The sequence below is a fragment of the Drosophila sulfurigaster genome, chromosome 2R, assembly GCF_023558435.1.
Source record: "Drosophila sulfurigaster albostrigata strain 15112-1811.04 chromosome 2R, ASM2355843v2, whole genome shotgun sequence".
In the NCBI taxonomy this organism is placed as follows: domain Eukaryota; kingdom Metazoa; phylum Arthropoda; class Insecta; order Diptera; family Drosophilidae; genus Drosophila; species Drosophila sulfurigaster.
In genome coordinates, this window is record NC_084882.1 from 21,262,746 (window position 1) to 21,527,397 (window position 264,652).

The 264,652-nt window shown below is 39.0% G+C and overlaps 34 protein-coding genes and 2 long non-coding RNA genes across 52 annotated transcripts; 21 read left to right on the forward strand and 15 right to left on the reverse strand.

The window, feature by feature from the left end:
- The first annotated feature begins 14,064 nt into the window (after positions 1 to 14,064).
- On the forward strand, positions 14,065 to 88,460 carry LOC133838983 (acetylcholine receptor subunit alpha-like 1). Its single transcript, XM_062270262.1, is given in 11 exon segments — positions 14,065 to 15,247; positions 20,344 to 21,196; positions 58,557 to 58,766; positions 64,464 to 64,508; positions 67,074 to 67,183; positions 72,864 to 73,044; positions 76,477 to 76,937; positions 76,994 to 77,205; positions 78,481 to 78,764; positions 78,766 to 78,789; positions 79,766 to 88,460. Coding segments are annotated over 9 exon segments (1,806 nt in total). The 5' UTR covers positions 14,065 to 15,247; positions 20,344 to 21,196; positions 58,557 to 58,574; the 3' UTR covers positions 80,063 to 88,460.
- Positions 35,652 to 36,490, forward strand: LOC133838662 (uncharacterized). Its single transcript, XR_009893967.1, has 2 exons — positions 35,652 to 36,111; positions 36,169 to 36,490. It is a non-coding gene; the product is annotated as an uncharacterized LOC133838662 (long non-coding RNA).
- On the forward strand, positions 74,639 to 75,925 carry LOC133839001 (uncharacterized). Its single transcript, XR_009894040.1, has 3 exons — positions 74,639 to 74,985; positions 75,045 to 75,358; positions 75,419 to 75,925. It is a non-coding gene; the product is annotated as an uncharacterized LOC133839001 (long non-coding RNA).
- A 1,110-nt stretch (positions 88,461 to 89,570) lies between the features above and the next one.
- On the reverse strand, positions 89,571 to 90,649 carry LOC133837567 (uncharacterized). The gene is made up of 3 exons (XM_062268373.1): positions 90,365 to 90,649; positions 90,089 to 90,297; positions 89,571 to 90,024 (listed from the first exon to the last, which is right to left on the reverse strand). Exons 1-3 carry the CDS (start codon positions 90,545 to 90,547, stop codon positions 89,715 to 89,717), a joined length of 702 nt encoding a protein of 233 aa, XP_062124357.1. The 5' UTR covers positions 90,548 to 90,649; the 3' UTR covers positions 89,571 to 89,714.
- Positions 90,650 to 92,037: 1,388 nt separating this feature from the next.
- On the reverse strand, positions 92,038 to 93,374 carry LOC133838991 (uncharacterized). The gene is made up of 3 exons (XM_062270273.1): positions 93,045 to 93,374; positions 92,407 to 92,987; positions 92,038 to 92,325 (listed from the first exon to the last, which is right to left on the reverse strand). Exons 1-3 carry the CDS (start codon positions 93,252 to 93,254, stop codon positions 92,040 to 92,042), a joined length of 1,077 nt encoding a protein of 358 aa, XP_062126257.1. The 5' UTR covers positions 93,255 to 93,374; the 3' UTR covers positions 92,038 to 92,039.
- A 16-nt stretch (positions 93,375 to 93,390) lies between these two features.
- Positions 93,391 to 98,876, forward strand: LOC133838994 (uncharacterized). Of its 2 annotated transcripts, none has more exons than XM_062270276.1 (4): positions 93,391 to 93,991; positions 94,081 to 94,298; positions 98,067 to 98,177; positions 98,662 to 98,876. In XM_062270276.1, the coding sequence occupies exons 1-4, from the start codon at positions 93,599 to 93,601 to the stop codon at positions 98,843 to 98,845; spliced, it is 906 nt and encodes a 301-aa protein (XP_062126260.1). In that variant the 5' UTR covers positions 93,391 to 93,598; the 3' UTR covers positions 98,846 to 98,876. The 2 variants fall into 2 exon arrangements, with proteins under 2 accessions (XP_062126260.1, XP_062126261.1); XM_062270277.1 differs by lacking the exons at positions 93,391 to 93,991; positions 94,081 to 94,298 and adding exons at positions 97,039 to 97,595; positions 97,745 to 97,956 and having other exon boundaries at positions 98,662 to 98,870.
- A 1,277-nt stretch (positions 98,877 to 100,153) lies between these two features.
- Positions 100,154 to 102,727, forward strand: LOC133839026 (uncharacterized). Its single transcript, XM_062270327.1, is given in 6 exon segments — positions 100,154 to 100,969; positions 101,060 to 101,226; positions 101,291 to 101,407; positions 102,120 to 102,189; positions 102,234 to 102,490; positions 102,560 to 102,727. Coding segments are annotated over 6 exon segments (1,065 nt in total). The 5' UTR covers positions 100,154 to 100,636; the 3' UTR covers positions 102,681 to 102,727.
- A 7,182-nt stretch (positions 102,728 to 109,909) lies between these two features.
- On the forward strand, positions 109,910 to 112,955 carry LOC133838989 (uncharacterized). Of its 3 annotated transcripts, none has more exons than XM_062270269.1 (4): positions 109,910 to 110,055; positions 110,999 to 111,958; positions 112,206 to 112,412; positions 112,484 to 112,955. In XM_062270269.1, the coding sequence occupies exons 2-4, from the start codon at positions 111,030 to 111,032 to the stop codon at positions 112,728 to 112,730; spliced, it is 1,383 nt and encodes a 460-aa protein (XP_062126253.1). In that variant the 5' UTR covers positions 109,910 to 110,055; positions 110,999 to 111,029; the 3' UTR covers positions 112,731 to 112,955. The 3 variants fall into 3 exon arrangements, with proteins under 3 accessions (XP_062126253.1, XP_062126252.1, XP_062126254.1); XM_062270268.1 differs by having other exon boundaries at positions 111,004 to 111,958; positions 112,484 to 112,954; XM_062270270.1 differs by lacking the exon at positions 109,910 to 110,055 and adding an exon at positions 110,066 to 110,300 and having other exon boundaries at positions 111,004 to 111,958.
- A 589-nt stretch (positions 112,956 to 113,544) lies between these two features.
- Positions 113,545 to 115,575, forward strand: LOC133837896 (uncharacterized). Its single transcript, XM_062268810.1, has 4 exons — positions 113,545 to 114,212; positions 114,280 to 114,805; positions 114,863 to 115,183; positions 115,308 to 115,575. The coding sequence occupies exons 1-4, from the start codon at positions 113,909 to 113,911 to the stop codon at positions 115,558 to 115,560; spliced, it is 1,404 nt and encodes a 467-aa protein (XP_062124794.1). The 5' UTR covers positions 113,545 to 113,908; the 3' UTR covers positions 115,561 to 115,575.
- A 653-nt stretch (positions 115,576 to 116,228) lies between these two features.
- On the forward strand, positions 116,229 to 118,403 carry LOC133837897 (uncharacterized). Its single transcript, XM_062268811.1, has 4 exons — positions 116,229 to 116,892; positions 116,953 to 117,457; positions 117,515 to 117,835; positions 118,065 to 118,403. Exons 1-4 carry the CDS (start codon positions 116,571 to 116,573, stop codon positions 118,300 to 118,302), a joined length of 1,386 nt encoding a protein of 461 aa, XP_062124795.1. The 5' UTR covers positions 116,229 to 116,570; the 3' UTR covers positions 118,303 to 118,403.
- On the reverse strand, positions 118,330 to 119,500 carry LOC133837898 (uncharacterized). The gene is made up of 3 exons (XM_062268812.1): positions 118,688 to 119,500; positions 118,523 to 118,633; positions 118,330 to 118,465 (listed from the first exon to the last, which is right to left on the reverse strand). The coding sequence occupies exons 1-3, from the start codon at positions 119,467 to 119,469 to the stop codon at positions 118,330 to 118,332; spliced, it is 1,029 nt and encodes a 342-aa protein (XP_062124796.1). The 5' UTR covers positions 119,470 to 119,500.
- A 386-nt stretch (positions 119,501 to 119,886) lies between these two features.
- On the reverse strand, positions 119,887 to 120,987 carry LOC133837899 (uncharacterized). Its single transcript, XM_062268813.1, has 3 exons — positions 120,263 to 120,987; positions 120,087 to 120,197; positions 119,887 to 120,027 (listed from the first exon to the last, which is right to left on the reverse strand). Exons 1-3 carry the CDS (start codon positions 120,985 to 120,987, stop codon positions 119,892 to 119,894), a joined length of 972 nt encoding a protein of 323 aa, XP_062124797.1. The 3' UTR covers positions 119,887 to 119,891.
- A 174-nt stretch (positions 120,988 to 121,161) lies between these two features.
- LOC133837900 (uncharacterized) lies at positions 121,162 to 122,072 on the forward strand. The gene is made up of 3 exons (XM_062268814.1): positions 121,162 to 121,292; positions 121,361 to 121,761; positions 121,819 to 122,072. The coding sequence occupies exons 1-3, from the start codon at positions 121,197 to 121,199 to the stop codon at positions 121,982 to 121,984; spliced, it is 663 nt and encodes a 220-aa protein (XP_062124798.1). The 5' UTR covers positions 121,162 to 121,196; the 3' UTR covers positions 121,985 to 122,072.
- A 64-nt stretch (positions 122,073 to 122,136) lies between these two features.
- On the forward strand, positions 122,137 to 123,312 carry LOC133837902 (uncharacterized). The gene is made up of 2 exons (XM_062268815.1): positions 122,137 to 122,734; positions 122,808 to 123,312. Exons 1-2 carry the CDS (start codon positions 122,250 to 122,252, stop codon positions 122,962 to 122,964), a joined length of 642 nt encoding a protein of 213 aa, XP_062124799.1. The 5' UTR covers positions 122,137 to 122,249; the 3' UTR covers positions 122,965 to 123,312.
- Positions 123,313 to 123,642: 330 nt separating this feature from the next.
- LOC133838666 (uncharacterized) lies at positions 123,643 to 124,620 on the reverse strand. The gene is given in 3 exon segments (XM_062269834.1): positions 123,643 to 123,813; positions 123,881 to 123,903; positions 123,905 to 124,620. Coding segments are annotated over 3 exon segments (690 nt in total). The 5' UTR covers positions 124,415 to 124,620; the 3' UTR covers positions 123,643 to 123,656.
- A 596-nt stretch (positions 124,621 to 125,216) lies between these two features.
- LOC133836937 (uncharacterized) lies at positions 125,217 to 127,159 on the forward strand. Its single transcript, XM_062267553.1, has 4 exons — positions 125,217 to 125,576; positions 125,638 to 125,876; positions 125,937 to 126,050; positions 126,108 to 127,159. Exons 1-4 carry the CDS (start codon positions 125,382 to 125,384, stop codon positions 126,247 to 126,249), a joined length of 690 nt encoding a protein of 229 aa, XP_062123537.1. The 5' UTR covers positions 125,217 to 125,381; the 3' UTR covers positions 126,250 to 127,159.
- Positions 126,247 to 127,335, reverse strand: LOC133836936 (uncharacterized). The gene has a single exon (XM_062267551.1). The coding sequence runs from the start codon at positions 127,200 to 127,202 to the stop codon at positions 126,471 to 126,473; it is 732 nt and encodes a 243-aa protein (XP_062123535.1). The 5' UTR covers positions 127,203 to 127,335; the 3' UTR covers positions 126,247 to 126,470.
- Positions 127,336 to 127,363: 28 nt separating this feature from the next.
- LOC133836935 (uncharacterized) lies at positions 127,364 to 128,427 on the reverse strand. Its single transcript, XM_062267550.1, is given in 4 exon segments — positions 127,364 to 127,520; positions 127,578 to 127,694; positions 127,758 to 128,212; positions 128,214 to 128,427. Coding segments are annotated over 4 exon segments (864 nt in total). The 5' UTR covers positions 128,376 to 128,427; the 3' UTR covers positions 127,364 to 127,390.
- Positions 128,428 to 128,608: 181 nt separating this feature from the next.
- LOC133836938 (uncharacterized) lies at positions 128,609 to 129,527 on the forward strand. Its single transcript, XM_062267554.1, has one exon. It carries the CDS (start codon positions 128,723 to 128,725, stop codon positions 129,305 to 129,307), a length of 585 nt encoding a protein of 194 aa, XP_062123538.1. The 5' UTR covers positions 128,609 to 128,722; the 3' UTR covers positions 129,308 to 129,527.
- Positions 129,528 to 131,958: 2,431 nt separating this feature from the next.
- Positions 131,959 to 133,712, forward strand: LOC133837403 (tRNA modification GTPase GTPBP3, mitochondrial). The gene is made up of 2 exons (XM_062268150.1): positions 131,959 to 132,549; positions 132,606 to 133,712. Exons 1-2 carry the CDS (start codon positions 131,959 to 131,961, stop codon positions 133,590 to 133,592), a joined length of 1,578 nt encoding a protein of 525 aa, XP_062124134.1. The 3' UTR covers positions 133,593 to 133,712.
- A 348-nt stretch (positions 133,713 to 134,060) lies between these two features.
- LOC133839260 (C2 domain-containing protein 5) lies at positions 134,061 to 142,872 on the forward strand. 2 transcript variants are annotated; one of them, XM_062270667.1, is made up of 11 exons: positions 134,061 to 134,419; positions 134,486 to 134,787; positions 134,848 to 135,193; positions 136,323 to 137,443; positions 137,570 to 138,223; positions 139,402 to 139,732; positions 140,134 to 141,243; positions 141,310 to 141,397; positions 141,450 to 141,842; positions 141,904 to 142,176; positions 142,239 to 142,872. In XM_062270667.1, the coding sequence occupies exons 1-11, from the start codon at positions 134,256 to 134,258 to the stop codon at positions 142,299 to 142,301; spliced, it is 4,845 nt and encodes a 1,614-aa protein (XP_062126651.1). In that variant the 5' UTR covers positions 134,061 to 134,255; the 3' UTR covers positions 142,302 to 142,872. The 2 variants fall into 2 exon arrangements, with proteins under 2 accessions (XP_062126651.1, XP_062126650.1); XM_062270666.1 differs by lacking the exon at positions 136,323 to 137,443 and having other exon boundaries at positions 134,067 to 134,419; positions 137,901 to 138,223.
- LOC133839261 (golgin-84) lies at positions 142,347 to 144,618 on the reverse strand. Its single transcript, XM_062270669.1, has 2 exons — positions 143,157 to 144,618; positions 142,347 to 143,095 (listed from the first exon to the last, which is right to left on the reverse strand). The coding sequence occupies exons 1-2, from the start codon at positions 144,517 to 144,519 to the stop codon at positions 142,881 to 142,883; spliced, it is 1,578 nt and encodes a 525-aa protein (XP_062126653.1). The 5' UTR covers positions 144,520 to 144,618; the 3' UTR covers positions 142,347 to 142,880.
- A 304-nt stretch (positions 144,619 to 144,922) lies between these two features.
- On the forward strand, positions 144,923 to 148,252 carry LOC133839262 (uncharacterized). 3 transcript variants are annotated; one of them, XM_062270672.1, is made up of 6 exons: positions 144,928 to 145,582; positions 145,659 to 146,099; positions 146,178 to 146,340; positions 146,409 to 146,627; positions 146,697 to 146,857; positions 146,941 to 148,252. In XM_062270672.1, the coding sequence occupies exons 1-6, from the start codon at positions 145,249 to 145,251 to the stop codon at positions 146,988 to 146,990; spliced, it is 1,368 nt and encodes a 455-aa protein (XP_062126656.1). In that variant the 5' UTR covers positions 144,928 to 145,248; the 3' UTR covers positions 146,991 to 148,252. The 3 variants fall into 3 exon arrangements, with proteins under 3 accessions (XP_062126655.1, XP_062126654.1, XP_062126656.1); XM_062270671.1 differs by having other exon boundaries at positions 144,923 to 145,582; positions 145,716 to 146,340; XM_062270670.1 differs by having other exon boundaries at positions 144,926 to 145,582; positions 145,659 to 146,340.
- Positions 148,253 to 150,699: 2,447 nt separating this feature from the next.
- Positions 150,700 to 153,033, reverse strand: LOC133837751 (dromyosuppressin). The gene is made up of 3 exons (XM_062268610.1): positions 152,888 to 153,033; positions 151,376 to 151,590; positions 150,700 to 151,307 (listed from the first exon to the last, which is right to left on the reverse strand). The coding sequence occupies exons 2-3, from the start codon at positions 151,587 to 151,589 to the stop codon at positions 151,216 to 151,218; spliced, it is 306 nt and encodes a 101-aa protein (XP_062124594.1). The 5' UTR covers position 151,590; positions 152,888 to 153,033; the 3' UTR covers positions 150,700 to 151,215.
- Positions 153,034 to 154,402: 1,369 nt separating this feature from the next.
- Positions 154,403 to 156,128, forward strand: LOC133837749 (chitinase-like protein Idgf2). Its single transcript, XM_062268609.1, is given in 4 exon segments — positions 154,403 to 154,653; positions 154,725 to 155,005; positions 155,007 to 155,289; positions 155,347 to 156,128. Coding segments are annotated over 4 exon segments (1,329 nt in total). The 5' UTR covers positions 154,403 to 154,547; the 3' UTR covers positions 156,006 to 156,128.
- Positions 156,129 to 157,505: 1,377 nt separating this feature from the next.
- LOC133837745 (acyl-CoA synthetase short-chain family member 3, mitochondrial) lies at positions 157,506 to 160,744 on the reverse strand. The gene is made up of 5 exons (XM_062268605.1): positions 160,587 to 160,744; positions 159,062 to 160,076; positions 158,700 to 159,010; positions 158,497 to 158,642; positions 157,506 to 158,136 (listed from the first exon to the last, which is right to left on the reverse strand). The coding sequence occupies exons 1-5, from the start codon at positions 160,621 to 160,623 to the stop codon at positions 157,624 to 157,626; spliced, it is 2,022 nt and encodes a 673-aa protein (XP_062124589.1). The 5' UTR covers positions 160,624 to 160,744; the 3' UTR covers positions 157,506 to 157,623.
- A 575-nt stretch (positions 160,745 to 161,319) lies between these two features.
- Positions 161,320 to 164,874, reverse strand: LOC133835799 (exosome complex exonuclease RRP44). The gene is made up of 5 exons (XM_062265874.1): positions 164,442 to 164,874; positions 163,689 to 164,133; positions 162,555 to 163,630; positions 161,827 to 162,495; positions 161,320 to 161,768 (listed from the first exon to the last, which is right to left on the reverse strand). Exons 1-5 carry the CDS (start codon positions 164,819 to 164,821, stop codon positions 161,408 to 161,410), a joined length of 2,931 nt encoding a protein of 976 aa, XP_062121858.1. The 5' UTR covers positions 164,822 to 164,874; the 3' UTR covers positions 161,320 to 161,407.
- Positions 164,875 to 165,097: 223 nt separating this feature from the next.
- LOC133835797 (uncharacterized) lies at positions 165,098 to 169,921 on the forward strand. Its single transcript, XM_062265871.1, has 5 exons — positions 165,098 to 165,332; positions 165,399 to 167,662; positions 167,723 to 169,254; positions 169,313 to 169,478; positions 169,548 to 169,921. Exons 1-5 carry the CDS (start codon positions 165,252 to 165,254, stop codon positions 169,714 to 169,716), a joined length of 4,212 nt encoding a protein of 1,403 aa, XP_062121855.1. The 5' UTR covers positions 165,098 to 165,251; the 3' UTR covers positions 169,717 to 169,921.
- Positions 169,922 to 169,988: 67 nt separating this feature from the next.
- LOC133835795 (bromodomain and WD repeat-containing protein 3) lies at positions 169,989 to 180,264 on the reverse strand. The gene is given in 15 exon segments (XM_062265864.1): positions 169,989 to 171,609; positions 171,671 to 172,861; positions 173,840 to 174,113; positions 174,179 to 174,343; positions 174,414 to 174,646; positions 174,648 to 174,674; positions 174,733 to 176,751; positions 176,810 to 177,124; positions 177,186 to 177,282; positions 177,341 to 178,148; positions 178,216 to 178,462; positions 179,111 to 179,170; positions 179,579 to 179,608; positions 179,768 to 179,826; positions 180,112 to 180,264. Coding segments are annotated over 15 exon segments (6,858 nt in total). The 5' UTR covers positions 180,155 to 180,264; the 3' UTR covers positions 169,989 to 170,319.
- A 103-nt stretch (positions 180,265 to 180,367) lies between these two features.
- Positions 180,368 to 184,911, forward strand: LOC133835798 (zinc finger CCCH domain-containing protein 14). Its single transcript, XM_062265872.1, has 5 exons — positions 180,368 to 180,568; positions 180,659 to 180,884; positions 180,945 to 183,467; positions 183,945 to 184,214; positions 184,284 to 184,911. The coding sequence occupies exons 1-5, from the start codon at positions 180,527 to 180,529 to the stop codon at positions 184,508 to 184,510; spliced, it is 3,288 nt and encodes a 1,095-aa protein (XP_062121856.1). The 5' UTR covers positions 180,368 to 180,526; the 3' UTR covers positions 184,511 to 184,911.
- A 282-nt stretch (positions 184,912 to 185,193) lies between these two features.
- Positions 185,194 to 207,831, reverse strand: LOC133835796 (protein crumbs). Of its 6 annotated transcripts, none has more exons than XM_062265865.1 (14): positions 206,840 to 207,831; positions 195,546 to 195,890; positions 193,808 to 194,806; positions 192,377 to 192,688; positions 191,533 to 192,065; positions 191,431 to 191,472; positions 190,311 to 190,855; positions 190,144 to 190,249; positions 188,961 to 189,924; positions 188,720 to 188,902; positions 186,910 to 188,658; positions 186,721 to 186,845; positions 186,255 to 186,665; positions 185,194 to 186,198 (listed from the first exon to the last, which is right to left on the reverse strand). In XM_062265865.1, exons 1-14 carry the CDS (start codon positions 207,096 to 207,098, stop codon positions 185,968 to 185,970), a joined length of 6,804 nt encoding a protein of 2,267 aa, XP_062121849.1. In that variant the 5' UTR covers positions 207,099 to 207,831; the 3' UTR covers positions 185,194 to 185,967. The 6 variants fall into 6 exon arrangements, with proteins under 6 accessions (XP_062121849.1, XP_062121851.1, XP_062121853.1 ...); XM_062265867.1 differs by lacking the exon at positions 192,377 to 192,688 and adding an exon at positions 193,497 to 193,652 and having other exon boundaries at positions 206,840 to 207,830; XM_062265869.1 differs by lacking the exon at positions 192,377 to 192,688 and having other exon boundaries at positions 206,840 to 207,830.
- Positions 207,832 to 208,220: 389 nt separating this feature from the next.
- On the forward strand, positions 208,221 to 210,232 carry LOC133835802 (zinc metalloproteinase nas-1). Its single transcript, XM_062265878.1, has 2 exons — positions 208,221 to 208,518; positions 208,634 to 210,232. Exons 1-2 carry the CDS (start codon positions 208,335 to 208,337, stop codon positions 209,464 to 209,466), a joined length of 1,017 nt encoding a protein of 338 aa, XP_062121862.1. The 5' UTR covers positions 208,221 to 208,334; the 3' UTR covers positions 209,467 to 210,232.
- On the reverse strand, positions 209,468 to 213,280 carry LOC133835803 (uridine-cytidine kinase). 3 transcript variants are annotated; one of them, XM_062265879.1, is made up of 6 exons: positions 212,690 to 213,280; positions 212,484 to 212,629; positions 211,804 to 211,901; positions 211,689 to 211,737; positions 209,851 to 209,986; positions 209,468 to 209,676 (listed from the first exon to the last, which is right to left on the reverse strand). In XM_062265879.1, exons 1-6 carry the CDS (start codon positions 213,040 to 213,042, stop codon positions 209,547 to 209,549), a joined length of 912 nt encoding a protein of 303 aa, XP_062121863.1. In that variant the 5' UTR covers positions 213,043 to 213,280; the 3' UTR covers positions 209,468 to 209,546. The 3 variants fall into 3 exon arrangements, with proteins under 3 accessions (XP_062121863.1, XP_062121864.1, XP_062121865.1); XM_062265880.1 differs by having other exon boundaries at positions 209,468 to 209,986; positions 212,690 to 213,270; XM_062265881.1 differs by lacking the exons at positions 209,468 to 209,676; positions 209,851 to 209,986 and adding an exon at positions 210,546 to 211,273 and having other exon boundaries at positions 212,690 to 213,246.
- LOC133835805 (HIG1 domain family member 1A, mitochondrial) lies at positions 211,810 to 215,547 on the reverse strand. 3 transcript variants are annotated; one of them, XM_062265882.1, is made up of 3 exons: positions 215,368 to 215,547; positions 214,653 to 214,842; positions 211,810 to 211,901 (listed from the first exon to the last, which is right to left on the reverse strand). In XM_062265882.1, the coding sequence occupies exons 1-3, from the start codon at positions 215,456 to 215,458 to the stop codon at positions 211,892 to 211,894; spliced, it is 291 nt and encodes a 96-aa protein (XP_062121866.1). In that variant the 5' UTR covers positions 215,459 to 215,547; the 3' UTR covers positions 211,810 to 211,891. The 3 variants fall into 3 exon arrangements, with proteins under 3 accessions (XP_062121866.1, XP_062121867.1, XP_062121868.1); XM_062265883.1 differs by lacking the exon at positions 211,810 to 211,901 and adding an exon at positions 212,864 to 213,003; XM_062265884.1 differs by lacking the exon at positions 211,810 to 211,901 and adding an exon at positions 214,015 to 214,406 and having other exon boundaries at positions 215,368 to 215,546.
- Positions 215,548 to 215,989: 442 nt separating this feature from the next.
- On the forward strand, positions 215,990 to 219,121 carry LOC133835800 (dihydrolipoyllysine-residue succinyltransferase component of 2-oxoglutarate dehydrogenase complex, mitochondrial). The gene is made up of 7 exons (XM_062265875.1): positions 215,990 to 216,246; positions 216,599 to 216,717; positions 216,780 to 216,881; positions 217,003 to 217,560; positions 217,620 to 217,764; positions 218,173 to 218,478; positions 218,543 to 219,121. Exons 1-7 carry the CDS (start codon positions 216,163 to 216,165, stop codon positions 218,675 to 218,677), a joined length of 1,449 nt encoding a protein of 482 aa, XP_062121859.1. The 5' UTR covers positions 215,990 to 216,162; the 3' UTR covers positions 218,678 to 219,121.
- An 811-nt stretch (positions 219,122 to 219,932) lies between these two features.
- Positions 219,933 to 221,863, forward strand: LOC133835801 (dihydrolipoyllysine-residue succinyltransferase component of 2-oxoglutarate dehydrogenase complex, mitochondrial-like). 2 transcript variants are annotated; one of them, XM_062265876.1, is made up of 7 exons: positions 219,933 to 220,105; positions 220,158 to 220,267; positions 220,318 to 220,422; positions 220,481 to 220,984; positions 221,041 to 221,185; positions 221,242 to 221,547; positions 221,609 to 221,863. In XM_062265876.1, exons 1-7 carry the CDS (start codon positions 220,022 to 220,024, stop codon positions 221,741 to 221,743), a joined length of 1,389 nt encoding a protein of 462 aa, XP_062121860.1. In that variant the 5' UTR covers positions 219,933 to 220,021; the 3' UTR covers positions 221,744 to 221,863. The 2 variants fall into 2 exon arrangements, with proteins under 2 accessions (XP_062121860.1, XP_062121861.1); XM_062265877.1 differs by having other exon boundaries at positions 219,934 to 220,105; positions 220,321 to 220,422.
- The last annotated feature ends 42,789 nt before the right edge of the window (positions 221,864 to 264,652 follow it).

Consider the following 264,652-nt stretch of genomic DNA (forward strand, 5'->3'; position numbering starts at 1 on the left):
TGCCCAAATGGAAAGTGTCCTCAATGCTTGCGACTGGCACTTTTTCCTAATTTCTAGCCAAGCTGCGACTGGACCGATAAAACACTTGACTCTCTTCCTCTCTCTCTCCTCCTCCCCTCTATCTCTTGCCACAGTCTCTGACATGGACAAAGTCTGTGATTCTAAATGTGACACTAAAGCTGGCTAAGACAAGGTTTGTTTACCTTTTAAATTTAAATTTATTACACACAAAATCTTCATTGGAAATGAGTGGCATTTAGTTAATTGGAGGCTCTACCGAATTGCACCGACCTTGGCAAATGAACCCTCATCAGTAAAGGCAACCACAGAGCTTCCAATTAAGCTGGAAATATGTTTAGTATGAGTATAGGAGTAAGTGCATTGAAGAGAAGGAAGCATAAAGATCTATATTTATTGTGGTGCACTTCCTATAATTTTTCACATTATCCATGAATCTAATAAAGTACAAATTGCAAGACATTCTGCGCAAGACATTTAATAAACTTGCAACAAAATATTTTGTTTAAAATTTTCTTAATATTTTATTTTGAAGCAGAATAAATAGTGTGGAAGCGAATGCTATTTGAATTAATAAAAAAATGTCAACATATATTTTGCTGACATTCTTCAATTCTTTTCTCAGCATTAAATTGAAATCGAGCATAAAATACATTTCTCTTTCAGCTGCAGCTGCTTTTTTAGCTTTCTAGCAAAACACTGAAATATTCATTAAAATACTTTATTTCTTCTTTTCCTACCCACTTAATGTTCAGGAGGTTTGCTTTTCTCACTTTGAGTGTGCCACCCAATTTATGTAAATAGTATATCACAATATGTTCAATCTCAAAATGAATTCTCAATTGCTTTCAGCTTTTCTCTCTCCGTCTGCATCGTGTGCAGCTTTCATTAATGCAAACTTCATCATCGGTTCTGTTTGTACATGGCTGTCAGTGCATAGACGTTAGACTGTGTGTGTGTTTCGGAGTGCGACTGTGCGTGTGGGTAGAGCTTTATGGTCAGGTGACGATTGTCACGCAATGAGAACGCCTAAAAGCAGGCAACGCTGTTTATTTTTATTGACAAACTCGACGAGAATGTGTGCGAAATGTGCGTGCACACGAGGAGGAGGCGGACCGGTTATCCTTTATCCTTTGAGTGTTTTAAAAACAAAACTGTGTACCGGGCTTGGCACCACATTCGACTGCTGCTGCTTTTGATATGGCTGCTGCTGTTATTGTTGTTGCATTCGCTACTCTACCTCTGCCATTTGACATGGTTTGCGGTTTGTTAGCTGCCTGCAAATTCCACTGTAGAGCAATCTCGTACAGAAAATTTTGTTATTCAAAACACGACGGATTACCGTTCATTCCGTTTACACACACACATGCTATGTACACAAGCATAGACATATCCACGCATGTACTAGCAGCGACCGCAGGCGGCACCTTTTGTCAGCCCCTCACCTCCTGCTTCTTGGCGACGTCACTGTCGTAGTCGTTGTCACACGGCGCACATTTGTTAGACACTAAGCCCGTGCATACTTCTCTGACTGCCTGCCAGTTTGCCAGCCTGCTTCCCTTCCTGCCTCACTGCCCTTTTGGCTGCCTATTTGCCTCGCCCGTATGGCATACATTGACAAGGATAAGAATGTTTATCACATACACACACACACACACAGGCACACATACATACGCGCTCATACAAGCCAAACCTCAAAGCAACCGCACGTACAAAACTTGCATGGGATGCGGCAATGACAACAACGAAACTGAAGCTGCGGCTCTCTAACTTAAAGTTGTTGGACTCCATGGACTTTTAGTCCATTGTCTTCTATAAACTCAAAAGACAAAAAAAGCGTACATTAAGGCGCCGCCAAGTTTCCATAGCCTTTGCTATTTTGCCTTTATCTTTTGCATTTTTTATTCCATTTTATTAAATGCTTCAGGTGGCTACTTAAACACGTTTTCGATTAGCTCACTCGCTGACAGCGAATAAGTCAAGTTTCTTTTCCTGGACAGGACACTTCACCTGTTCGCCTTCAGTCAACATACAAATTTCATTATTTTCGTTTTATTTTGTATTTTTCTTAGAGTATAAGTCTTAATAATAAAATGAAAAAAACTCTAGAAAAAAAAAACAAATTGTGCAGTATTTTTATTTTTTGTGGAGGGAGCAGGAAAATGTTTATTGGGGCGTGCTGATAAGGTCGTTGCGGAGCTCTACTTTGAAACAAGCTTTGAAGATTACAGTATTTCGTATCTTCTTTCAGTCGAATCTGCAGTAAATTTTAATATATTTTGTGGTCATAAACAACAACTAATAAAACTCAAAAAAGCATAATATTTTGCAGTCAAAAATCAAATGTTTTCAACGCAAATTTTATTTTTAATTATGTTAAAGAATATGCTGCAATATATTTTTATATTTGTCATTGTTTTGTTCACATTATAAGGGAATTTGTCTGTGGGAGGACTTAAGGCTCGACACAGCCAAGAAACATCAACAATCCGTTGCCATCAAAACAACCGCAACCTGTCATAATTTTATGTTTTAAGTCGAGAAGCAAAGTGGCACAGAAACACATAAGATAATAACGTGGTGGATGGCAATGCGGGAGAGAGGGAAGTGGATGAAGTGAAGTGAGGAATCTTTAAAAATAAATCTCAAAGCACTTTAATGTTGTAACCCCCCGTTATCGCTGGCAACGTGCAGCTGTCGCTATTAGCGTGAGCCTTCGACAGGACCAAAGACGGAGTCTAAGTCAGAGACGTATATGAAGACGAAGACGTAGACGAAGACGGAGCCAGTGGCACATCTTGAGCCCAAGTCTGACCCGTGCTGTTTGGCTTCTTTTGAAGAGGAGCTCGTAATAAACCGCAGACAACAAGGATACATGGATAGATGGATACAGGATACAAGGATACAAGGATACACATACAGACTAAAGTTACGATGCTTTTCGCATCTCTGTGTGATGCGGCGTGTTGACAGGATATTTACAGGATTTCTATCAATATGCCAGCATTAGCACGTACGCCTGCAATGAACGATGAACGTGAACGTAAGTAATGTCTATTCATGTATATGTATTATATATACAAGTATGCCAAAAACAAGAACTCAACTCGAAATACTGGCTGAGAGAAAATGGGAAAAATGCCTGACGGCATGTTGACCTGCCATCCCATCTAATCATATTTTAATAATGTTGTGCCTTGCATTAATATGCTAAATAAATACCAAATACACACATAGCTGATACAGATCTTTAGCTGCTGCTGACAAAATAACAAAAATGCCAAGCTGTTGCTGCCATTTATTTATGAACTCATCAAACGCTCCTCGGTCACAGGTGAAATTTAAGATATAACATATATTAATTTAAATTTGAATTGGTGTATTGCGGTACATTGAAATTATATAAATTATCATGAGAGAAGTAAGTTGAAATACATTTTTATTTACAAATTAATGTAAAAACTAAATTTTACCAACCAAGTATTCAACTATGACTAATGGGAGCTGCTCTATAAACGATTTGCAAGTGTATTACGACTTCGACAGGCTGAAGCTATTAATTCCTGCCGCTTGAAGTATTTGTTTTGGCACATTTAATGGGTTCAGCGCAGGTTCAGTCAATTGTTGTAGGTCAAACAAAAACTGGCACAACAAGAACAACATCAAATGAGTAGGGCCAACAATAACAATACGAGTATTTGTGAGCTTTAAAATTTGCTCACACAAACGTCGAGTGGTCGACAACAGCAGCCTATAAAGTGCCACTCAGGCCGAACTTAACCCTCAGCCGCAGCCCTCAAAGCCAGCACCCAGCAGCCAATGCCCAACACCCCAGTTTCCATTTTCCATTTACCCCATTTTCAGCTTAGAGCTTTCAGTTTCACCGTCGAGAGGCTTCGAGCTGCCAGTTCCCCAACAGCTTGCTTCGGCATTAACACAACAGACCCAAAGTAAAAGCCAGTCTATAGTACATAGTGCAATGCTATTGTTGTTATTGTTGTCGTTGCTGTTGCCGTTGCCGTAGCCGTTGCCGTTGCTGGTCGTCGTGGTGCTTGTTGTTCTTGGCCGTTTGGTTGCCTGATGACCATAAATTATTAATGATTACTAGCCCAAATTACAGTTAGCTCACTTATTTGCTCATTTGCAAATGAAGGCCAATTGTTGCTGCCGACTGGGTTGAGTTTGAACTTGGGTTCCGAAAACAGTTTCATTTATTTTAGTCACAAAGTGCCAAAGATACGTATGTATATATATATATATCCGTATTACATATATATTTCTATATAGAGCTTGATGTTGGCCAGCTAATTGTGGCTGCTATTGCTGACTGGTCCGGTTATGTTTAAATATTAATTTTGATTGCTGAAATTGCGTATCCCATCAATCTCTGCTCTGCTCTGCACTGTTCTGTTCTGTTATCAGTCGAGAGGCCCGTGCTCATTTCAAATTCATGAGAGCTTGGGCCGAAAACTTTTGTTATTTATATTTTATACAATTTTATGCCCGTTGCACATAAACAAAATTATCATAGCATAACGTACTCCAACTCCTACTCGTGTTCGTATAAAATTATGAATATATTCAGACTCCCGCAACAAGGGGGCAATCGTCAATTCAATTTCAAAACATTTCATTTTCGTCTTTTTTCAGTTTTCTGTTTAAGCATAATTCAGCCAAAACGAATTTTACAATATTTCACTTCCGTTCACTTCCGCTTAAATGGCCGCCAAGCGTTCTTTTCCAATTGATTTTCCATTGCGTTTCGTTGCTTGTTGTTTGCTCAGCCGAAAATCCGAATCAGAGCTCATTGAATGCAGCTCAATTTTTGAATACATTTACTGATTATTTCAGCCGGTGACACACTAACGCACTGAACAATGAACTTCATAAGTATGTTCACAGCCTCGTAATGTGATGAGTGCCGACAATTTGAGCATTCGAAATTAGTTGTTTGCCTTTTATAAATTCACTTCAAATTCTTAGATGACGAATTCTCTCCTTCAACTTCAAAAATACGGGCACAACAAAGTGGTTCTAAAATCAATTGTCCACGCTCGTATTCAGTCTCAGTAGACAATGTAATTTGTTGAATATTGGCGCCAGATTGGTTGTTTACCTGTCGTCAGCTGTCGTATCGAATCTTCTGATGGCCCTGAGCGATTGCTGCTACATGCCAGTGTACCATGGGGAGATACGCATTTCTTCGAGTAATATTAAAAATTGATAATACAAAATTGTCATTCACAATCAAAACCCATTTAAAGTATAGCCAAACATTTTTTGTTCTATTTATACAGTGCACATACTGTGCACTTTATATTATGAAATTTCAGATTATTCCACAGTGCAGTACCTTACATAACTTTAACTTTACATCTATGTTGCAAACCTGACATAAACTGTTGGAATAATTGGTAGAAGTTTAGATCGATGCAATTGAAAAATTTATGTAGATTTTGGAAAAGTAATTGATAGAAGAGCACGTAAAACAAGCAAGGCCACAGCTTGATAAATTGAAAACTGTAGCAACATGCTACATTCTTTGAAAGCCATTGAATAGGAAGATCTTTATTATTATTATCATTATTTGATTTATATAACCCAAAAGTTCTTATTTCAATCCAGTAATAATGATTTTCTTGTATAACATAGATATATGCAATAATTAATAGCAACCTCAAACTCATAAAAAATCGAGTCCCCTTTAGATGAATAACGTTTTGGTGTAAAGGTTCTAACAATTTGACAGTAATCACAGTGTTAAGTGCTTTATGGGGCTTTTGTTCGGTTTGAAGGGGTGCCACACTTTTAAATGGCCCTCTGAGTCACTGACTGGGATTGTTTATCACTCAAGAGCGAGAATGAAAGAATACGAGTATAATTAAAAACTTAACAGATTGTTTTTAGCATTGGCAGCCCCCTTCAGTGTAGCTGGCCGTGGGGACGTGTGGGTGGTGTCCTTTTGAAAGCGCGGCAACAACAAGACAAAACACACTTGCACTCAATGCGAAGAGTGTGTGTTCACGACAAACTATTGAAGAACTATTGAAAAGTATTCAGGCGCAAGTCTGGGCTATGCACGCGCGCAGATAGTGAGTAGAGAAAGTAGAGGGAGGAGGTAGAGGACAAAAGGGGTAAATGGTAGATGGAATGGCTGGTGGCAAGCGATGCCTATGTCAACGTCAATGCGACGCGCACACACTGAAAAACGAATCGTAAGAAGCGCAAGGCATGGCAAGGCAAGGCAAGGAAACGAATGGAAAGCAAAGGCAAGGCGCACAACTAGACAAAAAACGAAATTCTTTCTAAAGCACTCAAAGCCCCAAAAGCGTGCAGCTGCACACACACACACACACTTATGCACACCCAAACATGCACACTACACAACTCACCCACACACACACAGACACACAGATTCATAGTCATACTCTCTTTCAGTTAGTTGCGCTGAAAAGAGGATAAACTGCATTTTTATCTTTAAACACACTTCAAGTGCTGAGCGGGTGGCGGGGGAGTGGAGGGGGGAGCGTGTCAGCTGCCAGAACGTCACGAAAAACAAACACAAGTACATATGTGTGTGCCTGTGTGTGTATAAGTGAGTGTCAGTGTGTCTCTCTGTGCGAGTGTATAGGTGTGCTGGCAGGTGTGCTTTTGTTCTCTGCCATGTCCTTGTTATTATTATGATTATTATTCAAGTCATCAACGGCGACGTCAGCGACGTCCATAAAGCAAGTTTTGAAGGAGCCATAGTTACGTTTGTCGTTGTCGTTGTAGTTGTCGCTGTCGCTGTTGTTGCTGCTGGGCTCAACGCTTGCACTTAAATGCAATGAGAAGCGCAGCGAACGATTATGAAGCGCCGTTAAGTATGCAACGAAAAATGCGCCGCATTGCAGCAGCTGATGGCTGCCTATTAAATTTATCTGCACGACTTGCACAACGGCCGACACAGATTGCAACACTGACGTTAATCACCTGGCCCCCGCCTGTTAATGGCAATACCTCCGGTTCACATTCTGTATGTGGATTAAAGCAGCGGCAGTCATCATACTTTGCAAACTAGTATTGATGATACTTCGTATTGAAGCCGTATTATGCCAACGACTTTGAGAGTAAGTGAATTGAGATAAGCGCTTGCCAGCCATTTTGGTAACGCGTATGCCACGCCCACTAAATAGGGGATCTACTATGCCTACGTTTAGATGACAGCACATTCATGAAGACATTATGCAGCTGGCAAGACAAGACAGAGTAAAAGCCAGCGATAAGTTTTAGCTCGGGGAGATTCAAGGTAACGACATTGGTGGCTTTTTCGACAATTTATTGCCAGCCTTCAGGCTTTATGTAGCCAAATGCAAAGCCAAAAACGAAAGGGGTTAGAGGAAAACTATGCCAATCTCAGCTGAGGCGGCAAACTTATAAAGGCAACGGGGCATGGCGGTGAGAGGGGAAGGACTCAAGCTTTCTCATAATGCGCCTTTTGCATGGCAGCAAAAATTAATTTTTTAACACGCACACGAAATCGAGAGCGAGAGAGAGAAAATGACGAGAGCACTGGAGAAGTGGCAAGCGTAAGAGAGTGGCAAAACAAAAAAGGGGAAAGAGGATGGGGCGGCAGAGCCGGCAGAGGCAGCGGCAGCGGCAGCGCCAGCACAATGGAGGCCAGGGAACGCTGCGCGTTGACACTGATTTTGACGCATTGCTCCCAAAGGATGTGACCCAAAAAGTCAGTGCGGCAAATGAGCAAATGTAGGAGGCAACCTGAAACCGGTTAAGTGTTCCAGCTTGGCAACGCAATCCGAGCTTTATCCCAGCGCCATCCCCAAACCCATTCCCAGCCTCAGCGACAGCTCCAGTAGCGCTTGCTGCAAAATATGAGACATGTCAGACCGCACGGCGGGTAACCCAAAGTCAAGTCGTCGTCTCAGAACGAGACAAGACGAAGTGAGGCGAGGCGAGGCAAGGGGATGATGGTGCTATAAAGTTGCTGGATATGAGTGTGTTTTTCTAGTCATTTTGTTTTTAATTTGCAATGGTTATGGTTAGTGGATCTACTGCGTTCAGCCCCACCAGCCCCTTGGTTACCTTGTTAGCGCTGCTTAGGTGTGGGGAGACGTTGACAAAGTAAAATGTAGACAACCTGACAGCCATGTGGCAGTGGCAATCAGACATAACGAATCCGGTGCCAGGGCATTTTAATATGCAAATTGCGAATAAGAAGTGATAACTTTTATTCTCGAAACCTGCCAACTGAATTCAAAGGTCTCTGTCGCCCTAGAGATAAGCTCTCTGAAAGGTGGCAACGCGTGCGAGGAACAATTCACTTAATCATTAATGATTATCCCAATTCAAAAAACAACTCATAAATTCACTCGCCTAGCATTGTGTGGCCGAAAACAAACAGTTCTGTCCGCCTATAAATTTTATATATTTGCAGCAATAGAAATTAATTTGCAGAAATTCTGAAATAGAGTTTTATAAATACCAATTATTCAAATCAATTTGCCATTTATAATTAATTAATTTATGGTTAGCATTTTCAAATTAGTCTTCTAGCTCTCTCTGTTTTCGCTTTGGGTGTCTAATTCTAAAAGTACCTAGAGATGCTAAGAGCAACAATAAAACAATGGGCATTTGGGAAGCTTTATCATCTCTCTCTCTCTCTCTCTCTCTTTTTATCGAAATAACTCACATCTTACCTCTTTCTCAATTCGAGAATGTTATTCTGCGTGCACGTGAATTTGATGCATGACTTCAATTAACTGATAACAATAATGTTAATTAAATGCACTTGCAAATGCAATAAAAGAAAACACTTTTTTACCTGCCTTTACAAAGTTTAGTAATTATTCTATAAGAATGAATTTACTATGTGCTAGCGTTAGTCATTCGACTAATTTAGTCGAAATAAAAATTTTTTTTAAATAGATTAAAGATTATTTTAATATTACACTACACTATATGTATATAATTTATTTGTCCAATTGTAAAAGCCTCTCAAAAAGTACAATCTACTACCTAATTGAATTCCAATTTAGTATTTTGCTTAGGACTACATTTTAAGTGTAATTTAGCGTCACATTTAGGTAATGGCATCTGTTATACATTTATGACATATATAAGTCTCTTTCGTAGCGTTCCACTCGCTTTAGTTTAACGGGTATAAAAAGAACTTAACCAGCTGCCATAACCCAACCCTTTGCGACAGCAATGCAAAGCAATCCGGCCCCCAAAAGGGCTGCAAGCGTCGAGCGCCAAGTGCGAGTGGTTCGTTGAGGAGCAAAAGCAGCAGAAGGCAAAAGCAAAAGCAAACTGTAAGGAAAACTGAAAAGCAAACTGAGAAGCATGTCAGTTTCATGCTCGCGGCCACACTTAACATTATTTCTGATGCAGCACTACCAGCAGCAGCAGCAGCAGCAACATCAACAGCAACAGCAGCAAACTGCAACTACAGCAACAGCCAGTGGAACAACAAAAGCAACAACAATAGTTACAACACACAGCACACTTCTTTTGTGCAATAACACAAAAAACAACATGCGAGTCACAAAAAAAATAACAAAATTGGAAAAAAGAAAGTGCAAAAAGAAAAACAACTACTTCTACAAGGCAGTGCAGCGTTGAGTGAAACCAGTACTCATACGCAGCGTGGTCCAAGGCAGCATCAGGTCAAACTTAAATATTTAATGAAGCGCTTAATGCGCAATGGACCGAACCCGCCTCCGCGCTGTCTTAATTGCCGCGCCCAGGCTTTCTGGTCAAGGAGCGCAAGCCTGCAAATATTTTCAACAAATTTTTGCTTAATGCAAAAAATATTTCATTGTACAGCAGCAGCTCTGGCTCAGGTTCAGGATAAAGCTTTCATGCGGCGGCCCGAACGGCGAAAAGCAAAGACCAAGAAGAGAGGAGAAATACCTGAAGCAGCCAGTAGCCTGCTTACTGGTCATAAATTTGCAGAGCGCGGCGTACACATAAGCAGCCCCAAAATGTTTGTGGCGGGCCTCTAAGCCCAGGCATGCGGTCGCCCAGGCATGTGCAGCATTTCAAGCACCGCACCGCACCGCACACCACTCGCTCCGAGTGCCACACGACAGCGCCAGAAACAACTATGAAATTGCACAAAAGAAGTGGAAGCCATTGCCATACAATTTGGATGCCCAGGTGTTGGTCAAAAGTGATGTCAGAGAATCTATAACAAATTACGGCTAAATTCTAAGTACTCGCCTTACTTACTTTACAGATTAAATTGTACAATCTTAATTGAAACGTATACCAACAACAATAATGTTTATAATATCTGATGGATTGATTAATTAAATATACATTATAGTTTCGCTTAATGGGCAAATACTCTTATAGATAATAGATAGATAGATAGTAAGAATACACTGACTTTCGCTTTATCTATTATTATCTATTTTACACATTAATTGAAAGTAAACGTATAGTGAATGTGATTATATATTTTACACTTCAAATAGTAATCTTTTATATTTTTTTAAAATTATTTCTTTTAGCAGGAAAATAGCTAGCAGCACTGTAGTTTAGCTGCTGCTGCAGCTTTGGCGACAAAGCATTAAAACATTTGCACGAAGCTGCTGGCAAGCATTCTTTGCAACAGCAGCAACAACAAAAACATGAATAACAACAACAGCAAAGCGAAGAGCAAGCCACAATAGTCGAGGCTGCTTAACATTTAAAGTGAACAATGAAATATGCCTGACTGTTCCAACGCTTGGCTGCTGTCCATAGGTCCCTCCTCCTTTCGCTGCCAACCGAAGCACTGCCCGTTTTACTTATTTACACCAAGCCAAGGTGTTGTAGTTTTGTTTGTTTTCATGTGTGAGAGTGTGCAAGTGTTTGTATGTGTGTGAGTGTGTTCTGGTGATGCGTCGTCGCAGAGAAGGACCACGCGACTCGCTTACAAATTACCCTCACACCATGACACACGCACAAGCACCAGCACACAGACACACACACAAAAGGAACTGCTGCCAATGGAGAATATGGAGAGGAAGAAACTTGCGGTGGCTGCAGTTCTGCGGACCATTGCGCGCGATAAACTTGCACTTGCCAAAACGAATGTAACGAAATTTCGGTCAACATGTTGGCCATGGAGGATGGACGGTGGCCAGTCCAGTCGAGTTGGCTAGATGGCTGGCTAGCTGGCTATTGCCGTTTGCTGCCCACATGTGGCCATAATTTTTAAGCGCCAAATGAGAAGCAATTCATTGACCATGATGTCTGGTATTTGCCGTTACGATATTCCCAGTCACAGCATTTACATCTGGACATACTATGAGTATGTATGTACACACATACATATGTATGTATGTTAGTTACAATTGCGTTGGTTTGTTTCCACCTTTGGGCCATAGGACAAAATGGCAATTCAGAGACGTTACGATTCAGTTTTGAGCCAGCATGTTGCGTTTTCTAATTGCTCTTTGTGGGCGTTCTGGGAGCCAAGTTAAATTTCCATTTTCATTTCGGTTTCTAATTTCGTATTTTCCCACTTGTGCACTATAAACTAAAGAACATTGTTCAAATTGGAAGGAATTTTATAGCAGAATATATATTACTTTATATATCGAGGCAAACAAAATTTGATTATCCTCAAAACTAAAACTGTTCATTTTAATTAGATTACATTCCACTTTTATTGATTACGCTCAGTGCGAGCATTGATTTTGGAAACGAAAATTGACGCCAAATCTGGAACATATGTGACTATTTATTTTATTATATTACAAGTAATATGGTTCAAGCTAAAGGTTAAATTAAAACATATTTGTACACAAATTAATATATATTTTCAACCATAGGAGAAATGTTTTAATTTATTGATAATAAATTATAAACTAATCGTAACTAACAAACTATCGTAGTATTGCTAAGTTTTTTTTTTTTATTTTGTGGGTTGCGAGTAAAGTCAGTTTTAAATAAAATTATTGAATAGTGAAAAGGTCAAAGCACATACTTAGCATTGAATATAAAATATAAATAAAGAACCCAGAATAAAATTCTGACTGATGCAAAGACAACAAAATTTATATGAAAGCACTTGGTATCCTTTCTTGTTGTTGTAATTTATTACATTTGTTTGCAGTACACGCGAGAGCTTGTTACCAGCCTAATCACAGCTCAACTGTAATAACCCTTTTAGTCTTATTTTTTGGGCAAAATTGTTTCGTCCGTTTGCAGGAAACCAAACCGAAATTTATTCATCTGGCAGCATGCTAAGTCCCATATCATCCGAACATTGCACAAATAAAATAAAGTTAACTTAGGACATGTTTCAATTGTAAATATTGTCACGAACGCTTACGCACATGCACACGCACACACACTTGCCGAGAGAGAAAGAAATGAATAGAGAGAGGGAGAAGGAGAAGGAGACTGAAAAAGTGAGTGAGACATATGTACATATATATATAAATAAATGGTAGAGGCAAATTTACCTTAAGTTACGCTGTTTGAATGTCAAGAAAACCATACGCATGCTGTATGAGCAGGCTGTAAAGTATGCTACGCTTCTTTATCAAAGCCTCTCTAAAACACTCGCACTCTCATACTCACATACACACACACACACACACATACAGACAGGCATACGCACAGTACATGCTGGCAAAAATAAAAACAAAACAAAGCGGCCGAAAACAAAAACGGCAACGACATCAGCACAAAACCACAATCGAGATCATTATCAATTACACGCACAGCAGGACACGACGCGAGGACACGGCGACAGACACTAAAGAGAGCGATAAACAGAGCGATAGAGAGAGAGAGAGATAGATAGTATAAAAAATGGCATGGGAAAGGGACAGGAAGAGCAACGAAAACGGAAAGAAAATACGCATGAAATTGCAATTTACATCAAATTCATTTGCACCCATATGCACATACACACACACACACGCATACACTCACTCGCCACGCAGACACATTGACATACACACAGACACACACACAGAAACAGGCTGAGTTACAAATAAAATTCATTCATACGCATAATGAAACAACACTCGCTGGGCCCGAAGGAACATGCGGCCAGAAAGGATAACAAAGGCATGGCCGAAAATAAGGACAACAATGTTTAGAAATAAACAAACAATTGTAGCCAACATGCAGCCTCCTCACCCACTTCCCGTCCCTTGCTGCTACCACTCTGTCGCATTCTGTGGCATCGCAGAGAGGGAGATTCCCTAATTTTGTTGTTGGGCTTTGGAATGGGGTCGTGCTACGGCTCACGCATTCGGTCTGCTGGCCGGCCCTTTTATCTCAGCAAGGAATTTCACATGGTCAACACACAAGCGCACACACACACTCAAGACTGTTAAAGAGAACACTAAATGAGAGTTGGATGCAAAGAGAATAGCAGAGAGAGAGCGCGAGAGAATTGAGGTAGCGAAAATCCACGCCCTGTATGTAAATTATTAGCTAAGCACTTTTTGTGCGGGCGCTTGAAGTTGTTGTCAAAGCCAAAATAATTTTCGAGCAGCAGCTGAAAAATGCTAACACTCACTCACTCATACACATGAGCCGCACTGATAAAAGCTGCCCAAACAACTGTAAGAGCATCATCGGCTGAGGGAGAGAGAAAGACTCGCGGGTCTCAAGTAAAACGCCCTTTTGTCGCTTGATTTGAGACAATTTTGTAGACTTTTATTTAGGGGCGCAGCTAAGAGCGTGACAAGCCGAGCTGAGCTAAGCGACAGCGAGAGCGATGAGACAACAGATATAAAAATCTGCTTAAAATCATGGCAGACCCAACACAATAATTGTAACATACTTCTGGGCGCAGTGTTACGGGTTCAACCCAAGGCCCTGAAGAGAGTAAGCGATGCTCTTTGTAGCTTTGTCGCAACCAGCATGCGCACAGCATCCACTGAGAGATAGAGAGAGCGTACAACAGAGAGTCCAGCGAGAGAGCAGCAGCTGTGGCAGCAGCAGCGAAGGCAGCAGCGACAATCGCCCAAGTAGCTCTGGCAGCATCATCGACAGCATCAGCTTCAGCTGCGAAAACTCTGCCATGCAGCGGCAGCCAACAGTAGTTGCCTCAGAGCCCGCGGGTTGAAGAAAACGTACGCATCGAGCGAGCCGAGTAGCGTCGCGTGTAATCAAACAAAGAAAAGCAAGAGCAAAAAAGAAGCAAAAAGAATACAACCAAAAAAAAAAAAAAGAAAAAGCAAAGAAAATACAAATTACAAAATAGAAAATAGAATATACGAAACACGAAATACAAATGAAATCAAAACAAAAGCCATCGCAATAATTGACTCAAGCCAAACGTTAGTAAAAATTGTGTTCAAAAGCGGCAACAAAAATATGTTTTCCCAATTGCCACGCAAATGAGCAAACAAATATTTGATTGTTCAACGTTGCCGCTGCTGCTACTGCTGCGACCACGACTGCGACTGCGATTACTCCTGCTGCTGCTGCGAAGCAGCGAGTCTGAGTTCCAGTCCGAGTTCGAGTTTGAGTTTGAGTTCGAGTCTGTTACTGTGTCAGAGACCTTCTTCTCATCCTCGAGAGTTTTTCATGCAAGGCGTGTGCTGCTGCAACATCAACAGCGACATCATCAAGAACAACAACAACAACAACAACAGCCGCAACAACAAAAACAACAGCAACAAATTCAACGCCAGCAACAACTACAACAGCAGCAATTGTGTGTGTGTTCCTATAAAAATCCACAGCCCCATTCGTATCTAGAAACATGTGCGCGCTCGTGTGTGAGTGTTTGTTTAATTGAAAAGTCATCAGCGTCGCCATCGTCAGAATTGAGAACAAATTGTTGGAAAATGCAACTTAATGCGGCCAACGAAATCTCAGTAAACTAAAACGTCAAGTGCTGTCCAATTCTCGTTTTCGTAATCGCCACAAAACACAATCGTCGTCGCTGTCGCCAAATCGTCTGCATCTCTCGCTATCTCGCTGTCTCTCCGTCTACGCCGTGTGTTTTCCTTTTCGTGTTGACCGCTTGTCAGCAGGTCTCGAATTTCATTTCGTTTCCGGCCCCCGTAGGTAGGTCGCCAAGTCACCCAGTCGCCTGGGTCGCCTGCTCAGTCAGTCGGTCGGTCGGTCGGTCGATTTCTCTGTCTGTCGGTCTTGTTGTTGTTACCTTTATTTTAGTCTTTGCGACGCGTTGTTGGTGCTGTGTCTATTGTTGTAGTTACGCCGTTTGTCTGCCAGACATTTGTGCGCAAAATTGATGTCAGCAAATGTAAGTGTGTGGTTAGAATACAACCTGCTTATACATATATACTCGAACACACAACACATACATACGCCTCCACCTACAAACATTATACCATAGAATGTTCACACACACACATATACTAAGCTCGTAAATGTATGTTGCATGATTTCGCTTAACTGTTGCGCCAACTGGCAACGTTCAACGCCCCAGACACCATGCTTGGAAATTGTATCCATGTGGTGATATATATGTATGTGTCGTTTGTGTTTGTATCTCTGGCAGTCTGTGAGCAAAAGCAAAAAAACTTCCTTAAGTTTTGGGTTATCCAAGTCCAAATTAAGTTACAAACTACACAAAAACTGAACTATATATTTAACATAAGAACACTTTATATTCTATAATTTTGTATTTGTTCTATATATTTATATTATGATTGATATAATACGATTTTTATTTAAGCATTAAATAGAGCTTTGTTTATTATTATTATCAATTCAACAAATCTTATCGTAGCTTTCTGCTAGCATTTTTGTTTTTCATAATGTATACGCCTCGTGTAAGCCCCCAACATATTCGTAAATACATTATGCTTATGTGCTGATTCTCTCATTTTATTATTGTCCCAAACGTTGTTCTCGTTTGCTCTAATTAATACGATTTACTTCGCCTGGTAACGTCTCCACAGTTCCACTTTTTTTGCGTTACCATTTGACTGTTCGTTCGTTCGCTGCGTACCCATGGTGAATAGCATGCATTACTCATACGACATGTCTGCGCTGTCTGTCAGCCATTCAGTCAGCCAGTCAGTCCGTCGCTCATTCAGTGAGGTACTCAGCCAGTTCCCTTATTTCCCAGCTTTGCTTTCTTTCAGCTGTTTTTGCTGTTGCTTTTGTCTTTGTTATTGTTTTAAACGTAAATTCCCACTTGTTTAGTTGCCAGGCTGTGTCTTATTTTTGTATACAGACTCTTCTCTTCGCCTTGTTCCGTTTGCCTTTGTTCTCACATAAACAGCAACACACACGCATATCCCAATACGCATACGCATACACAAACACACACAAACATGCCTTGAGTGACGCCAACTTCCAACGTCGACAACATCGTTGTATTTTTTGTGTTGTTGTGCAAATATTTGCCTTTTTTGAAGTTGATTTTTGGTCTTCGTCTGAGCGCCTTTTGTTGTCAGCTCAACTTCAACCCCCTGCTCACAAGTTATCCGCCACAGTGTCATCGACTTCCTCCACCATTCCTGCAATATGGTGATGAATCGTTGCTAAATTGAATATCGAGTGTTTATTTATATTGGCCAGCTAGATGCACGCCCTCTGCGTCCAGCTGCCCCAGCTCTGACTTCAGTAAATAATTTGATACTGACGTATTATCGTTGCAATTGACAATTTTTTTTTTGTTTTCTGGTATAATATTTTATGTAGCACAGTGCTTAAGGGTGTAGTTTGTGCAGCGCAAACAAAATTAAACAACTTTGCAAACTTTGTCCCTAAAAAAAAGTGCACTCGTTATTGTTGTTCTTGTCGCTACTTCTACCGAGCAAACAATTCGCACAATTTATCTCTTTTGTGTATCATTTAGATGCACACAATCTGAAGCTGCAGGAGCGTACGAATTTCTTTTATTTCGTGTTATCATAATTTGCCAAATTGAATTTTATGTTGATACTAAGACAGATTATCAAATGTATTTGGTATCTATAAATAATCACGATGATGAAGACTGTGTGAAATTACAGAATGAAATCCAGTTCAAATTCCAATTAAGTTCACAGAAATTTTAGATAATGTCCGAACAAATTACAAAATTTGTTGTATTAGATTATTATTATGTAACTTCTAATTACGAAACTTCTAAGTACGTAACTAAAGCATTAATATTATTTTAAAAATTGTTAAAAAAAAGTAACGTCGATTGAATTTACTCAGAGGAACCTCAAGTTCAAGTTTAAGCTCTTCCGCCCATTCCTGATATATATAGTCTCGAAATTCGTGACAATGTGCAATCAGTAGTGTGACTCGAATATAACTGATTGTATTGCAGCAATATCGAATGACTGCAAGCTGTTATTTATGACCCTGAGATGTGTCAAACAATACGTTTCGATTGCTGTCGCTGAAGCTGTAAAATTGCTTCATTTCGCTGAACATAAATACGTACATATATATAGCATTATTGTCCATACATCCGGATTTCATACTGCTATTCAATTTGTCGTTGTTTTCGTGACCCAACGAAGCAGAGGAGTCAACAGTCGTTGTTACTTATGGCCGGCTTTGTCCCAGTAAATATTTAAGACAACTCATTAGTTGAAGATACTGCGATGCCACGTGCTGTGGCACAAGCTATTCACAAGTTTAAGCTTTAAGAATAAACTCAGTTGCACTCTGAAAGAAGCTTTAGAGTCTCTTGGCGCATTATGCACCATTTGTATAAAACTCGAAGAACTCAGGCTGTCGCATTGTTACTGCCGTTGCACTTAGCTGACCCGCAGTCGAGACGAGATGCTGCCCAAATAGCAGTCAGCCATCGAGGCAGCTAGGCAGCGTGTCGGCCTTAGAATTCTACAGTTCTCTAGCTGCAGTTTGAGTTCAGTTGTAACTGTCCAACAATTCACATAGCGACAGAGTCCCGCCATCCACGGTTGTCTCTCTGTTCGGCTCTGTGTCTGCCTCTGTTCTGCGCTGTTGTTCGTCTGTCTGCCAGTCTTACTGTCTCTTTGTCGCTGGCTCTTTTATGCTGCTGCTGCTGCTGCATAGCCAGCATACACAGGTTTACATATACTTGTATATAAATGGCATTTGTTGTAGTTGTTGATGGACATTTGCTGGCAGCTCTTTGCCATCAGTTTGGCTGCCTTTTTATGCGCCACAAATGAAAATGCAGACAGACAACGGGCGCCAGCCGACGACAACGCTCTCTGTGTATGAGTCTATAGTATGAGGACGACGACCAGGACAACAACGTCAACGTCTGACTATGACGTCGCATTACTGGAGACAATGGAACCAACTACAGCCGACACAGATCTCTCTCCATCTTTCCTTTCCTCTCTTTTTAGCCATCTATATCAGTTGGTAGGTTCGTTGGCAACTGCTCTGCAGTATCCACTTCCTACATGCATTTCAGTTATGAGTTATGACTGGGCATGACAAAAATGAAACAAAAAATGCATACTATATATAAAAATACTAAACAACTTGGGTTTTAATTCATAATTATTTTTATGTCAGCGCACTCATTAGAGTTATATTTACTTTTAACATTCTGCCAGCGACTTCTATTTTTATTCGCATTCACATTCACATTCTCGTTTCTCCCATTTGCCATTTTCCATTTGCCATTCACCATTTTCCATTTTCATTTCCATTTTCTGGCTTTGTCATTTGCATTTCGCATTTGGTTTCAGTTCTTTTTTTTCAGTTCATGTTTTACTTTTTGAAATTTACATTTGCACATTTTCGTGTTTCATATTTAACTGGCCCCACATTTTATGCTTCGTTGTGCATTTTACAGTCCCCGACCGTCCCCGTCCCTTGTACACTGTCGGCATGTCCCGGATGGTTGCTCCATTTTATCCGTATAGAACTTTGCGCCAGCCACTGAATAATAAGCCCTCTTCTATTGCGGCCAGGACATTTCATTTGGGGAGAGTTATTATTGCTGCATTATTTCAAATCAGTTCCATATTCGAGACCCGATAGCGGTGACATAGGCAATTCATATCGGAATAGAAATTATTGAAGCAGATGTTGTTGACGTAACATAACAATCTGAATAACACTTTAATTTACATTTTTAAATTTGTTATACAGTTACATAAGGTTACCTCCCGAAATATCAGACGATTCTCTTCGAATTGCAGATATTTATTTATTTCAAAACAATCATGATATTTTAAAATAAATTGTTTATGGCGCAGCTTTTTTAGCCGAATAGTGTGATATGGCTCAGTTCGGCAACAAATGGCTCTGCGCCAAGTTTTATCTAAGAGAATACTTTACCAAGCAAATAGAAGCATTCGCGAATTATCGATTTGTGTCGCTGAACAAAATATATATTTGAGTGCCGCAATCTGAAAGCAAGTTGTTAGGCGATTATGTAAAGCATCATTTGATCGTTCAATGTTGAGTAAAGTAATCGTTTTTAGTTTCCTTTTAGCACGTCAAACCACATTATTCATGTTAATACTATTCACAATTGAATAATGCATAGGATTTTAACAATAATAAATATAAAAATTAATTGCTTAGAAGCTTATTAAAAAGAACACTTGAAAAAAATCTTTTTTTTTGTTCAGAAACGTCTTTTGTAGCTTAATTGTTAGCAAATTAAGAGTCAACTCATTAATTAATTAATTAAGCCTCTTGATATACTTGGAATTTATTATTAGCATCGTATTTGTCACTAGCAATATAATTTATATTGTGTTTAATCAGTTGGCTATGCGTTCTATAATATTTCCGTGCGCAATTTCCGTATAGTATTTTTTTAAGTTTGGAGAACTGCGCAAATAATTTTAATATTTTTACATTTTATTCTTATTAAAAAATGTTTTTTTTTTGGCAATTTTTCAAATGGGCTGAACGCAGTCCAAAAGAGAATACAGACACAGACTCAGACACACATGAATTATCATAGTGAGCTGAAACTTAAATGCGATAAATTGCCAACAGCAGAAGCTGCAGGACGAAAAAATCTATAATTTACAGAAAATTTGCTTCCGCAGGCGAACGCAATGCAAACGAATACAGATTGGAGTGCAAGTGTGTGCACATACATATATATTTATATATATTATATATATGTGCTATGTATATTATGCATTCATATTGATGACCCCAGATTTGAGTATAATCGTGGCAAGGAGACATAGAAACCTTAGCCAAAAAAGTCAGATAGGATGGTTGCCAAAAATCCGACAAAAACCCAGAATTCAGACGAAAGCAATTTTCAGTTAATTTCATTTGGTTGTGATGCACAAAAAGTGTAGCAAACTTTTTGGCACGATTTAGTTGTGAAAATTGTTTGTGCCATTTTATTAATTTAGCCTGCATACAGATACACACATATATTATATTTTCAATGGGCTTTTTCTTACTTCCTTGCAGCCATGCCAACGTTCAAGACTGCAAAAAGGAATTGTTTAAACCCTTCGACAACATAGTGCTGCCAGCAACAACAGATTAAATAATAATAGCCACACAAACACATTCAACACACATCCTCGTACGTGGAACGTAGAATTTTGCCTCAAGCAACTTGGAATTTAGAACATGATCATGGAAATGTCATTAATCAGGCACTAGATTAGCAAACCAGCAACCACCAGTGAGAGCCAGAGCAATAGCCGCGGCGAGAGCAATAAAAAGCCAGAGCAACAACAGCAACAGCAACGGCAACATCGAACGGCATGTGGCAACAACAGCACTGAAAGCGATACCGAGAGAGAGAAGTAGCCAGTGAGCCATTTGTGGTAGCGGTTGCAACGCCAACTTGTTAAGACCTAACCCGTGAGCAGGTTGCGTGCTGCTGTAAAGCGGCACCATTGCTGCCATTAAAATAGACGCCGCAGCGCAACAGCAACGCTGCCGTCGTCATAATCAACGCCAGCGCCAACATCATCCACATCATCGCCATCGCAGACGACGACGGCGCATTCAAACATTTCGCTTTGGCGTGTTGGGCGGGGACGTAGGCGTAGGCGTGGACGTGGGCGTGAGCGAAGGCATTGCCAGCAATTGCTTGACGAGAGACGACTGCAACAACAACATCCCCAGCAACAGCAGCATCAACAACAACAACAGCAGCCACACCAACATCAACTACAACGACGACAGCATTGCGATAGCAGCAATTTCTGCAACAGCAACAACGCAACATCCCAAATTCGAGCATCAACGACGACGGCGGCATTACGACGGCCTGTCACTTGTAGGCAATGCAACGCTCTGCGCAGCAACGGTGAGTACCAAAAGTCAACGATTAAAATTGATTTACTCGACACATAAATTGGAGTTCAATAGTTATACCCGTTAGGCATAGGTATGCGATATAACAGACGTCTCCAACCCCATAAAATATACATATATAATATTTGATCAGCGTCAACAGCCGAGACAATATAGCCATGTCCGTCTGCCCGTCTGTCCGTCCGTCCGCATGAACACCTAGATCAGAGAGACAGAAAGAGATAGAGCTATAATATTGATGTTTGCACGCAGATCAAGATGTTTGCACGCAGATCAAGTTGGTTTCAAATTTTTACCACGCCCACTACCGTCCACGCAAATTGACCAAAATAGAGGCGATTTTTGATAGAACTATATAAGTATACCAAATATACCCTTTGATATATTTTTAATATCTTTGCGGAATATTAACTCTGTATATTTGAAAATTAATACCGCTCTGTTTTGCTTTTACTTACGTTCTAGCACACTCGAATGTAGTATTCTTCTTTTCTATGAGAAAAAAAATAAATAAAAAGGCAATTATATATAACATAGAAATCGGAAATACAAATTTTTATTTTTGCCTTGCAGTTAAATAAAATTTAAGCATTCATAATAATAGTTAGTTGTAGGCAGTTTTATTAATTGTCGAATCAAATCTAAACCAAAATAAAATATATACTTATATACTTATAAAAATTGCATACTTTTCTTTCCCTTACAATTTTAAATCACATAACAATTTTGTGTAATAAAGAAAGCAGTCAAAAATAAAATGTAATATGCTCGACATGCAGTTAAATGAAATTGGTGCATTTATAAAAACAATTGGCAGGGAGGGTTATTAATTGTCCAGTAAAATTCAATTTCAATATTGTAAACTTAGAAATTCTATTTCATAAATATATTGATAAAAATAGAAATAAAAAAAACATTTTTATATGATAAAGAAAACAATATAAAATGCACTTAAAATTAAATTTGGACATTTATTAAAATAGTTAGCTGTTGACGGGTTTATTAATTGTCGAGTTAAATCTGCTTGCTTGACAATGATGAAAACTTTTATGGCAGTGTACATACAAATGTGATTATTCACGCAGCTAAAATCTGGTTGTGGCAGTCAGATAGTCAGGTTAATGCACTCAAAATGTTAATAAAGAACATACACGTCACATCTGAATTTATGATAAGCATACGCATGGGGCCATAGATGAGCCGAGGCGAGGCGGCTGGCTGAGTGGATTGCATGGTGAATGAAGAGTAGCTGACAGACTGGGAGTGGGGACACTCTAACTCTGGCAAATAGACCCGCCGCAAGTCGGGCACTTTAAAATTGCGACAGCAACTGCAAACGCGATGGAAATGGCGATGACGATGGCGATGGCGACATGGGGCAAACTTTGAACAGGAGAGCGCGTTTTGAGCGGTGCTAATGAATTCCCCAGCATACATACATAAACACACAAGCACTCGCTTCGTATGAGTTTGTGTATGTATGTTTGTGTTCGTTGGTGTGCCACTGACAGTCATATAATTTCTAATGTGCTGCTTTTATGATCGTCATATAGTACAAAAGACACTCACACAAATACACACATGATGCGGTTGCGAAATACACCCACGGGTGCAGGCTCCAACTACGCCTGCGACTGAGGCTCAGGTTCAGTTAGCGTGGAGCTGACGCACGTGCCTGCGCCTATGTATAAGTGTGTGTCTCTGAATGTCAATGTAAGTGTGTGTGTGTGTAAATTAAAATGCATAAAAGGATAACAGCGACGTTGCTGTTGTTGTTAACAAACCGCAGACCCAGCGCGCTGCGTCGTTGCCACCGTGCCACACCGTAACGAATCGAGCCGAGACGAGCCGAGTTGCGAGACTTTGCCTATGCCTGTCAGCAACATTGTCATTGTGGCAAATTTCGCGAAACTGCAGCAGCGGCAACAACTGCAACAAGAACAACACAAGGGCTGTATAAGTTGAGCAGAGCCCTGGCAAATTGTACTGCAGGGAAAATTGTGATTTTCGCGCTCATCAACAACAGCATCAGCAACAACCATGACAGCAACAACAACAAGAGCGAGTTGCACGTGTTTCAGCGGTGCGCTGCGCTGCGCGCTCGTTGTTCAGTGTTTGCTGCTTAGACGAAAGCCTCGTCTGGTTTAATTTTAGCACTGGGGATGCTGCTAAGACCTTCCCAACCGCATCACCCCGTTGTAGAGACCTTTTCCTTGACACTACAAACAAGCGTCTCTCCCATTCTCTCACTCTCTAGTTTTGTGTGTACATAATACATATTGCATACTATTAGGCGGTCATAAAAAAAAAAAAATGTTACGTTGCGCACATAAAAATAGATGCTTGGTTGTTTGTTTTGTTTTTGTTGCTGCCTTTTCTGTTTGCGGTTGCCTTGTGGTTTTGAGAGAATAGACAGATAGACAGCAAGAGAGAGAGAAAGGGAGAGAGAGAGAGGGAGAGAGAGAGAGCCCGCAAAAAAATGGGGAAACCACGCATATTGTACGGTCATGTCATCGTCATAATCATCAACAACATTTGAGTTATAAAGTTTTATATGATTTAAGTTTCTTCAGTCCCATAATTATCTTGTAGCATAGTAAAATGTTCAAGTTTTTATGGCAACTTTCGACATTTTATTCGACTTCCCCTGACACAAGTATTACGCATACGAACCGACCACTTAACCCACCTAAGTCACTCTGTTTGCATTGGCTTAAGGCTGCAATTACCTAGTACGACAGAGCTGAGCGATTATTATTGACAATCAAGTGGAGTGCCACATTGCCGCGAGCTACATTTAGTTTCAGTTTCCTGCTGATTGCCGGAAACACATCATCACAATAAATCAAAATATTGCAAAACACCCAGCGGCGTCATGCCAAGTGCAAAGTGAAAAAGTGCTTAGAACAAGACTGCATAAGCTGATGGAGTTCTATTGATAGAACTTCATATCCTTTTCTCGTTATCAGTGGACAATTGAATCTGCGATTACAAAAACTTTTTCTGCCGAAAACAGATTGAATTTTTTTTTTGCTGTCGCTTAGGCGAAATTTCTTTTCCGCATAAATATATTCTAAATAAGTATGGATTTATTTTTTAGGAAACTAACACTCTTTCAACGGGCCTATACTATGTTATTTTCCGCTTTTCCTCTTTCATCTCGCCATATTATTTTTTCGCTATCGTTTGGCCTGATCTCATGTGCAAGTAATTCATAAGCCATTGAAGCGTTCAAGTCCAATTTACTTGCCGAGCAACATTTCAGTTGAATATCTCCCACATCTAGCCAGAGAAAATGTAATATGCTTTCGATAACATTTTGCTCGAGTGACAAATTTTTGTCGCCAACAAAAAAAAAGAAGAAAAACAGCCAAATAGAAAAAATGAAAAAAGTTTGGAAAAGGAGGATACACAAAAAAGGAAAATATAGAAAAGGGCTGGCAGGCGAATAGAGCAAGTGTTAAATGTTGACATGTCATGACATTGCAAAGAGCAGAGGGCCAAGCAGCTGTGCCGGGTCCAAGGCGTACGAGAAGCACAGGAAGTGCGCAGCAACAGCAACAGCCAAAGCAATAGCAACAGCAGGCGAAATAGAGGATTGGTCAACAACAGTAAGGAGCAAAGGCGCATGGATGGCCCAAAGCTTTGCAGGAAGCGGCTTACGTAGTGACAGCTGACAGGCGAATCAATGAACTACGATATGATGGGCCAAGCCTCTTGCCACTTGCCTCTTGCCTTTTGCCTTATCCACGAAATAACATTTGCTCAACATACATGTGTTCGAGTGAGTGTGTGTACGTGTGTGTGTTAATACACAGCGTAACATCAACAAATATTGTCAACGCAACATTCGACTTGTTATCCCTTCCGCTTGCCTGCTTCCGTCTACGTCTTTGGCAGTTTTCCCTCTGCTTAATTTCGATTTGAACTCCATGATGGCCGCCATTTTGTCGTTTACTCTTCATCTTGCTCTCCTCCTCTCCCTAACTGTCTCTCTCTCTCTCGCTCTCTGTTGCTCTTTTGCTTCTTCTATCTCTGTCTTCGAGTCTTTGAAACTGAGTGACACTCGCATTAGCTTTTACGTAACGCTGTCTCTTTCATTTATTTGCAAAAATTTATTGAAATTGTTTGTCAAATTCCGTTTACTTGTTTTTCGCATTTTGGACAAATTTTCTTTCTTTCTGCGACGGCGATGGCGACTGACTTCCACATCCGTTCATGTCCCTTACGCCATTTTATCGTTTCTTTTTTTTTTTGCAGTTAATCTAAAAACTCGCTCAATATGACCGCTTCGTGCCATATCAACCACAAGTTTCGAGGCCGCAGTCTATTCTCTTGTTTTTCTTTTTTTTTTATAAGTTTGAGACATTTCTTTTTTTTATTCTATTTCTTTTTCTTGTTCTTCATTTTTTTTTTTTGTCATTTCCAAGTGCTTTCCATATCCACATAAGAGTTGTCTGCTATATGCCTGCCACTGTTTGTTATTCATTTTGCATGCAATTTTCTGTGGTTCTTGGCCAAGTAGCAGGGTTCGATATGAGCTGCCTCTCAGTTCCATTTGCAAAAAAGCAAGAAGACAGCAAAAACGCAGAAGAAATATATTCAGAGAAGTAGCAGCAATTCTCATACGGCTGGCTGGCAGGACATGGCCCAAAGCAAAGACTTTGAAGTTTTTATTGATGTTGTTTGAATTTGAATGACGTTGTAAAATTATACGCAAAAATATGCAGCCAGCAGAAATACGACGAATCTCCCAAGAGCAGACGACACACAACAACAACAAAAAGAGGAAAAAATATTCTTAAAAATACGAAAAATGTTGCGAAGGATTTTTTTTACTGACATCTATTTATTTGCCTTTTTTCATTCCATTTTGCTAAAATGTATGCGTGGTGTGTGTGTCTATGTATATGTATGTGCGTTTTGTTTACTGGTAAATGGCATATGAAAAGTTTCATGTGCATATTTTCCTTAGTTTTATATAAACTGCGTTCACTGCCATCATTTACGGTATACAGTGCTAGACGCATTGCGAAATAAATTTATCAGGATGCATCATGAAGTTTTGGATGTGTTTCATGTGTTGGACAGCGTGAAAATTGTTTTTAGCTGTCAAGAGAATCCTTATGAAAAAAGTTACCAGCAAAATTGTTGACAAATTCACATAAGCCAGACTTGTTTGCAGATTTCGAAGATGTTAGTACATTTTTCAATTTGAACACGTCATTGGAAAAGCAAACATTTGCCAAAAAAAAAGGAGAGGTCGTAAAATGGATTGCTTTTCCCAGAGAAATTTAGAAATTTAAGCTGATTTAAAGTTCAGCTTACATTAGCATAATACAGCCACTTTGATCAATTAGGATTGCAAAGTGTAAATCAGAGATTCATTGTCTCTAGTTACATCTCTTTATGTGGTGTATATTGACTCGATTCCGTTCTCTTTCATCACTTAAAAGATTTGCCTGCTGCTACTTCAATTTGGGCAAATTAACTAACATGAAGTATATGCTCGTATGGTGAAGACGCATTTGTGTGCAACTCTCAGGAGCTTTCAATCTCGAACGTCAGGAAATGTTTTTTGTCAACTTAAATAAGTCAAAGGCTGGGGGAAATGAAAGAGCAAAAGATAGAGAGGGAGCGTGAGGAGGAAATTGCACGATAACGCTAGAACGCACTTGTCCTGGCTTATTTATACCACATCCACAGGCACTCTCTCAAACACATAGGCACACATACTCTCACACACTTACTGACGCATACGCATACATAGGACCATAATAGGCTCAAGACGCTTTCATTCAACACTTTTTTAGGTAGCCAAAATGGCGCCAGCATAAAAAGCACGACGCCAGCAAACAAGGCAAGGCAATCGAGAGTCGTGGGGAGAGAAACAAGACAAAAAGAATTGGAATGAATGGCGTAAAGAACGGAGTAATAGGCAAGCGCATGAAAGACAAAGAAAAAGCCAGTCAGAAATGCCGAAAAAAACGGGCAATGAGGCAATGAGAACTTACTATACGAGTCGACTGAGAGTTGGACTACTAACACTTCGACTCGGCATGAAATTCCCAGTTGCTTGGACCGATATTTCGGCCGTGATTTGTGTGTAAAAAAAAAATTGAAAAAAAAAGGTTTTGGTTGCTAGCTAATAGATACACCTTGTGAAACTGGAAACTGGACAAAAGGGACATAGCAAAGAGCACATTTATTCGTACATTCATTTAGCTATATTCGGCATTCACGCGCTGCTTTATGAGTGCTTTTTGGCAGCAGGGCGCGGTCTTTTACAAGTATAACAAAAAAGAGAGCGGAATACAAAAAAAAAAAAGTATTGTGCCAAAAATGAAAAAGTAAAAATGTCAATTTGCCAAATGCCGGCAAACGGAAGCTGAAAAGCTAAAGGTGGCTGGCTGGCTGACTGACTTGCTGGCTAACAGTTGTACGAGTATCTGCTCACCTTGTGTAGGTGCAAATTGTTAAGCTGCTTGCGAAAAAGCAGAACTTCAAAGCCAGTTTGGGCCAATACGAAGTATTAGGAGCGGGTTTCCAGGCATAACGGTGTCAAAGTTGCCACAGCAACCACCACCAGCAGTGCAAAGTAATTTCCGAGATATTGCGCACACACACACACACACACTTATACAGAGACACACTCACTCACACATATAGAGTAAGTGTGGCAACGAGTTATACAGACATTCATACAAAAGCCAAAGCAAAACTCACTTCCCCTTCTTGTGCCCCGAAGCCAACCCCCAAAGCCAAAACCACTTTAATTTCCTCGGGCTCCGGCTGCGGCTCGGGCAACCCTCGTTATATATATATAAATATATATATATATTTATGCTGGAGTATAAAATATATCTCTTGCCTTTTTTACACAGTCATTCACAATGTTGGGCCTTCAGCCTTAGATCTGGCTTAGATACTCGCACTCGGTACTTGGTACTCCGTATTTGGTACTCGTCCATTGTGCATGATATTCGAGAACGCACCTCGGCCAAGGCTGCTAACAAAATTGCTGGCAAAATACTCGTAAGAGCTTTACGTTTACATTTTGTCGTCCATTTGCCAATTGCTATGATTTCACTTGACTTCCACTGCGTGGGCCTACAATTTAAAGTGTGTTTAATTTAAATGACTAAAAGGGTTGCCAATGGTCTCTCCTCTCTCCACCCTTCGCCATGCTCGAGTCCTCTTTCGACCGCCGACTGACGACTGACAACTGTCCGCTGTCTTTTGTCTTTTGGGTTGAAGGGGGAGGTGGTAGCAATTCTTAAGCGTACCCAAACGTGTTAAGGGTTATTTCCACAAAAGTTTCAACAGCAACTTTTCAAGCGCAAATGAATACCAGCAACATCAAGTTAACGAGTCGGGCCAAAGCGAAGCGAAGCCAAGCTGTCAAAATATATACCATACATTTTTTTAAGAGGTCAAAACTCCGTCTCCAAAAACTTTAGCAACCAGTTTACACACGCTTGAGGAAAATCTTTTAGTAAACCGTTGACTTGCACTTAAATGACTTCTTCTAAGTTTGTCTAGTTGTAGCCGCCAATTCAGCTAAAACTAAAGAGTTAAAAAAAAAGCAAAAAAATAAGCAAGAGCAACTTATGTCATCTCAATTGCATTCACCTTAAAACTAAAAATGAATACATTTTTTGAAAGGAAAGTAATAACCAAACAACATCTTATTTTTTTTGTTTCACTGATTTTAATAACCATTTACGATGCGATTTGCTAAAAACTCGACTCTTATGATACATATATATAAATCTTTTTTAATTATAGTTAAGTACCTTTTATTATTGAAATGCTATTTAATGATTTTTATGTAAATCCTAATTTTTGGTTATTGATTCATTTCATTTAACTGCATTTGCCTTTTAATTCTAGCGCAAAAAGTAAAATAAAAACCATCACACATAAATTTTATATTAGAATAAAGCTAAATCAACCGTTAGGCATATAGGCAGACTTGTATAGAAATCAAATTGATGAATTCGAAAAAATCGGCTTAGTATTCATAAAAAAATGTTTTATTTCTATGCAGAATTTTTAAATAACATAAAAATGTAATTAAAAGGAAATTTCAAGTATTTCTTGGCTGTGGAGTTTGAAGCTTTATTACTTTCAAGGGAAAGGTATGTTGAGAATGTTTGTTTGTGTGTGCATGCATGACTGCCTTTGTATGCGTATGTGTGTATGCAATTATTTATCGATTTCAGGGCAATCATTGATTTCACGCTCGGGCCGAGAAGCTACGTGGCAACGGGGCGGGGCATGGACGGAACAGGCTGAGCCAAACCGGGCCAGAACGCCCTTTTTTAACACCAACTTCCGTTGTGACTTACACGCTTACTCACACACTCACACGTACACACAGCTTCATTCACACACATGCTGTGCTGAATGCCAAGCGAATTGTGTGCGATTCACATTATTCGATTCTTATTGTAATCGTATGAATATATTCCTCTCGCATTATAATGCTCAATGCCTGAGCTTCAGTGGCTTTTTCCTTGCGCAGTCGTTGACTTTTTGCATTTTTAATGTGTGTAAATGCGACGCCTCCAACCACTCACAGCCTCTCTTCTTCCACATCTCTTTCCCATCTCCCGTCCTTTGCTGAGTGTTCTCGCACTCTCTGCATTATACTCTCGCTCTTCCTCTCCATGTGAGTGCGTTCAATAATTTCCGCCATAGCATTTTGAGTTGGGTAACGTGCGTGGTGCCTGGGCGCCGCTGCCAAATAGAGTGTAACGTCTACATCTGTGTGTGTGTGTGTGTGTGTATGCGTGTGTGTATGTGCGTGTGTGTGGCGCCATCAACTTGAAAAAAGTGTCAGTGGGCAAAGCCCTAAATCTCTGCTGGCACTTTGTGTGCGTGTATGAGTATGAGCATGTATAATACACACACACACCTCTACCGCTTCCTCCTTTGCTTGCCGCCATCGAGTAAATCGCATTTGTATCACTGCATTTGGCTGTTTTCACTTAGTCTCACGACTCACAGCGGCTCACACAACTGGTCCGGTCAGGCCAGAGCATTTTCACAACGTTTCGCCGCCTAACAAGGCGGAAGGAAGTAAGTTTTTTAAACTCAACCAGTGCGAATGCCACTGGCGGCATTCAGTTCAGCTGAGCTCAGCTCTGCTTGGCCCCGGCTCGACTCAATTCGACTCGATTCAGGTATGAACGTCGTCGACGTCGTCGCCGTTGTGCTGCTGGTGGCCGCACAAATCGCCGCTGGACATGAACGTGACTGGGAACTGGGAACTGTGAAGTCAGTGTTGGGGATTTGGGGGATTGAGGGATTGCCGGATTGGTCTCAATGTTTTGGGGCAGTTTATTATGTTGCATGCGCGAATTGCAATGTTTCCGCTTAACGAAGCGCAGATGGCAATGCCACAAAGAAATGGCCAAGGCAAAAATATGGTTTAATGCACTTAAATGTCTTAAAAGAATATAGTGGTAAATCTATATATATGTCCCTTCTTTAAGAATATTGTTTACATATGTAACTCTTAGCCAATTTATGTTAACTTCAACTCCAACTAGTAGAACTAGCCGAGGCAACAAATAATAATAAATGGCTTTGTTTTGTTTGTCTGCATTACGTATACGCCACGTGGATGGGAGCTTAGACACAAATCGATTTTCAGTCATGTTTATTTCTTCGTTTCTTCTTCGCTTTTTGGCAATGGCCATAACAAAATATTTATGCTACGTCATTGGGGCATCATTTAAGTCGTTTGCTGAAGCACACACAGCTAGAGACAGAGAGAGAGTGAGAGAGCACGAGACAAATCTCTGCCCATCTGTTTGGGCTTAGGCCAGCCTTAATTTGAATTTAATTGAAGCTCTGGCCACGCTAACCTCATCCAATCCCATTCTCATTCGCATTCCCATTCCACTCTCTCTCTTCCTCTCATCGACTTCTCCCACCTCAGCCTGTCGCTCGTCTTGTCTCGGCTCACATTGAATGTAACTGGCACATCCGCATCCAATTAATGGTGCCGAAACTAGCATGGAATGTGTGTCGAGTGCTCGTTGCTACGTTGGATGAACTGTTAAATAAAATATGGAGCCACCCGCCACGAGTCGAGCCTGACGAGGATTCCTGAGAGCCGGGTGCTTGGCCCTTTTTTTAGCTCGTTCTCTCTCGCTCTATCTCTCTCACTCTCCCTGCTTGCCCCTTCTTCCAGCGGCTGCTTGTTTGCTGTTTTGCTGCTCTTTCAAGTTTTAGCCTGGGCTGGAGGAGAGCGGCACTTTGTCTGGCATACGAATGCATATGTGAGTGTAAATGTATGGATTTGTATTTGTATGTGTAAGTGAGTGTAACACTGTGCTTGAGCGTGTATGTGTGTTTGTGTGTGTGCCACTTAAGTTTACATTTTCATTTGCCAGCTCCGATGACTTTTGGCCATTTACAATCATTTTTTCCTTTTTTTTGCGCTTGCGGCAAACTTGCAATGGAAATTGCGTATTAAATTAATTTTCAGCTTGTTTGAAGTTTGACCCGCAGCAGCAGTAACAACAACAACAACACAAGCAACATCGGCAACAGCAACATTGGCAAACAGCAAATAAAACCCTGTAGTTTATGTTGACATGCCGCAGTGTGGTGCAATTTGGGTGCGTGCTGGTTTTTATAACCCACACAAGAAAGGGACAGCAAAAACAGCTTGCGCGATAGAGAGAGCAATATGACAAAGCCAAATTGTAGCCTTTGCCAGTTGGTAGTTCGCATTTGGAAGTTGGCAGTTCGCAACTCGCAGCTCGCAGTTGGCAGTTGGCTGATTCCATTTGGTAGTCGGGCAGCTATTAGCTTTGGTTTTTTACTGCACGCTCGTCCAAATATGAAAAGCCAGCAAGGCGAACGCAGGAAATAGTAAAATGTCAGCGTAAAACTGTAATTTATGTGCATGTGCGAGCACTCGCTTTAGTCAGACAGTCGAAGAGGCTGACAGATAGTCAGACATAGAGACAGAGAAAGAGAGCGAAAATAAACTCGGTTGTCTTTGAAGCTGGTTGCTTTTTATGTGCATTTTATTTCGTTGTTGCCGTTTGATGCCGTTTCCTCTGCCTCCATCCCCAAGAGCATTTGCTAGTTGCCCATTTTTGCTGTTGTTGCTCTTGGCCATAACCATCGCACAGGCACATCAATCAATTCATTGACTGCGCTTTGAGCATAAACCAAACGCTACACACTCCACACTTTGCAGCACAGAGAAAGTCGAACCAGGCCTTGCTTTCTTATGGCCTTGCCAACAACAAGCCCAACAAATGAGGGGTGCTCTAAGGTAATAAAACTTGGCAAAAGGTTTGCCAACACATCTTCCAACCCTAACTATAGCATATACAACCCATATAGTTACTTATATGTGGTACACTCTCAAAAAGAAAAGTTAAGGCGAATAAAACTTGAACTACCTGAAGCAGAGTTTCATCAATATATTGCATACAATAATGTGTATATACATTCTCTGTGATTATTAACCCAATGTAAACTTTTGCTAGTTTATCTTTTATTTATTGAAATTTTTAACACATCCTTTTTGCACAGTGTGAAACACATTGCAGCACCTTTCAAGGGAATCAATATGTCTACTGTTTTATGTGTCTGATAGAACTTTGTGAAATTACGACTTTGTGCTGAAGCATATTCAATATCATCCGACTGCTGCCAGCACCATTTCCATATATTAGTAACAGTCGAAGGAGCCAGACAAAATGAGACAGAGACACAAAGAAATGCTAGCATTTTTAATGAGACTGCAAATTAGTGAACGAACGGAAAACAACTATGTATATTGAAAAGCTGATTGCGATACACAAAAATATATATTAAATACGATGTTAGATCCCACGCTTACTCTTTAAGTAAGCGAAACCTTTGACAACCTCCGGCTTGAAGGTCAGCGAGTGTGCATATTGTTTGTGTGTATGAGCTTCTTATTTCTTTAGAAGAAGAAAGAAGAAATTCTTTCTTTTTATTTTTTTTTTTTTTGTCAAAGTTGGTCCTTAGCAATGGCGTTTTTTCTTGTACGCTGCCCACACTATAAAGCTTGTTTTGCTCAAAAGAACATTTGATTTTTTTATGGTTATGTAGGTTCGTCTACTTCTGCAGCTACTTTTTTTGGACTTTTTGGTCTCATGTAGTTAGTTGCGTGCCATCATAAATATTATGTCTGCCTGGAGTTTTTCTGCAAGTTATAAAATGTGTGTGACCACACATACATATAAAAGAGAAAGAGAGGTGCAGATGGAACTGGATGTCCTTTGGCGTATTACGTGTTAGCATTGAACTTTACGGCAGTGCCATTTGGTCGCACTTTTGGCTGCTGCCATTGGTCAAATGTGACATAACTTTGATTGAGTTGCCATGCCGTCGACGTGGAGTGAGCTGCGATTAGAAATGTGTGTTGTGTTATGTTGCGACTGTGGTTGTGGCAAGATATCTAATATGTAAACTGACAACTTAAGTAGGCAGCCAAACCGAAACATTAGACAGGCACAGACAACACACACACACAAACGAGTGTTACACACAGTCTACGCACTAGAAATGACAACTTAATCATTTATTTAGGTTTACATGTCACTGCTCAAGTATTCATTTATTTCGTCGTCGACACACAGAAAGCGTGAAATGAAAAGCGAGAGAAAACGAGAGACATAGCGTGTTAGTGAATTTAAAATAAACATACTACTGTGCGTGTTCTTGAATTAATTTTGAAACACAATATCGCCTGGCAAGTATTATAATACTTAAGTATTTATTAGCATTCCCAGCGCTTGTAAAGTTTTTATTAGCAGATTTCGAAGGCTCAGAGTTTTATGTGAAAACATAACGAAATGATGGCGAATTCGTTTAGGGGAATGACAATACAATGGATAAACCCAAAAGCAGCTGCAAAATTATTTATAATAAACATAATAAGCAAGCGACAGCTGCTGCCAATGGCTGTCAGAAGGGCGTATGGGCAATGGCACATGGCGGTTTTGCCTGATGACAGACAAGGGCGTAAAAGGCATGCAAAATGTTTAATTCTTGAGACGTTTGTCGAGTTTAATTATGTGTTTACCACGCACTTCAGCCCTTTCTTCTCGCACTTTACATCTGTATTGTTGTCTGTGAATGTGAGTCGTGTGCTTGTGTGTGTATGTGCAGGTGTCTGCTTAATGGCAGTTTAGTTTAGGGCACAACACACTCAAACAATGGCAAACGTGGCGTGTCCTTTACTATTAGGCATATTGGCGCCCCACAAAAGTATGCTAGAAAATTCGGATTTTATATTTTGTTGCATATTTGCCACAAAATAGCTCACATTTCTGTCGGTTTTTTGTGCCAACAATGTAAAATATTTTATGGTCTGGCCTTGGCAAAAACCAGAAAAACTCTCTACCTCCCGCCCCTCCTGCCAGCCCCCGCCGAAAAAAATGAAAAATACCAATCAGCGCGCCTGTCAGCTCTCAGCCCAAAACTCGTGCTTATCGCCAAGTTTTTGATTTGCTTTAAACTTTTCTCTTTCTGTGTATCAGTGTGTGTATATCTTTGAGAAAATGAGTCAATGTGTATGGGTGTGTGTGTGTGTGTGCAACACAAAACACGTTAACAAAGGGAGCGGGCGCCTCAGCGGCATTTTCTTTTGAGGCAGGCCCATCGGCCGTGCCTCGGCATCCCTTTGCTGTTGCCTTTTGTCCGTCGCCCGCTGAGCTGCTGCGCTCAATTATATAAATTTTTATAGCTGAGGCAGATTTATGCGCACGTTCGCCTCTGATGTTTGCACAGCCACAGTAAAAGATGTGCTTTCTACTGCTCCAAATTCTCCTTCTGCCACCAGGTGCTGTCTGTCTTTACTAAGTGAATAAATAGATTGCGAGTGTGATTCGTATGTCGCAACTCCAAGTTTGTATGTCGAGAAGCCATTTCTCTTATGACCAAAACTGTCATTTTTCGCACTTTCCCCGTAAGCATCTCTAAAACACAGTTGGTCTTTCAATTCCCATGTAACCTTTAACTATAAATCGCCAGCAAAAATCTCCACCTGTTTTTGTGGCCCTTCGGGGGGCATGGCGCCATTTTATATCCCTAAAGCAGCTTCAATATCGCCCAGACACATCTCAACATGGTTTCATCTCTAAGCTATCTCAGAGCTCATCCAATTTCGCAACAGTTTTAATGGCTGCTTCACATGTAAATAAAAGCAAAATCGCCGAAGTAACCCAAAAAAGACAAAGGGCATAAACCTTGCAGTAATTCATTAATTAATGTTGTGATTATTATCTGGTCAACGGGAACAACAACAAAACAACACCAAACACTTGACTTTAACTTGATATGTATGCGTATCTCTGTGTGTGTGTCGTTCATTCACCTGACCATGCAAAACTTTCATAATTAGTTTTGTTATTGTTCTTGTTGTTGTTGTTATAGTTTCAGTCCTGCATAAAATGAATAAATTTCAAGAGCACAAATGAATAATGAAGGTACTACACTGAGAGAAATACTAGAGCGATAGATCAAGATCATTTCCCTCCTAAAAAGATATATGTACCTTAATAAATAATACATTTTATTTAAATGTATTTACGGGGAATAAAGGTTGTGCACTTAGAAAAATCACTGCGGATAACAGCTAAAAATACCATTAAAAGGTAACTAAGACATTATTTATGGCCAGTTCGTAAACAATTATTCATTTCGCTTTGAAAAAGTCTTTTAAACTTTATTTTTATTAAGCATTGACAAAAAAAAGTACCTAAATTAATATTGCTTTGAAAATAAATTGTCGTTTTGATGCTAAAGTCAAGCTGAAGTCAAATTTCAAGTGTCTGATTTTCATCTTGTTTTTTCGGCTTGATTGGTTGGGGATGAGGCGTCACCGTCAAATTGATTATTCAGGTAAATTACGACGCGTTTCGAGTCTTTGGCTCTGACTGATATATGGCCCGCACGTAGCTGGTTTTAATTGAAAACCGAAAAGAAGAAGGAATGAATGAATGGTATGGCAGGAAGCAGGAAGTCAAATTCGAGGTGTGGCTGTCCGTTTGTTGATTTTATGCTAATCTATGCAGCTCAGTAAGAGCATCAAAGACGTCGAAGCTAAAGCTAAATTTGAGACTGAGCCAGAGTGGCTGCTGCTGTTGCTGTTGCTTTTCCTGACCGGGATGAGGTGCTGTCGATTCATTTGAATTTCTGCATAAAATTAAATGACAACCGCCTGCTTCTGCTTCACAGAATATGTCAAAGCAAAATAAACAGTTTTATTCATAATTATGCACAGGTATGCGCTTCCAGCCATCTATTCTTTTTCTCGTTTCCCTAGCTCCACTTCTAGAGACTTAGTCTGCTGTCAGCTTTTTATCAGCCTGCGCAGCTGTTGAGCTGCATTGTTGGCAACTCAATTAAGATACTCGCTCATTCAAAGCCTTATTATTTTTATGATAATTAGAGAGCTCGACTCAAACTTTTTGCCACTCTGCCAAATCCGACCAAGAGCCAACGATGCAACTGGCCAAGTCCTTGCAACAAAGCCACAATTTGAGCAGCTGAGTGACCTGATCGCCTGCTGTTTTCGGTTTGGCATCTAATTGACTTTGAACCAAAATCAATTTGTGCACACAAACAAAGCAAAGTCAGTTAGTCAATCAGTCAGTCCTTCAGACAGCCAATTCCATCCTGATAGCCTAGCAGCTGTTAAGATTAAACTGTTTGTTGGCCAGTTTCTAGCTTGCTTTATACTCGACTTGATTGGCACCTTTGCGTATACGTAATGTTGCTTAATGGACTCAAACTGATGTGCTATTTCTGATTGTAGGTTCAACAAATGATTGAAATTTCAGTCTTTTCAATTAGCTCGTAATTAAGTAACATCATTTATTTAGCACCTCTTGACAGAAAATGCACCAACTTTAGTGTGGCTAATTACCACGTAAGAATTTTTAGGAATAACGGTCTAATCTTTACGATCTAGAAAACTTTATTTTCTGTGAATTATACATTTTCGGCGACACCAAAAACTATTTAACTTTGCTTAATTAAAATTCTAAATTGCAAAAATGTAACAAATATGAAATTATAGTTATTTATCACTTCGTCGTCGCCTTGTCCATTGGGTTTTTCCGTGGCAAAAGACGACGCTACTGGAAGAAAGACGAATGGAAAACTTTTTACCGTATTCTCTTCATATATATTGTATGCAAGTTCTACTTTCTTTTTTTCTTTCTGCCATTCTTCGGTTTCTTCTTTAGTTTTTTAGCCTACTTTCTATTTTGAACGAAATTATTTTGCGCTCTAACTTTGCACTGGCGAATGAAATATTTTGATTTGCCGCTGCCTGTGGCAAAAGTTCGTTAAAATATTCATAATTACTTGGCGTGTGATGCGGCGGTACTTGAGGCACCTCTCCCACTCCCTTCCCTTCTTTCGTTCACCTCTCATCCCGAGCGTGTGGCCATGCCAACGCAAAGTTGCCGGGGAAAACAGAAATTGCGCCACTTAATGAGCGAGGGCGAAACTTCTGGCAAAACTTTCGGGGAAACAGCAGCATAAAATGTATAAGAAAAAAGGCGCCAACGGCCAGTGGGGCAGTTGCAAGAAGGGGGTGTGGCAGCTGAGGTACGTTTAAAATAATTACGAATTTATTTAAGCTGCTTTACGGCGTGCGCAAAAAAAAAATGAGAAAAAATCATTTACAATAGATGGATGCTTCACGTTTAAGTGGACAAGACAACTTGCGTTTCGTCTTTCGACAGGTTCGCCTGACACTTGAACCCTAGACTTTTGCCCGAAAAATGGAATGCGAGTTGGGTGTAGAAGAGTGGAATTTATGCTTATGTCATGGATTTTGCAAATTTACACAACGCTTAGTCGTAAAAAAAAGAGATGAGAAGGAGTTTGTTGCCTACTCTACATTTTTAATGTCTGTCATGGCCATTTCATGCCCGCCGCAAGACGATGGCACAAAAGGACTGACAGTTTGTCGCCCCCGAAATGCGACACATACGCACACAAAGACGCAATTATCCTGGCCACACCCGTCGTCCAATGCGATACCCAACGCCCCCATAGCGCTGAGAAGCAAGTAAAAGAAATGGCCAAAACTATGCTCCCTTCAACAAAATATCCCCAGAACTCATCCGTCTCACATGTGTAAGCGCACACAAAGGACATGTTTCAGGCCGAGTTGTTGAGTCCATTTGCAAATTTTTCGGTCATGCTGCGACTGCTGAAAGCGGGTTAAAGCCACCCCGGACAGGACAGTTCAGACCCCACAAGTGAAAGTATTTTCTTTATATATGTACATACTCGTACATACTCGTTGTGCGTACTTATATTCAACTGCCTTTGCCATAGCCTCTGTCTTTTATGTTCACCACCCACTCTGGCGCTCTCTCTTTGCCTCTTCATTCCGTATCTCTCTGTGTAGTTGTGCGTAAAAGCCTTATAAATAAGTTATACACGTGGTAGCTGGGCATTGGCATAGTCGTCAGCTAGACGCCAGCAAGGACAACATGGCCAATGCAATACCTGAATATGGCTGAGAGACCATGACAGAATGACATCCCAGCTGAGATGGTAATTCTGTACTGGCAACACTGTGTAACATTCTAAAGCCTCTGTTCTCAATTCCAGTTTTAAACAAAATATGCGTGTAAATTTATTGGCACCACAAGAGCGCAAAGCCAAGTTATTTATGTGCAGTCCATAGATTCGTTTATCGGTTTATAGAGTTGTAAATTTAACTAAAGATAAGACTGGGACCCCAGCTAAATACGAATATTGCTGTACAGGGCATTTGAAGAGTCGGTTTTATTTTCATTTAACTGGTATTCACAAATAGCACAAAATAAAAAGTAATGCAGTAAGGGCAAAATTGTTGATCGTTTGCTCTGTTGTGCTGCTCCGGCAATTCATACATTATTTACAATATTTATTTTAATTTCGCACACAGTGCTCTGTGTGTGTCTGTTGAAATTGTTTAAAACTCTCGTTGGGGTCCAGCTGGAGGTCGAGTTGTTAAATCAAACATTTCTTTAAAGTACAAAACGAAAAGAAGTCCGAAAGTCATAATAGTATTAACTTTTGGCAAAAGAGGAAAGTATTTTTGTTTTAGCTGCTGCACAAAGGCAATTCGAGAAAGCTGCAACTTTTGAAACACATTTGAAATAAGTTGAATTTTAATTGAAGTGCATTGCATTTAAGAGCCGACAACTTCTATGGCATTTACACAAATAGACCTAATTGTATGTGCTTAGCTTAGCTTTGCTCTCACAGACATTCGAGTGGGCAATTAGCAGTTCTGGCCAAAAGCCGTCGTATCGATTTGCAATTAAGTACAGCAAATGCTCAAAAGTTGTAAAAAAAAAAAAAAAAGGGTGAAAGAATTGCTCTTTTGCGATGTGCTGCAATGCGGTTTGATGTGGTTTTTTATGCAATCAGATTTAATGATGCGCGAACGATTAAGCGCATTAAAAGCATTACAAGAGTTCGTTTTTTGTTGCACACTCTGCAGCCACAATCCTTAAAGTGCTCGTCGAAGGGGGGCATTTATACAAAAACAACAAAAAAAGATGGCTACATTTATTACTTTTGACACGACCTATTAAAAAAATGAGACACTAAAAGTGAACAAACATGCAGCTGACACACGTTCTCACGTGATGAAAAATTAACGCCAAATGCCATTAACGTACTCCCAACTACTTGAGCGCAAAGCTTTTAGCTAGGCTTAAAACAGGTTAATTCCGTTCATTATTCAGTTTTTTTTTTTTATTGTATTTTCTACTTTGGTCGCTTAATCCAATTGCATGCAGTGCCAACGTGGCGTATGCGCAATTGAATTAGCGCACGCTTAAAATAATTCACTCTGTAAAAAGTAGATACACATAAGTATGTATATGTGTCTATAGATAACTTGGCAGAAGAATGGAAATTAAATTTAAAATACATCAGCAGCGCATTAGACTCTAAGCGGAGCCAGAATGTTCTGCGGCCGCGCTGAAGTTGGCTACAGGGAATGGCCAAGGGAATGAGAATGAGAATGAGGAGAAGCAATGCGGCAGCTGGGGGCCGGGTGCCGGGTGCCCGGACGAGTCGCAGCTGCCAGCAACAAAATTAACTTGCGAGCCACGGCAAAGACAAACAGCAGTTGGAAATGAAATAAAACAATGAGAAAAAACTGACGTGCGCACACATAAACAAGAACACACTCATACACACAAACACTGGCACACACAGAACTTGACATATGACATTTAATTTACTGTCTTCGGTATGTTGCCTTCGCTTGGCGCACTGCCAAAAGCATTTGCTCACATTCATTAATTTTCATTTTGGTAAAACAAAAAACTAAGAAAAATAAACCACAAAGGCTAAAGAATACCATGAAGCTTGCACACCCTACCACAGTGTTTTACGCCTGACAAATACCATTAAACCCTGCTTATAAGTGCTGGGCAACTGCTCAGGATACTGGGGATGATGCTTTTCGATTTGTTTTGGGTACGAAAGATATTCACAAGTATTAAGACTGATCTACGACATACTTATGAAGTGGAACAAACAGATTCTAATTTATAGAAGAGTTAAATTAAATATTTACTTTCAATGAGAAATTTATAAAAATGAATTATATACTTTCCTCCGCTTATATTTTTTTTTTAAATTGTATTTGTCATTTAAATGATTTTAATTGGGAAAAAATATTTGCACATATAATATTTGTTTGAATGGAGGCAATTAAGACAATTTTATTAACATTTAGTGTGCACTTGTATAGTAATTGAAATTTATATTAATTACTCCATCTAGCTAAACTACAATGTGCACGAAACACACAACAGAAAAAACTCGTTATCCTTTCTGTAGTATTTGGTCGAGCGTCAGGTATTCTGCTAACACTCAAGTGGATGAGTTGAGCGGCAGGTTTTTGCTTTTGGACGCTGCTGGCGCCGTCATCGTCATTACGAACATAATGCTTAGGTCCACACACACTCTGTGGAGTGCAGCAGTGGCTGATGCTGTTGCTGTTTCTGTTGTTGTGGCTGTGGCTAATAAAATATTTTATGCGGGGCTTATCTGCCATATCAAAGTATGGACCTTTGCAGCTGCGACTGCGACAAGCATGAACAAGGAAAGGGATAGCGACAACGGCAACGGCAACAAAAAAGCAGAGCACAGGACGCATTATTAACAGTTGCTCCCTAAAAATAGCAGCAGCGGAGCGTCAACACAAAAACCCAATGTCAAAAATAAAAAGTCTCTCTGACACAAACACACACACACACATACACATACAGAGAAATTGTAATGTTAGAGTTTATGACTGAAAGCAACAGTCCAAAGGGGGGATAAATTACAGGCAGCAGTAGATGGCAGTGAGGTTGGAGGCAGTTGGGCATTTTTCTGTCTGCTTCTGGTTTCCACGTCTTTCCGGCTGTCTGCGTCTGCCGTAGTCGTCGTCGTCGCCATCGTAGCTAATTCGGGCTCAGTTTTTGGTCAAGTGCAGTTTGCCAGTCAGCGAGCAAACATTTTTATGTCCTGATAATAGAACAACATGCGGTTGCCTTGTGTACACACACACGCACACTTACACATACTGACGAACCTGCACACGAAAACTTTCATAATTTTTTGCTCAAACTATGACAGGATTGGGTTGAGACGTCAAGCGAAAAGGAATGGGAGGAAAGTAAGAGGGGGAGTAACGAACGGTCAGCTTTTTGTCGGCCTGCAGTTTTTTGCAGGTATTACAAAGCGGCAACTGTTGGTTTTCCTTGGCCAGGTTCATTTCCGTTAACGTCATTCCACAGTTTCCACTGCGTTTCACAAACTCAACTGAACTGAAGCGCATAATAGCCAACCGAAAAAATTTCGTTGCCTTTTTTCAGTGCAAGGATTATGATTTGTCTGACACAGTGATTTTATTTAAACGCTCCTTTTTCACATACAGTTAATTGCAATTTTTAAATATCTTATCAAAAGACTGCTGTAAAAACATAGTAATAAGCTTTTCTCTCCTGCTTTCATGTTAAACTAATTGCTTTGGAAAAGCGAATCAAACATGAAATTGTGTTAGGAATTGTAAAAAATTGTCAATCATTTTTATTGCAATTCAACGCAGTCTTTAGAATTTAAAAAGATAAATGAGTGGTAAGAAATATAGTATGTTGTTGCAGAGAAAGCCGTGGAATAATGCGATTAATTCACTATCTGATTGTATGTCAAATGAGTATCAATTAACTGTTAATTATTCACTTTGATATGTGGACTGTGAAATTTATAGAAAATGTTGATTCAACGTTACCGATGATTTATCGGCATGAAGTGGTTTCTGGTCAGTCAATTTGGTTTATCAGTCTGCCATTAATAAAATTTTAAAATTTTATGGAAAAACTTTCTCTGCACTTAGATTCAACAAATACTAAAAAAGTAGGTAATAGTTTTATACTACCAACTTTGGACTAATTTATAATATTGAGCTAGTTTATTTAATAAATAAAGTATTCATATACAACTATTTTTTATCAAAATTTAATTATTTTCTTTGCAGGTGAGTAACGCATATATATCATATCATTACTTTTCTCGACTCTGGTAAGTTTGGTGCGTTGATTTATGCCTTAAGCAACCGCCTTTTTGCCTATAAGTATGCAGTAGATGACATTTCATTATGGCAACGTGTAAATAATGCCCAGCCATGCGGCTAGCAGGCTGGCAGGCGTCAACGGAAATGCAGCAATGCATAAATTTCCACTGGAGACAGGCAACAAATATACAAATATGTATATACTTTGGCAGCTCTTTGGGCTGTATGCATCCCCATTTCTTGGGAGTGGGATATTTATTTATATTGCTAGCAAAATATTTATAGCACTTGCATTGTGACAGTTGACACACCTGCATTTGCACTTGCCTCTTAGACGATAAACAATCTCGACAGCAAGTGCATAGTACGATTGCCATTTTATACATCAATGTGATGCTCTACTCAATCTTTTTGCACTGCAACAAAATAGCAATTGCATTACGAAACCCCACACACACACACTCATTGTAGCTGCATCGAACTAGACACTAGATACAGACACAGACACTTTGTAACTACTCACCCAGCCATGCCATGCCATGCCATGCCACACACACATCAAGTAATTGAATGCAACTTGCCTTATGCTACGCACTCGGGGGTTATTCGGTGAGCTCAAAAGGGGACGACACGGCAGATGACAAAGGGACAATGGCAAGAGGGAAAGTTACAGAATGACAGGATGTGCTTTGATTTTCAGCTCGCTCAATGCTATTAACGCAAGTAAACTAATGGCATCATCATTATTATCATCATCGATAAAGACAATTGTTATTGCACGTGTTCCCCAATGCGTTTTCGCCTCAATTTCAAACAGTTTGACGATATATTTATTAGCTTATGGTAAATGCCTTCATTTTTTTCCAAGTTTTTAAATAGCTAAAAATGTGGAAAATAAAGTTCAGACTTCATATTCAAACTTTCTTCGACAACAGTTTAAAAGTGTCTGAAGGCGAATTTGATATACGGAACATATTTGACTGCAATGTTATTCCAAACCTTGCATAATGCTGTCTGAGTCTGAGTCTGAGGCTGACATTGTCTCTTTGGCTTGTCTCGGTTCGTGTCTTTGCTCAAGTGCTTTGTCGCTCCGACAACGTCGAGTCTTGAGTCAATAGTTGGCATACATACAACATTGCAGGCATTTAATTTTCCCACCGCCCTCTGATCCTTCTTCTTCACTGCAAGTCTTACAGACTCGGTTCTCTGGCTGCTATGTCGCCGCGTTGACTGCTTTGCATAGAATGGAAATTTTAAATTGAAAATTGTAAATTGCTTTGCCAACTGCGACTCTGACTATGACTACGACTGCCCGGAACGGTAGATGATGATGTCGATGGGAATACGACTGTATCCATGCTGATTGACAATGCTTGAGATTTGCATTTAATAATCGAAATACTATATGTCGCTGTTGCTGCTTAGCTATTAAGCTGAACAAATAATCGTTAAAAATCTATTTAAAAAGCACAACGATTGCTTACCACAGCACAAGTTTCATTATATTTTTGTGCCTATTTCAAAATGTTTGCCTCACTGTGCCATTGTATTGAATCTATTTGCGTAATCGATAGTTATGTGTATATACGAGCTTTGCTTGTTGCATATGTGTGTGTTTGTTTTGAGCGATTCACTATTTGTTTACAATTTGCACCACACAAAGTAGAGTTCTCTGTCGATTCACTAGCACATCGAAATTGTTTAAATGCGTATACTTAATATTTCTCTTTAAACTGCAAATGCACTTACATGTGTTATGGGTGGGTGTGGATTTATATGCATCACTGGAAACTGCACAAGCGGCAGATTGTATTCATATTTGACTTTTGCATTCGCTTAGTCGAGTGGCAGTAGCAGCAGTTGTATTTAAGCCAAATTCAATCCAATTCACATTCAAGTGTCTGCAGTTTATACTCAAATACTGTTCGTATTTGATTTTCGGTTTTAGCTGCATGCATTTTTCTAGCTTCGGGCAAAATGCGCTCGAGTATTTGAATAATTCATGCATGACAATGCATAAGTCACTTCTTGGCCATGTGGCCACCAAACCAGTTGAGTCGATGCGAGTTGAGTTAAGCCAAGGCAAGAGTCAGGTATTGCCTGCCATTTCATGCAGAACTTGCTGAGCGAAGCTAAATGTGATATGTGATTACATAAGAGACCGGACCCCAATCAGCACACAGCAGCAATAAATAACTTGCAAATAAGTGCAATGTGAGTAACAGCAGGACTCTGTCCTATTGTTCACTTGACTGTGCATAATGTTAAACGGAAATACAGACACACACGCACTCGTTACTCGTAAACTTGCAAATTTAAGAAAAATTATTTTTCCTACATTTTCAAATTTCCACTGGAAATACAATTTTGGACTTATTCAATAAGATGCTAAATGTATTTAACGGTTGGATAAGCTAACTAACTCACATAAAAGCTTTGTCTTATTGATTTTTAATATTTACAAGAAATTTCCTACTCTTCTATCCTCGTGTTAAAATATGTATATCGATAAAGCGCAGAGAAACACATTCACTTAATTGTTTAGATTTGCATTAGTTATAAAAACAACCAATAAATTTAACCGCAATTTAGACGAGATTAAAAGTTGAAGGTGGCACTATAATTCTAGCATGCTCTGCAACCTTGCTCCGCACTATTTGAATTTCACAATTGTTCTCTACGTGCAAAAGAGGCAGGAATTAAGAAAGCTTTGCCGCAAAGTTTATGCAAATGTTTATACACAATGAAAATATGCATGTGTGCGAACAACACTGCAAATAAAATTGGATTGCGCTGGGTTTAATTGGAACTGTTGTGACTAACGGAAGAATGCACAAAAACTGCAGACAGAGAATGGGAATTGTACTATAACATATAGTCCAAATTTTTTTTCTATCTCTCTCATTCTATCCGCTTACATCTGTCGCATTCACTCTGTTGAAAAGAATTTGCGTTCGTGTTGCAACGTCATGTCACTTAAATGCTAATGAATTTTTAATTTATTTCACTCTTTTGCCCTTTCATAGCAAATAAAATTTCATTTAAAATGCCGCAAGGACAATAAGTGCACGAACACACAAACTACCGCACACATATTCAGTTCTTCACCAGGTCGAGCACATCCACAAACACTTTCACTTACACGCATGTGGTGTGCTTGTGTATGTGCGGGCTTACTTGTACTATGGGATTAATTAGCTGTCATTGATTCATTTATTGATTGCAACGAACTGTGTACACATCATAAAATATGTCATGTTCGCTGCCGTATACAACATTAATGCAAAAGCATTAATCAAACAAAATGCTCGCCTATTGATATGCCAGGTGCGCTAATTGAATCATTATGAAGTGGGATCGGGAACATCTGTTTTGCATTTTTCAGCAATAATAACATAATCTTCTCTCCATCCCTCTATCAATCACAATCAAAGACAAGTCGACACATAATTAGATAAATCAAGGAAATTGTGTGCGCACAAGTTTTGCTGAAATTTAAAATCAAAATCTTTAAAGTGCAAACCGTTTATAAGACTATGCGATTGTCTGTCAGATCCAAGTTTTGCGCACAGCAGAGCAGCAGCTGTTACACAGCTTGGCCAATAGATAATTTTGCAATCGTTTCTGGGCCTGTCAAGTCGTTTGATTTAAATTTATGACCTCTTCGGCCATGTCCAAGGCACATGGCGCAAAACTTTTGCTGGCCATTCCCGATAAGAACACAACGCATGGCTTTTGGATTTTTAAGTCTCTGCCTGTGTGTTTGTTGTTTTATGCTGTCTTGTTAGCATACATAAACTACTCGCATGTATGTAAAACTATGCTCATAAGTCAAAAATGTGACACATATTGATTTATTAATATATTTGTATGCAAGCATTATTTAATTTTAACAAGAAATCTTAAAAATATTGTACACTTGGAAAATGAAATGGAAAAAAAAAAATGATTTTGGCTCCTGCTTTTACTTCAAAAACAGTTCAAATAAAACAACAATATAACAGTTTTTATATTTCCTTTCAAATTATATTTCAACTTTCGCTCCGAAAAACAAAATAAATTTATTGACCAGTCGATTTTATTAGAACATTAAAGCACATACATATAAGCATATACACATTAATACAATTATATTTTATAAGCTCCACATTCAATTTAACACATCAGTGTGAATTTTTATGAATTGCTTTGGCAGCCACTGCATGAAAATTTTCTATGCCAATGAACAGCAGTGACAGCAGCAGCAGCAGATGTAGCGATGGCGACCCCGAAGCCATTTTATAAATATGTCAACTTCCGCTGGCAGTATTGCACAGGGTTTCCAACAGCAGCGCGAATTCAATGCAGTTTGGTGTTAAGTGTCTTTGCAGCAGCGCTGGCACCAGCATCGCCAGCGCCATCGCCAACGCCAGTGACAGCGATAATCAATAAAGTACCGGCAAGCGGCGTGCACTTTTTACCACAGTTTATGTTAAACTATTAACAGGATACTCGGCTTCCGTAATGAAGCAGCTGCCGCCGTCGTAGTCAATGCTAACGGTGACGCTGACGGTGATGCTGTTGTTGTTGTTGCTGCTGCTGTCGTTGTCGCCTCAGCGATGCCTGCCTGGCTGTCCTCGTTGCTGTAGCTGTCGTCAGCGGCTGAGCTATACAAAAAGCGGGTCGCAGTCGACAAGACAACAGCTGCATTGTTCAAACACACACACACACATATACACACATAGAAACACTTACTTATACAACGATAGACAGGACGAGCCGGCATGGCGGTGCAATGTCCTGGCGTGTATGGCAGAAAAATGTGAAGTGAAAATCGACACTCAATATTAGCACCGTTTATGAGCTATGAACGAGTTACGACTACCCGAGGCAGCCTGCGGCCAGAGGAAACCGCAGTCAACCCAAACGCACATACACCAACTCACACATTTGCAGTTGGCTGGGGCGGTTTCAAGTGCTCTAGAAGCTGCAATTTGACCCGATTTAATAAACGCCAAATTGTCGCTGTTGGTTATGTGAAGGCGAAATTGATGAAGCATAAACTGAAATTGTATTGAATTTTAAAGTAAAAAGGGGAGCAGCTCCGTCATTGCTACAATTTCACTTCCGTTTCCGACACGAACACACAAACAAATAAGAGAACATTAATCATAATCAACAATGGGCGCAGCGCCAAGTGGAGCAAGTGAAAGCGAGAGTGAAACAGAGAAGGAGAGAGTGAGAGTCTATTTGAAGTGAAGTCCTTTCTTCATGTGAATTGCCTGCAACATTAATTAACTCATAAATCTTTTGTGTGTATAACACACACACACACGCATACTATTCACATCAAAGGGACACAAATTGTTACTGGCAGCAGTTGCACCAGGAGAAGCAGCAGCACGTGGCAAGTTGCGCATCCCACAAAAACTCATATAAGGCTGGCCAATTATTTGCGTTGAAATCTCTGACAATGCTGTGAATTCAGTTTTGGTTATGCCAATTTGATTAATGTACACACTCGCACACACATCTCGAAAATGAGTATTGACGTGTGTTCCCTCAACTGCCTGAAGGGGCATTGTTTCACATTTCTTTTCTATGAGTTTCGTCTATCTATCAAAAACAGGCAAAAGCCTTTTCAACAGCCTGTCTAGCTCTCAGCTGGTCTCTGCTGTGCTTTATACAGCACTCAGCTCAACTGGGACCATCAATTTGATTTTTGACAGCCTGCCGAGGAGTAACACTTGTAGCTGTAAAAGTATCGGCAAGATAACATTCATAGCACACATCCAAAAACGAGTTGTGCCTGACTCAGCGAGACCTTCGTTTTACTTTACCATAAATTTTCAATGATTGTGCGCAATATCAAAAGTAATTCAAAGCCATTTACATTTTTGAAAACCATTTCCAAAGTTCCTAAAGCACAATCAGCTAGCTTGCAATTGTGTGTAGTCGTGTATGAAATATTCTGCAATCCATTAATGTATAGTTGAACTCATCTTTAATTGCCGTTTCTAACGATTTCGGCTGCAAATTAATAATAATTTAATGCTTCAGACTGAATTTATGTTTTAAAACTTGCCAAATTTGCATAAGCATTTGAGAGTACGAAATATATTTCACAATTAAAATTTTATATTATAAAATTTGTGTTAACTTAAAATAAACTTTTTAGCGATCAAAAATAAATGCTTAAATTGAATACAATAAAAATGTCACAATAAATAAATTGTATTAAAAAATAGCATTTATTTAAAATATACCCTATGGCAAATCAAAAACAATTGTTTGAACTAAATACTGTTGGTATTGCGTAGAACACACTAGCTAAACCGACTACATTATCCACTTTTTATTCGCATAAACACATAATATATAAATTACCTTGATTACTCTTTGGGACAGTCTTAACGAAGTGTGTTCTAGTCGAGAGGGAACTTGATGAATACTACTCGCGTAAAATTTGCCATTCATTTGCCATTTACTCGAACAAATAGTAAGTATAACCAAGTGGCAATTGCGGTAGATGCTGCTGCAGTACTATAGCCATACCATTTGGCCATATCAGATCTCCCCTATGCGAGTATACGAGTATACGAGTCTGCGATGCAACGGTGAACCTGCGGCAACCTTTAGCTGCTCGTTAAGCAAAGTGCAAGCGATGTGGCAATAACTTTTAAGTTTATGTGCATTTGTTGGTTGCGTTTCTCTAGTGAATTAGATTTAAGTACAGTCATCGAGTAGAAGGCGACACCGTCTCTGACATGTGCAAATATGACGGGGCTGATGTTCTCAAATTTGTCAGTAGCAAACGACGCAACTTGCAGTGGCAACTTCCTTGAGAGACAGAGAGAGAGAGAGAAAGAGAAAATGGAGCTGTTCCTGCTTTTGCTTCCACAACTACTAAGTGCGGTTGCTTAAGGGGGCTGTAAAATGACGTGTGTTGATTTTATGGTGTGTTGAGCTGCTCACTGTGTGTTTGCTACCTTCCTCCACAATTTCTCCCCCTCTTTGCCGGTGTGTTGTGTCTTATGTATATGCTGAGCACTTTGCAGTTAGTGCAACATTTGTATGCATTAAGAAGCAACAGCAACATAAGATCTACCTTACACTCTCGCCAGATGCGTTATTAAATTGGATTGTAAGGCAGCAAGTGACATTGTGGATGTTGTTGTTGTTGTTCATGTTGTTGTTTTGATACTGTGGTTTCTACAGAATTGAGACAGAAGCGTGACATCAAAGCGTGTTAGACACTTGTGTGGTTTTTCATTGTTAGCTCCCAATTCGCCAGCTCCGTCTTCCTCTCTTTCCCTCTTACACACTTACTAACTACATATAGTGGATGTTTTTGTGTGTGTGTGTGTGTATGCATATCATCATGATTATAATCAGCGAGCGCAGGGGCACTTAGCGCTTGTAATGTTGTTGCTGCTGGCACTTTTGTCGGCTTGCTGCACATCAAAGGCGCCGCGTAATGAGCAGCACACGCCAGCATGCTCCTCGGGCTTTCCCCACTCCCTGCCGCTCCTTTATAGTCTACTAGCGCAAATTGACTTTGTCTGTGTATTTTTGACACCTGCGGCAATTCGTTTTCATGCCCATGCCCATGCCCAACACGACGCGTTCTTTTCATCCGCCTTCTGCCGCCCATCGCCCGCCTCACAGCTGCCTTTGCCTCTGTCTCAGCCTTTTGCATCAAAAGATAATTTAAAGCGAACTCAAAACTAGTTCATGGATAGCAGCAGCAGAAGCAGCGGCAGCAGCACCAAAAGCAAATGTGGGCGTCACTGTAGTCATGGCGTGCTGGGCGTGGCAGCAACAGCAGCAGCAGCAGGGCTACGGCCAGGCAACCTACATATTTTTAGTCATGGTTTTTGGGGCGTGGCTCCGTATTTTGCTTCTCTATTTGCTTTTTGGCATGCTGATTCGTAGCCGCAAGTCTCAAAATTCTTCAGCCAGCGAATTTTTTCAACCCAGCGAAAAAAATTAAGAGTGAGAAAACAAAAAAAAATGCTGCATCAACTTCACTGGCTGCCCTAAAAAGTATGCCACGAATTTTGTATCGTATATGAAGGATTTTAGCAACATCGCATCGCATCGCCTTCCTCTAACTCACTGACAACCAAAAACTGAACACTGTCAGCATCTGACTTTAACGTGGCAGATATGAAATACATTGCTGAAAATGTTATAATTTGTCTTAACAGTTATTTTGTGAATCAATGGAGAGAAAAGAAACGAGGAATAACTGAAGCAATGAATTGCATTTCCGAATTTTATAATAGCCCAAATTTTTATTTCTATCTCTTTTGGTCGATCACGTAGCTAAAGAATCTCAAAACAAATTTAATATATATAATTTAGTTATTTAGTGGTTTTCTTAGGACAACTTTTTTTCTCTAAAATAAATGGTATTATTTTTATTTTTTGCAAATTTATAATATTTGCATTTGTATTAATGGCATTACTAAATATTAAAATTAAACTTAAAAGCAAAATTAAAATAAAATTTTACAATTTTTCAAGTTATTTTCCAGTGATATTTAGCTTACAAATTTGTAGCACACAATTATTATTTGTCGTATGTTAATACTTCTTAAATTCATTAATATAGATTCATAATTTGCTTCTTACTGTCAGTTGCTGCTTCTGCTTGTCATCTCGACTCCTCTTCATAAGGCTGGCAATGCAAAATAGATACGAAATGATCATTAGCATTATTTTGGCTACACGCTGGTTTCTAACTTTCAGTGTCAGTTTGTCAGCAATTCATGTTTACGTAATTCACTTATTAAATTTACACCTAAGGCTATTTAATTCAAACCAAATTTGAAGAGCACTCGTCGTAGGGCCGTAACTTTGATGTATGACCTGTGTCGCAGACACCTGAGTGTCGCTTGCCTCGCTTGCTTTTTGCTGTTTGCTTTTGAATGTCTGCTCTAATGTCTGCTCTTTTGGCGTTTCTTATGTAAATGTCATTGCATAAACATAATTAACTTGGCACAGCCTGCCAGGAGGTTGTAGCAAACTTTTTTACGGCCATATAAAAACGCTCAAGGGCTTTTGCTTTTGCTTTCGCCTGCAGCTGATCGGGGGCTAGCGACGAGTTTTGTGCCGTCAAAGTTTTACCATAAAGCCGCTGGCTCAACACAAAATGCCGCATAGTTATGGCCGCATCCAACTGCCACACGACACCTGCCACAAGCGAGGCAATTGCCTTTTTGTGTAACTGAGACGCAACAGTTTGATATCTTGGACGCTCAATTGATAAACAGCATAATATGCATCAGGGCCAAACTACTCTCAATTTCACCCAAAAGCATTCATGGCAGCTGCTTAAACGCAGCGCAATCAATTGAGATGCGTTGCCCCTTTATCCCAATTCCATGTCCATTCACTCGCATTCTCATGTGCATTCATATCAATTGTGTTGGGGTCTCTCCCCTGCGGCATCTACTGTTGAAATATATGTGCTGTGCTTTCTTGGTTACAAGTTACTATGTCAGCGTTTAAACCTCAATTGGTTTAAGTGCCAGCACAATGCAGGATTGGCTCGAGGAGAGATAGTTTGTGTAATGCATTCTACATCATCTGCTTTTCACTTTTGAGTGCAGCTTCCAGACAAATTAACCACCGAGAATAGTGTATTGAAGTGGAATACTCAAAACTTAGAAAGCATTCAGAGCTTCAGATTAAAAATTTAAATAATGAAGCTTTTGCTACACCACTCGAAAGAGTTATCTGCATTTTACTAATTGCAAACAATTCACTTAAGAAGATTAAGCATTCGAAAAGTGTTCAGAAATATTTGTAGACTTTGGCATAGCATCCTCTCCTCTATTGCTAACTTAAAAGAGTCGCTAAATAGTGCAGCCAATAAACGCTAATATTTTATTTAAAACAAAACCAGCGGCACGCTAAAAGCAAGGGTGCTTCACATCCACCTGCCGGCGACGACGACACACTGTGTCAGTGTTATCATATGAAAATTATTCTTTGTGTGCGTCGAAGTGTGTGAAAGATCGAAGCACTCGAAATTAAATATTGCGCATACGCCATGCTGCCTGGGCTGGGATGGAATATAGTGCTATGCAATTCTCGCATATTTGCACATCATTTGCGCTACTCAAGTGGCTGGGGTGGCAGTGGGCGTGGAACTAATGCGGCTTTTCTATGCCATTGGCCAAAGCTTTCTGTACCTCACGAAACCCGCTTCCCGCTGCTCTAAATGCTGCTGCTCTTAACCAATTTCTCCAGCTCTCATGCCATTCAATTGGCGCTCGTGCTGTGCTAATGTTTTGATGTTTCGGCTCATTTGCGAACCCTTTTTGCCATCCACATACACATTTACACACTCGCGCTCACACTCACATGAGGTTGGCAAAGTTTTGCCAACGTTTTGCCTTTATTTATGCAAAAATAATTTCAAATGTTTCGCATACTTTTTGACATTCGCTTTTGAGCGCGAGCATTTTCATAACCTCAGCCTGGCCACAGGAGCGCGCTTTCCCCTCCTTCTCCCCACTCCACTTACATCACAGTCATGTCAGCTCTTCGAACTAAGAATCTAATAAAACTTTTGCCAGTTACCTGCCCGCAGCACCAGGAGCAGAAGCAGCAACGGCAACGGCAAAGGCAACAACCAAAAACAACGACAACAAGGCTGCTTATTTGCTTATCATATGCAAATTTTCATGTTTCAAGTTGAAGTTTTACTTTGCCACCAGAGCAGAGCAAGCAGCAGTAGCGCAGGTAGCGCTCGAAAAATAAAAAACCCCAAAGAATGTTTAACAAGCTACCAACCTAAGGGGGCTAGCGAGCGACCGAAGGACCGCCCAACCGACCGAGCACAAAGTTCAAATAACAAAATTTCTGCTTTTACTTTTACATAAAAAGCCGTGCCGGTATTTTAGCCTTCCTTTAGATTTCCCTTGGATACCCCTCCGCTGAGCAACTTCACACGTACACACACGTATTACGTACACACGTATTTGTGTTCCTCTATATGTGGTTTTCATTATACAACTGGCTCTCGATGTTGTCTGTGTACGGTAAGTATGCCGTGTGCTCTGTGCTGTGTGCTGCTTTGCCACAGGCCATGTACTCGAAATAAACTCGGCGAAAATGTTTCAAGTATTTGCCTACAAATAAATTGTTTATCTTATTGTACGAGCACAACTGTCATTAGCGAAAGCAGAATTTGCTCATGTTTATGTGCAAATACATACGAATTTATATATATATATATACACATATATTCAAATATATGTAGTCAAATGAATTCAGGTCGTAAGTGCAACTTGTTTTCTCGGATGATTTACACGGCATTTGCATAATTTGGGTAATGCAGTTGGTCTGCCTAATGATGGGCCAATTACATGAATTCTGAGATTGAAGAGGGTAGACTCCAAACTTGACGCCTAACTGACAGCCACAAAAATATATTAATGCAGTGTGGTTTTCCCTTCAGAATTGGGCACATTCAATTTCACTTCTCCATCAAATTAGCTGCAATTTCATCCCATCTCATTTTCCATTTATTTCACATTGAAACTTTAAATTGTAAACACAGAGATAACTGTGAAACAAAATTCCCAAAACTTCACTCAATGTGCTGTGAGATCTGCAAATTGAAAGAGACACTCTGACACATGTGCAAAGAATTAAAGCGGGCGTGCGTCGAGTGAAATTCAATTACAATTGCAATCTTCGACAACAGCAGCAAGAACAATTACAACAAACAATGCCCAAAATGGCAGCTGGCGTCGTAGCCATGTTAATATATGCTAGCCAAAAAAACTGTGTATGAAACGTGGGAAAAAGTCATGGGTGTGCATGCAAAACAAATAACAAGGAAATGAAAAACGAGCTCGACTGGAAAATTGCATGCTTCTCTCAGCTATATATTTATGTATACCCAGACACAAACACTCTCTTTCGCATGTTGCAGTCCATGAAAAGTGTCGGAAGTTGACTCGCCAGCAACGTCATTTCCGGCTTTGCCTACATTGTTTTTTTTTTTTTTCATTTTTGTTTGTGTATTTTGTTATTGCTGTTGTTTTTTTGTTGGTGCTGTCAAGATGCCTACTAAAAAATTTACTGCACTTTAAAATTGCAAACAAACAAAAGCAACATCACAAGTGATGACGGCAGAAAAGTTCTCTACCAAATTGACATCAAATATTTAACACGATGAAAGACATTTTCATTTCTGGCACAAACCAAAAAACCAGCAAAACAACCTGAACAGCTCATTACAAACGAATTGACGACCAGCTAACAAATGGTTTCTGTTTTCATTCATTCTGTTCTACTGACAGCGCAAATGAATTCCCTGTAGCAATTTGCTGCAGGCTTGCATAGACTAAAGAGAAGACTAACATTAAATTTTTATTACTATCCATAAAGACGTTTTAAACATTAAATAGACTACAATTTTACTCGAAATGTAAAGAATATTTTTTAATTTGAAATTTTATTTAAAATATCTTCATTAATATTAAAAAAAAAACAATAAAACATTTTAGCTGCGACGAAAATTCTATTTGTATACTATCATGTTATGCACAGTTTTGTAGAAAGTTTGATTACAGGGTATATAGACAATTATAGGAAGAAAGCAGCATTTTGGCCTCAAAGGATGAAACTATTTCACGTTTCGCTTTACGAGTGTTTTTTATTGCCACTTTTTGGTTGGGGAAGTGATTGAAATTGTAGCCATTGTGCACGTCGAGTGCATTTAATATACAACTACATATAAGTATATTATTGCCCGAGTGTGAATGTTTGTATATCTAACTACTTCACAATGTTGGTCGGTTATTTCGGATTTTATTTTTATTGCAAAACAAATACTGTGTGCTGTGTGGTCTGTTTCATATTGCTCGTAGTACGAGTTTATTCAATGCAGGCGAAACCAACCAAAAAGTGCTAATAAAGCGAAGTAGCGCATATAGAAAGCCACAGCAAAATTGTCTGTAATGGATACATTTTTCCACATGTGTTCAGATACACATACATATCTATATAGATATATATATATATTAGATACATTGCTGTGGTATTCGCATCGCCACTTTGCTGAAGAGTTCCAACTTAATGCAACCGATTGTTGACTGCAAGTAATTGCACTTGTTTGCTGCTCTAAAAGGCTGCAATTTGCAATTCCCTTTAGCGTTATTTTAAACGGCAACTCTTTCCCTTTGAATAACTTTCTGTATTTCGCAAACTTTTCCACATCGCTGTAAAGAGTTGCGTTGCTTTGTGTTTAGTCATGGCTAGTAAACATACCGCTGGGAATTTCCTTGTCCCTTTTCACAGTGTCATATTTTATATTCATATGTAAATTTGCTTGACCACACACTTTTGACTCATTGTTAATGGTTACGGCGTATAAAAATATTAATAAACAGTCAGCAAATAATATTGCGCATACGCAGCGTTGACACACACTGACTGCGTATGTTTGGCTGTGTATGGAAGTCATGAAATTTGTATGCGCCAAAATAAATAAATAATAAATAAATCTAAATATAAATGCTTATACTCGTATGTAGATGGAAATGACAATGGAAATGGGAATGAAAATGAAATAATCTGGCAACTAAAGGGCGCATAAATAGCTGTCGAATGATATTCATTTTCTGTTGTTCTTTCTAGCTGTTCTCTCGCTCTCTCGCTTTCCATCTCACTCATCACATGTGTATGTGTCGCCATTTTGTGTACGCCTCCATTATGATGTTTTTGTGTGTATGTATGTGTCGGTGTGCTTTTTCGTTGTTGTTTGGTTATTGCGGTCACTGACACGTGTACGTGTCACTTCAGACATAAGCGCTGAATTATGCAGACAAGATGGTCGGCCAAATTTTGATTTGATTTATCGCTGAATGTAGATTTTTATATGCCCCAACAACAACAAAAACGACGAGCTGCAACAGCGACAGCAACAATGTCAAATCAATGCCATCAAATTACAAACCATTAACATAAAATTAGCATAATTAATTTCGCACCTTAGCACAACAGGCGCGTGATGATTAATTTGATTAGTACGATCTAGATGATGCGGGTGTGAATCGTAGTACTTCCATTTTCAATTTCCTTGCACGTTTTCAACCCACACATGCGGATGGCATCTACATCACAATTGCGAGACACATTCTTAAATTCTGCAAGTACATGTCATTTCTCATATGTTCTACCTTTTGAACAAAACTTTTCCGTAAACAAAATGCTTAAAAGAAAAAGTTGTCATGCCGCTTTTCAGTTTGTTGTCAACTGTATTTATTCTCACTCCTTTTTTGATGCTTTTTACCAAGCATCAAAAGTACGAGAAATAAGAGTTAAGAGTTACCAGTTTACCACTGACTTAGTCTAATTAAATTTTACTTAGGAATACTATAATATTAAAATTGCAAATTTAATTAATGTTCATAGTAGAATATTTTATTATTGTAAAATAGAGCTGACTAGTATAACATATGTTAAGCGCTTCAAGGCCCTTTTTCTAGTGGCTGTTATCTTCAAAATTTGAATTCAAATGGAAATTAAAATTATATTGACGAAACAATAGACACAATTTGCTTTTTTAATATTAATTCTAATAATGTGAATTGACTTTCACGTGAATATATACAAATAGTTATTAAAAATGGTAAATATTAGCACAACAAATCTATTTAGGTTGCCATTGCATAACAATATCAGTTCTCAGTCAGGCAATTTTCTAATGGATTGTGTACACATGCAGCACATAAGGATACCCACACACAAAACGTATGAGAGAAATATAAAAAGAGGGCGAGGAAGAAGAAAAGAAAGAGAGAATACATGTGTATTCCCAGAGTCGCATTGGCCAATTACTAGAATCAATAACAAACAAGGATAACAATTTGTACTATGTACTACAATATTTACGAGAATTATTATTACTTTCAAGAAATAACATTCTACCATTTATGCAGGCAAATTGTCATCGCAAATTGGTAAAGCAAAAGCAGAAGCAAAAGCAAAAATGTTGCGCACTTTTGATAATTGGCCCATACAGAATACAGAGTCAAAAGGAAAACAGGGTACATCATGTACTTTCCTGGAATGTATAAAAGAAATAAGCATAATTGCTTGTTTGTGCTTAATGTAGCCTCTCACATTGCAGCAGTAGGGCTTGTCAGCTGCTAGTATGAGTATGAATATGAGAATAATATAAAGTTTGCAGTAAAGCTAGGGAATAAAACTGTCTCTGCGTGGGTAATAGCACGATCTCAAAGTTGAGATTATGTCCCCGAACGTCTGAACAATAACAAAAATGCTAAGCGACATAAAGTGCATTTGGGCAGCAAAACACCGAAGAATGCAGGATGCAACTGGCAAAAGCATACGCAGATATTAAATGAAGACACGCAAGGATACACACACACACAAACATACCTTGTAGCTGTAACACACACACACATGCACATCTCGGACGTCTTGAGTGTTTGAGCCAAAGATTAAATGGTGTTTATGGCTGCTCCCAAGCAGTTCTCTTTGCGCATTTGGCGCTGTCTGCTGCTCAAATACTTTTGACACTTTTGCAAAATTTATGACTTGCAACGTTGCCACACATGCAGAATGTGAGAAAGATTTGGCAAATGCAAGAGAAAATTTAAATACATATACAAATAAAAGTTGACAAAAAGTATACATATGTTATGTGTTATACAAATGCAGTTGAAAATATTTTATATGCTCATGCAATTTCTGTTTGTGTTTCTTCTTTCGTGTTTTCCTTTAACAGGGTTGGACCTGGCCTAAGATGGGTAGCGTGCTATTCGCAGCTGTATTCATAGCATTACACTTTGCCACCGGCGGCCTGGCCAACCCAGATGCGAAGCGTCTGTACGACGATCTGCTGAGCAACTACAATCGACTCATACGACCCGTGGGCAATAACTCGGATCGTCTGACGGTCAAGATGGGACTGCGGCTGTCACAGTTAATCGATGTGGTAAGTACTCGAAATACATCTTCATTTATAATTTTGTAATTAATGTAAATATTCACACACAAGTTGTCCTCTCGCTCTATCTCTGTCGACATAATAATGATGATGGTATCCATTTGTGCTGTCATTTCTTTGACAACGCAGTCGCTCCACTGCTTATCAAATGACAATCAAACCAGATTAATTTGCAAAGCCAATACCCATCCAATCCAGTAGCTAGGTAGAGGCAAAATGGTATTTGTATAAGCCAGAGCAAAGCGTCAGCCGCGTAATTAATAACTGTTTACCAAGCGCTTAAAAACCCGTCGAACTAAGCCAGCTTCCTTCTCCACTTCTCCATTTCCCCTTGGCGACCCAATTGTCCTTTGCAGCTCATGATACTCAGCAGTGTTTGCATAATAAATCAATCGGCTTTGCGATTACATCGACTGATTATTGTTTTGTTGATTAACTTTTGCATTGGGAATGGCGACTACTGCTGTTGAAGTTGCAGTTCCAATTTCAATTCCAGTTGCAAGTGCAGTTTGAGTTCAATCAAGGCAACAAGAATTGGGCAATATATCAGAGAGAGAGACCAACTGTTCCTGGGTCAAATTGTGTACCCAAATGAAACTTCAATTGGTTGAGCAGGAGTCAAAAACAGCACAGCAGCAGCATCAGCTACAGCAGTAACAGCAGGAGCAGACCAAGCAAATAGTCCGCAATCTTCTGGTCGGTTTGGATGCACATGACAACCGGAAATGGGGAAACCGGCTAACAGTTACGTGCTCTTGGCCACACAGTAGCTGAGCTGGGGAGCTGCTGAGCACCCTACTGCTTTTTGCCTCTTGCTTCCTGCTGACTTCGAATCCTTTTTTGCTGTTATAAATCACGCGCTAAGCACCAAGACCACTAAAAGGCATGCCAAGCAGCCAGTCAGCACCAGCAGCAGTAGCAACAACAGCCAACCGTCATGGCAATGTACATTGGGTAACATTACAATCAATACTTGGACCAAATTCAATCTCCTCTCTACAGGAAAAGCAAATTTCCCAGAATCTTTTTATAAAGTTTTCCATTACAAGTCCCCGAGCTTTACACATTCCACCGACAAGAGTGATACCCGACAACAATTTTGAAAACTTTAAAGTGCGTCAACTTTAACAAATTTTATTTTGAATTTATCAAAAATAATTGTGAGTTAACTCGTGAAAATTTCCCTCCAGATCGTATTGCCGAGTGCGCGAGCACTTTTATTAAAAATAAGAAAATATTCTAAGCTACAGAAAGTTTTCATTACTTTTTCGAGTAAAGTTGCTTATTAGATTCAATTTGTGTTTTGTCACACTGTGCGAGATCCAAGCACCATGCATCTGGCATAAGGTGCTTATAACGAAATTGCTTTTATATAAGTGTGTATGTGTGTGTAGCGAGTGTGTGTGCTAGGACTCACACATAGTAATATTGCACATACGCCGTGTGCGCCTGGCTGCTAACTGGCTTGAAATATTCGCAGAATTTCTTTTATTGCACTCCACAGTCCACACTGGTCACCTTTTGTTGCCGTTGTTGTCGTTTTTTTCTTTGCTGTTGCTGTGCTGCTGTGCGTTTTGCTTTTTGCCTTTCGACTTGCTTTGTTGCTGTAGTCGAATTGCACGTGTTGCCTTCTCTGCTTATTGGCATTCAATCGTTTGTAAATTCTATTGACTGAAATCACTGCCATTTTTTTTTTCTCGACTCGCATGGAAAATTGCAATCAGAGAACAGCCACAGGAATAGGTCAAAACCAGCTGTGTATATCTTGGCTATGTGCGGGCGTTGTGTGTATGTGCGAGTGTGTGTTTATCCTAGAATTTTTAATTTTATATTTTCCTTCCATATTCGCTTAGCCTTGGCAACATGAGCAAGTAAGTAGTTTTAGTTGCAATTGCATAGCAACTGTTCACTCAGGTGAATTACGGCCAGCAATGCTACATGAGTCGAACATAAGCAGTCAATGAGAATCAGATACTATGCTAGCTTGGAGCTTTAAATATTACGAGTTGCCAGGTTACATGGTTAAGGGAGAGAGAATGCTCAGGCCCACATGCAAAATACAAACAGCAAAAGGCCTATGTGCTCATAAATTTGAAATGTTGAGGAAATTGAGAAATTTGTATCTATTTACAGAAGAGCAAGCAGAGAGGAGAAACTCTAATTAGGAAACTACAAGAGACATGGCTAACGTGACTACTTAACATAATGCAGTAAAATGTACAAATTTTTATGACAAATGAAAATCTGAACTTGAAACAAACATCAAAATATTCGAGTTGTAATTAAATGTTTGGGAACTGTAAATAATAAAAATGTAAGCTATTGAATGCATTCACTATCAGTAAATTAAAATTGCAGACAACCGACGAAATACATTACGAATTTGTCAAAATTAAAGCGCAAAAAAAAATATACATTTTTGATACTCTCTGAAAGTCTTTAATAAAACAATTCGTTTTCAAATCTTATTTGTTTACTTCAATAATTGGAACACAATCCTGTGATCGCCTTTTAAAGAAAAACTTAATGGTAGCTTGGAAGCACAACAATCCCAGTAGCTATACGAAAAATTAAACTTACATAACAAATAACTATTCTAATGTATTGCTTAAATTCCATCGTTAAAATAATCCGACTTACAATCTTAATTGTCGTTGCATTTCAGGCAAGACTCATTCGCATTCACACAGCTGAGAAACGTTTTTATAGATCTGGTTTGTTGCCTTTTCGGACGACTTTATTTACGCAGACAGGAAATTCGATTTAAATTGTAAACAAGACAGAGACGAGCTCTCTCACTTTCAGTACTGCAGGCGCAAAATGCAAATTCAGTTGCAGCTGGTAAAGCTTAAAGCTATGGCTTAAGCAATTTAAACAGTATATATCCTGCATCCTGTTCGGGGGTAATGCAACCGGGACATTCCTTTCCCCTTTCCCCCCTCCGCCCGATGCGTCGCAGCATTGCCGCATTTGCCGTAGCTCTAAGTGTGAATAAGCAAGCAGCCGCAACATAGCAATAACAACTACACCAATTACATGGGAACAAACCCAGTTAGACAGGCTTTAGGTGTGAACCGACAAGGCAAGAAACTAAAGGCGTGGGGCACGAGGCTTGGGGCACGGGGCATGCGACTTGCCCAGTAAGTAGTATAGCAGGCGAGAGATGACTAAGAGATTGCCAAGGAAGATGATGCTGCTTCTATTGCGGCTACTGCCACAGCCACTGCTGCTCCTGTTGTGGCTGCAGCGGATGCCGCACATAAAGCATAAAGGATACGCGCAACGCTCTCGCCCCGCTTCTCTGCTGTGTTGCCGTCGGCTGATGCTACTTCTACTGCTGATGCTATTTTATCTCTTCCTTATGCCGCTGTCTTTGTGCCTTGGTCTTGGGCTTTGTCGTTTTATTGCCGGTTTTCCGCGTCGCCCGCGCCTAATGACCTTTTAGACGCTCAGCCGTTGACTACCAACTGGCAACGGGCGACTGGCAACTGGAAACTGGCAACCGGCGACTGGGGACTATAGACTGTCGACTGTAGACTGTGGCATGCCGCACTGAGCGGGTGATTAGTAGGTCGTCCTGACAGCAACTCACACACATACACACAGAGCAATCCTCCCGCATAAAATGTGCGTGCCAACCGCTGGCAAAATCTATTAACACTGCGTATCTCACCATATTGTGAGGGCTCCTCCCTCTCATCGTCACCATAATCATTATCATCGTAATCATCATCGTCGTCGACGCTCGTGAAGTTATCTGTCGTGTCTCGGCGGAAAACGCGCTACGTCGCATCATTATCATTTTGTCGTTAATTACATTTTTCAACGCTTAAGTGATTTATTCCGCAATTTTATCGTTTTCTAATTTTTTTCCATTGCCCGCCGCCAACATATTTACGCTTAATGAGTTGGTTTGCCGTCTGCCACCTAAATAAATATGAAAGGGAAGCAGCAACAGCTTCAGCTACAGCTACAGCATCAGCCATAAATATAATGAAACCAACTGGCAAGCTGCTTGACATGAGCTCGCTGCATGTAGGGAGATGGATTGGTTGGAGAGGCAGCGGCTCAGCAGACGGAGGAAGAGTGTCTGAATGGGAGGCTGAGTGCTGTCGTGCTGTCGTGCGTGCATCTGTTAAGACACAAATTAGAGCACTTGCTTTGCATGTTGATGATATGCTTGAATTATTTGCAGTAAATTCTGAGAGAGCAAAAAAAACCGTCTCATGAATTACTTGTTTCCTTTTTGCGTTTCAACTCGAATTAAAGAAATGAATGAGGGAAAGGATTCCACACACACAGACACACACACACTCGCACACAAAAGACGCGTCGCAGCACGCTATTGGCAAAAGGCCGCAGTAAATAAGAAGAAAGAGCGGATTTTATGCATAAACCCTTATCAGTTTAATCTCAGCATCTAGAGTTTCTCTCACTAATTATGTAACTTGAGGCTGTGTGTGTGAGTGAGAGTGAGAGTGTGAGTGTTTGTCGATGGGATGGATGGAAGTTCTTGTGGTATATTTGGATATCTTGTGATTCCACTTCATCTAATGCTCGAAATGGCACTGCCTGGTTTTATAGTTGAGCTAACTTTTAATCCACTTCGCGGCTTACCACGACGGTGCTTAAACTTTATGCTTGTTTAGCTGCTCTTAACTTTAATTGCATCAACTGTTCTTCGGTTCGACTCTAATCTCGTTTGCTCTGCCTCTCTCTCTCTCTCTTTTTCTAGATTTATCTGTCTGTCTCTGTTCCCTTGCTATGCTACATAAATTGATTAAAACTCAATGATGCTTTAAGAAAACTCTGACGCTCTCCCTCATACTCTCTCTCTTTCTCTCTTTGTGTATCTGCTTGCTTATTTTTGTTGCCAACACTCGAAACTAACCAGCTGCAGCACCATTTAACCCAGGACATGCCATGGGCAACCACTTGACAACCGACAAACCACATTCCCTTCACTCCTTACTACTCAGGACTTACTCTTCAATCGCCGTTCCTCCCCTTTTCATTCAACTTGGCAAATTTGAAATGCATTTGTTAACCGACACCAGAGAAGCAGCTTAGTTCTTTACTGCACTAAAAAAACATTCGCTCGTCGCAACTATTTTCAATTTTATGGTCCCCACTCAATGCTCAAGTTGTGACAGAGTTGCTAAGAGAACCAAACATCCCCTTCCGCAATCCCCCTTTAGCGTTCTTTCACAATAATCACGTTGACCAGGCGACACTTCAAATCCGTAAAGGTTAACCGAATACTGAAATTCAATTTGTTCCGTTCTATTAGACAGTTTCCATTATTCGTTGAAGATTAGTCTAATATAAAATTCACAGTAGTTTGAACAATCAAACTATGAATTTCTTGCTGAAAATATTTACAGCAATAAATATTGTTTTAATACTCGCATCCATCCTATTTTCTTAAAAGATTCCCGGTGATGTTTCTATGTGCTATAAGTGCTATAAATTATTGTAATATTTAAATTCTTCGTTAATCAATATTAAAACTATTACTCTCTTATATACAAATTAAATACTCAAATTTTCATTCGCTTTAATTTTTACTGGGTATCAATTAGTTTATCCTTTCAGCTCTCAATGGACATTTCATTGGCAAATGCTGATTGAATTTTTGTTTGAATATAAAACTAACAGTATTTTCCATTTTTTTTTTCATTGCAGAATTTAAAAAATCAAATTATGACAACCAATGTGTGGGTGGAGCAGGTGAGTTCCATTTTTTTTCACGACGTTTTAAGCTATTTGTGGATCTTTTGCGATTTGGTCGCTGGTGCTGCCAATCTTCTTATCGTTTCCGTGAAACATGAATTTGCCATTTGCACGCATCGTTGCAGTCAGCGAGCAAATGCAAAATAATTTTTCTAGCCAACTCCCATTCCTGCATTCACATAATTCCAATTTGTGACCAACACTTGTTTGGCTTTTTTTTTCAATTTTGTTTTTTGGGATTGAAAGCTTTGGCTTGGACTCGGACAAGTGGCATGCCACTCCACTGGTCACTTCGCGTGGCTGGCTGCAGCTACTCGTATATGTGCATTCGCTTTGCTCTAATGCCTCTGGCAGTTGAGCACACAACAACAACAATGAAGGGAATAACTTTATATATACACATATATATACATCTATAGTCTGAGTTGGAACTTTGTTTTTTTTTTAAGCGATCAGCTTTTAGGCACTTGAATTGAGCAGCTTTAAAGTTTTGCATAAAATATGCACACAAATCCTTTGCACAAATTGCAGTCAATGGCCAATGGCTCCCTCGCCTCCACGCTCCATTTAAAGCTTATGCTAAGTTTATGGTTACCCAATTGACAAAACAAAAGCCAATCCCCGAAATTACATATAAATTATGCATCGCATCTGCGTTTCTGTTTGTGTTTGAATACCAAAAATGTGTTTGGACATGTCGACAAATATAATTTGAGCTCTTTACAAATGTTAATCGCGTTTATTCCCGCAAACGCTTTCTCGTGAATATCGCTATTGCAATTATCTACGCTGATGGAATCGAACGCTTATAATCTACTTACTTATTTATGAAAAGACTTGTATATTCCGTCCGTTCTGCAATTTGATGAAATTTAAATATGTAAATAAACTTTTTAAGTCACGCTCCTAATTATTAATTTTCAAAAATTAAAATGATCTAAATCATAGCAAATGTATAGCGCAACAATCCAACTTTTAATTAGTCCAAAATAAATTCCGGAACGGGCCCATTTAAATTTATTATTTGTTGCCGCTGTTGACGCTGTTGCAGTTTGTTTGTTTGTTTGATCGCAGTTGCGTGTAACGCTCATAAATATGCAACATTATGTCCATAAAGCCACAAATGCGTGCACCCGCATATTCATAAATGCTTCTGTGTATTTGTGTGAATATTCGTGGGGTGTTTTCATTGTTATCCCGATACCAATGTGTGGCATCGGCAACCGCATTTAAATTTGTAATATTTTTCAAAGACAACCAGATAAGTGTTAAAATAAAATTCTGTTACCTACATATTCAGTACTGGAATGAACTATTGTCGAATTCATACAATGAACAATTATGGAAGGAATTTTAAAGTAATTGCTTGACCACACCGAAAGCAAATTGAATATTTAAATGACACATTCATTGTTTCAATTCATGAATTTCAACAAATTATGCTTAAATAAACCAAATGTTTATTCACTTTGTACATATATAATTTAAAGGTTAAAAATAATATTCGCTTTAAATATATCAGACACCCATGCGCGGTAATTTGTTGTTTTTATTGAGAATTTCATGCATGACCAACATTTATACACAGCATTTTTCGAGTGCTGCCTTAATCCCACTGTGAATTGCAATGCGAAGCAGAAAACAACACCCAAATGGCATTCACAATACATTTTACATAAATAGTGTGGCAATCAACATAATTACAATTTTATATATCGCCTTCGGTTGAGAGTTTGGCCGACTGCTAAGATACTCTTTTAAAATGACTTACAAATTTATTAAAGAAATAAAATTATTTATAAAGACTTTATTAAATTTAAATTTTCTAGAATATTGTTTAACAATTTAATTCATTTCACACAAAAATTGAAAGAAAGGAATAATTGTCTAACCGAAAAGTACAAAAACTTAACAATTTAAAGAACATCAATAAGGCCAAAATTTGTTTTATTGATTAATTTTGGGGTTTTTGATAAAAGGGTCGCTTAGTAACGAGACTAATTAAATCAACCACATTATTGTTGTTGTTGTTGTGCTGTGTTGGGCTTGAACCCTTTCGATTTGCTCGATCCTGTGGTCCCCGTAGCTGTAAATACTCTTCTGCCCGATGGGCAGGAAAAAGGATAATAAGAAGCAGAGCAAACAGTTGCGTCGCATGCAGCATCGCAATTCTATTATGAAAATTTAATTTAACGCCAACAGCTTAGCGACCAATAAATTAATGCATAATTAATGGAACGCAATTGGAACATTAACTGCAATAACAACAACAAAGGCCATAAGCAATCCAAATATACACACAAACATATAGAGTCCACGAGTATATTGAATGTTTGTATATATATATATGTATGTACATATATAGTCCGGACACCACAAATTCAATTCAACTTTCATCTATATGCAAATTATCTAACGAAGTGATTCTACCAAGCGACTAATTCAAATGGCAATTTCATTTTCCCCATAAATTATTGCATTTAGCATAACAATATTTATTATTCGATACTTTACAGTTATATGCTTTGCACTAAACTTAATATGTATATTTTATTTCAATAGGAATGGAACGACTACAAATTGAAATGGAATCCTGACGATTATGGTGGTGTTGATACACTGCATGTGCCCTCTGAGCACATATGGCTGCCGGATATTGTGCTGTATAACAAGTAAGTTTTGTGCTAATTTTCATACAACTTAAACCGAAACGATTATGATACGGAAAAAAATGAGCGTAAGCTCTTTTAGGGGGCCTTTGGCGCCTGGAACCATTTACATAATTGCCCAATGGGCGCGACGGGCGTATAAATCAAAGCACAGAGTTACACTGGCAATTTATCAGCCGATGATTAACGTATTTTTATTTCAATGTAACATAGGAACATGGAAACTGGCCAAGGGTTCAGTTCAGCAATAGAAGTAAACAGGGAGCAGCATACAGGAAGCAAAAGGGACTGGCAGGCCTTTATGCTCCAGTCTCAGCATAAAATGGCTGCCAACTCGTCTGCCGTCTCAAATTGGACGTTTTGTTTTGCTATGCTCGCTGTAATTATTATAATTTGCCTTGTGTCGTATTTCACTCTTGGAGTGAAGCCAGCCAAAGCAAGTGGCATAGTGGTATAAGTGGGAGAGCTATAGGAATGGAAATTATCCAAGGAAAAAGAACTCATAGCGTTCTTAATGATATAAAGGAACCGGTTCCGTCTTTTTCAAGGAACCCACACAACAGAATCTAATTTACGCACGTACCAAAACAATAGCATCCTTGTAGGATGTCTGCAAAATTAAGTTGATTGGCGCACCAAACTATGCAGAGTTTCATTTTCAAAATGAAAATACAAATTTACGATTGATAATGGATTTTACTCGCAATATTTCACATTGATGCCACTGTGCCACTTGCTTTTGCTTTGGCCTACACTTGACTTTAGTGCCTACAACACCAGCAATGGACGTCGCTCCTTTGGCAGATCGGCTTACGCGCTTTATGTGCCGTATTGGGTTTTCTTTTTTCTTTTTTTCCTTTTTTTTTTGACTGAGCTTGGCTGGGCTTCACTTGGCTGGCTGTTTGTTGCCTCGGTTTTACCAACTATTCTCATAGCATACTTTTGGGGTGTATATGTATGTATGAATGAATACGTGTGTGTGTGTGCTTTGGCAGAGTCATAAAAACTCGTAATTTATTGCTTGGAAAAAGCTTAAATTTCATTTGCCAACAACGGCAAAAGCATTGTCGTTGTTGTGCGTAACTATGGCAACTCCATGGTACTCACAATGACACACATACTGTACAATACTCACACACACACACACACACACACACACACACACACTCACACGCACAGACAGACACATAGATACACACTGAGAAATGCGAACGCAATGCGTGTTATATGGCCGCCATTGTCGTTGGCTGACACAGTCGCCGCGCCATCGTGGTCGCTTTTTAAACTGCAAATAATTTGTAGAGGCTATAATGAAGCAATGCTCGGCATAGTCGTCCTTCCTCTTCACGTCTACATCCACATCCACATCTCAGCTCCAATGCCTCTTTCAGTCCGTCGCATAAAATTGAACTTGAAGTGCCTTTTGTTCGCCTCGAACACTTGTAGTTAATTGTGTTTGGTCAAAATAAATTGCCTTTGTAAAGTCCATTTAACTTAGTGTCCACATAAGGATTGAGAGATTGTCCTTTGATAGACTTTCCCTTAAACCAAGCAATAAAATCTTTAAGCATTCAACGAGATTTGCTCATAAAACTCATAAAAAAAAAAAAAACCATGATACAAACTCATTTTTCTTAGGATATTTTTTGACAGAAATTGGTTTTATGTGCTGTTAAAAATGTCGTGATTTTATTTCAAACCTATTCAAACATGTATTGATTTTAAAAATGCTTTTTACAACCTTATCAAATAGTTATACAGTCATGGAAATATTTGATCAATTTTATAGGGGAAATATTTATTTTTGGAAAAATGCAGTATTTGCTTTTAACGTATGACGAATTGCCGCAGCTATAGGCTGTGTTCACACAGATATCTTGAAAACAAATACACCAAAAGCGCAAACGCAGCAGCACAGTGAAATGCGTTTAATTTGCGAACTGGGTCCAAAAACGCGCAATATTTTATGCCGCATTTTTTGGCCGAGCGTTGCGAAGACAAACGCACAAGAGCCATTCGGCATCCACTTGCAAACACACAAATAAATAAACGCACACGCAGGCACATACATAGAACATGGGGCGGGAGGTAGAATGCTTGCAGTAGAAATTACGCCCATTTGTATGCAATGAAAAATGTTTAATTGCCTGCTAAACGTGAAATAACTAACAAATAGTTGGCCAGCCTCCGTTGTAAATGCGCAACAAAACAACAACATAGCCACAAATACCTGCCAGGCCATCATGTTAGTCCAGAAAATAGAAAATAATGCCCTAGCCATGTTGGCGATGGTTTCCATTCCCATTACCATTGCTGTAGCCGTTGCCGTTGCCGTTAGCGGCCTTCGAAACAAGCGTCAAAAGTTTTAATTTATTGGCCATGGCAGGCGCTTGTTGCCGCCGTTGTTGTTTTTGTTGTTGTTGTTGCTCCAATTGTTTGCGGCTCGCCTGCATATCGAAAGCATTTGCATTTGCCACGTTTGTCAATTTCGCATTGCAGTGTAGCAATTTTGTACATTTGCAAATTGTCAGCAATTTGGCTCCTAAGAGAGAGATCTGTCTCTATATGCACTGCTGACCAAGCATAATTAGCCTTGTGTTTTTGATGTGCCTCTCATTAAATACGCATCGAAACCGAACCAAAGTTGAGGAGGGGGACCAAACACATCTCCCACTTTCTCTCGCTCTCTGTGGATGTGTAGCGTAAGTTTGTGCAAACAGCAGCTACAATAAATAAGCACTGCCATTAGCTATAGGCAGACAATTTTGGGTCCCAGCTTGCCAGCCTGCTGTCTGTCTTGAAAGCAACGGCAACGGCAGCGACAACGACGATAGCAATAGCAGTCAAAGGCAGTGGCAGTGGCAGAGACGGCAACTGTGTTTATATTTGTGAAAGCCGCTTAATTCCAGCAATTAATTTTCATGTTGATCCAAGAAATTAAAATCGCACTCGAGCAGCGTCAATGACGTCGTCCATTGTCTGGCAACAGCATTCGTTGTGCTCTGTTTCTATACCCTGCAGACGAATCGAAGGATTTGCTATATTTGTTTACATTATCAAAGCTAATGTTGCTCATTCACTTTACATAATTATACTACAGAATATTGTCATTGCGAACACAGAGATTTAAGTATTTCCTATAAGAATTGTAAAGGCAATAAGAGCACTATTAGCATCCAAATTTCATTTATGTAAAAGGTTTAATTTCATTTGTGCAGGGTATAACGCAGTCGATCTGCTTAGTTGACGCTTCCGTTTTTATATAATTTTTTCCATGCCATTCTGTGCTTGTTTAAGGTTGCGGCGTGGAATTGATTGCAATTGAAACTGTTTCTCTTCAATTGCCGCACATAATGGCTTCTATTATGGGCTATATTTGGAAGCTTTTCATAGAATAAACACATCTAAAAGCCCATCTTTGTTGTCAGAAACACGTATGTGAATTGTTCAGCAACTAAATTTAGCATCAATTCTACGAATCCATTGTTCTTCTAGAGAGGATATGGAAATAAAGTTTCTTTTAATTTAGCTTTCACTTTTAATAACTTTAGTGCACCGTCATAATTCTTGTAGAATAATTCGCGCAAGTGCAACGAAATGTAATGGTTTTGTTTTCGTTGGATCAACCAAAATTACTGAACTAATTAAAAATACATTTTAGTCTCTAATTACAAATTCATTTTAAAATACGAAAAATTGCTGCTAATGTTGTTTTAGCCGTACACGCCCATGGCCAATAGCTGAGCCCCACCAACGCCATCGTCATAGACCCACTGCCCCATCACAATTGCCACGCCCGCGTTGTCCATTAGCAGGCATGTCCTTAGGCCATGGATGAGGCAAGGCAAGCCACGACATAGCCAATGCCAAAGCCAAAGCCAACGCCAAAGCCATAGTCATAGTCATAGCCAGACATACTCGCACACTAAATCCAAATCCAAATCCAACGGCAAAGCATTTTAAAATGTTATTACAAAAACAACAGGAACAGCAATGGAAACAGCGGCAACAATGATGGCGCTAGCGAGCAGCAAGCCATTAATAGCTAAAAACCATTTAAAATGGCCGACGGCGCTGCAAAAAAAGCACAGCACAGAGTTTGAGAGCGAACAGCAGCGAGTGAAGCGCAGAGACAAAGCTGTGAGAGAAAACAAAACCAAAAAAAAAAAAAGAATACGACAAAGAGAAAAAAGTTTAGAACCAAACCGAAAAACCAAAACCACGCCTGGGGGTCACCGCAATTGCAGCCATTATCTTCACGGCGATGCGGTGACAAACACACACACAGAGTGCTCTCTTAAAGCGAAGCAGGGAGAGAGAGAGAGAGAGAGAGAGGCAGGCACATACAATATACCCAGTGGACAACGCGGCGTATGAGTGTCAGCCTCATGGTGGTCGTCGCCCGACGCCGCCGGCGCCAGCTGCGACTATCAGCGCGTTAATCTGAGCGCCACACGGCGCACCATCGCCATCGCCATTTTTGTATCTCGCCACGCTCCAAAGTTGAATCTAAAAGCCGAACCGAAGCGAGCCGAGGACGCAGCCAATCCGCAGGCTGGCAAAACTTTGTCGCTGGCTTTTTTGCTGTAACACACACACACACACACACAGGGCCACCGCCACCGCCACAGCTTTCAGTGCGCCATTTCTATTTTTATAAATCTAATGAAAGATAATGAAATTTTATTTCATTTCTTTTGATTTCGACGCAGTTGTCGTCAGCTTGAATCTGAAAACTAAAGCAGTTGAAAAAAGAATCATAGATACGACTGTGGCGATGACTCCGACTACGACTGTGACTATGTTTTTGTCTTTGTATGCCAGAGACTGGAAGCTGCCTCGGTAATACACAATAATAGAATTAAAGTGGCTGTGGCAGGCCAGCAGCTAACGCCCAACGCCCTGCACCGCTGGCCCCGAGTTGGGGGCGGGGCGGGTGCCTTTTGGGTTCACAAAGTTCAGCTGATAATAAAGTTGTCAACAACATTCATTTAATTAAAGAAAACAAAGCCATAGTCGCAGCACTTTGGGAATAGAAATACTTGTATGTATATAAGCATATATAGCATGAGATCTCCCGAAATTTCGGCTGACAGAGCCAAGGGGATAAGGGGGTGTTGAAGGCAGCCAAATCCAAAAACGAACCCAGCCACTGTCTACCGCAACGTAATGCCAGCGCTGAGATTTATGGTGCTAAGTTAATATGGCCGCCGGAAATGGTAATGTGGTGCCTCTAACTGTTTAAGTAGTGAATCTAGATCTGCTATGTTTATGTCTCCTGAGTGTGCCTGCGGTTTTTGAACTTCTTTCCCAATGTTTTAATTCGTAAAAAGGTTTTCTATATGACCAGTGTGAAATGCGCTTTAAAGGCTATTTATGTGATAGTATACCGGAAAAACTTCATTCACATAAAAAAATGTGCCCCATTATCAATTGAGTGAATTTAGATTGGTTGCAATACGTTTCCTTTTATTTACGATAAAATGTCCTACACAATAAATTCTGTGAATACATGAAAATAAAAATATATTTGATTTTATTAACGTTTTCGTTGTTGTGCTTTAAATTTTAATATTTATATTTTTGTTGAATATTTAATACATTTCAACCTACAACACCCGAAATCTAAATTTCAAAATTAGCGAAATTCTAATGAAAACATTTTTTTTTTGAATCCTTGCAGCGCCGATGGCAACTATGAAGTGACAATAATGACTAAAGCAATTCTACACCACACGGGCAAAGTCGTTTGGAAGCCACCCGCCATTTATAAATCGTTTTGCGAAATTGATGTCGAATATTTTCCATTCGATGAGCAGACATGTTTCATGAAGTTCGGCTCATGGACATACGATGGTTACATGGTAAGTCAAAGGAAGAGTACTCACAATATATCCTAAGTATACGGGTACCAGTGTATGGTACAACACATACACTCAGTGATCCTGAAGCTGGCTGTCAATCAAAGCAGACTGGCAGAGCTCAGATGTAAGCCATCCATCAATACACAAGTGCCGTGAGATGTAGCTCTGGTCGTGGCTTTGGCTCTGGCTCTGATTGACTGACTGCTAATCAAACGCTAATCAAACGTTTAAGTCGATTATAAAAGCATTAAATCGGTAAATTCAACGGCAGTTGGTGGGCGTGGCAATGGATTACATGCGTATGCGTATGTGTATGTGTCAGGGAACGATGAAACGACTTTTTAAACATGTTTTACGAAAAGCAAAAAACTCTCCGGCTGCGATTGTGAGACTGCCTTTGTGTGTTGTTCACAATTGAAGCGTTGACCTTGAAAATGGGGCAAAAAACAAAAACTCACTCTCTGACAATTGATTATTCGCTTCGCTTTTTTATTATTCCCTTTTGCAGTGTGGACCATAAAGGTTCCTCAAGGGGCGTGGCACTCACTTGAGGTTGCCGCCATTGCTGGCCTCATACATATAGCTGTTATATATTTATTTCAATACTGTTGTTAATGTTTATTGTGTTTGTGTACACTTGACACGTTTCGTTCGTTGGCATGTGATAAATCACAAGACCCTCTCTACCATATCCACACGTTCACACACACACACACACCCACATACTCACACTCGCAGAGAGTCGCGCACACGCACACATGCAGCTGGCACAGCTGTGTGCGTGTGCGTAGAGGAGATAACAACCAGCAGCTGCGTTTAATGAACCAGCCACGCCTTTGAAAACTTTTGGGGACTCGTTTGTCAAACGAAGCAGCAGCTACGACAAACTGCAGAATGTCACAAAAACAACAACCTAGAAATGCGCCATTAAATAAACCGAATAGGCCATACACTTATCCCAAAATCCCTAAAGAATGTAGAGAAAAATGGTAAAAGAAATGTCAAGTATTAATCTAGGTTTACTTAAGTTCAGAGAGAGATATCGAATATTTAACATAAGTTATTATTGCTTAGTTTCTCTAATCGAATAACAACTATTAATTTAAAATGTCCTCTAAACTATTACTAATAGCGTTCATTCTAAAAGCAAAGCTAGATCCACACTAATCAAATCCCATTAATTAGCTGAACTTCAAGGGCGCTTAATAAACCTATTTCATTAGCTCAGCATCTATATTATCAAGTAGTAGAAAATATGCACTTGCAATTACTACTTATTGTGATTTTATGAACTGGAACAAGTTCACACAAATCAAATTCCAGTTCCTATTTAGATTCATTGTCGGTAATAACTTTTATTTGATCTTGTGCAAGATTCAAGTTAATTGGCCAAGTTATAGTACTCGCAGCCGGTTGGCTATAAATAGCTTGTGTTGTAAAACTGTTGCGCCGCATAACGGCCGCTAGGTGGCGCTGTGTTCATTACGCAAAAAGACAAGCGACAAGCCAACAAAATGACAGCACATTTTTACCATTTACTTATAGAATACATATAATTTTTGTTTTTTTTTTTGCTTGTGTTGTTGTTTTGTTCTCTTTCGTTTTTCCTTTTGCCAAATAAGGCGAATTCACGCATCGGAAGCTTCAACATGCTTCATTGACTTTAACTTGATACACACGTACATACAACAAATAAGAATAAGAGAGAACGAGAGAAAGCGAGAGTGAGAGAGAGACGCTTGCAATGAGGAAGAAGAATCCATTCATCCTTCCTTCCTTGTGGCCATATATAACAATTGTTGCCGGTTGATTTCGTCGCTTATTCCGAACTCTGCTTGTGCCAATTTACAGCATCAGCGTAAATTTATTACGAGGTATTAATGATATTACCAGAACTTGGAACCGGGTAGCGCAGGGTCTCCTCTCTTAATGAATGGGAATGTAATTTAAAATTGTGTTTTATTTTTAAGTAAAGCAAATTGATTTCATTCAACTCGCAGCACTCGAGTGTGAGCAATTGGTAAATAAACTGAAAATAAGATTGTCAAATAGACCCAACGCAAAGGACAGATGATATGCTATAAATGGAACGTGTCTTTCCATTAATCAGACGAAAACCATAAGCAATCACAGATCATGAACATTTTTCTCATTTAAAGAAGTTTTGTTCATAAGTAAAACGGTAAAAAGAATGAGACAGAAGCCTCGAAATAAATGAATCGACGCCAATAACAAGCGGAAGAACAAGCAAATAAACTGAAACGTAATGAAATGAATGGTAAAACGTAAATGTCATTTACGTTTAAGGCAGCACGTGAGTGAAACTTATCACAGCAGCTGCCATCTCAATTTTTATTCGCATTTCCATATACAGAGTTGAGGGAATCGAGTCGCGAGCATCGACTGCGAGACAATCGCAATTCGTTGCGCAATTGACGATTGTCAAAAATTTGTCAAAAATACACGAGTTCGAGTACGTTTTACCTTCATCAGTGCACAGCACTGGGAGCAGCAGAAGCAGCAGCTACAGAAGCAATAGTAGTAATAGCAACGACAACATCAACAGCATCCGCATCAACATCAGTAAGGAAAATCAGCTTTGATTTGCCGCTGAAAATTCATTGCGCCGGCTGTTTGACGAGACTGAAGCGACACTTGAATTTCCCTCAAGTTCGTTACGTGTTCTTATTGCTTCTGTCGTTGCTGCTGTTGATGTTGTTGTTTCTGCTGCTGTAGAAGCTTCTCTCTGCTGGGTGGAAAATGAGGCAACAAATCACCATTAATGGCAATACAATCGCACAGGTGTTGCATTGTCAAGAATTTGATCCGTAAATCAAAATCTGCTAAAACAAAAGTGTGAGAAAACGTTTGTGAAATATTCTTAATGCGACTATTATTTAATATTAATATTTATTGTTATGAAAACAATGCTATCAAATTAGTTGTTCATTTGTAGATATCCATTATTCTGTTAATAATTACAACAAGAGCTATTTATTTCTGGAATGAAATTTAGTACTGCTCTTGCAATTTTATATTTAAGTGAAAAGAATTAAAATAATTTATTCAACAAATTTCTCACATGCAGTAACATTATTAGTTGTCGAACATAAAAATAATTTATTTAACAAACTGCACAGTTTAGGAATATTGTATGTTAATTTATGACACTGATTTTGCAAAATCATAAATTTGTGAACAAAATTGAAATAAATAATTAAGGAAATGTTACACTTTAGAAAAAATAAATTTCGATCAATTTTAAAAGAATTGTTTATTGATAAAATAAAATTACTCATGCAGTATTAATAATTGATGAAAAAAATTAGGACAAATTATGCCAAATTTTAAGAAAGAAACTTTTTCCCATTTAAAATCGTACTTCAAATTCAATTCATTCATACTTTTATTTTTGTCTCTTCATTTTTCCAGGTTGACTTGCGGCATCTGAAGCAAACTGCAGACTCGGACAACATCGAGGTGGGCATCGATCTGCAGGATTATTATATATCCGTCGAGTGGGATATTATGCGAGTGCCCGCAGTGCGAAACGAAAAGTTCTACAGCTGCTGTGAAGAACCGTATCTGGACATTGTGTTCAATCTGACGCTTAGGCGAAAGACGCTCTTCTACACGGTCAATCTGATCATACCCTGTGTGGGCATATCGTTCCTCTCCGTGCTTGTCTTCTATCTGCCCAGTGATTCCGGCGAGAAGATCTCACTTTGTATCAGTATTTTGCTATCGTTGACTGTGTTTTTTCTGCTGCTCGCCGAAATTATTCCGCCGACATCGCTGACAGTGCCGCTGCTGGGGAAATATCTCCTCTTTACTATGATGCTCGTCACGCTGTCTGTTGTGGTAACCATTGCGGTGCTCAATGTTAACTTTAGGTAAGTTCTTGTTAAAATTTTAAGAAGCTTTCCACTAAGTATTAATTTACTTGTAGATCGCCAGTTACGCATCGCATGGCGCCTTGGGTGCAACGTGTCTTCATACAAATCCTGCCGAAGCTGCTCTGCATAGAGCGGCCCAAAAAGGAGGATCCCGAAGAGGATCAGCCGCCCGAGGTGCTGACGGATGTCTTTCATTTGCCGCCGGACGTCGACAAATTTGTCAACTACGACACAAAACGTTTCAGCGGTGACTATGGCATACCAGGTAAATCACTTTTCCTCCAACCCTCTCTCTATTGTAAGCAGTCCAGAACAATTGTAAAACGTCTTGGGCATGTTCGCAATTCTATACTATATACAAATACAATATTCAGTAGTCGTCTTTACAGAGCAGGCAAAGTTTCTATATGTTACTTACCGCTGCGTTATACACAACTTTTTGTTGTTCGCAAACTTTTTGCATTGCTTTCCTTAGTTGCAGTTGCCTTCGCAGTTGCTAGTTGTAGGTGGTGCCATTGTTGGTGCTTGGAAATTTATGCTTGTTTTTTAGTGAATTCAGCAGGCGCATTAAGTGTGTAGACTTGCACTAACTTACAAGCCGTCCAAGTTTAGTTCTATTTCGTTTTAAATATGCGAAAATACATTGAAATTATATGCACTTAGTTGTAAAGCCTTTCCACCCGCTTTATACCGTTTGCCTCGTCTCGAGCAGTGCAAATAATTTACGACAATTAAAGAGAAACTCTACAAAAGCTGATGCTAAGTTCCAACAACTTGCAGAAAAAGAATTATGCGATTTCGAAATTGCTTTTGTATCGTTTTGTCACTGTCGTCGAGCTCATTAAAAGAAATGAACAGAAAATAAGTATGACCATGGATGTGAAACTAAGAGAACACATATTTGAATGTGAATAAAGGATCATTCTTTTCGGTATCAAATGGCTCGCAAATATCCATAAAACCACAGTGCCATGGTTTATCAGTTCATTTGATGCTGTCCCTTAAATACTAAGCATACGACAAGTAAAACCACTCAGAGAAAAACGCAATTCAATTGCCGTCACCCACAATAGGAAAGTTGCAGCCATTTGGTGACTACTTTTCGCTGTCTGAAATTCCAACTGGCTTCCAAATTAATGATTATTTTCTCCAACCTCTTTTTCTGTTTCTGGCATCGTCTGTCCACAGTTGGGACAAGGAAAGAGAGTCCAAAATGAAAGCCAAAGAAAATGCTAGCCGAATAAATACAAAAATAAGTAGAATGAAGCAAACTATTTTCTGAGTTTCTTTATTGTTTCTGTTCCTATTGCTGTTGCTGTTGCCACTGAGTAGCCTTTTGTCCTAAGTGTCCTGCGGGACATTGCGCCAACAGAGAAGAGTTACAAATTGCATTTGGCCATAAAAACTAGGAAATATATATATATACTTATGTATATATAGAAGAAAATATCTGCAAAATAGCTACTAATTTGATTTACCTAATGGCAATATATCGCCTTCACCCTTAACCATTTCTTTTACTTTCTTATTTGATTTCTAGTTCTACCCGCCTCGCATCGCTTCGACTTGGCGGCAGCGGGCGGTATAGCCGCCCATTGCTTTGGTGATCCACCTCTGCCCTCCTCTCTGCCACTGCCAGGCGCTGACGATGATCTATTTAGTCCATCTGGTCTTAATGGCGACATCAGTCCCGGCTGTTGCCCAGCTGCCGCGGCCGCTGCAGCTGCTGCCGCCGCCGCCGATCTCAGTCCCACATTTGAGAGACCCTATGCCAGGGAAATGGAAAAGACCATCGAGGGCTCTCGCTTCATAGCGCAGCATGTGAAAAAACAAAGATAAATTCGAAAGTGTAAGTATGCTAAAAATATTTTATTTTTAAAGCAATTTTTTAGTTAGTATATGATTTCTTATCATATATTCACACCGCAAAGAAAAGAAACAAATAGTGCTCCCAGATATTTAAATTAGGGATGTTTATGTTGATTTTTGATCGACGATGTTTCATCGTTTACATTAGATATGTAATATCGCATATCGTACTACACGATATAAATTCAGACTAGACTAGAGAAATTTATAAAGCTGTTAACTCAACTCGATTCAAACTCTGAGGTTATCAAACACGAATTCGTCCAATAAAATCATTTCCTCGGAAAACATTATTCAATGTATGTCTTTTGGCATGCAGAGCCATCGTTATTCGCCAACCAGTTAGCCAGCCTGAAACTCGACTGCATGACGAGGTCGCGATATGTTTACAGCCCGCATTAGCCAAGGTTTTAAGGGGAAATGTGCAGAAGTAGCTTCAATCACGGTGCTTGCATTTCTCTAATCAAAAATTGGCAAAAGGGGATGACCCGGAGGGCGGTCGGTCATAGGAGCCACCGTTGAGTTGGTTGAGTTGAATTCGAGCTGAGTGATTGAGTTGTTTGTGCAATCGGAAAGCGCAATTCCGGATTCAGAGTGCAAGTTTGCAATCTGATGTGGCCACAGTCTGGCATTGCCCAGCATCAACAACAGCATCAGCTCCAGTTTCTGGTTTCAACTTTTGCCATCAAATTTGAATCGATAACCAAATTTTTGTAATTTTGCTAATGAATTGAAAGGCACAGCTCGAAAATAGATTGTGGTTACATTGCTAAGTAGACAGAATTTTAAGAACTGAAATCAACATTATATTAATTAAATGTTCCTCGAAGGCAAGGCCATTCTAATAGTTTGCATTTAATTTATTTATATAAATTATTGTATACAAAATTCTCAAATAAGGACTTATTTACCCTTAACTAACACCACAATTGTTTTCTCATTTGATCTCTTGAAAGGTGGAGGAAGATTGGAAATACGTAGCCATGGTATTGGATCGTATGTTTCTTTGGATTTTCGCAATCGCTTGCGTGGTCGGCACAGCGCTAATTATATTGCAAGCGCCTAGTTTGTACGATCAATCGCAGCCGATTGATATATTATATTCGAAAATTGCCAAAAAGAAATTCGAACTGCTCAAAATGGGCAGTGAAAACTCCTTATAGCGACCACTTGGGTTCGCAGCGGGCTGGTGGAATTTAATCATCAGCTCGTTGCGAGCCCTGTTCGCCGCCCGGGACGATGATCGTGGATAATATACAATGAGCAACACCATGAGCATATCATCAGCATTGTACAACACTAACAGCAGCAGCAACAGCATCAGCAGCGATAGTGTCAATACTAGTAGTATCAGTACTAATTCCGATAACAATAACGATAACGAAGTGATGAGCAGCTCATGGAGCCCATTGTAAACATTTGCGGAGCGAAGCGAACATTGGAAACATTAAACCTAAAAGCAAAACAAAAACTACGAGTAATCAAGCAAGTGCAAGTTTTGGAGCAGTTGATCAAAATATGTATGTAAAGTAATTCAAAACAAGTACTGTAGTGCTGCATAACGTAAAAATAATCGTTAATAGCTGTGTCGTCAACAAAATCAACTAATAGGTGCGACATGAGCAGAGACTGGCAAAACCAGTTGAAGTGGAAAGTTTAGTTAGTAATTTTTGATAGATGTCTGGATGATTGTGTAGGTGTTGGGATGGTTGTGCAGTGTTGCACAATGTGGCAGCGCCAGTGTTGTAAAAATAGTTTTTTTTGTAAGTTATATTGAATTTTTGAGCGCCAAAAAGTTCCTTGTTGATTTTAAGTTCTAAAGTTTCACAAAATAGAACAACAACAAAACACATAAGAAAAAATGTTTTAAAACGGCATTTTAAAATTATTAACAAAAACCAAATTGTATTGACTGCATGTGTTCAGTGTGTTTCAATGTGTATGCGAGAGTGTGACTTTGTATGTGTGTGCGTGAATGAAGTTAATGTAAACAATTTTAATTATTTGTCTATTTGTGCATATTTTTCTGATTATTTTAAGCAAACCACAAAAAAAAACCGAAAGAAAACAATTTGCAAAATGCATTGCATATTATTAAAAATAAAAAAACAAACTGGTTTTAGCATTAGTTATGCCTAAATCATAAGTAACTAAATTATATGACATCTATACTTAATTACCACATAAGTCTTAATTAGTCTTAGCTAAGCTACATACATTTTAAGCAAATTTAAATAATATTAACATTAACATTAATATTACAAAACAAATACCAAAAAGTTCGCCTCAAGGCAACTTGGTCAAATGAAGCGCGAAATTCTGAAATAAATTTAGTTAAATGTTGGTAAACAAACATCCAATTTTTAAGCTCACACATTTTTACTACAACAAATACACACTCATATTACCATTTGTATATCTAACAAGAGTATATATAGTATGAAAACATTAATACATACATATATATTACAAAATATTTAGATATTTAAAAATCACAAAAGTCTAAACAATTTAATTAAGAACACTCACTAAATAACAGCAAACAAAAACCTTATGAAAAATTCAATCAAGCAACCTAAATAAATGGCTCATTGTTATATTGTGCGCTATTCGTTTATGTAATTTTTAACAAGTTTATTGAAGTATAAAACATGAATTCAATTAGCACTTATCTCTGATCATCTGAACAAGTTTATCAACAAAAACTCTATCAGTTAAAAGCCATTAATCAATGCTCAAACTAAGTGGTTATCTATATTGTTGATTACAGAGAAAGTATTTCCTTTTCTGTGAAACTCGTTTTTAACATGCCAAAAAACTATTAATCAATATTATTTGACTTCTTACAGGGTATATCAACTTCGAAAAGTTTCCCACAAAAATGAGCACTTTGCATATTAGCTGTTAAAATGTACTTACGGAATTTCAGATGCAATGTGCAAATAATGTACTTTAACAATAAAAATTGTTTCTTAGGGGTTTTGAGCCATTCTTAAAATTTGATTATTTTTTGAATTGTGTATGCCATTCCGTTCTGACTGTTAATTAAGCATTTCGCAGATCCAACGGTTCACTTGCAGTTTGAAAACTTTTTAATAGCCTGCAGCTGAAGAGAGAAAAGGGAAATTGGCATGCTGCTGGTCATTTCAGAGGTCTGTGCTGTGGGCAATACAGGGAAAACACCTCAAAGTTAAACGACTTGGGCTATCTAAATGCACCACAAGGGTTTTCTTATATATTTTCGTTTAATTGATTTTTTAAAGTTTTGCCACTGTTACAGACAAGTACACTAAAAAAAGAATTGAAAAAATCGCGAATACCACAGGGTGGCTGCAAGCGCCATAGAGTATGCAACAAATTAAGTGAGGAATGCAATTCGCATTGCGCATGTGTTTGTATGGGTAAGGGAGAATGCAAATATGAAAGTATGTGTGTGTGTGTGCGTGTGAGTGTAAGCAGTAAGCGAATAATAAACGAAAAATAAACATAATTCGCACAACTTTCATGCAAATGCCAGAAAAGAGGAAAAACATAAACGAAATCTACCAAAACTATTAGCAAGGAATGCCGCGACAACTCTGCTCAGAGTTGTCAAGCTGTTGTGCTGTTTATAATTGCGATGATTGTTTTTGTTCTTTATGCTGGTCCTCGGCTCTCGGAGTGCGTTGGTTTTAGCATTTTGTATTTGTGTGTGTGTGAGTGTGTGTGTGTGTAAAGTGGCAAAAGTTTAATTAAAATTCCAAATCGAAAATATTCAGCATTTGTGAATCTGAATTAATTAAAATAGTTTGCCTAGACAGCAAATGCATCAGAACAAAGGCACGACAGTGTTTAAATTATACAGACACATGGATTATTTATTCTGTGAGTGGTACGTAGATGAGTTAAAATTGTTTTGCAACTCATTTGTCCTGTGTCTAACAAGACACTTGAAAGTTGCTTCAACTATGTGTGTGTCAATTGCCTCTCATTCAACATTTTAATAATTTCATATATTCAGTACCAATTTAATTGTGTTCTATTGTTCTGATTTGTATAAATTTAAATAGAAATACACAGATTCCGTTTCGAGCTATCATATGCAGTTTCCATTGTCCAGAGGCTATTTGTTTGGAAGTGCTAAAAGGAATCAGTGTTAATTGCATAAACGAATAGCGTAGCACACAAACAGAATAACAAACATAAACACCCACGAAACCCACAAAAATAATAACAGCAATAACGTGACAGCAACAGACACACATTTACACATAAATATAAAACAATATTTAAAACGAAAAAAATAAATAAATAGCAGCGCCAATCTGGTGTATTAAAATGTAAAGTGCATAAAAATCAACAGTTAACATTTTTTAAATATTTAGCTATTAAATTAACGTAAACTAAATGTAAAAGAAATATCATAAAAAAATTATAAATAAAACAAAAAAATTGCTAAGCATTTAAACACACGAATACGAATACAAAAAACTAATACCAATATAAAAACGAAAACAAATACAATTACATACATACATATACACACACTCAACCACAGCAACAGCAACCCATAATAAAATATGATAATTGTATATTGAATAATTACATCAAATATTAAAAGTATTTAACTGAGCTTATAAAATTAAAACCAAAAAAACAAACCAATTAATAAATAAATTAAAATGCCAACAGAAATGAGGAAAAACTATTTGACAACTGTCTCGACTTCCGTTATGAAAAGCATATAAATAAAAAGTCTGAAAAATATATATACACACACATTACGAGTATATACTTAAATGCATACATATATAATATAATATTAAATGCCAAACATTCACACGCGGCGTATACACAAAGTGTATATACTTAAAACACAAGCCGATTAACTGGTCCGAATGAGAAACAAAATACAACATCGCAAGTGATGTACTTGAAATATGCACAGATAAACTCTATTGGCTAACAACAGATAAATAGCATCACAATCAATCAGCAACACACAGGACTATTCTGAATTTCATTTTCGAAGGAGTGTTTTGAAAATCAATTAAAGTAAAGTATAGCTAATGCTTTCCATTCATCATAGATCAAGAAAAATGCAACTGTTTCGAAAGTGAAATTCAAAATGACAATGTCAATAAGTGCGTATTTCTTAAATAATATTCCTGCGACAATTGAAACGAGACAACCGTAACTTGTTTGTAAATAGAACGAAACTCTTGGAAAAAAAATATATTCTTATTTGATTACCTTTGAATTGTATATGACAATTAATTGTATAAAGTTAATACACACCACATTTACAAAAGCGTTCTTAACCCGAATGTGTAGTGTATAAGGCTTGCTTGCTTTGTTCCATGTGTGCATTTCTAAGATAATTTTCGACACTATTTGGTTGCTGTGTGTTTGGCATGGCCATCTGCCTCAGAGGTAAATCGCGATTGGTCCTCATGCCAAGCACATTATGATTTACCTACACCTAGAACAATTTAATGTTTAAATAGCAAATGAAAAGAAAACAACATTTTAGCTAAACAACTTTTTGTTATAGTTTTAGACAATCAACTTAAAACATTATTTATAAATCAAAATGAAAACAAAAATTAAAACCAAAAAAAAAAACAATGACAAGTAAATGGCGTAACTTTTCTGTGAATAAATTTAACTTAATAACGTAAATGCATATTTAAATTACAATCGCATCTGAATTGTGTATAGAAAAAAGAACAACTATTAAGTGGGCTTTAAATTTAAAGCCACAACTAATCGTAAATTAATAACAAATTACACAAAAAGGAAAAAAACAAGAGAAAATAATCGATAGGAAGTAAAAGCAAAATTAAATTTCAACTACCATTTTGTAAATTGTTTCACTTGGGAAAATCGACACGCTAAAAAACAAAACATTAATGAAAACCAAAAAAAAAAAAAAGAGAGAGGAGAAAAAAACAAATTACATAAATAAATAATATAACAAGAACGTACCAACTATGCAAACTCGAAGGCAATTCGAGGAAAAGTCAAATACATAGACGTGTATATGCTCTCATTGGTTGTGTTTTTAGGTTATAATCAAACAGGCTTGTGCGTGTGTGTGCGTGTATGTGTGTACATGTATGCGCAAGCACGAGCAAACAATCGGTCATTCAATCAGTCAGTCAGTTAGTCAGTCGGTTAGTCGGTCAGTCGATCATTCAGTACAATTCGAACTCATAATTGTACAGTTCATTTGCACATTCAAAATATAACTTATGTATGTAATTAATTACGAAAATTAAATTAAACAAATAACAAAATGAACACACATCGTGTTTAAGTGTAAATTATGCCAATAATGTCAAACATTTTCAATTTGCCTTTTTTAAAACGCGTTTTACTTTTACGTTTTAGGTTATAGCTAAAGGTTTAAAGGGCTTCATGTGAAAATAAAAACAAAAAAAACTAAAAACCAAAAAAAAGAGAAACACAAAAATTCAACAGAAAAAACCCAATTGAAAAATATTGCAGTATAAGTTTTGTGCACTGCAAATAAAAAACCCAATTTGATAAGAAAACATGTAATTTAAATACTGCCACAAATAAGACAAAATAAAACAAGCAAACAAAATGTATAATTATACTCGTATATTGGCATGCATGCATACTTATTGTATAAGTATATGTATATACTTAGTCGTATGTATGTATGTATATGTATACGTTTTTGATGTGTGTGTGTGTTTCTCACATGGGTATATTCACACTCGAAACGAATAGTCATATAAGGTACTCGTACGATAATTCAGACATTGCAAAACGGGGCTCGAAGTTAACATTGTGGTTAAGATACTTAAGTACTTAATGCAAACCACTAGTCAGTACGTTACAAATACTAACTCTACATAAAATACTAACCCACATTTTGTATATATGAAACAATAACAGAACGTTAGCAAACACTCACAACACACACTCACACTCGCATAACCACACTCACAGACGCACACACGTTACAAAGAGTTTAAACAAACAAACAGACACAAACAAAAGAGAATAACTAAGTAGTTAAATAAATAAAAACCAGGCTCAGATCCAAAACTAATAATAAATAATAAATGTTATGGTCAGTCCAAAATTGCACCCAAACGCATGCAAACATAATTTAAGACAGAAAAGCAGGAAAGCAACAAGAATTTATTTCAGGTACAATTGTTTTGAGTACAGTAATCACCAGCAGACAACGAAATTGTGTACACAAATTGCTAGACAACACATGCAGCAACAAGAAGAACAACAAGAGCAACAAGAACATTTAGTGGATTGCACCATAATCCAATTTATCAATATGTATATCATTGATGAGTGCCAAAGCAGCATCGTAGATGAATTGCCCTTTCCAATACTCGCAGTTAACAAACACTAAAATGCCTGTAATAGAGATTTCTTTAAAATTTATTTCATTCAAATCTATTGAGTCTGTCTTGCTTGCCCCATTCGGAAAGGGCATTCAGCAACCACAAAGTGTTTCATTTTATGCAATTTTTGGAGCCACACTTAGCACTTACAATAATCATAATTAGTTAATGAAACGAAGAGAAATAGTTATTAACAAAATATACTTATTAATGAGGTAAAAATTATGAAAAACCAATACTAAGTACATATTTGATATATATGCGGCTTGACCCTGAGATTCAAAAACATAAAATCGGATGTCTTCCAATCAAAGGTCGTCTTTTGTAGCAAACACAACAAGAATCAAAGTCTGCGTATTGCTAAACCAAAAATAATTGGAAGAGCACTGGCAAATGGAGCTGATAAATGAAAAACCAAAAGTAATTCTACTACTACTACTACTACGAATACTACTACTACTACTAACACACACACATACATACGTACAGAGACATACACACACACTCGCAAACACTTAGAACACTCACCACAAAACACGCACTGTACGGCAACTCAAACATCGCCAATATCCATTGCATACTTTTAGGGCAATCGTTTCAATACCCCTTCATCATCTTCGCCAAATTGACAAACTTATTAAGTACCTGACAATAGAATCCACATGATTACCAGTTCTATCATCTTCCCTATACACAAGACACTTCTCTCTCAGATCTATTCAGAATCCCGGTCTTGTACATACTTAAACATTAAATATAGCGTTGAGTTGCCAAACATAAAGAAGAAGAAAAAATCAATCGAAAGTGCAATGAATAAAAGGTTTCAACGACAGCAAAAAACAAATTTAAACACATCAAAATATTTCACACACAACAACACATTGTTGGCCCTGTCAAAATTTTAAATGTTTTATTTTGCGCAATTTGGCAGCGATTTTATTTCGGAATACTATTGTAAAATATTTCAAAAGTTAATTCAGTTTCCCAATCAAAAATCCGCTTTGCTGTTGTACAAATTTGTGTAATTCCATATATTACCCCTTCGAGGCAAGCAATTTCTATTTAAATATGGATATTATTTCAAATTACAAAAAGGGATGCTCGTAAATTCCAATAAAGCGCATTCATAGTAGGATAAAACCCTGGAATCAATAAACATTTTTTTACTTCATCAAAAAATATATGAAATGATAAATTATGAAAGTGAATTTTGGAATTGACTAAATTGCATTGTAAAAAATTAAGCGACTTCAGGTTTTTTATTAACTGTAAGCGTATTACGGCAAAAGCACAACACGCACACACTTACACACACAGATACAGACCCATACACTCACATAGACTAAATCGTGCTCAGACAAAATAGACAGACACTACTACCAATACTTAAATTGTATAAAGTGCATACAGCATCGTTTTGATCGCATCGTTTTAATGTAGTAGTATGATAATTTGTACATATGTATATGTGCATGAATGTATGCATACATGATTGTATCTGTGTTTTATTCATACGTATTTGTATTGAAATTGAAAATGAATCTGACGAAAGCAGATATCTTTATAAAATGTAGTTTGAAAACCGCATTCATTGTGCATACAAATGCACATATGCATATGTATGTATGTATGTACATATATTTTGTGTATTAATTGTTAGGTGCCGTTAGTTTTAAGTGCTTCTGTTGCATTCACGTCTGTATATGTATACAATTTACAACAATTATTTAACTTTGTCTTAATTCGATTGAATTTCAATTGAATACAACAAAAAATACACAAAACATGGTATTTAAATATACATAAATACATATAACAATTACATATATGTATGTATTACAGATTTTAGCAACAAGATTTTTATCTTAGAAAGCAAGCAAAAGAATACACAAAGAAATGCAACAATTACAAAATGCAACTACAAGTAAAAATCTTGCAACTCACTGGGGAAAACAACACCACAAATTAACGTTAAATATAATAAATGCCATTGTGCAAGCTACACTAACAAATATTTGATCAATACTATAAATAAAAAAATACATAAAAAGCAAAAAAAAAATAAAAAACAAAATGGAAATATTAAAAAATAGCAGTAAACGGACGCCAAAATAAAATGTTAAAACTAAACAAGATTTTAGGTAGGCGTGTGTAGCGCTTGATAAAACCAAAAGTTTTGCAAAAATTATACAAAAAATCAATTTTGACTAAATTGAAAATTTAGTTAAAAACCAAATTAAAAAAAAGTAAAGCAAAAAAATACAAAAAAAGCATATATTAAGCTATGGGTATAGGAAAAGTATGTAAAATATTTGCAATTATAATTAAACATCAACAAATGTTAGCATTAAGTGTAGGCTAACTGCAAATTAACAACAACGTCAAAAATAATAACAAGAGCGCAACAAATTTGCCCATTAATATTCAAGGTAAATGTCAAACACGAATTACATTTTAAAAATTGCATTTACATTTCACATAAAAAGACATATACATATATATACACGCATATAATATGAAATGTATGTATGTATTACACGTACATATTCAAACTCCTTTGAATAACAAACAACAACAACAACAACAACAAACAAACAAACATATTAGCTAACAATTAAAGTTACACAACACAGCGAGTAAAAACAATTCCACGCGCACACAAATTGTAACTTAACAACAAGAAACAAAAACAAAAACGAAAAACAAGAGCAACCACAACAAACTATAAAACATACTATAATAACAAACAAATCATTAAATACTAGCATTAAACAAAATGTATAACGTGCAGTTTGCATTGGCAAAAAAAATATAAATCAACAAAATTACATTGGAGCTAAAATCTAAGAAACTATAAAAGTGGCAAGGATAAAAATGAAGAAACATAATAGAAACAATTGCAAATGAACAACATTTGAATAAACGAAAACAAAGATAAATGATTATAAATGAAAAATGCATAAAAAGAACTCAACAATTACTATATAAATAAATGTTACGCGTTATTAAATAAAGAAGAATGAAAATAATTTGTTTTAAAAAATGCAAAGCTGTTTTCTTTTCGCAATTAGGGAAGTTAGTGAAGTTTTGAAGCGTTTTCAGAAAGGTATGTATAAGATCAATATCAACCCGATAATAACTATATATACAATACTTAAGAATGTACTTTTTATACCCGCTACACATAGGGTAAGAGGATATTGAAACTTTGTTCCTGCAGGAAATATGTTATATATAACAGACAGAAATAAGCGCCTCCGAACCTATGAAGTATATATTAGAGGTCTTTCGATATACTAAAAATATCCTTTGGAATATATTTATATTTTTTGGTATATCAATATGGTATATTTTGAGAATAATACCTCTCCGGTTCGCATTTATTAATGCGTGTCGCACAGTTGAGCACACTCAACATTAGGTTCCTTACTTGTTTTTGTTTGATTGAGTTCATAATTTTCACGCCAATTTAAGATTTAACTTATTTCCACCGCATTTATTTTACCAGCTTTCTCTAGCAATTAGTTTCTCACATGAAATTGTATTTGTTAAACTGCGCTGGAGCTGATGCAAAGTTGCCCAGAGCCAGTGCCAGCAAAGAGAAGTGGCAGCCCGGATAGAGCTCATGGCACTCTCGTGTCTGTCGCTTCGAGTGTCGATAGATTCGGTCGTAGTGATGATGCGCCTGCGGCTCATGCTCCACAACGGATGAAGTGGGCAGACTGAAAACAGCACGCACAAGTTCCTCCAACATGTTGCCGCGTTGCCCGGGAGCATGCATATACTTAGCGCTCTCGCAGAGGGCACGAGCTACACAGGCGCGTCCATTGAATCCCATGCTGAAGATGTCATGATTGTAAAAGTAGGCATGAGGTTGAAGCATCAATCAAGAGCAATACTCACTGGTCGAATGCTGTCTGCACCTCGTCGAAGAAACTACGACGCGAACGACGCAGTATCATTGGCTTAGTGAGATTGGCTGCCAAGCCATGGGCATGCTGAATCACCCAATTATGATTGGGTAGATCGTAGGCGACACCCCAATTGACGGCCCAACTCAGATAGTCGACATCTGGATTACCAATCATGCCAACGGTTAAGCAAATCGCCGCCTGTGCAAAAAGCAAATAGTTGCCATTGAAACTACTGCATTAGCAGTTGGGGCAAGAACACTCACACCGAAACCGAAGAACCCTCCGGAAATGCCAGATAACGTTTCCGTCGACTGTGGACTTTTGCCACCGCACGCGTTACATTTGCATTTGGCGAAGACTCATCAAGGTCCTTGGCTAAATGCGTGTTTGCAAGTGCAAGTGCAATCAAAACGCTTCCAATTGAAATAAAGTGGAGTAAGCGCGTCATTTTGTCGGCATCGCGTTCGGTTTAAGACTGGCGATTCTGGCTATGGGCTTAACTGCCCTCCGCCTCTGACTACTTGCCTCTTTAGGGGGCGCCTATTAGCTCAAGTGATGTTGACTGCACTGATTAGCGGCTGGCTGCAAACTGACCAACAACGGGTCAATAGTATTAACTGGTTACACTGACGCCACCGCCACCGCCGCCGACTCCCGTCCCATGTCAACACAGTCGACATGGTCGACTGACGACTGCCCCATGCAAATTTATGTCAACAATGAAATTCTCGACCTCTTCGCAATGATAAAAAAAAAATTGGTTCAATATTTTTTTAGTCAGGGGTGTAGGCAGGAAATATTTACATGGGGTTCAAAACTTCAATAAACAATTTGTGCACACTGTGTAGTAGTGTTTTGCTTCAGAGACAATCATTTAGTTTGTATTTTTATTGATGCACATACCTTTTTGATCCCTGACTGGGCCTCTGTCTTGAACAAACAAGTAAAAGCCAAAAATAAATAATACAATTTACGAAATATAAAGTGTGGCCTTTTAACAAGGAAATGGGAAAAACAAACCTAAAATACACAAATGCCATATATACAAACAATCATACATATACATATGTATATGTTTTATATTTGTAGATGCCAATAAATATGTCAGCATTTGGGTATTTGCTTAAATTCAATTGCATTTTTTGGCATGGCACATAATAAAATAAAATTTTTTGCATTGCCAATTTATAGCCAGGAAGCTTTTGGCAAGATTTAAAAAATTTGTAGTTGCGATTGCTCTGCAAAGGTAATATGAGATTTTCAATGCTCGAAACTTGCCAAAAGCTCTACTACATGTTGAAAGACTTAAATTGGTATTAAGCGATACATGCCCATGTTGGCTTCAAATAATACTTCAATAATATAATATTAATCTTAACAGCAGAATGAACTAACCTAAGGCTCATAAAATTTGTTAGTTAATTAAATTTAAATTAAAAAAGCATTTAATAGAAATGTTACATGTGCACATACAACAATTGATGCAATTGTTTTTATTTATTAGATCCTTTTATTTTATTTAAACTAGGCAAAATTTAATCAGCGTGTGAACTACAAATTCTATAATATAAGCAAAGCTCATAGACTATGTCTAATACTTATGTACATATCTATAATTTTTCCATTTTACTTAGCGAATAAACTGATACTCTTAAATTTATCAGTCTGCATTTATAAATTTAGGAAATTTTAACAGCTTAAAGACAATCTATCAAATTGTATGTTATCTTTTTTTTAACCACTAGATTTCGATTATGTTTGATACCAAATAACTTTAAAGAATATAAGTGTATTATTGTTCTCTCATGTTTGGATTTGCATAATACTAAGAGTCCCCGAGATATACATATGTTGAGATCATAATTGTACAAGAGCACTAAGAGTCGAGTACACCGCCCCAGAGCAGAAAATAAAATGAAGTATTTATTTCATTGTGTATTTTATGTCGTTTTATTAAATGATTGTGCAAATTTGGTCTGAAAATGTTTGCTGAATTGCAGCAAAAAACTCTGGGGACAATGTAGCCCATACCACTGTGCGCATTCATGCAATGTATGGCCGGCGGTGAAGGCCTTGCGATATGTGGGCTTATGGGCAATCTCCGGATGTACGTAGCGCAACAGAATGCGAAAGATATCATGGAACAGCGATTGTCCAGGCGGGGCCAGCAGATGGCGCGATTCACACAGTGTTCGCATGATGCAGTAACGCGGCTGATACTGATGCCTATAAAAAAGGGACAGCAACAACAGCAGCAAGGGGGAGATAAATAGATTGTCGAGCTTTAAGCGTATTTACTTTACTCACAATTCGGACAGCATTACGAGCAAGTCGAAGAGCATGCCATGTGGACTCTGTCCCTCGTTCACCAGATTTGCACCATTCCTCTCGAGCTCACGCCTCAGACGACGCGATATCGCCGTAGGTCGGCAATAATAGTTGCCATACGCATCCTTCACCAGCTGCGATGCCGGACAACCTGTACTCTGCACGCTGGACTTACGATGTCCCAAAATCGGTGAAACTTGCGGATAGTTATAATAAAACGAATGCACGGGATCGGCGGGACTTAGGGGCACAATCACAGGCTGCTGTGGGAGTATGAAGGGGTCAACTGGAGCTGGTTGGATAGGCTGAATGTACGGCTGCACTGGAGCTGGCAGCACTATCGTTGGAATGGCAGGTGGCGGAGGTGGCGGCGGTGGTGGTGGTGGTGGCGGCGGAGGAGGTGGTGGTGGCGGAGGTGGTGGCGGCTTTGGTTTGCCTCTGCGTCGTGGCAGCCAATCGGCCACAGATCCTGGCATATCATAAATGGCTGTAGCCTCGCCCAGCAGCAACATGCCTTTGGGAATAGTGTCCAATATGGCCTTGGCACAATTTGCAGTCAGCTGTTGGGGATTAAAACATAAAACCATGCTGATCTAGTTGCTCTGATGATGACTCACCGTGATGGAGGTGCCCAGTTCAAAGATGAGCCATCTCTTCTGGCGCTGCAGCAGATGCGGCAGATGCGTTGGTTTCTCACGCAGGTAGCTGACAGCCCGATTGGAACTAGAACTCGAAGTGGAAGTGGAGCTAGTAGAGTTCTGTGAGCTGACCAAGGTTAGCAAGAGCAGCAGCAGGGCTGCCTGCAAAGAGCAGGCGCGATTTGCCATAACGTCGATCAAAGACTAACGACTGACCCAGCGTTGCAGTTAGTTGTAGAGCACAACTGGCCGAGATTAAGAGACAAGTGCGTGGCCAGCTAATTTGGGCCAGGCCATCAGGCATTGCAGATGTTGTTTGGCTAAAAAATTAGTTCGAGTTGAACACACACACAACGAACTGAGAATCGGGTCATCAGCATCGAAACCAGTTGGCAATCTAATTTAATTAACAGCTTGGCATTTGAGAGCACCAATCGAAATCAATGAGGAAATGCTTAAACAAAAGCACACCTCAAAGTTAAAATCAGCGACCAAATTTTTGATTCAGTTTGGTAAAAAGACGCAAACCAAGAATGTCCAAAACTTGGCTGACTTGGTCAACATCACTGTTGCTGCAAGGGCTGGTGTTGATGTTGGTGTTGGGTCCATGCCAGTGTCAATTTCTATCAGCAGATGCCTGGTCCAAGAGCAATGTGCTCGATGTGTTCGCCACAGTGCCGCAACTGGCAAATGAAGCCAGTGGAGCGCACACGATTCAGCAAACCCACAACAACAACGTCACTCTGACAGACGAAGAGACGGACGATGAAACTGAGGAGGATTTGGATTTGGATCTTAATCCGTTGGCACCGCATGCGGCTGTCGCCGATGCTGCCACTGATGCTGCTTCAATGATGCCATTGTCGCAGCGTAAACTCTCGAGGGGTAAACGCTTTGTGGCATTTCCATTGGGTTCATCGGCTTCTGTAAGTCAACACACTCTCACACTCACACACAATAGATGAAAACTTTCAGCATAGTTTAAGCCAAAATGCTTTACACAAAACTTACTTAGGTCGCCGTCTGCCTGACCACAGGCGTCCTCGGCAATCCCGACTACTTGTATCTCAGCTTTGGCCTCAATTGGGGCGTTGCCTATGATTTGCCCAACATCACATGGGTCCTGAACAATGCCCACGGCTGGAACACAAAGAAACCGATGGCGGCCGTAGCCAAAATCAAACGCAGGCATCGACGTGATGTATATGGCAACTTGGAGACAATGATAGACAGGTAAGTCCAATCATATCCGAAATAAACCACAAGTGTTACGGACACACTCCCCACACAAAAGCTGTCAGGAATATTCAGTTCATGCATTACAAACGTGTGGGATTATAGTTATCGCATAGGCTCAGCAAAGACTCTGTGGTTTTTAGTTTTTTTTTTTTTGTGAAAAAACGTTTGAACTATCGATTAGAGTTAACATAGTTCTTCATCTACTTTATAAGAATATTTAAACACAAAGAATATCTTTAAGTTCTTTCTCATATTATGCTAAGAACTTTCGAGATTATTAAAGTGTTTAACTCCTAAAATAAACAAATTAATTTAAAAAAAAACTCTAAAGCTAGTAAAAATAAACTTTATAAATCGACAGTCTTATTACGTAATGCAGTGGCATTAAGTTATTTTATTTTCAATAACTATTATTTCTAAATAACAAAGCAAACACTTCACCATAAATTACTTTGAATTCACAACATACTCCAAGCTTAAAGCCACTTCCGTTTCAAAGCATTTAACTCTTTGATATTTCTAATTATGAAATGCCCCAATTTTGTATGAAGGGCATCTTGAAATCATCGACAAGTTGATTTCATCATTCACGTATTTACATTCAAATTGAGGCATTCAATAAATATCCCAATACTCCCATCATATGTAGCTACTTTACATGCCTCAAGTGTCTCCTCCAGAGTTGTATGTACGAATTGACTTACTCCCCGCAAAAATACATATGTATTATACATTCTGAGTATGTATAGTGTGTGTGCCAGTGTGTATGTGTGTATGTGCGTGTGTGGTATAGTGCCAAATTCAGAGCAGCCACTTGGCTTATCACGCACAGTGCGGCGAGCAAAGCCAAGACAACTTCAGAGACCAAGTCGTTGTTGCGCCATCTTACAGAGACTCGACCTGCCACATTCTCTTGCGCCTGCCGTGTGTGTATGATAGTGTGTGCGAGTGAGTATCTGGGTTGTGTGTGTGGGTGTGGGTGCGGGTGTGTGAATGCGTGCGGCTGGCATAATAATAAAATGTTGGTATTTTATATTAGCATTTAAATTGGCTTTTTGTATGCTTCGGAAATAGTTTAATATCCGAAAAGTCTTTTCGGCACGACGCACAACTTTAACACGAAGACCCCACAGAAAACAGCGCAACGAAAAATGCATAACAAAATAGAGAAAATAGACCCATAATTGGTCAGAATAACGAGCATCTGCATAGCGAGGAAATGTGAGAGGGCAAGTGACACATCTGCATATATCACAAGAATGCGAATAGTTTTTCTTATGGCCCAGTACAAGTATCTCTCTCTTATCAAAAGCGAAACAGATACCGCAAACTCACACACACATACGCACACTCTCACATACATTGTCATGGTAATCAAAGAGCTTTTGGCCTATTTGTACGTCATTTGCAGTGGTCGGCTAAGCTTCAAGTGGTCATCACAGAACTTTTTGGCGATCCCATTTTTACTTTAACTTTGCCACGATGATGTTCTGTCTCTTCGTCGCACATCTATCTGGGTGTCCCATTGACCTTAGCTCATCTTGAGATTGCGGGTCTCCTTCTGCTCGACACTGCTCTATTTCATGATTGTTTTCATTTGAATCGATTCGATTCGTTTGCGATTCGTTTTCGCTTCGATTGTCTGCTTTGCTTAGCGCTCACTCAATTGATGCCTGCCAATTTGAGCATTGACTTTTGCCTCCTGCTTTACGAGCGTTTCTTCTTCTAATGGGTCAACTAAGCGCACTGCTTTGCCCCCAAAGTGTTCGCCAATACACACACATACGTAGACATACGCCTACACATCCATGGGTATTGGTAACTAAGACAGCAGCAGGATATGTGCGTATTGCGTATGCCCTGTGGGGTTAATGAAGTTGTTTGTTTGCTTGTTTCAACATTTCCAGCCATTGGAATTGGCCAACACATTGAAGCTGACACAGACTTTTACACAGTACTGTAAGAACGCTTGACATTGCCCATTGTGCCGTTTGTGCGAGGAGAGTTTAATAAATCTGTCAATTACTTATGTTTACAGAAATAAACAATAGAGAATGGAAAAGAGAAACAAAATTTGAAAACAAATCAATATATGGGCTCTTAGTTTTACACAAAAAAATATATCCCCCATATAAGTTGTAAATATAAGTATCTAGTTATAGTTATATTCAATTATAATTATTACATTCTAAACTCTAAATTATAATGCCAGTTTCTGATGTTAATATTATAATTTATAGTACAATTCAACAGTTTTTTAATGTTTAATAATGTTTAAATTTATCTACTGATTATTTTTATAAAATCATTGATTATTTTAAAAAATTGCTGAAAAGTTAAACATTGTTTAAATTTACTAAAGTTCCACCCACGTTTGGCAAATGTTCACGCCATCAATGGTGGAAGGGCAATCAAATCATCGATCTTCATCGTCGCTGTCGACGGTATCTTTGACTTCTCCACAGGCGCTAACTATTTTTCGCGCAAGACACATGCCACAACGACCAAGCAGGTGCCAGACACACACACACAAGCACATCGAGTAAAATAAACCGAGACTGCAGATAGGAAAAGAGAGACGGAGAGGAGAGGAGTTGAGCATTGAGTGCAGGCAATTCAATTAAGCTGCAGCACCTGACTGAGGTATAGTATAGTATAGTCTGCTTGAGGCGTCGGCCTGTGTGTGGTCTGTCTGTCTCTGCCTCTGTCTCTGTCTGTGCGATGTTTATTGTAAACGTGACTACGACGACTGCAAGTTGCTGCAAGTGCATGTTGCGAGCATTGCGGTTGCACTCTCCACAGCACTAACTGCCGATTGACACATTTGCACTTTGGCAATTTCTTTGGCAACGATTCTTGGCCTTTTAGACAAAAGGCCACCATTCAGTTTCAGTTCAGTTCGCAGAGCATCGACGAGTTGCACACGTAGCAATCGTAGCATCGCAGCATCGTAGTAGCATGGCCGTGATTTACGCGAATTTCGTATTGTTTAATTATCGTTTAATTGTTGCACAGTTTTTGATTTACGATTTAATTGCAACGACAAGTGCTGCAAACGCCACAACGTCCACTTTCATGAGCCATAAAACCGACGCGCCACTTGAACCTGGTCATGCCAACGCTTCCAATGATTTATGGCCACCGCCAACATTGATGACTATGATGGAACGTGCAAAGACAACGACATCTCCTCCGCCTCCACCACCTCAATCGACAGACAAAACCAAATCCGTGCGCTCATTGAGCCGATCCAAACGCTATCTCAGCTTTCCCGAGGGCTCCTCTTTTACAGTATGTGTCAACTGTCATTGTACACAGCCCTTTTCCCCTCTCATAATCCCAGACTCCTCACAGACTCACAACTGAGAGCAGATGAATTACACGTGCAACTGTTATTTCTTTTTTTTTTTTTTTTGTCTCCGTCATTTTATTGTGTTCAGGTGTCAGTGTGCTTCACTGTGGGAATCATTGGCAATCCCTACTACGCCCACAATAGTTTCGGCCTGAATTGGGGAGTCGCCTACGATCTGCCCAACAATTCGTGGATTCTCCAGAGTCTGCATGGCTTTTCACAACGTCCTGTGGCGGCAGCTATACTTCGTAGACGCACTAGGAATGCCATCTATCAGGATATCGAGACTATAGTCGATAAGTAAGGCGGGGAATATATGTACATACGTTAAATTGAAATTACATCCTACGTATTCATCTGTAGTTTAAAGAACACCCTCTATACATATATATTTATATGTTTACTTACAGCATGGGTTACAATGGACGCGATTGCGTCTTGCGTACACTATGTGAAAGTCGTCAGTATTTCCAGCGAACAAAGCTGAACATGGTCGGAGAAATGTTGCGCGCAATCTTCAGGTTAGTATTGTTCACTTGCTTCACATATTATTCGTTAATCCTTATACAATATACAGCACTTAAGCACGTAAATTACTCAACACTTAAATAAAGTTATCATTACGTACTACTCAACACTTAAAATTAGTTATTACAGAGTAATCATGACTTAATATAAGAAAGTATCGGTTATAGGCTAGAAATTAGAAAATCGACAATAAAGTACTTCACATGTGTGATCAACGCGAGAAGTAATATAAAAAACAAGATTCAGCTTTGTAAAAACTAACGAAGAGAAGTAATTAAAAATATTGTCTTCCTTTAGTATTATTAGTTATTATTTAAAAATATAAAAAACTGCAAACAATACACAAAAAAGTTAAGGTAGAAAAAAGTAATAAATTAAAAACATAATTTATATTGTAGTCGGTGAAGCCATATTATGTGTTTATTAATTTTATTTTTATTTATTTTATGTATTTTCCTAATTAACTCTCTCCCACAGTTTACCCAAGCAGCGCATATTTAAGCGAGAACTTGAAGAGAACGCGGATATTGTGCACTACGATAACGCCTATCGACACGCCCATGACTTTGATTGCGAAAAGCAATATGATTGCCAATTCTCGCTACTGAAACTGGCATTCGGGAAGTATTCAACACCACCGAAAAATTATTATGCTCAATAAATTGCAATGCTTAAAATTATCTTATGAAATCGTTTTAATGGCCTCTTTCCTATCAGTCCTGTATTCTCTGGTTACCCCAACTCCCTCCCCTCTGCCCAGTGACAATACCCATACTTGTTGCCATCGGGTTATAAATGGCAATTCATTATTCTTGACTGCACCTCGACCCCATCTCTGTTAAGCACAGCTCACTTGAGAGGCTGCCATTATGCCCCCCAGTTGGGATGTGTTGTCATGCTTCGAGTCACTCTGGATGGAAATGGAGATGGAGATGGTGATGGTGAAGAAGCAACTGACGGATGTATGTCAGATTCCGTTTGCCGCCTGGCGCCTGCGACCTGCACAAAAGCTTGAACATTATTTAATTGAAAAGAAATACAACAACAGCAGCAGCAACAACAACAACAATCACAGCAGCGAAATACATTTGGCAAAGTTTTCGAAATTTAATTCAATCAACAAGCTGGGAAAATTGCATGACATGACAGTTGAGTGAAAATTGAGTGGGGCATTTACGTACTGCCAGCGCAAAAGTTTTAGTCCGCTTTACTAGACAGCTGACAATTTTCGTATCTGAAAGATACATACTATACACATACTCGCATCTGAGTTGGAAGCGAGACATGGGTGTCTAAATCGTTTAATAAAGTGAACAGCTAAAACTCTGACAACTTAATGATGTGTGTGTTTTCATTAATACCGTCGAGAAGAGATATTTTATTCTTCAGCTATCTATCATTCCTCGATTTGGAACAATTCTAAATCTGATAACTGTTAGAGTTTAATTGAGATACTTTTATTGGCAAGCAGCAAAAGTACTTCTATTTATTTGTAGGCTTACTTAAGTAAAAGTATTAGATTGCTTTGTATTTATATAAAAATCAAAACTCATATTATATCATTTACTAGAATTCAATAAACTTTTCCTTAGTTTTTGTTTAATTGGGATATTTCACTAATGTTTTTTTGTTATGTTAACCGTGATGTACCACACATCGAAAATTTAAATTGAGATTCATGCAGATGCTTCGACAAGTTGAAACAAATATGTTGAATAAAAAGGTTTTTTAAAACACCAATAAAAAAATCTTTTGGTTAACGAAAAAACAATTCGTTATTAGAACAATTAGTTATTTTAAATTGATTCGTGAATAGTTTTACCAGATATGAACTCGATTCGGGTTTCACACCTATTTCATGATTGCGCCCACTTCATGTGGACACGAAAATAACTATCATGAAAGCTAGTGAAAAAGTGTTAACAAGTGAATGTCATGTCCAGCTCTATTCTGAAGACAACTGGAGAAACGGTCGACAGAAGAAGTTAAAATGAAGAGAACAAAAAAATAAAATAAACGAAGCAAGCTATGTCACAATACCGCACAAAGCGATAAATAAGTAAATAAGCAACGCAAGAGCAGCACTAACAACAAAGTCAGAAAAGAACAGAAAAAAAAACAGAAGAGGACAACGGCGTTGGCTTTGACTTTGTTTGTTTGTCTTCTGTGAGTTCGGGCTTTGAGTTGGGTTGGGCCGGGCTGGTCTATACCGGTATTTATGTCAAAGAGATTAAATGTACCAAGCGTATCAGTCACCAGGAAAAACTGGACCGAAGCGCGTCTCACAACCAAAGCGTAGCGTCAGTCAGCCGGAAGTGCGAGAAGAAATAAGAGAAGCTAAACAAGCATTTGACGATGTGAACAAAACTTTGTGTAAAATACAATTAAGCATAGATACGAGAAAATACACAGAGTTATTTTGTGTTGTGTAATATACTTCACCGTATTGGTAATGTCGTTAACAAGTGCAGTCTTAATTAGGAGCAGGATGAATAGCTCCACTCCCAACAATTCCTCATCACCATCGACATGGATGCGGTTATTGCAGTTACTGTTGATGTTGCTTCTGTTTTGGATGTGCTTAACTGTCGTTGATTGTGCTGACGGTTTTGATGCGGTTTCACAGCCTTCTGCTGGGGATATCAACTATAACAACATCACCCACAACAATGTTGACATGCATGACAACTATGACAACTTCAACCAACTGACAGCCAGCAATGAGACAAGGGTATTGAGACGCGGCAAACGTTACCTGGAGTTCACCAAAGGTTCTCGTATGTCGGTGGGTTGCTTGTGCGCAGCATTTTAGAGCTGTTACAGTCTCGAATGTCTCAATTTTCCTCACCCATTCTGCTTGTATGTGTTTCCACAGTGGCGTACCAATGGCAAAAACAATCTCTTCAAAATAAACACAATCTTCTCTTATGGTTATGGCTTTCGCGCCAATTATCCATTTCCCGATCCCAAGGATCAACGCAAGAGGAATCGAGTTCTATTTAAGCGTGATTTGTTTTCAAAACTTGAGTCTGCTTTAGATGGGTAAGTTTTACTTTAACTTTAGTTTAACGTAATTGATTTCTCAAAGCTTTTTTCCCTGAATTAGCCATGGATTTGATGGACGTGCGTGTTTGTTGAAATCTTTCTGCACCGCACTTTATGATGTTGATAAGCCTCAGCAAAAGAGTGGCATGTTGTTCAAGCTACTTAAGCTGGTATTCAGGTAATAAAGTAAAATTTAAATATAGAATATAATCATATAAAAAAACAAGCACAACGACTAAAAGTCATTTGTCAAGTAATTAGATTAATATAAATGTCGACTAAAATCGACATCAAATAATTATTAATTGCTGACTAAAACTAAAAAATTTAAAGTATTGTGGCAGAAATCACACTCTTAAATATTATATATAAAATACCATGTATCTTATTCTAATTAGTCATTATTACATTCTTACATTTAGTTTATAAATACACACTGACGTTTCTTAAGAATCAGAAGGCAATAACGACTTTAAAAATTATGTTGTTACAAGTCTGTTATAAAGTATGCTTAAATTCAAGATCACATCTAAATACTTCGCCTTTAAAATCCATATATGTTTTGATGTACGCAATTCTTGAGCAGTCAGTCCACATTTAACGTCACTTTACCACGAAATCATAGAGTGATAAAAGGGTTTAGAACTAGGTCAGATGACACAATTAGCAGATACGTCGTAATGCGTATAATCAACAGAACCATTGTGATATCTGTTAGAACCTCGTGCCTTTGTCACACATGTAACTGACCGGTCAGTTGTCATTTGGGGACTTCAGTTTGGCATTTACACTGCAGCCACAACAATGGGTGCTCTGCAGGTCTCTCTGCTGCTTGCGGCGATGGTTGCTGTGGCAATGACATTCGAGCAGAACTCCACGATGCCGCTGAGACGGCAAAAGCGATTTCTGGACATAATAGAGACAAGTCGAATATTTGTGGGTATAAAAAATTGAGTAGCAGTCCCTTGTGGATAACTGACGCATTTTATTTTTGAAATTTTAAGTTTCGCGTTAACGTCAAGAACAATGTGATAGCGTCCCCAGTAATTTGGGCACATGGCTATGGCTTTCGCGCCAATACACCCATACTGGTAAAGCATGAGAATCGACCCTTCAGAAGGGATACCTACGAGCTGGTGCACGAGCTCATGGAGCGCAGTGGTTTCGATGGTCAGGCGTGTGTGCTAAAGGCATACTGCACTGCTTTGGCCGGAGAACATGGTCAGGGTTTCTTGTTTAAATTATTGAAGTACATGTTTGTGTAAGTAAGCTAATAAACTTTAGATATATATCTCTAATATCAAGTTTTTTTTCTGTTTATCTCTTGCAGCTTGGACGATCACGAGAAGCATCACATGCCTTATCTGCGAGAAGAGAACTGCCAGCAAATCTTACACAGCCATTGTCCCCTGAGCTTCGATAGCATTTCTCCCTATACTGACGACGTATGAAAGTAATTTCTGTCTGTACTTGATGTGAAAATAAATTTTGTTTCCGTTTGCGTTCAAAAAAATTCATAATATGTTTTATTGTGCAACGCTTGCCACATGCAATGCTGGTAAGTATTTAAATGTCTCTTCAGCTATTCTGTATCAACACCACGAAAACACTTTACATTTTTCCGGGATCTCTTTCATCATAGTATCACTCAACAATTCAGCTTTAAATGACTTTTGTGAACCTCAATTGGCTGTTGTTGTCAATATAGCACATGTATAATTAAAAGCAAACAACAGCCAACAATTCATTATTTGCATTCCATTGACATTTACTTGTTGTCCTTTTGATGGAATGAAAAATAAACGTGTAATGTTGATATAATTGTCCAATATTATTATCAATTATATTGAAAGCACTTTGTATCTTTCAGTTATTCGTAGAACAGCATATTGCGGATGCTCATCGAACCAAGTCTGGTATTATTCAACACCGAAAGTTGTATTGCACTTGACACTACAAAAAAAAACCGTGCGATTAAAAATAATGAATTGTACTTAATGTCGAGTTTATGCAAATGATAAGTAGTTTTTCACAAGTATTTAAACATACTTTGGCGCATTGCGTTTAATGCTCATGAACTTTGGTTTGGATTGTTTTTGTTATTGTAGCGACTGCGTGTGGTTGTAGTTGTCTGCATTTTGTTATTTATAATTAACTTGTGCTATTTTCAGGTGGCCATTTTTTATATGATTTTGTAATGCCAACAGCAACATGCATTTAATTGGCAGTTTTATTAAACAGTTGGGCGAAAGTGGACTGCCAAGCTGAGAAAAAAATAGTGTAGCATACTTTTTTGCGCTGGTTCATTGTTGACCTCATTGCATGACAAAAGTTTCAGCTGCTGTTGATGCTGCTGCTGCTTCTGCTGCTGCTGCTGCTGTTTAATGTCACCAGCATGAAATGCCAAGTGTTGTTAAAATGTTTGCGGGCGCCTTTGAGGCACTTGCCACGCCCTTGCCCGCAGACCTGTCGCCCACGCACAGAGTATTAAAAATTAACTTTAATTAAGTTGAAAACATAAATTACACACACGCACACTGGAGCATTAAAATGCACACACTTACACACATCCTGATGTTTTGTTGTAATTTCACAATTTGGGTTTGTTGTTGGTGCTGTCGTCGTTGTTGTTGTTGTTGCTGCCACTGTTGCATGCACCATTCAAGTTTGTTGCGCACTCAGAGAGAACTTCCGTCGGCGACGACCACAAACAAAAACTTCAAGCGCTTGTTGTATTTTTGCCAGGTATTTTGCCACACACCACAACCATACACACCCATACACACACATACAGAGACTTGCATAACCTCAATCAAGTATTAATTATGTTTGTTGTGCAAGAAATTGCAGCAGCGCAGAGCAGAGAAAAGCCCAACACAATTTCAATTTCAGTTTCATTGCCATGCCAAGTTTTACCCTTTGCCCTTTGCGCTATACCCCAGCTGACAGCATCAATTTACTGCTTAATGTGACTTTGCTGCAATTTCTGTTGCTATTTTTTTTTTTTTTTTTAATTTGTTCTGAAATAAGTTAATGCAATTTGAATTGCACTTATGCTTTAATTATCGTGTCTCGCAATTAAAATCCATTTTTGAGCACTATCAAAATTGTCATTCATATGTCGAATAAAGCAACTACTATTCGTAGGTTAATATGCTAATTTGATGTGACTCTCTACTCTGAAAAATTGAAGGTAATATTCATTCCATGAAACTCAAATTGCTAAGAAAAGGTTAAATTTATAATTAGCACTTAATTAATTAATCAAGCGAAAATTTGCCACTACAATTTGATCTCACTAAGTCAATTCATGTAACTTTCTGCTGAAGATAATTGAAGGCAGTATTTATTACTTAAAATTAGGACTGCATTCATTTCTAAGTAATACGGAGCGTCGTTTTACACACATTTAGACACTCAATAAACTAATTGATGTTATTTTCTACTGTTGATAGTTTAAGGCAATACTTATTTGATGAAATTAGCATTAAGAATTTTAGTTTAATATAATATTTCATCACTTTAGACACATTAAGAACATTTGCATATAGTTTAAAATTTTTACAAAATTCCAAATAATATTTTATAGCTTTAGCCCATTGGAAATATTTGCAAATATCAAACGATTTCTTACTAAGCTAATTAATGAGAAAATTGAGACTATAAACGAAATTGTATTTCTAACTAATACTTCATAATTGTAGGCATATTAGGAACAACTATCGTTACACTCAAGCTGTTATGTGCTCTAGGACATGTTGCTCACTTGGAATTGATCAATTAATAAATCAATGAGTCCCTAGTCCTGAGGAGTTAGTTGCCCGCCTTAGAGCATAGATGATTATTTGCATTGTAGGCCGTGAGCTTAACACGCACTGGCACACACCTGGGATAATTTATGGGCCTCCAAGTGAAATGCACAACCAGCTGCGATTCATTGGAATGCATGCTACAGGATTTGGGGGCAGCAAGTGGCAAAGCCGGGTACAAACTGGTCGCATTCATTCATTAATCGACGCCTGGCATGCAAATTGATTTGATACGTTGTCAATTAAAATGTGCAATTAATTTCATTGGGTTTGCCTCACATTATCGGCCAGCCAATTGAAGAGTGTGTGCAGGCCAGTTGGCAGCCAACTTAGAGAGCGTGAGGGAAGTTTGGAAGGTTGAGTGCAATGGCAGCTAATGAGCTCAGTTGGCCAATTGAGTTTGCGGCCATGGATGCGAGGCAATGCGTGTGGCTGTAAAGCGAAATTAAACCGCCTATGATAGTGCACTGAGTGTATTCGCAATTAGTCAAATGTTGATTGCCACACGCTCACACACATACAAACACAAGCGCACACTGCTGTGCATTTCAATAGGAACAATTAGTGTAACATATTCTCAGTAAGAATTCGAGATGAGATTGACGATAACTTAAAGAGTTTCATTTGTAAATTAAACTTTGCATTATAAACTATTATTGCAAGTGACTTATTTGAATGGACAGCATTGTTTGAAGCGCAATATGGTTGAGCTTCATTTTAAATGCCAAGATGGTTCACTTCGTAAATTAGTTCAAGGATTAGTGTAATAAAACTAACGTGCTAAGGATTTGCACAGCCCTTTTGTTGACTTTGTTTTTGGGGGTCGCCATAGCAGGCTGGGGGCCTAAGATTAGGGCGCTATGGGAGCAGCAGGGTGGGGAGTGGGGAGCATGTCGCAATTTCCCAATTAGCTACTCATTGAGATAAATTTCTTATGCAAATGATGACAAGGCCAAGCAGTAGCAGAAGCAGCGGTAACAGCAGCAACGGGGCGCTGAAGTGGCATCGACGTCTCTGTCATCATCGTCATCGCATCCCGTGCTGGGAGTTGGGGACCTGGGTAACCTGTAAGAGGAACAACAACAACAAAAAACAGCGACAACAGCAAACGGAGACTATCCTTAAGCAGACTGACATTGAGTGACTCTCGCGCCACGCCGCTGGCTCACTCTCTCTAATTAGCTGCTGACATTTGCCTGCTGCCAACAGCTAAAGGACAAACAACAATAACAACTACAACAAACATCACAAATTTGACATAATTAAAATACTGACGACTCGCAGCAGCAGCAACAGCAAAAGCATTTCAAAATGAAATGCGAGTCAAGTTACAGTTACAATCCCTACACCAATCCCAGTATTTGACTCCAACTCGGTGTCAGTCTACCCTCTCTCTCCCTCTTCCTCTCACGCTTTCTCTATTTCTTTCGTAGTTACCTTCTCACTCTATAAGCAAATAAGATGAAAATATTTTTGCTAATTTTCTTTGAGTGCTTAACTCAAGGCGCTAATCCGTTTCATCAACTCGGGCTTAATCATAATTTTCTCTTCATTTTTTTCGTCATTCTCAGTTATAATGATCTTAACGGTATGTTCGGATACCTTTAACTAGCGCAGTTCATTGACTGAACTCCACAGAGCAATAGCTCACACTCAGGTGTAAATTGAAGTGCAATCCAGAACATTGAACTCGAAAACGAAGTTGCTAATTGATGGCGCATGCTTTTGGACTTTCAGAATTGGATCACATTCAGTGAAAATAGTTAATGTTTGTTCTAGTCACAACGACTGAAAAATACTCTTTAAATAGTACAAGGATTTTATTTATAATCTCTTTCAGAGAGTTTTCTAAGCAATTATTTTAGTGGGTACACAATGATTGCGAATTCACAATTACTTTGAAGATTGTGCGCATGCATGACTTGGCAAGAGCCTAATAAATACTGTGTTTACATCACAAGTTAATCCAAGTTATTACAGTTATTACTAATTTATTTTGAATGGATTAAAGCAAACTTTAGCGTGAAAACGAAATGCAGACTCGTAATACGTATGAATTTCTTATCTTCGTGAGAAATTCGCTTGAGAGAGCACACATAACTTTGTTGATACAACACAAATGTCCACACACACACAGGCGACGCACAAAGGCACACAGCACAGAACAGCACAGCACAGACACACAAGAGAAAGATACCCAGCTGACACTCGACATGTAAATTGCTCATACGCAATGTGGGCAGCAGCCGCTTCAACTAACAACAACAGAAGCAGTTGTAAATGGCGCATATTAAAGTTTGACTTGTACTTTTTGGGAGGGTGTGGGTTGAGTTGAATGGGCGGCATGAGTTCAAGCAGGCAAAAGTTGTTGCAACAAAAATTAAACGTTGCTTTTGTAATGCCGTGTGTGATAATTGGGAACAATAGAAGAAATAAGTTGGGAGACACAACGAAATGGGTGATGTTAGTACTTCCGCATTTTTGGCTGCAACCAGAAGCAGAACAAATACTCATACACACTAACTATCTATGAGTTTACCCCCTTTTTCTCTCTCCCCCTGCTCTCTCTCTCTCTCTCTCTCTTGGTCTGCGGCAGCATGTAGATGTTTGTTTGCCTGCGACATTCACGCCTCGCTGCGCTTTTTGCATGCTGTCGTTGCCTGCGGGCATTAAGTGTGATTTTATGCGATTTGTAGCAGGCAAAGTCGCCCACTCAACCACTGAACCCCCGAGCCCCCCAACCACATCACTGACTGCTAAAGGAAAGAGCCGCAGCACCTCCTCCTTGTGCCCACCACCAAACAGCAGTCCCTCTGCTAATTTACATTTGACAAATGTTTTGCATGCTACGAAAATTTTTACCACTGCTGCGACGACTGCAACTGCTGTTCGTTAGAGTCTGAGAGAGACGGCACCGTCAACTAATACAAACATTTGCCCCCACCCCAATGCCCTTCCACGTACACACACACGCACACACACACACACACACACATACACACACAATGACACGGGTGCAGCCCGCAGCAGCAGCGCAATGTGTTTTGTTTGCTGCATTTGTTTTCATTTGGTTGCAATGTTGACATTGTTTACTGTTCAACTTGCTAAAAATTAGCAAAAATCTCACACGAGCAACCAAAACACAAATACAAAACAAAAAAAAAAATAAATTAAATGAGAAAAAAAGCATCGTATAATGAAAACAAAAAGAAGGTACAGCCAACAGCAACTAAAAATTTGCTTAAATTTAAATTTATGTGTGAGTTCTTTTTGTATGTGTGTGTGTTCGTTGACTGCAAGTGCGATAATTGCTGTGGGTGGCAACTCGAGCTGAGGTGTTGATGGTGTATATTGTGGGGTATGTATATATGTTTGTGGCAGCCCTTGGGGGGAATGAAAATTACAGTTTGCATAGGTCTTCACATTTTCGTACAGCACCCCGAGAGGGCAGAATGCCAGGGAATACTAGCTGCTGCTGTTGCTGCTGCTTTGGTATTGCACCGAAAACTATTTCTTGAATTCAAGTATTGTAGCTCTCAGTTTACCTCCTAAAGTATATTTGAGTAGTTCGCTGAAGACTCTCAAAATCATCTCGCGCTGCGCGCATTTATTTCTATGCTTAAAAATTCCACCAAATTTGTTATGTTAAAGCGATATAAAAATATTTAAGCAAGTAAATTATGTAGCGTACGCAATTCAATAAATACCCACATTCCAAAATATAAATTGTTTACTCGCTATAATTAAATGTTGTATTTATCAAATCAATACTTAATGTGTTAATTTAATTATTAAGAACTACATTAAATTCAGATGCAGAAAGTATGTATCACACAATACATATGTTCAGCAATTTATTTGCCATGTGAATAAAGTTCTTCAATTAATATAATTATTACAAAAGATTAATGCAATTGGCTATTGACGTTTTCAATTTCAACCGTCCTATATTTGTATTTTGCATTGTAACAGTTAAACACAACAAGACAAATAGTATTATAATAATTTAAATTGCTAATATATTCGACATCTATTTCACAATTATAATTATTATAGTAAATTGAAACTATCATAAATATATTATATATATACTGACACTGATTATTCAGCTCATAAGCAGAACAAATAAAATACACATTTAGAGAAAGTTTATTTTTATGATATAATCACGTAAAACAGATAAAGTTGTTTATGTTTTAGTTGAAAAAATAAAATGCGAAAATAGCCTAATTCAACAATAAACAGAAAAATTTACTATATACATAAGTATTGATATTTGATTCAGCGCTTATATACGGACATCAAGTCATTAAGATATGCAGAATTAGTTATCATTAGTTGAGCAGCAACACTTGCTTTTTTTACTAAAATTATACAGAGGATGTTATTCAAATTAAAGAAAACACAACCCATAAGCATACAGATTATTTCAACAAACAGTTAAACTTTAATAATCTGGTAATGTAAAATACAACACAGGCACTCGAAAAATAAAGGAGCGAAGATTAATTAACTAAATAGAATAGCCAAATTGGTTAGTTTCATTTATTGTATTACATTAAAATATAGCACTACAAAGCGTACTAATTTCACTGGGGTTAAGTATGCACAAATGAATACCTAAATATTCACTTTGCACATGACCTAAAATGGCGTTTTATATTGAGTTCGATTAGATAGCCATTGGCATTGGATCCATTATCGCATAGTGGACCGCGGAGGGCCGGAAGAGCGTATATCGCACCTTTAAAAGCCTCTTTAAATGACACAAAAACGAGTTAACGACACTCAATTGGGTGCTAATTGTACAATTAAACGAGGCTGACATCGAATGGGTGGCTAACCAAATGGAGAGCAAACCAGCTAGCGGACACTATGCGCGTATGTGCATCGTATCAGTTCAGCTCAGACAGCTAATGGCATCAATGTAAAAGTAACACAACAAAATACAAAAATAGAACGGAAAAAAAAATACCATATATATTCGATCGCTGCACAACTCGTCGCCTCTCTATTGGTAATTATCTGCATCATAAATTTGTGTCCAATTGCACTCGAGGCATTGAAAATGGACACGTTTTAATTGTGGACAACTGCAACTCGCTGCAACTCGCCGAATGTTGCCACATTTTTAGCACACAGAATCCTGTTGAAAATTGCATTAATTTAACGCATGATTGGCAATTCCAACGAATGGAATGAAACCATCGCATCACATCGCATCGCATCGTAGTGACCAAAGTGAAATTATGCAAATTGTGTGTAAGTGCCAGGGCAAAGCGACCAATTGGCGGCCCAACTGGGCGACTCTCCTATTGCTTAATTACACTACTGAGCAAAACAATTCGAGTGTTTGACTTTCACTCGAAAGGTTTTGCTCAATGTGTTCCTCTGTTTTCAACAATGTGTTCTCTGTGTGCGAGTGTGTGTATTGCCATAAACCCAATATTTTATGGGAAATGACCAGTCAAATATTGATTACACTTGGCAGCAAAAAAAGTGATTGTGTGAAATTGAAAAAATAAAGAAGTGGAAACAAATGTTTAATCAGAAAGAGTGCAGATTTCATATATAAATATTTAACAACTTTTTGTGATTACACTTTAAATTAATCGTATTCAATTAATAGCGATTTTATAGTTAATTAATTACCACAATGAGCTTTGAAGACAATATATAATTAGTATGTGAACAAAACAAGTGAAGTAAAACAAAACAAACCATTTGGATGTCGTATTTATACGAAGAAACGTGCAACTTTTTGCGATTACTTCTCAGATTACTTTTTCATTTAATGAAAATATAATTCGGCAATGTTAAATTCTCAACGAAAAGCGAGCATTATGGAATATTATTTTCAAAATAAGATTATAATTGCGAAAAAATTTTGTATCTAATTACCAAAAACCACTGTAATTATCTATTCTCTATTCCATTTTCCCCACTGCTATGTTGGCCAGTGCAGTGCAACTGAATTTTATTTAAAGTGAAATGAATGAAGCCAGAAAAATGGCAAAAGCCATTATAATTGGCTGTGCTCTTTGTGGTGCCTTGCTAATATTGCTCTTCCGGCATGGAGTTCCTCGTCGCAGCGAACCAAATGGGAATGAATCATATGCACTGATTGAAGCCACAACGACAGAGTCGTCTGTTCCTTTGACATATTCCCATATATCAGGTGATGAATATGCAGCCATTGAGCATGACGTAAATTCATCGCGTAATCATATTTTGCTGTTGCATCGCAAGAAGCGTTATCTCTTGTTTCCCGAGGGCAGCTCGTTCCAGTTGGTATTTGATTTAATCATACCGATAGTGGACTATACGAATTTTGCCATTCTTGGCGTCACTTGTGCTGTGGCCTGGGAGCTGCCCAGCAAGCCACCCAGCGAGCTGCTGCATGACCTGCGCACTCGTCTAGATGATGGCACTCTCGGCACTGTGAGGCGCAATGACAGCGTAGAGCCAGAGCAGCTGCAACAGCCACAATTGCAGCAGCAGTCCGAGACAGTGCCTCCATTGGACAATGGGGACTACATTGGAACCGCCACTAATTGGCAGTCAATGCATGCGCAACCAGCACCAACAGCAGCAGAAGCATCAACATCGACATATGCAACCAATGCACATAGATATTCAGCGTACTATACGAATGTACAGAGCAATGGCGGCGGAGGCACTTCCGCTTATGCAAATTCGGCTAATGGAGAACAGCCTGCTAGGAGGCCGGCTAATTGGCATGCGCGACAGTCAATAGCAAAGTGGCGACAGTGGGCAGGCACATCTCCTCCAGCTGTTCCAACAACCATTCCATCTGTCGACTGGTCAGACAATTGGTGGCAGCGCAACAAAGTGCGCGTTCAGCAAAATTGGCGTCAAAAGCAACAGCAGTGGAGCTCCTACGCGCAGACCACGCAAAGGTAAATGCACTCTAAGAATTATGTGCTCAAACACCATCAAACAAAGCATGCTTTCATACATTTTAAAATATGCAAAAAGCTAGCTATAGAACAAATTGTGATTAGTATTTAATTTATCCGGAAAGATCTCTTTAATTCAATTTGAATTCACATATTTAAAACTTCTTCTTAATACAGTCATTAATTATTTGAGAAATACAATTTAAAAGTATTTAAGTAATACTCAGTAACTTACCAATTTACACAGGAGCTTCAGCAGCTGGACAGAACGTCCACGTCAATTGTTGCAGGAGCCACCCAGGCACATAATTTATCCAGTATTTGGAAAACGGCGACGTCGACGTCACGTCGATTTACAAGAAATCAATGATGATGCCATCGAGCGGCTGCATCTGCGTCAGCATTTGATTTCACGCGGACTGCTCTTTGGCAAGATCGAACGTTTGTACAAAACGTATGTCAAAAGGGTTCTACTATAGTTCACTTTCTATATAGTATATATTAACACTGGTTTATACTTCACAGAAGACAACTCAATGGCACTTCCTGCATTCAGCGTGCTCTCTGTGAGTCGGCACAACGTCAAGAGCATGGACACAATCCACAGAGTTTCATCATGGAGCTGTTGTCGGCCATCTTTCAGTTGCCCAGCGGCCTTGAAGGCATTGAAGCGGACAAACACATTCCATCAATGTATCTGGAGGCGCATCGGGCGGTTGGCGACTGTCAACAGTTATTTGGCGATTGTAATCATAAATTTTGGTTCGAATAAAACCAAATAATAATTATGATGCAGCTTGTTTGTTTTCATTACTATTTACATTTTTAATTTATTCGGACAGGCAGCCACAGGGCGTAGACTTTGTGTGCAATGGTGTACATATTTGGGATTAGCTTTTAGTGGTTCAATTTATTCAGAGTTTGATGTTGTATAATTTAATTTTGACAGTTATGACACTTTTTTCACCCACAATCGATAGAATTAGTGATGAATTTGCAACATTTACTATCGTTAGCATAAAACTCAATAAATAAATAATTTGATTAATTAAGAAAATATAATCTGTCGAATTGTAGGTAATGAAATTGTTTTATGTTATTTTTCCATTAAAATTGTAATTATTTGATAAAGTAATCTCCGACTTTTAAAAAATTGTATAAATTATATGATTTAGCAAAACTAAATCATTATGTGTATACATGTGCATGTGCAATGACATGATTTTTTTTTAAATGAAGTACTCTCCCTCTATTAACACGCATAAAGCATTGTTCTTATACGATTTCAAAATATTCATTTTATTTTCTTCGATTAATTAATGAGTATTTTCATGAAAGTATCGATACGTCTTCTTTGGTAATTTAAATATTTGCTATTCATTTTCCAAATATTAAAGTTTATGAAAATCTCACTTTAGTAAAGAACTAAAGAGTCAAAACTTTTAAATTACATTACCGATAGTAATTTTTCATAGTAATGCAAAACGATTGCATAGGAGTTTTTTAAAAGAGGTTTATGGGCGATCCGAATATTTCTCTCTCTGTCTCCCGAAATGACCAAGCTCTGTAAGTATCAATCTAAGATATGGTAAAATCTTACATAATTGTAAGATTAAACAAAAAAGTGTGAACTCATAAACCGAATGAAAATGTAGCATTCAATCGTTACACCAAACTGATTCAAACATACAAGTTTCCAAAGCGATCAGCTATAAAAAGAAGATTCTTAGAATACGACGAATGCTGCCGAGGGGGGAATTGCGGCATGGGGAACCGCCGCCGTAATTAACAGTTAGAACTAAGCGCAACAATTTTGCCTGTTTGGTTGGGTTTGGTTGAGTTTTGGTTAGAATTTTTGGGTTATGGCTTAACGATTGGTTGACACAACTTTTGAAACGCTTAAACTAGCAGTTGGCGTATGGACGACGCGTTGACCGCAAGTGTTTGGAAATGTGGATCAGAAATAAAAGAAGAAACAATACCTTAGCCGGTTGTTTACTTCTATCATTACTGCAGTGGTTGGAGTTATGCTTAGGAGATGTGCTCAAAGGCGGAGGAGGCATTGAGCTGGCGACTGTTAGCCCACTATTGAGTGTAGCCAAGAGTGCAGTTGTCAGCGATGTGAGTTCGGACTTTGAGCAGCTCATCGAGGCGAAGCTCAACGAATCAGCCAGTGGAATAAAACCGACAGAAAATCTTCTCTCCAGAAAGCGGCGGTATTTACTGTTTCCCGAGGGCAGCTCCTTTCAATTTGGTGAGTTCAAAGGCTTCTACCTAAAATGAGGATACAATATACAAATTTAATTTGTTTACAATCACAGTTTTCGACGAGTATATTTGCGTAGTGGACCACACCAACTATTTGGTGCTGGGCCTTACGGTTGCCCTGGCTTGGGAATTGCCCAGCAAGGCACCCAGTGAAGCGGTTGACGATCTGTTGAACAAACTGGAGTCTGGCACAATAGACGTCAGTCGTAATGATACTGTGTCCAACATAACCTATGTCGATGATGCTTCTAAGCCAGAGCAAGATACCCAACAATCCAGCAATAAAGATAACGACAACAGTAGCTATAAGCACAACTACATCGACTTGTCCAACAAAGGAGTTGGCAACCAACCTTATAATTCATACTACAGCAGTTCTCCCGTTTTTCGCACTCCCATGCATCCGTTGCATCTGTATAGAGATAGCTACTACAGAAGACCAAATGTACCAGCCAGACGTAAAGACAATTATTACTACTCATCCAACAGCAGTCCGGTGAGGAATCCCTTTGATGACTGGTCTCAACCTTACAGTCCGGCCGAGAAAACACGCTTTCCCTATTGGGCTCTAGCTGCGCAGTAAGTAGAATGTCATATACTTTGAAACACTCTCTCTTTCAATTCTGTGCATTTTAGTTTAGAGGATATCTTACGACATCGGAATAGTTTCTATAATCGTGATAAGAATCAACATGAGAATGTCTACTATGGCAAACCAAAGCCTCAACGTATTCGCAAACTTCCTCGTGTATCTAGCCAAGCAAGGCATTTCAAAATTTATCCCGTGTTTGGCAAGCGCAGCATTCCGGATGCTGAGAATCCACATCATCGTCATCGCAGAAGTGGCACAAGTAGCACACACGATAGCAATTTAAGTAGATTGGAGAGCCATCAAATCAAATATCATCGCAACAGTCGACAAACATTATACGAAAGAATTGAAAAATATCTCAATAAGTAAGTACTGTATTTAATTGATTTCCTATGATGTTGAAAGCAACACGCACTACTTAAACAAGAAAATCATCTCAATGAATGGAAAGAAAGTATTATATCCGTTTATTTTCTTTTTTTTCCCCAGACGCGGCGTAAATGGACATCAGTGTGTGCTGCGTTCTTTATGTGAGACCGGCCAAAAGTCTAATGAAAGAGAACCCGGTAGCTTTGCCGGCGAACTGATTCGAGCTGTGTTTACTATCCCAGAAGCTTTAGATCACGAGCCTGTTGCCTATCGGGACACACTTTACGATAAAGCCCATGCTCATGATGGTGATTGTGCTGCACTTTATCCGGAATGCAAGCAGTCCTTATGGGATGTTCCATTCTTACAATAAAAGGCTGTCAAAATATTGTTGTAATTATCTTTTATTCAACCAAATCAATTAGTTCAGCTTACATTGATCCCGAGACTTTTGAGCATGGTATGGCATAACAGCATTATGAGACTTAATCAAAAAAATGTTTTCAAATATCGATTCCAAATATCAACTTGTAAAGTTAGCGAGTGCAACTTTCGCGATCATTGTAAGTATGTTTTATGCGATTAGTCTAAGTATAACTCGAACTTTCCAGTTAGTGCCAATGAGTTTTATCTAAAGAAATGTATGGCTGGTTTTAACCAAAACAAGTCCGAAGTCTGAAGTTGGTGGCGTGAAAAAGTAATTTGAGCCTTTAAATAGACCAATGAGCACGCAAAACAAAGACGAAGCGAAAGACAAACTGCTTGTCAGAACAAAACAGAGAAACAAAGAAAAAAATAAATACATACAAATATATTAAAAATTCCGCAATGAGGCGTAAACGACTAGAAAATGGCTGTGAAACAAATCCTAAGCTTAAAGCCGCAGTCTGAAAATTAAATAAAGATAATCAATGTATGAACTTTCAATCTGAGATTTTAAAGCCATTCTCTATTATTAAGCTGTTCAAGTCTAAGCTACACTTTTGAGCCTTGCAAACACTAGGGTATAACAAAAGAAGAAGAGTGCGAAAACTAATGATGAACAAAAAAGAAAAAGTAGCACGCAAAAGTTACACCAAGCGCTGCCAAGTCAAACTTAAAACTTTTCAACGCGACCAGCGGCAATGAAAAGAAGATTCTTAGAATGCAATGAAGGAAGCGATAGTCAAAGAGCAAAGGAGAAATTGCGGCGCTGGGGGAACTGGCCGCAATTAACAGCCAAAGCAAGAACTAAACGCAACATTTTTGTCTACCTTTCAATGGGTCCGGTTGGATTTGGTTTGAGTTAGAGTTTTGCGTTCTGGCGTTTGCTTGGCGCAGCTTTTGAAACTTTCAAACTGACAGTTGGCGTATGGACGACGCGTTGACCGCAAGTGTGGGAAAATGTGGATCAGGAACAAAAGAAGAAGCAATACCCCAGTCGGTTGTTTGCTCTTACCGCAGCTGCCGCTTCTGCTGCTGCTGCAGCTGCTTGTGAACTGCTTTGGAGATGCGCTCAAATCCGGAGGAGGCATCGAGCTGCCAACTGTTAGCCCACTGTTGAGTGTGGCCAAGAGTACTGCTGGCAGCGATGTCAGTTCGGATTTTGAACAGCTCATCGAGGCGAGGCTTAACAAATCTGCCAGTGGAACAAGGCAGACAGAAGTGTTGCTCTCCAGGAAACGGCGTTATTTGGTTTTTCCCGAGGGCAGCTCTTTTCAAATGGGTGAGTCCCAAGATGTCAAAATGAAGTACAAATTGAATGCTCCATTTGTTTTCATCGTAGTTTTCGATGAGATTATCTGCGTGGTGGACTACACCAACTATCTGGTGCTGGGTGTTACGGTTGCCCTGGCTTGGGAATTGCCCAGTAAACCGCCGAGTGAAGCGGTTAAGGATTTGTTAACTAAGCTTGACGAAGGCACACTAGACATCAGCCGCAACGACACTGTGTCCAACATAACCTACGTCGACGATGCACCTAAACCAGATTTACAAGCCAGCAATATCAATAACTACAAGCCCAACTACATAAACTTGTCAAACAAAGGAATTGGCAGACCCTCTTATAATTCATACTACAGCAGCTCACCTGTTTTTCGAACTCCTATGCACCCGTCTCATCAATACAGCGATAGCTTTTACAGGAAACCAAATATACCAGCCAGACGAAAGGATAATTATTACTACTCTTACAATAGCAGCCCGACGAGATATCCATTCGATAACTGGTCACAACCATACAGTCCAGCTCAAAACACACGCTTTCCCTATTGGGCTCTGGCTTCGCAGTAAGTTCGCAGTTATGTACTTTTAAGCTCACTATTTTGTATTGCTCTATCCTTTAGTTTGAAGGACACCCTACGCCATCAGAATAGCTTCTATAATAAAGATGCTAATGACCAAAATAATGTCTCCTATGGGCAGCAAAAACCTCAACGAAGACAGAAGCGTCCACGCGTATCAGGTCAAGCGAAGCATCATAAAATTTATCCCGTCTTTGGCAAACGCAGCATTCCGGATGCTGAGAATCCACATCATCGTCAGCGCAGAAGTGGCACAAGTAGCGCACACGATAGTAATTTAAGTAGATTGGAGAGCCATCAAATCAAATATCATCGCGACAGTCGACAAACATTATTCGAAAGAATCGAAAAGTATCTTAACAAGTAAGTATGAGTTATAATGCAACTTATAAAAACTCTACTAGAAAAGTACCCAAACATTAAAAATGTAATTCTTACTTGATTTCATTGATTAACCTATCTCCAAAATCTTGAACTAGTTAATATTGATAATAATGAATTAAGATTTAGTTGAGTGTAATGGAAATTCCTTATTCTCTTCTTATTAAAAACCAAAAAATGTTAATTTACTTTTTTTTCTTTTACTATATAGACGTGGTCAAAATGGTCATCAGTGTGTGCTACGTACATTGTGTGAAACCGCCCAAAAGTCCAATGAAAAACAACCCGGCAACTTTATTGGCGAACTACTTCGTACAGTGTTTACCATACCAGAGGCTTTGGATCAAGAACCGGAGACGCATTACGATAAAGCTCATTCTCAAAATGGAGACTGTGCTGCACTTTATCCGGAATGCAAACAGTCCATATGGGATGCACCATTTATGTAATAAAACTCTGTCTTAACGTTGTCACAATTATGTTTTATTGTGGCCTAGGAACCATGCTAATAGGTTTATCTTACATTGATTCCGCAACTGTTGAGTACAATCTTCTGGAGCCATGCGCATTATGCGACTGTAATCATCTTCAAGTCCAGATACAGTGGGCATGCTGAGTTAGATAATATTATATTCTATCTGAGATTATTGATAATGATTTACTACTTACGTCAAGACCACCCGAACAATGTCTTGGATCATAGAATATCCTGGTGGCAGTAGCAAACGTCTGCTGTCACACATGGCTCTTAAGATACAAGACTTAATGTCGACGCCGAGTCTGCAAAAACTAATTCTTTAATATTGCAATAAACATTAGAAAAGCGCTTCATACAGTTGTGTAAATCCACCAAATTGCTCAAAGAGCTGTCGACGATCACGATGAGCATGATAGTGGCGCCAATCCTTGAGATGATGAAGGTCTGGATAGGAAACGGCTTCGTAAGTAGCAGTTTCAGGATCGTAGGGCTCTTCTTCCATTGGTTCTTCTTTAGACCTCTGCCAACGCTTGCCATAGTTGCTCCATTGCGGAGACTCTGTAGTCCACTTACTCCATTTACTTGCAGGTGGCTTCCAGTTGTTGTACTGTTGTCCAGTTTGTGACCAATTTTTATTGTTCTGTCTGTACTTTCCATACTTCGTATACTTTTCAGCTGGTGTCCAATCCTTGTACTGTTGTCCATACTTTGACCACTTCTGCCACTGGGTAGTATCAACATAGCTCGGTGCATCTGGTCTAAGATCAATTCGTTGATGCAATCTAAGGGGTTTTGGTTTCTTAAGAGCAGTTGCCTTGAAGCGCCAATCTGTGCCCGGAATCCAAACAAAAGTTGGCTCTGTTGTTGTTAATGGCACCGGAGTAGTTGTTGTTCGAGGTCGAAAGCGTTTGGGATACACATCTTCACGGGTGGTGGGCACAGGATAATAGCAGGCCTGCTCAATGTTCATATTCACTCCGCTTGGGTATTGAGAGAGTAATCTTTTACTCAATTGTCCTGTGAACTTTAAGTTCGAACCCTTGGGAAAGAGCACAAAACGTTTCTGACGTGAAAAAACGCGTTCAACAACATGATTTAACTCGGTTTTATTGCCCAGAACTAGGACAGCTAAGGCCATTAGACCGATCAACTGTATCAAGAGACAACCACGCATGGTGCACAGCAACTGATTGAGATGTCTAAGTGAAAGGTTCACTGAAGCTTCTCAAATATCCAAAATGTACTTAACAATTACTAAAATCAATTGGTGTAAATTTTTAAACCAATAAAAGATCGAATAATACATTTTGATTACCTGCCACAAGCTAGAGAAAATTATGAAATAAGTAAACTAACTACTGCGATGGTGCACCGTTAACTCCAATAAAGAGATTTATTAACTAGCTTTCACCATTAGACTCTGACTTTTTATGTCTAAGATCATAAAGGTCAATCGAAGATTAAATCATTTCATTCTTAACTGAACACGTTTTCTATAAAAACAAAAATTACGTGAAGAGTATATAGTAAAACCACGACTATTATTTTTATATTATTTATTTATTTCAATCTGCCATTTAATAACCAGATCAATAGGTTCATATTACATTTAGTTTTCAGTTCTTGGGCACATTGATCGGCATCCCTGCTCATGATACGAGTATAATCATCGTCCAGACCATCTAATCTGGGCATGCTATTTAAAAAATATAACGGTTTGTAAATTTTTATTACATTCTCATTTGATAAACTCACGTAAAAACTAAGCGCAGCATATCATGGAGCATGGAATAGCCAGGAGGCAATAGCAGGCGCTTGGAGTCACATATAGTACGCAATATACACGACTTAACATCAATACCAAAACTGCAAAATAAAATTACTCTGTCATACATATATTTAATATCTAATCGAAATCTTGATATACCTACAGAGAACTCAATCCACTGAAGTGATCGAACAACTGTCTGCGATCACGGTGTCCATGATAATATATAGAATCAGATGGAGAAGGTCTTTGAGGTCTGCTTGGTTTTCTTTTCCATTGATTCGACCAGTCTGCTGTCCATCTTGGAGCAGGTGTTGTCCATTTCGACCACTTGTTTTTATTAGCCCACTTCATATTGGCAGTTGTTGCCCATTTTTCACCATATTTTGCCCATTTCTGCCATTTATATGGATTGTTAGAGCCGTCCACATCAATCCGATGTGTCTTCAGTGACTGAACTTCTATTTCCTTTTTGGGCAATGACACCGCCTTGAAACGCCAATCTGTACCAGGTATATACACAAACGTTTCTGATGGTTTTGGTTTTGGAGTTGTGCTTGGCAAGAAACGCTTAGGATATAGATCATCTCTGCTACCGGGAATGGGAAAGTAGACTGCTTCTTCCAGAACGAAGTTGACACCACGCGGATATGTTGAAATTAATCCTTTGCTAAAGTTGCAGGTAAATTTTAGAAATGAACCTGGTGGAAAAATGATTGCACGTTTCTTTCTACTGAAGACTCTCTCATAGGCAGGCTGAGTCAGTTGAGTCTTTGGATATTGTTGAAATTCCCCTTGACTTAAGCTGAGCAACAGTAAAAGTACATAAATCCGAGCACGGAGCATGTCAATGCTTATCACGAAATGATGCGAAAGCCTCACATGCATTTGGGATAAGTAGAAGTACTTTATGTGAACAGAATAATTCAATATTTACTCTGTGCTTTTCGAGTTGATTGATGTCTTGATTTATTGACTGTACTCATGAAGGTCCATTAGCCTATATACCCAATTTCTGAAGTTATTGTTGGGCATTTGTGTTAACAGACCGATCAGTTGAAATATTATATTCAAGCCGTGTAGATCAGGCTTATAAAATGGACCCCAAAAAATTAACTTACCAAGTGCTTGTTGTGCTTATAAGCTGCAGTTCATCCAGCTCCTTACTATATCCGGCATCTTCTGATTTGGGCGTAAGCTGAAATTGATTTTGTTAAATTAATTAAACTAAATAATTATTAACATCGATTTGACTATTTAGTTGACCTACTCGGTTTCGGTACCCGTTGCCGAGTATTATCCGGAACGTCGAATACTAATCGATTGGTGTTTTGCAGTCAGCTACTCTTTGCCCTACAATCTAACCTCGTTCTATAGTATACCTATTTGGCCGGGATTCGCCAATTATAAAACTAAACGTGATGTTTTTCAAACTGACGAAACAGATGTCAGTTTCTATACCAAGTATGGTTACAATACACTCGCAGCAGCACATCCCAAAGATTTCTCTGCTGGTCAACTTTACGCTGCAATCGAAGATTCACTGACTTCCTATGGATTCCATGACACTTGCCTTTTACGCAGTGTCTGTGAACTGTCAAAGCATCCATTCGACGAACATAATCAGCATATGTTGAGTGATATAATGAACTTTCTTTTGAGGTAGGTCTCAAATACTAATAATCAAATGCATGTTGTTAAAAGGATTCTATTCGGCAGTCCATCACAGCATGAAGGATTTCTGGAGAGTGAGCATGTCTATAAGCAAGCCTATGAGCAAGCTGAACTTGATGGATTTCTGGGCAAAAATTGTGCGCAGCTCTATTCTCATTGTAAACATGATGTCTTGCGACTTATCACAAATGTTATATTACCCAATTCATAAAATGCAATTTATAAGACTCTCGTTTTTCAATTTCCCCAAAAATAAATCGCGCCTAGCCTTATAATGCTGATTGCTGATTTCTGAGTTGTTCTTGAAAAGTCTAAACGAATGAGTAAGCATCAGGTATGAGATGAATAGAAGAGACCCCGTGATGTAAACTGTAACATTCATGTGTTTCATTAGCAACTGATATTGTGATTTTAATTAACGCACTTCGTTGTCATCGCTTCGAGTTGTCTGACGTTCTAGTTGCTCTCACAACAAAATGTATCTTAAACGTGTGCAGTACATCGGGGCTCTGCAGGTATTGCTGCTTATAGTTGGGTGTCATGGGGAAATTCCACTGTTCTTTCCAGCATCATCAGTGCTGCAAGTAACCTCGTCGTTGTCGGTGCCAGTGGTAATACCCCAACGGAAACTATTCTGGGATTGGGGACTGCAGATGAACTACAATTTGCCCGCGCAGCCATCTAGCTTTTATGCGGCATCCATTTGGCCAGATGAGTTCGAGCGTCGCCACAAACGTCAATTGAGGAACGAAACACAGAAGTATATGCCTACTAACGGACTAACGAATATGCATCCCAATGACCTTACGGCGGGGGAGCTCTATGAGAGCATTGAAAATATGCTGACGCGGTATGGCATCGATGAGTCCTGTCTGTTGCAAAGTGTGTGCGAATTGGCCCGACATCCCTTCGATGATGGACACCAAAACATGCTAACAGCATTGTTGACCTTTACGTTAACGTAAGTGGCGTAGTATTCGTTTATTGCTTCTGAATGACTCGCACAAATACTCATCGTTCTTGTACATTTTCAGGCCATCTCTGCATGAGGCCTTTGCACCCAGTGAGACTGTGTATCGTGAAATCTATGAGGAGGCAGAGCAACAGGGATTTCTGGGCGCAAATTGCGCAAAACTGTATAGAGAGTGTCCAGTGGACATTCTGGGCGGCATCAGCAAACTAATCAGCTAAAATAAAGTGCTTAAAGACTTTCCAATTTGCAATTATATTAACTGTGGCGCATGGGCCACCAATCAATGCTTAAGTCCTTGACGCCTAATGAGCTTAGCTTCTGGTCATTGAAGACAATACAGTAAATAACTTGGTGCCAACTAATGTATGTGATTTTAGCTTAATGGCCAGCAAAAAATTTGCATGAATATTCTATTGGATTTCACTTCATGACATGCACATTGTTCATAAAGCACTCAAAGTATTGTAACAAGTAATTAATGGAAGAATTTTATTACTTCATGGCAAACCACTTAACAGATTAACATGGTGGGATTTCAAGCTAAGACAGAGACTAGCATTGCTTCCTAGAAAGCCATTTACTGTTTCCAAAGTTTATTTACAAATATCTGACCAATGGATTATATTATAATCTTAAGATTCAACTGAGTGTATGTTCGAGATAGATAAAGAAAATTTCATTATTAATATTCTATTTAGCATTTGAAACTAAAGAAGAAACAAATAAACAAATTTTATATATTAAAAAATGTTTGTTTTTTGCCTGAGTTACATATTTCAATAAATTTATTGTTTACTTTTAGTTGACGTTTTTTATTAAAACAACATTACTTGATGGATGCTGCTGCTTCTCAATGCCATAAAAACAAATAAATAAAAGAATTATAATATCTAGGTACGACACATTTATTTCATCTCACTATTTTACTGAATATAGTTAACACATCCAGTTCACACTTAGGATAGGCTTTTTGACAATCACCGCCCATAAAACCTATTTTCTCAGCGCGTTCATAACGATGTTGATACAACTTTTCGTTCGGCCCAAAGCCTTCGTGCTGCGAGGGTCTATAAAAGCAATACAACAATCATTATGTACTATATATTTTCATTAATTCAATAAAAATCTACTTACGTTAGCAAAAAGGTGATGATTTTTTACGATCAAGGTGAAGCTGTAGCTGTGATCGTCAGCTAAAGGATGCAGAGCTATTTCGCATACACTGCGTAATAGGCAGGATTTATGAAAGCCACTCTCCTCTAATCTGCGCTCCAAACCCGTGTACAACTCACCAGCAGTAAAATCATTAGGATGTATGCCATTTTCTGCCTCCATCAGCTCCTTGACTGTGCCAGTGAAGCCATCTGTGTGCCGCCTGCGACGCTCTAAAGCATTGGACCAAATGGTGGGATTATAGAATGAGGCGACGTCATATGGCATGTTATAGTTCATCTGAAACCCCAAATCCATGAAGACCTTTCGAGCATCAGGAATATCGATCGGCACTGACATCGAAGATGTAAGCTGCAATATCGTTGATGCTGGATACAGAAGAAATCCTGTTGTGCCCGTCGTCAGGATCACTATAACCACGATGATCACAGTGAATATCCCGTTGATAGAGTTGCTGTTGTGCTGCTGTGGCCGTCGCATTTCGATGTGAAGCATCTAAGAATTACGGTCTGTAGCACATGTTTAAACGCATTAATGTTCCGGGTTTCCATACTGTTGATTTGTTTATTTGGGTCTTTAATTAAGCAGAACTGTTAATGAGTGAAGCATTTGCCATGCGTGAGCAGCAATTAGAACAACGAAAACTGCAGAACTAGGGCAAACATTCTATATACGTACAGCTTGGGAAACAATTCTAAACAAAAAACAATAGAAAGTTGGAGTGCTCTAATATAATGACGTCCACGCGAAAGTAGTTATACCCTACACCACAAGAATTTAATTAATAACAATAATTACTTATTAATATAGATTAAACACATTTTTTCTAATAAGCATATATGACGCTATGCACTCTCTTCATTTAATGATCGCAGATATAAATATATATTACAAAAATATAAAATATAAAATTATGAAAATAGAAATATTTCCAATTACAAAGGTTTCCACAGTGCGTATACTTAATGTTTGCGGATATTGAATAGAAAAGTTTTAAGTCATTCATTACGTACAATAAATTAAACAGAAATGTAGTATAGTAAATAGTATAAAAGAGATAAAATATATAAAAATATGGCACTGTATCCTTTCAATTCCTTGATATTAAACATCAATAATTCAATTCATAAATATGTGGTCATGAACGAACATATTTGTCGGTGTGTCTTATCTTAAAATTAAAATAAGGTTCTTATAAATTAAAGTGTGATATATAATTATAATTAATAGGAATGAAGATCCAATATATTCATATTTTTATTTATTTATACATCAGCAACAACTTAACTTAACTTTTAACTTAACTCCCAGTTCTCTTAGGAATTGCACAACCCGGTCATTTGCTGTGTAGCTCAACTGTCAATTTCTTCAACAAATAACTGTTGCGTGGCCTTTTACCATTCTATTCAGAGCTTCACGATTGTCAGCTACACATTAGTTTACCAAGAGCACCAATGACAAGATGAACGAGAAAAATCAAGTCGTGCTACTGCTGGCAGTTGTCTTTGGCATCACCCTGATAGAAGCCAATACTAACAGCTTCGTACCCAATACTTTATCGACTGGCAGATCCGACAATGTAAGCCACGTACCGATCCTGCCAAAGCTAAATCGTGCCAAGCGTGTAGCTATTTACAATGGTCAAGGCGTTGTCAAGGTAAGTTATTAAATTACATATCGAAATAATAATTTAAAGTGTTTATCGATTTTTCATCTAGTTTGTCAGTGGCGTAGCGCATCCCGTCAAGCAGGCAGACAAAGATCAATCATTTTGGTTCTTCTACAATGTTCAAAATCAATGGATACCCACAACAATTCCCCTATATTGGTGGAGTTTTTGGAATACAACCGCCTTTGTGAGCACAGCCCGTGAGTTGCGCAAAGGTTTGCAGTCTACAATACATCACGATTCTACACGAACTTGGCTGTACGATGCCATCGAAACGGGAATGGAACAGTAAGTCAAATATAATTCTATAATTGTTCTCATCAAAATTACATAATGAATCTTCCGTAGTTTGCAGGGCAGTGAAAGTGGAACAACTTGCCTGCTGCGCAGTATATGCGAAATATCCCAACTGCCCTTCGATGATGTCAATATCTTTAGCGAGATTCTCAATGCAGTGCTGATGTAAGTACAAATTGTGCACTTTCAATAAATATAGAAATTAAAATCCAAGTACAACAGACCAACGATGGATAATGTGGCCGAAAAATACATAAATGCTAGAGACGCTGGTCGCGCTGGTGCCGACTGCATCAAAACTTACAACGAATGCAGCCCAAGGGTTTGGGACTTTTTAACGCACGTAACGAAAATATCTATCTGACAATCCAAAAATTAAAGAAAATATATTATGTAACAACTTTAAAAGAAATGGGGTCATGTTTGTTTTTTAAGAGGGTGTGTCATTGCCAAGCAAAATTAGGAAACCTCCGACACAGGCGGAAGCATTTTAACTTAATGATGCACAATATAGCGCGATCCCTTCCTGGGCTTGGCTGTGTCAGCAATACCATTGTTGGGCATCAACAATGCATCCACGATGGTCTAAACCTTCCTCATCTTCCTCATGGAGCGACGTCGCCACTCTGCCCAGGCCTCACAAACCATCGGTTTCTTCCAGCAAATGCATTCGCTCAATGGCAAAGCATTTGGCTTCATGCGAACACATTCAGAGAAGGCGGGATAAGGTGTCAACGGCTTGCTGCAGATCAGTGGTCTCTTTGTCTTCACACAGTCTGGCGGATTGCGCCCAGCTCTGTGGCAGCGTCTTTTGAAACGTGGACAATCCAACTTCTCCTTAACCGTGCAGTCAACTGGCTGTGGGCAGGCAGTTTTTGGCTTGTTACGTGTGCGACGTCTCAAAGGAGCAGCCTTGATATTCTCAAAACAACAAATCTTCTTTTTCTTGATCTGCATGGGCGGACAGGCGACCCAGGTCTGCCAATACTTTCGCTTGGCCTTGTCCGATTCCACATAGTAGATGTCGTCGAAGCGCGGATTAAATGGACAGTAGGGTGCATCCTCATCGCAGAATGGATTAAGCCAGATCGATGGCGGCTTTGTCATCTTAGCCTCGTTCACCTTGGGCTGGCGTACTAGCAAATTTTCTGGTCGTCCACATGGGAATTCAGAGAATTTACCCTGCTTGCACTTTTCTTTCTCAACATTGCCTTTCTTACATTTCTTTGACTTGAAACGTAGTGTAGTCGCGAGCTGAAGCTTATTCACTTGACCCAATATCGCAAAACGTCTTAAGACCGAGCTTAATCCAAGCATTTTTTATGATTTATAAAAATTTAAATAAAAACCAAAAAGAAGAGAAAACCCGAAATTTATAAACAACGAATTTTGAGAGTAAATTTTTTATTCCGAAAAGTTGAACCTCTTCTAAATCATTAAGTTCCCAACTGACGAAACATCTTACAGATTAGTTAAGACGTTGGCTTTGAATTGAAATTAAATGTTTACTTCGTTTTAGATGTTCGTGTGAGAAAGTCAAGCACCGAATATGGACAGCTAACTGCATAGGAACGAACACAATCCCTGCCATTCATGCGATGTTGATACTTGTCATCGGCTACATCATCGGGAACACTGTAAACATCAAATTTATTTTAAGTCCTATAGACAGATTATCTTTCTTTGTCTTACGTTAGCACAATGCGTAATAGATCATCCATAAGGAAACTAGTTTTGTGTTGCATATTAAACCTGGCTTGAAGCTCGCACATGGCCCGCTTTATGCAGGATCTAAAGTCCAGTTGAAAGCTGAAAGACATTAGCTTATTAATTATCAATTACATCAATAGATATGAATGTATTCCGGCTTACAAATTTCCCATTGCTTCCAGTTGGTCAAAGATTTCACGTCTTTCCCTGTAGCCACGATTAAGCTTCCAGCTGGGCACATCAGACCAAGAATCATATACCTCATTTTGAACATTAGATGAACGATGTCGCTGCCAAGGCTCCTCCGTCAATTTCCAAGGGCTCTTATAAAATAAATCCTTATGCACACTGGGCTTAACATATCTGACGTAGTTTCCGGCCCGGTAGGGGCCTTCATAGTGAATACTTTGCCTGCTAAACGGATAAATATTATTATCGCCATAGCGATGCCATTGGCCTTCCCAACGTCGATTTGGTTTCATTGCTGCTGGTTTTTTAGTTGTAGAACCTATTAGAATGTTAGGACGCCAACCTTCAATCGTATCGGGCAAAGGAACATACATATCAAACTCGAGACTGTATTGCAGTCCGCTTGGCCGACCACCCACAACAATTTTTTGTTAGTGCGGCTGTTAGTAAAACTGATGCTTTGTTCGGGAATATTAAAGCACGAACGCGACGCGATAATAAACTATCCTTATAACTCTCTATTTGATTGGATAAGGAAAGATCCACAAACATTAGAGCCAATAGAGGCAATACTATTATCTTAATCCCCATACTGACGTACTCAACGGACAAATCCAAACTGAAGGTCTTGCGGTGCTTCTAAAGAAATTAGTATCGACTGTCATGGATGCGCTAATTGGCCAACCTGGTGACCGATACAGACTCCAACAACATTACAACATCTGGATGTACGCACAAAATCGTAGTCAGTTATCGAATACAAAATCAAGTAAGCCGTTTGACATCTGAACGATACAAGTATCTGACTTTAACTCATTTACAAGCAGTTTTGTTAATTCTTTCGAGACAGACACACGTTTTGGCACTGAAAGAAATTGTATCATATAAGTAGCTCAATTTGGCAGCGTTAAACTGAAAATAGATAGATAAGTGTAAATATGGTTAAGGGTAACAATGGAACCAAAATGATGGTTAATCGCGTAATGGAGCTGCTAAATGCCAAGATCGCACGTGCCCAGACTAGACACGTTGCCAAGCGGATGCCTGTGGCAAGTCTGAATACTCCCTACATGGATATCAACGCAATGCAGCGTGAACGCCAGAAGTGCCAAGCATATGACGCCAGTAAACGACTCTCTATGTGGGAACAGAAGAAAGATCAAGAAAATGAGCTGCAGGTCGGAGCTCGACTCGATCAGTCACATTACAAAAACAGTGGACTTAAAAAGCGCAACTACGATTGCACATGGGTTGATTTTCCAGTAAGACAGCCAACCAAGCCTCAGCCGATTTTTATTCTCGATGAACACATTCCCGTCAGACGTAGGAATTGTGAAAACCGTCCGGAAACTGCAAAACCATGCGACGCTGAGGCTTCTGACTTCCTGAAGCAAATGTACAGTTCCGGCACTCAGAAGAATCGTAACCCACATCCCGATTGCTTAAATTCCAATCCGAAAGCTATACAAAAGAACTTCTGCGAAAAGAGACTCAGCCCAAGACAATCGCGTTTCTATAACTGATGCCTAAAATTTATAGTAGTTTTTAAGTAAACTTTACATTGCATTGCATTGGACAAAATTGGATATTCTTCTGTTCACCAGAATTTACCAGATTTTGCATTTCTGCGAATGTTCTTTTAAATTTTATTCGTATTTTGAATTTAGATCATAATTGAATATGTTAAAGTGCAAAGAAATTAATGCATAAAGAATATATATTAATGGAAAATAACTAATAAAATATTTGTATTTCACTATAAAATCTGCATTTCATTTTTAATTTTTTTTTAGTTTTTCGAAAACAAATTAAACGTATAAATCTAAAGACAGTCGATAAGACTTAAAGAAAGTTTGAGAGCTTCACCGATCTAAATATATATACAAAATTAACATACTAAAAATACATGTAAATTATACAATATAATACAAAATATTTCTGACTGCCTACCAAAGCAATTAAGACCTTACAGCTTATTTTAAATTTTTATTTTTATCTTTTGCCTGAAATAAGAAAAAAAAAAAATATAATATAAAGTAAATTTGATTGGAATATTTTGAATATTTATAATATAAGATATTAACTGCCAGTCGATGACTCATTAGAGTATTTCAAGCTGTATTCGCAACACCCAACACTATATTTGTATATATTAAGGTTCCAAAAAATATGAAATCAAGTATGCCGTAATTTATTTGACATCTGAACATAACAAATTATTGTGGCGACAGAATTTACTTTTAATAATTTTTTCAAGACAGACACACTTTTCGGAATCGTCGGCAAAGTTATAAAATACAATTTAGAAATTTCATTTAGAGGTGGCTTTTTTTCGATGTGATAGAGAAACAGATCAACAAGGAGAAACAGATCAACAAAAAAATGGTTAAAGTTAACAACGGAACCAAAATGATGGTTAATCGCGCCATTGAATTGCTGAATGCGAAGATTGCTCACGCCCAAACTCGACATATTGCCAAGCGGATGCCTATTGCACGTCTAAATCCTTGCAACTTGGATCACAATGTGATGAGACGTGAGCGCCAGAAGTGTGAGAAATATGATATAAGTAAACGACTCTCCATGTGGGAACAGAACAAGGCTGAAACTAATGAGACTCGGGATGCAGTTCGTCTCGATCAATCACACTACAAACACTGCGAAGTTAAAGATCGCAGTTATGATTGCACTTGGGTCGATTTCCCTCCAAGAGAACCATCCAAACCTCAACCTGTTCTTATTGTAGAGGAGCACATTCCTTACAATCGTCGGAAGAGTGGATTCCGGCCAGAAACAGCGAAGCCTTGGGATGCTGAATCTTCAGACTTTTTAAAGCAATGGGACGGCGAAAACGTAGAGATTAACCGAAACAGATATTCCAAATCTGTGAATTCCAATCCCTCGGCTATAGAAAAACACTTCTCTGAGGTCAAAATCGGCCGAAAACAATTGCATTATTGACTAATTATTGAAACTAGTGTCCCAAAAAATTGTACTTAAATTTGACTACATACGTATATGGATTAAGTGAAAAATCAGATCAAGTCCGCCTCAAGGATTAGATATATGATAAAAACATTCGGGTCAAAATAAGATTAAAATGCAACGAAATTGATATATATTGTTTTGAAAATACAATAAAGTTTCTATTTTTTAATGTACGTTTTTGATTTTGAAGGTATTTTTGTAGTATAAGATGAAATGATATAGGTATAAAAAGAACTCATTTAATTTTTTAATTTTAAATAAATAAATAAATAAAATGATAATTATAATAATTATAATAATATAATAATATAATTATAATTATAATAATAACATATAATTATATAATTTTGTGCTCTCGGAAAAGGTCAACGCAAATCGAAAACAACGAATAGCAAGCGTAAATTTAATCTAAGGATCTTTGTTATTGCAGGTTTGGTTGCCATTTGAATTATATTAAATAAAATTATTGAACTAAATATATGAAGTGAAATTTATTAACCCAAGTTAAAAGAAATAAATTCATTGTGTATTTATATTATATAACAAATTTGAAATAAAAAATTTTTGAATTAGTAACTACAGCTTTGCTTTAATTGCCAAAATGGGATTTCACGGAAATCGTTGCTAAATCACAATGAGTTTTTTATTTCAAAATTAACTGCTTTCCCTTTTGGCATTGTCAAATCTATGTCGGCATAATGTTCAACATCCCGAAATGCATGACAATGTTCAACCTTCCGAAATGCATGATTTTTAATTGTGTACGAACTTTGGCCTCCCGCAAGCATGGTCCATTTCGTAAAGTGCCTCACTTGCCAATTAAGGGTCCAAGGGATTTTGATTACTGGAAACGTTTGAAACGCAAAGGACTCGGGAAAAAAGAGCATCTCAAGGAAAATACATACCGAACAAACGAATTGAGAAAACGTCGGCCACGGAAAGCGAAAAAGAAGTGTGAGGAACCCCCTATTAAAGATCAAGAAGAAGACAAGAACCCAAAAAAATGTTAAACTAAAACAAAAAATATTGTTAAAATAAAGAATTTACCAAATATTGCGGCATATACATGGATTTTAGAAATTTGTTTGAATTGGCGCCTTTATCTCAGTGCAAAGTAAAACTATCGATATTATAGGAATCAACACTGCGACAAGCAGATGTTGCGCGTATTTTTACTCGAGTACTTATGCACCGATTGGTGCAGAAGAGTATCGTTTGCGAAAATCATCTGGATTTTGTTTTTCTTTGTGCGTGCGCGCGTTCAATTCGCCACTTTGTGATGGCGTTGTTGAGAAAAGCATCATTTAGCTATGGTAGCATATTTCGACGCTTTGCGACCTCCAGTGGTTGTACCATCTACAGTCTCAGTTCTGGCCATGTTAAGTGCGGCGTATCCGTGATTCGTGTGTCAGGGCCACAAACAAAACAAGCGCTGCGTGCGATTGTGAACAACACTGAATATGAACCAAAGCAGCGTCAAGCATATCTTAAATCCTTTTTTCATCCAGCCACCAAAGATGTTATAGACAAAGGACTCTTGCTTTGGTTTCCGGGTCCGGCGTCATTCACGGGAGAGGATGCTTGTGAGTTTCAAGTGCACGGCTCGTTGGCTGTTATTGCTGCCATGTTGGATGCACTTGGTCAAGTTCCAGGACTGAGGCCAGCGCAGCCTGGAGAGTTCACAAAACGTGCCTTCTTTGGTGGGAAACTTGATCTTACAGAAGTCGAAGGATTAGCTGATTTAATACATGCTGAAACAGAAGCACAACGCAAGCAAGTGAGATTGAATTATTATCATTTTTAAATGCGTCTCTACCATGACAACTCCTGCAGGCTCTTTTACAAAGTACTGGTGCCTTGGCTCGACTCTACGACAACTGGCGCAAGCGTCTCATACGCTGTTGCGCCCATCTCGAGGCCTATATTGACTTTGCCGAGGAAGAGCAGATCGAAGGAGGCGTCATCTTGCAGCTAACTAAAGAACTGAATGCCATTATGCGTGATATACGCTTGCATCTCAACGATCAGCGACAGGGAGAATTGTTGCGAGACGGCGTACGCACTGTTATCATAGGTGCGCCGAATGTAGGCAAAAGCAGTCTTCTAAATCTGCTCTGCCAACGTTCAGTGTCCATTGTCACCGCACAAGCGGGGACAACACGTGACATCATCGAGACTACGCACAACTTTGGAGGCTATCCTGTGGTTTTTGCGGACACGGCAGGACTGCGCAAGCAAACTACAGACGCCATCGAAGTGGAGGGCATGGCAAGAGCTAAGCAGTGCTTAGCGCAGTCCGATCTGATACTCTTGCTTACCGATGCTCGACGCTTGCGTGAGGTGAACAGTAACGAAGCCTTGCCCACGCACATCGAGAGCTATTTGCAGGAACTGGACATACCCCAGGAACTGTGCGACGGCAAGCGACTGCAATTGGTGGCCAATAAAACAGATACGCTGACAGAGGAGGAATGTCAGAGTCTCAGTAAATTGGAGAATGTACTAACACTTTCGTGTCACAAACAGGATAATTTGCCACAGTTCCTGGGCTCGTTGGAGCAGTTGCTGCAGCAGCTGTGTGGCACACCACAAGCAGAACATCCACGCATCACGCACATGCGTTACAGACAACAATTGGAACGTTGCATTGAGCACATTGAGATATTTCTAAGAGATTACAAACCCGATGTCTACCCTGACATGGCCATAGCCGCGCAGCAGCTGCGTAAATCGATTCGCTGTATTGAACGCATCACTGGACATGTCAGTTGCGAAGATATACTCGACGTAGTGTTCAAAGATTTTTGTATTGGCAAATGATATGTATTCTAGTTTCTAAGTGTACATTTTTGCAATATTATATTGAACATATAGACTGCTGAATAAACATGGAGCACGATTTTAAGCTCTGCTCTTTTTAGTTTAGTTTCATTATTAGAACACATCTAATTATTTTCATTAGCAAGTGCAGTGCAACCAACGAATTTCAAATTTCGATAATTAAAAGGTTTGATTGAAGGTGATTATTATTGTTATCGACATTAAGAAATTAATTCTATATCAGCTAAAAATTGTTTTAAATTCTAGTCATTAGAAGAGAGTTTTAATAATAGTTTCAAATATCAATTAAATTATTTTGTTACTGTCTATTTTTTCATCAATTCTTGTCATGACAAAACTTTTCAAAAATTGCGCCAATTGCAAACGATTACTGAATTCTAATCTGTGTAACCAAGCCACCAAATGTGTACAAGATATATTTTGGTATATTTTTCCACGTGAAATAGAATATTTTGGAAATCAATCTGCGGTCACGTTGTAGCGCTCTCTAAGAAAAATGAAAAACATTACTTAAAAAATTGCAAAATAACGTGGAGCAGGCAAACTTGGCAGCTAATTGGAAGACAAGGTGTTAACACGGTTGGGGTGTAGGTTCCGCGGAGGTGGTTTGTTGGTGTGTGCGTTGTTAAAGTAAGCGACAAAATGCCAGGCAAGGTGGGCGTCAAAATAAAGGCTGCGCGCAATCTGCCAGTGATGGACAAAAGCAGTGAGACAACCGACGCATTTGTGGAGATCAAGTTGGCCAACAAAGAGCACAAAACGGAGGTATTCAAGAAAAGTCTCAATCCAACGTGGAACACTGATTGGTATTTATACACATGCATACAAAAGATTTGATCATATACAATTTGTATACATAACTTTGTTATCAGGTTTCGCTTTGAGGTCGATGACGCTGAATTACAGGATGAGCCGTTGCAAATACGTCTGATGGACTATGATACATACTCGGCCAATGATGCCATAGGCAAGGTCAACATCAGCTTGAATCCTCTGTGCCTGGAGAGCTCTAGTCAGGCGGCCCACGGTAAGGGCACCGTGCTCTCCGGTTGGATTCCAGTATTCGATACCATGCACGGTATACGCGGTGAAATCAATGTCATTGTCAAGGTGGATCTCTTCTCCGATGTCAACAAATTCCGACAGAGCTCGTGTGGCATACCATTCTTTCACTGTACGTACTTTTATGCAGTTTGCTAGCTGTTCAGCACCTTATTATATATTCTGCGTTTAGCTCAATGTGTGCCATTTGGTTATCGAGCACAAGTCATCCATGGATTTGTCGAGGAGTTGGTGGTCAACGATGATCCCGAGTACCAGTGGATTGACAAAATACGCACACCACGCGCCTCCAATGAGGCTCGTCAGGTTGTCTTCCTCAAGCTTTCTGGTCAAGTGCAGCGCAAAATGGGTCTTAAGGCCATCAATATGGGCGCCAATGCAGTCATCGGTTACACACAGTGTTTTGATCTGGAAGGCGATGTTGGTGTTGTGGCCAGAGGCGTCGGCACAGCGGTTACACTAATAAAGGACACGACCAGCAGTCAGCCAAACAGCGCAGATGTTGCACTAATCGAAGAGTGAGTATTGTAAAAACACAATATGGATCTCGTCATGGATATCTTGAATGGTTAGGACAATTAGGAAGTTATCTTTTATAGTTCAAGACGTTTAGTCAATAGATTGAGGATGTTATTTTAAAAAATACAGTTTATAAAAGAAACTAATGAGTTTAGAAAGTTAAAGAAATATTTTCGTAGCTCTCAACAATTAAATTGATAATATTTCTGTAGATATATAGTTCGCAAGCTTAAATCGGAGCTTGTGCAAATTTATTTTATTTTCAAGATAAATTAAATAATATTAGAAATTCAATACACGATAAAAGTATGTAAATAAGATGTTCGAGATTAGTGGACAAACAATCTGCATTATACATTATTTAAAGGAACAAGAAAATATTGAAATTTATTGATCAGAAAGGAATTGAGCTGTAAATATTTTAATTCTTGGCCGAATAAAATGTAAAGGGTTTATTACAGTAAGAACAGTAAGGACCATATTTGTTTTACTTTCGAAAAACAGCTTTAAGAAATTTTCAAGATATGTTTCACATGTGCCATCACAGCTTGTAGTTTTTCTGAAATATTTAAATGGACAAAGGGCAAATCTCAATCAATGTTAGGTTGTATTAATTAATTATAATATATATTAATAGGTATATAGTTTATTTAGGTGCAAGATACTTTCAAAAAAATGCTAAAGCCTAAAAGTAATTGTGTAACATGCCACCTTTCTTAATTAAAATAGTGAATCATACATATCCATGATGAGGACATAAAACTAAGGGAGTTTAAGATTTATTATTTGTAGGAATAGATTCTTGAAGTTCTTGACACTTTGCCAACATGTTCTAAAGCGTTCTATTCTTTTCTCTTGAATGTTCTCCTTCAAATCGTTAAACGCGTATTCACGCATTCAAAACGCAACGATCGTTTAACTCTCTCATCTCTGTACAAAAACCAAACAAAAATTGACAAACTACCATATATATATATACATATATGCTCCTCCTTGTCGTACTTTCGTTATTGTATTGCACGCCTCAAAAAAAAAATCAAATATCTGTTGTTGTTTTGTGTCGTACTATTTGTAATACATATGATGATCCAAAATTAAACTCAACTCACACAACACCTCCAATATTAGAGTGCAGAAGTATTTAGACTTTCTCAATTGCACCGGGGACAGTAGTGTCAGTTTACCGTTGTCTGGTCGCTCACCCCAGTATCGTCTCAATATCTATAAACAGCCAACGGCGAGTGTTAGTCCCAGCTCAGCGGCAGCAGCAGCAGCGGCGGCGGCAACAATGTTCTATTTGGAAAGCGGCAGCAGTGACACAGAGGATGCAGATGTCATGCAGAATCTCTTGCGACAGGAGGATGAGCGTGGCGAGAGAACACGAGAGAAGAAACTGCGCCATCGTATGCGTCGCTTAACTTCCTCCTCGAGGAATGTTTTCAGCGAGAAATATGCAACACTTTTGCGTCGCATTGAACCCAAAATCCCAGAAAATGCCACGCAATCGTTGAGCAATATTTTCGGTGGCAGCGCATCGAGTAGCAAGCGACGACGTCGCTCCCGCTACTCGTTGAGTAAACGTGCTTCGCCAGCCATTGTGCGTTCCATAAGTGATGCCACTGGGGCTGGACCCAACATGTGTCAGCTGGCGGTGCCCCAGTATCAGGAGAACACACGTTCTGCACCGGATTTGGACGTTGATGTCTTTCAACGTAAGTCCAATTATTCAACCGACTCCAGCGAGTCGCTCTCAATAATTGAAACGCTTGCCACAGACCTTGATCGTGTAGCGACAGCAGCCGACACAACAACCACATCAAGTGACAGCGATGAGCATGATGATGATGATGATGATGACAAGTTGCAGGACAATTGGATTAAGCCGGGCGAGACACGCAGCTGTGAGAATAGTCAATTGGACTTGACACCCAAACGGCATACACTGCTCGAGGATCTAAAGGGATTCTCACGCCGTGTGCAGAAGTTGATGCATTTGTCACCAGCTGCCCATCAACCCAGTCAGACGCTGGCCAAGCGTTCGCTGTTGTTTGCCGCAGCTGCACTTCAGCCGACCATGGAGCGCAAATCGTATTATTGCTCACAGCCAGAGTTGCCCACAATTAGTGCCGATGATGCTTGTTGGCCGGGTGGCAATATTAATTTGAATGCGTCCGCTTCCATGCTGCAGCTGAATCACTTGCCCAGCTATGAGTCCAGTTTGCGTTTACAACGCAGTGCATCGTTAAGTCGTTTCGCCAGCGTTAGTTGTCTAGATGATGCAGCACCCATAGCGTCCATAGCATCAGCACCAGCACCGCCTCAAAAACAACCACCACAATTACCAGAACCAAATTCAGAACTAGAACAAGAACAAGACATTGAAGAAATTGAAATCGAACTCGAATTAGAAACTGAACAAATCCAAAACAAAAATGCACCCGTCTTGTGCATTTGTCCCTCAACCCCAACGCCAACAGAATCCGATATCAGCTCCCAGACACAGCGTGCCTTTGATTTTTATGATCCTCCCGTTTTCAAGCTAGACCATGTTGTAAATATCTCTAATAGTACTAACCATAGTAATAACAATAATAAATCATCATTGCTTGCTCCATGCTATTCTGTTTCGCCATCTGCCATTCAAAATCCACCACGACAACGACCACTTCAACGACAACAACAACAACCAACCAAATGCTCAACTAGGTCCAGCAATGATCTGCAGCAACAGCAAATGCAGCAGCAGCAACAACAGTCGCCAGCTGCCCAGGCCCAAGGTGGCGTCCTCATACCCACAACGATTGCCACCCTTGAGAATAATGCGAATGTTAAAAAATTTGCATCGCCAGTGGGCAGCAATCGGTTGAAGCTCACGCCGAGTCCATCGAAAAGCGGAATATCGGGTGGCGCCAATGCGGACAGTGCATCCACATCGACTACATCGACGGCCACCACAATGGTGCCGGCCAAGGAGCTGGGCGAGATCTGTCGTCGCTCCTCCGACTCGGATTTGAGTGTGACGCCAAAAGGTATGTATGCTAGTTGCCCCCACTTTTCACTGTGTCTAGTCATTTATACTAAGCGTAGTCTAAGTAAGCTAAGCCTAAGCTATTACTACTACTATGATCATTATTTTCCGCGGCTTCTCGTTGTTTGAGCGTATGTGTGTGTGTGTTACTACTCACAATAAAGTCTCATCCCGTTAACGTTCTCTCTTTGCGCCTGCTGCTCAACCAATCGCCATCAGGCATAGCCCAAACATTACTACATCGTAAGCGTAAGTAGTAGCTGTCTCTCTCTCAATCTCAATCTCTCGATGTATTTGTGTATCAGACTCTCCCTCTCTCTGTGTGAGAATGTGTGTGTTTATAGGGGGTGATGAGGGTGGGTGGTTTGGGTGATTGCCGCCTCGTTTAAGTGTTGTGAAATGCCTTACACTCTCTTGCTCTCTCTATCTCTCCTGTTTCTCTTTAGCCTAACCTGATCTCCATTCCAATATAAACAAAAACATCGACATAACGCTCTATATGTCTATTTACCCGATTAGCTTGTAAGTTCTAAAAATAAATATTTATTTATATATTCATGCTTGTCGCGATGTCTATTGCTATACTATATATTAGATCATTACGACAAAAAACACTTGAAATTTGAATTATATCATATCAGCTCATCTTCAATGCGCATATCTAAGTAGTTAAATTTGAAAGAACAGCTATGTTTGCAGCCTTTTAAGATCATTCTGTGCTTATCATAATATCATATCTACTGTAAGGATTTGACTGAAGAACACAATACTCTATCGCCATCCAAAGATTAACTGAATAATTAATCTTGAAAACTTTCAGGAACTAATCTGATTTCTATAATTTGCTTAAAATTGTTATTTTCAAATATTCAATGGCCTGTTTCCATTTCAAAATTGTTCATCGTGGATATTGAAGTTTTAAACGTATATTAATAGTTTAATAATAAATTAATGAATTTCGATAATAAATTAAATTTTTACGAATGGAAACACGCCTCCTAATCGTATACAGTTTTATGGGAACTACAGTATAATGTCGTTTACAAACACATCTCTATCCTATCGGTGTATCCGCCTACATAAGCCTAAGACTTTGACGTTGTATATCTGTCAATCCATCTTGGTAGATCTCAATATTGACCTACAAATAAATCATCTAGCTGATTTTTCCATTCATAGGCAACTCGATTTGTGTGGCCAGCGAACGTTTGGCGGCAGCCACGGCAATGATGCGCCTAACGACACCCACTGTGGGCAATAAGGCAACCGATAGTCTGGACATGCTGGAATATCCATTCTTAACCATGACCAAATATCCAACTGGGTTTATACTGCATCTGGGTGCTACTGTGGCTGCCCGTTCAGTCAAACTTCTGGAGCGAGTGCCAAATCCCGATGAGCCCGAGGTGCGCGATAGCTGGTGGACCGAACTGCGTATGGAAATTCGTTCGCATGCAAGATCATTGGGCTGTAATGTGGTGCTGGGGTACGCCGAGTCCACAACCATATCGTAAGTATTGTATTTCATAGATGTATATTTAGTTTCGTGTGGTTATAAGAACAGACTAATAAAATTAATTACATCAAACTATTTCTTATTTGACGATCTATTAATATTGTTGTTACGATAATAATCATTTTGGATACATTTTGGATAAAAAACATATACTCAAAAGTAATGATTTTTATTTTTTTCATTCATAATTATTGTTATTTGTCAATCTATAGATTTTTTTACTTTTTTATATAAAATTTACTAAATGTTACTTGAAATTTAAAATTTTTGTTGATAAAAAAAAAAAAACTAAAAATCATTGCCATTATTATTTTATTTAGAACAAAATAGTCATTACAGCTTCTTTATATGCCAAGTGTAAACCATTTCTAAGCGTTTGCTATTCTCTTTTGTAGTGATGATGTTTGCGTCTTGTCTGCTACGGGCACCGCAGCTGTTATCAACATGGTCTTTAATCGTTCAGTGTCGCAAACTGACATCTTTGCCATATCGAAACAAAGCAATACTGTGGCTGCCATGTCAAATTCGCTGGAGGAACGTGAACCAAACGGCAGCATAGGTGATGCGGCCACCTCTGGCAAAGACAACGGCTCCCTGGGCACATCGAATGGTTCGGCTGGCAAACGCTACGGCTTGCCGCCTCCGAATGCGCCACGCAATACTTGTGCCGTGTGTCATGTGCCCTATAATCTAAATTCGGTGCCATTCAATGTGAAGATGAAGAAGTGTGCTATCTGCCGAAAGGGTCGAGTGCCTGACGTGCTCTTGGCCACACTGGAAGTGCCGGAATATGTGCAAGTCAGCGGACGCGGTTGTTTTATGCAAGCACAGGTGGTGCGTGCTAAAAGGGATTTGCGTGCCGAACTCAATGCCAAAGAAATATCCGATGGGCTTCCGTTCTTGGAGTACGAGCTGCATCGTGTGCTCATAAATAAGCTGAAGGCAAAGGGCATGAATGCCATATTTGGATTGCGCACCCAGGTGGCAATTGGTGAACGCATGATAGCATTAATAGCCACAGGCACAGCGCTGTTTTTAAGTGCATTGCCTGTGCCACAGGTGCCCAAAATTGTGGCCGGCAATTCGTGGACAGACAAGCAAAAACTCAATGAGCTGCAGAAGAAACTGCAGGAGACATTCGAGCGCAATCAGGAAATATATCAGTTGAAGAGCATGGATCCCGATTTGGCCAGCTCGAGTGGTGCTGCGGGCGATAAGCAATCAGATACGGATGACTCAGATGATGAAGAAATGAATGAAATTGATTTGAATTGCGGCAATAAAGAGTTGTGTGTGCTAGAGGTGGATGATATTGAGGATTTGGAGATTATATCGCTGCTGATGGAGCCATATCCGCCTGAGGGCTTCCATGTGGTCAACACACAACAAGTGCCGGGCATGCTCGACTTGGATGCGGTGAAGAATCTACAGATGTTCACGCAAGTCTGGCGTGCACGGCTTGAAGTTGGACAAAATGTAAATGGTTTTCCCAAGCACTTTCAGCGGTAAGTTAAAAGAAATTTATAAAGATTTTAATAATTGAAGTAACATATTTCCTCTTCTCCCGAAAGGCTGCTGCAAACTATTTATTTCAAGCTGCGCACCATGATACCTTGTGCCATTTGCGATCTGCGCTTCCGACTGGATTTGCCCGAATCCGTAAGTAATTCAAGTGAATTAAAAACCTTTAGATACCTTAATGCTTTTGCAGGACCAAATCCAATTGCTGGTCACTGGCATGGCGATGGGATTGAGTGATGCCAATAAAGTGAAATACCGCCGTCGTGGAGCGCCCGCTGTGCAGCCAAATGGCTTCAACGATGCAGCAATGCAGGCGCAAGCACAACCTGCATCCGCTGTACACGCAGCACAGTCGCAGCCCGAGTTGAATGGCAAACGAATGCTCCAGGAGGAGGACTACATATTCCCGCTGGACGAGGATCAAGTTGTAGATACTCCAACGCCCACAAGTACAGCAATACCGCCCTTTGGCATGAGCTCATTTAAGCAACGTAAGACATCGCCATCTCGTCTGGGAAATCTGACGACAGCTTTGCCATCCGCCAAGTCGCTCAACATAGCGCCAGTGACGCGCACTCGCTATGTAAGTAAATTGAGAATGGAATTGTGATTGCAATTCGCTAATTTGTTTTTACTTCCACCAGTTTCCGCTGCGAGATCGTTATGGTGTCGACCTAACGCCACTTAGCTTTATACCCGGCGGTCGCATCGAAAAATATTTGGGAAATCTAAACTTTTTCTTCATCAGAGAGAGCACTTCCATACGCGAGAATGGTGGCATTAGTGGATTTGTGCATGGCTTCATCACTGAGCTGTTGGCTGTGGTGCGTGCCCACATTGCTTCGCTGGGTGGTAATGCCATGGTCTCTTTCTACATAACCGAACTGATATTGTTCGATAATCAGCATAAAAATCAAGTAATGTATTGAAATTTAAATATTTGAAGGGTCATCTTCAACTTTTTTTACTCTCTTTGCAGGGTCAGTGTCTGATTAGCATCGGTGGCGATGCGGTTTATGTGAGCTATTATGCCGATGACTGATATACACGTCTGTGGGGTATATAGCGCTTATTTTACGCCAATCGCCCTAAAAGTCTCTACTACTGAAATCAACTTCCTCTCTTACTTGTTCGCTCTCTCCCCCCCTCTATCAACATGATGACCTTTAATGACAAATGTGCTAGGCACAACCTAAACTTAAAAAAACTACTTGTTATGTTGTACTTAAACAAAAGGCACAGTAACGAAAACAACAACTGAAATAGGGGCAGTAACTTGTACTTACAACTGTAGTGACTTATAGTTGAAATCGATATGCAATATTCGAACTGTGACGTTCTCCAACAAAATGTAGCGTGAATTTTTAGGTCTTGTTATTTGTTTGCTTAATATTTAGATTTTAGCTACGATTTGCGATTTGTACATAGTTGAAGTGTTTATTGAATTTACTATTTCCTCCCTTCAGATTACAAATAAATAATAATTGTTACCCCCTGTCAATGAGCTAATAACACATTACAATTTTGCCACAAATAACTTATGTAAAATATAATACATAATACATACATACTTAACACATGTTGAAAATATATGTACAATTGCTCAATTGGAATTCGATTTTTAGTTGGGCGTCGTTGAGAGCAGCACAAACATGACCCACAGATGCAGCAATGCCACATAGAGAATCATGCCAATACGCATCATGGGATAACGACGTAGAAACGCACCCACCCTTATGCCCACAGAGTCGGCATGACGCAGAGCACGCTTAAAACGACGGGCGACACGATTGTCGAAGGGACTTGGATGCATGAGCAGGGGAAACTGTGCCTTGACTATGGAGAAAGAACGTTAATAGAATTACATTTGAATGATCTCAAATCTCTCAATGTCTACCATCATCTGTGCTGTTCGAGAGCAGCGTGCTGCGTGAACTGCCGCTGCTCCGTTGATGCCCCATCTCAATGGCATGCATGTTCTGCTGAATCTGTTGCTGCATATTCTCGTGCTGCAGACGCAGTGCATTGCGTTCAGATGTGACGCGCTCCAGCAACCCTTGACGCTCGACCAGCGATTGTGTGAGTGCCTTAAGACGATTTTCGTAGTCAGTTTTAGCATTGGAAACATCGGACTCGCTGAGTTGCTGGCGCTGCTGTTGCAATTGCTGCTCCTTCTCCTGCAATCGCGTGGCTGCCGAAGCCATTTGATTGCTCATCTGTTGGCGCAGCGACGATAACTCCTGGGTGAGCATTCGTTGCTCAGACTCGATGGCAACGTTGTGCTCCCGGGCTGTGCGCAACTCTTTGGCTAGAGTTTGTTCACGTTGACGGGCGACACCAATGTCCACCTCATGTTGCCGCTCTTGGGCGATGTAGCCATCGAGCTGAAGACGCAGTGTCTGCTGCTCTTCGTTGGCATGCTGCAACTCCTGTTTTAGGGCGTCATATTCGATTTGCAGAAAGCGCGATTCGCTGTCCTTATTGGTCAACTCGGTGCCATCGCACTCTTTTGTGGGATTTGCCTTCAGCTCGGCGATTAGCGCATCCTTGGCCTGCAGTGCTCGCTGTGCTTTGGTGCGATACTCTTGCAACTCGGTGCGCTGTTGATCCGTTTCCTTGATCTGCATTTGTAGCTTCTGCGCTGTGCTCACGTACTCCTGCTGAAGCTTGGCCAGATTGGATTCCAATTCCGAGATGGAGTGCACATAAGCCATGTGTGCTGATTGCGCCTCGTTCAAGTCATGCACAGCTTTATCGCGCTCTTCTGACAACGTTTGTGTCAGGTGCTCCAGTTCCTGTGCGCGTTGCTTTAAACCCAAGTTCTCGCTGTCGCGATTGAGCTCCTCCAGACGCAGGCGCAACTCATCACGCTCTCCTGTGATTTCACTGAGTGCAATTTTAAATGCCGCCAACTCGTTTGTATCCATGTTGCTTCCAACGTCGCTGCCAATAGAAAAACTTGCTGAAGTAGGTAATTTTTGCCGCAGCTCTGTGGTCACTACATGAGCACCCTCGCTCTTGGCACTAGATCCACTGTTGCCCACCATGGACAAGGTCATGGGAGTGCTGCTGTGGCTGCTGCTAGGACGCTTAGCGGGAGATATTGCTGTTTTCAAGGATTGTGTGCTGCTGGTTAAACTTTTCTTCATTGCATCCAAATTGGGCGCAGCATCAGTGTGCAAAGCGGTAGCAGCATTTTGATCGATTTTATTCAATATATTCTCTGCCTTATCTGCCAATCCTGTTATCCATGACGACATTGTATAAACAGAAAAACAAATGGGAAAACAATTCTAATACGTGGAAAATGGTTTGTTTATGTCAGAACTAGTTCTGTTAAGTTTCCATTAGCAGTGTTTTGCAAAACTAAAATTATCGATAATTTTCGATTTTCTTCATGTTTAATAGTCATAAACACCCTGTGAACGGTAATGGTATATTATTTGATATATTCATGCTTGCTTGGGATGTGTGTTTCTAATATAATATAACTATTTTTTAGTTCAAATACAAATTCTATGTTAAAGGAACAAAGTTTTTTAATCTTCTTGAAGAATAAACAGATCATAAGCTGTTTTTATGTCAGTTAACTAATCTTCAATTTAGTACATTTTGTGTCGTAAAAAAATATGTTTTGAAAATTAATTTGCGGTTACACTGCAACACACACATAAAAATCAATACTCGCCGCCATATTTTTTCACTCGAAGTCGGACGCGTTTTTATGTTTAGTTAAGTTGAAGAAACAGTAAAAACGCAATCTTAACTAGTTAAAAAGTGATTATAAAGCGGTTTATAAATAAATCTAAATATTACCGTATTGCATGGTAGATAAGAACGTTGTTTCACATCCAAGTCGGCAAACGTGTGTGCGCGTCCGAGTTTATTGTGTGTATGTGTGTGTGTGAGTGTGTATCAGTTGTGGGATTGTGTAAATTTTAGACTGAAAGTGGCATTTTTGCTAGTTTGCTTGATTGTTTGCTAATCTAATGGAAGGAGCTGCACAAGTGTCTGCCCCACCCGTTGGTGGGCCACGTGGCGGCGGCTATAGAGGCCGCGGCGGCGGGCCTCCCATGCGCGGGGGCTTTGAGCGAGGACGTGGACGCGGCATGGGACGCGGTCATTTCATGGGCGGCATGCGTGGAGGTGGTATGGGTGGCGGTGGACCGCCCATGCAGGGCATGATGTCAGGTCCATCCGGTCGCGGCATGCGGCCACGCGGTGGCCTGGGCTATCAGGGTCGCGGCGGGGGTGGCGGTTTTCAGCCGCGCGGCGCTTCGATGGGTATGCGAGGTGGAGGACGACCACCAATGTATCAGCAGCGTAAGTACACCCCAAACACACATATGTAGTTCTAGTTTTTACACAAGAATCCATCATCTGCATAAATTGCATGCAGCTCCCAAACAACATACGGGCGCTGATAACAACAAGACGGTTTCACCCGTACCAACAGCTTCGGCGACAGCAGGCGATCCGCAGTCCAGCGAAGCGACCGGCGAAGATGGTACAGATGCAGCAGCAGGTACCGCCACCGGCACAACACCAGCGGCCGTAAACTCACATGTGGTAAGCGGTGCAGTCAGCAGTAACAGCAACAACAATGGCGGAGGACCGCCGCCATATATGGGCCGTGGACGCGGACGCGGCGGACCTTTTGGCGGTCGGGGACGCGGAGGCGGCTATAATCCACACATGAATGGCAGCGGCGGAGGCGGCGGCAATGGCATGTATCCACATTCGCACCATGCAAGCTCGATGGGCGGCCCGGGGGGCGAGCATGGAGGAGGAATGCCACGACGGGGCTCGATGCGCGGACGTGGCGGTGGTTACAATCAAGGTATGAGTCGGCCACCCATGCAAATGCAACATCATCAACAGGCACATAATGTCAATACACAAATTGCACCGGTACCAGCTCTCAAACGCGGCGCACCCGGAGGTCCAGGCCCAAAACGTGGACGTTACGAGGGAGGACCGTACGGACAGCGACCCATGACACCAAAGTATCATTCGTCATCCCAGCACATGCCTCAGTCATCATATGGTTCACCACCGAGTCATCATGCACCAGCACCAAGGTAAGAGCAATTGAGATTTGAAATTTAACTCTTACAGCCTTTAATATTAATGCAAACGTTCACTGCAGTCATCATGGTGGCTATCAGACGCACGATCAGTCACAGCAGGTTGATCCATACTCACAGAGCGGTTACAGTACACAGGCCACCGCTCAGCAGAGCTACAATGGCTATGGTCAGAGCAGCGGCTATGCAACGCATACAACACAGGCGAGCACAGCAGCCAGCAGCAGCTATGCGTCCCATCATGGCACTGAATACGATCAGAGCCAGTATCAGGGCTACAAGTGGGTGACATTTGGATTTCTAGCGATAAATATATATATTAATTGATCTATCTGTTTGGTATTGAACAGCTCGACGGGCTACACTGCCCAGCAGGATACACGCTATCAGCCATATAGTCAAGACTATAGTCAGCAGTATGGATCGACTGCCGTTGATTACAATGCCACTGGACAAACGGATTACAGTCAACAAAGCGCTGGCTACGATGAACGCGCGTATGCTGGTTATGGTATGTAATTCATTAACTTTCATTCTCTTTTTTCTGTTATAAGTTACGCACATGCATCATCCAATATTGCCACCTTCCCGTAGATTCGCAGGCGTATTCGCAGAACTATTCGAATGCAGCCGCCTATTACTAGACAACAAGACACGAGCCTGCCGCATCCCAAAAATGGCGATACACACATTATTATTGAAGAACGCTGTGCGTGCTCAACACCACGTATGCCAAATACCAAAATCAGGGGATTAGGGCTAAAAGAACATACAACAATTTGATGTTAATATGGAAACTTGCTTGCTATTTACTTCAAATGCATACACGACACATACATACATACTAGATACACTAAAACCCATATACACTCAAGAAACATAATTAGTCTTAAGCATAAAGTTCTCTTTTTCCTATTATTTAAGTTCAACCGTGTTGCAAACGTCTTTTTCCTTCACCTACTTCTTCCCCAAAGCTATCCAATTATTTTTCTAAAAACCTTTGTGTTTGTTTGTCTTTGATTTATCCGATACCCGACCATCTGACTGGCAATATTGATTGTATATATTGCCTGTTGTTATATGTTTTGTAAGTGGACAAATGGAGCCTTCGAATAGTTTTGAGTGCTCTCCGCCAAAAATCAAATTATGTACATTTCCTTATACTTTATACTATTACTTTTCAATTATATATCTACTAGATGAATGCAAAGCGAAATAAAAACAAATCAATAATGTGAATCATGTCAAATTGTTTACAAAAATTGCAATGTATAAGTTATAGTTGATAAAACAAATCACAAACAATTTACAAGTCGTCTTCACAACAAATGAAACTATTGTTTACCATTTTTTTTTTAATATTTGAAAATTTAATTATTTATGATTTTTCAACAATTCTTAGCTTATTATATCTATTGACGTGAACAAGAAAGCGATTATAATTTCTTTTTCTAATAATGAATAGCGACAAATTAAGCAAAAATCGTAATTATGTAACTCCTATTAACTAAGGTGAGCAAAACAAAAAAAAATAAATTTAAAAAAAAGAAATACACAAAAATTGATTAGCAAAACAAAGCAAAAACCATAAAATTTATCAAAGTCAATAAAATAATGTTCAAAAATGTGTGTAATGCATTAAACTTATTTAAACGTAAATATTATTATTTCAAATGTTTTGTTTATACAAAAAAAAAAAAAAAAACCAACTAATTAAGCAAATGAAAATAAGTGATAGAACACATAATGGAAAAGCTTGAAACAGTTTATTTGTTTATTTTTCAAAACAGCAGCCAACTTCATTCTATAACAAAGCAAACTACAAACATGAATAATGAAGTAACAACACGAAATTAATAATGAAAACTAAAAAAAGAAATAAAACCAAATAAAAAAAAAAGAAAAAGACTGTTCAAAATGCATCCGAAGAACAACAAGAAATTATCATAATCTAAAAGATATAAACTGTTCAACGAAGCTAATATTTAAATAGACATCTTCGAGAAGTTAACTTTCGCATTTAAAGTGATAAATTATTAAAAGTACAAATACAAGAAACATATAAAACATTTGATGTTTCTAAAAAAACGAAAATTAACAAAAAGAAACAACAGATCAATACCAAACCAAGCGAAGTCAAACTAAAAAGTTTAAAAACACTTATAGAAGTATTATTGAAAAGAATATGCATTCATTCATATTTGGTAAGTTAAGTCGCAAGCCAATAAATGGTCGAAGCCAAGCAAGAGACATAAAGTACCATAAATAACGTACATATTTGATAACTCAACACTCAGTCTATAAACTCTAAGTGAGCACAAACTAAAAAACTTAAATTAATAGTACTATTGTTTTTATATTGTGAAAATATGCTCAAATATGATTTGAGTTATTGTCCGTCCTATCATTATTAAATTCTCTGATAATGGGAAAACTGAGTAATGTACAATTTAAAAAACTAATGAGAGTTGTTGAGTTTCAGCATAACAAAATGCGGCCTTTTTGACGCATTTCTTTTAAATTGATGTAGCATTTAGTTTTCTTTTTACAGGAATGAGAAAACTAAATTTACTATATGAAAAGCGTTGTTAAAACGTTTTGAAGAGTGAAGGAAATCAACGAAATGGAATATTAAAAAGGTGATAATATCGAAACAAACAACACAAAGATTAAAACAAAAAACTAATGAAATTTGTAAGATAAACTTTAATTTAATTGTTGCACTTTTATGTTATTTACACTTTTATTTATGTAAAAACAAATTTTATTTTTTATGAAATATTAATGAAATTTTTAAATGCGTCTTAAATGTGCCTCGCACATATCGAATCTAAAAAGGTGATACATAATATAGAATTAGAAAAGACTGATCAAAGCAAAACGCAATTTTGAAAAAACAAGACTAATGGCCCAATCATTTATTTTAATGCCTAAAATATAAATGATAAATAAACTATACTAAGATGATTTAAAAAGGCCGAATCTAAGAGAGATAATTTATACATACTTACAAAGAATTAATATTTATTTTAATATTTTTTATTAAAAGCGATTTTAAATACGCACTTTTATAAAAGCAAAAATGAAAATTACAGAAGAACATCCGAAATGAATTAAATTATTGGTATGTGACAAAATACATTCAATAATAAACTGAGTTAAGATATTCAAATCTAAAGTGGACTTATATGAAACCAAAGTACAAATATAAAAATGATAACAATTCAAGCAAGAGAAACAACAAATGCTAAAATCATTTTATAATACGTTTTTTTAAATTTAGCATTTTACAAATTCAGTTTATATAAATATAAACATAAATAACAATTTTCCACCATTCGACGTGGAATGCTTTATTTACATTATGCTCTATTATTTGTTTAATTTTTATTTATTTCAATATTTTATTTAATAAATGCGTGCCATTGAAAAAAAGAAAAGAAAATCAAACAAAAATGAATTATAAACCTTGTTATTATATGCACATTTTTAATACATTTTAATTACAGCATACAATAAAAAACAAATATATCCAACAATCGCTCAAATCCATTGGTGCGATTAGACTAACTCGAATGTCTTATATATGAGAACAGCGCTTTAGATTCTTCCATGCATTGTTGATCTTTGGAACCAAGCATACATCATGAAAATTAACGGATTTCTTATAGACCTCATTTCCTTCATAATAATATTAAATAAAACAAAAAAAAAAACAATACGTTGTAAAATGATAACTAATTTTGAAAACTTTCAAGTTCTGTCAATTTCCCAAAATTAAAAAACTTGTGGATATAACAATAATATCAGTAAAAGAATTAACAAAATTGAAATGTGTGTAATTAACTTTTATACCTTTTGATACCTTCCGCAGATGGAACTTACATTGAAAATAAAATATTGTGTAATTCTTTAATGCGAAAATTGACATTCTTTTGTTAAATCAATTTTTAATTCAAAGGAGACAAATTACATCGTGCAAAGTAAAGGTAAAGAGAGCAAGAAGATTTATTAAATTATTAACTTAAAATGTACAAATTAACTGCTGAATAAAGAGTTTTTATTTTTTCCGTTCTGCGAGGATGTCAACAAAACTTAACGAGTTTCGCTTTTTAGTTATATTTGGAAATATAAAGCTTCACAGCTGTTACTCTAAAATATAATACCATTGAAGTAAAGACGAATTATAAACACTTTGAATTCAATATTTCGCCCAGCTAGAAGTACCATTATACGATTTTAATTATTTTTTTTATATAATAAAACCAGTAGCAATTGCATTTTATCATGCATTCAAGTTGAGAAGAAAAATTGATTTTATTAAGAACACAAATATATGTTTTTACAGAATATTTTCAAGCTTGAGAAAAATGTTATTAATTTATCATTTATGCAAGGACCTCACCTAAAGGAATTATGTTAATTACATACATATATGTTATATTGATTCTTGATTATAATCGATTAATAATGAGGTATAGCTTATGTTTTACAATCTTTATTTGCATTGCATTATTAAAGTTGCTCCAAAATGAAACAAAAGATACAAATAAAAGAGATCAACATTTACAAAAGATTTTTCGGGGGGTCGTTTAATACATTTTCGAATACACATTTTTTTAAATATCAAGAGATAATTAAATATTTTACATGGTATTGATTTTGTTTATTATTGAACTAGAGAGCTTCCAAGTTGAATAATTCACATGTAGTATAACGCCGATGTGCCAAGATTACATTTTCTAAGTATATAGTGAGAAGACGTCATGTTTGTTGTGCCTTAAACAGAAACGCAATACCGATCATTAGCCAAAGTCCAGTCGTAGTTCAATTGCAGTTTGCAGAATGCCTAGATCGTGGTGTAGTTATTTAACGACGCTTGCCAAAACGCAGGAAGACGTGGTCGACATCTGTGCGTTTGTTGTAGTTCTTCAGCAAATCATCTGAGTTAGCCACCAGCGCTAAAGTGTGGAGGATTACAAATAGTTAAACCAATTATGCCAGTTAGATGATGGTTGAGTCTCATTACCGGAAGCTTCATTGTTGATGTACGACTTGAGGGCTGAGGTTAATTGATCGGAGTTCTCCAGTGCCATGCAAACCTTTTTAATATGTTGGGGCATCTCCTCGAGAATGCCTGGCTGGCAGAGAGGTGCCTGCGTGGCAGCCTGAGAGCTGTGGACACACACAGCCAGCAGAACAATGGCGAAGCAGCAGATGACAAAGAATTGCATGTGAGACATTCTAAAAACAAGATAAATCGCGAATTAAGTTAAGCAGTAGCAATCAGCATCTAAAGTATGTCTCTCTAATACTTTCATAATCTATTATTACAAACAACTTCAACCAACTGTTGCCAGGCAATGTCTTCAAAGGAGTTAGGCCCTTGGCAAGTTTCGCAATTTGCATTGCTTTCTTATTTTTTTTTTAAATCCGCGCGAAGCTCTTGATGACAGCTACGAAGATGACTCTAATGCTCGCTAATGTGTTTACGCGCAGACAATTTGTTTCTATTAAGCTGCAGGCCGAGTAGGCAACAATAATGGCCACCTGTCCCCCCTCCATCCGCCAGAGTGTGATGAAGATGTATAAGCTCAGCGCACTCATACGCCCCGTGTGACGAACGATGCTGCTGCCTTTGACCCAGTTGCACACGAGCCCACGCAATACCTGTACTTCTGTAGTAGAATCTGAGTGTGTCTGTGTGCCCATGCTAAACAACGGAATGTTTCTTTTGGCATGCATCTAATGTGTCGTACGTGTTGCGCGTGCATCTGCTTAGCTTACTTAGAAGCTGGTGCAACAATATTTTCGAAGAGATCGATTGCCGCCATAGGGGGAAAATTGGTTGATTGACCTGACATGCAAAAAGGGATGCCAATTTGCAAAGAACTTTACTGAGAAGTTGGCTGCCAGTTCCTAAATTGAGACTTTGAAATTGAAGGTATTTAATATGAGTCCTTGAGCATTCTGTGATGCTCTAAAAAGTATACTATGCAAAATTTTCAAAATTAAAATATTAATTAAATGAACTATTTGCTCTTCGCAATTACAAATTACATTATTAAATATGCCACAAAAAAAAATGACTACTAAAACTGCTCAGGAATTATATAAATGATATATATTTTTTTAATATTTAAATATTTTAAAAAATGGTGTAAATAGAACCGAAATGTTAAAGTTCCACAAAAAATATGGATGGAACTTTTCTGTGGATTCGGTTATAAAGTTAATTTTAAAATACAACACAAATTTTATAATAACCTTCTTATTTTTAAAGAACAAATTAATAATAATATGGTCAATATTATCGAAAATTATATATTTTAAAGGATTTGTATTTACTACGTAGATCACAAAATTAATGAATATTTGTCGAAAATTATTTTCTTCGCTATTATTTTTTAATGCCGTTTACAACTTCAAAATTCATCTATGATTTAGTTTATCTCGTATTAAATAAATTTAAGGACTCGGAACAGTAAGTGTTGAAAATTTAAAAATATATTTTAAAAAATATATTAAGCAAGTAGCAAACCTGTTGTTTTTTGTTGAGATTTTGGTGTTGGGAAAGTAAAAACTTTTATATTATTTTCCAAAAAACTGTCAAGTTATTTGAACTTTTTGTGCAGCTGTGTCACTATTCACTATTGTTGAACGCAAGAGCTCGAATGATGCTTTCCCTTGACAGGACATCAGCTTTTATTTACTTCCGCCGAGCACGCACACAGACCAATTGCAAGCGTCTCATTGGTTGGCACACTCACACACAAACACACACACACAAACATACACACACTGACACGCGCACACAGACTGACATGTAAAAGGACCACATGTTGCGCTTATACGGGGAGCTACAGCAGGAGCACGGCGGTTAGTGGGCGTGCTCAAATATTACGTATACGTCAACGAAACCAAAACGTCGGTTGCGTCTCCTCTGTGTACTTTACAACTTTTAGACAAAAGCATATGTATGCGGCAACACACAATGAATTACTCATTATATAGATCTATTATTTAAGTTTTATCAGCTCTTAATTATGTTATAAAAGTACCATTTTTTTATGTGCAATCGCTGGGCCATAACACATTTATAAGTAGGTATTTAGGAGCATAAATATTGCAATTTACAGCGCATCGAACTTTATGGATAAGTCCTCTTTAAAGTTAGCTGTAGCACCTTTTGTTGCAGTTGCCTTACAATGTGCGTCAGACAGCACATGGAGTAAAGTGGAGTAATCTTCAGTTTATGAGGTTGGGATTTGTAGTCGAAACGTTGCAATTAATTTGACTTGGCGCGTGTTTCGCATGCAAACTATTTGACAAAGCTTGACACTGAACTGTAATACAAATAGAGTATATACATATTATATTAACAAAGGGGCCAACAAACTTGGAGGGTGAATGAATAACAGAGACCAAGCGCTTAAATTACAGGCAAGGTTACTTAAGCAACTAAAATTTGTCGCATTCTATTCTATTATGAGTTTACTCTACTGGAAAATGTAATAACATAGGCTATAAACTTAGTATGCATTTGTTATCAATATTATAAGGCTATAGAACAGACACAGCCTTGACATTTCAAGGTACGCATCTATGATAATAAAACAGGTTTAAAATCAATTAAAACACTTATTGCAATAATCATCAACAATGGAATTCACAAGAAAATCTAATTAAGCATTATTTCGCCGAAATATTCATAACACACGTTAAAAGAGAAAACAAAAACAAAAGTTCGTCATGGCTGTTCCCCTTTAGATTTTGTATAAATTTTTGTCTACTATTATAAATAAATAAAAAAAAACAAAAGTAAAGAATGTTAACTCTTAATAGTCTTGTCCTACATTTCTACACTACAAAAAAAATATATATAATATATACCAGAAATTCAAATTTTTAAGTTAATATCGAAAACTAAAAGTCTTTTTATGAATAAATAATCTAATATATGGATTGTTTAAAATCAACTTATTATTATTTTCTCCAAGTGTCAAAAATAACAGTGAGGCAATAACTAATTAGGCTACTGGTTTGAATTTAATTAAGAACTGGATGCGGACTGGTTTTCTCAAACAGTTGCAATTTTACTTTTAGCTCCGGTTTCGACTTAAATTTTAGTTCTATTTCGATTGCTTTTCGCTGTGGTCGTGTTTCTTAAAAAAATACTTCCCTTTTAAGGATACGTTAAAATGAAACAAATAGTATTATTTTTGGCTATTGCGGGTCTTTATGTGGCCACCAATGCGGAGCACAAAGTAGTCTGCTATTATGATTTCGCAAGCGATTTACGTGAAGGTAAAAGTCAAAACAACAAAGTGATAGAAAACTAAAAGTTTTTATTATTTATATTTATTAATTTAATAAAGGCGTTGGACGGTTAACAAGCAAGCAATTGGAGGAAGCTCTTCCATATTGCTCGCACTTGGTTTATGGTTATATGATCATGTATGGTGACAACTACCAGATTCACAGTTATGGTGAAGTGGATGAAAAGGATGTTCTTCAACATTATTTCGCCGAAATCAAATCGTTCAAACAAAAATATCCTGAATTGAAAATTCTACTAAGTGTGGGCGGTGATCGGGACATCGATGTCAGTTATCCACGTAAATATATCGAATTACTTGAGGCTACACAGGAAAAACAGAAAAAAATTTATCGAGTCGGCTCTCTGGTTGGTCAAGCACTACGGATTCGATGGCCTAGATTTGGCCTATCAATTCCCGCGTAACAAACCTCGTAAGATCCATGGTGCTTTGGGATCGTTTGTTAAATCGTTCAAAAAAATTTTCACGGGCAATGAAGTTGTGGACCCTGATGCAGAAACACATAAGCAACAATTCACTAGGCTTGTCAGTGACTTGCAGGACAAACTCCATCCTGATGGATATCTACTGTCTTTGACTGTGCTTCCGAATGTCAACTCTACATGTAAGCACAAACCATACACTAATTAATGAAAAATGATTTTTAGATAATTTTTTTTAGGGTACTTTGACATTCCAAAACTGGACAAACTGGTTGATTTTGTGAATCTTGGCACCTTTGACTTTTACACTCCCGAACGCAATCCTGAGGAAGCTGACTACTCTGCTCCGCTCTTCTATGACAATTCCGAGGACAGACTACCACACAACAACGTTAAATTCCAGACAGAGTATTGGAACAATCAAGGCTTCCCAGCTAAGAAAATTAATGTGGGCATTCCCACCCATGGCAATGTTTGGCAGCTAACCGATGATTCAGGCAACACCGGAATTCCCATTGTCCACCATACAGCTGGTCCTGCTCCACCAAGCCCTCTCACAAACAAACATGGACTGCTTAGTGCACCAGAGATTTGTAAATTACTAACACTTCCCGGCATTGATGTGAAAATGGACAAGGAGGCGCATGTTACCCATTCGACCTTAGGACATTATGGCTACCTTCCAGCAGAGGGTAAATCTCGTGGTCTCTGGGTTGGTTACGATGACATAGATACGGTCACTAAGAAGGCAGAATTCGCACTCGTTTATGCAGGAGGTGTTGCCCTATTCCATCTTGGACACGATGATTATCTTGGGGTGTGCGCTAAGGTAAGCTATCCAATACTCCGCTCCATAAAGCAGACATTCCTGGATAATATGAATGTAAAATTCATTTGAATTGTTGTACTATAAGAGAAACTTATGTTTGTTAAATTTAACAACCTTTAAAATTAGAAAGAAAATATCATGTAATTTCACGCTAGAAGACATTAAAGACCTAGAAAAAAAAACTTCCTCCAAAATTGCATTTAATTGTAGAGTTGCAACTTTCAACTAAACTAGTCAAAGATGTAGCCTAACTTGCCAGCTGTCATGAAAAATATAATTTATTAATTTGTTGTTTCAAGAATATTTAAGATTAGCATATATTGATATAAACATATTTTATGCATTTGGATAGCTTTTACCCCTTATAATTTAATTTAATATAGTGTTAGACAGAGCTAAGCATGCATTCATCAACCAGATATTATCTAAAAACAAGTAAGAAAACTACAGTCGAGTGTACTCGACTGTGAGATACCCGCTACCCATTTTGAATAAAAGCAATATATTTTGCGGTATATTTCAAAATATACCGAATTACTACAAAAATACTAAAAAATATACCAAATGGTATATATGATATATCGAAATAGTACCGCATTCAAAATATACCAAAGACGGCACAATATACCAGATTGTCAGACAAAGTAACTAAGACCCCCAGTAAGTAGGCGTTTTTGCCCATACAAAAGTATTTCTTTAATAACTTCGAAAATTTTTATCTGATCGCAACCAAATTTTCAGGAATCATAACTACTATAGTAATTATTATTTATACCAAAATTCGTAACTCTAGATTTAAAATTACGTTTGTTATTCGATTTTTTTGATTTGCGGGGGCGGAAGGGGGCGTGGCAAATATTTGAAATAAACTTGATCTGCGTGCAAACATAACAAATGTTGTCGAAAAAAAATAATAGCTCTATCTCTTATAGTCTCTGAGATCTAGGTGTTCATACGGACGGACGGACAGACACACAGACGGACAGACGGACAGACAGACAGACGGACATAGCTATATCGTCTCGGCTGTTGACGCTGATCGAGAATATATATACTTTATAGGGTCGGAGATGCCTCCTTCTACCTGTTACATACATTTCCTGCCGGCACAAAGTTATAATACCCTTCTACCCTATGGGTAGCGGGTATAACAACTCCACTACACAAATCCCCAGAAAATTCCAATTCTTGTAGCTCTCGTTGGGAACATCACTAATTGGGTTACTGCTAACGCATTTAATGCTTTTGCTCTTTTGATGTTGCGTGTTGAGTGCAAAAACCAGGCCATATGCGAACATACTGAAGACTGCTTGCAGCAGGAATGGGAATGTGGAAATGGTAAATGGTAAATGGCAATAGTGGTGGACACGCGTTGTCGGCTTGAAGCATTCATGGGAATGGATGGGCAACAATGTCGCACAAAATTTGCACATCATTTGAATAAACTGATTGAGTTTTGGTTGCGTGCGAATAGTTCGATGAGCTAAACGGTGCTGAGAACTATGCCCTTCGCAAATCATTAACATTTAAATTATTTTCGAATTAGAAAAGAAAGTCTGTACTTTCGACTGGATTTCCAAACGTTTTAATATTTATTTATTTTTTTCTGTGTGTTGTGATAGCAAATGTAAAACTAAGTAAATTGTATGCGACACCAAGTAAAAAACTAAAAACTAAAGTCTCGGCCTCAGTCCAAGAGCTTAGCAACTATGGGATCCGGTGCCGTCATCGCATAGCCCAGGTGCTGCAGTGCCCGACGAATTTCCACAAAGACGCTGGCATCATCGATGGTCGCCGGCAACACAACACGCTCATTACGGGCAAAGTCCGCCATGGCCTTGCGCATTGTTTTCCCGGAGCGAGTTCTTGGCAAGTTGTTGACGGAGGTGATCAGACGAAAGGCGGCAATAGGACCAACGACTTCGCGTATGAGGGTGATAATCTCTGTGGAGAGCTTGGCATCCGTTTTCTTGCAGTTGTCGACGGGAATGTACAGACATAGCGGCACTTGGCCCTTGGTTGCCTCTGGGACTCCAAAGACAGCCACATCCACGACATCAGGATGACGAAGCACTGCATCTTCCAGGCTAGAAGTTGACAAGCGATGGCCGGCCACATTAATGACATCGTCATCGCGAGCCGTCACAAATATGTAGCCTCGCTCGTCCTTGTAACCTGCATCCATGGTGTCGTAGTAACCCTAAAAATATGTTATACGTGTATTTATCAAAGAAGCATTTATAATAGGTGAAAAAAAGGGAATTAAAGCAGCTGAGCCTGGATTTAATGTAATTAAATTGTGGCCTGACAATTTTATTATACTGATAATTATTTGCCAATCAAATACTGTGCACTGACTAGCTTGACCAAATTATGAAACAGTACTTATCTCTGTACAATACCAATTATTTTTTTCTACAAATTTGTTAGTTTTAGGTATCATAGAATCTGAGATATTATTGTTTTTACGACCGGACAGACAGACAGAAGGATGTTTTCCCTAGCCTTTCAAATACATTCTCGTTTGATACCCTTCTGTGCCTTTTTGGATAGTACTTACCGGAAACTTTTGAAAATATAACTTGCGATAGAGTTCATCATTTCTGTAGAGCGATGCCATGTTGCCCGGCGGCAACGGTAGCTTCAGGACAATGCGTCCCAGCTCCGTCGGCGCCGCCTCACTGCCATCCTTCTTGAGAATTTTAACTACAAGGAGTTAAATAATAATATAAGCAGCAATTATAAATGCTAGGGACTGCTCACCATCGTAGCCCACTAGAGGCAAACCCGTGGAGTACATGGGCGGGTTGAGATTCTGCTGAAAGCCCAAACAGGTGGCCGTTATGGCCGAACCAGTTTCCGTCTGCCACCAATGATTGAGCACTGGCACCTTGAAGGTCTTATGTATCCAAGCCTTAGTCTCGTAGTCACAGTGTTCACCGGCAATGAAAATGGCACGCAAGGATTTCAGACTGTATTGCTTGCCATACTTAATTTCGGGATCAGCACGGCGTATCACACGGAACGAGGTTGGCACCGAGAAGATCGAGCACACCTTGTGTTGGTCAATAATCCTACAGAGCTTAATTATAGATAGAGCGTATTATTTGTGAACTGCAACTCACCTGAAATATTGTCCAGGATCGGGAGTCCGATCCGGTTTACCTTCATACATAACGCTGGTGGCGCCTAAACAAAGTGGACCATAGCAGATGTACGAGTGTCCCACCACCCATCCCATGTCAGAGGCAGCCCACCAAGTATCGCCTGGCTGAATGCCATAGATCATCTTCAAGGTGTACATCAAGGCAACCAGATGGCCGCCAATAGTACGCAGTACACCCTTCGGCTTATCCGTGGTGCCCGACGTGTACAGTATATAAAGAGGATCGTTGGCTTCAATGGGCACACAAGCCACTGGTTCATTGGGATCGCTCATGGCCAATACCGCATCCCACAGTATATCCGCATTATCGTCGAGTTTATCCAATACAACCTGCTCGCGCATAAAGATGATGTTCCGTTGCGGCGGCTTCCAACGCGACATATTGATGGCCGAGTGGAGAATATCTAGATACGGCACCACTCTGCCAGGTTCCACGCCCGCATTGGCGGCTATGACCAGCTTCGGCTCCACGTGCTCAATACGCGAGCAAAGCTCACGGGCAGCAAACCCACCAAAGACTACGGAATGCACGGCGCCAAGTCGTACAATAGCCAGCATTGCAATAATGGTTTCGGGTATGAGGGGCATATAGATGACCACACGATCACCCTTGGTCACGCCCATTTTGGCAAGTCCGCCGGCCAGTTGCAGCACCTGCTCGTACAGTTCCTGATACGTGACCTTGCGCACCACATTAGTCAGTGGACTATCGTGGATCAAGGCCACCTTATCGCCCCTTCCGGCGAGAATATGCCGATCGATGGCATTGTAGCAGGCATTCAAATAGCCGCCCACATACCACTTGGTAAATGGCGAATTACTGTTATCCAGTACCTGATCCCAGGGCCTGTCCCAGTCCAACAGATGACCTAACTCCTGCCAGAAGGCAATGGGGTTCTGCACCGATTTGCAGTATGCTTCCAGGTATTTTGGACTGTGTGCTTCTGGGGGCAAGCCGTATAAAGACGAATCACCTGTTAAATTGAACAAGATCAGCAAATTTGTCAGTAGTTTTTATCGATATTCGGGTTCATTGCACTTGAATGCCTCATTAAATGCTGCATAAATTTGAGCGCGCTAGACAAACAAATCGAAAAGTGAGTCTAATTTACACTTTCACCATCACCAGCGGTGACTTCGAATTGTATAATTGAATTCAAAGTTGCGCTTACTCTAGCATTTTGCATATGCATGCGTAAATATGTGTGATTATATATGTGTGTGTAAAGATAACAGCTGACGCAGCAGACGGGCAGAATAATCCATCGTGGCAATTTAGTTTCTCTCTCCTTACATAAGAATGAGTGCGTAAAGCAAGATGGCGACACGCTTGACGTAAACGGTTAACCGTTTCGCTTAAATAAACGTAGCACATGCATATTCAATTTACTCTTTTGTTTTTTTGTTCACTGTTGCTCACATTTATTTTTTAATTAAACTTCATTTGTTTTTTTTTTGTACATATGTATGTATGTATAACTTACTGCAATCAATATTCATTTTATTTTCTTTTAACTCCATTAGTTTTCGATTCAAAACTGTCGCCTATACTATGTTCTGCTCACTAGATATATTTCCTTTTGATTTTTAAATATTTCCGCTGAGCTTAGACACGACCGTCTCTTTGTAGTCAATACGTTGAAATGACTTTAAATGGATCGTACTGTAAGTATAAAACCAACACTCAAAAACAATTGGATCAAAGGTTTTGGTCGCATTTCTCTCTGAATGAGAACTTCGAAACAATTTCTAATGAATGATACTCTCTTTTTCTTCATGAATAGTAAAACAACAACGATTAAAGCTTTGACAAATTCTGTACAACATTAAACTAACATTAACTCTAATACTGTAAGTTTATGCAATTGGTTTTTGGACCTTTTCAATGAATGCTTTGACCAGAGAGTAGCACAAATAAAAAAAAAACAAATTGGCTTCACTAAATCACAACAAATATAATGTCAATTTAATTTTATTTCATCAATATCTTTTAAAGAGCATTTAGTAATTCGACTTCAATCTGCTGATCCAAAGTAGCGACCAATGACGTAGTGCGCTTTGTTTTTGTGTGCATTTATTTCTCTTGCATTCTTATTCTCTATAACTCTTAGGCGATTTAAGCTTTTGCGGCGCGAGGTTAATATACTTTTGCTAGTGACGCAGTTACATTAAATCTTATTCTAATTAAAATTCAATTCAAAATTGTTAAACATTTAAATGTTTTTTTTTTATTGTATTCGCATTTTCAAAATGAAGCATTTCTAAAACTTATAATAATAAAAATATATGTTATATTTCATCATCTTTATTTCTTTTTCTTTTGCTTGTTCATTTTTTTGGCTGGTGGCTGATCGGTATCCGCTTCCGAGTTAAGTTCCACACTGAAACCCTTGATGTAGGGTTTAACCAACCTGAAAACTAACTTTTCATGCTGCACATTGCTCGAGTCCAGACTTAATCTGACTGTGACCGGATCAAAGGAATGGAATACTACATTTCCACACCGCTGTGTGTGATCTTCCTCATTGAATGTGAATATAACCTCGCTCTTGGTGCGCTCCAAACCATCCTTTCCATCCTTATCACCCTTCAGATAGAGTGTGCCTTCCAGTCCATACTTAGGTATAAGCACCTGCAGCGCGTTCTTGCGCACAAACAAAACATAGCTGCAAAGCATAATAGGTTGTCAATTGAATTTCATAATCTAGTTAATAGTATAAATACCCCTCTTCGTCTTCCTCTTTTCCACGGAAGAACAAATGTGTGTTGAGTGCTACAGATGCGCGACCAGCGTATTGTGCCATCTTATGTCGATAATTCAAATTGTTGCAGATCTCTTCATTGGATTTCCGCTCCAAGAGCTGAGCATAAGTGCTGTCTGCGCCAATGGAGGCGGCAAGCAGGCGATGCACCATTATGTCCGAGTAACGACGAATGGGCGATGTAAAGTGTGTATAAATGGGCGCAGCCAGACCGTAATGGAAGAACTCCTCCTTCTGAAGACTGCCACTGATAAAGTAGACGGCCTGCATCATACAGCGAGTAGTTAGAATACGTATCATCATATTAAAGTACGGATTATCCGCTTTGACGCATTTATCCAGGGAATGCGATAGCTCCAGACCCGTATCCGTTAACACTTCAAAGCCCTGATAACGTGCTGCTTTGACCAGTGGATCAAAATTGGTTGGCGGAGGCTTGGGATGACGCCGCAGCACAGCGCACTCGGTGAACTCGTTGGCAATGTGTTGGGCTACAGTAATATTGGCCAGCAACATGAATTCCTCAACCATTGAGTTAGTGTCCCGCATCTGCTTGGCTTCCACTTCGAGGGGTTCATGCGTCTCACTGTCTACTTGGAAGCGAATCTCTGGCGAAGCCAAAACCAAAGCGCTAAAAGAGTCAAAAGATTAATATAAATGAGCTATTTAGCTAATTAACCTGTTGGTTACCCATTATCCATACGACGCTTTTTCAGTATTTTGGCCAAACGATTAAGATTTCGCAACGATTTGGTAATTTCATCATTCTGAGACGCGTCATCGATTAGCACTTGCGCCTCCTCATAGGTCATGGCTCGCTTCGATTTGATGACGCTCTTGTGGAAACGTTTAGCTAACACATTTGCCTCCTTGTCCAATTCCCAGATGCACGAGAAGGCAAAACGCTCGACACCACCAACCAGTGAGCAGAGATTGGAGCTAAGCAACTCTGGCACCATGTCAATGCGCTTGCCCACCAAGTAAACCGTTGTCCCACGTGCAGCAGCCTCCTTGTCTAAGGCGTTACCTGGCCTAATGAAGTGACTGACATCGGCAATGTGGACACCCACCTCCAGATTGCCATTGGGCAGCTCGCGGCAATGAAGTGCATCATCAATATCCGTACAACCTGGTGGATCCACCGAACAAATGTACAAATCGCGCAGATCCACACGCTTCGCATAATCTTCAGCCGTAATGGACCAAGGCATTTTAGGTAAGAAACTGAGAACTTCTTCGGAGAACTTGCAGTGCGGCACATCGTGCTCCAGCAATATTACCTCGTTCTCAGTGGCCATGTTGCCCAGTGGGCCAAGCGAGCGCACAAAGTGTCCATGGGGATAGCGCGAGTTGCGGGGCCAACTGTCAATGGTAACAATGATGCGTTGATTTTGAAGCTTGTCCGCCTGCCGCGTCTCAATTCGTATGCGCGGAATCTTCCGATCGGCGGGCACAAAAATGTGCCGTGTTGTATCTTCTATAAGGCTGGGCTGCAGAATTCCACAATACTGTCGCCACTTACGACGCACAATGCCCACAATGCGACCGGTGGGAGTGCGCTCTGCAACTGGTGCCACCTGCAGTTGCTGCAACATTTCATTTTCCTGTTCAACACGATCTTCGCTGGGAACATCATCTGCATACACATTCTTCTCTTCCAGCACAATTTCACTAGGCGCAGACCATTCGTTTTCAGGTAGCAATTCCACAGCCACCAGATCGCCATCCACAGCGCGATTCAGCGATTCTCGTCCTTGAATCAAGATCTGTTAAAGTAAATCAAATTAATGTCTGAGTAATTAGAGTTGGATCGTAGTGTCTTACGGCTTTCTCGTAACTCTCGACGTTCACACTGCCCTCAAGATAGTTCTCTCGGGATGCTTGGAATGCGCCCTGGAGCAACTTTTTCTGACGGAACCCCTCGAGCAGTTCCTTCATGCTCAAGTGCGGTGGATATTGGGGCAGCGCTTGTTTCTCATTCTCAAAAGATTTGTGCGCCAACTTGTCCACCAACAAGGGGAAATCCTCAAGCGACTTAACGTAATCAGCGGCAGTGCAGACCAATATGCCCTCAGCCTCGGCCTTAGCCCGATTGCCTGCATCGTCACTGAGCAGTATCACACGTGTTGCAGTGCGTCCACTGCGCTGAAACACTTTGGACTCCTGTGAGGTCTGCAGATGACTGTCATACCACTTGGTGGCCATGCGTATAGCGCGATCATTTCGATCATTAGCAGTTTCATCGGGTTCCCGATCTGCGTAGGTGTCTCTATGGAGTATACGAAGTAAGTCATTATAATACCTTACATTTGAGCTTTCATTAACTTAACTATATTCTTAATAAGAGTGAGCAATCAAATTTTATTTGCTTCAAGCTATACATAAGTACAAAGTCGTCGACCTATGTAGCTATTTCTTTCCTCTGACCCAGACATAAAAAAGACAGCGAAAACAAACATCCCACACAGCCCCATTTGTAGAGTTAACAATTTTAGAATCCCCATAACAAAAATAATCAAATAGCTGTCGACATTTACAAATTTAAAACTAGAGGAGCTTTATCCCAAATTTACTTACTTGTGATGTTCGTTGACAAACACGTAGAAATTCCGTGTGCGATCATGAATGATTTCATTGATACGCTTGTAAATCGACGAACTCTTATGTTTCACCTCGTTGAGCACAGTAGTCAGCACGATGACGTTGTGGAACACATCCTCCTCGAGTACATCGATTTGATCCAACACCACGTTGGTGTCTAAAACAATGTAGTGCGGGTATTTGAAGAGACTACTCTTGATTTCGTGACTCGATGTCAGTTGATAAGCCTCGTTTTGGAAGCAATACTGACACAAATCGGAGCCGCAGCCAATATCATCGCGAAGGTAATGCTCTCGCACGATTTTTAATATATTGCCGCGTTTTGTTTTACGCGTAAATTCGCGTAAAGTCTGCATGTTGTTAGCGTAGTATACAAGTCGCAATAACACAATGCAAACGCGTGCCGGAATATGAATCCCATGCACGTTTCATTTCGTTTCCACTGCGTTCTCATTTTGCAGCCGATAGTTGGCATGAAACAAAATACATACATAAGTCTTCAATTAAAAATGCACATCAGTGTGATTAATATGTCATCACCATCAAATTGGCATTATTAATTTGTGAAGCTCAGCAAAAATGTTATATGATCTAACAATTAAAAAAAAACTAAACTCAAAATAAAATGAATTATAATAATCGTACAATATTCGCGCATTTACATCACTAAACCATCAGACGTTATGCAGCACTTGTTCTTCATTTGTGTTCGGCTCGCGCAGCACGTGTGTTGTGCACGTTGCGGTGTTATTTGAATTATTTCAGCATTTTTCAATAATATTTACAATGGCATCGACTGAAAAGAGTTTTCCGCGTGGCGGAATTGCAAATCTGCAAACAAATAACGAAAATATTACATCAAATATTGTAAGTATGCAATACATAATATGACCATCAGGTAAAATAAACAAGACTTTGGTGACTCCTCTGCAGGTTTTTGGTGCGTCGCAAATAAAAGCAAAGAAAGTGCCAAAACCAAAGGATAGTCAACTGAGAGACGAGGATGCCGATCAAGATGAACAACAATTGCAAGCCTTTTCTGCAGAACCGCTCACACTCGATACCCTGCAGGAGCAAATGCTGATCATGGGCATTGTTACGGACACGAGCGCCACTGCAGTGAAAATTGCATTGCCAGGTCGATTGGCGGCACGGGCCTTGGTTGCAGACGTTTCTGCAGCCTATGGACGTGTACTGCAGTCCTTTATGGAGGGCGACAGCAGCGAATATCACGAGTTGAGCCAACTGTTTCAACCCGGTCGCATTGTCTATGGACGCGCAGTGAAAACCACTGATGGTACGTATAACAATCGTGTATCGCTGTTGCTCAATCTCAAGCCGGCGGACGTGAATAGCAACTTAAAGCATAACAGCATCAAGAAGGGCTTTATCTTCTCGGGCGCAATTCAGGAAATTCAAGATCACGGTTATGTGATTGAGACAGGCATTGAGGGATTGAACGCTTTTGTACCTAATGCAAACATCACACAACAGCACTTGGGACAATTGATCTTTCTGAAAGTCAAGCAAATTCAGCACAATGCCGATCAAAGCACCTGTCAATGTGAGCAGCTGGAACAGGACAGTCTAAAGATAAAGAGCAAGAACGAAACCAATCTCGACTACATTATGCCTGGCAGCATTGTCAAATTTAAGCTCACAAAGCAGCACAAGAACGGACTGGAGGGAAACATCATGAATGAGGCATTTAGGGCTTTTGTAAATGAGCATCACTTGGCCGAACCGTTACACACGTCGGATGATTATGAAGTAAACTCTGAATACGAGGCACGCGTGCTCTATGTGATGCCGCTGACCAAGCTGGTCTACCTTACCCTTAATCTGGACATCAAAAAGCCCATCGGGGAAGGTGATGAAGAGACACTCATCAAGGGACGCATTGTAGAAAAGGCACGCGTGCTACGACATGGCACCGGTGGTATTATTTTGTTGCTCAACCAGAAGTACAAGGGACTCATTTCATACACCTCTCTTAAATCGAGCTTCAAAGGTAACTACGATCAAGACGCCGTGCTCTCGAAGTACACGCGCAAGAGTAAGCACACTGTTCGTGTGCTGGGTTACGATGCCATTGAGGGACTTTACTACTGCAGTGATGATCCCAATGTGCTCCGTGAGAAGCTGTACACACTTGAGGATCTGCATGCTGGGGACATTGTTTCGGCACGTATTGTCAAGTCGGAGTCAAAGATTGGCGGCTACGCCGTCAAGCTAGGCAAAGTAAACGGCATAATTGAGCAGCTACATCTTGCACCAAACACACAGTACGAGTTGGGACAAAATTTGCGCTGTCGCGTGATCGACATATCGCTAGAGCGCAAGCTGTGCTATTTGAGCAATCGCAGCGAATATCTGAGCAAGGGTGTCAAGCTACTTACATCGCTGGACGCGGCGCAGACGGGCAAACTCTTTACCGGCAGTGTCGTCAAGTGTGAGCCCAACTATGTACTAGTGAAGTTCTGTGGTGGCATCAAGGGTATGCTCTACAAACAGCGCTTGGCTGCCGGACTGATTGAACACAACTTTAACGAGGGTCAAGTCCTCAAATTTCGAATTACTGGACGCAATAATGAACAGGTGCTCCTTTCCCTGCCCGAGGACAAATTCCAGCCTGGTGAAATCTGTCCCTCTGAAGTAACAAATTCTTTGGATTCCGGACTGGAAATTAAAATCACTTGCCTTGCCGATGAGGACAAAGATGACGAAGATGCCATCGAAGAGTTCGTGGGTCTGGTACCATTGCATCTACTCTCGGACTATGTGGATCTGCAGACTCCACAGAAACGCACATATCCCGTGGGCAAGCAAATAGAGGTCGCTTGCGTGCTGCAAAACATTTTCAGCTATCGTGATGTTGCCTATTTCTCAGAGAATCTTACCAAGGAGTGGCAAACCGTGCAGGTGGGTGACATTTTGCGTTCCCAAGTGAAAAACATCAACAATGAGGTGGTCGATCTGCTGCTTCCCGTGCGCAACTACAATAAATTGGTCAAGATTCACATCAAAATGCTGTGTCTGAACACTGTGCGTGGTGTGCCTGTCGTGCTGCAGCCAGATCAGCTTCTCTACGTCAAGATAATCAGCAAGGAGCTGGAGACCAAGACGTTGACGGTGTCTGCCAAACTGACAGATGTGTGGACTGGTCAACTGTCCGACACGGCTCAAATGGTAGAAAAGTAAGTGTTGGTTGATGAAATCGTTAGTAGAATTTTAATTAAATGGTTTTTCTTATGCAGCTATCTCAAAGAAGTGGCGGAGATTAAGAACAAGTTGAAACGAATGACCGCACCAATTGCTAAGTTTAACGTGGGAGACTCGATCAATGTGTGCTTCAAGGGACTCGATCAGTCGACCAATGATTGGATCTATGATGCGGTTGGCACCAGAAACATTTCCGCCGTGATGCCTGCCAGCGTGGCTGGAACAGTTACTGCACCTGCGTTGGACACTATCGAACAGGCCGTCATCTTGTGGATTGATTATACCAATGATGTGCTGCTGGTCAGCAACAAGACGTCGGACATTCAGCACGTGATTAACAGCAACGAATTGCCATTGAATTTGGTCGCCAAATCTGGCATGAGGGCTAAGGTTCTGTTAAGATTGGACAGCATTGTCCTGTGCACACTAAAGAAAGGTGGAAAGAATCCATTAGTGTTTTGCCCAGTACGTTTGCATCCCAATGATGTGGAGGAGTCCGCGAGTGCTAATTTAAGACAGGGTGATTTCTTTAATCTGGCATTTATACACGATAAACTACCCATTGCCGTGCCTGAGACTGTGTGGAAGCTATGGAAGAGCGTGAAACGTGCTGCGAATATGGAAGAGGTGCCAGTCAAGTCCAAGAAAATCAAAGTGGAGTCCAACGCAAAGAAGGAACTGGAAGTCAATGGCAAGCAAATTAAACTAGAGAAAAAGAAACAACAGCAGGAAGTCAATGGCAAGAAAACCAAACCCACAGTGGAAAATGGCAAGAAAACAAATGGTCAACTCTTCTTTGAGGACAAGGAACCTTCCAAGAAAGATACGAATAAATCCAATGCTGCGGATGAAGCGATTTCCAAGGCACGTCTGCCAGGTGTATCCAGCTTCTGGGATGCAGACCTTGCCGCTTTGAATAGTAAGTCTCAAGAAGTCGCATCCAGCGACGAAGATGACGACGATGTAGCTGCAGCGAACGAGGCAAATTCCAGCAAAAAGAGACGCCTTAACGCCAAGGAGAAGGCCAAGGCTGAGGTAAAGGAGGAGCAGCGTTTACGTGAGATCGAAGACCGCAACGCAGATCCCAATCAACGTCCCGAAACCATAGATCAATTCGAGCGTTTGGTTTTGGCCGAACCCAACAGTAGCAAATCCTGGATACAGTACATGAGCTTCCTGCTCTCCAACACCGAGATTGACAAGGCTCGCGAAATCGCACGTCGCGCTATCAAAACAATAACGTTCCGGGAGACAAAAGAGCTACGGAACATGTGGACAGCCCTGCTCAATTTGGAGCTCAGCTACAACTCATCCAATTTCGATGACGTGCTCAAAGAAGCACTTAGCCACAACGATCCGTTGGAAACGTACCTAAACGTCGTCGAAGTGCTCAAATCACACAACCTCAAGGACCGTCTCATCAACACCTTAAATTTGGTCATGCGGAAGTTCCGCACGGAGTTGCAAGTATGGCGTGTTGCTGCAGATACATATTTCTGGCTGAACATGGGCGATCGAGTGCAGCCAACACTACAGCGTGCCTTGGGCGTTCTACCCAAGAATGAACGTAAGTTCAAACAGCTTTCTTTTCTATGAAACGAGTAACATAATTTTTTTATTTGCAGACATCACTTGCATTGTGGCGTTTGCTAAGATATACGCAGACCATGGGGACAACGCCATGGCCCAGACTCTGCTCGATGACATTGTAACCTCGTATCCCAAGCGCATTGACATTTGGAATCTTTACGTGGACTTGCTGGTTAAGTGCAGTCTCATCGATTCCGCAAGGTAATTAGAATTTGAATTATACTCCAATCAGATAGATAACTGAAACTTTTCTAATTTCTTCAATTAAAGGAATGTACTAGAGCGAGCTGTGCTCCAAAAGTTACCACCAAATAAAATGCTTGTCATTTACAAAAAGTATCTGGAATTTGAGCAAAAACATGGCACCGAAGCGAATGCTTCAAGGGTGAAAAAGCTGGCTGAGGAATACGTGAAAAGCCAGAATAAAACACCTCAGTGAGCAATTAAATACTTTTGAAGGATACTTAAGTGGCATTAATAACACTTATAGAGGATCTGTTTTGTAGTTCTGTTGATACTTTATTCTATATAATTCTATGTTAAATGAAGTGTATGATTTTTGAATGCTACTTTTTAAATAGTATATGTATAATATATATTGTAGAAATACATACAAATCTGTTTGTGGCTTCGTCGTATGGTTGCCCATCTACATGGATAAATGTAGCGACAACCGGACGACGAATTTTGCGCCTCAGAAAAGAACAAACCATAAATGTTTGCGAGCAATGTGTGAATGTTTTTTTGGGATGTGTTATACTTCTATATATAATAATGAATATGAATACACATGAGAACACAATTTTGCTTAGGCCTAGAGTGTGTGCTGGTTGAATATTGATTACGGGCGGAGGGAAAATGGGGTAGTATCATAAGGGACTTGGACAGGACACCTGACATATTACAATGACAATGAGTTATTAATCTTACACATTAATCAATAATTAGAAGCAAATTCAAGAAAAATGTTATTTGCCGCTGCGTTTATAATTAATTTATACATAAAACAGTCTTGAGCGCATCCGGCTGACAAAGCCCAATTTCAATCCTTGAATATTCCGCGCGCTTTTGCCGATATTTTGCGTACACGTCCACGGCTGCTCACGCTCACCAATTGCTCATCACTGTCCACCGTTGAGCTGCCATCCTCATCAATCGGCTCTTCATGCTGCTCCTGCGAGCTGCGACTATTAGCTCTATTGTTGTTGTGGTTGGTCTGGTTGGCTGCATGAACGTCGCCGTTGCGCATTCGCTTACGCTGACTGTGATTGTGCTGCTGATCCTCTTCATCAGATTGCTCATTGTAGCGCGGACGTTTCTGATTACGACCGCTGCGCTGATTGCTACGCAGACGATTGCTTCGACTGCGCCGCGATGGAGCCTCGTAATCCTCATCGTCGTCATTGTCGTTGACAAACGAATTATCTGAGGTGGCACGACTACGACGATTGTGGCGTTGTGACACCGTTGCCGCCGAAGAGGATGAGGTTTTCGTCTTACGCCGTGTGCGTCCATTGCTGGGTGAAACGTAACTGGTTAACGGTTGATTGTCTTCCGAATCTGTGGCAGTGGCATCTTCTTCTTCGTCGACCTCCTCGTGGCTGGGTTGCGAGCTAGAGCCACCATCGGTACCTTCATCCGAAGCGGCGGCATCCTCTTCATCTGGCAATTCCTCGGCCTCCTCGTCTTGCGAATGCTCTTGACTGGCGCGACCCCGCAGACGACGCGTTGACCCATTGTTTGTGGTTGAGGTGGGACGTCTGGGATTTGATATCGAAGGCAACAGACGAGAATTGTTCAATGGGTCGAGATTGGGATCCAGAGTATCAGCATTGCGTTGATGACGCGACAACATACGGCGAGGAGCACGAGCTGCCGCCGCCGACTCACTACCCATATAATTGTGATCATGTGCGGCCGTTGGAGCCTCCTGTTGGCTATTGGAGTTGCTGGTCGTGGATGTGGCATGTGAGCGTGTCATATGCACGCTACGTGGTGGCGACGGTAAGCGACGTCGCAATACCAGCGGATGTGGAGCTGGTGTGCTGGTTTTGAAAGAGGCAGTTTCTAAGAGAAGATAAAAAAAAAGGATATATTCGTATTCATTGAAATGCTGCTAATGTTTTTGTAACTTACTTTGCTGGTTGTTGGCCAAGGGCTCGTTATCACTGTCATCGTCGTCGTCGTCCTCACTATCCGCCGCAGCGTTCACAACGGTATTACGATTTGTACGAAGCTGCCGTGATGAGGATGCAGCTCCACCAGTTGCTGCCAGACTAAGGGCAGCACGGCTAGTCGACGGAATATCGTCCTTTGTAGGCGTAGGTAGAATCTATAAGCAAACAACACTACATTAATATCAATTCAACAAAAGCATCTATATTCTAGCACACCTCTTCGGCCTCCTCACTTTCCTCCTCCTCCTCCTCGATATCACTGCCGCGCGCCCAATCCATGAGCGCACGCTTGGCGCTCTGCCTGGTCGGCCTTCCAGTTGGCCCATGCGAGTCTGTATCGGACTCTATAATGCGTCCATTGCGCACTGGCAGATGATAGCTGTGATCATTCTCTGCAGCATTCTGCGGCCTTCCGCCATTGGCACGAGTATTGCGGGACGGACTCTCGAGGCTGGAGCTTCCTCCAGCGGCAGCAGCTGCACTGGTACTGGGCCCATTGCCAATTGCTGTAGAGCTCTTGGACTTGGCTTGTCGTCCCTTCTTGCGCGGCGTCAGACTGCTGTCCTGAGTGCTCTCATCGTGATGCGAGTGAGATTCCATATGAGGATGATCTTCCTCAGAGCTGCCCACCAGGCGTCTCGTGCGACGCGCAGTTACGCTAGCAGCACTTCGACTACCGCCTGGCAGTTGACCTGACGTGTCATCACGATGCCGTTTGTTGGAGTGACCATGTCCACGTTGACCCTTGGCTTTTCGCTTTTTACCGTCGCCAGCAGCACGTCGACTGCGTCGCTCATTGGGATTGTAGCTCTCCTCAGAGTCATTGGCATTCGACTCATCATCGCTGATACGATTCTTGCGCGCTGGTCGACCGCGACGACGACGGGTCTGTTGCGGTGAACTGTCGTTGGAGTGCGCCTCCTCATCCTCGTTCTCATCGGTGCTGGCGTCTGATGTGGTCTCCTCCTCCTCTTCTTCTTCCTCGCTGTCCGAACTGCTGCTGCTCTGATGACGACGCTGTTGCGCATTGGACGATGAAGATGTCACGCGATTAGAACCCGAATTACTGGCCACAACAGCAACGCCATTACGTCGTCGACTGCCACGCTGCGAGCCCCGTGACGTCGTCTGTTGTTGCCCCACATCGTCATCGTCATCTTCGTCGTCGTCATCGTCATCATCGCTGCTGTGTGCTTCCAATCGTCTCGATGTGCCAGCCCCCGGTGGCTTCTGAGTACGCCGCGTTGTGCGCTCCGTTGGTGCTCGCTTGCTCGGACTACTTGATCCACGTCCACTGCTGCCAGACTTATTCTTGTTGGAGCGTCTACGTGCGGCCTTCCAGTTGCTGACCACCGTTTTGATGTGGGACTCGAAGAGAGCGCTCAATCGTAGTGTCATTGCATAGATCTGCAAGACAAGCAATTGCATCATTTAGAAAATAATTTATTGACTGGTCATGCAATTGGATGGGAGAGCATTTGGTGTGTTGTGGATTTTAAATGAGTTGAGTTGGGTTGTTGAAGTAGCTCAGGAGCAACCTTACCGCTAAGTTATCCTATATAAGTTGATTGGATTTGTCACGGATCGTCATTCATTTGGTTTAGTTCGAAATATTTGATGGGGTTTGATAGATTCGCGAGTGATTCGATTGATGGTTATGAGTTGGGTGGTTGGTTAATTTTCAAGTTTGAAGGCATGTTAACAAAATGCAAAAGAAACGTTAAGAAGAGATGAGCTTGTGTGTGTGTGAGCTAATGTGACGGAGCGGATGGATGGGTGTTCGGCGGTGAGGGGAATAGCAAAAGAGGGGCAACAAAAGTCTACGGACAACTCCAAAACAAAAATATATTGAAATAAGCGGAAATGAAAAAGTTCTGATTTAAAAATAAGGCGAGTCTCTTTTACGATACTTAATTTTCACAATGCCTTATGGACCCTAAAACCCATCTATATTTATCAATCTATTGATTGAGTTAGACAGATGCATGACTTTAAACAACGATTAAAGAGTGAATTTAACGAATTTGAATTTTGAAATTTATTAGGCTGGGAGCATTTCAATATATAAAAATTATTATAGTTCGTTTTTCTTTAAAGGGTCATATTTTAAATTATAGGATAATAGAAAATCTTTGCATCAAAAATTAAGACGAAAATAAAGATGGTTTGGTAATAAACAAAATTAATTTAAACAGTTCGGACTCATTTAGACGGAAAATTGCTCAGAATGAGGCAGCAGTGGCAAAAACAAAGCAACAAGAAAATCACAATAAGATTAACAGCAATGACAATGCCAAATAGTGCCACATAATTAACATTGCCATTGGTTTGCAATAAATGACGATCTGCAGCAATGGCCAGCCAGATTTGGCTGGGAGGACTCACCCGTGAACGCTTGTTTGTATTGTAGTTCTTTGAATTCAGAAATATGAGGCGAACATCCTTGGCAAAATCTAATGGGTCGTCATAATTGTCCCCCAGTAGGTCTTCTTTAATAGTACGCAAATCCATTGGTGTAGCAATGATTTCCAGATAATCTTCGAAGTCCATCGTATTGACTGGCTCACGAAATGGCAACGAATCCGGCCGCTGCCACATCAAATCCAACAATTGCCGACAATCGGAACGCCAATCGCCATCCGAACGTATGCGATTCGAGCTGCAATTAAATTTTAATTATTTATTAAACATTTTCAACGTAGATATTTAATATATAAGGCTTACCGGCGCGTTGATGAAACACGCTGACGTGCAGCAGCTGCTGAGGTGGTTGGACCAGTGCTAGTTGATGGCACCACATCGGAATCCACTTCGTTCTCCGACTCTGATGAGTGATACACGTCCATCAATTGATGATAAACAGCTGCAACGTCTATTTCATCCGCTTCTCTGCTTAACGACATAACATTTGAATTAGAATTGTCTTGCATATGAAAGTATATATATATAAAGACTTTACCTAATGATACGTAAACACAGATCGGTCACAATTCGAGCATGTTTTACGATGCTCGTGTGTCGACGATTGTATTGCTCCGCATTGGTAGCCAAATATCGCACATCAAACTGTGCCGAGGTAATGCGACGGTAAAAATGATTTTCAAAACGTGACTTGACCGTTGTTAAATCGATGGGATACTCAATCAAATAGGCATAGTCTGGATAAATATTTAGGTCAACCGGGGCTAAAAAAGTGCTCGGCAATCGACAGACGCATCACCTGGAAATCAGAATAATTAATTATATGTTTATTCCAATAACTATAGTTTCTTAATTACCTGCTCGAGTCCGTTGATAATGCGTCGACAGGTGCCATCGCGATCACCTCGATGCCACTCCTCTGACTTCGGCTGATATAAAGTGGCGCGTATTTCTTCCGGTAGCACGGGTATAGCCCCGCCTACTTCATCGGGCAGTCGCTGTTCATCAATGGGCTCCATATCCCAGGGACTCATGTATTCGTACTCTCCATTATCCCAACGCACGCGGCAACACATGAAAAACGAGTCGGGGAAATCAGCGCTAAGTGCATGACGCGATTCAATTTCACCCAACCACCAACCGTCGCCAATCATGCAGCGAAAGCGATCACCAATGCTCCAGTTGCGCTGCACTGCTAGATCAAAGGTCTGACGTAATACTAAAAAGTCCAGCACATCTGGCATATCGTGATACTTGATCTTGAACGTGGTACCCGTCATGTTGCCATCCTCATCTATAATGGCCAACTTAAGGCAACATAAACGAGGTGGACGTATCTCGTACTTAATGCCAATCACACGCACCAGCTCGTGATCACGCAGAGGACGAAAATTCCAGGGCTCCGAGCTGTGCGACAGCTTGTAGACTTTTTTCAAACGCACTGCCTCGAGATATCGCTGGTGTCCCTGCCGAAAATAGACAATCTCATCGCCCATCTGGGGATAGTAGGGCGCCTTTCGGGGTATCACCTCGGACAGCCATTCCGCTGGGCGATACAGTTCCGGTATTTCACCGTTTGGTGCCCTTGGTGGGATAAGTACACGCTTCCGTCCACGCTTTTTACTGGCTGCCTGCCCGGTGCCGGCATCATCACTACTGTCATCGCTAGTGGTGCGACGTCGCGATAGTGGTTTGCGTTTGGAGCGCTTTGGTGGCTCAAGATTAGGGCCGGGTGTATCTGCCACCCAGTCCGAGTAATCTGAACTGTCCGTTTCCGATTCATCACTACTGTCCTCTAAATTCTCTTCGACATTCGAATAGCTAGTATCACCGGAGCTATTGCTGCTGTCATCGTCCTCCTCCTCCTCGTGTACATTAGGTACAGCCGGTTCATCGTACAGCTCCTCTTGATCTCGTACCGCACGCGTACGATAGGCAGGCTGTACTCCCTGCTGTTGCTGGCCCGACTGAGCACCTCGACGACGTCCAGGCCGACCGCCTGCGCCATTTGATCGGGTATTGCGCTGTCTCCCCACTCCGGCCTGTTGTGCAGAGGCTGCACTCGCCGTATTTATCATGATAGGACGTCGACGCATCTCACGTTTGTATTCTTGCATCTCGAACTGCCCAGCTGAATAGATGGTTTGTTTAAGGTTCTGCAGTTGGGCATACTTCATGGGTCGCACATAGGTGCGACGCACAAACTTCAAAGGCAACGCCTGCTGGGCCGGCAATGCGGCATTCTGTTGTTCACCCGCCGGTGCTGGCTGTTCAGCTCCTCCCGCAGCTGCGGGAGCTGCAGCGGCAGAGCGTGCTGCTGCTGCCCAGCCGGAACGCGGAGTGCCGTCGGTTATTGAGCGACGGCCGCCCAAAACGTTGCCTCGCTGTGCAGCAGCACGTGGTGAATTGGAGTCTGGCAATTGCTCCTGTCCCTGGCCTTGACGCATGATCAGACGCTCAAACGATTGATTTGCATTGCCTCCATCATTGGCATTAGCGGCATTGGTGCCTTGACGATTTGCCAATGCAGCTATCATCCGATCAATGTGGGAATAATTACCAGCAGCTGCAGCTGCTGCGGCGGCTACAGCTGGTGCAGCAGGAGCTCCCGGATTGTTCGCTGCATTCACATTATCCTCAATCACAATACCATCGATACCCACTGTCAGATTGGGTATTAGTTGATCCACGCTGCAAGCCTCACGACCGGGCACAAACCGTTGATATTTTGTAGGATGTGGATTTCCATCGGCATCGACAAGAAATGGCGGTGGCATTAGATGTGGCATTATCTGGGTTTGTTCGTCTACCACATGATGATGAGCATCACGAAGCAGAGGCCGATAATCCGTATGGAAGAACAGCTCAGTGGGCAACTAAAAACAGGTACGGGATAAATTTGGTTTCGCTTCTAGTCGCTTTTGCATAATTTACCAATTTGTACTTTTCGGTGCCGATGCCAAGGCCAAATATCAATATATGACCATGTGAATCTGTGGCAGCTATCATAGTGCCATCTGGCGACCACTTGGCATCAAAGACGCTGCCATGTCCTTGGCCATCTATGTCATTGAAGAACTGAGCGACGCTCCCACCCTGCTCAATGTCCCAGAGAAAGACCTGGCCATCATGACCAGCAGACAGCAGCACGTGTTCATCCCTGGGATTTGATTCAAGTACATATAGCTCATCCCTGTGGCCACGCAGCACGCGATGCAATCGACCGCATTTGGAGTCCCAGATTTTGATCTGTTAATAAAAGTTATATTAGTAAAGCAACTAGCTACTATTTGACTGATTATATACATACAGTGAAATCGCTGACGGCTGTAATAACATAACGATCAGAGGCATCCCAGGCAACCATTGTAACCTTCAATTTCTTTCCTTCCTCTGGTGGCGGACAACTGTCAAACAAAGATTCCCTTTAAATAAACAGAATTCACAAACAGTATTAATTCTCACCTGGCTAAACGTTCGGTCATGCAAAGCTTGAGACTTTTCCACTGCTGAGACTCAAAGGTCCAGATGTGCGCTGTGCCATCCTTACTGCCAGAGATGAAGCGCAGACCTCGATGCGACCACTGCACCGAATCAACAGCATCTGTGTAAGCTTCCGTCTCCAGAATACGCTTAGGTCCATCCTCGGCCATCATATAAACACGTACATGATGATCAGCAGAGCCGGCAGCCAAGAATACACCGCCTGGCGAAAATGTAGTGCACATCATCTGCGCCTGACCTGGTCGCAGCTTCTCATGGTATTGCGTGGGACGAGGAGCAAATGTGATCTTTTGACCGCGTGGCGTGGAGTACTGCCAGAAGGCAATAGAACCATCTGTGCTTGTGGTTACCAAATACTTCAGATCGCTACGTGGCGACGGGCAAAAGTTCACAGACGTTATCATGCCTGTGTGCGCGGCAAGAACAGCAATCGGTGATGTGGTTTGCATGTCCCAAACACGTAATATGCGATCAACTGATCCTGCCGCCAGCATTGTGTTATCCAAGTTAATAGCAATATCTGTGATTTCTGCTGAAGCACCGCGCAGAGTAGCCAAGAGACGACCATCTGCAGCAGACCAAATCTTGATAAGTAAATCGTCGGCTCCCGTGATAATGTAACGTCCTGTGCGATCAAAGAGCACACAATACACGGAAGATAAGTGGCCCACGGTGCGGCGCAATAGCTTCGTCTTGCGATAAAGATCCGTGGGCACCAACAATTTGCGGCGCACCAGACCGCCATGTTCACGACCAGAAATTACCTTGCCTATGAATATATACGTTAATTATAGTACTAATTGCAAGAGGTTTTGTTTGTTAGGTTTTAAACTCACTTAGATTGTGTATGGGCTTGGTGAGATTGGAGTCGGGCAGTGAGATGCCATGCAAACTTGTACAATAATCACGAATTGTACGATTTTGGTAGACGGTGTCTTTTGTACGTAATAAATGTTGGCGACCTCTGCCAAGCAACGAGTTTATGCCTGGCACGCTGGGCGCCAACTCCTTGTCCACCAGTGGACCAAGACGACTGCATATTTCTAGTATATGATTTGGACCAATGTGCGCGTACTTATTTACCTATAAAGATTTCAAATATTAACGACTCGGTGGTATCGATAATTTATCGCGTCAGCTGCTTATCGCACATTACAGCGCAGCTGTTTTCATATATGCAAGCAAAACATATGGTCATCTCACTCTTACACATGTATCCGCATGTAGTGCTGGCTTTTGTCCAAGGTCTATACCCGCACAACACACACACACGTCATTTATATGGATGTATGTGTGAAAGCAAGATGTCGGCCGCCAGGGGCATGATTGTTATTAAAATTACTATGTAATTGTTATTTACTTAATTTTTTTCAAAATGCATATAGAAACACTATAGAACTGTGCATTGCCTACAACATATTAAAAAATAACAAATTTGTTTACAAAAAAAAATTATGATTTTAACGTTTTAATTCAAATGCTTAATAATTAATTAATTTATTTATTTATGTTATTGCAATTAATTAGTTGCACGCAACAAATTAATAGTTCTGCATAAGTGTATGCAGCCAATCGATAGCCATGTGACGTCACAAATGCGCGGACCAACACACACACAAGCGCGTACATAAAGTCACAACGAAACGAAGTCTGCACACAAATGTCAATTATGCAAGCACAAATCACTTAGGACACAATATAAAAATCACAACAAATGTTAACTAAACTCACCAACTCTTCAAAGGTCTGGTCATGCTCATTTCCCAACCAGTCGATGCGTCGGGGCAATACCTACAAACGTTCGAAAGGAAAATGATTATCATTTGCACTTGCTGCGCTACTGAGCATCGAAATGACGTCGCCATCGCCGCCGGGAGCCAAATTTATTGTTTTCTTTCTTTTTTACCTACTTGTTATTAAAAACAACGGACAGACCAAAATGCTGCGGACAGAAATCGAATCTCTCATACCGTAGTACAATTCACTTTCAGTATAGCTTTGAACTCTGAAATAAGCGGACGCTGCTGCTGCTCTGCCGGTTGCTACAACAACAACAACTACGGCGGCGACGACGACGACGAAAACCAAAACAAAATATATAAACAAACGCTTTCGAGAGTTCTGCATTTCAAGCAAGTCAAAAATCCTTAAGTTGCCCAATGCAACACATTCCCCATCAGCCGCCCAAACCTCGCTTACCTTCTTTTGCTCTAGTTCTTTCACCAGTATCTGAAAATTGTGAATTTTGTAAAGAATCGGGTTAGTAAAATGTTTGTAAACAAAAGCGAAATTCAAACGTATGAAATTGCGCTCTTTTTTCGCAGGTCGGCGTTCAACCAAAACCAAAAAAATACGAAGAAAATAACAAAAAAACGCCCGATCACCGACCTTTGCTGTCTCCTCCAGCGGGCCTGCAGTCAAAAATTTTGCAATTAGGAAGTACAATTCTGAAAGAGAAATAATTGCGGTTCACATTAAATGCAACAAGTTGCTTGCCAAATGCACATAATTAACAGAAAATTGCATTTATTTCGGCTACTCGGCCATTCGCGCAGATTTCTGCACTCACAACGACGGGCTTCACACACACAGTGCTTCACACTGAGGCTGAGGCCAACTACTACTGTAGCTAGCTAAAGACAGCCCAGAGAGGGAAGCGTACTTCTCGTGACTGGCGACAAATTCTAGCCATATAATTGTTGAAATTGCATTTGATTGGGTATTTAACGCACCTGGCACTATCACATTATTTGAACTGGGCTGCCTGTTTTCCATTATTACACATTTTATTACGAAATTACAAAAAAATTGTCGCACTGAAACTCGACTGAAATACTTTTCTCAGCTTCTTCTTTTGTGACAGTACACCAGTTGCCATTCAGCATATTACGTTTTTGTCATTCGCTGTGAATGTCACTCACTCTGTTACACACGAACCCTTGTATGTTAAGTAACATTAGGGTAAAAATAAGTAGATTCTTGTATGTGTACAATTTGGTCACACTGAAAATGTGCTGCAGTTGCTGCTAAAAAAGTATAATTTGTTGAAGAGTTTTTTTTTGTGTTGAATCCCATGCTGTAACAGTTAAACTTATAAGAAAATAAAGTTAATTATTAAGCAAGCGTAAAAGTAAGAAATTTTCCACAATGGATTGCAATCTGGGCAGTGAAATTGGCCAGAAGATGCGCGTAAGTTTTTGCCTCACAAAATTTTTGTTTTGCGAAAAATCAATGCACTCGTAATCAACATATTTTCACAATTTAATGACATCTTTGTAGAGTGCTGTGAAAGCGAAACTGCTCGAGTTGGGCACCGGCGGCTCGGCCGGCTTCATAGACGACGAATTGCCCGACTATGTGATGGTGATGGTGGCCAACAAACGCAGCAAACAGCAGATGAACGCCGAACTGAATCTCTTTCTCGGGGATCAGACCGATCTCTTTGTCACCTGGCTGCACGAAGTGCTCCAGAAGCTGCAGGAAGTTACGCTGCCAGCTGGAAGTGGTGAGTGTCTTCGTTAATTATTTAAAAATAAAAAAACTATCTTTTAACTTGCATTCACAGCAAGTAAAAAGCGCAAGTCGCGCCAGCTAGAAGCGCCCAAGTCGAAGGAGAAGGAGAAGGACAAGGATAAGAAAAGTAGAGATAAACGCGATAGAAGAGTGCACAGAAAATCAGGTGATGAGTTATTGAACACGTCGACGGAAGCAGCGAACAAATCGTCAGACAGCATGCCGGCAATTAGTTCGATCACGGATGTTTTTGCCGAAGAGCTACTGGAGAAAGCCAAAAAGACGCTCGATCTGGACACTGGACTGAAAGATGAACAGATGCTAAAGAGGAAGAAACGTAAGGATGAACAGCCGCAAGCGGCACAAGCGCTGGCCTCAGCTGAACCAGCTGCCAAAGATGTTGAGAATCCAACAACCATGTCAGAGATTAGCTCCACAACTATTGCGAGTGGTAATCGAGAGAAGGATATGGCCGAGCTAGCCGAAATACAGCGAAAAATCTATGCTGCAAAGCAGCATTTGCGTCAGATAGGCGAACTGGATGATAATAGTGACGAGGAAGAGGATGAGGACTTAGCGCCTCATGCAGAGGATGAACCAGATGAAGCAACACCTAAAGCGGTTACAACCGCAACAGGTGCAGCAGCAGAGAACTTAAGTCTAAGCACACGCAAAGCTAAAAGTCCCATTGTGTTCAATCGAACACCGGAAGCGCACCAACCAAAGGCCTCTAGAGATAAACCGAAAGTAGCTCATATTGAATCCAAATCACCCGCTCCAACGGTTATCGATGAGCGCGCGGAGCGTCGTCCTGTGCACGAGCGTCTTGGTTGCAAGCCGCCAGCTGGTGTTGCAGCACCTCCGCTGCAGGAGTCGCAATCGCCGCCAGAGACACAGCGCTCACAGCGTGCTGCACAAAAGGAGCTAGAGCTGTATGTGCCAGCGCATCGTCGACACAGCGAACAGCAGCAGCAAGAGGAGAACAAAAAAGTCGAGCGTGGCAGAGAGCGCAGTCAACGTAGCACTAATGAAAGGCAGTCCAGTCGACGACGGGAGAAGGAACGAGAGCGTCGTCGAACACCGAGCCCGAGTCCGGAGAGCAATTACAAACATCGCATTGGATCGCGTGTTATTGTGGCTGTGAATAAGCCGCCAGTGCCATCCGACGATGAGGACATTCTCGACAAGCCCGTCAATTCGGTGATCAAGATCAAGCCACGACCCACTGTTTCGCCACGACGTCAGGCCTGCAAGAATTTGCTGCTGCGCGCCGTGGCCGATGCTCAACGATCTACCATTTTGGCCAAGGCTCCGGTGACGTCAGGGACGGCGCCTGCTGCAACAGCTTCCAAGCAACGCATGAGAAGTGATGAGCCGGAGATTATTAGCTCTACGCTGGGCAAGCGACGTTCACACGAATCTGTGGGCAGTGGAGCGGGCAAGGAGCTGTTTCGTCGCAGTCGGCGAGAGCTTGTTGTGAATACAATGCTGCACAGGGATACGAAAAGCAGACGCCATTCGGGTGAACCACATGCGGAACAGAAACTGAGCGCCAAAGAGGAAGTGGGACAGGACGAAGAGTCCGAAGAGGAGGAGGAATATGTGCCCAGTTTGGGTGTCAGCGACTATGTGGCGTATGTGCCGCAATTAGTCGCAGATCTGGACATGGACCAGGACATGGAGATTGATATGCACATCGAGAAGAAAGCTAGCAGCTCGGCTTCCGGCGCGGCGAGCGTATCCAAGACACAGTTTGTGGTGACGTTGAATGGCGACAAATCGCTGGGAAATGCCGCCGCTAGCGCCTATCGGAAGCGTTCACGCAAACGCACCCCATCGCCCCAAGTGTCCTCAACCAGTTCAACAAATGCTCAGCTCGCAAATCCGGAACCCAGCTCTACGTCAACGACATGCTCCTCCTCAACGAACAATAACAGCAGCAACAGCAGGCGTAATAGAGTTAAGCGAGCAAGAAGCTCTTCTCGTTCATCGCCCTCCACATCAAGCAATACGCCGCCACCAAAGCCATCCCGTAGTCTGCATCGGAGCGAAGTGTTGCGCCAAACGCAGGAGATTAAGAAGATTATTATCAAGAACGATGCGGATGACGATGAGGAGGATGAACATTTGCAAGCCTTGTCGCACAAGCGTTTGTCTAGAAAACGCCCAAGCAGCAGCAGCAGCTCCAATGTTGCCGCATCCATATCCAATGAGCACAAGTTGGACAGCAGAAGGGAACAGCAGCTGGAGGAAACCATGCGCTCTACAACGCCGCCGTTACCACCAAAGCATCTGGATAAACGCGGCGATACTCACATAGAGAAATCCTCATCAATTGCATCTGTGGCAGTGGCAGCAGCAGCTGTGGAAGCGCCTGCAAAGTCCAAGCATACTCCCATACGATTTAAGCTGAAGTCAGATGAGGAACCACAGCACACCCAGTCGCAGTCACAATCGCAGTTGCAGCCACAAAAAAAACGGCGCTCACACAGTAAAGAGCGTGACGCATCAACGGAGCGACGGCGAATCTCTATTAGAAATGCAGAGGACAGGAAATATGATAATCTGCCGGCATGTAAGTGGCATCAACACAAGAATTGATCACAGATAGTGTATGGAACTGTTCCACATAAAAATGTGTTATAGATAGTTGAAGCAACTCTCAAGAATCTTATACATACAGTAAGAAGCAGTTGACATACAAATTAGTAGCAAATTCAGTAATCATATATGAAGTTTAACTGCAATTGAGACGTACAAAAAGCTGATATACAAATTCGTAGCAAAGTCAATAATCTTATATGAAATTTAATTGTAATTCTTCAGATTCTTGTTCTTATGATTTGATTTAAAAAATTAAAACATGTTTTTATAAGTATTGTTGAACAAATGTCATAAAAGTATAATACTTAAAATACAAATATCTTTCCAATAATGTTAAATATATTATATGTAGCAAATAAGTAAGGCTATACAGAGAAGGATGCTTTTAAGATTGAAAATAGTATCTTAAACTAGTAGTAGTTGTAATGTTTTACATTCTATTTTGCAGTGAGTGCAGTCAATGTGGATTCGACCGTTTTGAAAGTGACGAAGCCAAAGGAGCGCTGCAAATACCATCCGAACTGCAGCAAACAATTTTGCGATTACTATCATCCATCCGCACCCTGCAAGTCTTTTCCCAATTGCAAGTTTGCGGACAAGTGCATGTACTCGCATCCCAAATGCAAATTTGATCTGGCCTGCATGAGCATCGATTGCAACTTTGCACACAGTGGCAATCGGGATCTTAGTCATGCACAACTGGCGGCACCGCCTCTATGTAAGTACACTGTTATACACTTTAAGTAAACTAGTACACTAATTTAATCACTTTTGTATATTCTTGTAGCCTCGCATGTGATACCAGTGCAGAACTACAAATCGATATCGGCGCCGGCAACTGGAACAACGGCAACTACAATGTGCAAGTACTATCCGAATTGCACCAAAGTCGGCTGCACATTCTATCACCCGAAACCGTGTCGTTATGGCAAGAATTGCATTAATAAGCTGGAATGCATATTTTATCATCCCGAAATGCAAAGCAAATTCAAATGGGTCGCCTCATTGGGCTAATCAAAATGCTCGCTTTTTCTCTCTTTTTCTTGTTAGCATTTATTATTTAGCGAATTGCATACAATTATCCTATTTATATTCATAAAACGAGGACTTCAACCAGATTCATGAACCTAACACTATTCATAACTCTTTTATTACTCTACGGAATTGAGTTTTATATTTTGTTAACTCCAATTTCCTAGTTTTATATGCTTATCAAGTACATATTTAATATTTTATACTTTAGGCGATAGCTTGCAAGAAAAAACACAAAACAACATGATATTCAAATTGTTGTCTATAGATTTGTTGCATTATTATAAAAGAAAAAATCCTCGTATACATTTAAAAGAAGGTGTAATCGTCATAACTAAGTGGATAAATAAAATTAGCAAACCAAATTGCTATGAATTGGATAACTAGATTTGTTTCACTTATATTTGATACGAAAAGAAAACGGAACTTTCAGCATAAATTAAGTCTTTCATTAGTATATTAATTAGTCTAAGATTGCTATAGAAGTCTGACGTCTGCTTTCATCTATTGCTAATCATTTTAGAATTCTTATAATCACACACCAAACTATCGAAAAATTTGCAAATAAAATGTTAACAACTTAGTTATTAAAAGATTAATCACTTTGAATAATTGATTACAATTTAATATGGGGAACTAGTTAATTGTTTATAATCATTTATAACTTTATTTAATTGTTTTATTTTTTGGAAAAAGTCGAAATATTCAATTAATATATATATATATATATAGTACAGTCTCTTAAGTTTATGCTTAAATAATGTAGAGCAAAATATTTTACTTACGTTTAAAGTGCACTTAGTTCTCATGCTTGTTGTATAAGGCCACATTAACTGTTAGAATTACGCATACATATATAAATATATATGTAGGATATATATAAATATATATATATATTTTGTATGTATATATATAGTTATATATATATATATATAAATTTATGTAGGATTTTGTTTAGCTCAGCTAATTTAGTTTTTAAAAGGCATACAAATCTATTTACAAAATACTAGTAGCTTATATTTAAAGGTTGCCGAATTTTGTTTGCTTTTTTCGATTTTTTCGTTTTAGGGTTTCGTTTCTATTTGTATATGCATTTGCTGTGGTTACTTGATTTGGGGAAGGCATGCAGCACAACTTTGTTCGCAGCTTTTTCAATAGACTTTGAATGAAATCGAATACTGGATCTAAACTGTAAATATATAACGACTATAAAGTGATTACCATACAAACTACGTAATATAAATAAATAGACAACGGCATTATTAACTATCTAAAAGCGTATGGATGCAGAGTTACTCTGTGGAAACCTTACAGAGCACCTAACAAAGCAAACATGCTCTAAGCCATACGGTATGTATCTTACAACTATTTTTATGGGCGGATTCTAAAATATCGTTTGTTTTATGTTTTTGTATTGTTGATGTTGAGGGGAGAATTAACTAAATAAGTCGTTCCTCTGGCGGTGGCTTTAGCACATTATCCATTTCTAGCCGTGGATTGCAATATTCCTGCGCACTCGGACTGTAGGTGCCTCGTGTGGCACGCTTATTTCGTGCCATTACCAAGAAGGTGCCCAGCAGTGCGCCTGCAATCAACAGTAGAACGACAACAACGGGTATCACAATGATGGCAATATCCGTTGTCGAGGGTCCATCATCTTTAGCCATAATCTGCAAATGAATTTCAGTTAAATAGATGCTTCAATCTCAGTGGCCTTTAGACTTACCAATGCTGTGCAGTTCTTGCCCATAAAACCTTCCGTGCAATTACAAGAGTAATCAGCCTCTGCGCCACAGGTCTCTGTGCACTGCCCGCCATTGGCGCATATGTTTGGTGTATTGCAAGGATCGGTGACGTTGCAGTAGGCGCCGCAGAAAGGTGTCTGGCAAATGCACTTGAAGCTGCCCGGCATATTAATGCAACGTCCAAGACCACCGCAATACTCATCGTGAGCGCACTCGTCGATGTCATTTTCGCAGTGGATGCCGTCGAAGCCCGTTGAAAAGCAGTTGCAGACATACCCACCTACAAGATCTTGACACAAGCCGCCATTCTGGCAGGGATTGGATGCGCACTCGTCGATCTCCTGTTCACACAGACGACCCGTATACCCTAGACTGCACTTGCAATTAGGTATCTGAAAAAGAAACAATTTTAGTGTTGAATTATACAAAATAGAGACGAGAACTTACTGTGTTGGTGGACAGACAGAGGCCACCGTTGGCGCAGGGTGTCAACTCGCAGAAGGGCGTGTCGCATAGTGGACCTTCAAAGCCCATGGAGCAAGTGCAGGTGAAGTTATTGCCGGTTTGAGCATCTACAGGGCAAATCAAGCGAATAGTTTAATATTGATTAAAGTACAAATAATCACTTTGACTTACTGAAACCATTCTCACAACTGGAACCATTGCGACAGGGCTCGTTCTCGCAGGTCATCTGCTTGAGGGCGTCACATTGTGGACCTGTATAGTCATCCGGACAGATGCACTCGTAGGCAGCTATCAAATCCGTGCAATTGCCTCCATTGTGACACGGCTGCGTGGCACATTCATCAATATTTTGCTCGCAGTAGCGACCCTCGAATCCTGGCTGGCACTGACAATAGAAATTAGCCACCTGGTTGATGCAGGTGCCATTGTTCTCGCAGTGTGTGTTGAGGCACTCGTCAATATCTGTAGCGCAGTCGTCTCCCTCATAGCCCGCTTGGCAGGTGCAAGCGTACTCCTCAGTGGGCACATTGCAGTAGCCCCAATTTTTACAGTCCACCTGGAAGCACAGGATGCAGCCTTCCTCGGGTCGCGATGAGTTCAAGCGGAACTGTGCTTGCAGTTGTACAGAGACGTTCTCGGTGGGCGGATACAGTTCGGCGTTGGAGAAGTAGGGCAGCAGCAAGTCACCAACTCGAGCCTCCCCTAGGCAACCCTTGAACTGGGAGCCTTGCTGCGATGATTGCGTGGAGCCACGTGAGTGACGCGACTCCGGCATGCCGCCCAGGTAGACTTGTGTGCTGCTCGAAAGCAACTCTTGGAATGCGCCCTGATCAATGTCCGTCGAGAAGCCAGGAGTGGGATCCACCATCGACTCCCAGCCCTTCCAACCGCCTTCCAGTTTCCCACCGTGAGCACGCAAATAAATGCGACTCCATTCGCCATCAGTGTTCTCTTTCTCGAAGCGTCCCGATTCGCCAATATGCAGATTATTCAGTTTCCAAGTGACCGTCACACGTCCGCCATTAACGCCAATCTCAAAGAAGCTGTCGTTGTTGTCAATGAAGAGCAAAGTGCCGCCGGCTCGCGTTCTATATGCAATCTCTATGACAGGCTTGAGTATTGGTTGCTTAGTGACACCATTCTCATCAGCCAGCGGCTCCTTGAAGTAGTTAAACACCAAGGGTGTATGCTCCTGGCCCGTAAACGTAATGTTAGTCAAGCATTCGTAGCCATCGTCCAGATTCTGGCAGACACTGCTACCTGGGCAGGTGACCAGTTGACAGAACTCAATCTCTTGGCAATCCTTGCCTTTGTAGCCATTCGGACACTTGCAGCTGTAGTCGTTCCATGTATTTCTGCACTCGGCATTGTGCTTGCAAGGATTTTTGCGGCACAGATCATCGGAAACCTCGCCAGGCAGCACAGAGGCACGATCAATGCTTACCACACCAAAAGGCTTAGCATTCACATTCACATCGGTCACATTCAGTGGATACATCTCGACAATCATATTCAAGGAGCCATTGCTCACTTTCACATCCTGAATAATGCCCTTGAAGTAATCCTTGCTGTCATCCAACTCCTTAGAAATGGCTGCATTGCTAGTTGCTAAGCTGCTCTCATCAAGTCCGGGCTCAGTGCTTGCTGGCAACAGAGACTCCCGCGTTGGTGCCGGACCGCCCAAGTATAGCACTTGCGCATCCAATAGACCCGTCGTCGATAGCGTTTTGCGGAAGTATTCGGTGCCATTGAGCTTGACCTGCACTAGGGTTTGATTGCGAACCACCTCAATGAGATGATTATAGCCATTGTCCAGCTTCTGGCCACCAACTGTATACGCCTCTGGTGTGCCATTGAACTGCATTTTGACCAGCAATTCACCGCCGTGCAGTTTAGCCGCCACATACGAGTCGCCAACATCTAGAAATTGAATCAATTAATTGTAGAAAGTGCCACGATTGTTGACAAGATTTAAGCTCACTTTTGGTGGGCGCCTTGCGTGGATCACTCCCCAGATAGAAGACTTGTCCAGCCGGTTCTCGAGTGCGTATAAACATTGATATGTCCAGAATGGATCGTATAGCACGTCTGGCCACATCCGTTGTCTCTACAATCACCGCCGAGTGCGTCGTATTCTCATGACCAAACGTTGCAGCCGTCATATCTGCGAAAATTATGCTAGTTATAATAAGAATAATCAAAAGACGTGGCGCCTAACTTACTGTGCTGGCACGTGTGTCCAAAGAAGGGTCTGGGACAGTGGCAGGCAAAGGTGTGCCAAAGATCTGTGCACTCGCCATTCGAATGACAGGGATTAGGTTTGCACTGCTCGGTACGCGGACAACCGCTTTGCACATAGGACAGCTTAGTATTTTCATCCGTATCCTGTTCATCAGGGAAGATCCATTTGCCATTGACCACAACATCCTGCATGCAGCCCACAAAACTCGACGGTTGATGGGTCAAATGACGCAAATAAGACTTCAGATTGGGAATGGTTCCGCCCAGATAAGTGAGTGGAAACGAAGGTTGACTGTTGTTGGCCGTCTCATAGGAACCCACCGGAAAGATGGCCTGCTCATCGTTGGCAGAGAGCACCAAATGGGATGTATTGATGGCAACAAACACTTTGTGCCAATTGCTGTCGTTCAGCTTGGAGCCAATGAAGACTCCCTCCCATTTGTTTAGCAGCGACGAGTGCAGATTGAGACGACCATTGATCAGCTCCAATATATAGCTAACCGGCTCATTCTGACCACCCGAAGTGCCAAAGGCCAACACACCGTTAGGCAACGTTGTCTTAAACTGCAAATTAATATCGTAGCCTTCGTCACGCTGAGTCTTAACAGTAATTAAACTGCTGACAACCATGGACAGAGTGGTGGTCTTCTCACATGTGTAGCCCTGGAAACCATGTTCGCATGAGCAGTTGAAGAGATGCGTTGTCTCATTGACCAAATAGGGACGACAGGTTCCATTGTTAAGACACGGTCCACTCAGACAGCCAATCAAAGGCACGGAACAGTTCTTGCCACCGAAGTTGGCATCACAGTCGCAATCGTAGTCGTTGATTTGATCGATGCAGGTGCCATTCTGGCAGGGATTATAGCGATCGCATTCATCAATGTTGATTTCACAGTGAGTGCCCTCGAAGCCAGGATCACATTCACACGTATAGGTGCCAATCTGAAAGAGAAACGTAAATTTAAATTAGAGTTGAAATACTATCGATGCGTTAATGGTAATATCGATCTGTCAACGTGTACAGATGCTTACTCTCGATTTATTGACATTTTAACCAATATATTTAATCAAGACAAGCTTTAGAAAGGCAAATGTATCGTTAAATATGGATTGTGACGAAAATTATTTTCTTCAATTCATATTTTTTATTGCTTTACTTACTCCGTCGTTACAAGTTCCATGCTTGCTGCAGGGATTACTCTCGCATTCGTTGATGTTGATCTCACAGTTCTTCCCAATTATGCCAGGCACACAAACGCATTCATAACTGCAAGATAACTTGTTAGTTAATCACTTTATTACATCATCTATCATTACAATTAACTTACCCGCTTGCATTCTCATAGCTAAACGATTGACTGAAAACGCGAGGTAGATCCATATTTTTGCTCATCTGGTACAGTGTTGAATTGGAACGTTCTAAGCAGGTGCTATTGTATTGACAGGGATTGCTTTCGCACTCATTGATATCCTGCTCACAATTCTTGCCATTGTAGCCGCCGTGACACTCGCAGAAGTAGTCCTTCACCTTATCAATGCATCTGGCGCCATTCTTACAAGGATTCGAAACGCATTCATCAATATTCAGCTCGCAGTTCTTGCCCTCATAACCAGTGCCACTGCAGTCACAATGGAAGCCACCTAATTCGTCGATACAGAGACCATTATTCTGGCATGGCGCCGAGATGCAATCGTCGATATCAATGTCACAGATGCGACCCGTCATTCCCGGTATGCAGGAGCAAGTGAAGTTGTTAATCATATCGATGCAGGTGGATCCATTCGAGCATGGATTGCTGATGCACTCATCGATGTCAATCTCGCAATTTTCACCTTGATAACCCGGTTTGCAATCGCACTCATAGGCGTTGATCTAAGGGAATCGACAAAATAGTGGAAAATTAATTTAATGTGCGAATAAACTTATCAAATCTAATCTAAGATCTTAAATAGCGGAATACAAAGATATGGTTGGAAAAATGAAAGAAGGATCTGATTGATTTTACAATGGAATGAGCAAAGTGATAATATCAATAGATGGAAATGGATAAAGGTAACAGTAGTGAATATAATTATTATTATTTGCAAGGGCTATTTTAAATTTTGAAAATAATTCTGAAATTTCTGATCTACATAGCTATGCATGGGATTAAATAAAATAATGTGCTTATTTGCCTATCGTTGTTGTAAAGAATATTTGTTAGAAAAGAATATTCTTATTTTAAAGTTTTATTCTCCTCGTTTAGTCTTGGTAAACTGTATAATTTCTGTGTCAGACGGATTTACATAATGGTAGGAAAGGGTTTTGTGTGTCGGTTTCAAAATAACGATTTTTTGAGGGATTACTTTCAAGCGTGTTCTAGAATATTAAATTTCTTTACAAAGTAATACGCTTTAGTTTTATATTTGACTCCTAAAGCCTCTACTATTTGAAGCAGCCCCACTCACTTGTCTCAATATCCGATGCTTTCCGTATTTAAAGAAAAACAACTGATTGCAATTTAGTAACTGGAGAAACAAATGAGAGCAAATCCCTCACACACAGCTTACCTTGTTGTGGCATGTTGCCCCATGTAGACAGGGATGACTCAAGCACTCATCCACATCGGAGTCACAATGAATGCCCGTAAAGCCAGGAGTGCAATAACACTTGTAAGATCCCTTCTCGTTCTTGCAGATGCCGTTGCCGCATATGTTGGGCTGCTGCACGCACTCATCCACATCGTTGCCACAAGTCCTACCCATCCAGCCGCGTTGGCACTTGCACTCGTAATCGCCATTAGGCAGATCGAGGCAAGCACCGCCATTCTGGCACGGATGTGTGGCACACTGATTGCAAATCTTATTCTCTGGGCAAATGCATTGATTCTGGGCACAGATCATCGGTTCCTGGCAGTTGAGCGGTGTGCAGTTTTCGACTTTTTCGCAACGATCACCCGAGAAGCCAACGGCACAGTAACAGTGTGTGCCATTCATGGAGCAAGTGCCCCCATTGAGGCATTTGCCATTGGTGGCATTACAGTTGATGGGAGTCAGGGCTAAGGTGGTGCCGCCATCGGCCGAGTTCAGTTGGCAATTGTAACCTAAACGCGAAAAACAAGTTTAAGGTTAGTATTAGCTTATGAATGTGGCTTTTGTTAGCGACTGGACTTTAGACTAAGGTACGACTAATAAACACTACTATAATTACATATTTACAGTTCAAGTTAACGAGGGTTGCAACACAAGTTTAACTAGTTAATTCGGATCATTATCAATTTGCTAATATGTAGTAATAAATATTATCGTATATTAAGCTAAGCATAGAGCGTGCTACGAGCTAAGAAAGAGAGAAAGTTAAAGAAAGTAGGAGTCTAAGGACTTGAGGTGCAACCCTGTGTTCGGATATCATCACCTGTGTATCCACTAGCACATATACAGGTATAATTGTTACTGTTATATCCCAGGCAGGTGCCACCGTTCAAGCAATTTTCTTGGGGACATGCATTCAGTGATGCCGAGCGTTGGGTTGGTGCTGATTGTTGTTGTTGTTGTTGTTGTAGTAATAGTAGTTGTTGTTGTTGTTTGTTACTATCTGTTGTTGTTGTGGTTATTGGAGGTGTTGTTGTTGTTGTAATTCGCATGGCTGAGGTTGTGATAAGCATAGTTGTTGTTGGCTGTTCTGGTGTCGGTGTAGTTGTTGTTGGCAGACAATGACCAATGGGGCCTAATATACAATATAATATTCACATAGCCATATACAATATATATATATATATATAGACAGATAGCCAATAGATAGGATAACACACACACACACACACATGTAGAGAGTATGAATTATTAGTTCAAAGCGACCATGCTATTTATACACTTTTAATGAATGTAATTTGTGATTGGAGTATGAGAAAAATGACAAACTGCATTTCAAGTAAACCTGCATTCTACTAAATATTTATAGCATACTTTTAGGTGTTTCCCTTTTAGCGCATTCGCAATAGGAAAAAATTTCTTGAGAACAAATGTAAGCATAGAACTTTTATTTTAAATTTAAACTATGAATTGCTTTACATGATCTGGTAGTCTTAAATGGAAAAAAAAGTTCTGCATCTTTCGAAAATTTATTATCTATTGTTCGAATCTTTTAGTTTTATAAATTTAAATGTATTAAAGAAACGTCACATAACATTAAAAATAACAAACATAATTCTTTGAAATGAAATGAAATCTGATATACTGAGGGAATACTTTACTGAGCATCTATTAAGATGAATATTTTTGTTATCCCAGGATCGAGTTAAACGAATATGAGTACATTTCAGAGTATTCTTAAGATAAACCATATCTAATGAACAGAAACGTCAAGCGATTTGTTAAGTTCAAGCATAGTTAATATAATTACTAGTTAAGAATAACTGCATATTTAATAGCTTTCCCATAATAAGTATATACACACTTTATGCGATCCGTGGCATTGAAAAAGCAAAACAACTCTAGTCTAGACGCTAAGCACTAGTTAGACACTTGTCACCTACTCAATTTTAGTTCACAACGCTTGCGTTTGAGCCACTCGGGCGATATATAGCGTTTCTTTTTACCACTGTTGCACAGTGGACTCGAAGATTCCCCCTCACCATTAAAGACCATGTCGACCGGGTCAAGAAGCGGAGTTGACAGCTCCAAAGAGGTAGCTTTAATTTAGGTTAGAATAGAGTTTAATACGAATGAAAGATGGATTAAAAAGAACTCTTTCAACAAAAGCAATGAATGAAATGCATGCGCAATACCACAAACCACGCTATGAACCATGTAACCGAGTTAAGAAATTTGCATTTGATGTACTCACCCGATGTGCCTGGCTTACACACGCAGACGCCGCCAATACACTCCGAGTCGATGGGACACGTTTGGGCACAACTGGGTCCGAGTTGACACAGCTCTCCACTGTACTCCGGCGCACAGATGCACTGGAAACCGATGGGCTTGTTGACACAGGTGCCGCCGTTGAGACACTGCTGAGTCTGGCAGCTGATGGGCTTCTCACATATTTCGCCATGCCAGCCATCCAAGCATTGGCACGTGTAGGATCCGTAGGTATCGAAGCAATGTCCTCCATTGAGGCACGGGTTCTGCAGCTCGCACTCATCAATGTTCGTCTGGCAGAAGGGGCCAGTGTAGCCGGTGCCGCTGCAATCGCAGCTGAAGCCATTGTTGCGATCGATGCAGCTGCCATTGTTCTGGCACGGCTGTGAGGCGCACTCATCCATGTCGATCTCACAGCGCACTCCCGTATAGCCCTTTTTGCACTCACAGATGGGGCTGGAGCTGCCGGCGAGCACAACGCAGGCACCGTTGTTGAGGCAGGGACTCGCCTGGCACAACGGATGCACATTCACCTCGGTCTCGCAGTGGTCGCCACTGTGATTCACATCGCATATGCATTGATACTCCCCGCGTGCATTTTCTCGACAGGTGCCGCCGTTGTTACAAGGATTCTTGGCACATGGTGACCCGTTATCCTTCTGACAATTCTTGCCCGAGTAGCGAGCTGTGCAACGGCATTCATAGCCATCAGCATTCGAGGTGCAAGTTCCGTGTCCCATGCATGGATCGTTCAAGCAATAGTTGTCTTGTAGCCTGGCGAACAACTCCTGTTCGCTGCACGGTCCAAAGGATAAGGGACAGACACCAAAGACAGCATTCTGTATAGTCATATTGCCGGGCACAAACTGCAGTCCAGGTCCATCAAGCAGACAACCCGAAAACGAGTTGCCCAAGATCAAAATAGCTGCTTCGCTGCCAATATCCTGATTGGTCAAGAACTGACTGTTATAAGTTGAGTTGGCTACAAAAAAAAACAAATAGAATTTATTTATTAAATGTGAAGGAATCTCTAAAGTCGTGCCAAGAACATATGTCTATACATATAATATTATTGCAGTTCATCGAGGCTCTAACTGAATACGCGTATATCGTCACGTCCACCTTCGGAATTCATTTTCAATTCAAATTGAAATTGCTCATTTTATAATTTTTAATAGTTTCTCTATAAGAATGCTGAACTAAAAGATACTTTAATGTACACAACAGTTTGCGATTCACACATTAAGCGCGCCATTTAAAATGGAAATTAGTATGCTTCAAATGTTCTGTGAAATGTTGAGAATTGATTAATTGTAAAATTTTATGTTCATTAACAAACCTGATTTCTTAGTGTGAATTTATCTATTATTGTTTTTACAACCAAAGCAAATTTCGAAAGTTAAAAATCTTTTACAACAAAGTCTACAGCAAATAAAATATGTTTATAAAAAGTGGTGGGTAAATTTCCACAAATAAAAAACAAATTTTCTATGCATGAAAATTAACTATATTTTAAATTATTTTGCTATAAAAAGAAAATTCATTAGACTCGCTTTACTTATTTGCTTAGTTTCTTTTTCTGAATTCAATTTCGGATAATAGCTAAGAATTAGTTCAACCTCTCTTATTCGTATACCCAAGATTAGTCTAAGTTGCCACAACTCATGGCACACAAAATACTATACTTATTTGCAAACTGGACGAAGATCAAGTCCACTTACCAAATATAATTGCCTCACGATCCACATGCAGATAGAGATTACCATACTCGTATTTGAATTGTAGCGTATGCCAGCGATTATCCAACAGTTGGTAGGGTAATCTAACATCGAGGCGATTCTTGATCCCGATGACGGCCGGACCGGCCAGTGAGACTTGCAGAGCATCGTTGAGCACTGAGATTACAATTGAGTTTTTGTTATATTGCTGAGCCAGTATTTCCCCGCCGCGGCACGAGCGGAAACTGATCGCCGAATGGTCCCAGGTGGGCATGGGCGTCAGTAGGCGCAGGTAAGCGGATCCATTGAAGTATGCCTCCCTTGTGTGCACTTCCACTGAGGCGACATCTGCAAGAGAAGACCAACAACAACACTTTTTAGAAGGTGAATCAATTTAAGCACAGCGAAAAGGCGATAATTGCATTTGATTGCAGTCTGAGAGAAGGGCATTGTACACTGAGAGAAAAGGTAATTTCAAATATTGTTAAGGTTATGCAAAAATACTTTACTCTAATAAAAAGTGAATATATCATTCCTGAGATATTTAATTTTGTTTTATTTTATTGTATTGACATTAAATATAAATTCTCAAATGAAACTTAAAAACTCTTTCATTAAACGATCTTATTATCCCGCAATCATTGGAGAGATGAATGTTTTCTTTTTCATCACGTTTGCTCAGTGTAGACTTCCGCATGTGTTGGATCTTTTTCATCACCAATTTGGTAATTGGACAATTGCCTTAGAGGCCTTATGGCACAGCTAGGAAAGTGTCTGTGCCAGTTAGTGTTGACCAAATAGAGATATGTTGCCGGCATAAATGACACCTAATGATAATCAGTTACTCTTAACTTGAACGTTAACTTTGCGCGCACAACTTTCATTTGCGCTGGCGGCGCAGAATCAGTTCAGTGTCCCCTCGCTGCCCTAACTGATTGCTCCACTCCATTCACATGTGCGTGTTTGGGCAGCAGCAGCAACAGCAACACCAACTATAACAACAACCACACGCTTCACTCATTTCAAGTGTTTTCCTTGCAGAAAAAGAAAAAACAAAATAAGAAAACAAAATCCAAAACACAAGCCAAGTCGTTGGCTGTTTGAAGTGCACAAGCCGTAAAGAAATGAGGCAAAATCAAAACACAAGCAAGTTGTTTTTCTTGACGAGAAAAAGTTGAAATCGCGTGAATGAAAGTTGCACTTAGGAAACAATAATGCAAATTTTTTTAATGAAACATGAGAGATTATACAAATTGCTAATTAATTTCTTCCGATTAAACAGAAACACGCTTTCGAACTTTAAGTATTACCAAATATGATAATAAGACTATTTTTTTATTATACAAAATATTGTTATAGAAACGTTTTTTTATTAGACAACACTGTCTAGAAAAGATTATATTTCATACGTTAATTGATTCACAAAATTCATTTATGAAAGTTAGACTTTTCAATAAAGAATAAACACGTACAAAGTGTATTATGCAGTTCTACTTAATTCATTCCAGCTCGATTTGATTCACATTTAGTAATAAACGCAATATATATAATATATTTATAAAACTATAAATTACATACGTTCTCCTTTATCCAATGTGTATAATGTATTGCAAATTTTATACCTTTTCAAATGTTTAACTTTTTAAGGTCTTTCATTATCTTGTGCTTAGTTAAACAAAGTAAAATTTGATTTGCTTGCCTTGCCTTGCCACAAAAATTTCGCTTATCTCATAATATACGTCATACATTTCTAGCGTTAAGTAACCCATGGCTAATAGTAGGTAGCGTATAGGGTATTAACTCTATCTCATAAACAAATGTAGTAAAACTGTCGAAAGTTTTCAAACAAAAAATATTGTATACACAGCAAAATATAAGTAAAAGTATATAGGTATATGTGTACGCCGATATAGAGACACCTCATGGAGCTGGTTTCAATGGCATTGGTTAAGTGGCAGTAGCAGTTTATTATGAACGAAAATAAAAAATCAGATTCAACACCAAAATTTGCAGCTGAGAATTGGTGTTAAGTGGTGCTGGCAAGTTTTTGTCATAAATCTAAAATTGGCATGTACAAGCACATGAAATAAAAAGAAGACGAAGATGCCGATGACGATGACGATGAAAAACTGAGTTCTTTATAAACAAAACAAAAAAGTTTCTGAAATGACTCTGAAACTCTGTCTGCCCTTTTGGGGGCCAAAGCTTTGGCCTAACGTGGCCCTAGCTGACCGGGCAACTAGCTTAGAAACCGCTTAGAAAATAGGCATGCAAATGCGTTGACCAGACCTCGAACTGGCCCCAACAACATGCACACTTTACACTTTATACTTTAGCCTCGCCTCGCTTCAGTCCCGCCTCGACCCAACGCCCTCGCTTTGTACACAACACGTGAAAACATTATGAGGCCATCGATTTTGTTGCGCCGCTTTTAAAGCATTTTTTTTGTATTTCTATCTAAAGGCGATTTAGTTTGCATTGTATTGTTGTCTAGGTAAAAAAGGGGGAATTGAGGTAGATGTGGACAGTGGACAGTTTCTGCATAGAGCTGCCTGGAAGCGTTTTGTTGTCAATTTGGTTTTGTTTCGCGCATTTGTGTGTCAGCGCTTTGAGAGCTTCGTGCGCACTCGCAGGTTCGAGTAAGTAAGCGAGCCAGTAACTAAGCCGTAGGTAAAGTAGCTCATAATTATATTATACTCACGTACGAAACTATGCAGAAAAATATTCGAAAGAGCCGCATTCAAAACGGCGACAAACTGTATTGAGAAAAGCATTAATGGTTCTACTCAGATACCCTGTACATTACTATTTCTAAGTAACCCTAGAATTCTTAAATTATATTTAGAAATTCGAAAGAATTTATAGTTTTTAAATTAATCCTAACTTTGAAATTCTCTAAAGTTATTATTATATAATATACACATTAATTAAGAATTAAAAGCTTTTGTTGAATATAATTTGAATATTAATTGAACCAACTTTTAAATAAAGAAATCATTCTTTTTTTTTCTGTTGTTGATAATACCTCGTTATATGTAAATCATTTAACAATTAATATTTCGGAGAATAATTGTATTTCTAAATTTAACATACCATATAGAAATGTTTTCATTATCTCTCATTTTTCAAATATTCATTTACATTTTACCAGTTAACTTTAACAAACTCTTAGTCATCTGCTTTAAAAAACAGAAATCTAAAAAACCATGTAAGTATGATTCACTTTTATTGTTTTGAAATACGGTAAGTAAAATTACGAATACTCTTGAGGCCCGCATAAAATCCTGCAAAGAGTCGCACAATACTACAAAAAAAACGTGTTTTCGAATTGTTACACTTATTGCAAAAGTATTTCCGGTAGAATTAAACGTATATTTCCACATCTTTGAAATGTGAACAGACACAGTCGGTCAAACCCTCATACACATACATACAATTACAGAGCATATAAATGCCATTTATAAAATGAACGCGTCTGAAAAAGAATCACTTATTGTATTCGCAAGCTATTTGGGTAGACATGCGCTTTTGTATAACAGCATTGGCCTTTTGTGTTTTGGCCGTAAACGAACGAACGAACGGAACGGAACGGAAATTTCATAATCATAAACGTACGAATACGAAACGGCTTTAAGAATTTTATTTTTCGCATTTTCGACAACTGTTTTTCAGCGTCTTCTATGGCATGTGGAAAGGTATAGTTAAGTATTATGAATGAATCGACATTATGACGAACAAAGACGACAACAAGAACGACGAATGACGACTTTGACGGTAACTTGGAACAAGATCTTGTGGCTTGAGAACGAGCGAATTTCAACGTTTTTTAGCGGTGCCATAAAAGAAACAGTTGTTAATAGCTTTTTGGGGAGCATAAAGCAAAACTTTTCAGAGTTCAACCTTAATGATGTCTAGATGGCTTTCTGCTCTAAGCTGGGCGTGTCAAATGGCCACGATGAAGAAAATTTAAATACCTCTATGCGGGACAGTAGAATCCAAGCAAATCTGCATAAGATAACGAGCAATTGTCACAATAGATAGCTTTTAAAAACGCCAGGTTAAAATTATGTTTTGCTATTTATAGTCACGAAAGAAAAAGTAGAGGTTTATAGTTCTTGCATAATTCAGTCATTGTATAAACTTTTGTACGATTTTCATTCTTTCTCTTTTTATCTATTTATCTTGATAAAATTTGATATTCGTAGAATAACTCATATTACTTATTTCTTTATTAAGCTTTTTATAGATTAAATTAAATACATTTCGATTTGAAAAGTTTAATCAAGATATAGCTATAAACAATGAAATTAATACCAATAGATTGCCAACGAAAATTGGCCATAGCAACAAATATTTTGATTCAAGATTGCAACGCCCATTTTCCACTCAAATTTGTGTTATTTCCCAACGGGTGAGCAGTGTAGATAGTAAATTCAATTAATTTTATGTTCATCAACACAAAATCGTTGCTGGCTTTCCACATTTTTCCCACATGGGCTTGAATTTTTCAAGGTCTGTCGAATTAAACGAAACTCTTAACTTCGTTTTGTCTGTGGCTTAATTAATATCCACAAAATAGAAATAGAAATGGACTTTTGTTAAGCGAATCATAGATAAGCTTTAGACATTTCAATCTGTTCTGATTTAAAAATACATTATTCAATGCGTGATAGTTCTTTTCACTAAGTTTAACTTTTATATGACACACCTTGATGTATGTTAAGTTATTCGTTCCAAATTTTTATTAATTCGTAATTGAATTTTTATTCAAGACAAATCATTTAGTATTATTGTTTGGCATGCCAGACAACAACCCAAATTCCCACATGAGTATTTTCATACATCGCATTAACAGTTATATCATTATGCATTGTCCAATTTCCCCCCATTTTTCCTCAAGTATTTTCACAAATAATTATCATTCCACAAAAAGTGATTTATGCGATTGCAATGTTGAAAGCTGTGCTAAATACTCGCTGTGAATGCAGTATGAATGTTTGAATATATTCACATATCTAGTTGAGGAACAACAACAGTAACAAGAAAATTGTAGCTCAGGCTCCTGACACGCCCACTTCGTAGAGTAGGCGCGAGACCCACTTACCGAACACACACACACAGTCACTCATATCCGCACACACACACACACACACGGACTCTCGAGCAGATGGAAATGCATGCAAATCTACGTACATAAGTATGTGTATGTAAATTAGCCCAGCTTTGGGGCTTTGCATTTGCATTCTGTAGTATGACTAATCAGCACAATCAAACATATATGTATGTGTGTACATACATACGTGCATATATAAAAACATGGCTAACACACATACACTGTCGGCATTGCATGTTTGACGCGTTTTACTCGCTGTTGTTTTTTTTTTCTTCTTTTTTTGCTTTGCGATTTGCGAACTGTTTTGGTTTGACTTGTATTCATTTTTATTTGTTGCTGTTGTTTTTGTTGTTGCGGCCTTTCTGTTGTGTTTATTTTTTCGTTTTTCGTTTGCTCTTCCAACTTTCTAAGCCACGTTAGTTGGCTGTCGTTGTTATTGTTGCAACTAAAATCTCCAAGTAACAACCAATCGAGCAACCACCCACCAACCACCAACCACCTACCCAAGCAACCTCTCTGCCCCCTCCTTCGCTGGCCAGTCGAGTGGCCACAACAAACACAGCAACTAAATGTTGCTCAGCTGCCTCTCCGACTCAGAGTCTGGCTCTGCTTTTTTTGGTCATACTTCAATTGTTTTGCCATTGGTTGCCTCAGCGCCAACCCACACATACAATAGTTCATTATTGTTGTTATTGTTTTTAATTTTTGCTGTAAATACTTTTCGCTTTTTTTTCTCCTTTTGCTTTTTGTTGTGCGCTGTGTGTAACAACAACGCCTACGAAAAAATATTTCATTTACTGTATTTTCTGTTGTTTATCGGATGTTCCAGAGTTGCATAAATTATTTTTGCCGCTTTTTTGGCTCTTACTTTTTAGTCAGCTTTGCTTTTTAACCGTAATAGCCAGCAATGGCAATAATTTTTCGAAATTTTTTAATTGCATTTTAATTGGTGCGTTTTTCGTGTCAGTTTTCGTTCGTTGTATTGTTTGCTCAAAATTTGTTTCTATTCAGTGAAAAGTGAAAACGTGTCGCGATTAAAGTTTAATTACAGTTTGGCGATAATACGATTATCAAAATTAAAGGTGAAGGAAAGAGAAAGAACGAAATCATCTAAGCGATCGATAGAGAGAGAGGTTGCTTCAAGAAAGCTTAAGATTGGAATGTGTTGATAATTGCGCTGAATTGTGAGAATCGTTTGCCCATTAGTCTGAATAATTACTATTGATAGTTATAGCGTTAACAATAATAATAATTAACAAATTATTTACACTAGCTACGACTATAACAATAATAAAACTCGTAATGGGAAACGATTAATTTGATTGATTAAGCTATTTAATATATTCACTGAAAATGATATTTAACTGATGATATAAATGCAGTTACCATATTGTATTTCAAAGTCAAAGGAAGGAACTCCATAATGGGAATTTGCTACATCCGATAACCTAATCAAAGCTAGAGTTTACAAATTTAGTAAATGAGTTGCTCTGTTCATTTTAATATTTGAAATCTGCATAGAAATAATGAGTTGCTCTATATAGAAAAATTTCATAATGAAGTTAAAGTAATTAAATTACTTCCCGGTTTAGAAATAATTTTGTATTATAATTTTTGAAAATTATATATTTTTTCTTTTCAACCTCAACCTCTTCCTTGAAGTAGCGCATCTAAGGCAATATTTATTTTGTAAACAACTCTATTTAAGTTTCGAAACTATGTTGACTTATGTGTGTTGGTGGGAAGAAGATCGTCATAATAGTCTTTAACAATATTATCAGTTGAGTCTTTCAAAGAACTTGCAAACAGTTTTCAGTGTTGACTGCATTGAAAAGAATCTCTTGTTGTAGGTTTTTTAAACCATGTTTCGTTCCCATTCGACGGCATCCACTTTCCGTTCTTTCATGTCTGAGTGAGCTTAATATAGCGACTTGGTAATCATTTGTGTAGACACCTTTCTGAGTAAACAGACAACACACACACAAGCAACAACAATGAGGCTAAAGTCACTTCAGCAAATTAGTTCCCACACAAATTTCCGCTTGAGTTTCTCAGAATGTCATGCATTGAGAGCTCTTAAATATATTTAAATAAATACTTTGGCTTATATTGTATTATACATGAGCACAATAAATCGACTATTATTATACAAGCACTTCACACAAACCGAGGAAAGCTAATTAATCGCTTCGTCTACAAAAATTAACAGCAACTGAATAGCAACGCCTATTTCTAAGTTGGGAACTGCTGCTGCGTCATGAAGGTGTCAACCTCTGGAGAACTTCGGAACTCCACCCAGTTTTTCATCTATGTTTCACTGTGTTTTGTTGCTTTTTTCGGTGAATAACTATGCGCCCAAAAATGCTTAGAATTGGGCACAAAGTGGAGTCAGCTTTGGTGGCGCCGCGCAGTTGCGCAGACGCGTCGTGCCTCGCCTCGCCTGGGAACCAGTTTTTAAGAAGCAACAACAACAGCAAACCGCAGCTAAAAAGATACAGATACTTATGTATATATACAGCCCTTGCTGCCTTCCAGAAGACCCGTTCGCCAAAGTAGCACAAAGCAATGAACTGTTGAAAAACTGTTGCCTGAGAATCTTTTCCGGTAGCACCGCCTGCCACCGTCTCCATTCCCTTCACCTACCGGAACAGTCTGAGCAAACACAGCCAGCAGTCAAAACGGTCAAAAGAACTCGATTGCCCCATTGTGGGCGTTGCACTGTGGTGGAGTGGAAAGCAGCCACAAAAGCAGTTCGTAATAGGGTCTAAACTGACGACTATATAATATGAGGGCAGTCAGAGAATTATTCAACAAGTAACAAATGAAATAATGAGGGATTACTTGACTTTGGAAAATACAACGCTAGAGATTTCATAGTATTCCTTTCTATAAAATTTATACTGTCTAGAATTTCAGACGTATTTATGAATATATGCATTTCCAATTTAGTTGTCAAGGACTTGTACTTAGAACTGTTATAATTAATGCACGGTAAATCCAAATTTATGCATAATTAAGTGAGAATTGCTAGACAACTGTCGTAGTTTTATATCACTATCACTTATGCAATAAACCGGTTTTAATGGTATTCTCAATCAATGCTCAAAACACATAGTCATACACATATGTCATAATTATTACTTAATTTATTGCTATGCTCATTGCCACTAGAAAAAAAAGAAGAGTAGAAGACCGAAAATAAAGCATGACTCACTTAATTTTAGTAAGAGAAAAGTACTTTTAAATACCTCGAACAATTTGGGATAGTTGTTCATTGATTATATCAAAATTTCTTCGTTTGTACGTGCTTTTCTTTTCCATTAACAATTCCCTTGATAAAAGTTCAACATTACTTCCTGCTATCTGCATTACAACCGTAAACGAATACCTAAACAATTTATGTACATACACATCTATTGTAAATGATATCAATTTTGTAGTTTCTTTTCCATCGTGTTGATGCGGAGTTTGTATTTCAATGTGGATAAGTTTATGAGTCAAAACGCAATGCTGCTTGTTGCGGTTGGGCCGCTGCGTATGCAAATAGAGAGATAAAACGAAGCTACGTGATACCTCCGATAAAGACAATGACAATGACTGCGAGTAACAACAACAATAACAAGCCAACAACGCCCACTATTTAAACATTTGTTTGCAACAACAGCAACAGCAACAACAACAAAAAGCGAAAGCAGCTGGCTACGTTTTCAGAGTGTACGAGTAATTTGTATTATTTTCATTTTTGTTTCTTGTTTTTCAGTTTTTTATTTAATTTTTTGCGGCTTGCGGTCTTCACAAGGTGCTTGAAAATCGATGCACCCGCTGAAAACCGGCAACATCGCAGACGTGCAACAGCCCTTTGCATGCTTTATGGGAACGAAAATGATAAACTAGCAGATACCACGTAATTGCGTTAAAAATGTTTAAAAATAAATTTTCTTCAGCTAGTTTATTCGAGTGAAATTGTACCTAAAGTAAACTTTTTTAATTTAGTACAATCGTAACTATGAGATATCTCTTAATTTATAGTTAATATTGTTTGTGCTCTCTAAAGATAATTTAATGTTCATATTAATGATACAAATTAATTATAATAGGCTAATTATATATTGCTATGATTATGAATATTTTTCAGTGGAGAAAGATGATCAAAAATTAAAGGCCAACTCTCTTTATCTCGTCTGTAACAAAGGAACTTCCCAAGCTGATCAAGTATAAATATATTCCTAGTTCATAGGAACGTAAATACGTATTTTTCTTTTGTACAAGTTTATAGTGCTTTTACCCCATTTCAGAACAAAGACTGAGAAGGGAAACTTTATTTGTATACAATGTGTTAAAGGTAGTTTGATTTGGGTTGAAATCAGTAAAGTTTCATTGTATATAAAGCATTTACGGCTCTAGAACCTGTGTATAAAAACTAACGACTTGCACTAATGGCCATCGTCATGGCATGGACATCATCCGGGTGCGTAGGCTTAGTATATGTAGTACTAACATAGAATGCGACACGCGTTACGGCCGATTGCACTTTAACACTTGACCAGCCCATGGGGTGACACACCCGCCACAGCGAACAGCGGCCGCGACTCTAACGCGGGGTCACGTGTTATTCACGTTAACGTTAACGACGCAGGTAACGCAGGTAATTTTCTGGTCTAAATATATGGTGAACATCTATGAATGTATTTGTGGCTATGTATGTGTGTGTGTTGCAGGGTTACCTGCGATGAGATTTTTCTTTGAAAATAAAGTATAATTTCACTTTAGGATGAATTTCAATGGAAAGCCAGCAACACAAACAACCAACACATCAACAACAGCGCATTCAGACGAGAAAGGCCAACGCATCAGGCGGCCTTTGATGATCGGCGAGACGACGACGACGACGACGTTAGCTGCATTTTATGATTAGGCTGGAAAACCAGTTGCTGGTGCATGGAAGTGATGTGGTGCTGCTTCTCCACATCATCATCGTGATGAGGGCTTTTCCCAAGTGCAACTGTTACAACAACAACTGAGCCAAGTTTAGCCTCCAGCCAGTATTGTTGCTTTTAAGTGGTTTATCAAATTACCAACATGATTGTTGTTGCTGACGTTGCCGGGCGCATTGTGCATTGCTTGTTGTTGCTGTTGCCAATACTTTATTTTCCGCCTAGATAAGATACGCATACTTAGGCACACACACAAGTATTTTGCTTGTATACGTGTGTGTGTGTGTGCTGTTACCGAATGTTGTAAATACAAAAACGAAGTTTTGAGGTCGTTGTTTTGCACAATCGACAACGATGAGCAAACAGTGTGGAAACGGGAAGGAGAAGGGGAAGTTGTTAGTTACAGATATTCACTTAATGCTCAACACCGATCTCTCGAGAGGTTAAGGCACTCACAACGAAAAGAGACAGCGCAAGAGAAAGAGAGAAATGTGACAGCTGTCAGTTAGATTGATAAGTAAAGAAAGGAGCAAATATTTTATTCACAAACAAAAGGAACGAACAAAATTATTTAAATATACATTTAATTTAAAAACTGCATTAAAAAAATGTTTCAGATTTATTACTTAATGTGACATTAAATCTTGTTATGATTAGAACATTTGTCCGCAGTCAACAAACATTATTTTAATGTTTATAACCCGAAACATTGTTTTCCAACTGTAAACAAGATAAGAACGTCGAGATAACTATCTAAATCGCTTATTGAACATTATTAAATGGCTAATTTCTACAATCACAAGCAAAAGCTCGTACTCGGTATTTTCGCAATGACTCAACCGAATACAATTTAACTGAACAATCATCAAGTGTTGCCATTTAAACCCTTGTATAATGACCTCTTTTAACGTGAGTTCGTATTGGCACATGTTGCTTTTGTAAACAAACTCCCAACGAAGTCAACCAACTACAATAACAAAAGCTCTCTCCCCCCTGCAGTACTCGTACAATGCACTTAACAAATAAAATTTAAGTAGCTCAGCAAAAAAATATGAGCTCGCAATGGTTTCCTACATACTCGTATGTATGTTTGTGTGTAAATATTTTGGTGTTGCTCCAATTGCAAAGCCACTCTCTTTTGTTCGCTCTCAAACGTGTAGTAGGTACTCACTCTTAATGACTGTCAACTGTCAACTCTCCCTCTCTCTCTTATGTATCCTGCTGACAAACAAACGCATACACACACTCACCTGTTGCTAAATAAATCAAAATGAAGAGAAATATCCATTGGGGCGCTGAAATGGCGCGCTTGAGCAGTGGCGTAAGCGTCGACGTCGACGTTATTTGAACTGCGCTTTTCGTGCGCGCACGGCTCTGTCGCAGTCTCTGTCGCTGCTGATTTGTTGTTTGTTGTTGCTTTTGCCTTAGCTGTCTCGGTTGCTGTTGTGTGACGTGCGCGTTGTTGGTAGCGGCGGCAGCAGTTGCTGACGCATAAGCAGTTATAGCCATGATCGTTTTATTCGTATTGGAGTTTTAGGTGATGCTGTTTTAAGGGTTCTCTATTCTTTCTTTCTCTATTTATCTTTTTAATTCAGCGGATTTGCGTATTGCACATTGAGCTCTATTTCGTTTAGTTTTCGTTGAGGTTTTTGTTTATTGCCTTTTGCTCTCTTTTCGCGTATCGTATGCTTGCATATGTATATGTGCATATAACGTATGTATGTATGTGTGTAACTTGCACTTGGCGTCTAGAACAGGTTTTAAGCAGCATAAAAATTGCGCGGCTGCTACTTTTTTATTTCAACACTTTCGCACGCGACACTTTCTAGCTTGAATTTGAGTTTGAATATTGAGCACACCGTAAATATTCCCTGCTAGCGCTGCTGGCCATTATAATTTGATTTGTTTGCGTATTAGTAAGAACACACACACATTCAAAGCAGCGAGTTGGCTTAAATGCTGCGTTGCCAGCAGGTAAGTATTGTTGTTGCGCCTATGCTTTTAGTGCTTCTTCTTCGTGATGTTGCTGTCTGCCCTTTTGAACTGCAAGCAGCATTGGCTGCTCCACCAATACACGGCCGCTCACTTGCATTGGTTAACACATACACGAACACTAGCAGGCAGACACACTAACACCTGCGCACATCAAGCATAGAATGACAAAACAAAAACAATATCCGGCGTCCGTTACACGAAATACCACGAACACATCCAACACGGCCGAGAACAAAATGCGAACTGAATCGCGGCGCGCTCATTTTCTCATTGAAGGCAGACTTTGAGTCAGCAGGGCTTGCGAGCGCTCGTATTTAGACCTAGATATTAGTGTGTGTGAGCGAGACAACTGGTGTTTGCTAATAAGCGGGCAGGTGGGGTGTGCATGTGAGTGCACAACAGGTAGCCATGAGAAAATCAGAATTGATCGATTTACGATGACAAATAGTAATAAATCGATAAGCAAAAAAAGTTGTACGATTTTGAAGAAGTGTAGGGGTATTAAGTTTCATTATTATATATATAGTTATATATAGTAATCAAAATGAATTTATGACTGTAATACAGTAACAACTATTAAGTATTGCGAACAATTTAAATCCGATAATTCAGTTATGCTAACGGGGTCTTTCAACACTGCTCTTCGATCAAAACAAAGCCGTTATAGAAAAATACATATGTAGAACGTCGTGAACGTAAAATTAAAACGAACAATGTTTTTCGCAAATAGGCGCTGCAATTGACACAAATATGCATATGGATAAAGGGCGAGACATAAATGGTCACATAAATCACGACGCACGTGGATACCAAGCTTTTTGCAATGCAAATGAATATGCGTACAAATCAGTCACCTACATGTTTTTTATCAGTAAAAAACAAAAACAAAGACAAATCGCCGCCTCCAAGTCGGCAAAATGTTTTGAAGGTCTAGGTAAGAGGAGCTGACAGCTCTATATATATGCGAGACGGTAGCGTCAAAAATACAACAGTCAGCGAATAACGCAAAATGGCAAAGTTGCCAGTATTCACACTCGTTTTGCTTTTAGTTGGCATTATAAAATCGCAGCCCATCGTAAAGACCGACGACAATGTTCTGATTGATCTGACGGAAATGGGCGATGCTGTTTTTGGTATACCGGATGCGGAAACAACTGGCGTACTAGTCGATGCCCAAGACGCGGAGTCTGCGCAGAATCCCGAAGAGCTAGGCACTTATCTGGAAGGCGACATTCTCATCCCACTAAATAATGAGCAGGCGGACATCGAAGGCAATCGCAATGGTTTGCTGGCACTGAGCACACACTGGCCTGGCGGCGTGGTGCCCTATGAGATCAAGGGTCAGTTCACATCACAAGAACTGGGGAACATCAAGCACGCCTTCAATGAATATCACAGCAAGACGTGCATTCGTTTTACGCCGCGTACCAAAGAAAAAGATTACATATCCATTGTAAGCGGCAAAACTGGTTGTTGGAGCAGCATTGGACGTCTGGGTGGACGCCAAGAGGTCAATCTACAGTCGCCCAACTGTCTGCGTACCTATGGCACGCCCATCCATGAGCTGATGCACGCAGTGGGCTTTCTCCACGAGCAGAATCGTTACGAACGTGATGGCTATGTAAAGGTGCTGAGCGAGAACATAAAGCCCACGATGATGGCCAACTTTGACAAGGGAAGCGCAAAGCAACATTCGGGCTATGGTGTAGACTATGACTATGGAAGTGTGATGCATTATTCACCCACCAGTTTCAGCAAGAATGGGCAGCCCACTTTGAAGGCGTTGCGAAGCAGCAAGGATGCAGCACAGATGGGACAACGTCGCGGCTTCTCGGAGGGCGATGTGCGCAAGATTAATGCCATGTACAAGTGCAAGCTTTGAATTTGGTTTTATCTATTATTTATTTAACAAAAAAATATAATTATACAATTGGCGAAATGTGCAGCAGACTTGATGAAGAGTCACTTTAGTGATGCGGCAGATTCTTGTTTGTCTCGAAGAAGACGTTGCCCTTCATGGTGAGTTCCTTGCAGAGCGTTGAGAAGCGTCGAATCGCATTGTAGGTGTTGCTGCTGCCACTTGCCACCGCATCTTTCAAGTATATATATATACACATGTTGATATATACATTTATACAGTTGAATGTTTACGAATATGTCTAGGACTTGCATGCAGAGTTTCTTTTAGGGATTTGCTAGTATTTGAGTTAGAATTCTATTCGTTGCTCCCTTTTTGGTTGTGGTTAGTGTGGACGCGCCTTCTTACCTCCACCTGCCAAGGCGCCGCCATCTGCCACCCCCCAAGTCCAGGTTCATATACAAGGCCATGTTGCCAGTGGAGCCGTGACACGATCGATTGTTGAGAAAGTCACGTATGTGCTGCACAATCAAATCGATGGCCACTGGAAGCAAGACACAAGAATTATGAGTGATGAACTTGTTCGTTAAATGGCTTACTTAATTCTTGAATTGTTTAAAATTATACTCAACGGCAGCAACTCAACAAAGTGAAGCGTTTAAATGTGAGTGTGTTTTGCAACTCGGCCACTTACCTTTTTAGCCAAATTTTAGCTGAACCATCTCTCATGATGCAATCTCGCTTGAAACTATAAAGTACTCACTTGTGAACAAAGAGACCCATAATCGAACTACATTTAAAACTGTATAACAATAGCTTCCTTTTCATTTTTTGGGTGTCTACTTACAAGTGTACTTAATGTGCATTTAGCAAATGAACTTAACTAAATTATAGATTAAACAATTCTAATTCCAATCCTATTAAAGATTACAATATGTTTGAGATTAGATTGAAACCCAAAGGAATAAGGAACTTTAGCTACTAACTAACTATAATAAGTAATAGATTATTTTTTAAGCGAGTTAACGACCGTTAGTTTGATGATAAATCGAAGTTATTCTACATTTACTTAAATTGTTTACTTAGCATAACTATAATTTAGCTTGTAATCGAATTTCGAGAATGCCTTTATTTTGTTGCTTATTGAGAGGTGTTAAACTCTCTTTTATTCAAAGATTCGACAATTTATAAATTGTTTTTGGATTTAGCGTTAAGTTTTAACAACTATATTATGTGTTATTGTGTATGGTGGTTTAGACAGTTAAACATGTACATAAGTTAGGATATGACGTGTGTTTTTGTGAATATTGTAGATACTATTTGTGTAATCGACCGATTAGTGCTCCAACAAAGTCCTTAACAATTTGGGGCGGGAAGTTAGAATTAAACTAATAATATTGTATGTATTTATTTCGTACACAAAACAAAATGATTCCAGTTTAACTTTGTTAGGAGAAGCCCGAGTTAAACGCGACTAACAGAAACTCGGCGATAAGTTCGTTAACGTTAAAACAAGCTTACAATAAATGTGTATGTATTATATAGGATACATACTAATCGATCTTAGAAACTAAATTAATCAATCGGTTAGTTGCGATAGGATCACAATGCAAGCATTGTTAGCAGCAGCAAGAAATCATATTCTTTGTGTGAAGTCACTTGATAAAGTTGTTTTTATCGTATTCACACATCGTTTCATTGAATTTTTCGATTTTTTTTTAGTGATCGCGCTTCATGCTGGAGGCCGCAGTTCGGACTGTGTTGTTGTGCTGTGCGATGTTGGTGGCCGCGAGAATTTCTCCGATATGGTGTACAATGAGATCAATGGCAACTGCAAGAAATACATTGTAACAACAGAAACGAAAACGAAAAAACCAGGAACATAAACGGAAACAAAAACGAGAACGAAAAAAAGGAAGAATGGAATGGAAAGTAGAAGATACATAATATAACATCAAGCGGAAACTAGTATTGTAGAAATATGTTAAAGTTTCGTTATTGGGAACAAGGAATCGAAACGAAAAATAGAAACATTTAACGAGAAACCCAAAACTGTTTATAGTATAAACTATTTATACATACGTACAAAGTTGTAGTTAGGACTTTAAACGCTACTAACTCTAATTGTGTGGTTTGTGAGTTGTGTTTTTTGTATAAATGATATATAGAAAATAAAATTGTCAAAAACTAAAGCAAAGCGAAAATTTTGTGTGTGTGAGTTTCTTTTCTTTGAGTCAAAATCTCACCTGTGTTGTCCGCACCACGAGGTATGATAACATCAGCAAACTTCTTGGTCTGCAAACGTAAATTAAAAAGGTATTAATTTTGGGTTAAATTGCGAAATAAAATCTTAAGACTTACAGGTGAACAGAACTCTTCAAAGGCTGGTTTCACAAATGTCATATACTGCGTGAGAACTGCATCCAAATCTCTGCCACGCTCATTGATATCACGCGGCACTAAAATGAAAATAAATTAATTAGTGAAATTAAGATCTAGCAAATGTAAAATGAGCTACAGCTATCTTAACGATAAGGTACAATAAATCTTTAAATCAAAGAGTTTATGTAAACCAGTAAACTCAGCACTTGTGCCCTAAGCACGTCAATATTTCCAATTATAGCTTGATATATTTTTTAAATAAATAAATAAAAAAAAAATGTATACATATAAAATTCTTTGCTTAGATTCACTCACTGAACTAGCTAAATTTACGACATTTCAATAAGATCCATTTAGAAATGACACTTTCGACTAAATTAAAATTATTTTGATTATGAAGACAAGTTAAGTCACAAATCATAGTGTGTACTTGAACAGACAGAAACCAATTGCAGATGGTCGAGCTGACCAATCGTAATATAAACTAAATAAAAAACAATAATATAGACTTAGAAGTACCTAAGACTAAGAATTAAGCTTGCGTTACGAATTACTTCGACAAGTAAAGACACGATATATACACTGCACTTGACCAAGTGCTTAACAAATTTGCGAACCAAGCTACTGCACAAGAATAACTAAATAAAAACGAAACTCACCTCGACGAGCGAGACGCGTATCGGAGTCAGTGTCCACAAACAGTTTCATGTGGAACAGGTCGCGTATCTTGGGGAAATAGAAGACCAAGATGCCCTCGAAAAGCACCACGTCCGCTGGATAAATGACCAGCATATTCTCAAAATCCCTGCAAGCAATATATTTGATTACACTGTTAAACCATTGCTCATACAAATCATTAACTTACAGCGAATTTGTGCGATAGTCATAACTGGGTATCTTGACCTTGTGACCTTTTAGTATCAACTGCAGCGTGTCGAACATGAGCTCTTCGTTAAACGCATCAGGATGATCAAAGTTGAAGAGTCCCTTCTGCGCCTTAAGCTTCTCGGCTGCTGTTAGCTCACGATAGAAACTGTCCTGACTGATGGCTACCACCTGACGTTGCGTGTGATCCATTTCAGCCTGTCCAAGCTGTTCCATAATCTTCTTGCACACTGTTGACTTGCCGCTTGCTGTGCCTCCGGCAACGCCAATAAGAAATGGTGATTTTACCTCATCCTTACCGGCCGTATCGCCATTGTGCAAGTTCTGTTCCATGTCGGTAGCAGAAAATATGGATAAGGCGAAGTTTTTAGTGAAAAATATCTTTGTTCTCCCGCCACCACACCACGCTCAACGCACAGCTGATTTAACTTTAATGCGTAACATCGATATCATGTCCTCGATAACAGCGGTGCTGTTATTAACAGCACCATAAAGAGTTGGCAACGCGAACAGCTGTTGGCGCCATGTTATTTAATTTAACTTGAAGTTAATTATTAAATGCGTAACTTGAAACCTCGTTTAGCTTAAACAGCTTGCAATATTATAAAGAAATATATTTTTGTGAATGAAATTGTTGTTAGCTTGTAACAACAAAAGATTAAGTATTGAATTCCGAACTAAAGTGAGAAAACAATAAATTTCTTATGTAGAACTTTAGCGAAGATTGTGAAAATCGATTGCATTTTCTAAAATCTTCCCAAGGCGGTTGGTATTGCTCAATGTAAAGACTTGTCAATCGCTGCATGACAAATGCCGCAGCATTGAACGTTTCGCTTAAAACAATGCCATCTTCAGTTACAGTGTCGCCTAGTCGGAGTACATGGAGGTCATCAAGGTGTAGGTGGAGGATTGGTTTGCCCAAGGCAAGTTGTTGATTGCCGTGTCCGAGAAAGACACATACTTGGATGGTGCTACAGTGAGATTTTCTTAATTTCTATAATCAATTTGTGTTGACTTGCAACTTTGCCACCTCGAATGTGATTGGACAACCAGATTATATGGCCAGAGATAAGACGGCTTCCGGTTGCAAGAACCACTATGACGCTGCCTTCGATTATCCGAATATGTACTGTGTCAAGAAGATTTTCGACTACGAGCAAAATGTGCCAGACATCAAACTGTTCTAATTATACAAACCATATTATGACTTGCTAATTAAATGATGGCATCTGATTGAATCGATAGAAAGATTTCATCATTTCACAGCTGGTGAATTTTCCAAAGGCAGGTGACAAGTGATGCGAGTGTTTCTTAAATATTTGTTTTTAATCTTACATCATTTGCATAGGAGGTATTTATCTTTTCACAGTGTTCCAACAATTCGATCATTTTGTATGTGTGTTTTTTTACATTTCATATTTAAGTTAGTCGAACAATTAAAATATCACAATCTTACAAAACAAATTAGCTTGGCTAACAATCTTTTCGTCAGGGGACGAAAACATTTTACAAATTTGATCAAAAATCGTTATCTCGGGAAATGATTTTTGTGAGAATGATTTTTGTTAATGGCATAAATTGCAATAAATAAATATTCAATTTGTCTAGTTATGTATGTTGAGGTGTCAGCGGGTGTTGATGCAGCGGGGAGGGAGGAATTTGTTGGCAATCAATCAAGTGCTTGAATTACTCAATGTCTAAAAATCAAAATAAAAATGTAATCTGTTAATGCGAGCTGATAACAGAATTATCGATAACACATTGCTCGAGCCTATACATTTTAATGGTGTGTGTGACAATTCCACTAATCTGATAACCGAATTATCGATAGCACATCAATTGAGCTTATGGCGCGCTATAGATGTATGTGTGAGTGAGCGACAATTACACTAATGCAACAATTATAATTAAATTGAACTACAAAAATATTAAGGGAGCATTACTTTTCCTTGGGCTGCTTATCGAATATGTACTCCTTGGCCATCTGATAACCCAGTCCAAGGGTCAAACAACCCACAACGGTTCCCTGGGCCGCCACACGCAGTTGCATGAGGAAAACACTGGTGCTCATCGTGCCTCGGTGTCTATATTTATAAGCTCCAATTGCACCTGCAGCAATGAATCCAGCAATACCTAAACGCAAAAATCAAAACGAAAATTAAATACAAATGTTCGAGCAAAGTTTACGTTTTGTTGCCAACTCTTCACCCGACGATAATTATCAGCAGACAGACGACTGAGGCAACAAAAAAACAGCTGTCTGTTACCAATACCAACGCAAGACACGCGTCAGGGTCGACGTCATAGATGCGCTAATATATACATATAAGTAATTAACTAAAACATATACATATATAATAAGCTTTTATGTAGACATATAAATTGCTTACTGACGTTGTAAGCAAAGTTACATCACAGGCTTTTCAAATTCAAACAATTATTGTGAAATTGTTGCAATATTATTAACCGTTATGTCACTTGACCGCTTGAAGAACACGCGAAGTCAGAGTGAAGGCCAAGGCAACTTTGGCATCCACCTTGCAAACATTCACCCGCACAAACACATACACATGTAAATCGGAAATTTCCGCCAAGCATAATATATGTATGTATGCGAGTGTGTATTGATGTGTGTGTGGTAGTTTTTTTTTTACATACCAATTAACATGAATGGGGACTCCTTGGCTTTCCTCGCCAACTTATTAGACTGCTCGGCATCGTCTTCAACAAAAAAGGATTTTGAACTCATGACGGATTACGCGTTTCTTTATCGGCGCTCAAAGAATGCGGTAGTGTCGTACGGGATTCGTTTTCGCGAGCGAATGAAGAAACAGAGCAGCGTGCCCGTAATTTTATGCTTAAAATATACTAATTCGCAATACTTGTTTTTGGTCATTTTGGCTACATTGCGGGTACTCCCTTTATTTTATTTTATTTCGCAATAAATGTCTCTTTTTACATCAGAATTGGCAATAAAAATTATAATATAGAATTATGTGTGAAGCAAATAAAGCGCATTAAAGAATATTATTGAATATCTTGAGATTATTTTTTGCGTCTATATAATGATTGTTATATGTCAATATTTGTTTGTTGTAAATTTTTTTTTAAATTTTAATAATAATGTTTATAATAAAAATCTTAAATATTACATATTCTATCTGATACCTAAACATAATTTTATGCAACGCAAAGACGGTTAAAATTATTCCGTACTGTCAGACAATGTGACCAAAGTGCGCAAGTGTAAAAAAACCTAACACAGCTGGTTATTTGGCATGACATAAGAGCGAACGTTCGTCGAGCGGGGAGAACGTCGTTGAACCTGCCGTAGGCCCACAAAAAAAAACACTCGATTTTAGACTAGTTGCAAGATTTCGGACACAAAGTGCTCGCCAAGCAATCACAGAGCCAACGCAGCTGCTCCTCAGACGATACGATATCATCACAGCAATGACGGGCATCATTTCGATATTATCCAGACAACTGCCGCGTAGCGTGCAAACTGTCGGTCTCAAAGCCGTGCGAAACCATGAAGTAAGTGAATAAATTCAACTCGAATCGAGTCGAGGAGTCATGCAGACACGCACACTCTAATACACACATGCATACATAACTACATAATCTTGGCCAATCTTGCGACGCTGGCCACATTATGAATGTATTTGGATCATTTGGTTTTTTTTACAGTCCCGCACAATGCGATTATGTAATTGAAAAATGTTTGCAATGCACATTTGGCATGTGGAATTTGCCACGCCCCCAATACGAATTCACGTGACCAATTCACCAGTTGCTTCTGCCCCGCCCCCGCACCTATCGATTGTGCAATCATTCATAATTACTAATCAGAAGTATTTTCTTTCTCTCTTCTGCCCCCCGCAAACAGTTGCAGCTCAGTGCTCGTCAGTATTCTCAACTAGCGATTGTTGCGGCCGCTCAGCAGCAGCAGCAACAACTGTTGCATCGTGTGGCACCTGCAACGCAACGCTGCCAAGATGCAATGCGGTAAGTCAAGAGTACATATTTCCATTATCAAGCAAATCTTTAATACGGTCTTTCACTTTCAGTGCCTTGGGCTGGCAAAGCTTTCACACTACCTCCAACTTGTGCTCCGCACAGGTGGTAAAAGTGCCACCTTTTGCTGATTCCATCACCGAGGGTGACATTAAGTATGGACAACTCTAGCATAGAGTCGAAATTTGCCTGCTTGTTGTATATTTCGTTGATAGCTTATCTTGGCATTTGTTTTTTCCTACTAACAAACTTTGGTACAATCTTTCTTTTTGACAGATTTACCTGCAAGGTGGGCGATTCGTTTGGCGCTGATGAAGCAGTCATGGAAATCGAAACCGACAAGACCACGATGCCTGTGCCAGCGCCATTTGCTGGCTCGGTCACCGAGATTCTAGTCAAGGACGGTGATACGGTTAAACCCGGCCAGGAGCTGTTCAAAATGACGCCCGGTGCTGCGCCCGCCAAGGCAGCTGCTGCTCCAGCTGCTGCACCCGCGCCACCCAAGCCAGCTGCAGCTCCAGCAGCAGCAGCTCCCAAGCCTGCTGCCGCGCCAGCTGCTGCCCCAGCAGCAAGAGCAGCGCCACCACCGCCACCACCACCAGCAGCGCGTCCACCACCAGCTGCGCCCCGCGCTGCTGCGCCACCACCGGCTGCCGTGCGTCCCGCGGTGGCACAGGTGAAACTGCCGCCTGTGGATGGTTCGCGTCAAATTTTGGGTACGCGATCCGAGCAGCGCGTGAAAATGAACCGTATGCGTCAAAAGATTGCTGCCCGCTTGAAGGATGCCCAGAACACGGCTGCTATGCTGACCACCTTCAATGAAATCGATATGAGGTTGAGTTTAATGTCTTCAGCAATTTCATACCTTACTAATCATGCTTTTTCATCTTTAGCTACGCAATGGACTTCAGGAAACAAAATCTGGATGCGTTTGTCAAGAAGTACGGCATCAAGCTGGGCTTCATGTCAATCTTTGGCAAGGCTAGCGCTTACGCTCTCCAGGATCAGCCTGTTGTCAACGCTGTTATCGATGGCCAGGTAAGATGACTGTCCCCCTTTCTGCGTCACTCGTGACGTTTTTAAGTTCAATGCTTATCTCGGAAATTATTTGCTTTGTTTATGCAATTGCTTATCAACTAGAACAGAGCCGAATGTTCGGTGATAAGATCTTTAGTTAAACAACTTGAAATACAATTATTCGATTCGATGAGCGAGAATTCCCTATATACAATTATTTTTTTTAGACTTTTTATGAAGTGAAGTGAAATTACCCGAATTTCTTATAGCCCAAAACCAGTTCTGGGTTCACTTTCGTTCAAGTTTAAATTATATGATGTACGTATAATTGGAAACCGGCTCAAAACTTTTTCAAGCAGCTAAAATAAATTTATTCTAAGATACCAAGTATTCTTAGCTTGTATTAAATTTTAATGTTTTCTCTTGCAGGATATTGTGTACCGTGATTATGTGGATATCTCAGTGGCTGTTGCCACGCCCCGTGGTCTCGTCGTGCCTGTTATCCGCAACGTGGAGAGCATGAATTACGCCGATATTGAGATTGCGCTCGCCGGCTTGGCTGATAAGGCGAAACGCGATGCAATTACCGTGGAGGACATGGACGGTGGCACCTTCACCATCAGCAACGGCGGTGTCTTTGGATCCTTGATGGGCACACCCATCATTAATCCACCCCAGAGTGCTATCCTCGGCATGCACGGCATCTTTGAGCGCCCTATTGCCGTCAAAGGCGAGGTGAGTGATTTAAGCTACTTGCATTTCAGCATTGAATAAAATTATATTACTTTTCTTCTTGCAGGTCAAGATTCGCCCCATGATGTACATTGCACTAACATACGATCACAGGATCATCGATGGTCGTGAGGCGGTGTTGTTCCTACGCAAGGTCAAGGCTGCCGTTGAGAATCCAGCTATCATTGTTGCCGGTCTGTAAGAGGCTCGGAACGAGAACGAAACGAGTCGAGTTCTGTTAGCGCTGCGTCCACGTTGTTCAGTTGATATTATCGAATCGGCAACCTTAGCAAAAACCAAACAAAAAATGGAAGCACAGCCAAATTATTTGTATAGAACTGTAATCGTTAAACTATTTCATTTATTTCATTTGATGTAAATTTTCAAAATTTTCGAGCGTGTCACAAATCGAACTGTCTTTGAGTTGAAAACCAATTAGCGAATAATACACTGGCACACACACACACACACTCATGTGAGACACTTAATAAAATTAAAAAATGCGACGTGGAATTGTTTTCAAAACCGTAACCATTCTAAGTACTATATTTATTTTCTGCACCTTAAACAAAAGAACAATGTAATCTGCACATGCCGAGTTGCAATGTCGTGAATAAATGCGATATCGTTACCGATACTCAATCAATTGTTGACGTACATTTTATTGTCAGAGTTAAATGCTAGATTATTATTATATCATTAAAAATTAGGGCTATTAGACTTACCGATGTCAGTATTATCATTAGAAGAAAGAATTTTTGGAAGACCAGTCCATTTCATAAGTCAAAGCAGATCCATCAATCTCGAATACATAAAACATATGTACATATTTATTTTTTACACACAACTTTAAACTAAAAGTAATATAATATTGAATATTTTTTATCTTTTGCCTAGTTTACTTTGTTAGATATGCAATTAAAATTTCACATTTAGTTTGACAGCAGGCGATGTACTCTATATTGAACTGCTTGCTTTTGACAGCAAGTAATGCAAGCAGTGCAGTGCAGTCAAGTCTTAGCACTTTAATGACAAATGGCATTTCTTGTATAATTTGTTGTTCCCGAATTGTATTAAATTTACAGTACATTAATATTTTTTGGGTCGATCAATAACATAACTCAACTTAATTTTTTTATATCACTTGAAGTTAAAATATGTACATTTAACTGGATCTGTTTTAGTAAACTTAATAATTTGATGCGTCTTACTGTATTTGAAGGGTTATTTGTTTATTTAAAAAACCATATATCGATTAGCTGTTTTTCTGAGATGTGCATTACAATTTTACATTTAATTTTACATAGATTTTTAAATTTTAAACTGCTTCACCCCCTACGCAATCACTGCAAGCAGTGTAAGTAAATTTTGGCAGTTACATCGACATTAGATTTTAGAGCTTTCATAAATTGTTAACACTAACCATATAATACATATATGTATATAGTTCGTAAATCTAGTGAACTTTGCATAACTGTCACCAAATTTGAGAATACTTAAAAATTCTCACTAATTGTAATTTTTGATTCAGAATATACCACTTGTAATGTCGAGTCTTATCTTCGAATTAACGACACGTCTGCGTCGAAATGTGCAGCATGTTGGCCTAAGAGCGTTGCGGCTGCGTACGGTAAGAAGTTGTAATGCAAATCTTTACAATATATAACTTTATATTCCTATAGTTAGACTTAAGCGTACGTCGTTGCTCCCAGCTGACTGTCTTCATGGCAGTTCAGAAGCAACAGCCAGCTTCATTTGGTATCTTCGATTGCCAGCGTAAAGATGCGTTGCGGTAAGTCAACCACAATCATGTTTAAATAGGGTAATATATTGTTTCCCTAGTAGATCTTTTGGCAGACAAAGCTTTCATACCACCAGCAGCTTGTGGTCCGAGCAAGTAGTAAAAGCGCCAGCGTTTCCCGACTCCATTTCTGAGGGTGATGTGAAGTAGGTGACATGAATACGATAAGCAACATTGTCTGTTAAATATTTTACCTTTTTACAGATTCACCTGCAAAGTGGGAGACTCCTTTGCTGCAGATCAGGCCGTCATGGAAATTGAAACGGATAAAACATCGATGCCGGTGAATGCGCCATTTGCGGGCACTTTGACAGCCATTCTTGTCAAGGATGGAGATGCGGTTAAGAGCGGCCAAGAGCTGTTTAAAATGAAACCCGGTCCTGCTCCAGCTGGAGCTGCTCCTGCTCCAGCTAAACCAGCCCCTGCACCCGCTGCCCCTGCTGCAGCGGCAGCCGCTCCAGTTGCAGCCAAGCCGCCATCGCCTCCACCTACACCACCACCCAAGCCTGCAGCACCTACAGTGGCACCTCCACCGCCACCTCCTCCTAAGCCAGCTGTTGCTGCTGCTCCTCCTTCAGGCGGTGGTACAGGCACACGCAGCGAGAAGCGCGTCAAGATGAATCGCATGCGTCTAAAGATTGCATCTCGCTTGAAGGATGCTCAGAATACTTGTGCCATGCTGACCACTTTCAACGAGATCGACATGAGGTTAGCTGGCCAACTCAATTATACATTTAATTTTAATTCACTTTCTATTTTGTCAGCTTTGCCATGGAATTCCGTAAACTGAATCAGGACGAGTTCCAGAAGAAGTACAATGTCAAATTGGGCTTCATGTCCATCTTCTCAAAGGCCAGCGCAATAGCGCTTCAAGAGCAGCCTGTCGTAAATGCTGTCATCGATGGCAAGGTAATCTCGCTTTTTAAAGCCGTCTTAGTTTCTAATGATTAGTTGAGTGCTTGCAGGAAACTGTGTATCGTGATTTCATTGACATTTCAGTGGCTGTTGCCACGCCCCGTGGCCTTGTTGTCCCCGTCATCCGCAATGTGGAGAACATGAATTATGCGGACATCGAGAAGGCTTTGGGTGCTCTGGCCGTCAAAGCCAAGCAGGATGCGATTACTGTGCAAGATATGGAAGGCGGCACCTTTACCATTAGCAATGGCGGTATCTTTGGATCTCTAATGGGTACTCCAATTATTAATCCTCCTCAGAGTGCCATTCTCGGCATGCATGGCATTCTGAATCGACCAATTGCGGACGAGGGCCAAGTGAGTTATTTATTTTATTTGATATTTGTTATATATTTAATTTTATTGGATTGTTTTCCAGGTCGTCATACGTCCAATGATGTATGTGGCCTTGACGTACGATCATCGATTGATCGACGGACGCGAGGCAGTTTTATTTTTACGTAAGATTAAGTCAGTTCTGGAAAATCCAAAAGAACTGGCTATTCCGTTATAAGATCAACAATGGTTGAATTCATCGTTCACATTTTAAAGTCAAAATTGTGTGTACTTGTATTGTAGTTTATGCATTTTTGAGATATGCCGCGAATGTTATGTTATGATGGTACAGAAAAAGGAATAAAAACGATTTGCTAAGCATATAAAAAAGTAAAAATTCAGCCGGAAGGCCTCAATCACTCTGGTCTGATTTAAGACTTTTTCAGTCTTAAAAAGAACAATTGTGAAAGTTGATTTATTGGTTGAAACAATCTTAAAACAAGATCTAAATTTAAGATTTTTTGATTTTGATTTAAGATTTTGGCTTCTTGGTTCAATTTTTAGATTTTCCATTCTTGAACAAGATTATAATCCTAAATTTGAAGATTGGGCAACATAAAGTTTTTGTATATTTTCGATCTTGATTTAAGAATACTCGTAAACCTTGGTTCAATTTTAATATATAAACAATCTTGATTTAAGATTTTATTCTTGATTTTAGTAGTTTTTTCTGTCTGTGTTAATTTAATGAGTAAAGGAAATGTGGTTCCTAACATTCATCTGCATATTTGAAGAAGTACCAAAGTGCATAAGTACCATAGTGATTTTTTGGGAATAGCTGTTCTTAATTTTTATTCTAAATTTCCTTTAATTCGATGCTTAAAGGCAAAGAAAATTATATGTTTCATAAGTTTCTAAAAAATTAAAAAAGTTTGAATGGTGAAATGAGTTTAATTATGAATATTCATATGATTCACCTCAAAGGCTGGAAAAGAAGAAATTGAATTGAAAAATCATTTTATGGTTTTTGTTATTTGAGCAAATTGGCTTGTACAATTTTATTGATTTTAGTTTTTGTGTTTTTGTTTGTTTGCTTTAGTCAAAAATAAATACAATACTATTTTTAATGTTTACAAAGTGCATGTGGTTATAAAATTATTTCTCTTGATTTAACAATATTGTACTGTTTGATTGGAATTTATACAAGTAAATTTAAATATTTCTAGTAGATATTTTTTAAGTAAAAATAGATTTTGCTTAAGGCGAACAGAGATTATTTCTTTAAATTTTCATTTTGTTTTGTTTTGTTTTTTTTTTTAGATCCATCAAAGAGATTATTTAACACAGTTATTTAGTTTTAGTTGTAAACTTTTGCTTATCACATATGTGTTTGTAAAGTATATAAACCGAAAGAACTGACAACATTTATCCTATTTGAAATATATGTATAAGTATGAGATTATAATATAATGACGGGAGAATGTCGAAATTAATACAGAAATTGTTTGTAATTAATTATAAAATTATGTAATGTATGTGTATAAAAAAATGCGACAATCGTTTCGTCTAAAATATATGCAAGATTAGAAGAATTGTCATTTTAGACAAAAGGATTGGCATTATCTACATTTTTGACCCATTTCGTTAGACTTTTGCTAGTATGATTTGCTTTTGGTTTTGTTTGTTTTCCTTTTTGTTTTTTTTTTTAGCTTAACTAAGGGGATACAGAGTGTAGTTACATTATTTAAATTTATGGATAATTCTTAAGGAGTTCATTTATCAAAGACTTTTTGATTTTGACATATCGGGTGTTGGCTTTTTTTTATTTTGTTTTGTTCTATCTAACTTGGCTAACTAAGTTGGCCCTGGCTTGGGTCTTGCACTTGTCTTCCTGCAAGTACAACACTCTTAAGTCTAAGCAATTACACTAGGTATCCCCAACCTTGTGTCCGAAATGTTTAATGATTCTAGTTTTTCTCGTTTTCAATTTCTCTTTTCTTTTCTTTGCATTTTCATTTTCATTTTCATTTTCATTTTTGTTTGTTGTTGTCTCTCTTTGCATAGATCCTAAGTAATGTTTTTGTCGTTTTGTGTTTTCGTTGTTTTTGAAATGATTTTCAATAGAACTATTGTACAAGTGTCCATTTGCTACAATTGTTGTTGTCGTGCTAGTGTTTCTTAATGATTTTGCAGATTTCCAAAATGCATTTAACGTTTGTTTTGTCAATGTGCTTCTGTGCCAAAAGTAGCTAGCTAAAGAATTTCCCCATTTTCATAAGAATCTAAAAAGTAAATTTGTCAGTTAACCCATGTGTTTGCTTTTTGATATGAAACTTGTTGGCCTTTTTCATTCGGGTGGTGAAATTTTCATAGTTGTAGTTGTTTGATGATGCTTTTTTGGCTTCTGCTTCAATGTCCTCGTTGTACAAGTCGGAAATGTGTAATTTCATAAAGAAAGACGATTTTAGCTCAATGTTGTTGTTGGTGTTGTTGTTGTGTTTTTGCCAAGACTTTCGATGGTATTTTGGTGATGTTGTTTTTGCTATTTCTGGAGTTGTTGCTGTGAGTCTGTTGCTGCTGCCGCTTGGCCAAGCAACTTTCGCAATGAATTTATAAATCAAAATTGTGTCTGCGTCTAGTGGTCGTTGGAGTTTGAAGATGGCTTTGCTGGTTTGAGAGTTGGCTGAAATAGCTGCTTGACTGTCTCCCAACTCCCTGTCTCCCTGTCCCTCTTGTTACCCCTTTCCCCTGATGACAGCCATATTTTATTTATTGATAGCAATTATGTCTCGACCCCGTCTATTGCCAAGTTTTGTTTGATGTGCTTTCAACTGAAGATGATAATGATGATGATGCTTTTCGTTTTGCTGATGCTGCTGTTGGTTCGAACTTTTGCTAAAGAAAACTAACCTAACCACAATTTGAAGGGGTCAACGGGGTAAGTTCTGGAGGGTTATGGGGTATGGGATGTGTGTTGTCTGTGTGATGTGTGTTGTGCCTGACATGTGTGTCCTTCGCATAAGTATCTAGTTGTTGCTTAAAGTTGTTTCTGCATCTGCTGGTTTTGTTTTCATTTGTCGCCTTTGATTTTGATTTTGATTCTGATTCTGATTCTCATTCGGATGCGGATTTTGAATTGGATTTTGATTTCGATTCAACTGGCAGGTTCTTCTCTATTTTGTTTACGTTTTGTTTTTTTTCTTTTGGTTTAGGTTTTGTCTCTTCGAAACGTTTTTATACAATTTTGGAGTTATCCAGAATATCTTTAGCTTTGTCTATAATTTTCAGTGTGTATTTGTATATGTGTGTGTGTGTTGTTTTTGTGTATGTGTATGAGATTTGGTTTTGGTTTTCGTTTGGATTATGAATTTGGCTGCTGAGCTGCTGAGCTGCTTTTCAATTTCAACCCCTTCTTCTAAACAAAAAGTTTTTACTACAAATACATATAATCGCGTGGCTGTTGTTCTTGTTTTTGTTCGGAATTGTTTTGTTTCGCGTTGATTTATCTGCCTTGTCCTATTTTAGCTGCCTGTGAGTCGTCCGCCATTTGTAAGATTTTTGGCCAGAAAGTTGCCAGAACAATTGCATCGTTGTCGTCTTGCCAGCGTCTGCATTTGGTGCCCTTATTCTTTTATTATTATTTTTACTTTTTTTTTGTTTTGTTTTAGGATTTTGTAGTATTTCTTTTTTGTTCTTGACTTTTGTCGCATTAAAACTTCCGTTACTTCTTGTAATTTATATTCTGGCTTTTTGGGGGAATTTCGTTGTAATTTGTCATCTTAATGTGTTATAATTATGCGCCTAAGGGCTTCCGAATGCTGCGACTTTCGACTTCATTTTTAGGTTGGTTTTGGACTTTTGAAATGATTTCTGAGGAGGCTCTGCCTTATTTTGTATTTCTGATATTTACTGATTTTAAATGGCGTTTAATTTTCTTGAGTTGTTGATTTTGTCTCATAAAAGGAAATATTTGTTTTCAGCAGTTTCGTTTGGGTTTAAATGGGTTCGTTTGTGCATTTTTAAAATTTACCTATTTAAATATTATAAGTGCTGGAATTTGTGCTATGGGTTTTGAATTTTGTGTCCGTATGGCCATAAAATTTTGTTGGATTTTGATGCATGCCAGAGTAGCCGAAAGGTGAAAATTTTGATTTTGTTTTTAGCGAGCTCTAAAATAAAATAATTTTGATAAAGAATTGTTAATAAATATTTGGAGGTATTTTGGTTTTTTCATATTTTTTTTTACGAATGAAGACTAAATTGTGTATGGATAGGAACGTGTTTATAATATGTCTTAATTGTTTATCAAAATGAATTTGTCTAATATTTTGTATAAATTTTAAGAAAATCATTTGTAAACTACAGTGATATTATGGCAGATATGTTGTTTTCATTACTAAAGATTGATTTTTTTATATTTCTTAAGGTATTTTAAAAAGTTGAAAATTTGTATATTGGCGAAATTTAACTTGGAAATAATTTAAACATTAATCCTAATTGGAGCTGAGGATGAGTTCAAAGTTTCGGACTGTTAACAAAATGTTTAAATAATTTGCATTTTTAAAATTTGCAATTAGACTATTTCAATAGAAAATAATATAATTTTTTTAAAATGTTATGCGAATTTACAAAATATATTATTGACTCTCTTAAATATGATATGTAAAGGTTTTCTTTTTAATTTGTTTTAATTGTATTTGATCTTCAAAATGTGATTTCATATATGGTACGAAAAAGATGAAAAAATGTTAAAAGTTTTAAATTTCAAAAACAATTTTTGAATTTTTCTTATTATTGTAAAAAAGTTTAAATAGGAAATTTAAGTGGAAATTTGAAATAAATATTTGTAATTTTAGTTTATTAATTAGATCAAATTTTATATTTTTTTGACGAGTATGTTTTTTTTTTGTAATTAAATATTTTTCTTTAAATTGGTTTAGTGGTTTTGATTATGATTCTTGTATTCAATGTCTAATATTTTTGTTAAAAAATAAATTTTAAATATAATATATATAGAAACGAAATGGTTTTAGATAAATAGAGTTCAGATATTTACATTTGTAGACAATATAATTGATATAGTCAAAAAGTATATGACATTTTAAAATAAATTTCTAAAATTTGTAGATTTACTGTTGTGAGCATAAAAGAGACAATTTTGATTATTTTTTAGGATTGGTTTCAGAAATTATATTTAGGGGGATTCGGTTTTGTAACTTTTACTAGATAACATTCGAATATTTTTTTTTTTTAATGTAAACAACTATTTTATGTTTTCTGAATTTAAATATGGGCATTAAAATTGTAATGAATTCAAATGTGTTTTCTAAAGTTTGTCAAAAAATATTTCGGATAAAGATTTAAAGTTGTAGTGCGTTTGAGATTTAAAAGGTTTGGTTTCAGAATTGAGTCTACTTTTGTGTCAAATGTTTATGTTTGAAAGAAAATTTTGTAAAATTTGTAAAATTTTAGAAAAATAAAATTGTTAGCTCTTCAAAATTCGCTATTGAATTGGGTATTGCATAAGGATTGCAATTGTAGCTCATAGTTTGGATTTTGTTTTATAATAAATAAATAATACGAAAATTTATATAATAGGAATTTTCATTCAATATTTGTACTTTTAAATCACTTTTTTTTGGTTTTAATAAGGCAACTTTTTAGAACTTTGTAGAATTTCTATATTATTTGTTTAATTTTAATTTGCCTTGAATGATTTTTTAATTGAATTTTTTTTGTAGTAAATCCCGAAGTTATTTTTGGAAATTCAGGGGAAAAAATAATTTGGTGTTACAATTACAGAATTTTTAGATTTCATGTTTTCATTATGATTTTTTGAATTTGGTGAATTTATTATTATTCTTTATTATGAATTATTCAATTTAGTTATAGTTTTGATTTTTTTTTTGGAATTTGGATTGCATTTTCTGATTTCTTGGTGAAAACGTTTTATATAAATTTGAGAAAATGTTAAAATTGTTTTGATTATTTCAAAAATTGGTTTGGTTGTGATTTACGATTTTTTCTTTTTGTTTTATGAATATTTTGTATGGAAAATAATGGATTTCGATTTTAAGGATTGGGTCAATTTTTTATATTATTAATTTAGATTAGAATTGCCATTAATTAAAAATTTTAAAATTTGTTCTTTTTTTAATTTGAGATTTGGGATTTGATTGTTTTGTCTATAGGCTCTTTGTCAATATTAGTTTGGATTGTATTCAGCCTGACATGATATTTTAAAAGCATAATTTGAATAAGGTCAATAAAGTATGAAAGATGTGGAATACATTAGTAAATTTTTTGTTTTAAATATGATTGAAAAAATTAAAATTTTTAAAATGAACATTGAAATTTGGTTTAAAATAGTCCCGAGTATTGTATAATATTTTCAAAAATCTTTTTTTGCCTCATAATAAGTATTTTGAATTTAAATATTTGTTTTTAAATTTTAATTCTACGATTTTTAAATTTTAAGCTTGTTTAGATTTAGATTTTTTTTGGTTTCTGATTAGAATTTGTTTATTTCAAATGTATGTGATATATTTGAATTAAGTCTTATTCTTTTGATTATTAATTTTCAGTTGTTTAGAATTTTGGTTTTAGTAATTTTAAAATTTGATATATTGGATTTTTTGTTTAATTTTGTGTGTGATTTTAAGTTTTTAATTTGGAATGCGTGGATTAGATTTTAATTATGGATTTTTTTGCTTTTTGAATTTGAATTTGTAGTTGGAATTTTACTATCTTTTATTTGAGTTTTTTAATTAGTTGTTTTTTTGAATTTAAATTGCGATGTTTTGTTTCTGATTAACTTGACTGATTTTGATATGTGGATTAAAATTCGATAAAAATATTAGTTTTTTTGTACTCCGAGGAGCTAGAGTTGAGAATATTAAAAGGAATTGAATTTGTAAAGAAAGGTATAAAATATTTTTTTCGGAATAGGCTTTCAATTTGAAATTATTTTTATACGCTCCTTGTAATGAAATACTTGTTAAATAATATTTTGATTTTTAATTTTTCTTTTAATTTTTGCCGCTTTACCCAATGGATTCATGAAGGGATTTTGAAGTATATTGAAGTGGTATTATGTTTGTTATATACCAACGACCTGTTGGGATTTGCTAGACTGTTGTGAATTTGTGAAAATCATTTTCTGCTAAGTGTAAGATTGTACATTTTTCGATTTGAATGTTCAGAATTATTTTGAGCATTTTTGGGCATTTAATATTTTTTTTTTAATTTTCAAAAATTTCGATGTAAAAAATGCTGCAACGCCTTGCTGTTTCTAGGTCAATGAAAATGCTAAAAAAATATTGAAAGCGCCAAAAATGCAAAAAGTAAATTTTTGCTTTAGCTAATTTTCGAATTTTCCTTGTATCGAAAATAAATACTTTTGAGGTCGGGCTATTTCTTTTCTTCTTGGGTATCGTAGAAGCAGCTTCCTTTGCAGCCATTTTATTTCTAAAGTGGTGTGGGTATATGTGTGTGTATTGATGTGTATAGGTTTGGTGCGTGTGTTTGTGTGTTCGAGTGCCCCTGTATATGTGCTCTAAAGTTTTGTGGTGTGTATGTGTGTGTGTGTATGTGTGAGTTGTGTTCCAAAGTGGTGGTTGGTTTATGCCTGAATTTCTTGTGATGCGAAACTGGATTTTCTTCTTGGTTCTTTCCTTATGAATTGCTGGTTTGTGATAACTTAAGAATAATAATGACGAAACGTCAATTTGAAATTTGGTTGATTATTCGATTTGCGTTTTGATACACAAAATGAAAAACTATTGCATTGAGTGTGTGGATTTTTTGATGAACTACAGGGGCCCGGGTACGGGTTGGAAATGAAGGCTTCTGCGATGCCGTGGAAGAATAGTATTTCGATTTGGATTCGCAGTACTATTATATAGAATTTTTCGTTTTTTTTGTTTGGCTGTTTGTGGAAAATCGCTGCTTAAATGTACAATATTAGTTTGTTTTGTTTTTGTTTCAACTTGTTGAATTGGTTGCTGCAACACAAGCACACCTTTTGGCTATACGATTTTTTGATTGAGCTTTTTGCTTCTATTTTTTTGTGTTTTGTTTTTTTGTTCGCCAGTTTCGAAATGTAAAATATGTACAAAACTGAAAAATGGTAAACTTAAGAAAATGTCAGAACATACTTGCGAAATTGTTGGATTTTGTTGTGTGCTTTTTGGATTGCCAAAGGTGCTCTCATGTTGCCGCCTGCTCACTTTCGTTCTCTCACGCTCTCGCGCTCTCTTTTGCTGGTTGCGCTCTTTGTCGGCTGTGGGCCTGTATGTGTGTGTTCGTGTGTGTGTTTTGAATTCGCCGTAGTAGCTTAGCTTGAATGGTATAGTGTGCTTGGGGTGTATGCTTGTGTGTTTGGATTTGTATTTGAATTTGCTTCCTGTCGAGGGGGTTGCTGCTGCTACTGTTTTTGCTTGGGCTTGTGCTTGTGCTTGTGCTTATGATTGTGCTTGTGTGGGGCATTTGCCCCTGTTTAGATATTCAGCCAAATATCTATGGCGGGGTAACTTTCTCCCCGTTTAGCTGCTGCCTTAGATAACTGTCGGTCGACGTTGCTGCCGCAGTCGCAGTCGCTGTCGCTGTCGATGCTACTGTGCGCTGCCAACGTCGCTGTTGTTGCCTCTGCTGTCGCTGCTTGCTCCTTTTTCGCCGTCAAATGCTTGATCCTCGTGGTCGTCGTTTCATTATCATTAGCGTGCTGCATTTGTGCTTTGCTTTGCGAGTATTGAATTTGCTGTTGTTGGCTAAATTTGAATTTTGGTTTCCTTCCTTGCAATTTTTGTCGGGATTCTGTGTGATTTGCTGGCCTGGTCTCTTGTTTGGGGCACAATGCAACGGAGCTGAGCTGCCGGCAGTAGCATTTCAGTTTATCAAGGCTTTTATAATTTCGATGTCGATGTTGTGGTTTTTGGAATTTTGACGTCTTTTGATTGCTTAATTTCGGATTTTGAGTGTCATTGCAGTAGAGGAAAATGAGCAATAGACATTTATAAATTTCTTTGAGTTTCATAACAATTTTCATGAAATCGAATAGTATTTGTTATTGTTGTTTGATCCATGCTAGTTTAGCTTGAGTTGAACTAAACTTCTTTTAAGGGTCCTATAAAGATACACCAAATAAACCATTATGATAATAATAAACAAAAACAAATTAAATGCTGAAACAGATTCACTTTTCACTGGCAAATAAAGAAAAATGTTAAGGCTTACCTGTAAAATATATAAAAAAATAATATTAATATCTCTGCGATAATTCCTTTGTCGTCTTTTGCTGGTTTTGCTTTGAAAACTTTCCAATTGATGTCAAGCTGTGTGCACTTTTCAATAGAATTTGTTTAAAATTTATTATTTTTTCTTTATACGATTTGTCTGTATATTCTGCTATTGAAATTGCTTTTGTTTGATTTATTACAGAATTTCAATATGTGTGCCTGTTGAGTCCTTTTTATTTTATTTGTTGGTTTAATGTTGTCGCACAATTGAGTAAAATCAATATTTTACTTTAACTATTTTCGTTTGAGTTTTTAATTGAATGTAAAAATTAATCTGACTTTCGGTGATGTGATTTGGGTTTAGTTTTATGTTGTTATATTTTTGGGTTTTATTTTGTTAATAACTTTGTTGAAATTGTTGATTTGATTTTGGGCTTTTTTGAGTTGGTGTTTTTCGGAACGGTTGAAAGTAAACTTGAAAGGTTTCTTGTGATTTTTGGTTGTGTTGGTTATGCCACGTGCAACAGCCTGCTTAGCGCTGCCAGAGCATGGCGCTGCAGGATGGAGGATCTGTTGCTGATCCACACAAAGTCCTCGGCTGCTCCTTGTGCCGCTGTAGCTGCTGCTCCTGCTGCTGCTGCTGTTGATCCTCAGCGTTTGAAGATTGAAATGAAACTGATTGATTCTCCGCAGCAGCCGTGGTTTATATACGCTGTCAGTTCAGGGTTGAGGATCAGGATCTGGATCGGGAGGCTGTTGCTGCAAAGCTTCGTGCATTGTCTGGCCGGATATGGACAATAGGACAATGGGCAACAATGCGTGTAGTATACAAAAACCCGTTAGGCAAGTTTATTATAGAAAAACCGTTGCCCAGATCATTGGTAAAAAGTGCGATTCCTATTCATGGTGGTGGGTCTTGTGATGCTCACACAGCATCTGGATCGCGTCACACCTGGCTGTGGAAGTTGCAACGACGGCTGCTGGACCGCGAAACCAGTTATGCCTCCCAACTGCTGCCTGCCTGCCAGTCTGCCTGCTTGCTGCCCAACATCCTTGAATATCCTTGACCGTTGTGAACTGCAATTGTCTGCTCGCTCTGATGGGAAAACTCTATTTTTTTTACCTATTTTCGTGGTTCAACTTCAGGCAAGTTTTGCGAGATTCGCAAGATGAATATCTGAATCAGATCGTTGGGTAACTGGTTTGAAAGCGAAATTCTGACCATCAATTTGTCTTTACTGAATTTATGTTTAAATGAACACAGGTCCAATGCAGGGCATCCAACCCAAGAGAGTCCCCAGTACACAGATTTGTATCCTTTACTTCGACTTGTGGGTCATCCAACCTTTTTCTTAGTCGCCAAAAATACTCATCATGCTCGGTCGCTGACTTATTTTCCTCATTTCCTACGCTTCCTTCGCTAGTTTCATTCATTTTGCAGTTTACAGTTTTCATTTTGTTTGCCGCGCTTTTCGGGCATATCAACAAGTTAAGGGTTGAATCTGATGCATTAAAATTCTTTTCGCTTTACGTTTTTTTTTTTGTTGGCTGCTCCTGTTGCCACGCAGTTTTATTATTTAAATTGCCGTTAACCCTTGCATGGCATTGGACCATAGGTTAGAGGTGGGGTCACGACACTTCCATTTGTTGTGTGCACTATTCCGAAATAGGACAGCGAACTGAGAGCGAATTGTGAGAGCGAGTGAGCTGTATTTTGTCTATTGTGAATAATTGACATTTTAAAGTGTGGCCAGAGTGAAAATGTTTGATTATCGACTGAGCTGGGTGAAATTTGAAATTTATATACGTATGCAATAGAAAAATATTTAAAAATTAATAGACCACCATAAATGTGGTCTGATTAATAGTTAATGAGAAAGAAACCCTTGATCAACATTAATTTTTCCGAGAAGAATTAGATTCATAATATTAAATATATATAATAATAATAATAATAATAATAATTTCTCACAAAATAAAAAATTTTAAACTCAAATATTTATTTGTATACTCATAGCCATATTTAGCATTGTCATTTATTGTCTATGTTTTACTTCTTGTAGGTAACATTAAATAATAAATTATATTATGCTGTTATTAGGTCTCTTTTTAATTTATTACACAATTAACAAATTATATTAATAAAATACTATACGTTTCTATAAGGCTGCACATTATTTTGATTGTATCTTATTTAGAAAGAAATATTTTTGTGAGATATTTTATTGCTTTGTTAGTATCTACAGATTTATGCGTCTACTGCATTGTACACAATTTCGTTTATAAATCTATCTGTTTGCCAATCTACTTTCATTTCGTTTTACGGTAAATGCTTTTAAGCCTGCAACTTGTCAATAAGTTCCATTGTGAATCACATTGTATTGGTTTTTCATTTCTTGCAGAGCTTTATCAAGTTGCCAAAATTGTGTTCATGCATGTTGCAAGTAATTCATTCTGTTGTGAGCTCCTCAATTAGCTAACGTAGCAATTTTCATAAATTCGAAATGGTTGCAAAACTTCGACTACAGGATGTCCATTTGATTGCATGCTCCATCTCCCTAGAAGTAGAGCCTACTCATCGCCATCTCATGTCGAGCGATTGTAGATAGTATGCTATGTTAGATGAAGAGGATGCACAAATTCTGACCAAGTCGTTTATGGTCTAACAATTTGGAATGTGAAAATGGTCTAGAGAAGGATGTGTTTGTTTATGTATGCGTGTGTGTGAGAGTGTGCGTTTGTGTTTGTGGTACAGTTGTGCAGAAAATGTGAGCTGAGCATTTTGTTAGGCTCTTTTGGAAGCCTTGTCATAATTTTTGGAGTCGACTGTGAACGTCGGCTCTGGCCTTAACGAAAAGAAAATTTACATATTTCTGTTAATTTTACATTGAAGTTGGGTTCATAACGAGGAGGAAACACTTGAAATTTGCATATATTTGCTTCACACATACACACATACACTCTCACATGTATGCAAATTTGTGTGTTGTAAAGTTTTCATATAAAATACAAGTGAAAACAGACACAGAGAAAATGGAGAGGACAAGGGTAAGCTAAGCACAACAAGGACAAGAAGGACAACAAGCAATGGCTATGTCGGCCATTAGCAGACCCAAGTCCTCCCCACACACACACACACACACACACACACACACAGTCGTTCACTCACACACAAAGGCAGTTAGACAAAGAGACACACACAAAGTGCCTACACAAAAGAGAACCACTTTTCAAGGAAACGGATTGTGCGTACGAATGTATCAAGATGCATGTATGTGTGTGAGTGTGTGCGGGTGTGTGTTTTGTGTAAAACTCAGCAAAAGATACACATACTAAATAAAATTTCAACAAAAGGCTTTTCCCAGTATACGAGTATATACGTATACATATATCTGTACTGTATTCTCGCATATCGGTGGCCAAAGTTCGGGTCTGCTATGTTAGCTGATGTGTTCTCAGCACATAAAAAGGCGCCTAAAAATACTCAAATAAGTTGCTATCTCTTCTTCTAAGGCCCGGCCGACCCTCATTTTTGGTTGGCCAAACATTTTTTGTTGCCCTTCTGTTCAATGTGCTGTTATTCTTCTTGTTTTTGTTGCTGTTGTTGCTAATGCTAATGTGGCTCATGCTGCCCACATTTATGTTACCATAATTTGACTTTAAGAAAAAAAATAAGAAAGAAAATTTACTTAGCCAATCGAAGCTTGCATACACTTGGATTTTCCTACATAGGGAGAATCCTTTCTGAGTATATATTATTTGCAGTTTTATTTAAACACATTCAAATTGAATCTCAAAATATGTAAATAATTAATAAAAATAACCTCAAATGAAAGTGTAAACTGTTTATGTGAATACAATGTATGAGATGCAACCTTTTAAAAGGTATAACATTATAAATTGTTTGACATTATTAGCCTAGCAATTTAAATTCAAAGTCAAATAATATTGTAAAGTTGTATTTTTAGCTGTATGTTTCAAATTGTCGTAATTTTCATTTAATACAATATTCATTTTGTTGTGTTCCAATACTCTTGAAATTAGGTAGTAATTTAAAATCTGAGCAAACTATAATTATTCAGTATTGTTGGTGCATTTCTAAGAAGCCTGATGCACGTTCTTCATTTCTTTAAGTAATTTAAATTTATTTGTAAATTTATTTATTTATTATTTTTAAAAATTTAGTAGCAAACAAACAATATTTGCTTACATTTAATTTTACTTGTTATAGACCCTTAAAAATATTTTAAATTTTTATTCAAGATACTGAGAAATTTCATTTGTTTGCAAAGATTATAACTTAGTTGTCATATCATATGCAAAGTGTATGTGCTAGCAAGGACACCCATTACACTCACACACATACACACACTCACAATGGTCACTTTCGCCCACACATGAACATGTATAGAATTGGTAGCCAACACTTGCTAACCGAATTTCCGGCTGTAGTTTTTCGGCTATGATGGGTTCATTTTTCAGTTCACCCACACACAAGTGTGCGAGAATGTGTGTGAGTGTGTGTGTGTGGGGCATGTGGAGACAAGAGGCGACCACTTATGAAGCGCAAGTTTGCAATGTGAGGGTGCGCGCGCACACACACACACACACACTCGCCATTTAAGTGTGTGTGTGTGTAGCGTTCTTTTGCGGATTTTGCAGTCAACTTGAAAGCCAACTGCCAAAAATATACGGTTAATGTGTGAGACCAAGTGGAGAAGTGGGGCGTGTGTGTGCGTGTGTGTGTGTGTGTGTGTCGGTGACTTTGTCTCTGTCTAAGTGTGGGAAAGTGTTAGTGCTTGGGTGTGTATAATGTGTGATTGTGTGGAAATTTTTGGGCAGTTTCATTTCGGTCATATTTATTAGTTGGCACAGACACTGGCACAGATCAAAACAGGACAACAAGATGCCCCAGCAACCAAACAGGACAACAACTGCAAAAGGAAACATCTTTTTTCACCCTCATCAGTACAAGTTTAAATAATGTGCTGGTATTAGTTTTCATATATACAAATGAGAGATGTTTGTGTGTGTGAAAACTATTCTGAGGCATATCCTGCAACATGTGTATTTGAACTTAACACACACACAAACAATAAACCCATTGGGATATAAATACACGTACAAAGTTATATACATACATGCTTCGTTTTTGGGCACATTCGAAACAGCCTCAAGGATATTCAATGTTGTAGTTGTTCTTATTGTAGTTGTTGTTGTTAGAGCAAGAAACTGTGCCTGAGTTGGGTTGGCCAGGGCAAAGGGTCTTCTGTGCACGAAAGCCCCTTGACAAAGCTTAGACCTGATCAGGGCTGACAAAGCTAGCCTTTTTCCCGCTAAAACTTGCTCCTTTATTTATTTACAGTCGAGTAACAACTTTTGACATAGAAAAATTAGTTAAAATTTAAAATAATAATAAAATAAAAATTAATTAGATAGTTACAATAAGAATTTAAGATTTTGTATGTATGTAAAAAATTTATATGGAATTCAGAAATCATCTTGGAATAATTTTCTTCATTTGATTTGTATTGTTAAAAATAAATAATTATTTTTATTTTGATGTATGCTACATATATTTATGATTAAGTATTTGCACGAACATTTATATGCATAATAATCCTGCAATATTTCAAAGTTCTCTGTTCCCAGCTTATATGTAAATATTGGAAAAGATTGTTGACAAAAATGTAAATGACAAATTAATGAAATTTAATGTTTAAAATATAATTAAATCGAAAAGACAACCAATATACTTTATTCAAAATAGAATATTTGATCGTTAGTTTCGCAATAATTATTATTTATATCAGCATCTCGGATGTTGATGTAAAGACAAGTTCTAAAGGGTTCTGTGTGTATGTATCCGAGGATACATTTCCTGCAGGTTAACAAGAAGCAAGGACCTGTTTTGGGGTCTTTAACTAGTGTAGTGTTTACAACAGAAACTCTACTTCCCCGCACTCTCTTCATCGTCAAATGTAATCAATTTTTATGCCATTATTGATGCTTGACTTGGCAATTTATTTGAAATTTTCTGTGGAAGGATTTTGGGGGATTGTCTCGTGTTTACATATTTACATACAAGTTATGTGATGGGCAAATTAATTGGAAATTTTTGTTGCTGATTTACGAGGAGACGACATTCGAATTGGGTTCCGGTTACTGGAATGGGTATAAATGTGACTAGGGTCTGCCTTTAACTATGGGCGTTTGTAATTTGAGGTCTAGGCGCATCCTGACGACGGACTCTCAACACAAAAACCTGCCAGAAGCAGAGCCATAACTCGAAAAATGCCTGCAGCATCAGCTTTAAAGAAAGCTGCTTGCTTTTGCGAATGTATTGAAGTGATTGCGTGTGTGCGTGCGTGCGTGTGTGTGTTAGTATCTGTGTGTCCTTTTTTCGTCCTTTAGCCATGTCGTATCGTGCATGCTGTTGCTACATTTCATATTACGAGTATATGTCACACATTCGTATCTTCTTTTGTATTTTTGGGTTCTTTTTTTATCATTAGAAAAAGAAAAGTCCTTTTGTGTATGTGTGGGGGGTGCTATGTGTGAAAGTATGTTCCTGTGTGCGTGGCACATTTGTTTCCTTTTATAATTATGTCAAACACAAAGATTCTTTTATATTTCCTATTTGCGTTAAAAGAGTTTATCGGACTTTGCGCTACTTTATTCTGCCCCATAAAGACACTAAATATCTCCGGCTTCCCAACCTATCAAATGGAATATTTAGTAATCATCTGAGATTAACATAGTAACGTAGAAACGTAGAGTCCATATTTACTTTTAGTATTTTTGGAGATTTATTAATCCACATATTTAAATAGACATTTTTGTGATTATTAGAATAATGTTATAATCATGATTGCTTTGATTGATAATGTCGCTGAAAAAATCATAATAAAAGAAATTAAATATACATATATGTTTATTTGAAATTATTTGGAGTAATTAAAATATACTTTTAATTCTGTTTTATGTTTAACATATTTTATAAAATTGAAAATAGTTTAATAATCTTGCTGATAGTTAAAGTATTAAAAGGTTCTACATATGTGAAGAGATTATTGATTTTAAAATATTATTTAAGAATTCTATGTCGGACAATATTATATTGGCATCCATTAAATAATATTCGCTAGCCGCCATCTACAATATTTCTTTGTATAAGCGAAGGACCCGCAGAAATTTCTTATCAGATGCGCTGTCTTTATGCCAGCTTTCGTCCCCCGGGACACACATGTGGCCTCATACACGCACACATACTAATTCCATTAGCATAAAAATGTCATAAATAAGAAACATGCTTGCTCTTGATGTAACTCCTACCGCTGCTGGACCGCTCCGCTTGCAAAAGTAACATAAGCATGGGGGTTGTTTCCAAAATTCAAAATGGCGTCACTTTCTTATTAGAAACAGGCGGATCTGCTAACGGCGACGAAGCAGTGGTAATAGCATCATCGTCTTTTCATATTTTGAGGGTGAGTTTTTGGCACATCGAAACTAAAACCAGTTTTCTTCGGCTGTGCATAGCACACAACCACGCCTTTTCTTATGTGAGCAGAATATCCAAAAGGGATGTATGTGAATGTGTGTGTGTGTGGTACTGTACTTCCTTTGTTGTTTTGGTTTTGAAGGCGTTCAAGATGATGTGCTCTAATTGATGTCGCCATGGCATTCAGGAGAGATTCATTGTCTGGACTTTGCAGACATTTGAATATTGATTTTGTGCTGGTGCCAGGCTTTTTGCCATTTAAGTCTGCGCCTTAATTAAGTTGACTTTGATGAGGGACTTGGCGTGCTAAAAAGCTTTCACAAGTTTGCCTCTTAAGCTGCAGTCCTTGGCCTCGACTCGACTGGGCAATGTGTTGTAAATGGCATGTCAATAACACAAGAAATGGTATTACAGGGCCCCAAACTCGGTGTCGATTTATTATGCGTGTGGTCAACATCAAAAGTAAAACATTAAAAGCATTCAGTTATGAAATGTGTAAGCTCATTCCACTCGCTTGCTGTTATAGTTTTCCACTTAAATGACGATGCCTATGTGGCTGTTGAGATCTTTTGCAGGGGCTCTTCTGCTCTCCAGTGGTTCACAATAAATCATAAGCAAAAGGCACAAAAACGACATGTACATGTTAAGCATTTGGAAGCCATGTACATGGTATACTATACCCAGACCCGGAGCGCTCTCATCCAACTAAAACTTCTTGGAATTTTACTGGCATTGCTGCAAGTATGTATTTGGATGCTGCTGGCTTCTATGAAGTCTCCTCCAACTCGTCTGCCCGGCAGAGTACTATGTCTATGGCAATGCTGCAAAATTTATAAATGAAAATTCCAACAAGAACATTTTCTATTAAATTTTGGCCTCCGTTTTCTAACCATCTAACCATCTCGCCCCGGTTTTGTCCCCAGTACGAGAAAGTTGTCTTGCCAAATCTCCCCATCGCCCACACTTGATAGTTTTAGCTAGGAAACTGGGTGTCAGACCAACAATTTTCAAATACACTTCCCTCTTATGTGAATAGTTAATATTCTCAGCTTGTTAGTTATATAAGAAACGTGTTAATATATATACATATCTACACTTCATAAGAAAATTAAATTTTTTTTTAATATTTACAGAATAATACATATGTATGTATTAAAATCAATAAAAATATAGAATAGGTTCAACACAAATGTTAAGGTAAAGTGAACTTAATTGATATTAAATTGAGAACAATTAGGAAACTTTATTAAACATACAAAAATATATGTTTGTTTTAACAGAATGCCCAAAATCCAGCATAATATAAATATATGATTAGTCTTTAAAACCATGAATGGAAATTCGAAAGTGTATTCAAATTTCGTGAATAGTAAAAGCAATTTACTTTCTTGTTTTATTTTGCTATATACTCAGTAAACTTATACATATTTGTGTGAGTATTTCTTTTTTGGACTGAACTTTTTGCTTTGGTAAAAGTTGGCTTGGTCGGTTGGCATTTTGGAGACTGGGGTCCGGTTACTTTTCAGCTGCAAAGTAAAAGTTCTTAGCTTCAGCCCCCTTACAGCCTTATACCCGTAGGCATGTCCCCCCACTGTCATCCATTCCCAACTGCCAACTACTTTTTCTCAAGTACCACTGTGGGACATTAAATCCTGTACGTGCTGGGTACTCTTCGTCCTCGCCTGCCTGCCCATTGCTCGACTGCTCGAGGTATTATGCCATGACCGAAAGTTTGAATAGTTCTTGTGCACTAGCAAGAGTTGGGAGTGAGAAGAGGAGTTGGGTAGGGGAGAATAGGGGGTCACTGAAATAGTTGCTGACCAAAGTTGGCTCTTTTTGCTAGCAAAGTTTGGGGGACATGCTTCTTTATGCGCCTGAAAAATTTTTGCCAATTTATTTTGTAGCCCGGAGCTTCAGCCATAAGATAAGGTCTGACCCGGGATTGCTTGAGTATGCTCCCTCCTAATTTATGGCTTGTCTTGAATCCCTGATTAATGTTATTTATATTAAAAATTGTATATTTATATTTATAATATGATGCTGGCTCACCATTTATATTTAGCTTTTGCCGCTTTTCCCACACGAAGACGATTCCACAACTGGACAACGTCTTTTCCCACAGCATCCCAAAGAACGCAGCATCGTGGTCAAGTCTTGTGCTACACGTTTGTCCAGTTGCCGAAAAAAGAGTTGAAAAACTGCTTAAAAATGTGTGAGAAAATCTTGGTAAATCTGACCTCTGACCGGACAGCGTCCAACGTTTGAAGATGGTCCAGAGAAAAGGGGTTGAAGGACATTTGAAGATGCTGGAATGCATAACATGCAGTCTGAATTGCTTATAACGATATTTAGGAAACAATTGAAATCATGTCGTTATAACGGATATGATGCTTTATTTCTTTATGATTTTTTATAATTAAATTAAATGACTATAAAAATTGTTGCTTAAATTATATTTTAATTTATGAAATTAATGGATAATATTGACATAATCCAAATGTAAAAATGTTTTTTTAAATTTTATTATAATTTACTCTTATTTGTTTATTTGTTTAAACTAATAAATATTTCTCAAACCCCCTTTAAAACCATTTAAAATGGTTTATTTTTGGCTTAGCGGATTGTCAGCTATTCTAATGCCAAAGTCATAACTTTATTTTTGCCATTCATTAACGACAAAAGCTGCACAATGGGCCATCATTAATATTCATAAGAAGTGCGAGTAAGTATGGATGGAGCTTGCGGTTCTCATGAATCAATGCGAATTAGCGAGAGACAAAAGTTATATTAGCCAGGTCGGTTTGACGGTTTGGTTGGTCGGTCGACTCAGTTTGATGTTGGCTAAACATTCATTCTGGACATTAATTAGTTGCACATTCATCAATTTTAATTGAAACATTTCAACGAACTCATCGTAGTGATACATAGCGAATGGATATATGGTTGGTTGTGTGTGTATTATATGGAAGCTGGTTATTCTTTACACGTGAACAGGCTAAGGAAGGAGTAGGCTTTTAGGGAGGCTGGAGCTTAGTGAGGGGGTGGGGCTGAGTTATGATAACATTCATTTGCCTGTAAATTTCCCAAAAGGCATGTAGCAAAACTTTGGGCGCTGCTAAAACTATGGTCAAAGGGTCCAAGCTCACACACACACACACACATACTCTCATACACATTGCTTGGTCACACATAAGATGTGTGTTCGTCGTGCCAGCGCTGGGGGACAGAGTTGGGTGTTATTTTTGTACAAAGGATTATTTCGTCTCGACCAAACATGCAATTAATTATAAGCTTAAGGCCTTGGGTCCCTTTACGGCTCAGCCCATGTTGTTGTGCCTGGTTGCGTGTAAAAAGCAACATGGCAGATTCAGAAACAGCAAAGCAGCAAAAGCAACAGCAGCAGCAGCAGCAGTAACAACAACGAGTTAAAACAACTTGAAAGATAATAACCTTAGCTTACAGGCAGCCAGAGCCAGCACAGCGATGGGATGTAAATCTAGGGAATGGGCATGAGAATTGCCATGCTATAGTATTATATAGTAGCTACATATGGAAAAAAAAACATAACAAACAAACTACAACTATTATTTATTCCCAAAAGTTTAAGGCAACATCATTATCTTTTATGCAGAGCTAACCATCCCATCATCCGAAAAACCCATCGACCCACAACCCACCCGAAGCCAGAAAAGCCTCTGACAATGTTTTAGAATGTCTTTTGGGTTCGTTCTCGACATTCAGTTCATGTTTCTTGAAGGCATCAGCTCAGAATTCTCTATGTATTTGATATACACACTCACACTCTCCCACACATACAAACTCACATAAGCTTTCATTAAAATTCACTCAGATGCCCGTATCAAAGTTGTGCGGCCATATTCTCCGTTCGGTTCACTTCTTGTGTGCCAAACCAACCCTCTGCAAAAATTGACCCTGTTAGCATTCCGTGTGGGCGCATTGTTGTTGTGTACATCAATGTGTATTTGTGTGTGTGCAGCTTCACAAAAAGTTTTCTACGCCATCAGCTCAAGACATTAAAACTTATCGCCTGCACAGAGTCTGTATACCCAAACACCATTTCAACTCCTTCCTTTGTGCCGTTTGATGATTGCTTCAAATCCACCCTCTAAAATTTAGAGATTTCAAAGCATAGTTCCGGGGGTTGAGCTGGAGCTTTTTTGAAACTTCCTTGGTTGTGGGGCAGTTGCTTGAGTAGTTTACAGTGTTTGCGGGTAGGCACTGCAGCGGAGGTTGGGAAAAACTACCAGAAATATCGAATATTTAGCATGCCAGTGTCCAATTTAATGGCAAAAGCAAAAGGTTCTTGATAAAGGGATTAATTACTACAGGGTTGGATTATTGACAGCTGAAATCCATGAGGGCATTTTTACTTCATTTAAATAGTGGACAACATACGAGTTTTCAGCTGCAATGGCATCATTAAATAGGGATATTTAGCAATTTATGTAATTTTATTTATATGGAAATGAAACAACAAAAACTAATTTTTATATAAGCTAGAACTATTTGATAGTTCGCTAAATAAATTAATTTTAATTGGGCTTTACATTTTATTGATAATTAAATATTTGTAATATAAAAGATTATTTTATTTATATGCATATTTGTAATTTAGAATAATATATAATTTACTCAAATCATTATTATTTTTAGGAATTTGCTATAAGTTTCCAAAGTATTATATGTACTTTACATATAAAATGGTTTCATCAAATACCTTTGAAGTCAGTACAAAATAAGGTTCAGTAATCATAGTTACAATTGTTTTTTTTTTACTAGAGTAAAGGTTTATCCTTTCGTATATTGCTGTCTCTAAAATAAATAAAATACTTTTCTTTAAAAGCTTTTTGGCAATCCCTTCAGCATTATTCTTATCTCAAACTGCCCCAAGTAGTTTTATTTATTTGGCAAGTTATTTCTCAAGCCTTTTGTGACAGAATGCTGTCGAAAAAGAGAAACCCAATGACAACAATGACAAAATTTTAATTAAAAATTTTAATTTGGCAACAGGAGCCCTTGTCGTTGTCGTTCTTGCTGTTATCTCGTTGTTGTTGCTGCTGTTGAAGCTACTGATGGGCAGCTTGGTTGCTCTCAGCTCAGCATCCGTGTTCGTCTTTGTCTCCATCTCTGTCTCCGTCTCCGTCTCCGCCTGAGACTATATCTTTCTTGGCATTGTCCTTGTCATTGCCCTTGGCAACGTGCGCTTAAGCACAATCTTCTGCAAGCAGTCGAGAGTCGAGTCGAGTCCTGCCCGAAGGCATGCAAGGAAAACATGTACTCGCATGTCGACAGTGAAAATTTGCAAAAATAAAACAAGAAATTTGCTAAAAAGACATACAGACATGTACATATGTAAGTATATGTATATAAAAGCTTGTACATTTATATTTGCTTATGGCCAGACAGCATCACTCCTTCTAGCAATGCTCAAATGTTGTCCTTCGCACGCTTCGTCCTTTATAGAGTATAATCTATAAATGTGTGTGTATCTTGCTGTCTGTGGCTCAGACATTCGTTGCCATTTCTTGCTCTTAATATCTTGTTTCTTTTGCTTTTTCTATTGTTCAAACATGCACATGTCCTTCGCTTTGCTTGCCTGCCTGCCTGCCTGCCAGCCAACTGTTTGCCTGACTGCCTGGATGCCTGCCAAGTCCTTTACATTTATTTCAACTGCTTTTATTTATTTATAAAGCTAAGGCTCTCACTCAGTCGCATATTCTAAATGCTTCTTGTTGGGCTGCCATGTTGCTGCCATGTTGCTTCCATTCAATTGTCTGTGTGCTTTTCTCGCATTTCGAATTGTCGACACTTGAGCTGCTTTCCTTTTGTGCATCCTGTGTGTGCATATAAGGTTGGGCTCATGCGAAATTGATTTTTGAATTATTCACCAAAATTTGCCATTGCATTTTCTCAACCATTGAAGCATTCATTCATTTCTCGCCTCAATTGGCAGCCTTGCATTACCCAATAAGTTACTCATAACTCGCTTCTCCCTCCTCGCCCTTATCCCATTTCAACTATAAGTCATCTGATGAGACTATTTCTGCACATCCTTTTGCAGCAGCTTGTAGTTGATTGCTCTGCTCTTTCTCGCCCTTCAAGTGCCTCTCCTACGCTCACATGTCTTCTCCTTCTGCTTATCTCGTCGCCCCCTTGACAGTTCATCAACTCAAATTTTATGCATTTTAGATGAGTTTTCCTCACAGTTTGTTTTCATCACTATTTTCGTTGTTGTTTTTGTAGCTATTCAACAACAACGACAACGACTACGATAACAACAACAATAGCAATGACTACCAAAAAGAAAAAAATTGTGTTTTTCAGTGTTATTTTTATGCAACTTGATGAAAAATTTCAACATCAACATCAAGTTTGGCAAAATGTCAATGGGTTGCCTGCAAGCAGCGGGCGGAATTTTGCGGCCAGGCGCAACACAGTGCCGCTTCGCAGTAAACGAACACTTGTACATACCTTTTTAAAAATAATATGCTTGGTTTACAAATCAAATTTAATGGAAAAGGAATTTAATGTGGCTAACAAATAAATTCGAAATTGAAATATGATTTTATTAGCTAGAACATTGTTGTGGTCTTCAAGATTATCAAATACACATATAGTATACTAAATATTAAATAGTAAATTTTACTTCATTTTACTAATTTCTCAAAATATTATATAAATATTATTATTGAATAATACGATCAACAAAACTATGTTCTATTAATTTGTATACATTGGTTATAGTAATTTACTATTTATTTTATTATTTACTTTCCATAAAGTTAGAGATATTTCAATGTTTTTTACATAATTTGATCAATTTTAAAAATGTATTTCTTAATTATTTGATATTTTACTAGTATTAATTTTGGTGCCTTTATCATTCTCAGCAGTATTTGCATTTTGTGAGCCCCGATTGAGGCGCCCAACTGCAGTGGCAGTGACGCCGCTCCGTGTTCTTTTGAAAATTCATCAACTTTCAGCACTTTTACTAATTTTAGCAGTTAACTTCCTTTGGTTTTCATAGTTAACTTTTACCAGCATGGAAAAATGTTGTGCCTTGGCAACATTTGCAGCGCCTGGCTGGCGCTCCGGCCGATGGGAAGAGTCGGAAGCTAGTGTACTATATACAGTTCGCCTAGCCACACAAGCTGGAAAATATTCAACTCCCAAGTTCAATAAAAGTTTCCACGAAGTTGGCGTTGTTGCAATTTTATTTGCATGCTGGCGAGAAATGCAATTGCCAGACATTTATTGTTGCTTTTGTTGTTGTTAGTGCTGATGATGGACTAGGACTTGGGTGATTGCATATAGTACTCGTAGGATGGCATATAAAGTATATAAAGTTGATCAAACTTTGCTTTTTCTTAATTTATTTTCTGCACGAGTTTTGGGCGAAATATAATTACCAACAAACAAACAACAACAGCAAGCAGCAACAACAACAAGTGCAGCAAGTGGAGCCAGGTTTTCTGCCTTGGCAACGTTCACCGGTTTCGGCCAGCTGGATTTATTGGCTTGGCTGGCATAGAGTTCGATATTAGTGGTCACCATGCGCCCAGCTTCTAAACAGATTTGGTAACAGCAGCAGCAACAGCAGCAGCAACAGCAGCAGCAACAGCAGCAGCGGCAGCTGTAAGTAAAGAGGGAGGAGGCTGAATTGGGCCACACTTTGCGCATTTGCGTCGCCATAAATATTAAATATGATACTTTATGTGCAAGAGCGCACGTTACTTGGCCTCAGACTGTCGACTGGGGTCCGTTGCGTTGCTGGCCGCTGCCTGCTGAGTTGCTGCTCACTGGGTTGACTGAGCTGCAACTTATCAAATATTCCTCGCTGGCAATTGGCCATCCAAACGCAAAGGCAACGGCAACGGAGCAGCAACAGCAACAGCAACGGCAACAGCAAAGCCAACATCGCTGCCTTGGCCACATCCTTGCCATATTTGGTTAGTCGTTGAATGAGCTTCATTTGCCAGCTTGCCCAGCAGCACGCTGTATTTTGCATAATAAACTTTACTGATTTCGTCCGGCCCTCTGATTTCACGACGACAACCAAGGCAACGATGATGGCGACGATAACCAGGCCACAAGGCGAGGCACGGGGATAAGGATAGGGACTCGGAGAGGCATTCGAAATGCCCCTAGGCAAACGCTCCCAAAACTAATTAGTCGCGTCGCAGGGTTTGGCCAAGACACGTGAGTCGAGCTAAGGTTACACCGTGTAAACGTGCAACTCATATTAATATTAATGCCTAATTGCTAGCAACTTGTCTATAGCACTCACATCGAAGCCCTCAACTGTCTTGAAAAATGTACTTGCAAATTTATTCGATTCGATTGTGGAAGGAGCTAGTCTAGTCAGGATGTTGCTTTCAGCGACCGAGTCCACTCTCTGTCCGCCCAGTCGCTGAGTTGCGTTTCGAACTTTGTATCTCATTAGAATATTTTCTGCCAAACTTTTGCTGCCGAGCCCAAAAACTTTTCCACATTCAAATCTGGCGCACAAGAAAGAAAGAGAAAGAGCGAGTGTAAGTTAGAGTGGGGCATGCATTTATTTATAACGGCAAAAAACAAGAAATATAAAGTATTCTTTTGTTAGCATTCCATTTAATTGGTCTACAACTTGTTCCTGTCGAGACTCGCACTGAGAGTCTGCATCTTTCCATCCGACACTTTCCCAGGCTCAGTGCTACAGAGCATCTCACATCTCTCATTTCACATCTTGCAACTGGTTACCGATTGCTTCTGCTGCTGCCGTTGGTCAGTAACCTTTGAACCAAGTGCAAGGAGTAAAACGGGTAAAAGAACCTGAAGATGCTGCACACATTTGAAGCATTTTCTCATGATTTTTTCATTCTGCTTGCCCCGAAACTGGGCATCAGAACCTGTGGGTCAAGGGATTGTCTGTCTTGCATCTTTAGTGTCTGCATTTTAAGGGGTTAAAAATCCCAAAAGATGCAAACTTGTTTTCATCGTCGGATGAATGGATGCTGCTGTTGGCTATGCGCGCTTTTAAGGGTTGCTCCCGTTTCGGATAACTTTTCATTACAGCAAGCAGTTGCTGTTAGGTTGTCGCTAGCGGTCCACAGATGGCGCTACTAATTGAGTGCACAAAGCAGTGCACTTGGATAACACACAAAGCAGTGCAAAGTCTTCTCTTAATTTTGCATTCTGTTCAAGTCATGGGACAGCTAAGTGGTTGATTTCGAATGCAATGAGTTTCGTAGCCAATTGTGGCCTATTAATAAATGGGATAAGAATGTGACGATTATAAGTACTGTATATAAGAAGACATAGTCAAATTTATTGAAGAAATGTTTATTGAATTTAAATTAAATTTAGACAGTTGGAGGGACTAACTTTAATTCTAAGATACATGTTAAATAGATATAATAAATAAAAAAATGATATATAGTAAATTTATAAAAAATGTTAAGTTTTAAATTTAATATAACTTCTTATAGATATTTTTATGATTTATTTTTCATTTATATATTTTTATTTTTCATTTTGTACATAGTATAATAAGATATAAAAAAAGTATATTTTATAATAACATTTTATTCCAATAATATTAAGTAGCTTTAAATCCTTTTTGTATTTTTACAAATGTCATGTAACACCTTCTACTCGTTCTTGTTTTTTTTAATTATAAATCGCCATGGCAACACTCAATGAGTGGAACTTGCAGCAGTTGAAATTCCAATCAGCAGCAGGTAATGTCGCAGCGGCAATCTTATTGGTAGGAACGTGGTTAGAGGGGCCTTGGCGACACTGCGATGTCGCGTCCTCAAGTCGAGCGCGAGCAGCAGCCTTCAGCATTCTCGGCAACTGCATCCAACTGCTGACGTTGTCGTTAAAAGGAGGCGGCGATATAAAATAAATTAAAAGAAAGAGCAAACAGCACAAAAACGGTTGGCGAAGGCAAAGCAAATGCTTTACATTTTTTAAATAGAAAAGGGGCGGAGCACATTTAAATGCTGTTGAGCATCCTGTTTTTCCTTGTGTGTGTGTTTTTTTCTCGTATTATTTCTTGTTGCAGCGTCTCTGCAATCCAATAAGACGAAACGGCAAAGGAACTGCTGAGAGAGCAAGCGCGAAAGAGACAGCAACTAAGCATTGCAGGAAACGAGAAACTAACCAGTTAGTAGAAATTGTAAAAAGGGCATTGGGCGGTGTTTGAACGAGGGCTGGGATGAGGAGGATGTGCTTTCTGGGAGGATGTGCACTTAAAAGTATAAAAGGCAGCAAAGAAAAATTATCAAACGAAAACAAATATTAATGCAAAAAAAAAAAAGAAGAGGCAAGGAAGTAGAAGAAAAAGAAGAAAATGCAAATGACAGGCAAATGAAGTGGGGACAGTGGAAGGAAGAGAAGGAGGAAATGTGAAGGATGTAGAGGAAGAGGGGCTGTGACAAAATGGCACTTTTAGGGCATGTAACGACGTTTGAAAAGGATATGAAAGAATTTCTGCAAACGTAGTTACCAAACCCATTTGGGGCTGACCTAAGCAGGGATACGATAGAAATAGAAAGGGAGGGGAATGGAGGGGTGAGGACTCGTAACGGCTCCTTGCTTATGGCTGTGAGGCTGTGGCAGACATCCAGCCGTATTCATTTGTAAATATTGTAGCCTGCAGGATACGTATGCAAATAACATTAAGAGCATGGTATAGAAAAATGTAATTTCACTTGATTTGCTCAAAAATGCAAACAGAGGAGAGACGCAAACACACACAATCATACATACATACATAGAGAACACAAAGATAACGAGTGTAACATGGTAGAAAGCTAAATGAAGATAAGTAAGCAGACGGAGAGAGATGCAAAAAAAGTGAGATAGAGGATGAAAGGATATAAGGCAAGGCATTTTGGACAGGATATGATGCACAGGTTGGCAAAGGCAGCGACTGGTCAGCTGGAAGGCGTTTCTGGGGTATTGAGATCAAGAGGAAGTATGCAGTTACACACTTCGACATATAAAGTGTGGATAAAGAGGTGGTTAAGAAAGCGTAGGGTGATGCAAAATAATACCAAATGAATTGGCAGGCCTTAGAGTTAGAAATAGAGCTTAAGGTATTGTATAAAATTATAATTGCTGGTATGTAACATATTTGAAAATAAGTTAAAATTATCAAAATAAACGCTCTGTAAAATCTTACTCTATTGTAGAAATCAAAGTTGTTTCTAATAGTTCTATCTATTCAAAAAGTCGCATATATTAGTATGCGATTAGAATTTTAATCAACATTATTCTATTTTGGATAAATTGTTGTGACTTTGCGTATCAGATTTTGTAGTTACAAATATTATATGAATATATTTATTTATACTATCTTTATTATGTTCCTCAACAAATTGGTCTGCGCTCTTTTTTAAGCGGTGTTCAATAAATTAATAATATCCAATATTAATGGATTATATTGTACTAAATCTCATAACAAATTAAACTTTGGCACACTTAAATATACCTAAAACTTAAAAAGTTTTCGATGAAAGAATCTGGCTGATGCTCTCCATTTCCTACTAACTACAGTTGCATGATTATTTTTAGTGAGTCACCCCTTTATTAAGCCTTTCTGGTTCTTTGCATTACTAGCAGACAGGCAAGGAGTTATCCAGCCTATGCCGAGCTGGCTTGCTGCCCGTCTGTCTTTCTGGCTGTCCGCCTGCCGTCTGGCTGAGCTGTCTGAAAAGGCTGGCAACTCAATCGCTGCTGTAGGGCGCTCAGCCGTGTGTCTTATAGCTGACAGCTATGAACACCGGGTAACCAAACATGCAGACAATCACCCTCACACACACACAGACACACACGTTTTCTCCTCTTCTTCCTCTCTTTCTCTCTCTTTTGCATGCTGATATGCACAATCACATGCATGCATATTTACTCTTACATACAGACGGTTGGGACGGCCTTTGGCTTACATTTTAAGTGTCTGAGGCCTCAATTGCTTTACTGGCTTTTCGACTGGCAACGAGGTTGATGACGACACCAACGACGACGACGATGACAACGACGACGACGATGGCAACTCTGGCTGGCTGCAGAACTCCGACAGAGTTAACTGCTTCGGCAGTGCGAGAAGGGGAGCGTGGGTGGCAACATACTTGGCTCGATTGCTTCCTTTTGGTCCATTTTGTTGCACATTTTATCTGCGCTTTAACGTTCAATTCAATATAATGACTCCCCTATGCATAAAATGCTTGGTCGATGCAGGACAAGAAAGGGGCTGGTTTGCTTTCGCATTCAATAGGTCTGGCCTGGCTGAGGAATGAGATGAGCTGGAGCTGAAGCTGAAACTGAAGCTGCACAGACCAGGCACATCCTTTTTATGACGCCATCGAGCCTGGCCAGGACAACTTAAGGGGACGATTTTAATTTGCATTCGTTTGCTTTCATTTCAGGTCTTTCTTCTTCTCGTTCTTTCATTCTTTCTCTGTGGGCAACAGGATACGTCTGCTAGGCATTGTTATTGTTGCTGTTGTTGTTGCTTGCCTATATTTAATCGTTTTTGCAATTTTTCCAGATTTCTCCTTTAGTTTTGCTGCATGAGATGGGTTTGTTTTGGTCGAGCCACCGTCGCCAGGCAGACTGAGGCCGAGACTGAGGCAGAGACTGGCGCTGTGCAACGGCAAGCTTCTGCAAATTGTTAAGTCGGCTATAAATTTGACTTGTACTCGAGGTCCGAGCTACTTCCTTTTTGGGGTAACCATTGCAGCTATTTGCATAATGGTTTATAGAAAAGACAAAGCCTGCAGGGCAGTGCTGTCCGGCTGGCAGGATAATATGGCCGAACGTGGGTGACAAACGTATACGTTTTGTGGTCGATTTGCTTTCTCTCTTTACGGTCTCTTTTTGGGTCGTCTAAAAACTGCAAATAGTTATCTTTAAAGGCTTTTTCTTTGGCAAACGTTGGGCAAGCCAAGTTAAAACCATCAACCACTTAAAATAAATTAAGGCGACGCCATTTTACTTTTGTCCAGCAGCAGCAGCAAACAACCCCTTGGCACAGTCAAACGAGCCAACGAGTCAACGAGCAGGCAACAACAACACACAGCAACACACAAACACACACACATACACTTGGGGAGCCAAAGAGACAGACTCACAGTCAGAGAAGGACAAACCCTTTGGCTGGCCAAGAAGCTGCTTGCTTCGTACAGTTGGCCATTACCTTTTGTGCTTGCTCGGGGATTTTGCTTTTATTTTATCTTCTTTTTGTACATTTATATATATAAGGATATGAATGTGTGTGTTGTGTTCGTGTGTACAAAAAGCATTGCTCCTTTTTGCTATTAGTTTAGCAGAACAGTTCAGGCAGCAATGGAGCAGTGTGGGTGTCGTGTACTGGGCGCTGTCAAGTACAGTTTCGTATTCTTCTGCTTAAGCATAACGAATGTCCTTTTTCCATTTGCCTGGCTGCTCGTTGGCCGTTGCCTGGGCAGCCAGCACCATCTGCCTGGCCAGCAATTCCCTTGGAAACCGTCTCCCTCCTCCTTCCTGTTGGCTCCTCCCCGCTCACATTGCGTTTTTAGCACGCAAAAGTAATTTTTTACTGTTAGTTAAATAAATGCGAGTGCTAGGGAAATGCAGCTGCTGCCACTCCTCCGTTTCCTCCGTCTCCTCCGACTCCTGCGGCCCTTGCTGCTACCTCACAGCTCAGGACGAGGGCGTTAAAAAGTTGTGCTTTCTTTTGCCCGTTTTTCTATATATATAAATGTAGATATATGTATGTGTTTCTGCAGAACTGGCTCTGTGCTTTTCTTTGGGGACCAGAGAGTGCCGCAACAGTTCACATCCATCTCCTCACATATATATATATCCGTATATGTTATATATGCAACTACATAAAAAACTCCTTGTCTCGCTGCTTGAAAGACGTGCCGGCACCAAAGGACATTCCCTATCCCAGCTGGAGCTGCTGTGGCTGGCAAGATAAAAAATTAGTTTGGCAAACAAGACGAATGCCTTTTACTGATTAAAACCGTGCAGCAACGCAAACAGATAACCGACGCCAGTCTCGAGCTGCCTTCTATCGCCCTCTCTAACTAATGAAATAATTTACGGCATTTTGTAACTTTTCTATTTCACTTTATTTTCCCCAAAAGGAGAGAGATATTGAGATTATTTACACAGAGCTTTAAAGTAAATGAAAATCCTTGTTTCCGTCTTTGAAAGTGATGCTGAGGTAGTTTCTGAAATGAAAAAAAGCAATCAAGACTTTAGTTTATAGTCTAAGCAATTCATAATTTGAATAAATATTTATGTATTTCTGATGTTTCATAGTAGAAGAAATTATAATAACTAATAAGTTAATTTTACTATTTTTAATTTTACTTTTAACCACTAAATCGATTTCCATATTATTATCTAAATAATTGCATAAATAATATTTTTTAGATATATAAACTCATTTTATTAATGTGGGAATATCAATTACATTTCATGAACATGGAAAACATATTAACTTTAACATTAATAAAATAGGTAAACTAGGAAAATATAACTTCGATAAACTATAACAATTGTCGATTATGTTCAGCACTATATTAAATTTCAAATGAAAAATTATTTTAATTATTTGAAGTAGTTATTAGAAAAACAATTTTAAAGAGCAATAAATAATCATTTCAATTTAATTTATATTGATAATGCAATAATATTTGGATCAAATATAAATGGAATGCATTTTAGACTGAAAGGCGTTGAACTGAGATTTGGCAAACCACAATGAAGGCGTTCGCATAATACATTCAAATTGTGAATATCTGTGCATTGTTAATTAATTCGTAATATATAATAGATGACAGACCATTGACCCCGGCTGACAGTTATTTGGGGAAACTACAAATAATCATAAATAATAATGTAGAAGGCACATTTGGTCAGGTGACCCGTGAATTGACAATTGCGTGTGTCATAGAGGTATGCATTGATTTTAGACAATTGTAGGCCAACGGCATTAGGCATTATTTATGTGGCGATAGCTGGTAAATATGATTTGCCATAAATAACATTTAATTGAGTTATTGAACAGCAAAGGCCATACACACACAAACAGAGTGCATGTGTGTAATGGCAACTGTTGCATCCGCCCCACAACAGGAACCAAGAGATCCATGCCAACCACAATCGAACCTCAGAGTCCAACCTCCCATGTTGTTACGGCCTCAGTTCAAACAGACGGCCAGTTGTCGGTCCAGCGGCATGCATTTAAATATGAATTAAACCAATTTCGAGTCGATTAATGTCGACGACTTTTCGTTTTTCGGTCGTCGCTCCATGCGATTCCGTTTTCATTTCGTCACTCTGTTTTATTTTTGACTGCAATTATATTTATTTTTGGCCTTTTTCCCCATGTGTTTTTATTATTATTTTTTTACTTTTTTGGCACTTGCCTCGCACTTTCACTCTCATCAGAATCATTGGCATTGGCATTGGCACTGGCATCAACATCCACATTCACATTCGCATCGACATCGAATTCGACGTGGGCACCCGACGCAAGGTCCAGAGATTCCAGATTCCAGATGCGTGCCGGTATTGGGCGGCTTATTAATGCGTATATTGATGGAATACGCACTTATGCACATGCAGTCACACACAGTTTAACATGCACACACATACATATCTGCACACACGCGGACAAACAGACAGAGATTCATTCACTCTCGCATTGAGACATGCGTAATGCAGGCGGTTCCTTTGTTTTGGTTTTATTTTTTCGGCTACCAAATGAAAATTGCATATTATGTAAAACGCGTTGTTGTTTCAGCAAAAAAATAAAATTCACAAAAATAATTCTAGGTGAAGGACGAGGACATTGCCACGTTGTTGGCTGTTGCTCTTTCCGCTGCTGCACAACATGGCGTATGTGTGATTTTTTTTGTTTCTCTTCTCGTTTTTTTTTCGTTTGCATTGTATTTTCAGCATGGATTTTACTTGATGCAATGAGTGAGCTGCGTTGGTGTGGGAGATGGAGAGGGGAAATGGCAACACTACTGCCAACCGCGTCCACATACATCATCACAGCTGGTAGACAGTCCTGAGACAGGACAAACGACCCGTTGTCTCTCTTTTTCTCTGTCTCTCCCTCTCGCCATTAATCCACCCACACATGTCGGCTGCCTGCACTTGTGTTTCATTAAGTGCAATAAACTGTGCATATACAAAAAATTAAATTAAGTTCCCACCCAGCTAGTGATGGACAATTAATCACGTCATTATAGTTTTTTCTTGATGGCTGATTTATGCTGAATAAATTGAAATTCAATAAAATAATTTAATTCGATATTTATTAAGTATTTGTTATTTATTTATTTAGAATCAGAAATGTATATGATCTTTCTACATTTATCATATGTGTTTTTAAATAATTAGATTTTTTTAGATCGAAGAGGCAAATACAAATTTATTTATACTGTTATTGATTATTAATGTGGACCAGGCGAAAAATATATGAGAGTGAACGGCTTTCAAAAGTGTACAATTTGTTTTTTTGTTTTGTAGGAATAGAATAAAATAAAATAAAAATAAATACAAAAATTAAAGAAAGCATCAACTGAATTCAATTTATTAAATGACTGTTTTAAAATTAAACTAAACTATTTAGTGCGCTTACACTATTATTATTTTTTAATTAATTGCTTAAATTATTTGCATTGTGTTTAGTGTTATTCATCGGTATCCTTAGAACCATATCTATGTATATGATGTTCGTATAGTTGCCTTGCATACTTTTCGGATGACGATAAATTCACAACTCTCGCCAAATTTTTTTTATTTTTATTTTGTTGTAACAATTCACGCTGGTGAAAGTGTTTGTTTGCATGTGTGCGTGTGTGAAGGAGACAACGAGTGGGAGAAAGAGCGAAAGGGGGAATGCGAGGGGCCAGTGCAAGCTGGTTAATGCGGCTCATACACGTAATTGGCATTAAATAAAATGCCAGGCAGCAGGCAGGAAGGCAGGCTGGCTGGATGGCTGGCAGTGTTCTTCGTCCCTTCACCACAGCTCAACAGCAACAACAACAACAACAACAAACCAGTGCGAAAAAAGTGACCGCCCCGAGAGTCCGGTCAGGGGCAGGTCCTCTCGCAGAAAACTCTCGCCTGCACTCTGATATTTTTTTGTTAGTTTGTTCGTTTTTTCGGCTGTCACACATACACATATATGTATGTACATACACGAACAGGGATACCGTATGTGTGTATGAAACTGTTGCTGCTTATGATAATTGCCGGCTGCACTGCGTCTGCATGTTCCGTGGCACGTGGCATTCGCCTCGTTTTTGGTGGACTCTTGTTGTTGTTGCTCCCATTTTCCCAGACTGTTTCTTTTTTTACCGTTGTTGTTGTTCTTTTTTTTGGCCATTCATTGACATTGTCAATGTCATTGTTTCCATACCAGTTGTTGGTTCGTTTTTTATTTTTTATTTTTATTTTTATTTAATTGCAATTTGCTTTTGTTGGCGCGTGTCATTTTCACTGCTGTTTAAGTTTTTTTTACTCATTTTTTCGACGCTTTTTTGTTGACGTTTTTTACATTTTACTTTTGGTTTTTTGCTGTTTTATTTTTTCGGCATTTTTATGATGTTTACATTATGACGTCATAGTGGGATATGTGTTGTCGTTGGTCATTGGAGGAAAATCAGCTGATTGTCGGCTTAATTGACATATATTCGATGAACTCTGTTGCCGGCAATGGAAACATGTTGAATTTTCTATTTTTGATTTATTAGCCTTGCAATAAATAATATATGAACATGCATTTTATTGAATTAAAGGGAGGAAGTGGCAAAATCTGGGATATGGTTCACTACTATAGCTTCACTTTCATTCTTAAATGTGGATTTAAATAATGAAATAACTAAAAGAAATTAAATTTAATAATAATAAAATTAAAAATGAATATCAATTTTTTAATGAGAACAGAAACAGGATATCTGCCTTAGATTGAAAATTTGTTTTAACTTTTTATATTTGCTAATGAAATAATTCAATTTCTTTTGAATGCCTGTACTTCAAAATCCGTTGCATAATCTTAGGCGCAATGAGAAATTCATGTATTCCATGCAGCTGTAGTCATTTGTATAGAAAACATTTAAGCATATTTTCAGTAAATTTTGTTTAACATACTACTTAGCCGTATATCATTTTCATGGCACATTTCATTTTGTAGCTAAAATTTAAATTGGGAAATATTTTAGAGCTGTTTGCTGCCTTGTGCCCAATCACACTCTAACCTATTAGCTGGGTGTCACATATATGTATATGTGTGAGTTTGTGTACTGTGTATGTGTGTGTGTGTGTGTGTGTATTTATTCAGAGTACTCTGCTGGGGTAACGTTGGCGTCAGGCGCATACATCAAGTGGAAAAATTATTTGACGTTTGGGGAAAATTGCGAAAATTTAACCAGCTGGCAAGCCGGAGCGCTGTGAAGGCATCAAAAACGTCCCGCACTTCAAAAATTGTTGAATTTCATTTTTCATTTTAATGAATTTTTGTTTTTGCTTTGCGCGCGCGAGTTTACGTTGTTGTTGTTGTTGCTGCCGTTGCTTGTTTGTTATTGTTTTTGTTGGCAGTCGTCGACTGGTGTACACACAAATTACCTTATTTAGTACACACTTGGCCGCATATAATATAATTTACTGTACATAGACCTTTTTATGTGGCCTCCATATGCAAGTGTGTGTGTGTGTGTGTGTGTCTGCTGCTGATGTTGTTGTTATTGTTACTGTTGTTGGTGTATATAATTTACTCAACTGTTTTTGGTTTTTGTGGGCTGAAGCTTTTTTCCAATGCGGCTTTTCTGTTCCCTACTGCCAGGCTGATCCATCTCTCTAACCTGTAGTCATAGTGACTGTACATGTGTATCTGTGTGTGTATGTGCGTGAGTGTGTGTGTGCGTGTGGTTGTGTGTTTGTCAGTTGATTCTTCATGTTACGGTGTGGGTTAGGCCTCTGTGTGCGTATATGGTCGCTTTGTGCGTTCTGGGATTGAGATGTTAACAAAGCATAGCATCAACTTTAAAATAGTTTTGCCATCTATTGAGCGTGATTCATTATTATATTCTGAGTACGAATAGTTGAAATGTAAGAAGCTTTCGCTTTAAAATAATTAATTAGCATTTTCTACAATTTTGTTATTCAATTTAATATTGTTTTTATTATTGCTTTTTTTTTTTATATTGCTTTTAAAAAAACATTTTTGAAATCAATTATTCAATTTCAGAATATAATAATGAATATAAAAATTCATTAAAATATTTACGAAACCCATTTTAAAAATTATTTTAGAAACCGAAATAAAAAAGTTTGTTATTCTTTTTTAAATATATAATTATTTAATTATTATTATTATGAATTTTTCGATATGAATTTTTGTAATATAATTTAAAATATTTAATATTAATTTAATATTCCCAAAATGTTATTCTCTTCTATAAATATTTAAAAAATCAACCAAAAATGTGTTTATATATACATATGTACCTATTTTTAAAATATGTATTTTTATATTTCTGATTTTTATTTTTTTCTGCATTAGTATATGTATGAGTGTTATTCTGTTCCAAATATTTGAAGTACCTTTTAGTTTATATTAAAGTTTAAAGAAAAAAATAATACAATTATCTTTGGAGAATATTCAAACGAATTTTGTATATTTGACAATAAAACAATAATAATTGTTTATTATTGTTTGTAGCATTGAATTTAATTCAGAATTTCTGAGACTTTAGGCTGTCCAATTAATTTTTAGTGCAGGGTATTTTGCATTATTATTTTGTCGGTCAATTTTGGTGTTCAGCTTAAACTAAAAATGGCAAATTTTAAATTAACAGAGCATACACACACACACGCACACATACCCACACTCCCATAGGCTGTATAGTGTGTGCTTGTGTGTGGGTTTGAGGGCATTTCATGTAATGTTGTCAGTAATTTGAGGTTGGCGAACGCAGTGTGCATTTTAAATGAAAATGTATAAGTATATACTTAGCATGGCGCGTATACATATAGTACAATAAATGTATATATACATATGTAGCTATATACAAATATGTATTGTCAGTTCATTTACTGACGCACGCCATGTATAAAAGTTCTATGGAAACTGTCGTTATTCAAGAACTCTCTGGGGGCCATTTACTGCAGGCGAACGTAGTATAACTAATCAGTTCATTTGCCTGACTCTCAAGTGGAATTTCTTCCACCTTTAAAGCCAGCTCAGTGGCTAGCTTAATTGCTTCAAGGGGGCAGCTGTTCCTGTGGCCTCATTAGAAAACCCACCCCAAACAAAAACCAAAAAAAGAAAAACATTCAACAGCCCAAAACTCAAACTCAAGCCAAATTCTCAACCCTTAAACAGTTTGCACACAAAATGAGGGTAAGTTCTGCACATCGGCCATTTTGAATTTGTTATATTTACGTTTTGTTGGTAGCCTTAAAGCAAAAGGCGAAACGAAACTCTTTTTTTTACCCGTTTTTACAAAATTATAATTGCAGCTATTTTGCTGATGTTGCTATGGAGTTTGAATGTATGTGTGTGTGTGCTTAAAGCCGCAGAGAATCCCATTGAAATCATATGAAAAAAAGTCTACAGATTGTGCGATAGATTTGCCGGCCGCAGCTGCTGTATTTGCAAATTTTTATGCAACGCACAAATGCCTAACCAGAGTAAAACTACAGCCCCTATGTAGCCTGAAACCAGTTTCAGGTTTCTGCCGTTCGCACCTATCATATATATATACATATATGAGATTTATATATGTAGTATATGCAGAAGAGGGGTCTGGAGTTTGCTAATGCTTTTGCCTAACGGACTTGCACTTAATGGTTTTTCCATTTGGCCAACACCAAAATGAACTTTATACTGGAGCATAAAACTTTATATATACGCCTAATATCCAAATATTTCACAAATAAATATGAGGACAAAAAACTTAATAATTAAAGTAACAAGAAAAAAGCAGGCTTGCTGCAAATTTTTAATTTGTGTTCAATTTTATTTTTGATTTTTTTTTTTTTGGCAATGTCAAATATATTTGGGGTTAATGGAATTACCACAAGCACAAAAGTGTAAAACAGAATTTGAACCCAGTACTCCTTTGACCAAATTTTAAAAATATAATTTTGTTTTGATTATTTTGATTTTGTTTTTGTAATTTTAAGCAAATAATAATATTTATATTTTATAAGTTGAAGTGAAAATTAAATTCTTATTTGAATTCTTACAACAATTATCAATTTTAAATAGATTGTTGGCTTTCGTTTATGATTATCAAAGGCATCACAGTTTTAAAGCTAGAAAACTTATTTACTTTATGTAAAACATTAAAATCAATTACTAAGGTGAATATTAAATTTATATTTAAATTTTAGAATATTTATATTGATAGATATTCGTTTGTAATTTGGTTTAATATGCGTTAAAATCGTGAAAATGAGAGAGAGAATAAGAAAGTGTGAAAATGGCGAAGTTAACTTGAGGCGGCACAAATGTGAAAACTTATTAATATAATTAAATAAAAAAATAACAGTTTTAATTGAATAAGAAACGCAAAAAGAAAATAAAAATTTCTGCGTTGGCTCAGAAGGTGGACTGACTGGCGATGAGAGGACAATTAAAGAAGGATGCGTGGCTGTCCATTGTCTACGGTCGGCTGACGACACGCGCTTCAAAGGCAACTTCCAGATACAGCTGAAGATATACTTGCAGATGCAGATTCATACACACACACATGCACACAGATATGGTACGTATATATAGATTCAGGTTAGCGGCATGACAAAGGACAGCACGGACTTTGGTGGACTGGCAGGACTCTTGGTCTTCACACCACGCGCGCTGTGAATTTAAATCATAAATCATGAGCTTTTCCTCCTCAGCATTTTTCATGCTTTTGTTTCGCCCACCCATCACTGCAGCGCCCTCCTCCCCCCGAAAACTCCCTTCGCTGTTTTACGATTTTCAGCTCTCTCTTTTTTTGCTCATTTTTCTCTCTTCGTTTTTTCGTTTTTGCAAATGTTTGCCTGCCTTTTTGCTGCATTTTATTTTTTCGCATTTTTCTTCGCCTGGCTGTCGCGTCTGTTGGCGTCGCGACTCTTCTGGGGCGCTTTTTAGTACGCACAAAAAGAGAAAATCGGCCGCCATTTTGTTTTTTTCTTATTTTCTCATTTTCGCTTCGTTCGCATATAGAAAAATAAATGCCGCAACTTTCCCAACAACAGCAGAAGCAGCAACAACAAAAAACAACGACAACAACAACAAGGCTGCTCGTTGCGTTGAGAATGTCTCGCCTGGCTCATTTTTGTACCGCCCAGATAGGTGGGTTTTTACCACGTAAAGCTTCCCCGTCCAACTTAAGCTCTATTGGGCATTAAGGGTTTTCTGGGATTTTTCGCTTTTTCTCGCTTTTATCTCGTTCGTTGCTGTTTTTTTTTTTTACTTTTGTAATGTTTTTGCCTTGTTTTGGGTATTTGCCAAAGTTTTGTTTTGGTCCTTAAATTATTCACGCGTTACCATTTGAAAAGAGTCCCGGATCCCCACATTCCCTTACCGTCTCCCCAGTTCAAGCGTTGCCGGGGCAGCATTCTGCCAGCAGGGGTCTGACATGAAAAATTTCGTAATTCAAAATTAACATTTAAGGATGACTTGGAGTTGCCGCCGCCGACGACGGCGACGACTACGACGACGACACGTCAGTTGGAGTCGACTGAAAAGGCTGTCAGTGTGTACATGAAAGTATGTTTTTGTTTGTGTGTGACTCTCGAGTGTGTTTGTGCGCAAAATTAACGAAAAACGAGAAAATCAGAGAAAATAAAGTACAGTCACGACAAAATGCGATTTTAACATTGCTCTCGTTACATTTCGCATTTACTCAGCATTTGGAGATTGTTTGCTGAGGCGATGAGAGACGGCGAATTGCCGGTCAGATTTCCACAGACAGAGATGGAGACACAGACTGAGACTCAAGCTGAAGCTGAGGCAAGGATAGGTGAAATGCGAAGAAATTTTCATCCAGCTGTGCCCGTTAATAATTGAATGACAGTTCAATGGGAGGGAATTCTTAAATAGCTGGCTTAACTTAAAACAGGGCGTCTGTCGAGCGTTAAAAATAAGGTTAAGCAGAAGGAAGAAGATTCATGACATTAATTTCATTCAGCGCCAGAAAGTATGCTATATATTTTTTTCTGTGTGGAATTCTTACGAATGTACAAGAAATCTGAATTTTCTTTTAACATAACATAATGCTTTCAATTTAAAATTGTAAGAATTAAAAATAATTCTTTTTACGACTGTGCGAATTAAAAATGCAGATTTACGAGAAATAAAGACTTTAAATGTTTGACAAGAAAGAAGGAGGAAACACAAAGAGCAAGAAAAGAATCCCATAATAATTAATTTAATTAATTTAATTTCTAAGTTGCTCAAAAACTTCTTGCATTCGTATTTCCCAAACTCCTTTTGTACTACTTCTTGCCTCTTCTTAAAGTCAGCTGGCAATTGGTTTTTAACTAAATCACCTCTCGAATGATGTCTATTGCAGACTTATCGATTGGAAATCCGTTCAATTCTTGGCCTAATCAATAACCATATGCATATCAATAGCCCAACTCTCTCTCTTTCTCTGTCTCTTTCGTCATGTTCTTTTCTCTCTCTCTCTCTTTTTTGCAGTCTCTGGCTGTCTCTCCTGCAGTCCATCAGCGTGCTGGGTTGAGTCTATTTCTGTGTGTGCATTTTGAACCGCTGCATGGCCAGGAAGCAAACAATTTACGCAATCTGCCAGTGCAACGTCACCCACACTGAACATTTCGCTCTCTGTCGCTTTCTCTCGCTCTCTCTCTCTGGCCAACTCCTTCCACAACAAACTAAACATACAAAAGCAAAGAAGAGAAAGAGCAGCAAAAAAAGCTGGTTTAAATGGAATAAAAACAAAATGAAATCAAAAAAATAGCGCGGCCCAAAAGCAAAAGCAAAAGCAAGAAAAACTTGTCGCTACTCGGAGCATAACGACAGGCAAGGCAGTTGGAGATGGTTTGGAGACTGGAGACGACGTCGCGACGTTGCCGCGTTGCTCTCACCAATACACACTCACTCGGTGAGTTGCTGTTGTGTCTCAGTACAGTGGCACTCGGCACATTCTCTTCTCCTCCAGTATATCTCAGTATAGAAAAACGTTGCAAAAAGAAAGGTTGCATGCCACCCGCTGAGGCAGCCGCCCAAGCCCAGTTTGAAAAATATATGTGTATTTTTTGCTCGTTTTTTCCACAGTAAAATGCAGCATTTTTTGTCTTTTTTTAAGCTCCACCTACTTGCTGCCATCGGATTGGCTGCTGCTCTGCTCTGCTCGGCGTCGTTTGCTCGTCGGCGTTGACGTCGCAGCAGCAGCAGCAGCCGAGCAGCAACAACAAAAGCTAAAAGGGGGAAATAAGGCTAACTCGGCAGCAAAAAAGAACTCACATAAATGTGTGAGCGTTTGTATGTGTGTGTGCGTGAGTGTTTGTGTGTGCTTGTCTGGCTGTGTGTGCGTTTGTAGTTGTGTTGGGGTTTTTTCTGTGCTGTCTTTGATTTTGTGTTATTTGCTTTTTCACATTTTATTTTTAACATTTATATTTTGTGTGCGTGTTTCGTGACGTTATGTGTGCATATTAAAACTCAAACTCACACACACAAACAAATACACACACACACACACATGTAGTCGCACACACATACAGCTAACAGCATTATGAAAAATGAAAACGGTCGGTTTCTCCACCTCTTTCTCTTCCTTCTCCCGTCTCCTGTCTCTCGTCTGCTTGCTCCTTCCTTGACGCGTCTGCGGTTCTAGCCTAGGCTATATAATATCTATGTCTATTCCGATTTGGTTGTTGGACTCTGTTTCCCGTGTGCTTTGCTTTGCTTTGCATTTGCTTTTGGCTTTGGCCAGCCATTGCACTTTTTCTATATTTTGTTCATGCTCCTTTTCCACTATCTTTTTTTTTTTTTGCGTTTGCTTTGGCTTCAACTTTTGTTGTTCATGGCAACTGTCGTCTGGCGCACTTGGTCACGTCGCATCCTGATGCAACAGCACCATCTACAGCAGCAGTAGCTAGCAGTGTAGTCGTGGCAGTTGTTGAGTGTTTAGTAAGTGGTTTAGTAAACACATTTAGTTATTTTCCAACCGCTGACCACATATACACCCACATTCCCACACACACACGCACTCACTTGCACACGCAGATAGTTGAAGGAATCCTTTTTGCTACGCACTGACTCTGAACTGACGTTGAGTGTCGAGTGTCGAGCCTCTGCTGGCGCGTCTCCTCTTGTCTCGTCTCGTCACGACTTAGCTCAGTTGGTCCTTTGTGCTTGGCTTAGAGGCCAACGGGCCATTGCCTGCTGTTGCAGCCGGAGCACTTAATGACACTTAGTGATACTCAATTATCACTGCAGCTCTTTGCTTAATTACTTGATGGGCTACTTTACACTTGCAGAAAAAAACGATTCACTGTGGACACTAGTGTGAATCTATTAATTATTCAATCAAGTGGTCTATTATATTCTTGGAACATAGGTTTAGACTAGACAGTATCTGAAGATACTACTTCTTCAAAGGATAATTTAAGTATTTAACTATCTATCGTAACCTTATTTGGAGTTGGTAATTTTTTTTATGTTTTCTCAGAGTTTGAGTTTAAAGATGCCAAAAAGTATTTTTAATCAATAATTTGTAAAAACGTTTTGGCATCTTTAAACTCAAACGCTTGAAAATGTTTCTTCTTATTTTAATATAAAGTGCCAAATCAATAAATACAAAATAATTAATTTCTAACTTTCGGCATTTTAGTAATTTTAAATTTTATCATATGAAATTTAAATGGGGATGAATACAATAATCTTCAAATAAACACTCCATAATTTTGCCTGTCTATTTTCTTGGCAGCTTTAAAATAGAAGAAGTAAGAAAGTTACAGTCGTGTGTGCTCGACTGTGAGATACCCGCTAACCATTTTAAATAATAGCAAAATATTCCGGTAAATATGCCGAAAATACTACAAAAATACTAAAAATATACCAAGCGGTATATTTCTTATATCGATGTAGTACCACATTCAAAATATACCATAGACCACAATATACCAGATTGTCGGCCAAAGCAACTCAGACCCCTAGTAAGTAGGCGTTTTTGCCAATACAAAAGTATTTCTTTAATAACTTCCACAATTTTTATCTGATCACAACCAAACTTTCAGGAATCATAAAGACTATATCTATAGTATTGTATGTATCAAAATTCGCACAACCATTTTTAAAATTACACTTCCTATATATCTATATATCGGACATGGCTATATAGTCTCGGCTGTTGACGCCGATCAAGAACACATATCTATACTT

Excerpts from the sequence above, each read along its gene's own strand:
- LOC133835805 (XM_062265882.1), bottom strand. The coding sequence starts at position 215,458 with ATGAGTTCAAAATCCTTTTTTGTTGAAGACGATGCCGAGCAGTCTAAT. Across the intron at positions 214,843-215,367 it reads GTCCCCATTCATGTTAATTG|GTATTGCTGGATTCATTGCT; the intron begins GTATGTAAAAAA and ends TTTTGCGTTTAG.
- LOC133835796 (XM_062265865.1), bottom strand. The coding sequence starts at position 207,098 with ATGGCTATAACTGCTTATGCGTCAGCAACTGCTGCCGCCGCTACCAAC. Across the intron at positions 195,891-206,839 it reads TTTGATTTATTTAGCAACAG|ATGTCGCCTCAGTGGAAGTG; the intron begins GTGAGTGTGTGT and ends CTTCTCTTGCAG. Across the intron at positions 191,473-191,532 it reads GGGCAACATGCCACAACAAG|TTGTTTTTCTTTAAATACGG; the intron begins GTAAGCTGTGTG and ends AATTGCAATCAG.
- LOC133836937 (XM_062267553.1), top strand. The coding sequence starts at position 125,382 with ATGAACGAGAAAAATCAAGTCGTGCTACTGCTGGCAGTTGTCTTTGGC. Across the intron at positions 125,577-125,637 it reads ATGGTCAAGGCGTTGTCAAG|TTTGTCAGTGGCGTAGCGCA; the intron begins GTAAGTTATTAA and ends TTTTTCATCTAG. Across the intron at positions 125,877-125,936 it reads ATCGAAACGGGAATGGAACA|TTTGCAGGGCAGTGAAAGTG; the intron begins GTAAGTCAAATA and ends AATCTTCCGTAG.
- LOC133837902 (XM_062268815.1), top strand. The coding sequence starts at position 122,250 with ATGTATCTTAAACGTGTGCAGTACATCGGGGCTCTGCAGGTATTGCTG. Across the intron at positions 122,735-122,807 it reads TTGTTGACCTTTACGTTAAC|GCCATCTCTGCATGAGGCCT; the intron begins GTAAGTGGCGTA and ends GTACATTTTCAG.
- LOC133837899 (XM_062268813.1), bottom strand. The coding sequence starts at position 120,987 with ATGCATGTGAGGCTTTCGCATCATTTCGTGATAAGCATTGACATGCTC. Across the intron at positions 120,198-120,262 it reads TTCAGTGGATTGAGTTCTCT|TTTTGGTATTGATGTTAAGT; the intron begins GTAGGTATATCA and ends TTTATTTTGCAG. Across the intron at positions 120,028-120,086 it reads ATGCTGCGCTTAGTTTTTAC|CATGCCCAGATTAGATGGTC; the intron begins GTGAGTTTATCA and ends TTTTTTAAATAG.
- LOC133837900 (XM_062268814.1), top strand. The coding sequence starts at position 121,197 with ATGGACCCCAAAAAATTAACTTACCAAGTGCTTGTTGTGCTTATAAGC. Across the intron at positions 121,293-121,360 it reads CGGCATCTTCTGATTTGGGC|TTGACCTACTCGGTTTCGGT; the intron begins GTAAGCTGAAAT and ends TTGACTATTTAG. Across the intron at positions 121,762-121,818 it reads ATAATGAACTTTCTTTTGAG|TCCATCACAGCATGAAGGAT; the intron begins GTAGGTCTCAAA and ends TCTATTCGGCAG.
- LOC133835799 (XM_062265874.1), bottom strand. The coding sequence starts at position 164,821 with ATGCAGACTTTACGCGAATTTACGCGTAAAACAAAACGCGGCAATATA. Across the intron at positions 163,631-163,688 it reads TCGAGAGTTACGAGAAAGCC|ATCTTGATTCAAGGACGAGA; the intron begins GTAAGACACTAC and ends TTACTTTAACAG. Across the intron at positions 162,496-162,554 it reads AAGCGTCGTATGGATAATGG|CGCTTTGGTTTTGGCTTCGC; the intron begins GTAACCAACAGG and ends TGACTCTTTTAG.
- LOC133835801 (XM_062265876.1), top strand. The coding sequence starts at position 220,022 with ATGTCGAGTCTTATCTTCGAATTAACGACACGTCTGCGTCGAAATGTG. Across the intron at positions 220,985-221,040 it reads TTCAACGAGATCGACATGAG|CTTTGCCATGGAATTCCGTA; the intron begins GTTAGCTGGCCA and ends CTATTTTGTCAG. Across the intron at positions 221,186-221,241 it reads ATGCTGTCATCGATGGCAAG|GAAACTGTGTATCGTGATTT; the intron begins GTAATCTCGCTT and ends GAGTGCTTGCAG.
- LOC133839262 (XM_062270670.1), top strand. The coding sequence starts at position 145,249 with ATGGAAGGAGCTGCACAAGTGTCTGCCCCACCCGTTGGTGGGCCACGT. Across the intron at positions 145,583-145,658 it reads ACCACCAATGTATCAGCAGC|CTCCCAAACAACATACGGGC; the intron begins GTAAGTACACCC and ends AATTGCATGCAG. Across the intron at positions 146,858-146,940 it reads ACGCGCGTATGCTGGTTATG|ATTCGCAGGCGTATTCGCAG; the intron begins GTATGTAATTCA and ends ACCTTCCCGTAG.
- LOC133835800 (XM_062265875.1), top strand. The coding sequence starts at position 216,163 with ATGACGGGCATCATTTCGATATTATCCAGACAACTGCCGCGTAGCGTG. Across the intron at positions 217,561-217,619 it reads TTCAATGAAATCGATATGAG|CTACGCAATGGACTTCAGGA; the intron begins GTTGAGTTTAAT and ends TTTCATCTTTAG. Across the intron at positions 217,765-218,172 it reads ACGCTGTTATCGATGGCCAG|GATATTGTGTACCGTGATTA; the intron begins GTAAGATGACTG and ends TTTCTCTTGCAG.
- LOC133837898 (XM_062268812.1), bottom strand. The coding sequence starts at position 119,469 with ATGGCCTTAGCTGTCCTAGTTCTGGGCAATAAAACCGAGTTAAATCAT. Across the intron at positions 118,634-118,687 it reads TTTGGTGGATTTACACAACT|ACTCGGCGTCGACATTAAGT; the intron begins GTATGAAGCGCT and ends TAGTTTTTGCAG. Across the intron at positions 118,466-118,522 it reads ATTGTTCGGGTGGTCTTGAC|CATGCCCACTGTATCTGGAC; the intron begins GTAAGTAGTAAA and ends TATCTAACTCAG.
- LOC133837567 (XM_062268373.1), bottom strand. The coding sequence starts at position 90,547 with ATGACGCGCTTACTCCACTTTATTTCAATTGGAAGCGTTTTGATTGCA. Across the intron at positions 90,298-90,364 it reads CGGAGGGTTCTTCGGTTTCG|GCGGCGATTTGCTTAACCGT; the intron begins GTGTGAGTGTTC and ends CTTTTTGCACAG. Across the intron at positions 90,025-90,088 it reads GTGCAGACAGCATTCGACCA|CATGGGATTCAATGGACGCG; the intron begins GTGAGTATTGCT and ends TGACATCTTCAG.
- LOC133835802 (XM_062265878.1), top strand. The coding sequence starts at position 208,335 with ATGCATATGGATAAAGGGCGAGACATAAATGGTCACATAAATCACGAC. Across the intron at positions 208,519-208,633 it reads AAAATGTTTTGAAGGTCTAG|TTGGCATTATAAAATCGCAG; the intron begins GTAAGAGGAGCT and ends TTTTGCTTTTAG.
- LOC133835803 (XM_062265879.1), bottom strand. The coding sequence starts at position 213,042 with ATGGAACAGAACTTGCACAATGGCGATACGGCCGGTAAGGATGAGGTA. Across the intron at positions 212,630-212,689 it reads GACTATCGCACAAATTCGCT|GGATTTTGAGAATATGCTGG; the intron begins GTAAGTTAATGA and ends TATTGCTTGCAG. Across the intron at positions 209,677-209,850 it reads CGGCGCCTTGGCAGGTGGAG|ATGCGGTGGCAAGTGGCAGC; the intron begins GTAAGAAGGCGC and ends TATACTTGAAAG.
- LOC133835798 (XM_062265872.1), top strand. The coding sequence starts at position 180,527 with ATGGATTGCAATCTGGGCAGTGAAATTGGCCAGAAGATGCGC. Across the intron at positions 180,569-180,658 it reads AAATTGGCCAGAAGATGCGC|AGTGCTGTGAAAGCGAAACT; the intron begins GTAAGTTTTTGC and ends ACATCTTTGTAG. Across the intron at positions 180,885-180,944 it reads TACGCTGCCAGCTGGAAGTG|CAAGTAAAAAGCGCAAGTCG; the intron begins GTGAGTGTCTTC and ends TTGCATTCACAG.
- LOC133836936 (XM_062267551.1), bottom strand. The coding sequence starts at position 127,202 with ATGCTTGGATTAAGCTCGGTCTTAAGACGTTTTGCGATATTGGGTCAA.
- LOC133836938 (XM_062267554.1), top strand. The coding sequence starts at position 128,723 with ATGGTTAAGGGTAACAATGGAACCAAAATGATGGTTAATCGCGTAATG.
- LOC133839261 (XM_062270669.1), bottom strand. The coding sequence starts at position 144,519 with ATGTCGTCATGGATAACAGGATTGGCAGATAAGGCAGAGAATATATTG. Across the intron at positions 143,096-143,156 it reads CTCGAACAGCACAGATGATG|TCAAGGCACAGTTTCCCCTG; the intron begins GTAGACATTGAG and ends CTTTCTCCATAG.
- LOC133837896 (XM_062268810.1), top strand. The coding sequence starts at position 113,909 with ATGTGGATCAGAAATAAAAGAAGAAACAATACCTTAGCCGGTTGTTTA. Across the intron at positions 114,213-114,279 it reads GGGCAGCTCCTTTCAATTTG|TTTTCGACGAGTATATTTGC; the intron begins GTGAGTTCAAAG and ends TTACAATCACAG. Across the intron at positions 115,184-115,307 it reads ATTGAAAAATATCTCAATAA|ACGCGGCGTAAATGGACATC; the intron begins GTAAGTACTGTA and ends TTTTTTCCCCAG.
- LOC133837897 (XM_062268811.1), top strand. The coding sequence starts at position 116,571 with ATGTGGATCAGGAACAAAAGAAGAAGCAATACCCCAGTCGGTTGTTTG. Across the intron at positions 116,893-116,952 it reads GGGCAGCTCTTTTCAAATGG|TTTTCGATGAGATTATCTGC; the intron begins GTGAGTCCCAAG and ends TTTTCATCGTAG. Across the intron at positions 117,836-118,064 it reads ATCGAAAAGTATCTTAACAA|ACGTGGTCAAAATGGTCATC; the intron begins GTAAGTATGAGT and ends TTTACTATATAG.
- LOC133837751 (XM_062268610.1), bottom strand. The coding sequence starts at position 151,589 with ATGTCTCACATGCAATTCTTTGTCATCTGCTGCTTCGCCATTGTTCTG. Across the intron at positions 151,308-151,375 it reads CATCAACAATGAAGCTTCCG|CGCTGGTGGCTAACTCAGAT; the intron begins GTAATGAGACTC and ends TCCACACTTTAG.
- LOC133837745 (XM_062268605.1), bottom strand. The coding sequence starts at position 160,623 with ATGGAGTTAAAAGAAAATAAAATGAATATTGATTGCA. Across the intron at positions 159,011-159,061 it reads GATCCTGGACAATATTTCAG|GATTATTGACCAACACAAGG; the intron begins GTGAGTTGCAGT and ends TAAGCTCTGTAG. Across the intron at positions 158,137-158,496 it reads TATATTTTCAAAAGTTTCCG|GGTTACTACGACACCATGGA; the intron begins GTAAGTACTATC and ends ACATATTTTTAG.
- LOC133837403 (XM_062268150.1), top strand. The coding sequence starts at position 131,959 with ATGCACCGATTGGTGCAGAAGAGTATCGTTTGCGAAAATCATCTGGAT. Across the intron at positions 132,550-132,605 it reads CAGAAGCACAACGCAAGCAA|GCTCTTTTACAAAGTACTGG; the intron begins GTGAGATTGAAT and ends CAACTCCTGCAG.
- LOC133835797 (XM_062265871.1), top strand. The coding sequence starts at position 165,252 with ATGGCATCGACTGAAAAGAGTTTTCCGCGTGGCGGAATTGCAAATCTG. Across the intron at positions 165,333-165,398 it reads AAAATATTACATCAAATATT|GTTTTTGGTGCGTCGCAAAT; the intron begins GTAAGTATGCAA and ends ACTCCTCTGCAG. Across the intron at positions 169,255-169,312 it reads CGTTCTACCCAAGAATGAAC|ACATCACTTGCATTGTGGCG; the intron begins GTAAGTTCAAAC and ends TTTTATTTGCAG.
- LOC133838994 (XM_062270276.1), top strand. The coding sequence starts at position 93,599 with ATGTCCAAAACTTGGCTGACTTGGTCAACATCACTGTTGCTGCAAGGG. Across the intron at positions 93,992-94,080 it reads CATTGGGTTCATCGGCTTCT|GTCGCCGTCTGCCTGACCAC; the intron begins GTAAGTCAACAC and ends AAACTTACTTAG. Across the intron at positions 98,178-98,661 it reads ATGTTGCGCGCAATCTTCAG|TTTACCCAAGCAGCGCATAT; the intron begins GTTAGTATTGTT and ends TCTCTCCCACAG.
- LOC133839260 (XM_062270667.1), top strand. The coding sequence starts at position 134,256 with ATGCCAGGCAAGGTGGGCGTCAAAATAAAGGCTGCGCGCAATCTGCCA. Across the intron at positions 134,420-134,485 it reads CCAACGTGGAACACTGATTG|GTTTCGCTTTGAGGTCGATG; the intron begins GTATTTATACAC and ends CTTTGTTATCAG. Across the intron at positions 142,177-142,238 it reads ATAATCAGCATAAAAATCAA|GGTCAGTGTCTGATTAGCAT; the intron begins GTAATGTATTGA and ends CTCTCTTTGCAG.
- LOC133838991 (XM_062270273.1), bottom strand. The coding sequence starts at position 93,254 with ATGGCAAATCGCGCCTGCTCTTTGCAGGCAGCCCTGCTGCTGCTCTTG. Across the intron at positions 92,988-93,044 it reads AACTGGGCACCTCCATCACG|CTGACTGCAAATTGTGCCAA; the intron begins GTGAGTCATCAT and ends AATCCCCAACAG. Across the intron at positions 92,326-92,406 it reads CTCGTAATGCTGTCCGAATT|GCATCAGTATCAGCCGCGTT; the intron begins GTGAGTAAAGTA and ends CCTTTTTTATAG.
- LOC133838989 (XM_062270269.1), top strand. The coding sequence starts at position 111,030 with ATGAATGAAGCCAGAAAAATGGCAAAAGCCATTATAATTGGCTGTGCT. Across the intron at positions 111,959-112,205 it reads TACGCGCAGACCACGCAAAG|GAGCTTCAGCAGCTGGACAG; the intron begins GTAAATGCACTC and ends CAATTTACACAG. Across the intron at positions 112,413-112,483 it reads ATCGAACGTTTGTACAAAAC|AAGACAACTCAATGGCACTT; the intron begins GTATGTCAAAAG and ends TATACTTCACAG.